This window comes from Pagrus pagrus, assembly GCF_965226575.1.
Source record: "Pagrus pagrus genome assembly, chromosome: 21".
NCBI classification, from domain to species: Eukaryota; Metazoa; Chordata; class Actinopteri; order Spariformes; family Sparidae; genus Pagrus; species Pagrus pagrus.
Window position 1 is genome coordinate 17,436,397 of NC_140208.1, and position 286,912 is coordinate 17,723,308.

Below are 286,912 nucleotides of genomic sequence, written 5' to 3' on the forward strand. Positions count from 1 at the left end.
AATGAATAATGTAGTAATTTGACTTTCTCGCGAGGCCAGAGGAGTGCGAGTTGACAGAGGGACTTGACAGAGAGAGGATGGATGACTTTATTCTAATGTACTCTTGGTTACATTTGGGTTATGCATGCAGATTTATGCAACCCTCCCTTTTTTTTTTTCAGGGCTGCTCGTTACTCAAAGCAACTGGAAAATTCTCATCAGTCCCCAGCACCCCTCCACCCCACCCCCAAATTCTACACTTCACACACAGCTCCACACATTCTAATGTGCATGAGGGAGCGAGATTAGAGGGAAATTGAATCAAATCAAATCCCCTGAAATTGCACGGAGCTCGGCAGAAAAGACCATGGATCCAAAAGGAAAGGTATCTGTTATCTAACGCCAGCATTGCATCTCATCTCCTGATTGCCTGGGGACAATCAGCCACTTGGCGGAGGACTTGAGCTCAGCTCAAACTTTTCCAAACCTCCCGTGGTGGTGGCAGATTTGGTCAGCCTTCACCTCGTCCACATGAAGCTCTTTCTCTCTCTGGGGAGGGGGGGGACGTGAGAAATGAGCGCAGCAGGAGAAGAAGAGGGAAGAAAAGGCTGCGAGCACCGCCATGGTTTTAATTGATATTCCATCCGAGGAGTCGGAAAATTCAAATGTCAGTAAGCTCTGTTATCTCACTTGGGAGTCGGCAGAGATTAGGGGATAGGTGAACGAGGGGCGGTGGGAGGTATCGCACTGCTTAAACTCCGTGTGCAAACACACACACACACACATAAATTTGCACACATGCGCTCATGCATGCTCCATCACAAGAGCACACACACTCCAGGCAGGTAGTCCACTTCACTCTCTCACACACACACTCACTTTGTCACTCACACACTTCATCTCCGTGTTCCCGTTGCATGTTCTCTGCTTGCAGGGAGGTCAGTGAGTGAAGGCTATTAGCTCAGCGGAGCCTCTCCTGCTGTCTGCTCGGGCTCAACTACAAAGACGGATCACTGTTTCAAATCAATATTGCCGTGGCCGGATCCTGGCTGGTACACACACAGAACAGTGTGTATTAACCCTGGGCTGATACCAAATCCTATCAGCTGTTTCCCTTTTCCCTCTCGCGCTCTATCCACTGTCAATCTACAGCATCGCTTTCATACTTGAGTAACTTTGTCATATGACTTATCATTCCCTTAAACTCGAGCATTCTCTTTAATGTTTGTATCTTCCTCTCCTCACTTCTTTTGCCATAGTTACTGGCTCTCATCAACACTCGCTCTCAAACACATACCCACACACACACACACACACACACACAAACACACACACACACAGGTAGAGGCCAATGGAGGCCCACCTTCCTCTGAAGGCTCTGGAGCTGATCCAAAAAGCAACCCAGCTCTATTCATATGGTTTTCCACCGAGACTCACTGGGAAAACAATTACAGCACAAATATCCCAACACACACACACACACACACACATGCATATGCATTCACGCAGGCACACACAAACATATATAAAGGAGACAGTTCAGACCTCCTACTACCAAAGTGCTGCAAGAGTTTATGGTTTATTTTTCTAAGCTGATATTGCTTCCTCTCTTCACACAGCGTGACTACAGGCGAAATCACACTCACACACCACGGATACTGTTTGTATATGTACATAGAGGAGAGACAAGCAAAGTATTTTATGAAGGCATGCAAATTTACATTCTACAAGTAGTTAATAAATTCAGGCCAGGAGCTACGATAGTATGCTGCAATTACATGTATGTGTAGTGGTATCGCTGCCTTCTGCATATTTTAACATGCATAAAACAGGCGCGTTCACCAGCCCCAGGAGACAATCGTACAAACAAAATAAAGTTATGGGGCTCTGTGAGTCATTTGAGCTTTATGGTGTCTAATTTGGTGTCAACCCTAAGATTAATGTTTGAGAAGGAAGTGCAACTGGACACAACACAGGCTCCAAATGTACCTTACATCGTCTAACCCTCTGCTATAGTCTTCCTTTCTGAATCCACCTCTGCCAGTATTCTCAGCCTGGTAATTGTTCACCTTGAATGCTCTTCCATCCGTCTTCAGAAGGAGCGACCTTGACGGAGCTCCACTCCCAGTTCCTCTCCAAAGTCTGGCTTTGTCAAGAAAGCAAACAAATGGAGGTTAAATACACAATGCAGCAGGTCAATATCTTTAATTAATTATAGGGAAATACTTAAAGCATGCAAATTAATTCTTTACAGTTTTTTTTTAATATATATATTACCGCTAATGAAGTTATGCCGTATGAAATTAACCTTTCCCTAATGAGTACCACCATGTGATCCACACTGATTCCACACTGGCTTCCTCCTGATCCTGCCTCAATCTAAGACAAGACAGTGGGTGTAAAAACAGCAGAAGACAGTCCATGTTTGGATCTTGCATAATAAATAATATAAATATAAATAATAAGTAAGAGTCAGAGATACTTTAAGGGTAAGAAGGAACCCCTGCACACGGTGCACAGCAAGTGTCATTGCTAGTTTCAGCCTGGCGCAGTTGTCAACACGTCATGGACATGTTGGTCTTCACACGATGTGACGTCAGGCGCGGTGATGGCGCATCGCTATCTTGAGGCAGCAGAAAGCGACTGCACCATAGACGGCAATCTTTTTCCTGTTATTTAAAAAACACATTATTCAGATAGTAAGCTGCGTCTACACAGGCGGGTTTAAAATGCACGCACACTCTGATTTGAGAGGCTGATTAAAGAGGTCATATTATGCCCAATTTTCAGGTTCATACATTTTCTCATGCATTGCTGCAGCACCCCTTTTCACACAGTCTTGAACACTCTATTTTGGCTACAGAGTGAGACATCTCGCCTTCAATCTTTGGTGAGAGTTGCACATACGCATTACTTAACTGGCAGGATGTAGCTAATCAGAGGCAGAGTAGATTATCTGCTGTTTAACTTCAAAATTGAGTGGACACGCCCTAAACGCACTTTAGACCAAGCCCCAAAGATGGTTTGAATAGGGCCCTGAGATATTTTAATCCATTCCTTCAAAAATAATAAGTTAGGTCTTATATCTGTGTTATCATGGTCATATTACAGTACTTTTAGTTTTGACTTTATTTAACTTCCTGTTTACATGTGGCTGTTGTAGAGCAACCCAAGCCCCAGAATAAATAATGGCAATGTACATTTCTGCACACCACTGCTTCAATTTTCAATTTTATGTTGTGACCATGTTGTGTTGATGGTCTGGTTAGGTTAAGACACAAAATCCACTTGGTTCAGGTTAGGAAAAGATCATGTTTTGGCTTAAAATACCTGTTTTGGTCACCACAAACACAGCTGGAGTCCTCGACATAAATGTACATTTCGCATTAATGCTGAATGGAAGTGTTTACATTTTGATTTGTTTGCTAAAGGATTCTTCTGCTTTGTGAGAAAAGAGACAGATTAAGTAGCCAAGCTGAGTTTTTGGACGGAGTTTATCTGCTTTTGTGATTCAGACGTTGATGTAATGTAATCTGGAGTCAGAGCTTAGAGCACCAAGCTAGACGACAACATTGTTAGTGTGTAAGCAGAGGCCCTCAGTGCCTGTAGCCCCAGCCGAGTATGTAATCGCCAGCTGCAACTGAATGCACCACACAGCTACTGCATGTTTAGGCAATGCTCTGGGTTACAGCTGTAAAAAAGTTTTAAATGGTGCTACTGTGTAAAACAGACGTAGTCAGAGAGCAAATGTGGGCAAATAATTCTGCCATGAACTTCCGTGATGTTAATAGTTAATAATGTTTTGCCCATTGCCCCTTAGAGAGTCTGTGCATGCCTCTGCCCTATGTTTGCAGCCTCTTGATGGTGAATGATGTGCGACCCCTGTGACTGACACAAAAATCGATGCGGCAGATTTTCCAAAATGTGTGCCATTTACTGTTTCTGTTTACTGTTTCTTTTCATAAAAACTGGGCATTCTTCTCTGCAGGACGTCTATAATTTGCTTGAGTATTTCACTCTCTTCTCCATTTCTCTGTTGGTGTCTCGCTGAGAGGGACGAGTCGCAACCGTACAGTTGTCAACACAACGTACAATGTTCTTAAGCTAATGGAAATAATCATAATCATATAAGTTAATAGCCTATAATCATGGCTGTAGGAAGCATTTAAAATGTGGGCGGGACGATTTTCAAAGGAGGTTTGGTGTTTCCCCCCTAGAAAATTTCCATTTCCGTTATTCTAGCACCTTTTAACTGGTGTTTGGTCACTTATCTGGCTATAGTAGGATGACAGAAATTATCGGCAGGCCTACATTTTACTATTTCATCCAGAGGAAGCATTTGGCCCAGATCACATGTTTGAATATATCAAAAAGCTAAACGTATGTAAATTGATTCAATGACTAATTTAGCTTTGTGGCACAGGCTCATGATATACGGTATATAAATACTTTAATAATAAATATACTACTATATAAATACAAAGGCTTTTTGCTAACGTTTCAAATAGAAAATAACCACAAAAGCAACACACAGAACAAATAAATCAAATGAAATATCTAAATTAATGTGACATCAATCACCAACAACGACTTTTTCTTTTTACCTACATACATTCCTTAACCTCACACCATAATAAAGTGACCAGTTATATCATCTAAAGGAATGTTTCCCCTACAGTAGCAGTTAAAAGATTAAAAGATATGAATAAAAAATAAAAGCTTAGGCCACTGCTATAGCTCCTCCCTGCCTGTTAAATTGAGATAAACACAGGAGAATTGTGACTGCATGAGGAGTCTCCTGGTGAAATCAGGAGGGTTTGCGAGCACAGAATGGTTACCGTTAGGACAAGATCAAGGTTTTGGTGAAATGTTTATCTAGTTAACATGTTGTTTCGTCACAACCATCTGCATAAACCTGATAGAAACGGGGAAAAATATGATCATGATTTGGGTGAACTGATACTTTAACTTGAATGTTTTTGTTAGGAAAGCCTGAAAATTTCATTTTTGCAACCAGTGTTCTATGTATGTTAGAAGTCAAATGAAATAGCTGACATTGTTACAATATTTCTTCTTGTAGTTCATTATATTGTACTGTGTTGTTTTTCACCAAGACAGAATGGACATAAGGCTTCACATTCCCAAGGTTAAATCATTCCAGAGAAAATATGGCAACAGTAAATAACCGTGGTCTCTCAGCAACTGTCTTCCAAGTATCTCACCTGATTTCATGGGGATGCAAAATGTCAGCAAAACAAAGCAAGCAAAGGGGGAACAATCAATGGGGAGTTGTGTTTCTTGTTAAAAAGCTGTGAGGACCGAAGCACCCAGGAGTTACCGAGCGGCAGCTCCAAATTACCTCCTGCCACGATTCTCCCACAATCTGAAACAAAAACATGCCAGCGAGATTCCACACCAGGTCTGACAGAGAAATTTCTGGCTTCCTGTTTGCTGTGAGGAAGAATGGGACTCCATTGTTGGCCTGTTTTAATGAGCTTTGCCAGTAGCCCGGGGTAAAAGTGCAGTTGGATCCAGTGATAATGAGAAGCATAATGCTGCTCCCGCTGCCTCCTCATGCCCTCCGTTAAAATAGGACCTGATAGTTAGCTTCACTTGAAATTAGAGTTAAAAGAAAGTCCTGGGCTCGCAACAGTTTGCTGAGGGGCAAGAAATTAAAAATTCTTTGACGAGAGCCAAAACAACAGGGCTGTGCCGCAGCTCATTTTGACAGCTTTGCTTCAAGCATGTCATTCTCACTCACCTTCCTCAGGCAGAGATACCCGACCAAAATCTTCATCCCTGTCATCACTGCCATCATTTGATTCTGTGAACAAAGAATTGGAACTTATATCCTCTTGATCTTAAGTTTGAATGCATCTCTTGTGTCTCTCCTGTTAAGTTATTGCTCATAATGTAGTCACTCAGTTAATCTCTGTCAGCCACTTTTCACATTAATGCAGCTATAACCGACTGATGAATGAGAGTCGTCCCTGTGTCGTGAGTTTTAGTCTCCTCTGATGTATGAGTGTATCTAAGCTACGATGTAGATGTATGGTCTTTCTGTCCCATGCTTTGATTTGCTGTAAGTTTAACTAGATGGTTTATTTAACAGAGGAACATCACATCAGTTCACAGTAACAAAGATGCTACTGTAGGTTAGTTACTGTAATTTAGTTTATGATGATGATGATATCATGATGATATCATGATGTATTTCAATAACAGGATCAGATACATCGATTCAGCAATACTCGACACGAAAACAATCATCTATGTCACCATGTCTGTGTAACTGATGAAGAAAAACTACCCCTACATGGAAATTAAAGGTGCAATATGTAAGAATTTTAGTTCAAAACATTAAAAAAAATAGCTAAAAATAATCAACATAACGTGAAGAAAAAACAGTTTTGACCAAATGTCAAATACATCTATATATTGTCTTGCAGAGATATACAGAAGTTAGCATGCTAACCAGCTAGCCCCTATCCACATTTTTCCAATAGTAAATAAGAAAATCACTCCAACTGTGCTCCAAGCTTCCAGTCTGGGCAGAGTCAGCTAATCAGAGCGCTAGCTTTGCGGCCAATTGAGCTAATTAGCTAACAGCAGCTACAGTTAGCAGCAGTTGGCAGTTACTCCGATGCTGCCCCCTATTTGTTTGGAGTATGAATTATACAGGTGGCCAAGTCTTACAGTACATATTGCACCTTTAACCATAACTCTGTATTTGCCTATACTGGTGCAAAAAAGGTCAACTCACAAATGCTACCTACTGAAGTGTGTTTACAGGTCTTGGAGCTGCAGAGGACACTGCATGTAATCTGATAAATTGCCTCCAGTGATGTCACTGCTAAATTGCATTATGGGTAATGTAGGCGCCCAGTTTTGAAGCTGTATCAGTTTTTGATCATGTGTTTTTCAACCTTTTATAACCTGAGTCAGTTTATCAGATACCATGCAGCTTCCTCTGGAGCCACAAAATATACTGCTTTTTTCACATGTGCAGTAGTACTCCCCTAGACCTGTTAACATACTTGAATGTGGAAAATTGATGAAGCCACCCTTTAATATTTCTAAAACCATTGCATGCATTCTGTTACTTACGTGGGTTAAGCTACACATTTTTCATTTCTTGCAACTTCTCCACCTGAGAGGATAATTACTGTTAACAGCTTTTATCAGTAGGCATATTTTCAAACAACTTTGCGGTGCCAGACCTATCCCACACTTTTAAACTCAACAACAACAAAAAAAAGATTGCTATCAACACTTTTGTTTATGCTCCTTTTTTCAGAAGCAAAAGATTTAAGACTTCTTTTCTGCACACAAACGAATTTGTTTCGCACTTCTCCTTTGTCAAGATGATCCACCTGACAGGTGTGGCATGTCAAGGTACTGATTAAACATCATGATTAGTGCACAGGTGTCCTTTGGACCGGTCACAATAAAGGACCTCTCTAAAATGTGCTGTTTTATCACACAACACAATGACACAGATGTTGCGTGTTTTGAGGGAGCGTGCAGTTGGCATGTGTCTGGCTCTTAAGAGAAGAGTTCTCTTCATGGAAGAATCACAGTTTTCACTGTGCCGGGCAGATGGCAGACGCCGTGTATGGTGCCGTGTGAGCGAATGGAATGGATGAATGAACGGCCCAACACTAAAGAGGCCACAATCAACAACCTGGTCAACTCTATGTGAAGTGGCAAGCAGTGGTCACACTATGGCGCAGGATAAGGATAAAATGTATACTACTGAGAAACCGACAGAGGCTGCACCCTTGCTGAAGCCAGCTGCTGATCTGGCCTACGATAAGCAAGCACTGGTAACTGAGAGGCCAGCGGTGGAAAATGAGGATCCGGCGGTGGGAAATGGGAAGCCATGTGGATTATTAGTGTGTCTAACCTAGCAAGCTTACCTCGACCGTTTAACCAGCACGTCTTGGCTAGCTACATTAGCTACAGATGAATCATTCTTTTTCTTTTGTAATTTATTGGTGGATTGGAGCCAGATGTGGCGCACAACCACCACCAACTGTAGTCAAACAGAAAAACATAGACGTACAAGTTAGCACCTTGGTAGAATGAATAGTCTCGGTTACCAGCACCGGCAAATCTAGTTATACAAAGTCCACAGTTTGGTGCCTGATAAATGTCTCCTTTTTTAAAAGATAAAACTTTCCGAAATTAAATAGAATTCATGGAGAAAAGCCTCCAATTTTTGTCTTTTTTCATTTGCAAGTTTCTTTTTTCCTGATAAGGAAGCACCTATCTGGGGTCATTATTAACTCTAACCCTTCATTATAAAAACAGCTGCAGCTCTAACAGTTCAGTTATACAATGGCTGTGTGTCTATAAATTAGCTCAAAATGGCCTTAACAGAATATGCAGGACAACAGTAGTCTGACTACAATATACTGGGGAACCTCCCGACTATTTAATCAAACTTAATAGCCTATTCACGCTCAAGTCATTTCTCTAAACTTTTCCAACTTCAACAGGAATTGTCTCCGAAATGATCTCACATTCTCTGTTAATACATCACATCCATTGATGTCAACAGTAGCCAAACACTGTGGCTAAATGAATAATTAAAGCTATTGAGGGCTCTACCTACCCATTATAAAAGATGATGGCGGCATGTTGAGAGTATCCTCCTCTGCTGGTCCATTTATACACTCAACAAAAATATCAATGCAACACTCTTTTTTTTTTTTTTTTTTGCTCTAATTTTTTTTACAACTTGAAAGAAATGTTTTAAGACTTTCTTATGCACACAAAATAATTATTTCTCAGATTTTGAGCACACACTGGCTGGCTGATCAGAATAGTGGGTGATCCATTGTTCATATAAAAAAAGACCTGTGCAGCTTTAAAAGGACACAACCTGGTGAAAATTAGACACACCATGAAAAACTGAAAGTAAATTCTCTGGTTTTATTAGTGGAGGAGTTGCTTTTTTTTTTTTTTCTTCTGGATCATTTACGCTCAGACTGACTAAGCGAATCGGGGCATGTAAACAAAAATCACATGGATTAGCAGATAGCATGTCTCCTGGACAGATATTTAATAACTTGACACGCCGCCAAATTAGAGATTTCGAAAACTAAGCATGATTGACTGCGCTGCGATTAATGACTTGAATCCTTAACGAGTGTCTTAACTCTAACAGGTGTCACCGGGCTCATTAGGAATCAGTGGGCCGTTGAAGATGAGCAGTCAGTAGTTGGTCAAAAAGTGAGACTGGAGTCAGCAAAGCAACGGCAGATTGATTTAGGAATAAATAAATAATTGACTAAAACAAATAAATGTTATTAATTAGATGAAAGAGCAGGATGGGATGCTGGAATAGTGGACAGGTAAAGAATAGCGTATTTTCAGCAACGTGATAGTAATGAGTGGCACAAACTAAATACAGGAAATGGATGCATATGAAGGAAAAGAAGATTAAACCGAGACAGGTGACCATGCATGAAGAATGGGAAAAAATCATGCGTTTTGTGTGATTTGTTCCAGTCAGCTGTCCAACTGTGAGGAATCGCTGGCCAGCAAAGGCAACATCTCTCCCCTCATAGCTGTAAACTCGTGCATTTTGCAATTATTTCCTTTCGATTGTTTACGAATACATTCTGAGCTCACAATAAACTGTACAACAGTTTGTATGGACGAGGACACTGGATGCTATACGGCGCCACCTGAGCTCAAAAAAGCAAGTGCTGTAATGTCTGAACATGCCCTCATTAACTCGACTCACTTGCCTGCTTACTAATTTTATGAGGTATTCACCGACTCTCTTCTCAACACACACACACAAACAGGTGCATGCACGCACACACACTCAGGGCCCCTCTCGGCTCGTCCGTCCTGCTCTGGGCAAGGTGCCAGCGCTCGCAGATGGCATTAGTGGAAGATGAAGTGCGCGTCCCTGCAGCCAGTGAAATGTGAATGCCAGTTAGTACCCTAACTGCGATCTGATCAGCCTCGCTGAGCGTCAAAGACTTGTTGACTCAAAGCAAAATGAGCCACAGGTACACTGCGCTGCTTACACCAAACACTGTTTCCTGCCTGTTCTTTTCGCCCAAGTCCCTAAATAATATGCTCATCTCTAAAAATACAGACAACTCGTATTAGCGCAGTCTTGAAATGCTCATTACCAGACAAGCAGTACAAATCACTAAGTTATTTCTTTATGTTTGTAAACATGTCTCATTAGTTTAACAGCAGTGCCCGGGTTAGTATTGAAGCTTAATTGGTAATCACTTCACTGCCACGTAAAGGTGAAGCTACAGAGAGGAAAACGCGTGCATGATGCTTTTCCCCTCCCTGCAAACATTGTGATGCAGAACAGAAATGTTTTATTGATGTGCAATAAAACAAACAATGTCTTTTTTCACATCACACAAAACAGGTGTAATAAATAACATTAATCAAGACTGTATGCCATTGAACCTTTTTCAATTCCAATTCCTTTGCTGTGTATTAATCATTGTGCTCACATGATCTAAAATGCATCTTGCTGAGTGGGTACGGTTTACAGCAGTACAATGCACTTCTTCCTGTTGGCACGATGCACTGCTTCTCCACACAGGCTCAGACCTGGCGGTCATCTACTGCAGGTAACACACTGACTTGGGATAAGTACCTCATACAACCCACATCAAAAGACCCAAACTATCCCTTCAAAGTACACAACTTTTTCACCTTAAAATAACACCTTCAGAATCACGTTGATAGTATAGTGTCTTGCAATAGGTTGAATGGTGTCCCCCTATCACTGTATGCGTTACATACATGTTTACATCAAGATACAAGTTTTCAACTCAAACCATTGTTATGGCGTAATGAGTTTTGTTTGTAGTTGGCACCTACACTACGTCTGACAAACTGTTACAGACCTGGGATTTGTAGTTATGACCTTGGTGTTGCACTTAGACTGTGGGCGGTGCCAAATTGCACAAAATGCCAATTTCTACATAATGTTGCTTTGATTTGCACTTGGGATATTCTGACTGATATCAGCAGCTTAGGTGATTTTTTTTTACTTCAACACAACTGTAAATAACTTCAACTCAAATGTCTCCTCAATTAGCTTTGTCTGACTGGCTGGCGACAGCAGCCATGGAGGGCGGGATGGATGCACATAGCCTTCGGGGAGACGGAGGCAGACCGCCGCTGGTTTGATGACCTTGGAGACTGGACACGGACCCACAAACTGAGGAACCAACCGATTCCTCCCAAAGACGAGAGTCACAGCTTCACATGCAATACTTGTTCGCAATATAGTATAATTACTGACAATAAAACAAAATATCAACAGTCAACTTATCCTATTTTATTTTGAAAGTGCAAAAATAATGTTCTAATGCTCTGATACATGATTCATCACTGATTCATTTGTTTTCATTCTGTGTCCTGGGCGAGTTTTGAGGCCAAAATTAGGAGGATAGTATTTGTCTGATATTTGCACATTTTGCACACTGTTGTGAAAAGTGAGTCAAGCCAATTGGAGATGACTGTGACTGCCAGGCACAATCGCTAGTCAGTGCTAGGCGCTCCTCCTTGCAGATGAGAAGTGGGCTGTTTGTGGCTTCGGAGCTACACGATTGGCTACTTCTCTTTTATTCCCTCCATCTCTGCCTTGTTTATGCCCGATTATGCGTGACTGCGTGGGTGAATTTACAGTTTGCTGTAACCTCATCCAAAACAAAGTTGCTCAGTAGAATACTGAATCAGGACGATGCAGCAGCAGAGATACAGAACGATCCTGTGCTTTTATTTTCTCTGATTCAGCGTATGTTTGCAGGGCGGATGGAAGATTACAGTAGATGTTTATTGATGCGTGTTATTCTGAAGCCGAATTGGTTTATTCTATACAACGTGAGAGACCCTGAGAAAAATTCACTCATGTTTTTTTTTTACATCCGCATGATTGCCAATAACAAAAGCCCGATACATGATGTCAGCGCTTCAAATTACAGCAGCACATGGATCCTTTCCGCTTCTGCCAACATGCATCTGTCGCTGTAGCAACACACACACAGCTCCATCATTTCAGGTGCTTGGTAAAAGCCCCTCAGATCGAAGTGGTTATATGAGTAAGGCAGGTTGCCCACAGAGCCAATCAGAAAGCCAGCACATATACATATGCACCCCAACAGTGTAATTTCTAATTAGATTACTCATTCTTAATCATAGACTATTTTCTAATTCTAACCTCTGAAGAGGAAAAATCTGACATTCACATTGTAGAAAAGGCGCTTAAAGAACGTACAAGCTTCTCTTTCCCTCTCCTGTTTTCCTCCTGTGTTGGAGTTTGCATTGATCCTTCACAGCACTGTTAGGGTTTGGAGGTGATGGGTCACGTAACAGTGGGAGAGATAAGTTGGCTTTTCTTCTTTGGAGGAAATGGAGCTGAAATTACTCTTTTAAACTTTGGTCCGACTGCAGTTCTTCTGCCGCTCGGATCTCCCGCTGGCTCGGCACAGCGCTGATTGAAAACCGAGGTCGTCCAGTCGCCATCAGATCCATCTTTCATTCTGAAAACGGGCTAAAGAAGCTTTTTCCATACCACACTCTATTACTTTTACATGCACTTGAAATGATTTTTAACACTCTCATATTGGGCAGCAGGCTGGTTGAAACTGTTATCCAATTGCTCTTTTGTCTTGCCGTTCTATTCATTTTATTCACACGTCTGAGAATTCATTGAGCAGTCTGGGTGCTATGAAAGCACTTTGTTCGATCAAAGAGAGACGAGAAACACCTACCAATGCTGCTCGATAAGTCTGTTTGTCCGTACACCTTCACCAAAAAACATTTGTCCCCACGCTCACTCCATTGTTTACATGGATCTTAACAGTAATGTTGTGAAATTGCTGTGAAATTGCAGTAATGTTTTCCGCCATTGCAGTTTCGCTCCTTATGCTCCCTTGATGCCTCCCTTGAAGGGGATTTTACACATCTGTTTGCTAGTCATTACCTGCAAAAACAGCACAAGTCTGTGAGAAGGCTGTCTACAGCTCTGGGGGAGCTTTGTTAAGTCTGAGAAAATAACTCAGCGTCTTAAAATGCTCGAAATTCCCCCCCTGCCCCCCAGCGTTGCCCTGTGGCATTATTGTTTGCGCCGCTGTCCTCCTCTGGGGCTCATTAATGTCTGTACAAAATGTTTGGCAAAACATCTATTAGATATTCAGCCAGCTGACCTACCATTACTAGAGCCACACTGCAAGCTTAAGACGCCTTTGAGTTTTATTAAGGGGAGTGAAGCATTCTGTGTTTTTGGAGCTTGGCAGGTAAACAGGATTAAAAATAAGGATGCAACCTGCAAGTCCTTGAACTTTAAAGGAGAAGTTCAGCTGAAAGTGAAAATGTAGTCATTACTTTAGAAAACAAAATGGCTCCATTCAGCTTGGCCAGTGCAATCCCAGGCTTTGGAACCTCCAAGATCCCCGATTGATTTGAAAAGACATTATTGACACCCTTTAATTAGCCGAAATCTTAATGGCTGAGCTAAAAGCATCTGAAGTGGGTGCACAAGCTCAATCGTGCATCGTTTCAAATCAAGTTGGGATCTCAGGACTAGTTAGGACTACGTCAAACTAGCTGTATGGAGCCATTTTTGAAACACTTTACTTTCGATCGGCATGAGGGCGAGTAGACGATGACTGAATTTTCATTTTAGGGTGAACTTATCCTTTAAGGAAGTTCAATTATGGTAAAAGCACAAGTATCTTTAGCTAGAAATGTGTCAAATCAGTCAGAGGTGTTCAGACATAATGTATATTTGTTAATGTATAAACACTTTGTTTTAATCCTCTTACTTAACACATAAAGATCCATTTTAATGACATGACAAGCTTTCTGGAACATTTCCCAGCATGCATTGGAAGGACATGTCACCAGTCTGTCACAAAGCTAAGCTACAGTTAAACCTGCACTTTTACACTTTGAGTACTGGCAGTTTAATGTCAGAAAATCACCTGTGTGTGTGTGTGTGTGTGTGTGTGTGTGTGTGTGTGTGTGTGTGTGTGTGTGTGTGTGAGAGAGAGAGAGAGAGAGAGAGAGAGAGGAGGAGTGTGGGTTGTCTCACATTTACACATTGATTTATACAGGAACATCATAAATGTCCCATAAAGCTTTGGTTCAGACGTTACAGTATAACTGTTTAATATGCACATTATATTCATCATATGCATCTTATTTCCTACATACTGTATTATAGCTGTCTGACAAAGCTGTCTGAGTGCATTTACATCTGCGTCACTCTCCTCATTAGCACAACTCCAAAGAAATCAACATTTAGCACAGGCTATCAACCAAGTCAACTGCGGGAGATTACCATGCATCTTGTCACACTCTCTCAGTCGAACGCCTTAATAAGGACTGGATTTATTCTGAGTAATTAGTGGCAATATTCCAGCAACGCATACATACACACGCGTACTGGCCTAGAAATGGGTGTAAGTCTTCAAAAGCATTACATCTGTTCTACAGTGACAGATTATCTCTCTTTTTTCAGAATACAGATTTATGAATTACGGCCAATAGCGCTTTGATCGGTGAAAAAAAAAAAGAAAAGCACCATTTTTCCAGGCGGTGGAAAACAGCAGCATATGTCAGTGTCATGGTACATTTTGTAATTCCCTGGCTCTGGAAATGGGGAGGAGAAAACATTTGTTTTGTGTTGTCTCGTGAGCCTGGTGAATTACCTGTTGAACGGCAGATTCATAAAACAGAAATGGCAAATGCAGATTGTAGATGTGTGCACAATTTAAGGTACGCACATCAGACTAATGACTATTTGCACGATGTATAGCAGTGCATTGAGTCTTAGTAGACTCTTAAAGGTGCAATATGTAAGAATTTTAGTTTAAAATATGTGATAAGTAACACTGTAAAATCTGACTAGATGATCTTATGTAAAAAAATAATAGTAAACTGATTACCTCAAAATTACCAAGTAAAGTAGACTATTAAATGTACGTTTAATATGCAATTTTTTTTAAGTAAAGCCAATTTTTTACAATTTACAGTGTATCAACAGAACATGAAGCAATAATAGTTTTAATGTAATGTCAGTACAGTAGCCTTTTCATTGTGTTGAAGAGATATCTACTGAAAACTCAGAGCTCACACGTGTCCTTAACGACTCTGTAAGGACACTCCCACACAGAGTTTAAAAGCCTGCAACTCCACTCCAGATAGTTAGAACTGAAGAAGCCTATTGGATGAGAGCTGAAACATCTTCAAGAAACTGAAACAAGTCCAGTCGCCTACAATACAGTACTTAGAATTACCATGACCTGGATGACTGAGAACCTTCACCACTAATCCCACTAATATCTCAGCGCCTCATCCTTACTGTACTTATCATACCACCCCAAGCCCCCATACTTCACCTTGAAAATAAAAATCAATGGAACCGATTACCTCAGAATTAACAACTATAGTCTGATAGTCTACTTCACTTTGTAATTCTGAGGTAATGGATGTCCCGACTTTTTTTAAAGTAAAGGCGACTTTTAAAATGTACAGTGTAGCTGCAAGGCTAACTGAGCTTACTAGCTTATAGCAGCTACAGTTAGCAGTGGTTAGAGGTTATACCGGCAATATGTTGCTCCCTATTTGGGTCAGGGGGGTTTGGACCCCAACTTTCTAGGAAGACGAGAGATTTGTCCCCCTCAATACAGTTTAGCAGTGAAAACACATCATTGGAAAGTATATATGTAATAATATGCAATGAAAACATAATTGTTGCTACCTACTGTACAAGAAAAAAAAAAGTAAATTCCTATGGTCAATCTTAATTAGATAAACTGGTTTAATGAGAGTCTTCTGGGCGTCATTGGATGTTGCATGTTGTAATTATAACTACAAACAAGATGGACAACTGACAAGAGCTACAATTAAACCATTAAATAGATGATTTGAAAGCAACAGCCCTCAGACCAGCTTTGATTAATTAAACAAGAGCGATAGGTTTACAAGCCTTATTACATTTTAAATACTCACAGTCAGTCAAGTTTTCCTTTGCAGGTACAGGTTAATCAGTCAAGAATGTGGTTACTACTAACATGGTACCCCAGCTGTAGCTTATGAAATGAAGGCATGAGCTTGCATCAAAAAGAAAAATCCAAGGCACTCGTCTGGCAAAAAAAGCCTTTATTGAAATGGCTTTTTCAATGCTGAACTCCTTAGAAACATTTTTTTGTAATAACCACCCAAGTAGCAGCACAAAAGACCTTCTTCACCATGTAACCCTGGGCACTGTTTCTCTTCTGTTCTTTTTTTTTAGGGTAGAAGATTAAACATCACTATTGATTGTAGAAAATATGGACAGCGTTTCCAGGTCTGAAAAACAAAGTCAATGCGGGAGTGCCTTAAACATGCGTTCCTTCCAATGGCCTGCAGGGGGCAACTCCACTGGTTTCAAAAAGATGTTGGATTGAATTAAGCGTATGAGAAAATAACCCTAATTCTCACTTGATAAATCACCTCAGTAAACATTTTCCTAATGAGTTAATGTCTCAATTGTTAGTTTCAAGTCTTATTCAATGCAGCATGATGCTCATTTTGTGAATGATGGTCGTGTTTGGAGTAAAATAGACAACAAAGAAGGATATCTTTCTATCCGTCTTGTGATAGCTATCATGGTGTGTCCTCAGGGTCTCAGTCAGATCCAATCAGGATTCAGCTCCCTAGCAACACCGTCTTGGCCAAATGTCACTTCTTGCTCCAAGAAATCAAGATGAAGATGGTCGTAATGCCAAATCCTAAAGTCTTCAAAATAGTTCACAAACAAACTGGTGACATCATGATGGGTTTAGACTTGTGCTACGTTCCAGACTCAACAGACGGACCAGACAGCTTCTTCTTATTCTTCCTCTTCACTTCAGTCTGGATCGAAGTGATGGACTGACTGATATGGTCGTCCCTTGAGCACCTCCCCTAGCAGGGCAAAAAATTGAAAGTACATCGAGGGTGAAATGTTCCCTTTGGGCATTCTCTGGTGGAGCAGAATATTCTATTACAAAAAAAACCTGATAAGACACATTTGTGGCAACCTGTTTACCTGCAAGGTTAGTATATTGGCAATCGCACCAATTCTATTTCCTGTAACTTCGGGAAAATGGTGGACCTGTCTGCACTTTTGCAGTTTATTCATAGAACATATAAAGACATCAGTCCAGACTGTCTCCAATCTCAGCGCAGCTCTCCAAACATACCGAGGGGACATCTGTCTCCTCGGATATTATATACTCACAAAGATTTAGAGTGTGTTAACTTAATTCCCATACACTGAAGCACTGGAAGCACTTCCGTCGTCTCTTCTTCATTTTTGTGGCGCCTTTGTAACTTATTACTTTTAAAACCACTTTTCACGATTGAATACACAGCCGGCCTGCGTGGAGACTGGATGTACTCATATTTACTGCCCGGTCCAGCCTCTTAAAACAGATTATCTAGCTGACAAAAAAAAAAAAAATGAGCTTGTTCGTGCAGCAAAACCTAACACAGATGACCGAAGTTAAAAAGATGCGTGATGAAGGTTAGAAGGTACTCATTGTCACAAACGTCATGCTTGCCCCGACAAGCAGACATCCTTCACTGTCACAGAGTATAAAAAGTGCTCCTGATCAGTAACTCTTTGATACGATGGATGTGACATGGGGAAGTTGGTTTTCATAAGGCAGTGCAGGTCAAACACACGGCTGAATGATGATGAATCACGATGTGATGAGGATGACATGACCGACTTCAAAGGCACCAGTGGAGATCACGTTAACTTTCTGACAGCATTTTATACACCGCTGGGATGTGCCTCGTGCAGGCATGGCTGCACATGAATTAGCGCGCACGCGTTCGGATACACTCCATACACACAGAAAGCAAACAACAGACAAGCAAAGAGACTCACAGGCATACAAACATTCATCAATCTCTTTCCTTTCACAGCTATATTCTCTCTTTCCGTCTTGTCTTTTCTCCCTCTCTCTCTCTCTTGCTTTCACATACAAACACACAGCCACTCAGGTGGGGTAATTGAATGTGACAGCAAATCCTGAGAGGGTTGTTGGCGGGTTATCAGGTTAACCTGTGAAATGGAACCCACCTGACACCAGCAGGTTGGCTCTGACACCTACAGCAGACACGGTTGAATCACTCCAGCTAAGACCGGAGGCTAAATACAGTAGCTTCTTCTTCTTCTTCTTCTTCTTCTTCCTCTTCTTCTTCAGCACAGGCATTTTCACTTTTCTTCAGCAGTGCAAAGTAACAGAGCAAATGTAATCACATTTTTATCAGAGCTGATGTAACATTGGTGATAACTCCAGCTTTGCTGGAAAAATCCACCATCATTTATAGACTCTCTCACATCTAAAAGTGGCATCACTAAAGTCATGGCACTTGGCACTTCCCCTCAGTTTCACAAGTTCACGGCTAGAGACACACTTATAACCACAGGTTATGAAAACTCTGTTGTTTCAATGTATTATGGTTCTTGAAAACAAGCATAAAGAGGAAACAATAGCTACCAGTTTGCTAATGTCTCCGTGGCTAACTTGATAGCCAGCTAATGTTACATTTTTATTTCTGATTTGTGCATGACAGTCCTGCATTTTGACTTACTTCAATGTTGCCGCCCCCCTTTTGATGGCATGTGATGTCCAAAATGAAACTAAAGTCCAGCGGCAAAGTTGCTGCTCTTGGTACCGCTCCTCTGATATCAGTACAGACTGGCAGGACTGTATTCATCAGTTACTTAACACACATATTTATATTTTGGATTTTTGTGTAATCAGCTAGGCCCTGTGCAACTTGAGTACAAAGTGATTTGATGAACAAAACTTTGGTCAAAACATAAGACAACTTTATGTGGTTCATTTGACTCTCAAGAACTTCTTAAGCACTTTGTTTTTGTGTTTTTTGAAGGGGCTGTTTTCAAGGTGTTCCAGTACTTGATTTTTCACCCCCTCAAAACTCTAGCGCCTTGCAGCAGTGATGTGGGGTTAAAAGGAGCAGGTGAAAGAGAAATATTGAATAGACATCAATATTAGGGCATTTGTCTGGACACAAGGCTATGCTCCAAGGCTGGATTTTGGCTTATTTGCATTACAAATGTAAATGGGATTTTGAACAAGGTTTTCTTACTTCAGACCTCCTGAAGGTAACTTCAGCTCTTTTAGCCAAACATCTTTGACAGCCCAACTAGATTCAGTTCGCCCACTCATGCAAATCCACTGATTGTGGCGAGTCCATCAATACGGATTTTGCTGGTAAATTCGGCTGCTTTAAATGCTGGTGTGACTGAACCTTTAGGGTTCCTGAATAATGAACATTTTTATCCAAATACATGGCCTAATAAAAGTGTTTTCTCCTTGAACAGCTACTCCAACTGCTCCCATGCATATGAAATACATTTTATGATGTTCAGTACACTTTAATGGCAAACAGATGCAGAGGGAAGAAGATAAACTTACACACATCATCAGTAGAATGGAAGGAAGATCCTCGGGTTATTAAGTTGCAGCCAATATTGCACAATCTCAGCTGTGTAACACCTTAAAATCCCACTAATATCTCAGTGCATCTCCTCCTTTGTAGTAGATACATGTCCAAAAGGAACAGAGGTTTCCATACCTGGATTATGTTGTCAGAAACAAAGACGTGCTTTGTGAAAGAATATGTGCAGCATATTGCAATTACACTTCTCTCCTCTGGCAGCAAAATAGTGTAAGAGTTAAAATGGGATTGCGGTTGCTGTCAATTAATGGAGTGTGATGAGTATCTCCAGCTCGAGGCGCCCGTTCTGATGCGGAGACGCCCGCCACACTCCATTTATTGACAGCTCCAGAATCAACAATGCACCCATAACCAATCCGTCAGTGATTCCCGTTTCAACTGTTAAAATCTGCAAGTCTACAGCAGTTCAACTGACACCAACAAAGCACATGCATGATGAAATGGAGCGCAATTGCTGTGGCGCCATGTGTTGTTGCTGTCAGCCACTTCTCCCACACAATGAGGGAGTTCGAACTCAGTGAGGGACAGAAACATCAGTCACCGGTCTTCAGTCACTGATGGCAGCTTTGATCAGCAGGATAAAGGTGACTTTGAGGCCTTCTGCATGCGACCATGCGCTTGCAAGCGCGATGATGACATGAAAATGTAACGATGGATACATCAGATACGTAAGATCAGGAAGAGGAAGAGATGGAGGATCAGACGGAGATAACTCTGCTGTTGATAGTAGTGATATTGATGGCGATAATGAGGAGCTAAAGAGGAAGAGAGGAGGGTATATAAGCCTTTGATCATAATCATGATTATAATGATGGTTTCGCTCTGGTACCACCGGAAGGTTGACCTTTTTTTTTTGTTTAGTAAAGTTTCTCAACAACTATTGGATGGATGGCCATGACATTTGACTCAGATATTAATGGTGCCCATGGAATGAATCTTAATAACTGTGGTTATCCTCTGTCTTTTCATCTTGTGCCACCAGCAGGTCAAATTTAAACCGTCAAGTGAAATATTCAGCCCGACCTCAACAGAAAAACGGCCATATGGGTCAGCTGTGAAGGCAGATTATTGCGACCCATATATATGTTTCTTGCAATGTGGCAACCTCTAGTGGCCGTAGTAATTATAACATCAGCAAAGGAGGACGTTAGGGGAAGGTGTGTAAGGAACGACAAAGTCTGCAAAGGGAGGAGGTCGAGTCATAAGTTGCATCACGTACATAATGTAACTGAATTTACATAAGTTACGTACATTTAAATTTCTTCTGAAACCTAACCGGGTAGTTTTTGCTTGCCAACCGTATGACGAAGGTTCAGTTCACCTGTTGCCGGTACGCTGTAACGGTCATGTTGTTTTTGCAATGGTGGTATATGGTGTAATTTTAGGAGTTAGTAGCATTGGACTAAGGTTTATGTATGAGGGTTTGTTGGTAATGCTGTAACATCTGGTGGCTGACTTTCCCTCTAGCGCCACCTTTTGGTTCAGATTTGTAGTTTTGAGTGAAATGTCCTCATAACTATTGGATGGATTGCCATGAAATTTAGTACAGTCTTGTGTCTTCCCCTCAAAAAAAAATCATCATCACCCTGGTGATCACCTACAGCCATGTGCAGGTTGAAATGTTTTACTTGTCCAGTACTTTGTGCAACACAAATGACATCTCCACCTGCCTCAGTTATACTTTATGTTTAGTGCATAGCGTGCCAATGACAAAAATCTAAACTAAGATGGAGAACATGGTGAACGCCAGACCTGAACATTGTCACTGTGAATATCTTAGCATGCTAACATTAGCATTTAACTCAATCCACCACTGTGCCTAAGACTCATAACACACCCACACCACCCACCGTCACATATGAACATGAACACCCCCAAAGGGACATTGTCGCAGGAGGCCTTAACCATAACTGTGACATTTCATTACAATTCCCTCCCTTTTATCCAGTTATCTTCCTTCTCTCTCTACAATTGCCGTTGTATAACTGTGTATCCTCTTGCTCTAGTATGAGTATATAGGTTACAATATAGTATAGAATTGAATAATGACAGTATATAGCTCAGAGAATATTATAGATCCGAGGCAAAACATACGGAAGGTCAGAACTGAGAGAGAAAGGCTCAATAACAGCTGTCTGCTACTTCAGCACCAAGGACAGCGCCAACATATTTCAGAGCCATGGATTGAAACTTGCACAAACTGCAGTCCGCAGCAGAATACACCAACAAATTCAACTGAGAACCCCCTCTTTGCCCCTGCACTCCCTCTGCTTCTAGGGGAGATGGCAGGTAAACAAGGGGGATGCATTTAATGAATCACCTACTGCTGCTCTCATGGCTGTAGAAACTTGTTTTCCCATATTCAGTGCTGCTTTTTTTTTTTTTTTTAATTCTCCTCTGTAGGCTCCAGTTAAACTTATCAAACGCTGGCGTGCCTCAATCTGAAGTCAAACAATTAGCTGTGAAGGAAGTTTAAATCCTGAGGGGAAAAGAACAAATTGTGACTTTCTAATGTTTTTTGGCTAAGTTCAGTTCAATTCTGACTGAGAAATGAGCAGATTGGAGCCCCCAAAATGGAAGCAGAACTTGAGACTTTTTGTCTGATCTGTCTGGGAAGCGAGCACTTTCCCTTGCTAATCGACTTCACGCTGGCTCCTCAAGTGTGCTGTTGTAAATACTTTTCCTCCTGCGGTTGGTATTCTGGCTCCGTAACCTTGGTGAGAAACCCTCGGTAATCGTGTCTTTTTTCTGCATTTCAGATGAATAATGGGCATTTATGACCCCGGCATTATATTCAACAGCTTACCTGGCTTTGATCGCATTGATCACGCTACACTCATTGCCCATAATCCATCTTCACAAATCAATAGGTGCATTGTGACACTGTGAAATCGCTCCTGCAGCCCCTCACACATACGTGATCATCATACTCCTGAGCTGCAAACTTTGTACTCTCCCTTTGAATTTATTTCAAGCTCCCTTTATGTGCATAAAGGAAGTGGGGGGTATTAGAGAGTGGATCACAGGTGTTTGAGAGATAGATATGGCTCTTTAACACATTTATGCACTCCACACACTCGCACATGCACACGCGCATTAATCTGTAGCCGTGGGCAACAGCTGGATCCATTCCCATTCCAGGAGCTAGCGGTAGCTTTGGAGGCTCATGTGGCTTTTGCATATGCATATGTAAACACACACTCGGAGTGCAATGCTGGTAAATTCTATCTGCTATCTCCATCAACAACTGGCTCGGAGCGCTGTGTAAACACGCTCACATCCCCTCCTTTGGATTATTTGAAATTGCAGGTCTATTGTTTGTTTTTGATATTGCAATTTGCCCCAACAATAATGTGTGAACCGTGGGACAGCTATCGGTTATTTTGTTGTCTGTGTGCGCCTGTGTTTGTGTACAGTTGTGCACCCTTTGATGTGCATTTGTAGATATTTGTGCTTTGTGAATATGTTGCTTTGAAGCGCTCGGGCTGTTGGAGTTAAAGGGGCATTATGCAGTTTTAGAGAACTCGGAACCACAAAATATTAATGAGGTAATAATACAAACTCAAACTTTCCATAAGTGAATAAACAAGCTGTTCTCAGAGGAAAATAAGGTAAGCTAGAAAGGTGGCAGGGTCCGCCACATATAAACAAAGTAAAACAGTATGAAATTGTGTTGTCCTTTAAGGTCAGTTTGTTTATTCAGTTTATTCAGTCATGCCTTTAAATGTCAGATTCATCACCTCTCAAAATATGAATTATTTTTTCCACAGGTAAATAATATGTTCGGCTTCTTAACCATTAAAAGAGACATTCATGTTGGTCTGGTGCACTGGAGCCATGTGATCCCGATCAAAGCGTGGCGTGTATCTTGTGGCTTGATCCTCTGGATAAACAAGGAGCACCTCATAATGCAGGATTCCTCTGATTATTGCAGAGTTAGGTTTACGCCCTGCAGGGTGCTCACATGGGAGCATCTGGTTCTACATTACTGTATGTAACAGACACATATAGACAAACACAGCAGCCTGCCTGGGTGCCAATCTCTCTATTATGGCTTTGATGTGCGTGCGAGGCAGCACTCCTGCAGGACACTCTGCCTGCTCCGGTGTGGATTGGCATTACTGGCATTATTACACACAGAATTATTATTAAGATTTCCTTAGAGGCGAAGGGGAAACGCTGGAGGGTGTGTGTGTGTGTGAGTGTGAGTTGGACGGGCTTTGTGATTGTTTGTGCGTGTATGGTTTGTGTGCGCTCGGAGACATATGGAAAGAAACATGTGTTGGAAGTAGAAGCACCAGACTCAGAGGAGATCCTCTGTAGGATATGGCATCACGAGACACGCCCCCGCACACATAATGTAAATGACTGCAAGGAATATGGAGCATCGCTCGGTCCTCTGGGATCGATGCACACACGTAGCTGTGAAAGGCAAACATAAAGACGTATCGCACAGTCCAATATGCTGAGGAAATGATCTGATGCAACATGCGGCAGCAGGAGTGAGATTCAATTCTTCAGAGCCTCGTGAAAGATCACTTGAAGAGCAACACTCAGCGAGTGTGTTCATCAGCTGAGAAATACTTCAGAGAGGTCACGCATTGATCACACAGCGGCTCATCTAGTGGGCTGAAATCAGATGAGTGAGAGTCCTCTCAGTGTGATGTTACGGATGGTGGGTGAGTCTGTGGTCACATACAGTAGAATGTATGTATGTTTGAGAACATACTTGAACATATAACTAACCTTCATATATAATGTATGATAGTAGTTGCATAACAAATGATTCACCATGTTTGTCTTCAGTGTGTGTGAATTTGATCTTCCTTCTCCATGGGAAGTGTTAAATACCCCTTGCAACATCAACATGGTTATTTTATATTTTAAAGTACATTTTTAGTACATTCCTGCAAAGCACGGATATGTTGAAACTTTTTCTTTTTCTTACGCTGCGGCTTTACGTTTCTTTAGGTTCTATTTTCCATTTCTCTCTTGCCACAACGCTGTGTTTATGGTCTGGTTAGGTTTAGGCACAGAAACGCTTGATTCGATTGCCACCCCTGCCCCCCTGAGTTCACCAGTGCCCCGTTTTTCCCGGCTACAGACACAGCAGGATATGGCCTGACCTCCAGTGAAGTTTATCCTGTTTTGGTCGCCACAGACACGGATGGAAATTGTCCCGAGGTTTCCTTAAAACTATCGAGTGTTGTCATGCATATGAATGTTGAAGTAGTTTCACACGTACAGAAGGCAAAACGCAGACTCGAACTGCGGTCGCCCATTTGGCAGCCTGGCCATCTGTGACACCACCAACATCCCCTCCACCTCCCGATGTGAAAGTCAGGTAATGAACATTTAATGTGAAAGTCATATGGCACATTTTATACAAATGTCAATATGGTGCATGACCTATGACACGTGCAAACTTGGATTAATCTGTGGTTTGTAGAATCGTTAACTGCTAACATTATATCCTGGCAACTGGGCTGTTTAAAGTGTTTCTTCCTGTCTTAAGGTCAACGTTATGTCTAAAAGCAGAAAATGGTGGTGTGGTTAAAAGTCTGATGTAATCCATCACCATCACAACCGGACTGCTGTTCTAGCAAGATTAACAGCATTAGCACTGATAGCGATAGCATTGATATCAGCACACATAAAAAAGCATGGATATTACCATGAGAGAGATAGCAGCAGCTTTCTTGGGTGTAGACCCTTTTCCAGCAGACAGTTCGATTGTCAAAGCAGGAACAGCACAGGTGCAATTCCTAACATTAATGATGGCTGCGCTGGTGAGCTAGTTCCAGGGCTCTGGTTTATCCAGAAATAGACCCAAACACAAGACACACACTAAGGCAGGCAGGTAAGGAAGGGAAGAACAGAGGGTTAAATAAATAATGATACACAGGTGTACACAGAAAAAGGGCGGGAAAACAGAAAACAAGAGGAAGTTGAGAGTAAGACATGACACATGGAAATCACAAAACTAAAACCCCAACCATGACACTGGTATTGTACTGTACCTGATCACTCACTGACACATCTTACTGTGACACTTAACAGAACTAAACTAACTAAAACTGTACTAAACTACATGTATAGAAGCGCCAGTCAAATCTAATTGAAAAAAGCCTTAAAGAGATTTTGCCCCCTAAAGGCAACTTATCTGTGTGCCTGTTTGTAATGTAGCTCAAACGTTGAACCCTCACAGTATACAGTAAAGTCTTGGCGAGTGTAAAAGTTCCCATTTCACACACTCATCATTTATCTAGCGTTCATTCCATCTAACAGGATTATAAGGAGGAGTTCCTGGCTAACATCAATCTTCTGAATGTCTCCAGAGACACAGAAAAACATGATTTTTTTTTTTGCAGCGCTTTCGAAGATCGAGCCAAAGTGCGGCAGTTCACACACAACGGCAGGCAGTTATCTGGTTTTGAATGGGGACAGGGCAAGAGCTTTCTTTTGTTTCTACCAGTGATGAGATCTGTCATGATGATGTATTGCTCTATAAAGAGTGAACTAGCGACGCTGGAAGAGCTATGTGTCGCGACGGAGCCGAGGATAAGGTTCTGGTTGGGAACTTCCAGGCTCCTTAATTGATTAAAGCGGACCAAAGGTTTTCTGGAATTACATTTGATGTTCATAAACACCAAATGAGTTATTTGGGGCAGTAAGAATATGATCTTTTCAGCCCGGTTGCCAGAATGGTGGCATTTTTCATTTCAGCAAACCACTGACACATTTAAATCTGTATTAAATCAACATTTCTACAATATGTGTCATATCATGTTAATATCACATGTACATGAGGTGACTTTCCTGTCGGGAGGTGGAGGAGAATGTGGTGTGGGTGGGACAGCTACCAAGCCAGAGACCACTGTTCAAGGATATGTTTTAACATTTGTAAGTGAGCAAGAACTGGATATTTTTGAGGAGACATCGGGACATTTCCCAGCCATGTTTGTGGCAAACAGATACAGGTAAGCCAAACCATGAGCCTTCTCTAACCCTAACCAAGTGGTTATATACAGTTTCAACATTTATTATGACGATTGTGTTGGATGTTATTGCTTTAGAATGAGCTGTATGACTTCTTATGTCTTACAGTAAATCTCTACTTTAGCTTTTTATATTGCACATGAGATTGTAGTTGTCTTGAAAATCTGATCCATTCATCCAAAATCCACAGTCCTGCCGCAACAAACCGTATGCAGGTGATCTGGTCGCTGTGATTGTCTTTTGGGTCCTTATTGATACAAATTCCTTGGATGAGGTTTACCATCTGGTGTCCTGTACATCCGTGCTGCTCTCCTGTGGCACACACAACAACAAAGGATCAATTTAAAAAAGAAAAACTCACAAAATGTCAGAAAGAAGGAACATTTGCAGACTGTTTTTTCTTATTAAACTGAATAATACAACTGTACGCTGTCTGAATTCAAGTTTCTCTCTAACTAGATGAGCTTAATAATTTTCATTAACAAACATTCATGCCAACTTGACAAAAACAAAGTAAAAGTCATCCAAACCTCCTGGTTAGTTTTCCCACAGTTTTGACCATCACCAACTCAATATTTGTATATTACATGCATTTAGCATCTCATTATGCTCCTTTATGTTATGTGTTATGTACAACATGTGTGTCACAGCCTTTTTTTTGCTGGAAATGAATGCCTGCTGTGGCTGGAAACTAGCTTAAGAGAGAGTGTGGAACCAAAACAGAGAAAATGTGGGATGTAAAGGCAAAACTGAAAGAAGCTAAAATTCTCCTTAAAGCTGCTCCACTCCACTCCAGCACACGTCCAGAGACTGCTCCATAACACTTAACATTTACATTAACATCATGTATGCGGAGGTGCACAGAGTTGTTAGGCGGTGGATCAATCCACTGTGAAGTAAATGAAGCGGGGCCCAGTCTTTAAAACTGTTGTCATCATTGTTCACATCTTGGCCAGAGAAGAAGTCAAACTGAAGAGACCGTCTCTGAACAGAGGAGGTGGCCTACGACACTACTTATCACCCACCTACAATGCAGTCCTGCGTTCCCTCCCCAGACAGCTTAACAACCATTAACACCCGGACTCACCTACTGTAGCCCTCGCAACCCACATGAAGGCCGGTTGGGTCAACGACCCACAAGTGGCCCTAACGCCTCTGTAACTTAGAGTTTAGTTGTGACCTTTACAACTCTATAAGGACACTCCCACACAGGGTTTAAAAGCCTGCAACTCCCCTCCAGTTAGTTAGAATTGAAGAAGCCTCTTGGATGAGAAGTGAAACGTCTTCAAGAATCTGAAACAAGTCCAGTTGCCAACGATACAGCACATAGAATTTAAAAAACTTAAGTTACATTGTTAACAATACAGTGATATAGGCTAGTGAGGGGAACATCTCTCTGTTTTTTCTACTAATACTAAGATTAAATGTGACAACATATCTGTGTCTAGTGTCTAATGTATTGTAGCCACAATATACCAAAATTCAATGCAATCAGCAGACACAAAGGGGCTGGACAGGTAACCTTCATGCAAAGATTCTGCGCGTATTGTCTGGGAGGTAATTGAAAGAAATTCTGGGAAATGTAATTAATCACTTCAGTTACCAAAGTATAAAAGTTAAGCAGTCTGAGGCAAAGTGGGTAAAACAAATTAGTTAATCATAACACTTCATCAAACATAACCTTTAAATAAATTGACCATCGCTGATAATAAACAGTGTAGGAGCTGGAGAGTGCATGTTTGCTGTGCATACAGTACAAACATGCAAGGGCATGCATTTTAGAAGCACAGTATCCACTAATTAAATTATCATGGACTGAGGCTCTCAATCCCTAATTAACCCTTGGTTAATTACATATGCAGATATTAAAGGACGGAATAAATTATTTCCATTGGCCTGATAAGCTTATAAACAACAAATGAATCTTCTGGGTGAAATCCAACATAACCCCTTTCTGCTACAGTTGTATTGCAGTTATCTGTGATAGGTATAATGCAGATAGATAGACGTGTTAGTAGAAGGAGTTTGGTTCGAGGGACAGAACGTCTCGTCTCCACTTGACCTCGACTAACTGTACATCTGAACACATTAATACATTTCTTGCTTTTGGCTCACCGAGCAGAGAGACACAGAAAGCTAACATCATGAATGGCATTATGCGTGATTCAATTTGCATTACTGGGAGTTAACATTTTGTGTGTGTCTGTTTGCAAAGATTTTCGTGTGTGCGCCGACTGGATTGAAGCGGAGTGAATTTATTGAAATCCTCTGCGGTCAGTGATTAGGTCTGCACAGACACAAACCTCTAACTAGCTATCATGAGCTCATCTCCACACAAGATATCGACACCCTCTGGATCCAGATTCTCATTCTGCTCGGGTGTTCCCCAGTGCTGTGGTCTGAAAAGGCCAGGAGTTATTTCCATATTTATTGTGCTGCTTCAGTCCCCGATGAATAAATCAAAGGCGTAGCTAATGGCCTTCTACAGATTCCTTAATAAATCTCTGCTTTAATGCGCATCATTAAGTACTCGCTTGTGTGTGAGGTGGCTCGAAATGCCACAAGTACTTTGTTTTCATTTACTAAATAGTCATTTCTAACTCTGTCGCTGTGCTAAGTCGCTCTCTTTCTCCTGACGCCATTGTCTCAGCCTGAGTTCTTGTTGTGTCTGAGCTTTGTGGAGGCAGTCATAGGGTCTTAATCGTGGTACTCTCCCTGATTAAAAACAGTGTACTAAGCCAATTAGGATGCCCACAGGTGGGCAATTAGGGGAGTGAATGTGCAGCACAGAGCTGAAGTGGGTCAGATGAGGCTACAGGTCGGGGACATGTTCTCCTTTGATTGTGAGACACTGTTCGACGTCGGCTCCAACAGTCATTAACAGAACTCCACTGAAATATACTTTGTTTGTTTCTCCTCCCCGGTAATGAACAACAAAATCACAAGCAAGTTTCAATCTTTCTCTCATGCTACCTTCTAGTACAGTGAGAGCCTCTCTTTTGTCATCCACAGTGGTACTCACTTATTTTCTTGACAAAATTCCTCTTTTATCCCATAAAATCTAAAAGGTGTTGCATGCTGTGATGAAAAGCAGGCGGGACAGAGAATACAGTGGGTGGTACTTGTATTATACTGCTATGCAATACCATTAAGAAAGCAAGAATATACACCGAGCAGCCATAACAGTAAAACCATTGACTGGTGAAGTGAACAGTGATCATCTCGTTAAAATCAAATGGTCCTCTGGAGAAACTTTGGGTCCTGGCATTCATGTGGATGCTATCTGACGTCCGAACACCGTTGCAGACCAAGTACCCTCCCTCATGGCACCAATGGTCCCTGCCACATGTTCCCCTGCCCACAGAACGTGACAAAGAGCTTGAGGTGTCGACCTGGCCTCCAAACTCCCCCAGGTCCAAATCTGATCGAGCATTCGTGAGACATCTCTGAACAAGTCCAATCCATTGAAGCCCAATCATGGATCAGACTTGGCTCTGAACCGTCAAGGCATGGACACAGGACCTCTGGGGTCGTCCTGTGGTTTCTGGCACTAGGGAGTTGGTAGCAGATCCTTTGTGTTTCTTTAGTCTTTCACCTCTTTTGACTGAACAGTACCTTATCATTATTATAAAATAAAAACCAACCTGACCTCCCTTCCAAAACATGACATTATACAGTTTATGTAAACATAATGTTTAGGTAGTCGGGTTTTGAGAACCGCATACAACAAACCTTTGATGCAAGTTCCTTTCAAATTTCTGTTTTGCAGCTCAATACTTTTCCTTCAGATTCTTGTTTTCTTGCATGAGGCTGCCAACAGATCTCCGCCAGCTCAGTTCAGAACGCCTGAAACATAATTTTCAATCATCAGTTTCTACTTAAATTCTGGTCTTGCAAGCAGCATGACTGGGGACAGCAACGTCAGTCTGTCAGCCGCTTAACCCAACACATTGGTCCAGATTGAAATATCCAAAAAACCATGGCTCTGAAATTCATCCAGATGATACTGATTCATTGTCACATTTTCGTCACTATTTGACCACATTCATACCTAAAACTGATCATCTACACCAAGAAAAATACAATCTCCAGTTTACCATCAAAGATGATTGCCTTCCATCCTCCTACTTCTTCTATTTTTCATGTGAAATTACTCCCAGAGGGTGCAACGTAAAAGCACTAGGGAGAGACCAACCAGTTTTATGTTTGGTTTCTGCTTTCTAAATGGAAAAGGCCAGGGGAAGGGCTGAATGACTGAGGAAGACAGCACCATTGAAGAGCCTGTGAAATGGGTAGCTGGGCTGTGCATTGTTCACATGGGGGAGAATGTCTCTGTGAATGGTGTTTGAGTTGACAGTCGGAGGTCCAGGACTCACACAGCCATCACTCTTCTCATGCTCTCTCTTCCTCCTTTCCCCCTCTTCCTCGCCTCCTTCTCCTCCCTTTCCTCCCAGAGGCTTTATCATTTTCAAACACACACACACACACACACACACACACACACACACACACACACACACACACACAGACACACACACACACACACACACACCCCCTGTGCCACCATCACCATGCCTGTGTGTGGAAAGCTCATAATGGAACATCTGCATGAATAGGACATTTTCAGTATGAGCAGGGGAGAGGAGAGCAACATAAAAGTGGCTGGGCTAAAAGGGAGCTCGGCTTTGTGAGGCCGAATTAATCATTTTAATATCTGCAACCTTAATTCTAATGCTACTGTAAGCTCATGGGTTCAGATACTCAGCTTGTGGCCTGGCTGAGAGAAAATAACACATAGCAGGCACCCCGAAACAGCCTCTCCCCCTCCTCCTCCTCCTCCTCCTCCACCTCCTCCTCCACCCCAAGCAGCAGCACAGAGAGAAAAAGTTGGAATGCAGAAACAGAGCCTCAACTTCCCTTTTAAATAATTCAAGAACTGGACAAAAAAAAAAGAAAGTTTTTGGAGACAGAAACTTCTGGTAAGAATTTCTCCCTGCAGGGAGCCGCTGTGCAGGCCCAGGTATGAAGCAGGGATGATTCTCTGGAGAGTCTGAGGAGGATTGGTGTTGGGAAAGGGAGGTATTACTACAGCCAGCGAGCCGGTACTCGCTGCTCTGTGATCTATTCAAAGAATCCCCTCTTCAGAGGATATTAATGTAAACTCAAACTCACTTCCATCCAGTTCAGCACATTCGGTTCAGCTCCACTCGCCAGTTTTCTGGCTGCGCGCACCCACTCGGTGCGTCTCAGGAGGATTTCCTCTGAAGCGTTCAACGTGATTTAATTAAACAGAACCCTATTCCCATCAAGCTTAAAATGGATGCTGTTATTTTCTCTGCCAATAAAGTTTATTAGATTCACTGTATGTTTGTTAGAAATTCGACTGGAGTTTGGTGGGCAGCTCACCCTCGAGAAAGTTTATTAGATTTTTTTTTTTTTTTTTTTTTTACAAACTATAGTCATCTCATTAAAAACAATGCATAACGTTCATCCTTCCAGCAGCTTGTCTCTTTGTAACAAGTGTGTGAAATAATTAGAGCCCACACTTGGGGGAGGTGAGGTGAACGTTCGGCAGACTGCAGCAAATCTGTCAAATTAATGGCCATTGTAGAAAAAACAGAATTGGTGTTATCTTTTAGAGTTAGCAGTAGTCGTGTCACTCTGATCAACAAACCCGACAGTGTTCATTTGTCCTTATAAAATCAACAGCGCCATGTTTATATTAAGTCCTCACCCATCAGAGTTCATTTGAACAGCTGCCTCCAAGCCGTATCAGCTCTACGAGTGGACAAACAGCCACTGCAAATAACTGTCACCGGGATCACAGTAGAAAATCGGTAGTGTGTGTGTGTTGTGAAACGGCCTGTCGAGGCTCAGGAGAAAGGTGGACTGGAAAGGTTCGCTACAAGAGGTGACTGACAAAAGCCCTTTGAAGACAATGTAAGCTCTCCCTGGGGCAAAGTGCAAGCTCATTCAAGAGATATCAGCCAGTTCAGTACATTTTTCTGCTCTAGAGGCCCGATTTCGATGCAGCGCTCCGGCCTTGACTTCTCTTCGCCTGTCTGTATTTTAGTCGCAGTCTGGTGGGAGGTTCATTCAAGTGAGGCGAATTCTTGGTGGAAATTGGGTCCAAGAAAGCATTCATCAGTCCTGTTCCTCGGGGCCCCCTGCTCTGCATGTTTTGGATGTTTCCCTGCCCCCAAATCACCCGATTCAAATGATCGGCTCGTCATCAAGTTTTACTGAAGCCCCATAACGACCCAGTGTCATAAAATCAAATCGCACCTACGTGGGCATTTATTGACAAGCTGAAGGACTTGGAACCAGCAAAAACAAGCTCAAGTGCCACATAACCTGACATAGTGTAATGTCACACAGGGTCAGCAGGTCTGTGCGACGAAAACCAGCCCAGTTACCCACCCCAAAACAGTCAAACTGTTCCACTTTGTTGTAGATAGTTGAACCCAAAAGCAGACAATGAGGCAGAGAGTAGTGCAAGGTAATTTATTTGACTTCACAAGGTATCTTGCAGGTGAAGGTGGGGAGAGACTCAGGCTGAGTCTCCAACTGGGTGGTGGAGGGAGGAGGAGAGGTTGCTCATGGTTAGCGTGGCGAGTAGTAGTAGCGAGTACAGTCCTGTAACAGTTACTTCAGCTTGGTCTTAAAATGTTCATGTGTAATCACATACAGTGTGTTATCATAGATAAAATGTAGCTCTGTGACCAACTGACACAGACCAACCTGTTGCTCTGTCTTTAAGCTGCCTCTGTTCCCTCTTCCTCTCTGTTTGGACAACATGAATGTGCTGTTTTTACTTCGTATGCATTCACTGTAATTAACGCAATACCTTATTTCCACTGAAGCACCCTATCATGTGAGATTTTTAATCACATCCTTGCTGTAAATACTTCAGTTAATAGGTTTTGTATTTCCTGTCAGCTTTTTGTTTACCTTATGTGACCAATACACCTTATCCTGTTAATTTACAACCTTTTAATCATATACACAGTATATGTGAAAACAGGCTCTGCATTCACAGAACTGGAATCCTTTCATCTTTAACTTGTATAAGGTTCACAACCTCAGAGGCATTGCTTCTTCCCAGTGTTGCTAGGTAGTTGTTAGCTTGTGTATTTCGCTAACAAGAAGAGTTGGGATTGTGAGGCAGAGAGCATAGGAACGTTGTGTGTGTGTGTGTGTGTCCCATGTCCTTGTGTGTATATATGCTAAACGCATCAGTCAGTCTGGTAAATTTGGGTTTAGATGAATGATTTCAATTAAAATATGGAATTTTGTTTATACATATTATTCATGTAATTTGCATGAAACAATTCTACCCAAGCAGCAACAAAAAGTTAAATACGTGGCAACACTTCAAAAGTAGATTATACAGGATTTCACACAAATAGGTTTATTCATTTTGACACAGCAGATGCTCAGTAACACTTCTCTAGCCTATAGACATTGTTTGCTAAGTGTTTGAACTTATTGTGTCCATCTCAGGTATGTGCAGTAAGGTGGTGCTTGTGGCTGTAGCCAAACTGCTTCCCGCATATGACTTTTGAGAATTCCCCAAAGGCCCTGTCAGATGAGGTTTCATTTCAAAGCCTCTCTCTTATTCCTCTGTGCAAATAAAAAATTGGATCACACAATAATTGTGATGTGCCAGGCAGACAATCCTAAGCACCAGATTTTGCATACAAAACAGGAAACAGGGGAAATCGTCTCGAGCAGTATAACACTTTACTGTGTAAATGTTTAGCTTGTAACGGTTATACAAGACACTGGAACATTTAGAAGTATGAGCAAAGTGCTCATGTGTAAGTATAAGTATGTATAAAATCATGGCAAATACCAGCTTTTGCATGAATAGAAGCACGCCTGAAGGTGAAGACCTTTTTTTACATCCCTCAACCTAGCGCTTGGCTAGCATCTGGTGAGCTTCTAAATCTATAACCACATCACATCATAGTGTGTAGAGCGTCTGAGTTCATTCACAGCAACAGAAACACCCCAGGCTTCATGGTTTTACTTCCCTCGCTTTATCCACGCCTTGTCTTGGCGACTGTCATCCATCGACTCACACTCACAGCAGCCAGGTGCCCACAGTGTTGATTGTGGACATGATGTCAGACACCATGCCACATCATCTCCAAAAATATTTTATACTCAATATTTAAACATAATATACCATCCAACCAAAAGTAAAACAGCAATATTGTTTTCTTTGCCTCTACACTACACACATTTTCTCCCAACATATTTTTAATGTGCTCCTCGGTTGGTGTTTGTTTGCATCAATACCAAAAGTGGTTCATAATGTGTTTGATCCACACTGTGATTGCAGATTGGTCCTTTACGGTGCTGCTCTGATTGCAAGATACACAAGTGTAGAACAGGCACCGTGGATGGGTTGCCATGAAAGGTTCGCAGTCAGGTGTCAACATGTGGAAATCCAATCTTTGTCAAAATCACATCAAATCAGTTTTATTTATATAGATCAACATCACAATCACACTGCCTCAGTGGGCTGTCCTTAGACCCTCGATTTGAGTAAGGAAATACTTCCCATACTGTAAAAAAAGATGGAGGAAACCTCAGGAAGAGCCACAGAGGAGGGAGGCCTCCCTCGGGACGGACAGACATGCAATTGATGACACGCGTACAGAACAGAACAACAAAATTACAGAATATACAAATGTCATTGACAGAATATCCAATACAAGTAAATTATAGTGTGTGTATAGTGTGGATCCAGGAGGACGACGATGAGCAGGCTGCGGCCTCGCCAAGTGGTGCCCTAGCCCAAGACTTCCACCCCACACACAAGATAATAAGCTAAATAATATCAGAAAGTATGAAGATTTCATTTTACAAAAGTTCAGGTATAGAGAGCCGAAGTCCCGCCCCCCAGCCAACAGTTGCGTCAGTGACGTTGTTTCGATGAACGCTCACCAAAACACGTAACTGAAACTTTGTAGTATTATTCTTGAGTATTTGCAGCTCACAAAACTGACGAACTCTCATTTTACATAACTGCAGTTGTCTATATATATTTTCACCTTTGTTAATATTTTTTCCGAGCCGAGTCGGTGTTGGTGACGTGTGTTGAGCGAGACGATGTACAGTAGTTCACTGAGCGGTTTAACACGAAACTGGATGACATTTTACTTTAGGACAAACTGCAACTTCATTGACTTGGAAAAGTATCTTCTAAATTGACAAACATCATATGTGTGACTCATGGCACAATTCAAACGAGATAAAAAAATGTCTGTTAAACTCCAAAGTTTTTGTGAAATAAGGTCCCAGGGGGCAAACTGGAACAGGCGTGACTTCGGCTCTCTATGAGGAGAAACAGAAGAGAGCAAAACAAAACACTCAGACTACATCTAGCCCTGGCTGAGAGTGTTAAATGAGTTTGGATGCGCTGCTTTTTTGCACAGAACAAGACGAGGCTACACTAGTATATTATTAGTGTCTTATTAGTTCCCATCTCTGTCCTTTTGTTCCACTGGTTCAATAAACACATGCTCCATAAAAAAGTAGATTGAATCACCTTTCCCATTTTCATTCATTTAAAGAGGAGTGCAATTTTGCCATATTTGTTCCCTGACAGCAGTACATTTGTAGAATAAGATTTCCAGTGTTGGCTGCAAAGGATTGTTTCCAAATTGTGTCATCCAAACATTTCCAAGAACTCCAGAGCATTGTATAAGGATTAGTTCAAAAAAACAAAAGATTATATTCTGTATCTGCATCAGCATCCTACTGAATCTGATGAATCGCTTTATTCAACGTGAGGATTTGGCTGTAGGATTTTCTGTTACAGGTGATGACGTCGTAAAATATGACAACGGACATTCATACCTTCATTCTCTTCATTCAGGTGTCATCTTCTAGGATCTCCAAAGAGAGAGAGAGAGACATGAGAAATTGCAAACTAGGAAAAGAGGGAGGGAAGGAGCGAGGCTGAATCCCCCTGGGGGACGAAGATCCAGACCAGCGACTGGACGAGACACCGACAGCCAGGAGAAAGAGACAGATCCCAGGGTGGCTGATGGTCCAGCATAGAGAGGAGAAGGGGAAGAGGCTGTGGAGAGAGAGGGTGGTGCAGAAACAGCTTGGCAGTATTACAGTCAAACTACCACCAAGACAAAATCAGAAATCCAAATAATCCGTTTTCCTTACTAAGCAATGCTGTTATCTCTGTGCGAGCATCCGTGACCAGTTCTTTCACAGGAATTGCCCACGTCAACGGCCCTAATGAAGCATTCTCTCTCCATAATGAAGGAATTTCTGTCAGTTTGTATGTTGTAAACTGTCACAATATGCACAATGCCTCTTGATCAGTGCTTATGTATGTACAGTAATGTGCACAGTAGCCTGCAGAATGAAGAGCACACCTGCCAGTGTGTTAAATGTATGCATCATCACAAAATACATACACACACACACACACACACACACATTGAGAATCTATTGTGCCATCTCCTAATGAATACAGAAAAAGACATTGGAATATTACAGTAATTATATTATGTCAATGTAATCAGGCCTCACCGAGGACAACCACAGTTTAAAACATTAGCTCTGTTCCTTTCCCTGAATTGTTCCACTAATTTAATACAGTACATGTACTAAATCTTAAAAAAAGTGGACAGAGCCTCAGTTTCCATTTGCATGGATTTAAAAAAAAGAGTGTGATAATTGCTCCCTGACAGCAGTATATTCATGGCCAGCATGAAGTCTCCACTATGCATGCCAAACCACAATACTACAAGGAGCTTTTAATTGGTTATGAAATAGTATCAATTTAATATCGATGGCTCTATATCACACTGCAGTAAGTCAGTCAGACCATCAGTGAGCAGATTGGCTCTATATAGTTATTATAGTTTTGCTTGATGACTGTCACTGGGTTGGATTCTGACTTTTTCATAGCAGCATGCCGAGGATGAATTAAAGGTCTCACAGGCTGAGGTGAGAAGCTGCTCTGTAGTTGGGCGGTACGGCACTGAAGCAAAGTTTACTTTGCTGCACCATCGTCGTATGATACGTTTGATTTTCCATTCACTCGCTTTCAAAACAAATACATGCACTAGCCAGATCAAGTTCTGGACAAAAGGGACCAACGGTGGTGGCTCTTCTACTGTTTTTGTCCACAGGGGGCGCCACAATCAACACAATGAACGTTCTTCATAGCTGCTTTAATGGCTGTGAACCCAAATGCAGACACACAGAGGCAGGTAGGTTGAAAACAAAAAGTGAGCCTTAACGTCCAAAAAAAAAACAAGCAACTCACAAAAGACAGGCAAAGGAAAGTCCAAGTAGAAAACTAAAGAGAAAAACAAAACTGAGGAAAAACCAGAAAACCAGGAGGAATAAATCAGGAACACAGGGATCTCAGGAGGACTGGGGAACAGGGACAGGAGCACAGGAGATGTGTGGACAAAAACAACAACCAACGAAAGACTGAACTAATGACTGGACTTAAACACAAACTAAACTAATGAGGTGCAGGTGGAGAGAGAAAAACAGGTGAGGTGAATGAATAGAGGGAACAAGATAGCAGGGAAGGAGCTGATAAACTGGGAAAAACACTGGGAACAGGGCAGGGCTAATGAGGCTGACACGAGACAGGTGTGGAGGGAAAAGTCAGGCTGGGGAGGAGCACAAGAACACTGGAGAGAAACAGAACACTGGGAACACAGGGAGCAGGAAAAGGGCAGGAAAACAGACAAAGATAGGAAGTGGACAGTGAAACATGACACATAAAAATGCAAGCCGTTGTTAGAAGAATAGTCTTTATTGTCTACTTTATTGTAATTTGAAGTTGTTATTTTAAATAGTTACATAATGTTGCTTTGAACCCTTTCCAACCGTTAGATGTGTTTAAAGTACTTTCTACTGTATGATAAGTTTCTTCAGTTAACTAAATCCCTGTAGCCATCTGGGGGCAGGTCGTATATGTTGATAAATCTGCAGCAATTTGAGAGGTGCAGCACCAGAATGCAGCGCCATTATGCTCGACTAATAACATTGTTCATCTTTACAAAGAGACCCACAAAAATTTACAAAAATATATTTAAGGTAGGAACTGGCCTTGCAGTTGCTCTGCTGCGTTTTATACCTTAAACACTCAGTTCAGTTTGCTCGTGAGGTACAGAAATCAAGGTTAAAATTCAAAACACAGCGTTGGTTGTTGTTACCATAAACAACCCTCCGTAGTCTGCAGCGAGGGCTGGCTTCTAACTGCCTGGCTCAGTTCTCAACGGCTCTTTTCCAGACAAACATCTCATAGTTAAAACTGGCTTTGGGAGCTATCATCAACCATGTTTTGACATTTATAAGAGGTGACCTGGGAACGGCCATCTGTAGCAGCCCTTAAATGAGATGAGAACATCTTTCATCTAATTAAGAATACCCAGCAGAGGATCTCCTTTCTGTGTCCACTCGGTGTATCACGGCTAATTCGATTCTATCGGTCATCACGCATCACAGGCTCGTACATTTCTGTCTCGTACCACTGCAGGTTGTGCACAGCGAGCGAGAGAAGGATGAAGGAGACCACCTGTTTGACCTCTAACCCTCAGGAGGATGGTTTCATTTATCAGCAACAGTCTCCTCACACAGTGGCATCACTGCTCAACCCCGTCTCCCACAGAATGATAATGTCCCTGCTTCCTGTTGTTCACCAGCATGCACAATGCTCATTAAAGCTGCTTTTTGGTGTAAGGATTATAGCAGCTAGGAGGCTATGAAATGGGTATGGCTAACAAGTTAGCAAACAGTTGCCTAGCTACAAATCCAGCAGACATGAAGTGGCATTAGCATTCATTAGGAGTCAGCCTGACAAAAATAAGTCTGGTATTTCCCTCTTCGCTCAGCTCTAGTTGGATTTCCACCAACTCCTGAGGGAAATATTTGTCTCTCTAACTGCTGAATGGACCATTGTGTTGAGCAACTAGTTACTAACTTTGTCTGTCAGCCATTTCTTGCTGGGCAGGTAGCAGACAGAGGGACTATAAAACTTTTTCTTAGGCTTTAAACAGCTGTCTCCTGCTGGTTTTGGTTACTGTATAAATTATTAAAAAACAGAAATAAATGAACATTTTTTCCAATTCGTTTCACTTGTCTCAAAGTCAATAAGGTTTTCTGAAAGACTTTTTGGTTAAATGCCTTAAATAAAGTCTGAGTTTAACCCAAGCTTGAAAGATTTTCACATTTTGTTCTGCAGCGTAAAATACATCAGTAATACCCCAAATGTTAATTATAAAGTTCTTATATGTATCTTTAAAAAGTCTGATGCTGACAAGTGGCTAAATGAGACTACAGAAGTTGTCAGGGACATTAAACGTTATCACACCGAGCACAGAGACTCATCTGCTCACTAGTCCGTCAGTACAGGGGCAAAATATTCCAACTCTAACTTTACAACATGTAGATTCATCAAGTTATAGTAAAATGTGTATAGAATAGTGTAGTAAGAAGCTCAGTGGTGGTGAAGCTGAAGTCAACCGTGATGTTGCTCTTTTGTAAGGCTAACGTTAGCTCACTAGTTTGCTTCCGGCGATTGCAGTTACACTTCAGAAAAATTTATTAAAGTGACGTTCATTTGTGAAGATTATCTTACTGAATAAAACATGCAAGTATCATACATCCAAATTCAAAATCCCACTGGCTTTTTGTCGAATGAACCAGGACAAAGCTAACTTTCAGTTTAGCCTACAGAAAGACGTCATCCCTGCAGCACTCTATTACAGCCTGGTTAGCAGCTCTGTGAGTTGTAGTTTACTTGCTTTGCTTTGAGCTAAATGCTAAAGTCAACATACTAATGTCCTCAGTGACAATGCTTACATTCTGATGTTTAGCAGATCATGTAATGTTTATTAGTTTAGGGTGTTCTGATTACTTAGCCTTTCCTCTTCTTTCTACTGCATCTTGTTTCTTCTCTGACTGTGTTTACTACCCATTTATCTTATTTCCCTCGCTTTCTTCCACTTGGATCCACTTGTCGTTTTCTCCTCTCCATCATTGCGTCTTGCCTCTTAAATTCTCATCCCTCCTCACCACTTCCCCTGCCACCTCTAATTCCTCCCTCTTCTGTCTTCCGCGCGCCTTATCCCTCTCTTGTTTGCCTCCATCCGTCCCGTAACACCCTCCAATCCCTTCATGCCATCGTCCCCCTTTTTTCTGCTCTGCGTTTTCCCGCACTAGCTGATAGAAGTGGCAGGAGGTCACATCAGCCCTTAGCCAGGCTCAGCAGTTCCAGGCTCTATCATGCCCGGCCAACTGTTCCGCTCTGTTTGGCACACCTGACTGGGCTGGGGTCTTTACAACAACCCTACCTTTAAATACCCGCCGTCCTCGTCCTGTGTCTCCTCCTCCCCTTCAATCCCACAACAATCAAACTCCACGCCAGTCACTGGGCCTGTTCTCAACTGTCATTAGCCTAATTGTCACACTGCCTGGCTCTTTTCTCACTGCCAAGTGTCGGACTCGTCCACCTGAATGCCAAATACTGGACTCATCCAAATGAGCTACACCCTACTGCGCCTGGATAAAGGCTAATGCTGTGCCAAGCAAATGCATCCCAATTATCTTTAACAACCCTGACTCTCCATCAGGGATTCAGTACAAAACAGTCCCACATCTCTTCTTCCATGAACCGATAATTATCAACTTAACTGGACCACACGGGCATCTGTAAATGTACCCGTTAGTCTTACCGGGTTGCTTTATTCACATGCTGACTGTTGTCTACCATCACAGTATGAAATGGGAGTCATGGGAAATTAGACTTGCCCAATCTAGTCAAACAAAAACACCACAAACATGAAAAATCTTTTGAATCTAATGTAAGACAACACATTATCCAAACATGTCATGGTGTGAGCTTGTTTTAGAGTCTTCTTATTGCTCTCTAGTGGTCAGAAATCAGTTGGCAGAGCTTAAAACATGTCTTGTGGTTAAGAAACCATTAAAATAAGAATGATTGTTCTCATTTGACATACAAAAACACAGTGATAAACTCCTGCAATGTGGTTTGTCACACGGGAATGCTATTCCACCATTCATCCGACGTTTCCGTCCCCTTGGACCTTCCCCAAGAGTGTTTTAAACAATGATGCTCGGCCCGTTTGTCGTGCACAGATGTGGCTCAACTATTTGTCCCTCGATGATGAACCCTTTTCATGGCAGACATTTTGACTTGTCAAAGCAGGAAAAACACGGGTGGAATCCAGATGATAAATGACGGATTGCTGCTGGGACACTTATGAGAATGGAGCCATTGTTTGCGTTATTGTTCGCACCTGCTTTTCTTGCTTTGTCCAGTCACAATGCTGTGAGAAGGGTGTGTTGACTGTGTGTCACATCTGTCACATTAATAAACATAAACAAGTGAGTTATCTCAACCCATATTCACGTCTATTTACAAGAATATTTCCAGAAAATACACATCTAATAAATGAAAACATCAGCTATGCAGCTTTTGTAAGTCATTCAAAGTTATTGTATGAACTGGTTCTATCTTGAGTGTACCATGGAGGAGGATATCCTCCAGAGATCCGGAGGATACTCAAGAGGAAGATAAATGTGTTTGTACAATAAAAAAAAATAAAAAAAACTGACATGCCATGGAATCTCATCACTCAATCCTTTGGGGGCTAAAGTTTTGCAAAGTAAATATCCAATAAACTTCTATTCAGAACTTCTTCAGTGTTACCTCCTCCTTCTGGCAAAGTCACTTTTTCATTGCACCGGAACTGAAATGATGCGATGTCATGTATGAAGTCATTAAATGTTATAAACTATTGGGTCATCTCTGTCACGTCTCCTTATGGAGCTCTTGTGTTCACTTGTTCTCTGCTTTAAAAGAGCAATTTATAAGCTTTACAAGCTTGTTTGCCTCGTTAACCCATCGCGAAACATGCTTCATTCGAACTCGACATCGAACTGCGGTGTCTTGTCGTCACCGAAGTCACATTCTTGGTGAGAGCTGCCGTATTACCTCTGTACTGTATCCCCTGTTGCAGTGGCGGACTCTGGATGTTTGAGGGGCAAGGGCGAAAAAAATAAAAAGGACACTGGATGTATGCGATGGGGCACTTTGTAGAGTTTTGTCTTCCATAGGGGCATCCTGGAGGGTACTTTTTCATACCCTCATCCCACTGATCACCTTGATTTGATAAGCAGCCAATCAATTCTTGTTCCAAGTGTCATGACAATCCATCCAATGTTGAGCCATTTTATTCAAAACCACAGATGTCGACCTCCTGTTGGCAGGGGATCATTATCTTAATTGTTATTCAGGATGTAAGTACATTTGTAGATTTTGCATTCTAACTCGTTATTTTAGTTAGATTACATTATTAGTCCATAGCATTATTCTGTCACTGTTAAATATCACCTCATTTATGGCATTATAATAGCTGATATTCACTTATGTGGGTTGTCATTCCATCCATTAACTCATTTGATATTTGTAGTCCATTATGAGACATTTTAATAAGGCTACCGGCACTTATTATTGTATACTACAGCATCTGTCATTGCATTACTATATTTGCATTTTTCTGTATGTGTTTTAATAACTCTGACTTAAGTGTCAGCAACCAAGGGCACCAGGAGAGAGGAGAGGAGGGGGGAGGAGACGGTGGGAGGGCTGGCTTTGACAGGTGGACGGATGAGGACGATAGCTACCTGTATCTGAGAGCTTTTCTGCACTTTGATCCGCAGCAGATGACTGATTGATCAACAGACAGACAGATGTTATCATCAACGCGAGACACAGGTGACAAATGACAGTCTGGGGGACGGGATGAGGGTGGAGGGCGGAGGATGGAGGGTGAAACTGAGGTGATGTTGGAAGGAATTGGGGGGGAGTTGCGAGGAGAGGGAGAGAGAGAGACAGGTGAGCAGACAGGTCGATAAATAGCTGAACGGGGGGGGAGGGGTTGTATGTGCGTGAACGTACACAGACTGATAAAAATAGAGATTTAAGTCGGAGGAGGAATCGCCAGAGAAATAGAAACAGCGAGAGATCCTATGCTCAGTAAACTGTGATAACTGACAGGATGAGAGAGATGTTGTTCTGCCTCCAAATTACTGACTGCAGCGTGTAAACATGATGCTGGGCAGAACGAAGCTGCTGCTGCACTGATCAGTGAGAAACCAAAATAACAATAATAAAGGCGAAGCCAGGAGAAGTACATTTACAGGCCAGGACAGCTGTTTGCAGCACCTACAGGTGTCGTGTTGTGTCTGTACGCGTGAATCAGGTGTTAACGTGTGCAAGCGTGAACATACTTTTCCACACACAATCGGGTGGAAAACAAACAGCGCCGCCGCCGCCGCCGAAAAGCGAACCACAAAACAGCCTCACTGCGTTTCAGACGGCGCCGTTGTCCTCTGAAGCCTGAGGCACAGCTCGGTGCTAGCGAGCATCCCAAAATGCAACAAGTCGAGCTGGACACACACGCAGACATGTACACACACACACCCAACCCTTGTTGCTATGGAAACAGGGCCCTCAAAAAAGGCTCAAAGAGTTTTGAAGGATGCAAAAAAATGTGCTGTGAGAGGTTCTGACTCGCAGGGAAATAGCTGCGCGAGAAAAGAAAAATGTAAGCACTTTTTTTTGGGGTGTGTTTCTCGATGCCATCAACAAGTCATGAATAAGTTTATTTGATTTATCGGTAAGGTAAAGGGTGTTCGCTTTGTACCACCTAACAGCGTGCGTTAGCTGTTTTAGGTTTTTTAGTACACTGAGGAGAGCGCTTGGTATGCAGCGCGGCGGCTTGGCCCACTTTGTTCCTTCGAGCCGCATATAACACATTCGACTCGACAAAAGACATTAAAATAGATGTCTAATCCTTGACTAATTCTAACCAAATCCTTTTGTTCGTGTCCTGCCACATCACAAGCAAGGAGAGGCATGCGCGCACACACACATGCATGCGCGCGCACACAGAGGTATCTTATTCCAGGATTTCAGACGGACCATTGTGATACAGAGAGCTCCCACCACCGGCCGAAGCACCCACCCACACACACCAATCATCCCCCTCCCACGCTGCCGCCTACCGCTCTACCCACACAGACACACACACACACACACACACACACACAAATGTATCCTTCACAGATTTCACTATTGACAGGAAGGGAAAGTCTCCATATCAGCATTTATTCATGAAACTCTTAACTGAAACCCAGACTAATGAAATTCTTGAAATTGATCCACGAAACTATTCAATGATAGGGAAAAATCTCGACACACACACACACACACACACACACACACAGTTAGTACCCACCCTCCATACTGTGCTATTTGACACTTGCCAGGGTTGCCTCTTGGTCTTGTGCCAGCCGGCTCCCCTCTCGCTCCGGCAGGCAAACAAATTAGCGAAGGAGACTTGACCCCTGTTCAAAGAGAGGGCATCGCCGGGAAATTGGAATTCAAGACCCGATTAGAGGCTCCGCGAGCGCCGTCCGTGGATGCGTGCCACCGATACGCCGCTTCGCCCTGCGCTTCGTTAGGGCCTGTAATTAACACACGCCGCTGATGCTCATCGGGTGACAAGCACGGACAAGGGTGCGTAGATTCATTTTAACCACGGGTGCATGAATATACAGTGCGTGCCTGCAAAGGGCTCTTTTGTATTCAAGGCGTTAATTACACGCTCTTTTGGTTTGACAGCTTCCAAAAAGGTGCTGAAATTCAGAGTCCCATTAATGTCTCGGCACAGAAATATTTATAAAGCTCCATTCAGCTGCTTTGGAAAGCCAAAGCAACAAAATCCATTGTTACTGCGCTCACAAAACACGCTCGACACCACCCAAACATTGTTCACAGTCCTAATCTATTTGCTAGAAAGTCGAGCTTCTTTTTAAACTTTGCATAATGGTTTCATCAATACCCTTGTTAACAGCGTCGTCGCGTACGGCCTGTTTACATCAGCCTGTCGCTTTTTGCCCCCCCTTTTTTTTTTTTCAGTCATTATGTCCCATTTGTCAATCTGTTGTCTATTTCATCCACTTTCTCATCTATTTTCTTCCCTCTCTCTCTCTCCGGCTATTTCAGAGTACATAAATGCCAGGCGGCGAGTGAGGGAGCAGGGGTGTTTCCAAACCCAAACAGACAGATAGATTTGGGCTGCTTATTGAATCCATTTGTCTTTGGATTGGCACTAATGAAAGAGCTATTAGGCCTGAGAACACATTAGGCTCTGCATATATATGCGTGTGTGTGTGTGTGTGTGTGTGTGTGTCAGAAAGACAGACAGAGCAAGAGCAATGATGGGTTACCTTTCCATCGGCCACTAAAGGCCAGTAGTCTTTAAAAGAGGATATTAGTCCTTTCTACTGTAGTGCTCTCCTCAGCAGTCCTCCGGGTGCTATTAGTGTAATGTATATGGACTGACTGCATCACTTAAATGCTTCCTTACACACGCGGCATGACTCATCTTCACAGATGGGCAAAGGATGTGAAGAAGGGTCAGGTTTGTTTATGGACCTGCACTAATTACAGTATTTAGATGTTGTAGTATGAGCTGTTTACTCCGGGAAAAAGGAGACAGACGAGCCCAGCTGCTGTCCTGTCAGCTCAGATGAACCACGCTGTGCTGCCGCGTCATTCCCCGTTGACATTTAAGTACAGATGAACCGAGCTCCTCTCTTATAAAAAATAGGCTTCTCTATTACCTCCACCTGACACTGCAAGCCTTCCTCTCTTCATCTCCGCCTGCTCCTCCCACAGCCGAAGCAGCTAATTCAATAAACAAACCGTTTGTTTCTGTTCTAATCAGTGTCTATCTTCCTGATGGAATAGAGTCTGACTCCAGTGGTTGTTTCCTGTTGTTTTTCGGGCTTTCTCTTCCCAAAGTTTAAGCCTGATGATATGCTTGGCAAATGGGGATTTGCATTAGGAATGAAAGAGAACCGGTTCAGGGAAAACCCATCAGTTCTACTGGTTGCAAATAACAGACTATACTTCAATAGCTCCAGTTTAAGAGATTAAGTTTAGGCAACCCAAAACCTTTAGTTAAAGTTTGGGTGAAGTCTCGATACTGGAGAAAAGGTTTAGGATTCTTTCAATTCAGTAGTTTATTTCTGAAGTAGTTCACATTTTGGGTTTGTCACTTATTCTGTTTCCTGTCAAAGTTAGACGAAAAGAGACCAAAAGCTCCCCAATTAAAATGTTATCTTCTTTGTTTAATCAGCACAAAAACCCAGCCTGGCTGATGATGGTTTCCAGACTATAATCTTGTCCAAAAGCAGTATGTGATTTGAGTGTGGACAAGGGGGAACGTCATACCCCTTGTTAGCAAAAATGTAGAGAATGAGAAGAATCGAGAATGCACCCCCCACCCCCCCAAGGTCACCAATAGGTGGACTGCAGTCTGAGTCCGTTTTAAGCGGAGCAGCTTTTCTAGCCTTTTACGGCACAAGCTGCACAGGAAAACTTACAACCAATTACATGTAAATCATCCTTCGTGATGCTACTACAAATCTGTGCATTTTCCCATAAGTCTTGGGAATCAAGGAGACAGATCCACACACAGAAAAGACAGAAAAGAGAGACAGTCAGAGAGAAGACAAACAGAGACAGTGAAAACAGCTTTTAATCAAGAATGGACTCACTGGCAGTTCAAAAAGTCTCATATGAGAGACTGTGGTGATTATTAAATGCCACGATGTGAAGCACTTCTATTAGATAAAGCAAAAAGCATCTTTTGAGCAAACATACCCACTCAGGTTCGTACCGACGCCGCGGATAAAAACAAATTAAATCATGACATCCGAGTCACCTCCTGTCCAACAGCACTGAGAGGTGGCGGGGTGTTACACTGCCATTATTGATCGAGTGAGAGTGATTTTCAATTTGTGGAATAAAAAGTGAAAGAGTGAAACGCTGAGAACTGAAGAAAAACAAAACGCGACAAAGTGCAATGAAAACAGACTTAGCATCTCGACTGGCTCTCTGCAGAGCTGTGCCATTGTCACACTGTGATCGTAAAATACAATCCAAGATTCAGCCTTAATGAGATACTAAAAAGCACACGCACGCACTCAAAAGGTTACGAAACCCTCACAAAACTTTACAACTTGCGTGCCCACGAAACTGCACAGAGGCACCCTCACTCAGAATACATGAGCACGTTTGATTAGCTCTATTGTCAAGGCGCTACACGATTTCGCAGTGTCTCGCACTTCCCTTTTGGCAATCTCTCTTCACCCATCTATTACCGCATGTAACATCATGGAAGAGCTGCTCCCCCCCCCACTCCCTCATTTTTCTGCCTAAAAAATGCCTCATCAAGGTCTGAGTCAATGCGAGCCTGTGAGAAATTAAATTCCCCTAATTAGGCCAGCAGATTTGCCTGCTTTATCCTTCTGCCTCCCAAACCTCCCCTCATCCAGACAAATCTCTAATTAATCGCCGCATGCTGCTGTTGACTATACTTCAGAGGCCGGGCCTCAGTGAATGGTGGAGGGATTCTCATGCTTCTTCACTCTAGAAATGGGATGCTAAAAAAAGGCTATTATAATCAAACCTCTCTGCTCATATATATATATATATATATATGGAGCGTGTGTGTGTGTGTGTGTGTTCTCTCTTATGGGTTATACAGTGCGTACATCAAAGGAGAGCTGCTCCCGGCTGTAATTGAGGATGATATACTGTAGTTCTGTGAATTTAAGGAGGACTAGTGGATGTTATATGAACTCTGCCTTCGCTGTCTGTGCATTGTAACGGCTGTGTGGCACACTTTGGGCGTGTGCGTGTCTAAGAAAAACCAACTTTCTATATGGCCAAGTCGGCATAACGAGAACAAGAGGGCAAAGATGAAGCATTTCTGTAGATTTATTTCGCTAATTAAGGATCAAAGTTGCCTTTACAGACGACTTCAAAAGTTCAGATAGACAACTGCGGCATCAGCGTCTTGGTTATGTACCAAAGTCCACAAAAATATCTGAGCTCACGAGTTAGAGTTTCTGCAATTAATCTCTTTCTAGATACTCCTGGAAAGATACTCAGTGGGCATTTTTAGTACGCTTGGATGCCGTCTGCATTTTGGCCCATTTCAGGTGAACTTTTGTTGAACTCTGAACAATTTGCATTGCATTTTTGGAAAAAGGAACTCACAATCTCTACAAATTACAAGGCAGCAGGTCTTGCTAATAGAGTGTGGCTTTTTTTTTATCAGTGAACAACAGAAAGAAATGGTCTGCAATGTTAATGTGGGAAAACAATTAAGTATGAACGCCTTTTGACAGGACGCGTCATCACTTGTGCAGCCAAGAAGTCACACATTTAGTTAAATGGTTAAATGGGCAGTGGGAAGTGACTGAAAGAATGATATCGGGGATACTGAAATGAGTTTTCTCTGTAGGATGGCGAGGTTCACTCTTAGAAATGGAGGGTGAGGTGGGGCTCAGAGTAGAGCCAATCGTCCTTTGTGACAGTAGAGGTGGTTCATCTGCTCACAACATGTTCACACTCCAAACTTGTAAAATGAGGCAGCTTGGTCAGTGGGCCTACGCTTCAAAGTATTACGGTTTCACATAACAGGACTCCGTGGTCAGGTTAGCAATTATAAATATACACCATCTGACTAGACTTTCAAAATAAAGCTTGCTGACAATCATTTCACAAATTATGATTTAAGTTTTTGGACTGTTATAAATGTTGTGAAACAGTAGGTTTAGGCACAAAAACCACTTGGTTAGGTTTAGGAAAAGATCATTATGGTATGTAGATGTTGAAAAAGTTTGTTTTACCAATAAAAGCAAAATGTGAATGAAAACAGGCTTTATTTGAATTTTCTTTTAGGGATGATGCAGTTTGACATAGTGCCAATACAGAGTGTGAAACTGATGTGCTACACAGAGTTTATAGCTATTGCTAATTTTCGATTTTTGTGCTTAGCTGGGCTTTTACATGTACAGCATATGTAAAATATACAGTTTTCAGTGGTCAGTACTTGGTAAATAAATCATGAAATACATGACTTGACTTTAAAAATTCTGCTCTCATTTCCACCCCCGTTAGCCATGCATGGATGTACATATAGAGACACCCGAGTGTATCGATACTTGTGCCTGCTCCACCACTCATTCCACCTGTCAATGAGGAGAACGACAAAGAAGTAAAAGAGCAATTTGACAGATTGTGTAACATCAGCAAAGTTCTCCAACAGCACCAGAACAGCTGTTACTACATGCAACTGTTACACACAGCTGTGGGTACTTATGTCGCCCGTACCACTACATCATCACATGTACCTATAAACCACCACCATGTGATATCTCAGGTGAAATTTATAATCTACAGAGCTCAAATTTATACAGATGTTACTAAGTGTTTTTACAATACAGGATAAAATTTAATGAAATATACTTAAAAAATAGTAACGATATTTACTCATAATTTAAAATTAAGGTTATAAATTAGGGCTGCACGATATATATATAATGGAAAATGTACTTTATTGGTTATCGGGAGATAATGAAATTATAGCCGATAAATAGAACTGATAATGCAAAGCCAAAATGCTTTAGTTGACTTAACAAGTGCAGCATTTACACACGGTATGTGGCGGAATGCACCTTTAAAGCCAGCCGCCAATAAACACAGAAGTACAACAACAACAATGCTGCTGCACCTGTGTAGAGCCACGCAATGTAGACAAGAGCCACACATGTCGGCGCTGGCGAAGACAACACAATAGTTACTTGTAATACGTGTTCCACAAGTGTTCGGAGAGGAGAGAAGAAGTCTACGAGTTCAACACAATAAATCTTATCAGAGCTGTAAATAATAAATCATCCATCTTTGCCTGCTACATCTTAGCCTTTTTACCCTCAGGGCTGAATAAACTACAGGTTATGAACTTATTTCTAGAATGCAAAAATGTGAAATTATTCATGGTTATTGGTATCGGCCGTGAGAAGCAAATAATTATCGGTTATTGTATCAGCTGAAAAAATAATGCGCCCTTGTATTATATTGCATTCTACAAGTTCAATGGCAAACAATTTTAACACTTAAGTTTTTTTCTGCAAGGTTGTGTTTCTTTATGTCCATCTCATCATCTCAGGTGTAGCTCCCTAGAAAACATTATTCTCACACTGATGCTCCACAGATTCACATATAGACTATATGGAACATGGTTTGATCTATGAGGAAAACAAACCAATTCCTACCCCACAAACTAGCTTTTCTTTGTAGTAATTGTCTACTATTATGTGGCCGTGAGCATATAGTAGGTGTAATGCATATGAATCACACTCTCCCCAGCCAATATCCACACCCCACACACACACACACACACGAACACACAGACAGTCACCTGCTGTTTACCCCAGCGCTGCTACCGTCCCACTAAACCTCAGTTAGAGAGAGCAATAGAGAATCCATCTCAGACTCTCAGCTGGTCTGAAGCAATCAGTGTGATGGGATTCCACTCGCTGCTGGCTTTACATATTCAGCCCGTCTCCATCCTCTTTAGATAAACATAGCTTCACCGAGGTCCCCAGCTGCAGTTGCACTGTGGCTTCAGCGTAATGAGTCGACGATGGCTGACAGAGATGAGGGGAGAGACTCTGTTTCTGGCGCCGTGTGGGCCGAGCACTGCGGAGGCGTGTGTGTACTGTATGGGTGTCTCTGTGTGTACGTGTCTGCGCAAATGAGTGTGTGTGCAGTATGTGAAAGTGTGTCACTGCCTGGACAGTCCCACTCCTGCACATTTATATGGAGCAGATGCATTACTTCTATAATGCACTCACACACACACACACACACACACACACACACACACACACACACACACACACACACACACACACACACCGCCACATCTGTCAGAGGTTAATTCAGTTCCTCTGAGTGTTGGGGGAAGAATGAAACACAACTAACTCTGTTCATTCATGTGTGTGTGTGCGTGTGTGTGCCACACTGGGGCCACGGCAGCAAAGTGAGGCTGGACTCTGTATTCGCTCGCTGTGCAGGCCTCATGGGTTTGAGTGCAATGAGCCAATCAGCTTCCTCCGATGGGGTCAGGACGTCACAAAGCAGAACCGTCAGAACCGCAAACATGACGTTTATTTACGGTGTAACACTGTGCATGACTGTACATTTGGGGTTGTTTGCTTAAATATAGAATCTCTCATTTTGTCTTAATATCTTCAAAGAGAGGCTGAAATTTAATGAACATCAGCGTTTCCATGGTGACGTGCGAAAGGGATGAAAAGGCCGGGTTTGCCATGGGGTTTGAGGCGTATATTGAGTTAAAAGCTCCCTAAATACACTGTCAACACACTCAGCAGTCTCCCGGGACATTACTGGGAGGATCTCTCTCTCGCACACACACAGACACGCACGCACACGCACACACACACACAGGCTGACTGACAGAGACAGGGAGTGAGCACACTTAAAGACAAGGGCACATCAATCATCAGAAAAATCGGATGTAATTATAGATTTCTAAATTTATCAAGAGCTGATGTGCTTAAAAGTCCAGCTTCAGTGTTTTTTCTGTTAAAAGCTGTGTCATGGTGAAAGGCGTCAGGAGAGTAGAGAGTCAGCTTTATGAAAGCAATATGAAACATTTGATAATTTAACTATTATTTACAGACTTAGATTTCTTTATTTGCATAGTTTATTGTTGTGAGAAAATCTTTGAATGGCGTGCATTTTCTTGACTGTGACTCTTCACTTGCTGAATTGAAATCATCTCTTATTCTCAGCAGTCGTTACTTTCCTCAACATCTTACGCTTGTTTGCTGTCTCCCATTCAGGTAGGCTGCTGCAAGTTTGCTCAAGATGTTTCCCCACTGTGGCTTCATGAGCAAACAGCTCACAGTGACTTCCATGGCCTGGTCAATTGTCCTCCCTAAACCTCTTGATTTCAGGCGACCTTTCAAGTGGGTCACAGCTGCTCGCCACTCTGCAGATGCCCCATGCTTACTACTGTCAAAACTTGACAAACAACCAGACTGAGAGTACTACAGCCATGCTGACAGCACAGAGAGGCTGCACTAGATTTGGTGGTGCTTTGACCATCATATCAACCATAATGCTAACCTGCTTATGTTGAGCAGTTATAATGTTTACCATGGTTGTTGTATTAGTTTTGTGTGTTAACATAGCAGGCTTACATCATCAGTGCAGCTGAGGCTGATGGAACGTCAATCATTTGAGCAAATACCTGCAAAACCAAGTAAAATGTCTTTACAATCTGACCTGGTGGCAGCACTGGATGGAGTTAGAGAACATGTCAGTGCCACATCTCATCTGAACAGAAGTGGTGGATGGTGAAAAGTGTTGAACCAAAACAACAAGCAACTGAAAGCTGCAAAAAATCTGCACAGGTGGGTGTTGATTCACAGTGGGATCAGCAGTACTAACAATTCTCTCACTATAAGAGCTGATTACAGCTGATGAGTCTTCACATGACCATGTTAGATGTGTACAGTCTACGCCTAATAGAAATGTACCTGCATCTTTAAAAAAAAAAACACAGACGTGTTCACATCATCACATCATTTCCAGCACAGATCAAAATTTCAACCTGAGCAGACATCTAGTCAGCCAGAATAAGCAGAAACACCAGTGTAGGAGTGCAGGGGCTTTAATGGAGCCTCAAATAACTGACAAGATGGGTCAATCAGTTAAATTAGAGCCAGGTGAGTTGACTTCACTTTTGTCAGCAGATAAATCATAATGGACTGATCTACCACTGACCTTTAATGGAATGGCCACTTCCCAGAATGCTCATTTTCTTCACTCGTTGACACGCCTGTTTTTATTCTTTGCAGTGCATGAAAGTAAAAGCAAATAAAGCCAAAAGAGGGTGAAGCTTTAAATACCAAGGTGATGCAGATTATCTCAGAGGCAACAGTGGTGAATTGTCATCTCCACTGTATATACTGGGTGGAGTAATGACTCATGGGAAGCAGCTGTGCAGCCAGGCCACTGGGTCAGGTAATCACAGTAGCAGGTGACTGAACAGAGGTGACTAGTGGACAGGTGAGGCATGACAGGATCTGTCAGAGTCCCATGTCATCAATTACATTTTCCTGCGACCAGACATTAATGTGGGCCGGCCTTAATTCAAAGATGGATTAGCATGGCTCCCATCCTGGATCCCTCCCCTCTCCTCCCTGGGGCGATCCGGCTGGTCAGGATGGATGGTTGTTACATGCCACCAGGCATACCAAAGTAGAATTCGAACTTGCACTGGCAGATTATTTCTAACTGTGTGAATGTGATGAGGGGTTACTGAAAAAGAGAGGGTTGCTCTCAGTGAAGTCTCCCTTAATAAATAATAATAATAGAAAAGAAAATGAGACAAATTAAAGCAACATTATGTGATGATGATGACTGATTTGGCGCCCCCCACAGTTTCTTAGTGCAACACCACTGTTGCACATACAAATCCCAGGTCTGTAACAACTTGTAGATGCTAAATACAAACAAAACATGTATGTAACGCTCCTTTTAAACCTCCATCGGCCAGGACACATTGGACCATCCCCCCAAGTCCTTGCAGACTTTTTGTTGTTGCACAATTGTATTTATGAGGATTCTCGTTGTCCTCCTACTCTTTTTTATGATTAATACTCTTTAACATTGTTCGTACGCTACTTAACATTCATTTGGCAGACTTGTTGTCCAAAGTGACTTGCTTTGAGGGCATCCTATTCCATTTAATTAAAGGAAAAGTGACTGAGCAAAGTAACACATTTTTTTTTACCTTCATGAGGGTGTATGAGAGCCATTGTGGGTTTTAAAAAAATTGCAGAGCAAGGGATGGGGGCTAATATTAAAGAGAATAACGTTTGAAATTTGGTAGGTAAAATTCATCGACTTACAAGACAAGAAGTCCTTGTTCCTTGACATTCTTGTGTCAAGGCACTACTTTGCTTCAAGGCTTGATCAACCTCGTCGTCGTATAATGCCTGCAGTGAACGACCTAATCAAATCATACTCTGCAGTCAGATTCAGCAGTAAGGGAATACTCGTGATTTCAGCTGAGAATCATCATAATATCATAATCAATAGACTTTGAAGAAATTGCCTCTTAACAAATTATATCCTTGCATCTGATGCACAAAAGCTTTCCCCTTATCCAATCAGTATGTTGTTTTCTTCTGAACAGACTCAATTCTCGGCGACACCCCTTCAAAGTCCGGAAGCTTATGATAATATGGTGAGAGAATTTTAGATTCTTGGGAACTGAGTCAAACAAGACACACTGGACTGTTGCCTTGTTCAGAATGCCAGCCCAAATCCTTTTTTCAGCGTATCCAGATTGATTTTAGGTAGTTAAATGTGATTTTTGCAAATTTGATCCAAGCTGCATTTGGAGGGGGTTTGAAATCCGATTCCAAACAGATTTCTTACGCATGCATCTCAGCCTGACTTTGGCACCACTTGCAACACAACAACATCAAATCCAGAATGATGGAAGTGCATCAGAGAGGCTGAGAAGAGTCCAGAGATGAGTGCAGATATGTTGGTTATGTCTGGAAGGAGGAACAAATCTGATTTGCCTGCAGTCTGAACTAAGCCTTACCGTACGTGAACGTCACGGGACCACTGTCTGACTACTTGGTCCTGGCTGACAAGTCTGCCCAAGGCCCCATTACAACCTTATACTGTATGGACACTTTCGGCCCAGCTGTTCTGTATAATCCCCAGCGCCATGTTGGAGCAGAGACGTCCTGTTCCAGCTGTAGGTGGAGCGGTGGCTGTCTTCCAGATCAGACAAAGAGGAGCCACCTCCTGCCCTGGGCCGCATGTAATAACTCCCACAACAAAAAGCACAAGTGAGCAGAGGAGGAGCGGCTGCCAGGCTCGTTGGAAGAAAAAGGCAAACTCTGCCTCTCTCCTTATCTGTCTCTCTCAGTCTCACTGTCTGTCCCAGGGTTTTGTCTTTTCCCCACACTGTCTATTTCACTTTATCTCCCTTTTTTTCTCCTATGCACACACATAAATAATGAAGCGCAACAACACAAGCTCCCTCAGCTTCACATGAATCAGTTGGTTCGCGAGCGTCTGCGCACACACACATACAAACACAGACACAAACAAGCCGATTCCCACACAACAACAACAACAGCGCCTTCAGGAGTCCCGGAGGTTTTGTGGAGCACTATGGTTCATGGAGACGGTCTTATGTAATGTGAGAGACTGACTACGAGACCCAGCCAGAGCTGAAGCACTTCAGATACAGCAGTGCGTACGCTCACAGTCAGTGTTACAGCTGGAGCTACTGTACTTTCAGAAATATCCCAGACTGGGGGTGTAATAGGGTTGAACGTCGATACAAATGACTCAATAATTGCATCACTAAGTACTGAGATTTTAAAGTTTTTGGTCTATAATCTATTTTTGAAGAAAACTTTTTTGAACAGCTCCCAATCCCCCCCAGCTTTCCATTCGCACTTTTAGCTGCTTAACAAAGGAGGATGAGGAGCTGGTGTTGCAAGAAATGCCAGCATGGGACATAAAGTTCCATTCCGCAAACCAAAAAAAAAATGTGCGATAGAGTCGCAAATAGACGTTTCTTAAAATAAATGAGCGCCCGGGGGCACACGTTGACATGATTTTGATGTATTAAAGGATGCTAGATGTTCTGGCTCCTGTCTGTGTGAAAGAGCCACCTGTTTTGCGAAAACAGAAACATGTTAAAAATGAAACCGACACGCCAATTGTCAGCTGCGATGAGACTGAATCGGAATACTAAAAAAGAAGTGTTCGGATAACCTGTGAAAACGAGGCGATCAGCCCGGCCGACCTGAGATGGTGTGATGTTGCACTTCTCTGAAATAGCAGCAGTCGCCACTGTTGCTGAGAAATCAAGGTAATTAGCACAAGCAACGCGCACACATATTTGTGCACACGAACAAACAAAACTCACCCCGGGACTGACGCACGCACAATTAAATCAAAAACAGCGAGAGAAAAGTGTCTGCAAACACACACAGAGATGCACCTTCTTCAAACAAAGCGCCAACACTTTGCAGCATGTGAGGGAAGCCTCGTGTAGGCGAGGAGGGAGTCTACAGGACTAAGAGTGTGATATTTAACACGTCTTTCACGGCACTAAATCACGAGGATTCCACCTATGACTCAGCAGTCGGGAAACTTCTGCCGTCGATGTTCTTTGCATGGGAAAACCTGCCACTTTCTCGCATTAAAGAAGCTGTTTGCCTGTGTGCTATCTGCATACCTTCAAATACCACACTTAACATTCAGTGATGATTGATGTGACGTTATAAAAAAACAGTGAAACACAGCAGATGCTAGCTGCTGTCAGGGTGCTCTCAACCATGAGTCTTTAAAGTATCAAAATTGATGTTTAAGTGTTTTTATTATATTATATTTGCTCTGTATGTCAACTATACGCCATTATCAGGCCCAGTGATGGCAAAAAAAAAAGTTGTCATGTAGGCATGCTTAATGGTATTTTTGAGTGTGTAACTTCCTGGGAAATGATTTTTAAAAAGTTGTTGATGAGTCACCCTGCACTCGTGGGTGTATACTGATTTTTCATCCAATAAATGCATTCTTAATTTTTGTGATGCTGCCATGGATGTATAAAAAGATGGACCCCACGCTTTATTTACGGATTTGTGTTAAACTGGGTCATATTTTCTGTGTCCTTTGGCTGCTGTGCCGCAGCTATGGACGGATAGCTTCACCTGTTGCTAAAGTAACCGCTAACAACTGCTAACCAGCAACCTCCAAATTAACACCCCCAGATTGAGCCTCCGAGAACAATGAAGGCCTGTTAAAGTACTGAGTTGATTCATGGAGTTTCATGATAGTCAGATCACAGTAGCTCTGATGCTAAAATAAAGGCTTAATGAAGCTGCCACTGGATAGTTAACTCAGTTAGCTGTGGGTTAGCGGTCTTATTTGCTGACTTATCAGGGTGCAGGGAGCCAATCCCACCAAAACCACCTTGGTACTGCATTCCTTTCCATCAGACTGGACTTGGTCTTCTTGGTGGATGTATTGTTGAATCCCGGTCCGGCTGTGTTCACTACTGAGAGCTGCCAGGCTGCAGAGTCTGCAGCGGAACGCTAGCGCTAATGGCCAGGGAGGAGGGTGGAGTGCGGTAGGTGGTGGTAATGCACATTCAGCGATATTGGCTACTGTAAACAGTATATAAATATCCATGACACGTGACTCCCAAGCTTCTTGTTTTACAGGATTTTCCAAAACTCAATTTCTAGCTATTTGTGTATTTGACATATATTGTCAAAGTGGGATGTAGCTTTTGACATTTTTCATTGCAAAGGGTGCACAGGTGTAATTAATAACATTAATGATGCCTACGTTCCACTGACTGTAGGTCTAACGGGAACCATGTTGGTGAGCCAGCATGCACAGGAACCTTCAACTGGCACAACTGAACTGAATGTAGCACACCTACTGTAAGTGACACCAAGTACGCTTTGAAAGAAGAAAGTCTGGTGGTTTTTCTATATTGACTTTTGGCCGGCTGCATACTCTGATCAAAAAAGTGTTCACATCTCTCATTCACAATGAATTCAAACAGAATCAGCCAGAGAGCCTCGGGAGGAACAGAAGCTGTATTCAGGTGTGGAGTTTTGACACCTCAGCTGATAAAATATGATCACGGTGAAACGAAAATCAAGTGACTCTCTTATTATTCATTTCACACATATTTTACAAAGCTTTGCAAACATTTTCGCTCCGCTCCCTTGTCATTTTCCAACCCTGAATACATTTTAAGCCTTGAATTATTCAGACTTCAAAAGTTCTCAGTGTTACTTTGGGCTCCAGACAAGCAAAATTTGCCTTGTTCAGCCTTGAAGAGCGACCCGGGAGAAAGAAGTTGGAAAGGACTTTGCCGGAAGCCATCAAAGCATGTCATTTTTCACCCGTGAAGGCCGTCCTTTTATATTCAGCGCGCGAAACACCATTACACATTCATGAGAAGCACCTGTTTGACAGTCAAATGTATTCCCTTTCTGTCAATTGTGTGTGCGCCTGCCTGTGACAAGAACACGCAAGATGAAATCAACCTTCATGTTTCCCATCGCCGACCGTCTCATCTCTCATCCCCTCTGCGCTGCCCCAATCTCTCTCTTTGGTCACATGAAGGACCTCCTTGTCTCGGCGGAGAAAAAAAAAAATGAGGCTGACCTTCGTTCCACGCACATGAGATGGATCCGCTGTGGCGTGCTCGGCGGCGGCTTTGAATTCTGTCTCCCCTGTACGCTCCATTTCCGTTTCTGAAGAGGAGAGTAGGCGGGAGGCTTCTCTCTGTCCGTTCTCTCCATCTTTTGTCTCAATCTCGTGATCTCAATTTTCTCCCTTCTTTTCCACCCACCCTCCTCCACCTCTCTGCTCATTTGTCATCTCCTCTTTGTCTCAATCGAAATGTAACTTCTTCTCATTTCCCACACCTCCTCCTTACATCTTTTCTTTTCACTTTTCCTCTATCACGTGCTCCACATTCGTCATTTTCTACCCTGTCTGCTCGACTGTCTGCGCCCCACCAACTTCTCTTTGCCCTCCTTTTGCTGCCTGTCTGAGTGCACCGGCAGAACAGAGAGGAGATATAGAGTCTCTGTGGTAATGACAGGGGTTACTGTCCGGGGTCAGCGATTTCTGCCTCTGAGCTAACTACTATAAATGTCATGTTGTAGCCAGAAAATGGGTCCAGGTGAGACACAGAGAGAGGGAGACGAAGAGTAAGAGAGAGGGAGGAGCCGGAGGCACAAAAACTTGGTCATGAAATTCTTTTTTTTAAAAGGTGGCAGTGGCAGTTTTTCAGCTGGTATGGCCAGTCCCGCCACATCAGGGTCATCATGATAGTCTTCTTTCCTCCTCCGCCACTCCACCCATCCCTCGCTTCTATTAAGGGTCATCAGTTCTGGCCGTAAAACACCACTTCCCGTGATTAAGTGTCCAATTACAATCCCATTCTCCTCCCACGCCTGCTCTTACTCATTGCATGAAAGGGGCTTTCGAATCACGCTGTCTGGACGGGTCTCCGTTATTGATAGAGTCCGCCAGGAGGAAAAAGCTGTGCAATTCTTGAAATTAGAGATTGAATTTACCTGAAGGAGCAGTGAGAGGGTTTAGTGGCCTGTCACATGACATTCAGACTCAGGTTTGATTGTGTTACCTTTTTTTTTATGTGCAGGGCTGGATTAACTGCCCCAGGGCCGAAACGTTGTTGAGGAATATGCGCCACTAAACTACCTTTCGGGTGAATCTCTTCCTAATCTTGAAGGCCTTGCATGACTGTGTCAAAACCCAGCCTCTGGGCATCTATTTCAGGCAGCAATCTCCACTATGAGGCGCCTTTTGGGACATTATTCAGAATTCCCTGTCACATATGAAACCAAAGTCATATTGAAAACCACACACACATACAAGTGAAATGCTTTTACATGAACAACTGAAATTGACTGAAATCCTTGAGTTGAGAAAGAGTTTGGTTTCATATGTGTATGTGAGAGGTTATTCTGAATAACGTCCCTAACGGCCCCTCATACATCATATCCCTCCCACTATATGCGTGTTACTTTGTGTTACTGCATTTCCTTTAGGTAGCTAATTCCAGGGCTCTCGTTAACGCTATCGTTAACGTCATTGGTCACACCGGTGCTTGTTCCTGCTTTGACAAGTCAAAAATATCTGCCGTGAAAAGTTCTGTCGGTGCAGCCTGACCTTCCTTCAACGCTGACTCAGTGCTTTGGAGACAGGTTTTTTTATGCAAGACGAGGGAAAAGGGATCACAAACTGTCTTTATCTGTTTGCAAATCAGCAAACACACGCTCCAAAAGGTGTTGGGTTCAAAACGCTTACATAAAATCACATACTAGTGTCTCAAGGGAAGTAAAAGACAGCAACCTTGTTTCTTTTTCAGCACAGTGAGTCAAATCTTAAGTTTAGACATTCAGTCCATGAGTAGCGATGAACAAATCTGAATCTGTTTACTCCTCCAAATTTACATGCACAACACAACTGCTGTAACATTCTTGAGTGACCATTGATATTGGTGTATGAGCTTCAGGTCTCTCCTCTTGAAACTGTGTTGAAAGAATCAGAAATGATGTAAGGGCTAATGCCCCACGAGGTTAATGGACAGGTTAAAGAAAGAAAATTAAGCCCATTAAATATTTTAATGCGTTTTGCGATCAAAAACCCTTTTCACAGGCCATAACTCTGTTTCCCTGGCCAATGTTTGGGGGACACACCAAAGGTGCCGTTAAAAGTACTGTTGCATTAAAAAATGGTGTGATATTACTATTAAACCACACTGGATAATTGAAAAGTAAATAACTAACAGCATGTTGAAAGATGTGGCTGCTAAGTGTCAATATTGGGGGCGCGTTGACTCACAAAATTCAACCGTGAGGTAATGGACTGGACAAAATGCAGTCTGGTTCTAACTGTGAATGTGTTTTGTTCTGTTAAGTGTTAGAAGAAAAATAAAAATGTCAGTTACATCTTGTAAGTTAAGTTTTGCAAAGTAGCTACTTACTAGAGGTCAGCCACCAAGTGTTTTCAATGCATATTGTTATACCATTTAAAATGATATGTTTACATTAATACAGGCTATTGAGGGGGACAACTCTGTTTTTCCCAGGGTGGGGGGTTCCTGACCCCCTTCCTCCCCTGTGATAAAAATAATATAACAATAGTTTTGTTCTTGGGTGGTGAAACTGAGACAGTCGTCAGCACTGAGAGGCGAAAAAGGCACAGAAAGGAATTCAGCTGGACCAAGAAGCCTTCTCTTGTTCCATCTGTCTGGATCTACTGAAGGATTCGGTGACTACTTCCTGTGGACACAGCTACTGCGTTAAGTGTATTAAAGCCCACTGGGATGAAGAGGATGAGAAGAAAATCTACAGCTGCCCTCAGTGTGGGCAGAGCTTCACACCGAGGCCTGTCCTGCTAACATGCAGCATGTTAGCAGTTGTAGTGGAGGAACTGAAGAAGACTGGACTTCAAGCTGCTCCTGCTGATCACTTCTATGCTGGACCTGAAGATGTGGCCTGTGATGTCGGCACTGGGAGAAACCTGAAAGCCCTCAAGTGCTGTCTGCTCTGTTTGGCCCCTTACTGTGAGAAACACCTCAAGCCTCATAATGAAGCAGCTCCTTTGAAGAAACACAAGCTGGTGGAGCCCTCTGAGAAGCTCCAGGAGAACATCTGCTCTCGCCAAAATGAGGTGATGAAGATGCAGCAGAAGGGACTGAGAGGCAGGGAGCTCAGGGGAGTCGACACAACATCCAGCAGACAATCCAGGACAGAGAGAAAGACTTGAAGGTGCTTCAACAGAAGGTGGAGGACAACGAGGAGCTGATCCATCTCATGGAGAGAAGACGCTCTGATGTGAAGCAGCAGTTCTGTCACGACTCAGTGTATCTACAGACTCATCCAGCATCAATATCCGTCCTCTGAGGTACTTTGAGGATGTGTTTTTTTTCAATGTGGTGCTCCATCTTTATCCATGGAGGCCATCATTGCTCCTTTTTATGTCGGTTTGTTGAACTGAAGCCTGAAGTAGCGAGTTCCTAGGTTGGTTCAGTTTTTGCAGCCTGTGTGGTGCACACGCCATCAGCAGTCTCAGAGCATTATTGACAGAGGTGCGTCACATACTTGGAAAAACACTGTGTCATTTTCAAAATCAAATGACCAACCAGGGACCAGATAGTATTCAGTGCACATTGCAAGTATAGTCGGGTTAGAGGTCCCCAAGGGTTAATTTGGGGATTAATCAGGTCATGTCTCCATGATCAGGTGACTTTTATTTAACCATTCCGAGCCTGGTGAATAGTACAGTGCACCAGAGTTTTAAATTTCTCGCCCACATCACACGGATCAGCTGTGTTTCTATCAGCGACAACAAAAAGCTGCATAGAGCTGCCACCGGGGCCATAACCATTGCAACCCACTGTACTTATGACTTGAATTTTAACTCAGTAAGCAGCTTCTGTTGCCACAATTTAAGTAATCTTTCATAACTGACCCGAGGCCACCCACGCCACTTGAGCTTAGCCAGCATTAGTATGGAGGACACAGCAACAAAGTAAAGAAGGCTGTGACTAACAGTTAATAAAATGTGTTCAAACGAAACAAAGAGCGGATGGTGTAGTTAATGATACTCTGTGCACACCCTGCCAAAATGTGTTAACAGTGAGGCTCGTGTCCTTGAACAGGTGTAAGCAGCCTGCTAAGCTATCCATAGCTGCCCTCGAGGTCTGGAGGTGTGAATGTAGCCTGCATGGCCCACAGATATAAATGTGAGTGTGTGCCCGTCCGTGCAGTGAAATCACCACCTGCAGCGTGTTTCGCTGCCCTCCACACAATGGATGCTGGGATTGGCTGCTGCCCCTGTAACCCTGGAAAGGATTAGAGGCAGGTAGAGAAAATCCTGAATGAAGGTTCGGCTCAAATGCTTTAGGATCATCTACATCCAGTATGTCCCTGAGATTTCTGAAAAATCAAAATATCTTCTTTGTCTCTCGGACGCTCTGCCTAAGGGGTCGCCCCGAAGATCATCTGTTTCCGGCCTTGCCCGACCCTGCATGGAAATTGTTTTTTTGATTAGCATATTTGATTTGGCTGTGATAGGGTCAGGTTACTGACTGTTACTGTGTAAAACTGGAAAATGACAATTACATGTCTCCTTTAAGTATTTCAAAAAAGGAGACATTCCTGGCTAATTGTTTTAATATCGCAGTCTATTTAAGCGTAGTCATTTTTAGGTGTCAATTCGAGTTATCAGACGCCGGCAGCTCTGCCGTTACCGCCGCACAGCTGCACCTCACCTCCGCTCATCTTGCACTTCCTCTCCCGCTACGATCGAGCAACGCCCCGAGGTGTTCAGATCAAGCTTCTGGGTTGATCAAAAGAGTGCCGCGGGCTATTGTGTGAGCCTGTGATAGCTCTGAGTGGCAGGCAGCGCACACTTCAGGATCCGATTGCATTGTGGAGGGGAGGCAGCCTGCTGGTAAAGGAAACAAATTCAAAATAAGAGGCCAAAAGGTAAGCAGCGTGAGATATAATACAACGTTGGTTTGGTAAGAACTGAAGCCGGAGCTAAAGAGTCCATCCTACCTGTTTACCTACAACAATTTGAAATTAACACGCTTATTTGCCTCTCGGTTCTTATCTGAGCCCCAACATGGTGAGAATCAGCATATCCGTGATCTAATTAAGTTGATGTTAACAGTGCTATAATACTGAAAAAGTTTCTAAACAGCTTAGGGATAAAGCACATAGTTTATTTCCCATGTTCCCACAACTGATAGCATATTAATTAACATAATCCATTATGGCTTAACTTGGGCTTTCATTCAGATAAGATACAACAGAAATGCACCCTCCTGTTCAGAGCCGCAGGTGATCCATTTTCACGATCCACCCTCCCTGCTCCCTTTAATTACAGGTCATGTGAACGTCACATAACAGGCACGAGTCGTCACTCGGCACGGGATGAATTGAAAAAGATGAAAGGATGAGAAAAAAAAACCCTGAAACAATCAATTTTCCAATGCAACATTTTAAGATTCAGTGACGGACAACGGAGTGAAAATCCTCCCGAGGGCTGGTTCTGCCTGTCTCTCCTGCCTCAGTGCCGAGGAGGTAATAAACAGAGGCAGCCAGTGACGGGCTGAGTAAATACAGTGTGCCAAGCAGGCTGAGTCTCAGGGGGGAACGAGAGATGGAGAGGGAGGGGGAGGGAGGGGGTGAGGGAAGTAGAGGGAAAGAAAGCAGAGAGAGGAGGATAAAGGTGGAGAGATAATTGGGAGATGAAGAGAGGATAGAGGAGATCAGTGTGGGGGGAGGGGGAGGACGGGGGAGAGCGAGATGAAAGGGGTAATCTGTAGAAGAAGACGATGGAGGTGAGGGAAGACGAAAAATGAAGGAAAGGGCAGACAACGGGAAGGGACAAGAAGACGGGAAGAGGTGACAGAGAAGAGGGGAAGATAGAGGAGACATGGGATAGAGAGACAATAGAGGAGAGAGCAGGATGGAGACGGAGAAGGTGTTGTGCCGTGTGTGTCGAAAGTACAGAGGAGGAGCGTCTCACCATCTGCAGGGAATACAGTGAACCTTCAATTCAACTTCTGCCAGCTGGAAAACCTGCGAGTACGACCAGAAAAGTGCTCACACGCTTGTTTTCTGACAAATAATTCAAAACCTGGAAAAAAATTAAGAAAACAAACAGCGGTGCTGAAATACAGGCCGCTGGAAACTCACAGTGGAAAGAAGAAAAAGAGTTCCAAATGTGACGTATTCGAGGAAAATATGCCACTTTCACTGCACGGATACAGGTCAGAACACATATTGTAGTGTTGGCATTATTACAGTGTGTTCGGGTCGCTCTACAAACCTAATAAGGCAAAAGAGTCAGACAATGCCGTGACCTATATATCCCTCCAAACATCTGCTTTCATTACTTCTGAGAGATATTTTTTTCTTAGCGAATTGACATTTTATTGCAAAGGTCACACAGCTTGTGGAAGTAATAACATTTGTATGATTGTGATCGGATGTTACTCGTCAGCTTGTAGCCAGAAAAAATAAAATTCTCCAATTATTCTGTGTCAAGTCATGTTAGGTCGAGTCCTAGTTTAAGGCAAGTCAGGTCCCAAATCAAGTTAAATGGCTAAATACCAGCAAAATAAAAAGGTAAGACCTGCTCCTGACTATGTTGATGAGCCACACTGTTCACCAAGTATTTTCAGACAAATAGCTTAATTTTGTGTTCAAAGTCACTAAATGTACGCTGTTGCTAAGCCAGTAGTGTTTATGTGTGGCCTTGTGGTAGAGGTTATATCGCTACCTGTGGCTTTGGCGTGCGTTTGACATCGCTTGACAGCAGACAGATTTTTAAATACCATTGGTGGAGGAAAAAAATGTGTTTTTAAAATGTGTGTATGTGTGGACGAGGTCTTAGAGTAACTTGCCATTTTCAGCTTCTAGGTTGCTAGCGTAGAGGTTGTGAGCGTGGGCTAAAAGGCACCCAATGGTCAGGCAAAGTATAAAGAGTGAGAACCACACGGGGAGGAGGTTGAGGACGGATGGTTGGAATAAACAAGCACAGGACTTTGATTCAGGAGGCCGCTGCTCGTGTGCAGTGTGAAACCAAACATAAACGTTGAGTTATGGTGCATGGTATTCCTTTTGCTCTTATGCAGCAACAGTCATTTGAGCACGAAAAGGTTTTATGTCCCAACAGATTTTCCTTCTAATACGTTTTTTGCACTCAGAAACACGCATTTGAAATGATTAGTGTTACTACTATGTTATTATATCAAACAATGGAAGCTTTTGCCCTGATGGATATTATTCTTGTTGAAGTGGGTCTCTACAGTGGAGTGAAATATCATTGTAACCAATTGTCATAATGGACAGATAAATAGAAGAATAACACTCATGAATTCGCCTTTTAACCTCTAACTAAAAACTAGCTGAAAGTTCCTGTGCTTGCTAAGCACTCATTGTAGTTTATGCCCTACATACTGCACACCACTCTATATTTTATCAGGGAACTGGGGTAATGAAAAATATCTCCTACAGTATGTATGAGCAAGCAGAATGCCCCAGCAATCAAAAGCAGCGTAGGCTGAAGTTACGGTAATTACTGACACAAGCATTTCATATAGATGCAGCTCAGCAGAGCTGGTGGAAACTCCTCAGTCTCTGAGGAACATCTGCTGTTGCCCTTCTGCTATGCATAAATACGAAGCACATGCTAATTTCTATTACTAATCTATTAGGATGCTACTTCCTGAAGGTCCCGTTGTCTATAGGGTGCCTGAGACGTCAGCGTGTTCCTTATCATCGTAATGAACATGCGTCCCGATGCCAAACCGGCATTGTGTCTTGAAGAGATAGGAGGACTGCTTATACAGTGACCTTGTTTAAACTAGGGTCCCCGTCTCCTTGATGTTCCTCACACAAAGGTAAGAGCTCGGTAATTACATACAGTCCTGTCCTAAAGTGAGCCAAGTAGGACCTTCATATCTTCAAGGAGAGGAAGGAGAAAGGGACAGAGGACAAGTGGACAGGGATGAGGAGGTGAAACACTGCAGATTTATTCAGACTGGTGGACGCTGTGACAAGGACAGTCTTTGTTCAAGTCCGACTCCCTCTAGTGGAGGAGTCCTTCACTGGGAAATAGATAAATCAAAAGAAAAGAAAAGAAAAGAAAATGTGGTGTAACATCCATTCAAATAATCCAATTAAATGTACCCGGCTATAACTACCTCACCGATATTATACCCTGTTGCTTATGTCACTCAAGGTGCTCGCCTCTGCTTCTCCACAGCATTCATCCAAGATCCACTTTTCAGCAACCTCATAAACATCTTGAGATCTCTTCAGTTAAGTCACATTTTCAGTCACAGAAGATAAATAGCTTTCAGTTATGAGTGTGCAAGTAGGAGTAGAGGCCAAGGATTTCTTTTATCCTTTGCTCTAAAGTCAGACATTTCAGCTGCAATGGCTGCTTTTATGTGGAGCAAAAAGACCTATTCACACACATTATATGTCAAGCAGCATGAGGTTATAGACATGATTTGCATAATGTGCATCAGTGAGTGGATATAGTAGGCTGCATAAACATGAAGCATTAGTCAGCAGGAAAGGTGTACCCAAACTGCAACTATGGTATTAACATTCATTTTAACTGTATAATTAGCCTTTATCAGGACAACAGGGTCTCCACCTAATGTGCCTGTTTGTCCACTGTGAGCGCCTTCTCATCTCCTGGCCTGAGAGGAACAGGGGCCTCATTTATAAAACAAACCTACACTTTTGATTGATCATAAGTGTGTTTTCATATTTATAAAACATTGCTCTGAGGTGGAAACGATCTCACCTCTGAGCAAAGTCTAGACTTGACTCAAGTGATTTTGCTGCTGGTGATGTTGTGGAGGTTGGGACGCGTGTGCAACCAAACCTGTGATGAATTATGCATGAGCTTTATGTGCAAAAACCCAAGCGGCGTGTTTGGATTTGTCTGGCTTTAATCTCCTTTACCATTGCCGTTTGATTTTCCCTTTCCAACCATAGCTACTCCGGTCTGCACCCTTGAGGTTGTTATAACATTACGCAGACGATTCCTACCCAGACGGACCTTTCTGTCAAATAATAATGTCTGTTTCCAAGAGAGGTCGCGCTCTGAAATCTCGCGAGATGAGTTGGTAACAGTTGTTGCTGGCAGTTCCTGCAGGTCAACTCAAACCCCTCCCTCAACTCTTTCCATCGTCGTCTTCCTGTAGCAACTCACCTCATGAGATTTCTCCTTGAGCGTGACTTGTTACTGCTCACAAAACGGGTCTCGTTACTTAACAGCATCTCCATAGGAATCGTTCCTGTAATGTTTTCAGACACTTTGAATAAAAACCTCAGCCCTGCAGCGGCAAAAACAAGCTCTTTTCGCAGACGTGACTTTGACTGTTGGCAGTTGCCCCGAAGGATTTCATTGCAGCCATGTTGCGGCTGCCAGCTGAGGCAAAACAACTGAATAAACAATTCACCCTTGAGTTGCTGCTTTCCTGGTGTCTCCCAGCTGTTTCACATTAGCGGCTGATTTGAAGTCAGACTTGTCCCCCCGTGGGTGATCCGCTCCAACCTTCTAATCTCTTCCTACACAGCAAATAACATATTGTAAGACATAAACTGTCTGTAACTTAAACAGTTAAAGACAGGTCGAGCATCATCTCATTGCTTTATAATGATACAATGTTGGTTACACTTCTACAGCTGTGTTCTAAAATGCCACAGCCAAACCAGGCTGCCCTAATCCAGTCTATTAAAACAACGGAAACATTGCCGCAGATGTGTTGTGTCAGCGCTCTGGGTACTTGGCTTGCATGCAGCCAGTTGTGTTAGTGTGTGTGTGTATGCGTAATGTACTACTATTGCCAAAAGCAACCATCCACGTCCTAAATGGGCTTGTAACCAATTTTCTGGTCAATGGACAATGAGCTATTTGAACATCCTCGCCATTCTTCTCTCTGCCGACCTGGTGCTGCATACCCAGAGCGGGTAAAAAAAAAACCTAAAAAAAACGTGGCAGTCTTCCCCAAATTGGCTGGGTGGGTTGAATGAAAGCTCAGAGACTGCTTAGTGGAGCGGTGAAGGTTAAAGAACCATTTGACAAACAGAACAGATGTAGGAGGGCCGCAGATGCTCGGAAAGATGGATTTCACATTATCTATCCATCCATTTATGCACACAGCTCATATGCAGAATATAATGCAGGCGCTGATGTGTTCATCTCTCCATATAAACACGTGCACCTACCTTATGTATTCAAATGAGACTGTACACACCTATTGTATGTTCCTACACACGCATGAATGCATAAACGTACGCTGACATGAATCGACAGCGAAAAGCTTACTGTTGCAGCAGGATTGTGCGACGACCTTTTGCCCTCATCCACAGATACGAACAACAAGGTTAACAATGGCAGCACAGACACAGAGGCGTTGGTATTCTGTACACGCTGTACTTTATTGTTGAGCCCCTCGTTACTGTGATACTGACAGATAAGGCCTGACTGCTGACTAAGGCAAGGACAGAAAAGTATGCAAGAACAGACATTGTATACTGCAAGAGAACACTTTGGCTGCGTCTCAATAAACTAAACCCGCTTCCTTTGCTTATCGTCGCTCTGATTGCAGCCTCAAAGTACAGTGAGATTCAATTCATCCAGCGTATGGTGCTTTCTGAGGGAAGGAGATGAAGCCATTTAAAAGAGCTTGTGATCATAATGTGAAAACCTCTTTACCCCAAGATAGAGCAGTAAACCTGCATGGCCGCCAGGAACTCTCTGCACAGCGCTGGCCTCTTGTTTACTGTTATGCTTGTTTTTATCAGCCGTGTTTCCATCCAAGGAACTTTGTGTCCCAGGAACTACTTTTTCGAATACTAAAAGGTTTGATCGGCGTGTTTTTCTCTGCATTCCCACCACAGAGATTAGGCAAATTGGTCTGCTGAAATATGAAACGGCGACATGGTTTTTACAATGGTCATTTTTGAGCGCGACAAAAAAAACCAACACGATCCGGACTCCATCTGCCGCACACTTTCTTCTGTTACTACAAGTTGATCTGTCAGAGCACAATTAATGGCTGCTGCTGGTTGAAAATGGCTGAAATAAAATTTCTAAAATTTAGACCCTGGTCCCTTGCGGTGGAAAGAGTTTCTCCAAAGGTTCTGAGTCCCTGGGGAAAGTTGCTGTGGTGGAAACACGGCTGCTGGCTTGCACTTGTGTAATCTCAACAGCACCTGAGTGTTATTTTTTAGCATTCAGAGCTTCAAACCATAGAAGAAACCTCATTTTGATTTTAGCGAAACAATCCTGATCAGAAACAGAAAGTTTCAGCTTCTCTGTAAAGTTTTCAGTTCATTTCAATTTCATTGTAACTCACCAAAATAAAAAAAAAGTATTATATGCATTTCCTTCCAAATAAAACATTTGCAAAGCTCATTATTTTCAAGGTGCAATATGTAAGAACGTGGGTTGATTCAAAACTAATCTAAAATATAATTATCAACAGAATGTGAGGGAATAACAGTTTTGATGTGATGACTTCTCTGTATTCTGTTGAAATGCATGTTTAGCATGCTAACCAGCTAGCCCTGGCCCATTCTGGTCCAAAGATCCTTTGCGAGTAAGCAGTTAGTGGCCAAGTTTTACATATTGCACCTTTAATCTTTGAAGGGCATACTATGCGGGATTTGTGGGTTGCTGCTTGTAAACACACCATTCAAAGATGAAAAATAGTTGATGACTCCAATCTTTCTCAAGAATCACACAAAAATGTCCCGAACACAACACAAATACTAATAAAAGTAAAGGCAGGGTCTCTGCAGTTACAAACACCGCCACATACTTCTAGTGATGGTTGCGTAGAATTATATTTGTATGAGCCTTTACAAATCCTGCATACTATACCTTTAAACCCCTTCATTGTCTACATCCATGTTTGCTAGCTAGCAGGCCTCTTCTCCACTCTTTGCACGTTACCTCCACCCAGCAGACCAACATGAAACAAGCAACAAGAGAGTGTAGAATGAGTCCCGTGTGCTCGTGAATCACAGAATCAAAATGGTGACCCACACATACAAACATTGCTCCATGGCGCTACAAGTGGTCAAAAACTCCAATGTGCATAATTACAGTACATTACCAATACACTATGGATAATTGTGCAGGGATGTTAGACCCACCAGTGGTCCCAGAGACACACTGACCCCAAGCTTGGTTGTAAAAGAGACGTCTATGAAAAGGCTGTTGGTTATAATGGAGAGACTACTGTATGTTCTTCAGCGGTACAGGATTCGGTAAGATGCCGTGGGCTGATTAAAATGCATTCAAGGCAGTGCTACACTTAAAATATCCCCAACTCTGCTGTTTTACTGCATCACAGCAGTGGAGTGTGTTATAAAAAGAACAAAAGAAATCCATGTTGATACTATATGGTGTTTCCTTTCCGATTCATTTTTTTAATAGACAGATCACCACGTGTTGACCTCAGACGTATTCTCATTAAAAAAAACCTTTATTTGACAGCATCCCTGTGAGAATCCCCTAACAAGTGTGCGGTGTTCACCAGTAGTCGGATACTTGTGAGGGTCACTTCTGTGTAAGAATAACAACTTAATTAAAAACCACATGCCTTGTTTGTTTGTTCGCCTCCCCTAATAGACGGTGAACAGTGTTTACCGTTCTGCGAGCCGACCCTTTGATTCGTTTTTTCCAAAACCCTTCCGACACAATCGCTCCTCGTTTGAACATAGTCTCTGACTACTCTTGGGTAAACCATACATATGCATGAGCTTCTGTTTTACACACACTTGATGCTCAGCAGCCCTTTCCGTGCACTCTAACAAGCAGCTCTTCTTCAAGTGTTTAGTCGTCGTTAAAACATTCATTTGCAACATAACGCTGCATTAAATCCTGCTAAGACACATTAGTTAAACAATCTTTAAACATTGAGTTTTTCAGTACAGCCAGTCGACCTCTGATGAAGACCCTTGTTCACAGGATATAGTAGAAACACAGCTCACCCATCTATTTGAATGGTTAACTTGTTTGTTTCCTTCTTTCTGCTCAAAGAAACACATCACAGCAGGTATTTGAATCTGACCTAAGACGTGGATATGAGGAATATATTTTTTTTGTGAGGAAACAGCTAAAATGTATGCTTATATATGACCTTTTCAATTAGGGACCGTCCAAAAATTATTAGTGGGGAGGGGAGGTTAAAAAAAAAAAGGGGCAGGGTGATGTATTCTATCTTTTTGCTGAAAGGAGGGTTGACAGAGACTTTATAAAAGACCCTTTTATAAATGGTATTTTATATTTCAGCATTTCCTTGTGAGATAATAAAAAACAAAAAACAAAAAATAAACAACTCGTATAAATGTATTTGTATTGTAAAACAGTGGAGCTTGAAAACTGAAATTTGTTATGTTTGGGGGTTTAAAGTAGACATATCATAATCATTTTCAGGTTCATAATTTTATTTTGGGTTACTGCTAGAATAGGTTTACATGCTCTAATGCTCAAAAGACACATCAGTTTTCTCATACTGTCCAGTCCTGCAGCTCTGTATTCGCCCTCTGTCTGCAATGCTTTGTTTTAGCTCCTGTCTCTTTAAGCCCCCCTGAATACCTGCTCTGATTGGTCAGCTCCCACATGCCTGATCCAGCACCAACAACAACAGAGCAGCTGTGCTAAATTACTTTGTACATGCCAAACTAGCCGATAGGCACTAAATATTCAAATGTGTGACATGGCAACGTAGCATGATGTCACAAAGTCACAGAATTAAAGGGTTAGGGTTAGACTACTGACGAGGCATTTCAGGAGCATTGTTTTCTGTGGGAGAGAGGAGTTTCTGTTGGTGTGGACTTTAAACTTTTAAGATTGTTTACAGTACATGGGTCTCCTTTAAATGTGACTTCAATTCCTCAAACTTTGCCTCTTTTATTTGCTAATGGTGAAAACGAGTCGTACTAACTCAGCACTGTATTTTGAGATATTGGGAAAGGTTTTCTACTACTGTAAGTGAGGAGGATGGATCCAAAGAAAATGTAAATTTTGCTGGGGAGAGTCTTGCCTTTTCAAAAAAGTGAAAAATAAGATTCAACCCTTCTCTCCACCCCAATAATTTTCATACAGTCCCTAAGAGATTTTGGTTTTATCACTGGAGCTTAACCCTAATCCTCTAATATGATCATTATACGGAATTTAAAAAGATATTCTGATAATGATTGCATCCCTGGTGATATTGAGATATGTTACACTTCCTGCAGATAATCTGTAATAATGGTAATAATATAACAGAAGTAGGAAAAAGGAATGCTCGTTGCCTGGTGGTCCACGCCAGAGATTGTCGTCGTCTAAAATGCAATGGCACAATGACGCTGACACATTAGCTGAAAAACATTGTTCATTCCCCATGAGGACACTTTAATCTGCACCCTCTTTACCTCTCTACACACCTGTCCCAGAGCAGGAAAGCAGCTACAAAACACTGTAGGCACTGTGACCATGATACACTGTCACTACAAAACTGAGTAGAGTAAGAAAAAAAAAAAAACACGTGCCCATCATCTCATTGTGTTTGAGAGTAGAGCGGTCCAGGCTAGTTCATGTGCAGTTTACAGAGAGTCTTTTGGTCTCTCGGTGAGGTAAGAGGTGCTGTATGACTGGGTCCATCGATAGGCGGCCTCGGGGGAGTCATTCATCCTTTACTCAATGAACAGAAACATTTACATATCTCCTGGAGAGGCCTACGACGTGAACGCATCCATCTCCCCTCCTCAGCTGAGGCATTGTTTCTGTAAGGCTTTGAAGGTCCATCAGATGCCCTTAATGTCATCACACACTGTGAGCCAGTCTGCCACGTTCCAGTCTAAGTTGTCCTTACAGTTGCCTCTACAGTGAGAAATTAATAGTCCAAAGGCTCTGGGGTTAAAGATCGCCACTCTGGGGTTCAGGTCTGGCCTCCTGGTTGCGGTTGCGGCCCAGTCTGGGGAACCGGGATGAAGTTTTGGACCTGGGGGTCTTGGCTCCTCCATCGTTGGCCTGGGGTGTGTCTCTAGATGAGAGGAGACAGCAGGAAGGAGAAGTCAAGAGACATGGATGTTAAATGAACATCTGGTGAATTTTATTACCAAGTTTATTATTCCAATAAACCACTGATGCTGCATCTGGAGATTTAAATGCATCATTTCCCCTCTGCCAGAGGACTTTTTCCTAGCAAAACCCGACATTAGTCAAAAAAAAGCAAGCAGAGACACTTTCATGAACCAAATAAGCTGAATCTCAATTATTCGACATTAATTGCTGATAGAGAGAAGCAACATGGAAATGCCTCTAACAGACTGTAGCCTCCCTTTTGATTTGCTGCATGTGAAATGGACTTTGGCATTAGAAATAAAGCTATGTTACTAGTTGTTGTTGTTGTTTTACATTCGAAGCTTCTAATGAGGTTTTCAAATGAATCTACGTATGTCTTTCATCATAGTTCATTACATGATCACATTAAATAGAAAGTAACAACCTTCAAACAAAATCTTCATTTGAAATAAAGTGATTCATTGGATTAAATTAGCAATTGAATTAACTTTCTTTAATGAATACAACCAAACTGGTGATTTCTTCTCTATCTATGGTCAATATGCAGTTGCAGAGACATAATGCTTTTTTGTAAAGACTTCATGATTTGCTATATTAGCGTTAGAGCCGAGATACACTTCTTGTTATTGTGCTTATATAAATGGTGCTTTTAGATGCTGCTAGCCCCGCCCCCCTTTAGTACGAGTGTGTGCCTCCCTTTGTGTGCTGCAGGGAGGAGAGCGAACTCTTCTTTTGACTGCAAAGAAAATGCTGTTTTTGAGAGGCTAAACACAAACAGAGATGGATTGAAACAGAATATTTCATCAGATGTTGTGCATTCAGGAATTGATTACATCGTTCTTTTTTTCAATAAATTCTGGCTCTTGGTTTCACAACACTCTGGGGTTATTGGAAATCTTTGGATTTATCTGCAACTGTGCAGAAATACCAGGTTTAAACAGAATGAATTAGCATGTGAAAAGAAATAATAAAACAAATAAACTGGGCAGCATTTAAATGTTGATTTAGAAGTGAATGCCAAAGTTATGAATGAAACTCTGAAGCATCAAACTATTCAGTACAGTCCTAGTGGGTAGTGAGTGAGTTTGCAGGCCAATGTTTGTAGCTTCTGTTGGAGAAGCTACAAACAGATTGTTTCATTCAATTACTGTATATGTATGTGTATATATGTGTATGTGTATATGTGGGTGTATGGATGTATGTGTGTGTATGTATATATATATATATAATTTTTATCTAGACAAAGGGGTGAGAGCTAACAAGCTATACTTCTTCTCACTCCTTTTCGAATATGTCATTTGCTTAGTAGCAATCAGGAAACCTTGTACTATTTGCATATTCGAAATAAAATAATAATAATAAAATAAAATAAAAATAATTCTGTTGCTTTTCTCTTAATTTCTTTTCTTTTAGGTTTTGGAAAGGCTAAAACAAGACACCACTGTCAAACTCTTTAAATGATGAGTATCATGACTGAGTACAGTCCACATCGTGACAGGCATCATTTTCACTTTAATGTAGTCATAAGGGATTAATCTTTCAGTTTAGCTGTTGTTATGTTTTGTTTTTTTCATCATCTAAAAACCTAATCACTTCTGCCCTCGCCACCGGAAGCCATTATTTGTGACAGCAGGAACCAAATTATAGTAATTTCGGATCTTATGATGATGTTAAGGCTCCTTATTACCCGGGAGGAAATAAGCTCGGCCACTTGATGACATCATCGCCTTAGTTACCCTGCCGACCGTCTTCACTACACATGAACCCCTGATCCCTCGTCTTATCTGATAGCGATGAGGATGAATGAGAGGCACTTGTCAAAGGCAGGAAATGAAAAGCAGGGACCGAACGCCTGGAGTTAAATGCTTTCTCGTCGGAGACTTCTGAAGCATTTCATCCCCAAGACAGTGACCTCTCACCTGCTGCCTGTGATGCTCCAGTGATTCTGTAATAGGAGTGGTGAGTTCAAGTGCTTCTTCGACGAAGGGATTTTCAATAAATATTCAAAACAGCAAAAAGGCAGAGGGCATTTCTCTGTTGATGTCCGACTGGCCTCTTTAATTACACACCCCAGCTGCTACAGAGCTGTGATTAAGGTTATCTGGGACATCTGGGTGGTCCTGCGTTAGGAGTTTGATTCCCATTCGGACAACACGTGCTAAAAATAAACGCACTCGTGGTGAGGTGCTGTTGCTGAAATTGTCACTGTGAGCCATATGCTTGTATGTGAGGCAGCAGGGCCTAAAAAAGCAGCACAGTGCCAGGGCTGAGAGGCTCTGTCGTGTTAAAGTAGGCCGAGACACGGAATAGACAGTTGCAGCGTGGCCCTGTAAGCGCAAGTTGAGATTCAAACTTAGGTATGAAAAATGTATGGCTGCTAAGCGTCCCTGTCGTAACCATCAAGATCAAACAGCGCGGAGGGGACGGTGTGACCGGCCAATCTGAGAACAGCCTGAACTTTGTTAATATTTCCAGCGTTATTCCTTTTTCCCTTTGGCACAGAGTGTACATTTAGCGGTGGCTCAAGTACCACTTAGTCCCATATCTCCACAGCACCAGGCAAGCTCAATCAAGTCCAGTCACACAACTTGGAATTTGACCGAGCTTAGCCAAACAGCGATGCGATGGGGAGTAAAATCAGCAAAAATCACACTAAATTGGGAGCAGCATGCAGAGCTGAGACTGCATGCCATCTCATTTATTCATATCAATCTGGCTAAAGTAGCTAAATGTGCTAAATTAATTAGGCTTATAGATTTTTTTTCTCTGACTCTCAGCATGTGCTTGTCCCCCATTTGGACATGATATTGACTTGTGCAGCATAATAACTTTCCCAGGCACTGTTGGAATATTAATAATGTGACTGCAAAGTAGGATAATTAGAGTAAACGGGTACAGAAAAACAAGCACGCATTAAATTGATTGTCTGACAGCAAAATGCCTGGGACAGCGAACAGAACAGTCTGATTATATCTACGCTTCCATTCTCTCTCTCTCACAACCTACCATACACGGACCTCTATACTTATGAGGACCCTCATTGACATAATGCATTCTCGAGCCCCTTACCTTCACCTTACAACACATCTAATCACCTAACCCTATCTTAAACCTATTTCTAGCCTAACTATAAAAAGCAAGACTTATCCTTTTTTGAGGAACAACCAAAATGTCCACACTTTGCAAAAATGTCCTCACTATGTTGGTTAAAAACCAACATGCATGTGTACAGGTAGGCACAAATGAATTGTCCCAGGTCATTCTGACATCATGCGGCCTCAAACTGCTCTCGACAGTGAGACAAAGCAACGCTTTTTTCTGAGGTGACAGGTCAGTAAGGCCATAACCCAGACTGAGCGTGTGTGTACTTTGTGTTCTGTGTAAACCATTCAACTGTTGCAGCCCAGCTGCATACTAAGTGGTGGCAAATCTAGGGAGAGTTTTGACCATGCTCTTTCCCGCTATTCTAGATAAGTGAGGAAAATTGTAGCAAGGTCCAAAGAAGTGAAGAGAGCGTGAAGAGGCACAAAGCGACCTGTACGTATCAGTGTGTTAGCCATCGAGCACTAACATCGTCAAACTAGCTGCTAACCCACAGGTTCGTCTAGTGAATTAGTTATGAGAAAGACGCTTCTCACCTCACTATGGACTCCAAACCCTTGAGCGAATGCATTAAACATTTAAGGTGAAAAGAGACTAGATCTGTGAAGAACTTCTTTTTCAAACTCTCAGATTCAAGTTTGACATCCTAAGTTGACCTCAGCAATTTAAACCAACAGAAAATGATAATAAATGGAAAACAGTGGGGCACCCCTACATCAAGAGACTCCTGGAGACTTACAGGATTTACAGAATCTGCATTATATCTGCCAAATGCATATCAATGAGACAGATGCTGTATTTTCATTTGAATGTTTATATTTAGTATTTGTGAAGGAATAAGAAAATCATCACTACACTGTTGTGTGGGCCCCATGGTGGCTTCAGGGGCCCTACGCAACCGCATAATATGCATATAGCAAATTACAGGCCTGCATGCTGATCTTTAACAGGCATTATATTGACCATGTATAGAGTCTGTATTTAGGCTGACGGTGAGATCATTAGTTTTCACCCAAAAAATTGACAAGGGATCATCAACATAATTCAAATCCATTTTGAAGGGCATATGAAGAGCTGTTGAATTAGAGGTTGAGATATTTTTCTGAACAAGTGAATATTTTGACTTGATGGTGGTGCAGAAAGGCCAGGCAGTCACTAGGGTGACTTCGCATTGGATCTACTGACTGACACAGCCATCGTTACCAGCCATTCTGCTAGCATCGCTGATAACAATTACAAAAAATACTCACAAACCAGTTTTACAAATCAATCCCAACCCTATACCCTACTATACTGAACACTCCTCCATTTCTCCTGGGAGCAGTTACTTGATCCTCTGAAAACACAAGAAGTCATCCACTTTATCTTTGATCTCGTCTGTAAGGGATCAGTGCGATCAAATACCAACGTCTGGTGTCAGCGCCTTTGTCAAACTACTGCACAAGTAAGTCAAAGCAGTGGGAACCCTTTTTTTTTTTGAATGACTCAACTTCAAGCTGACATTTTTCTCTGACTTTGTAACAGGATATTTGTCACTGAAAAGTACATAATAATTCATGACACTGCCAGTTACTACATCCTATTTTCATCAGGCGAATAGGTCAGTGCAGCATCATTAAGGGGTTTTGAGATCCATCTGGTGTTTGAGCACCGAGCGCCCCAGCGGGAGATCTTGAGTGCTGAAACCCAATTTGTCATCCCCCTCTTTCTTTTGTCTCCTCCTCAGACAGGCTTTCTCTCCCTCCATTTTCTGCCGTCTCCTTCACTTCATCTTTCTTAGTAATCTGCTTCCTGTCATTTTCTATCTACGCTGGCCTCGAATTCTCTCAATGCACCAGAACATCTGTCATCTCTTGTTTGAGTCTCACCACCCTCATGAGGGCTTTGCCATTGTGTCACAAATCTGCCAGCAACAAAGTATGGTGACATCATGGAGATCCAGAGGATAATTAGCTAGCAATACTACCTTATCTGTGGGCACAGATTAAATTGGGAATGTTCACGGTAAAAGTGAACATTCTGTGAAAGAACATATGATGTTTAGTCCATTAATGTCCATTTATACGGTGGAAATGAGCTGTGGATATGAACAATATGCTGAATTTACCACGTTAGCCGTTAATTTCTGCGCCCTCAATGTTAAATTTTTTACTAATTGGATCAGTCACGGTTGTTACGTGATCAACTAACGTATGGTTTCCATTTAGGGCCAAACAGTATTCTCGCTTACTTCAGCATCCTCTCCACGTACGTTCCCTCCCCCCTCATCAACTTAATGAGCAGACTAATCAGGCTTTCAACCGAAGATGTTAGACCAGCGCAGGTTTGATCACGCCAACTGAGCAGGCAGTTACGGAATCTGGATTAGACAGTAACATCATGTTAACCCATTAAACATCATGACAACACCGGCTAGAAACTAGAGAGTACTGTATGCCTTAGCACACACATGAGACAGGTTTATTATGGTATGCTGATCGGTGTTGATCCAATGTCGGCTGCAATTCCATCGACTCGTGGTGGTGAGAATTCCAGTGTCAGCACAGATCACAGCAGGCCGAGACAGACCTGCGTATGCAAGTAAAAGTCATTTACTATCAACTCTCTGTCAGCCGTCACCATAAAGTTTCATCAAACTCTGACAGGTTTGCAGGCTCTGTGCAACACGTTATGCTCAAGATGTTGCTGTGCAAACTTGTTAACTTGATGTACGGATCAACTTTCTCCGCAGGTTGCTGTGGTTGTTTCTCTGTTGCATCATCTCCCCTTCAGTGCTAACCTTTTCCTGAGGAGCTCTGGCACATAACATCAGCTTTTGTGAAAGAAAAGAGTTTGGCCAGCATCTCCTTTTGTTTTGCTGTGTACTGACGGTTAACCTGCTGTGTTCCTTGGATAAAACTCAGAAGTAATTGGTACATAAGCAGGATTCAGACTCCCCAAAACACAAAGTAATTGTAACAATATTCAGTGCTGGAGGAACAGAGGAAAGTGATGTCAAGAAGTTTCAAACAGACTTTGCTGCACGGCAATATTTCATGCCATTCAAAGACGTGCAATTGAAATGTTTCTATTTCAGCTCCGAGATATGAGAAAGACAGATAGGATTATTAGGCCTCTCAGAGCAGACTAAATAATGAGCAGTCTGTGGAGGTTTTCATTGGGTCAATGTTGTCTGCTGCCTTCAGAGACTAACCTCTCAATTTTAATTGTTCTATTCTTAAGTACAATATGGAAAATATGTATATACATATATATATATACACTCACACACACACACACACACACACACACACACACACACATATCTATATATATATATATATATATATATAGATATAGATATATAGATATAGATATTTAAATAATTGCAATGATGCTTCCCTGGTTTGGTGCCACTATTTCCTATTCATATTTCAATTCAACCTCAGCAAAGTTCCACCTTCCTTCAACATGAACAATGGTCTAATCAGCCAAAAAACAAAAACACAGTGTGGGTGTGCAGGGTCTTTAAATGCCTCCACGACTGTTGATCTAATCACGGACAACTGGCCACACATTTGTCAATCTGTCAAAAATAGCATTTCTAAAGTTCCCTGATAATCCCAGACTGTCTTTGTATAGAATACATGTCTCTATTCCAGTGATGTTGCAAAAAATCCACTGATCATTGGGAAACCAGAGCCATTATGAAAGGTGATACGTTCCCATCTTAGGTTGCTTTCATGTCTGTAGTTGGTCTGGTCTAAGAAACAGAAAGATACTTTTTTTTGGCATTCAGGTCTGGTTTCATGTTCAAACTGACTTATTACAAAAGAACCAAACGTCATATAGTTGGACAGGCGATTCATTCATTGGACAGTTTTGGTGCTGCCATCCTGCACCATCAGTGCTACATGAACCTGCAGGGAGTTTTAATTCCTGTGTCTGACGGCCAGTGATGGTAAGTACATTTACTCAGAATGAGGGAGTGCACCATTATCTGTATCTGTACTCAGAATGGGCGGGGCTTAAAGCTGAAGTGTGTGGGACTAACAGGAAGTTGTTATTTTAAGCCTGAAATTGATATGGGTTGATCAGAGGTTGCTATATTTTCTGTTCATCAGAAAACTATTTACAGCACAGCCTCCGAATTGATATTCAGATCAATGTTTTTGATCACACAAGTGAGAACTATTTATAGAACAAGTTTTTTATAAACATGAACGAATGGACTTCAGTCAGCTGCCCAATGAGGATTTCCTTTATCACAACACAAGTACAGATACTGACACAATTTACTCCGATGAAACACGCACTTGTAAAAAGTGAATTATCTACATAGGATATTCGTTTTAGCCGAGCACTGCTCTACCTTATCTACTACTGAGATTAAGTACAATTCTGAGGTGCTTGTACTGTACTTCCATTTTATGCTACAAACTCCATTACATTAATATAATACATGTGATTGAGATATAGGTCATTTTGCATGATTAGTACTTTTACTTTTGTTAGTTTGGAGTATATTTTCGGGCTAGTAATCATTTGTTCACTGTGGTATTGCTGTATCTACTTAAGCAGTACTTCTCTCGTCACTGCTGACAGCAGGTCATGCTGCACTTTAAGGCAGCTAATGAGTTAACTGATCTCTCATTAACTCATGAAGGAATTATTGATAACAAGCATAATTAGGTAAGACTGCAACTGGACCTCATATGCCATAATTAATGTAGAGTAGGTAGAAATAGGATATAGCATACGGTATACATGGAGTGGACAGAAGAACAGCACACCTCTGTTTAAATTCTCTGCCTCCTGATGTATCTGGGAAAATCTCTGCAATCCCATGCTGATGTGCAAACATGTTACCATGGTTACGAAATGATCTTGTATAATTATTTAGATCTTGAAGTTTGTCCTGGGAATTCATTATAAAATAACATCACACAGTGCAGTGAAAAATGCTCCGATCACATAAAAAAATCTGCACATGGTGGCTTTAAACGAGACCACAAAGTGAAGGGCCTGTGTTTATGTCATTTAGGTTGTTGTTGTTGTTGCCTTAGCCCGATGACTCAGATGTCTCCAGAGAGGAAATGACATTCCAGTCAGACAGCGCGTCGGGTCACGTTCGCTGATGATCGCAGTAAGTGGAAACTGATGTGAGTATTGACAGGAAATGACTGGAATATCTCATTTTCAGATGTAGCCTGGTTGGTAGGTGGGTAGCTGAGGCATCATGCACTTTCACACTTGCTAGTCTGAGACTGTGTGAATGTGTTTATGTGAGAGAACATATACGCTGTATGTGTGAATATGTGTATAAGTGTAAAACGCAGGGAGACAGTGAAGTTTGTTTACAAGGGATTTGGATTTCCAGTGACATTAATCCTCTCTTTTTGTATCCTGTAACAACCACTAGCACAACAGCCCTGGCAGCTGATACTTTCTGTAAATCTTGTTGATTTAATTAGTATAATACATACAAACTACTGCCAAAAACTGGACAGTTTAGGTGTTATGTGAGCATACAAAGGGATTTCTGCAATGGTAAAACGCAGCTCTACATTTTTTTAAAGAGGTAAATAAAGAGGAGTCCAAATATTTGAGTTGCCGTGGACAAAAAACACAACGAAAAAACGCCATCTGATGCTATCACGAACAATTTCCTGATTTCTCTCCTCATGTTCCCTGACTTTTCCTCTTTGGACTCCTCCACTCAAATCTCATCATTCTTTCACAGACAGGAGTCCTGCACCTGCACACATGTGTTGGCATCTTCTGCCTGAGTCTCTCACACCCACGCACGCATCGACACACAAAGGCTTAAGTGCTGTATCGAACAGGCTTGTATGTGTCATGTGTCCACTTACAGACAGAAAGGCAGCAGAGACAGCAGGGTCTCTTTGGTGGGGCGGGCTGTGAACTCCGGCAGTGTCTGGATCAGTTTGTTCATCACCATGCGAAGGTAGCCCTGCAGCTGCTTCCTCCTCTCCTCCACAAACTTGGCATCCTGCAGACAGAGAGAGGGACAGAGACAAACAGAGCGCGGAAGGAGAGAAGAACAAGTCAGTTCTGGATAAAATGGTGTTTGGAAAAGCTGAGGTTAAAGCTGCAACATGCAACTTTTTATCACACTAAAGTAAATCAATGGGATGTATTAAAGCAGCTACAATCAATATTGATTTTTCAGCAATGGATCGCATGACTTTATGTAATGTGTAATGTGATCGGGTTAGAAAGAACTGGCGCCCAATCTGTAGTTCCCCTCAGCTAGATGGAGCTTTATAGCCTCTTTAAGCAGACTGTTTTAGTTTTCCAGCTAACAACTTTCCAGATTTTCAGATGCAACAGTTAGCTGTTTAGAGGGAAAAAAGCACTAAAAAGCAACCATATGTTACGTTAAGAAACAGTGACAAGCTGGTGAACACAAGGGAGCAACATTTTTCCCTCGGGAGTTGGTGGAGACTGAACAATAAAGACAGCAAATATTGTGAATAAATGCTAAAAGTGTTTGCTGGATTGTTTGTCGAAAAGTTTGCCATATTCACTTCAAAGGTGACAATATGTCAGCGTTGTGTTCACAGCACTGTCCCTAAGTGGCCAAAATTCCGCTATTGTAGTTCTTATAATTCTGATTTATTGCAACCTGTGTCTCACAGATGTAGTTTCAGCCATTGTTTCTATCCGCTGTTCTAACACTGAACTCACAAAAGTCATTGCTGAGACCCAGGGACATAGCGACAGTGCTATAAGAAACACGAGCAATCAAACTGGCTGTAAACCAGCAGTAAAGCCAAATCATATAAACCTGTTTTATGAGGTACAATTGAAAGTGAACAAACCTGAAATGTCAAAAATAATCCCAAACATTGTGTGCACAAACACAAGTGATCAGAGCGGAAGGTCTGCACTATGATGGATGTTTATAACAGGCTGTCTGGGTAGTAGTTTTACAATTCTGTTTTAACTTGGTAAGTACAATTGTTTTTTCAACTAATTACTAAAAACTACGCAAATAGGATAGAACTTGGTGGAAAAAAACACTTGTTCTTTTAATTCTATCTCTTTGCAATGTTCAACAACTCTAATTTTGTTGATATTGATTCTTTTATGGTTGTACAATATTGATTGTGGGCGGGATGAATAAACTGGGTTGCAGACATCTAAGTTAGAACTGTAGCAGTCACATGTAGAACCATTAATGATGGCAGAAAGCATGACATAACTAAAGACCAGCAAAGTAATATACAGTATATCAATTATATTAAGTAGACAGACAATTTCTTCAATGGCCGTATATATGCTGCTTCTGTCAGCCGCAGGCCAAATGATGTTTCAAGTTACTTCATCAAGAAGGACATTTATGAAGGTGTAGGTTGTCCAGCGCAGAGGGAGGATGGTGGGTCTTACAAACACATGCTGCCTCGAGGCAACAAGTTGCAAATTGTGGCTTTAAGACCTGTGAATGGTTATGTCTTGTTACTGTGCTACGATCAAATCCTGCATAGGTGTGCCCTGTGATTTGTCTTCATACGGCATGTTTGCAGTTAAAACCAACACTTGCTGCAAATGACAGGGCCTCCAAATCCTGTGTATCCCATGACGAGCGATGCTCCACACAAAAAACATGCGTTCTCGAGGATTTACACACCTCAATATTTGTGTTTATTTTGTCATTTGGTTGCTGATGTTGGACAAAAAAAAATCATCCATTTGAGCTTTTAGTTTTCCCCCGCTGAGCGACTCTGGAAGCAGAGGCACAAAGCCACATGGCCGGTGTTAGCATGGCTAATCGGTGTCCAGCCAGGCTCAGAACAAAGGCTGGGCAATGTTCCGTTTTACTCTCCGGTGCTTGGGACTGGAACAAACAGCTGCTGTAGGAGGCCAAGGTTTTTCTTTTTTTGCAACTACTGCTTCCTCTTTTCTAAAATCCCAGCCCCCAAGTGGATTTAGTTGATTTTTAAAAAAAAACAAATGTGATTCTTTCGACAAGAATGAACTCTGAATAGGGCTAAATGACTGCAGAACAAGCATCAATTGGAAGAAGACAAATGAAGGGACACAATTTAATATATACTGCATGTAGTAAACATGATGTTAAAACATAAGCCACAATTAAAGCACTGGTAACCCAAGGCTGTTGTTGGTTCAAATTCATTAATCAAGGGTGCAATGAAATTATTGCTAGTTTGTTAATTGCTCATATATGACGCCCAAAGGGATTTCTCACATTTGTTTTCAACAAGCCGCTTACCCAGGGGCAGTGACATTTACACTTGTACTACCAGAAATGCTTTTGAAAAAATGACGAAATTAAAGATTGCTCTACCTCTAATTTGAAAATTGGCTTGCAGTAAGGCAGACAATAATATCCATAACAGATATAAAAGAGATAAAACACAACAACAAGCACTATGAAAAACATTGGTCATTGGTAGGTTGGAATTACAGTGTACAGTGTCTGCAACATTACATTCAGAGCTCATTAGTTTTGCTTTCATTAATAAAAAAAAACAAAACAAAACATACATTTGTCATTATAACTAATAACAACTCAGAGAAAAGTTGCCATGTGTCTGGTGTAGGTGGCTTTACAGACGAGTGCAAAGATTGATTTTTTACTTGCAACAAGGAAACGATCCCTCACTGGCTTCCCATCAGTGAATACAGCCAAAAGCTGCCGACAACTGGGATGAAACCCAGGTTTCTGCAGTAATGGCCAAGAATTCCAGCCCTACCAGGTGATAGGTGTGAGTCAAGAGTTTACTTTCTGAAAAGAAAAATAATCCACAACTCTCCGAATGTTGTAAGCACACTCCTGTGTCACGAAAAGTTTTGTGAGCACTGACACACCTAAACTTTACAAAATGTAAGTTCATCTAACACTATTCATTAAACTTTTACGTGTGTTGTTGTACCCTCATGCTGAATCAGTAACTAGGATGACCCGGTATCCAAATAAAGCTGTGGAAAGGTGGCGAGAAAGAATTTCAATATCTCCAAAAATTCAATTTACAGAGGCATATCAGCCGCCTTTGGCTGCATACTTATGGTACAGTATATTCTCCGAACCTACCAAAAAGTTGGTATAAGATATGCAGGTAGGAGTGGCCAGAGAGAACTTTTAAAACGGGGGGGGGGGGTAGATAAGAGGTTCACTGTCCCCCCTTGTAGTGGATAAGTGTGTAAGTTTAGGGCAGTATGAGTGGATAACTAAACTCTGCTGCGTGCAGGGTAAAATAGACACGGCCGGGCCACGTAAATCTGATGTGTCAGATTAGGCTGTGCATGCCAGCGTGGGTTTCAAGCTATGTCGACACAATAAGGGACACCCCGACTGCTTTCATGGATGTCAGAGCAGTAATAACACTAATGGACATCATGACACATTCATCTTCTCGTGGCGACAGAGAGGAGGGCTGAAGAGGCCAGGTGCTGTCTCTTGTTTGCAGAGAGGAAGGAGAGGGCAGAGCAGAAACTACTGTGGCACACTGATGCAGGTACAAGGCTGATTCTGTCCTCTTACATCTGTCTGCTACATCCAGCTATATCAACACTGCTCTTTCCTAGTTTCCTCCCCCTCCCTGTACCTGCGCATGAGCAAGGCTCTGCAAGATAAGACATTTCTACATGCACGCTTATCTGCAACGTATGTTTGCCTTGCCGTTACGTGCATGAAATGTACCTCTATGGGAAGATAAATGCTCATGCACTGTAATGGAAGAAAGAGAGACTGTATGTACAGTGTGTATACATGCACACCCACACATACATAAATACAGTAAATATGCATGCCACAGCTAAATGTCACTTCCCAGAGAGTACAGATAAGCAGGAGATGGGAGCCGTCAACGGAAGAGAAGCGTAAAGTAGTCATATAAGCATCAGGGTCTCCACAACTGCTCAGTGAATTTGCTGCCAGCTTCACACCATTGAATTCTTGGGGAGAGAAAAAAAAAACACACCAAATAGTACATCTGAAGAACTAAATGTTGCCTGGCAACAAAAAACACTTTCAGAAGTAAAAGTATCTGCACCCCACGGTAGCAACCACTTTCTTTTTTCTTCCAACAGAAAATCAATGCTTTTGACAGAGACTTCGATCCTGCTTGAAATTCTAAAATTAAAGTATGTTTACAGTGATACATATTCCTGTTGTGGGTGTCTGGTTTTATTTCTTTACAGAGAGCGAGAGACAGGAGTGGTTCAGGGATGCCATGTAATGGAAGTCCCGGGCTAAAAAAGCTGGTTGCATAATGAACTGCTGTATTGGCAAGTCAACACTTATAACAAGCAGACTGCAAGCAAACACTGTGTGCATGTATCTCTGGCCCTTGGGTGTTTCAAGGAAAACAAAAGCTTTATTAGCTTCACATATGAAGCAAATATAAAAAAACAGAATCTCCCCAGTCTCCACACTAAACAGGAACATCAACCTGAGCGCTGATTTGATCCTGTGGTACACTTGAATTAAATGAGAGTGGACAGCGTTGGTACACGCTGGCAACTAAACAAGGTCAACGCTTTCCACCAAGTCAGCCCACACTGGACCACAGAGAGGCTGAACGGACTGTTCTCTCAGCGCCGCCTTTAAACAAGGCACCGCAGCGCGGGTCCGGGCCATGCATAAAACATCACAGGCAATTCAGGAATGCTCATACAAGACCTCTGCAACATCTCTTTGTCATAATTAAAAGCGTAAAACATGTATATTGCATAATATGTGAACACAACATACTAAGCCTGGTTAATAATTCACTCTGTAGTTTCTGATTAATTAATCAGGGAAGCCTTGGCGCTCCTCTCTCCCTCTCTCTCTCTCTGTTTGTATGTGCAGATGGGGCGCCTGCCGAGGGCAAATGGTAGTTGTGTAAGTGCCAGTTTTTTCTGCGATCATTACCTTTCAGGACTTTATATAACTATATAATGTAACTAATCACAATCATCAAAGGTGTGAAGTATAACAAACTCAATCAAAACAAATGTCTGGCATTGAGGGAAGCATCAATTAATGATTTTAATCATTGTTTTCATCTTGTCTTAAGTAAATGTCATCCTGTATGTCACCATCCTGTCACCCAGTATGCATTTCTTACTTGTAGGCATTAACATTATTTTAGTCAAGCATACAGTATGATTGGCTGATCAATTGAGCAGTCCGATCCGGGGAGCGAGAGGAATGATCACATATTCCAGTGTCAACTAACATTAACATTGATTTATTGGCTGAGAGCCAATCATTTGTAAAAGAGCAACTTGTTGTTCTTACATTTCTGTAGTTTTTGTATTGATTAAACAAACAGATTAAAGTGTTAATTAGTGCACTTTAAATGTGCTGACAGGTGGATTTTCTTCGCATTGGACAGAGCCAGGCAAGCTGTTTTGCACATTTTCTGGTCTTTGCTCCAAGCTAAGCTAGATGGCTACAAGCTGTTGACTAACAGATAGGAGAGTTAATGATCCTCTCATATAACTCTTTGACAGAAGGTGAATAAGCATATTTCTCTAAATGTGGACCTAAAAAATATCATCTTACAGGCAACACGCTAAATCAGACCCTATGGTCAACAGTGGAAATGTATTGATGATAGTCAGACCGGTGACATAAGTCTATTCGACCAAAGCTTGCTCTCCGGGAAATTCATGGTCTGGTGTTACCAGGTCAACATGTACCGATATCTGATGTGGCCCCTGAAATTATGTGACACCAGCACAGCAACAGCTCTGAAGATGGCCTCAAAAGCCAACAAATAGGTTGCATACAAGTTCAATCACTACTAGGTTGTTGGATGGTACAGTAATATTGTTGCTGGGATGGGGCTCTGTTGGAGCGAGGGGGGGGGGTATGATGCTCATTTGTATTATTTCTATCCACCTATGCTTCTGATTTTGTACACTATCTATAAAACTCAATAAAAAGACTTGGAGCAAAAAAAAAAGCCAACAAATAGATCCTTAAATGGCGGGGCCTTGGGAGAAACACCCTGAAGCTTCCAATAAAATCCAAACAGTATAAGATGAGGCTTGAGCTCAGACACACTTCACCCTTCTGTCCACAACACCAAGGCCCAAGTTCTAGTGCTACTCGTAAGTGGAACACGATGCAGACAGTAGACAAGCCAGTCAACCGGCTGAAACACCAGGAGATTGTTGGATTCCTGCAGCCAGGCAGCGATGGTAAAGATGTGGTCCAAAGCCACAGAAAATGAAACACACAGAGACATTGTGATCTCGGAAGTTGGAAGAGGAAAGCTACAAAATCAGAGCTGTGAGGCAACAGCAACAAGGGAGATGGGCAGCCTGGGAGGCTGTGATGAACAGGACCGTTACATGGGTGGATATGTGGTGGATGCCCAAAGCAGTAGAGACAGGTAAATACAAGTACAGCTACCCTCTAAACCACAGAGACGCAGTATGTAGCTCAACACAGACACACATTTGTCGTGGGTTGCCGTGGTAGCCCTTGCTGCTACCAAGTAGGAACAAAACAATGCAGCTCAGCGGCTTGGTGGGGCTGCATTTGCAGGCAGATAATGTGCAAAAATTATCTGCAGAGTGACTGTGTGGTCACTAAGAAATGAGAAAAATAGCATTCAGACTGAAGATTTCTTTAAGATTTTGTCTTTAAATGTGTGGCTTCTTAGAGAAGAAAACCACCATGTCTCCATTTGCAGCCTTGAAAATAAAAGCGGAGAGACAAAAGCCTCACAAGAAAATGAAGCGATTTTTATCAAAGCCTAAAGCGGGCGAGTGACTTGAAAGAGCAGGATGGGAGACAGTGATACAAGTGGGCAAATGAGAGAAATTGATATTGAGGGAGGCGAACAAAAACGAATCACAAACGCCTTTGGACATAAGCCATAAAATGTGGATGAGGTGCGGCCAGTGAGAAAATCTGACAGTCAGACTCTGGGGTCTGAAAACAACACAGCTTTGATGTAATCATTCTGCCCCCTCTCTGTCTCTGTGTTAGCATCAGGAGGGATTTGACAGGCGCGACTTGGGAACATTTAGCCTGTATGCCTGGCCAGGCCCCTGACAAATCAGCTGGTTAAGAGCTGTCTTGGGGAGTATGTGTGCGACTGTATGTGTGTAAAACATTCATCTGTATTGTTGGGTTACACAGCTGGACAGTCTCGCCTAAAGCACTTGGATACACAGAGAGGGAGAGTCTCATTAGCTCATTAGCAGGACTGAGAGACACAGATGCACAAATGAGTCACAGAGGCACGGTCCTGATGGTGACAGGGACCACAGTTAACACTGTCAGGGGTCAGCTCTGCCACTGGCTGTGGTGACATAAGCCAATTTACTTCTAAACGTAATTAATCCAAATGATGATTCCTTCAACGGTATTTACATGACTGCTACTAATACTAGCTTAAGGTGTTTGGTTTACAAACACCACAGTCAGCGGTGTTAATGAAGGTTTCTGCTACACGATGGACGGCCTTCACTAAAGACACTAAAAGGATGAGTCAGACTCAATTTACATTGCAGCTTTTGATCCGCTGAATCTTTTTAAATGAAATGGTTTGCTCTGATACCATGCGTTAGTTCTAGGGGTGTTGTGATACACTCAGCTCATGAAATGATACACGATATTGGGTTCACGAGGCGAGACAATATCCTAACAAATGATGAAATATGTGACTGGAAAAATAGTCTTTTATTCCATCAAAAGTCACACATTTTTAAACAATGCAGGTCCATTTTGAAATGTTTTAACTTGTGAAATAAAATAAATAACAAAGTTTTTTTTAGTCTGTGGAAGTTGAGATGCAAAGGCATTTGTCAGCGTAGTCTGGCCTTTCAGGGTTTTATTTACAGGCGCGGTTTATATCAGTGTACGGCACTATTTTCTCGTTCGTGTCTTGTCTGTTACTCCGACGCCGTATATTGTTTCCACCGGGTACCCAACATGCTGCCACACAAATGATTTACAAGTGTATAAATTTCGAGTTCAACGTCCGACTCCGTCATGCTGGCTGCTGTTCTGTCTGTTATGTACTGATACTGCAAGACCGCTTTTCACCTCGGCGATAATATTGTCACGTTTTAATATTGCGACAACTTGTGGCAGGAGATCTCGTCACACCAGTTAGTCCTGCATCTATCCTGCAGATAAATCAGTATCATGACTCTCAACTGTTCACTATACAATTCCAGACTGCACTTAACACATATATACACGTATATATTAAAAAATGTTATAATGGAGCTTCTTTTCCCAACTGTAATCACAGTTTTCATATTTTTCACATTCTTTTGCTTTATTGCTCAAGGTGAAGTCGAGGTAACATCAATCAAAGCTGTGTATCACTCAGATCTCATAAAGCAGAAGAACCGTTATGTATCAGTGTTCAGAGATATACACTTAAAATGCTTCAAAGAGACAAAAAGTTCTTTGCTCAAAGAAAAAGAAACATCTTTCAAGTGATTAACTCCTTCTTATGGCTCAATCACTCAAGTGCTCCTGCGATCTATTAAAGAAAAATAGCCGATCAGCAGCTAGGGTGGGAAGGGGTCAGACCAATCCAGTTGCTGATTGGTGTTGCACTCCAAAGCGGCCCGGTCATTACTGTTGGGCCAAATTTCATTGAAAAGTTGATGTTTTGTAGATTATAACCCCTATATCTGTCAGGTTTAGCAAAAACTGACAAAGACACACAAGACACACAGAGGCAGGCTGGTAAATGAACACAAAGCAAGCTTTAATGCTGATAACCAACATCCGAAAAGCAAGCGACAAAAAGGCAACCTCAAGAATCCAACACAACTGAAGAGTTGTACGAAAACTGAGAACAAACAGACGCAGGATGAAAGCGGGATTGATGTGGGGAAACAGACGAACCAACAAAGAGCGAGGGAACAACACAGGCTTAAATACACAGGGAGTGATTAAGTAATGAGACACAGGTGTACACAGAAATATGGTGGGGAAACAGACAAAGAGAGTAAAACATTACACGTGAGGAGAAACTTTGAAGAAAAAACAGAAAATCACAAAACGAAAAACCCAAACCATGACAACATCATAATGGCATCGATGATATCTTCAACAAATGCCTGGTTCTTCTGGATCTCTTCGACAGATTTATTTTTTTTTTGCAGGAGCGCTCAAAATTGAAATCCTTTATATAGATGACAGTGTTAAATGCAGAGGAGGGGTGCCACCGCAGTATGGCACCTTGTGGCACTAAATATGGCAGCTTGTCTGCTTCCACCTACAACCCAAATGTAGGATCCAATTTTATGGAAAAAAAAAAAAAACTCATTTGGCATCTTCTAAAATCTGTCTGACTCCAAACTGGCTAAAATAAGGTGTCAGTGTAAACTCCAACAGTAGCAGGATAAACATGGACAAAGCAACTCCAATTCTCCACTTCAGCGCAAGTCTGGAGAACATTTGTTTTAAATGTCGCTAAGTTTCATGTCAGTACAGCATGACCTGGAAACTGTCGGCGATGGATTCAGGCAACTAAAATACAAAATTCAGTAAAATAAGGCAAATTTTCCTGATAGAACATTGCCATCATTACAAAATAAAAGGCGACAATACAACGGGGGGAAAGTCATGACGTTCACCGAAGGTTCAAAAACGTCCCTGACAGGAAACATGTTGAGCATGTTAGGTAAAATTCATGTCTTGCCTGATGTAACATGTGATTCATGTACAGTGTTCTGGAGCTAAGCGCACATCCGGTTTACAGCTCAGTGATTCACCTGATTCTCCCTTCCTGTGTTGAGTCCTGACGGCAACAAAGGCAGGAGATTGGCTTAACGGTCCAATCACAGGGCACTGGCATGTGTGACGAGTGAGTCAAGTGTTCGCATAGATAATCTCGCAAAAGCGTGTGTGTTTGTGCAGGTTAGCATTAGCATGTGATAGGTGTGTGCACAACGTTTTCCCATAAGATTCCTCATGACTTAAATCCACAGCAGAGCAGATGCTCTTTGATGACTACAGCTGTGTTTCTCTCCGAGTTGTCAATCATGTTGGGAAGTGTGTATGTGTGTGTGTGTATAATGATGAAACTGAGAGAGTCCTTGGCAGGTAATACTGTTAGTAAGGGATGTGTGTGCACACGTTTCCCCTGCTACCTGATCTCTACTGACAGTTTGTGTGTTTCATCCTTACGGCAGAGCAGATATTCACGGTGCTGTTAAAAGGCTTCTGAAGGCCTCCTCCTCTCACATCGCACCAGGTAACCGATTCCCAACGTTAACATTTCTCCATCATTAAGGCCCTGTGTGTGTTTAATGCATGTGTATGTGCGTATCAGAGTCAGCTTTGGATTTGCAAAACTCTGTGTCACTTTGTAATGGATGAAAGTGGGAAAGAGGCAGAAAAACAGATAGTAGTAAGAGACGGGGATGAGAATCTTTACGGAGCGGAAGGCAAAAACAGAAACAGATGGACTGGGAAAGGAGATGAAACACAACAACACCTTTTATCAACACAGGTGTTGTCACAGTCCTCGACTACATTTTTGGAGAAGCTGTCAGCTGAGGCTGGAAGCAAATAAATCCATTACAATCAAACATCATCACTTATTGAGTTCTTTCTGTGCATTTGTAACTTTTGGAGGACACTACAGTGACTGTGCCTTTTAATGTTTGACTGATGCATTACTGTATGCCTGAAGAAATATTTAATAATCATTCAAAACAGAGAACTAATTATGCAGTATTTCCAAAATCACTGCATGAGGAACTTATGAAAACCTCAAACCCTGAGGTCACCTGGTGTAGCTTCTGACCGTGTCAGTCTGGACCTAATCCACTGATCAGGATTCGATGGTTTAACCTGCACAGTAAAGTACGAAAACTTCCACTAAGGCAAGAACAAGATTACTAACAAGCATATGTTAATGTGCCATCATAAAGGAGACCCGTTATGCTGTTTGTTATATAGGTTCTTGTGTTCATGTAAAAGGTCTTGAAAGTATGCCCGAACGGGTGCTCCTTTCTCCCATAGGAAACACAGCTCCTGAAACGCCTCGTCAGTTATTCCATGACTTTGTGACATCACACTAATGCTGTGTTCAGATCCAACCATGAAGAAAATATTCCCGTTGCATTACTTGCTTGAGTTTGATCGCGGGGTAACACATTTTTAACTGCATGTACTCCAATTAAAATAACCATCAGTATGAACCCAAAACGAAAACATTTCTCTGTGGTCTGACTGCACTAAAAGCATCAGAAGGACGCAGAAATAACAACATCATAATGCCATCTTGTAAAAAACCTGAATTCATGCTTCATCAGGTCTGTCGGCCAGACGACAAGCAAACAACCTTCAAAATGCTTGTTCCCTGAATGGAGTTCGGATCAATAAGCGCTATGCTGTGCAGTGCTGAGACGTATTTCAAAAACTTACCAGGTAGCCTGACCTTCTCGTTCATTTTATTATCGTACGAGTGTCCGCAAACGGCCAGGATAAGTGATTATTATCCTCTCCTCCATTGTTGTTTTATTCAGTGTCCTGAAATCAGCGGCGTGAACGACATGAGAGAAACATCATGAATGTCAACGCCGATAGGCTTTTCGACACAGCGTCACACAAACATTTTGCTTGAGTTTAATATTTTCAACCCACTTGATGCGATTTTTCGCATCATCGCTTCAATTTACAGTGCAACAGACTGGAGTAGTTTACTTTGAAGATCCAGAAGACAGTGCTCTTAAAAACTCACTGTCAGCTCGACCTGTTGCATTGCAAACTCATTTTAAATGTGACTTTTTCAAAAAGTGACAGCCCATTAATGAAAATAAGGCAGGTTTCAATATTTTTCTTCTTTCAAATTCTTGAAGAAATCAGCTTTGCCAGCGTTTCAGAAGAAAAAAAGGCATTTTACATTTTTGCTAGGCCTCCGGACACAACATGTTTGTGAATAGTGAATGTCAATATCAACATAACAACTGTTTTTTCTTATACATAATCCCCAAATTTCAGGAAATCACAGCAGGACAGGGATCTTGTTTCGATAGTAAAGGCAACCCAAATGGCCAGAGAGTGGCCAGCTCTTGACTGCTAAAGTTAATCATCTCATCTCAATCTAAATGATTATTTGTTTTAATTGCTGAAGACTGACTGATGGCAAATCACTCCTGTAATAAGCAAAAAAGTGGAGATGGCAGAGGATCACCAGGAAAGATACCAGGTGTCTTAACGAAGTTATCTATTGCATTCTTTAACAGCGGTTATCATAAATACTATAAAACTTTAAAAACATCAGATTAAGCTGTATTCATTGTGTTAGTATCTTTTTAGAACAACAACAGCTCTATTTAGGCCTATTTAAAAATCCCAGCCTTCTACAGCAGCTCTTCTCTCCACTTCACCTGAAGAAGAAGCTCTTGGCTGCTCCAGACTCTCCAAAGTACTCGTAGAGAGTCACAAACAAACACCGACTGGATTGAAATAACAGGGAACTCAGAGCGGCAGGCCTGCTGATTACTGAGAAAACCACACACACTTGAAATACAAAAACACACACACTATGCTGCAGAGACTCAATTATGCAGTATAAAAACATAGTAGTACATGTAGAGACACACAGAGACAGTACAGCACCTCTGGACAAAAGGTTCACACGCAAAGGCAGTGTGTATCTGCTCTTTTATGCTGCTCAGCTTCAGCTTTCACAGAGAAATTCATGTTTTGCATTCACACACACATTGAACATACACACGCATACTTCTCCAATCTGGTACTTATCAAACTATAAGCCATAAAGCCCTCCACCTGCTACCTCATTTTACTTCAGTCTGGCCCCCGAAGGCCTTCATCTCTGGTTTTTGTTGGCAAGTTTCTCCAAAACTTCTTCTACTGGAGTAACTCGTTTCAAATAAGTGAGGAAATTATTACATTTAATTAATTTTACAGCTCGAAGGACTTCCTCATATCCACTAGTTTGTGGTGAATTAAAGATTCTCCTCAGCCCTGTCTATACTTGTGAACAGCTGTAGCATGCATGGCTTAGGTTATATAAATTTTGCGAAAGTTGATCATTAGATTGTTACTACAGCATCACCGTCAAGAGAACTTTCCCTCAAACTGAGTCCAAACTGTAAGTGGGCCAGAGACCTCTCCGCAAAAATGTGTGAATTTTTGTCCAGGCAGTAATAAGAATAAAGCACAAATCAATTAAAAGGTTTGTCTAATCCTGATCATTTCTGGTTTAAAAAGATGGACAGGGACTCATTTAATACACACATACACATACACATACAAGTGCAGATTTTTTTTTTAAATCGGAAAACATACGGATAAGTCTAAACATCACAGTAGGTCTCACACCTATCTGAAAAATGTAAGCAATGATAATTCGTAACTTATTGCTGCCAGCATGTGCAACCTGCTTACAGAATAAGCAGCAAGAAGTAAAGGAGATTTTAGGTTCTGTCGACATAATTTTAGGTTTTAGTATTAAACTAGAAGACAAGTGGATCAACAGGAAAGCTGGATCCTCACAGACCTTCAGCTCCACACCACTGCAGCAAGGGGAAACTTCAACCACTGGATGTGAGAAGAAAAATGTTTTTAAGTTACTCTGATATATTTGTTAGACTTTACAGGAAGTCCAAAGCAAGGGCTCAGTGTGTGTTGGTCTTTCCAGCAGCGTGTGGTTCGCATGCTTCAAAATGCGGTCAGAGTAACAAAGCCACGGCTGCTTTCCCTGGAGTGGTGGCTGACTTCCTGGAGATGGTGAAAACCAATAATTCACACAAACCTGCAGAGTAATGGGCTTTCAGAGAGCTTTCCAGGACACAATGACACAGACTGTCTAGGCCTTTGACAGAAACTTGCACTTCCTCATGATACCATACGGTTATGCGCGCACACACACACACATACACACACAACCTTTACTCTTATTTGCAGCTTCTGCGACTAAACGTTCAAACCGTGAAAGCACAATGTCTTTGAAGGTGGGGAGTCAGACCGAAGCTTTTGGCTGTGGCAGCGCCAAATCCAACCAGCCAGAGAATCGGGGTCAGAACCAAATTAGCTCCAAAAGGTTGGAGGGAGACAGAGAACAGGATAAAAAGGGGGAGCAACAAGGGGTGAGGAGGAGGGGAGAGAGAGAAATGGGACTTCTACGCGTAACTACAAAGGTAAGTGAGTCATGGGGACCTGGAGCAGCAATTGTCCGCCGTAGGTTTGGTGTGTGTGTGTCAGCAAAATAGAAAAAGATGAGGCAGTGGTGTTTAACTCCATCTAATAACCACTGTATTTGCTAATATTTGGACTATTCACTAAAACCCCTGGCTTTTAAATGTGCAATCAGAGCTTAGCATCCATAACTAGGCACAGCAAGTCTGACAAGCTCTGGATTCCTCCACATGTGAGCTGTAAACACTGCACTTAAAGTGTTTGGAGGGTGGTGTTTATTATAAGGGTTTTCTAAAAGAAGCTGCAAATGTTAGCACGTCCGGATAACTATCTTAGTAATGTACCTACACTAGTAAGCTAACCCAGTATTACTTCCAAGGCCAAGAAGCATTTCATTGGCTAACTACTTTATTTTGAGCTGTAACAATTTACATTATAAAAAACCTCCATTCTCAATAGCACATGCACCGTGGTGTAGTCTTTCGTCACTGTGTGGAAGGTACTAAATCAAAATATGAGCACTGTTAGCACTATTATCCTGCTCTGTGTTGGATTTGAATGCAGCGTTAGCTTCAGTATTTTAACACAATATCATGTACGTAGCCATTGTGTGCCTAATTTAGAGCTCTTTGACAAGATTCACATTAAAAACAAGTCAGTTATTAACATTAAAATGTCAGCTGGATGTGCTATAGTATTTTCAACCAACTCATGGAACTAACTTTAGCTTACTTAGCTAGCTACAGCTTATATTTACAACACAACCGTTCTCATTTCAGCTGACAAAATCTTCTGTCGATGGCTAGAAATTACTATTCTGCGTGTGACTGTACATTTTGTAAACTAGAGCCCGAGAGACATTTCCGTTGGCCTATGCTATCAGCAGATATTGGCCTACAAGCGATTATAAGTGTTTGTGATCAACATTTGAGGGATTATTGCAAAAAATGTGTGCATATTGGCCAATATATCAATATAGGAACATTTAACTTCTTAACATTAGTATTTGCATCAGCCCCCCATTTCTTTTGTCCATCATCATCAATAGGAAGTTAACCAGCATTGTTTATGTACAACTACACTTTGACAGAGAGACAGTCACAGAGAAAGACCAACAATCAGTCACACAAACACGTAATTATTACATTTAACTCACCTTGTTCCCTATGGCTTTCTTGGGTGGGAAGTTGAAGGTGTCCACCTGTGGAAACTGGGTTCTCAGGTGGTTGTGGAGCTCCCTGAACTCAGTGTAACGTCTGTATACATTCCACTCGTTGTCCAGGATACGGATGTACACCTGAGGACAAGAAAGGCACATCATCGTCATCATCATCATCATAAGAAGAAGAACAAGCATCAGTGGCATGTCGTGACTTGACCAAATCACTCAGTGCTCAAATCTCTTTTCAAATGCAGCACTGCAGAGACAAACTGAGCGCCTGTACGCTGAGTTATTCCAGTAAACCAGCACCCAGGCTTCGCCTCTCTATGAGAAGCGACTAAACCAGGACTCAGTAATCTCACATTCTAATGGATAAGAAAAAAAACATTTTTCATTAAGCCCTTACAGTGCCTCACAACACAGAATATAAATGAGATGGGTGAAAGAATGACTTCCTCTCATCCTCATAAATGTACATTTTCACTTACATACTGCAACACATAAGAGAGAAAGAGTCTGTCTATAGGCATGACTGTGCTGCCACCATTTCCACGCACCATTAGCTGCTTTATTCAGACTCACGAAAGATAGAGAGAGCTGGGAGAGAGGGAAAGATGAGCCTATTACAAGAAAGAGAGGGAGAAACAGAGCGGGAGATGGGTTCCATTTTCACAGTAAAAAACACAGAGACAAAAGGGAGAGCAGAGCTGCTTTTGAGAATTCAATTTCAAAATGCCCAACCACAAAAAACACAGACTTGATGCAGGTACTGAAAACAGAAATTGATTTAAAAATCGACCAAATGTACCCAGGCACAGCTCCCCCCTGCCAGGCAAATATGAGGTAAATAAAAAGGCAAAAACATCAGAACTGCGGCACAATGTCGAACTGCATGTTCCCTCCTGAGCTTTGTCATTATCAGCAAGAAAGCAAACATGAAAAGTCAAGAAAGTAGAATGGATTGGAGGGACTGAAGTGCGTCAACACCAGAGGCCACAACAACAGCGTGTGAACGAAAGGAGAATCTAGAAGTACCAGGACGTTCCAACAAGAGTATCTTCTTGTCAGCGGTCAAAAATTGAAAATGTTGCATGAGACAATTCAAGATTGATGCCCCTCTCACACAGTGATTGTCCAGATGTAGTGAAGAGAGAACGTGAGCAATGTTTGAAACGTCTCTGCAGCAGCAATACGGCTCGCTCTATCGCTCTGTTGGTCAGTCAACAAACATTTCTTCACCCTTTCACAGCCACCCTAGGAGGCTGAAATTGGGCATGGAGGTCAAGTGTGTTTGTGTGTTTGTGTGTTTGTGTGTGTTTGTGTGTGTGTGTGTGTGTGTGTGTGTGTGTGTGTGTGTGTGTGTGTGTGTGTGCGGGTGCGTTCATGCCGACAGGCTAAAAGGGGGTGATGCAATGGCCAAGTGCGAATCACCAAAATGTGCACAACTTCCAAATGGATTTAGAGACTTGCACAAGATTTTTTGGAAAGGTTGGTCACAAGCCAAAGTACAGCTGATCAACTGTTCATGTCAATTGACCAATTGACAGAAGTGGGTCAATTGGTCAATTGACCCAGGAAATTATAGGAGTGGCCTATAATTTCCTTGGTATTTCCATCTGGTCATTGGTCCAAAAAGCTGCGTCCATATCAATGAGGCTGAAAGTGTGCATAACTTAGTTTTACTGAGCTACTTCTGGTACTTTCCATGTGTAAAGTTGAGCGCAGCACTATAAATAGCCTGTCATTAGTTAGCTCTTGACACACTTCATAAAAGACATTTGATGTCATTCAACGCCCTTTTCAAAAGTGCAGACAACAAACTGTCAGAGCTACAGCACAGGAACTCCACCGCATTTGGGGTTTTGACGGACACAGGGGCTTATGAGCAATGACAGTTTATTTTCGTTTGGAGATGGCTGCTCCTTTACCAAGAGATCTTTTGTCAGCATGTGCAGTCTGGGTTACATGGTAAACATGAAAAAATGTGACATTTTGGACAGCCATTAAGAGGAGACAGGCAGCTGAAGCTTTGTTAGCTGTCCACCATGTTAATACATCAGCATCAGTGACAGACACGTCTAGACATCGTTAATGTTATAAAAAGAGATCAGAAAAAGAAACTTCACAGTATAGGCGAATAAATGATCTAAAAGCATGTACCATCATTGAAATGGACATCTACTGAGTAAGTGGGAGGTGGGAAAGAATACCATGTTTTTTATTCAAATCCTGTGCTTGCTTCTCAATGTCTTTATCCATTACTGTTCTCTTATTTACAGTATCCTCACTGAATAGTAGGAACATATGCTCCAGGGGGATAGGATTTTTATATAGTGGCACACTATAGGCACACTGTAATCATGCTCCAGTTCAGTTAGCTAGATGTGCAAATACATTGCACCTAAGGCAGCTACAGTATGCTGACCTTCTTCATGTTTTACATATTTTAATCTTTTATTAGTCCAGCACCTTAAACAGTCTTTGGATGTGCACAACTACTAACTATGCATTATTTATATAGTGGTACAAACACATATTTTATATACTGAATGAAAACTTCTTTCTGATCTGAAGACAAAGAAATCAAATCAGCTCCTTTAATTTGAAAGAAACACCAAACAGCAGAAGACACAAACATACTGTATGAGGTGAAAACTACAGGTGCACAATGGGAAATCATTGCAGTTTAGCACACTCATTGTACTGAGGCTACGTCTTCGTAGTTACAGCTGTTAAATCCAAACCCGCATACACAGAGATACACAATCCAGAACTTGCCTCAGAATCATGGGGCTCTATCTTACGCTCACTGCAAAGCGGCGCACAGTTCAGGCCAACACAGTTGTAATTTTCAAGGCTAGCACCCACGTTGTGTAAAAAACAAATGTACTTGCGCCCACCTGTGCACCCCTGGGCGTGTTGGTCTTAAAATGAGTTGTGGTCAGGCGCACTGATGGCACATTGTTATCTTGAGGCGGCAGAAAGCGACAGCGCCATAGACCAACAAAAAGCTGGTCTAAAGTAAAAGGCGCAGTCTGTTTCCTGCTATTTAAAGGGTGCATTTTCAGACAGTAAGATGCTCCTACACAGGCGGGTTGCATACGCTCTGATTTTCAGTTTTGAAAGGCTGCTTTCCATTATATTAAACATTTCAGTGCACACAATGTCACCGCAACAAATATCGTGGCACATTTAATCAGCAAAACTAACAGCTGTAGTTATAAACTCTCCAAAGGAAACAGAACTTAACTTTTAGCTTCTGAAATACATATGTTTAGACAGGATCTCAGGATTTATCAGGACAGCTGCTTTACGCCAAACTATTGTACTGTTTAATCTGAACGGCGTGTGTGACGTTTTGATGTGTAGTACAACACAGAACATTAACATGAAATACTAACCGATCCTAAATCTAAACAGAGGCCCATGATGTTTTTAACTTTTCCTCAATATCAAAGTTATTCAGTGATAGTTGTCTGTACATCCACGTTATCACAGCGAACAGGAAGTGCTAGTAGATAATTCGGTATACTTTTTGTGGTGTCAACTCTCTTTTTCGTCTGGGAGGTTGCACAGTGACAGACATCTCACAGTTACTTGTATGAAAAGCAGCTGCTCCAAAGGAAAGATGGGAAATCTAGTAAATGACAGTAGTCGCTGACAGGATTGAAGGAGACAAGGCCGCTAATGGACTGGAGACCTGTCATCTCAGCACTTTGTGTCTGACCTACAGAAGCACATCTAAGTTTTTACCAACTTCTTTTTTTGCAAGTTAAGAGAAGGACTGACTTGGTGTGGTCTGGCTGCGTGTGTGTGTGTGTGCGTGTGTGTGCTATGCTTTCTTCGAGCTTCTTTTATAGCTGACTAAACTGGGCCATCATGCATTATCCAGGACATATCACAGCGTCTTTGGCTTTATTTTGGAATTCTGTGTACACAGATATTTTAAGCACTTGGATAAAGAAGAAATTAAAGTTTTGGTATTTTCAGCTTTTGACAGACGGCCAAAAAAATAAAGCAAAACGGTCAATGTCACCAAGTGAATTTGGCACCTACAGTACAGGTAGATTAATTTTTCACAAATCACCTTGATCAGATTTTCATAACTCACAACTTAAGCTGAGACATGCAGTGTTAATTTTATTCCTCACCTTCACAATCTCAAATGCGCTTTGTACAAACACACAGGGAAGATGAATTTAAAGACATACACATCTGCATGCTTTGCCTCAATCACTTCATCACAAAGCTGATTGATAACTGCAGCATTAAGGTGACACATTTCATTATGTGTTCCACACACCAATAAATATTCCATACGTGTGTGCTGAAATACCCTACTGAACATTAAGCCCTCCAAGCACCAAAAATATCAGTGCATTTTAATCACCTTTAAAGGGGCACTTCATAGTTCAATTCAAACTTAGCAAGTAATAATATTCCATAATGAGGTAATAATACAAACTCAGAAGTATTTATCTTTTCCATAACTGAATAAACAAGCTGTTCTCAGAGGAAAATAAGGTCCCCAGAACACTGTTTGAAGCTAGAAAGGTGGCAGGGTCCGCCAAATATAAACAAAGTAAAACAGTATGAATCGTCCTTTAAGGTCAGTTTGTTTATCAGTTTATTCAGTCATAAAAACAAAGAGAGTTTGCTTATTAAGTTTGTTCAGAAATAAAAAAAAAAACCTTTAACTTCTGACACAATCCACTTCACAGACCTAAAAGTAACATTTGAATTTGAACGAGTGTGTGTGACGTGATATCCTGGACTAAAATGTAGCTCGAGTCAAATTTAGTAATCCTCATCAGAATCATACATAATCCATAATGAATATCCTGCACATCCTGCTTCAAAGACCAGACTGTTCCTACTGTATGAACCAGCCACATGTAGCCTCTCGGGTCTGAATACACATTAGGCGCTGTATTAACAAAGATGTGATGATAGAATGGGCCCCATAGTGTCTGTAATTTCTCAGATGTCGAATGGCTCCACACATATGGCAGTATTAGCACAGCGAGCTTAATCCACTTTACACCGTCTCATTGGCATACTTATTTATGGCAACACATTAGCCTCTGCACACAGCTACCAGCTCTCTCCTCCTGACTAATCACAAATAGTCTTTCATTATCTCCGACAAAAATCTTGGCAACGTCCAAACTGCAGCGTCCCTGAATATTTGAGCACCGGCGCTTTGATATCTCGAATGAAAGCCGTCTTCAAACGGGGGACGGGGGGCTCTAATCATGGTTCAGAGGGACCTCGTGGAAAAGGGTTGATGGGTTTTGGCTGTTGTTGAAAGCTCCACAGTGATGGACACAGTCCTATTGTCAGTATTTAAATGGCTTATGAGAATTTCTGAGAAAGCGTAATAATATGTGTGATGAAGATATAACCTCAATGGTCAACATAAGAAGGAAAATCCACCTTTGGTTACTGAAGTATCAGCAATTTAAGATGCTGAGAAAGGTTTTCTTTCTCAGTGAAGTGCTGTAATACTTCAGTATACTGATTTTTCTCCCCAAAAATTGACTCACTGAGTTCAGGTGCAAACTCATTGCGTTTAGCTTCACGTTCAGCCACCCACACTGTAGCAAAGTGAAGGTCAAGAAAAAGAGAGTGCTGCTCCTTAGTCCTAACACTACAATTTCTTATTGAGTAACAGCATTTTTTATCTATTGAGATTAATGTAGGTGCACAAAGTTGTCCCTGCCTCTTGCACGATGGATTTCTCACTCTATGATACTAAACTGCAGGAAACAAGTGCTCACTATTTTGAGTCTGAGGAGGAATCCACAGGAATACATCAAATGGGTGTAGAGACTGGAACTGTAAGAGTGACCCATTATATGCTTTACATTCACATCAGCAATGGGCACTGGGAGCCCAACACACTGTAGGATTGATTCAAGTATAAAATGTACAACACAAACCAAACAGGCAACTAAAAAAATGGGCCAAAATGTTTCCTGTGTAGACACACTGTAAACCTTTCCATTTTGTAGTTTATATCTTCATGTGTCTTGTTTTACTTACCACTTCTTCTCTTTGTCTGTTTTCCCCGTCTTTTTCTGTGTACACCTGTGTTCCATTAATTAATCATTCCTGTGTTTACCCCTCTCACTCTTTGTTGGTTCGTCTGTGTCTCCTGTGCCTGTTCCCCAGTCGTCATGTGCTCCCTGCATTTATCCACAGTTTTTTTCCTTGGACTTTCCTTTGCCTGCTTTTTGTTGCTTGCTTTTTGGATTTTTGGACATGGGTTTCCAGCATTAAAGCTAACTTTTTTTGTTCTTTTACCTGCCTGCCCCTGAGTGTCTTGCTTTTGGGTCCATCTTTGTGTAAACTGTTTCAGTTCACACAAAAAGCAGGCAAAGGAAAGTCCAAGGAAAAAGCTAAAGCAAAATAGAAAAAGTGAGGACAAACCAGAAAGCCAAAGGGAACAAATCAGGAACACACAAGGAGCAGGAAACAGGAACAGGAGACACAGACGAACACAGGCTTACATAAAGATGAATGATTAATTAATAGAACACAGGTGTACTCAGAAAAAGGGCGGTAAAACAGACAAAGAGAGGAAGTGAAAAGTAAAGACACGAGGATATAAACTACAAAATAAAACAGAGAATGACCAAACCATGACAGTTTGCTCGTCTAAGTGTTCCAAGTCAAATTCACCAGACCAAACTGCACAACCTTGTTGTAAATTGCTCATTTCAATGTGATGAACGCCACCTGTTGAGGAGTAGCTTCCACGTTCATTTGAGATTAAGGATGTGATCAGTGGTTCTGCTCCACTTGTTGGAAAGCGTCACATTCACAAAGGTGTCACCCAAGAGTAAAAAGCGGAAATCACACCGCGGAAATCCTGTTGTCAGAAACCAACAGACGTAAAGAAAATTAATTTAGCAGTGTTAGCAGTCGTGTAGTCTGTGGCCCAGAACAATTCAATAATGTTAACAATGCAACGACAGCTGTACTGTGACAGAAGAATAGTTTGAATTGAAGTTAGATGCTAAAAAACACACCAGTTTCTCATACTGTTCAGTGCTGCAGGACTGTATTCCCCCTCTGCCTGAAAACACTCTGTTTCAGCTCACACAATCTCACATCAATTCTTGTTTGCCAAACTATGCATAAATTACGCAAATATGTGACATGGTGATGTAGCGTGATGTCAAGAAGTCACGGAATTAAAGGCGGGACTACTGACGAGGCGTTTTCATCACTTCAGGAGCAGTGTTTTCTGTGGGAGAGAGGTAGTGTAGGTGTTGACTTTGAGCTTTTTAACTTTCAAGATCCTTCACATACACTAAAACCTAGATCAGAAGTAAAAGCACCGCAGTAAAGGAAAAATACAACAGGTCTCCTTTGAACTTCAAGTTCATTCAAAATAAGGCACTATCATTTTCCAGTCAACACGTGTCTTTGTCCTGTGAAAAAAGGTCAGACAGCTAAAACTGTTTGTAACTCGCAAGACAGGTCTGAACCAGTCAAGAATTTAATCCGCACCAAAGAGAAAAGTCTGAGCACAGGGAAGTCGGCGAATGCAGCAAGTTGTCTTAAATCATTCGTATGTGCCACTTCAGAACAGACGTGTCCATACGAGTGGTTCTTCAACGAGGCCAACTCTTTCAGACCTCAAACAATTCAAACTTTTCAAACAAAAAAAGCACTTTTGAAGTGGACCGTCGTCAAAAAAGATCAGAAATCTTCTTGTTATCTAGAAAATAGAAATTTCATCACAGAAGCTGTAAAAGAAAAGTATTGTCCTTAGGTGTGTCCTGAAATACTGACCCTGTGCTTTTTTTTAGATGCTCACTGAAATGAGTTGGACTATTTCATGTGGATCAGTGGTGACATTTAAGATGAAACCTCACTGAGCGAGAACAAGATTATTACTCTTAGCTGAGGCTCAACATATGCGCACATAGAAATGATAAAGACAGAGGAAATAAAATGGCCAACAGACATCAAATGAACAATTTAAATCAGTTCCTCTGTTTGAGTTTGTGCATATGTGTGTTTTCTTTTGTACTTGACATTCAAGCGATAATTCATTTCAACAATTGATTAGGAGAGATTCTACTCTCAGTTATCAAATCATATTAACTAAGCCTGAACAGTGACACTATAATAAAAGCTGTGCTGTGTTTTCCCAGCCTGCCTAGCTGTTAAAAAGCCTAGCGTGTCCTTTCATTTATTCATTAAGACCCCCATTAGCGGACACCTCAGCGACTGCAAGCTGAGGTCTGCATACACACAATGATACATGATTCAAAGTAACTAATTGCATGTCTGAAATGTGTGAAAATGTTCCAGAAACACACATGAAGCTGAGGAGAATCTTATCCAGGGTGACAGACACAGCGCGGCGTCTTCCTGAGGAAGGCAGCACTTGCATACCGTGAAATAACTTCAGAAAGAAAAGATCTGAACTAGGAAGTCTGTGAACGGATAATTGCAGCTTTTTCTTTGCTTGACATTCAACTCGATCTTTAGCCTGAGGGTATTCCCGACAAGCAGGTGGAACCCGGAGTAGTCGTGAGCCACAACTGAGAATTGCAGAAAGTGCAGATGATAATGATGTCTCTCTCCCTGCTGTATCTCCCTGAGAAGACCCTGGTCTGTTGTTCCTCTATCTGACAGGCAGGCTAACTGTAGGAGTTCCTGCGTGCAAACCCATTTCCAGCACCACAGGAGAGCCACACAGAGAGCCCTCTTGCTCACTTCACAGTTGGAAGGCTATGAAAGGCACAGGAATAAGATGGCTGACGTCTTTTTTGACCAATGAGCAATATTGCCACACTGGTGCTTGGAGCAAGCAAATAAAATCAGTTCAATCCATCTGCTTCTGAGCCGTTATAGCAAGTTCTGGTTGACTTAAAAGAAATGTAACACCGGTTGAAGGTGTTGATCCGACCAGAAGGAAGCAAGAACGACAACAAATTACAGGAAGAAATTAGCGGGTATTCATTGCAACCCATTAAAAAACAATTAGAACAGCGGGAAGAGAATGAAAAAGAAAAGCTTTGGAGCCCAAAAGAGACAAAAGAGGCTGTCTTTAAAAGGTGTGTTGAATGTGTTTTTTAGTAACTGAAGGAAAATGAGTGAGGAAAAGAAGAAAGCGAGCCAAGTCCAACCAACGCAGAGCCAGCAGAGCCTCATGTCATCCTCCTCCCTCTTCACAGATCATTGTAGGCCAACACATTTGCCCAATTAGGCAGAAAATAGAATCCATTTGGAGGTTTGGAGAGGGGACGGTAGCAAAGGACCACAAGAAATGAAGAAATGATTGCATGTGTGCCTGCAACCACCATCGCACGCAAGCATGGTACTTTTTAGCCATACTAGTGGAGAGGGTTGATAATGTTAGTTAGTCGCTCAGTCCTCTACTTTATCCAGACTAAAATATCTCAACAACTACCTGATGGATTGCTGTGAAATCCTGTACTGACATCGACGGCCCATAGAGGATGAACCCTGATGACTTTGGTGATCCCTTGACTTTTCCTCTTGGGCCAACGTGAGGTTGAGGTTTGTGTTGTTGTGTTAAGTCACATTGAGTCACGTCCTGAGAAGATGAATTATAGTAATTTGAGTAATGCGCTGATATCTAGCGCTGTCATCAAGTCAAAATAAAAAAGAATTGCCATTTATAACCAAAAACCTGCTAAACTAAAATTTCCATCAACTTCAGCTGTATTTGAACTTTGTGCTTGCTAGAAAGGTAACCCCACTCTAAACTAAGATGGTGACCGTGGTCAACATTATACCTGCTGAACATCAGCACGTTGACACTTAACACTCATTGTGTTAACATGCTGATGCTGAATTAGCTGTTACTGTAGCTAACTCTGGTTGGACTACTTTGAATTGTGTGCTTTTCCTGTCAAAATAAACAATAAACAAACAAAAAACTGACAAGGGCTGAAGGAGATCTTCTAATTGATATAAAAAGCAATTAACTAAGAGAACTGAGAGTAAGTCTAGAAAGATAGAGGCAATACAAAGAAAAACTGTCTTGGAGAGACAATGCCAAAGACAAAAAGGAGAGAGGGTGATTACTACCTTGACTGCAGTAAGGATGTTTATTTTAGAGCTCTGCCGCTCCTGACATCCTATAGAATTAGACACTGTGAGGAGAAGAGCAAGCGGATGCAGATGAACAAGAGACAAGAAGGAGGAGGAGGGAGGTGGAGGACTGTTGTTGAAGGTATGGAGATGAGGAAGAGGAGGAGGAACTAAAGACATCCAAGACAAGGGGCAACAATAGTTAAACCTGCAAAGAAACAAAAGAAAAAAGGGTGGAAGGGCAAGAAAAGTGAGAGGAACGAGAAGAAAATGGAGGTGCATGGACAGAAAATACGCAGTCCTTTAATGATTATGCTTGCTTCTAAAATATGTCTAACTACACCCATGTGTAACCTCACGTGCTGCGCACAGCCACAGTTACCACCAACACTATGGAGGCAAGCACAACAATTGCTGCTGCTCTCCTGTTTGTCATAAGCTTTGCCAACAGGAACTACACACAAGGCGCAAACAAAAGAATCGCCAAACGCAACATTTGTGGAATAAAGAGGATGCTGGATCGACCACATCAAACTTTATCAGGCACCTGAAAACACACCCGGATAGGTCAGTCACTTGGTCATGTAAAGGTTAACCTCAGCACGACTAGCAAACATGTTAAGCTCAGCATGTTAAGCTCAGCATGTTAAGCTCAGCATGTTAAGCTCAGCATCGGCTATCTAAAGTTACATTAGCATGCTACTTGCTTTGTAGCTGAGGGAGGTTCACTTGATTAGATTGGTGTGTTGTGGATTGGCGGGTTGACTTGGACATCTCTGTTGTCTGTCTGTCTATGTATTGAGTAATAAAGTAATTGATATGAGTCATTAGGTTAATCGACTACTCAAAAAAAAGAATAATTCAATTGATCAGTAAAAAGTCATCGTTAGGTGCAGACCTAGATCATGTCCAGAGAGGCTTAGGGTTGACCGTCTCTGCCGATGTCGCTGGTTATCTCGGACGAGGCATCAGCTAATTCAAGCTTTAATGATAACGTTTTGACAACACCATGCAGAGTCGAGTGTGAAGCAGTTTGGACGGGCGGCTGTTGAGAAAGCTGCAAGCCGATCCGAACAGGCACGTTTTGAACAAACACAGCACTGGTGTATGATTAGAAATGAATGACTGATTGAAGTCCACAAAGAAATCAACAAGCAAAACAACTTCTAGCATCATTGTGGCAGCATGATGAAGCAACGGGTGGCAAAATAATAAGAACGTTGTTCTGTTGCTCAGTGGAAGCCGATGAAAGCCACAGAGCTGTTACACCAAACACCAAAGACTACTGTGTCCTTTTGATTAACTTGATTCATGGATTCTGCGACAATGCAGGAAACATAACAGCCCCTCTCCTTCTTCGCACATCGATATAACTACTCCCCATCTTCAAATAAAAGCCAAGATATTTATTTTGGCAGATAAAATAAAGGTGTTCACCTTTAGTGTGTCCTACATCCTCTGTCTCTGTTTGGGGGAGGTTGCTGAGGTTTATGAGGTAGAGGTGAGCTCTTAAATGCAGAGGCAAAAAAAAAAGGGCTTTCCCTCAAATCTGCCTCACCAATTACCTTAACCTTGACTTGTGTCCTACGGCAAGAAGATTCACCAGGAAGAAGAAACCGATGGTAAATAAGGAGTTAGAAGTCCAAGTCACCCTTGTATGTTGGGAAAATAGTCCTAGAATTGGGAATATGTGGTGCATACACTTTTGTGCTGCTGACATTAGTTTGTGAAATATGAACTAAAGTAGCTTTTCATTAAAATGTAATAACTGAAACTAAAAGAGAGTGACAAGGGAGGGATTTCACAAACTACCCAAGCCTCTCCTGTCTTAAAATCTTCTCTTAGAATGGGAAAGTGAAATATCACTAAAATATTCTGTATTCTTTTTTATTGTTAGAATTGAAGAAATGTCACATCGCTCTGCAAGTCTTGGCAAACAACACCGCACCTGTAACCAATCCCTGAGTGCATACTGGTGTTTTTGAAAGACTTTTTTGAATTTGAGTTTTGTTGAAAAGAACATTGCCGGGCGGAAAACTGCATGTACTTCTGCAGCATAATAACAAGGCAAAAACAGTTGTTGTTTGAAATGCATGTGTTTAAGAAAATAATGCAAAAACCTCATGGAAAAAGATGTCAGCACATAAGCTACTTAACTACAGTTACTAACACTGACCACAAACACACGTCATATTAGACTGAATACATCAATCAAGGCATTTCTTTGCCCTAACAGTACTTAAGCAATTGGCACCTGGACTTGCACCACATTAATTAATCAACTAAACTATAAGGAACTGCAAATCATCTGTACCAAACTTTAAAAAATCATGACAACCACAGATAAACAGTATTGTATTTATAGCTGCAAGAACTGCTATGGCCTCTTGAGGGCAGCAGACAAACTGTCAACACACCGTTTTAATATTATCACCTCTAAAGTTGATAAGGTGAACTGTCCACTATTCACTTTTAGTTCTGTTTTGGTCTCCACCAACAAGGAAAATATCTGGCGTTTTTGTTGCTAAATGCTCCACCATGTTCCCCAATGAGGGGCTAACTTTCTGTCAAGTCATATAGACGTAGAACATTTGATTTTCTAGTGTTATCGTTTCACTCCATTCTGTTTGAACAGCAACTGAAAAGACAGTGGACAGTGACAATTTTGAGGGTCATCATACCAGCTTTCAAGGCAAAACAATATATCTGAAAACCCATTAGCTAGCATTGGCATTCAACCAAGCTTATATATAATATTTTATTATATGTAGTGCATTTCACTGCCAGGCTTATATAAATGTGTCCTAGATGTGCATTGATATTTTGGAATTATTGTACACCTTTCTCATTGCACAGCATAACACTATGAAACAGTAATGTTAGCTAGGAAGTAGTTGGATGCTAATGATAGCTCTTGTCTAAAAAGAAGCTAATGGGTTATCAAATATGTTGTTTAACGGTGAAACGTGCTCAATGATTTTCACTATCTACTGGCTTTTCACTTGCTGATCAATGGAGAAGCGGTGAATTGCTATCAGATTCCCAGTGTTTACTGGACATGCAACCTGGAACATGGTCGTACGACATTTGAGCAGCAGCTTTACAGCAGCTTTAAAATAACATGAGCCAAGAATAAAGAAGCAGGGTCCTCTGTGACCTTTTGAATTTTTTTATAATCATGATAATCACATATTAACTATCTTGTCAAAGACAAAAAGTAATAAAGGAAAAGACATACTGTACTGGACAAATCCAACGGCCCACATGTGAGGCAGTGTTTTCGTGATGAGTAACTGCAAAGTTAATGAAGATTATTCTATCTATTGCCTCAACCAAATAGCAGAAGAGGGATATATAAAGTAAGGTCTGTGAATAAGTCTCAACGCTGGTGGTAAGAACGTATTCAGGACCAATGGGCATGCTGGACAAAGATTGAATCCCACCAATGTAAAATACAGCTTTGAAGGCCCATCTGTAAAAACAGCTTTCTTTTTTTCTTCTCTTCCTCACACACAACAGCCATCAATACCCCAGACACTGTAAGCTTTTTATCACTTGAGGACTCAGCACAAGTTCTTTAAGACCCGCGGGTGGTAACCAGATATGAGCACTCAACGTCTAAGTTGGAGGCTACCTTGGAAAAACTATCCGACGCCGCAGCGGGGGGAAAGGGGGACAAGCAGCAGTTCTTATCTCCGTCTTTCATCGCAATTGCTTCCCTCATTCTGTTCTCTTCATCTCCCACTCCCTTCTCCTGTCAGCTCCCTCCCTCCCATTCCTCCTCCTCCTCCTCGTGTGTCCTCCCTTAAACACTTGACTAAAAACTCAGCCACAGTGGGGGACTCTTCCTCTCTCCCCCTCTTTCATGTGAATGAATGAGTCACTGACAAGTCCTGAAAATTGGCTTTTAGCATAGTAAGGTACACAGTAAAGCCAGCGAGCAAATGATTGAAGGTGAGGGCGGGGAGTGGAGCATGTAGAGCAAAGTAGACCTGAATGAGGCTGCAAGAAAGAGAGGAGGGCAAAGAGGAGTGATGGGGAAAATGAAGCATGAGCGGGAGAGGCAGACAATTAGAGACGCAAACAAAATGGGTAAATATAAATTGGGAGTAACAAGGGAGAGGGAGCAGAGAGAGCAGAGCGGGGAGAGGAGGGGAGGATGACTGACGAATTATGTTCCAACACAAGATCTAATCACATGTCTTGAGGCTAAAGCAGAGATCATCACTCTGCCTTCTGACTCCCTCGAAGGGACAACGCCGTCACCGGCCAAATACTGATTCCGCAACCCTATCCCCGCCGCAGGGTGAGAACAAAGTCCCCACCCCACCCCTCACATCCTATTTCCACCTGTTAACCACTCACCTTTGAAGTTTTTATTGGAGGGCAGTTCACTTGATGAAGTGACACAGCAGGACTTCACATCCGCTCTGGCTGCTGGGCGCCCATCAAGAGACCACATAGCTCAAAGTGTTTCTGTGCTAAGTTAAAAATCCAGATGATGTACACGGTGGACAAAAAGACGCAGCATGATGAAACAAGCTGCAGCTCCTATCAGTAGAGTCACACCCGAACTCAATATACAGGTTTGAGGGAAGGTGCAGAAAAATAAAAAAAACCTCCTGGACACCATTGCTCCAAATGATGGGCTGCTTAGGGATTCAGAGACTTGTAATGCAGGATTTTGTTGTGGCTGTGTTAGGAAGTTGTCGTTATATGGTAATTTTAGAGGTTGTATATGTGGTGCAATGCAGTCCAACACTACAAACTACAGTATGGCAAAATAGGGCTTGGCACAATATGGTAAAAAGACAATGGGAATTTCTAATGATTAGAGAATAATGGGAATGATCATTGTTGCCTAATTTTATGACTAGCATTTCTAATTTAGGTTGAATAAAGTTTAAATTTGTTTTAATTCAACATTATTTGATACAGCTCAATAAGACCTTTGATTTTTTTTTACAGTTCCAACGACATAATTTTCTCATTATAAAGACACACATTTCACAGTTAAAACATATTTTTTCTTATTATAATGACTCACTATGTTTCTCATGCCAAATTCTTTTTTACAAGAAACTTTCTTTGTTATGACAAAATATGAATTTATCTTTGTTAAATCACAGCACACTCTCATTAAAACTAACATATAACATCATCACCTGATAAACTGGTTTATTATTATAACCACAGACTTCCATTTGTTCGAAAAGAAAAACATCCAGTCAATGCCTAAAAAGTGGAGGGCTGGAAACATTTGTAATGACTAATTTATATGGGTCGATTAAGTTTCATTTAATGCTTGAGGTGAGACACAGCCAGAGTATTCATTTATCCATCCATCCATCCCTTAAAATCCTTAAACTACAACCACTGATCATGTACTGGGCTGTGGGAGGCTGAAACCTAGCCTGATGACAGTGTCACCCACTGTGAGCCTTGTTCAGCCTGTAGAGACTGTGTACAGGTCACGAGTCTCACAAGGCTGACAAACATCGTAGACGGACAGTATTCACAGCAAGTGATTCTGCACTAGCAATTTTCATAAGGGTTACTGGTCATCATGAATATATTTTTGTTCACATTACAAGCCATATGTAAAATGAACATAAACATGCAGGTAATAAAACAATGCGTTATTATTAGGGTAACAATCAAATCGGATTCAGACGTATCTCAATCATAAAAGGCTTCTTAATGTTTTGAATTCATGGAAAAGAAGATTATCAGCTGATATGTTATCATTTTTCGCAGAATATTGTGATGTCATAGTGCATTTAAACTCTGACCTTGTGATTATGAGATGTCACAACTTTATCATTTTATCCTATTAGACATTTATTTGACAAACTTTATCCTGATTATGTAATGAATTCTTGAGTAATGTCAAACGTGTGTTTTGTGAGGTCACAGTGACTGTGCCACCAAATTCTTATCAGTCCATCCTCGAGTCATAGTGGACATTTGTACCAAATTGAAGAAATTCCCTCAATGCGTTACTGAGATATCATGTTCACAAGAATGGGACTGATGAAAGGACAAACAAATAGATAGATAGATAGATGGATGGAAACCCGAAAACATTATGCCCATTGCCACGGCTGTTGCTGGAGCCAAGGCATAACAAAAAATCCAGTTTCATTTTGGATTTAGTGAAGAGGTGAAATGAAGGTTTATTGTATTGTGTTGCATTATACTGTACAGGTGTTGCTATTATTGTGTCCTCCCCCTCTAGCCAATGGATCAAAATTTCGAGCCCTGCCACTGCCAACACATGCCCATCAACAGTTGTGCAGCTTGTTAAAGTGCCATTGAACGAGACACCGAACCACAACCTCCCTATTGTGAATCACTCTGAATAAGAGCACTGACTTAAGTGCCTAAAATGGAAATGTAATGTAAATTACGCTGATGCATGAAGTTGATGCGGTGCCCGTGCTGCAGTGTGAAAACAGGAGTAGAAGCGGCCTCTGTGCCTTCCCGAGGGTGTTTAATCTCTGACTGATGGAAGTAAGACCAAAGACAACGATCGTAATTATCATCATCATCATCATTGTAAAACATTCATCATTACCATCATCAACGTAATACTTATCTCCCTCTGTCACCATCCAGCCATTATCATAACCATTATCACTCACGTGCACGTCCGCACACTAACGCAGGACCGCCGGCATTACAAGCATTTAAAAAAGGAACATCTATAAATGCAACACGCACGCACTCAAAAGTTCATATTAATACATATGGATGTATTATCTCATCACCATGCGGTCGGAGCCTCTGGCTAATCAGAGCGACTTGCACCGAGCAGGCCTGGATGTAAAGCTCTCCACCTCAGCGGCCACAAGTCTCTCAAGCTACCTCGGCTTTACGCAATGGCTAATATAGAAATTAAAGGTGCCAATACATTTCCCATATTGCATTTCTCTGGGGGCCTACAGACCATTGCAGGCAGCGGTGCACACTTCTGAAAGAGTGTCAGCGAGGACGTCTCAATTATTCATTGAGTGGCTGATTTATGTGGTTTCATACGGTGCATATTAAAGGCTTTGGGAGGCACGGGGAAGAGGAAGATGGTTTATGTAACTGCTATTAATTGGGGCCCTCTATCACTCTTTCTCCCAGAGTACACACAAACAGCCACCGATAAAGGTATTGTTCTATGCATGAAGACGCGCATATGCAGAAAAGGTAAAACAAAGGCACTTTTGAAAAATGCAGTGGACGCGAGCGCTCTTTACCCACAGTATCTCTTAAACTTGGTGTATAGAAGTAGAACAAAGGTGTGAAGGACAGACAGAGGAAAGGAATGAGAAAGAGAAAAGTGAGAGTTGACATTATCCAGCCTCATTAGCATAATCAAAACAGTGAGAAGTTTGCAGTGAGCCCCCCTGACTTTGTGTGGAAACTATAGGCTCAGCTTTTTGCTGATCAAAGAGAATTGCTCATTTGGAATATATGCACATATATCTATTAAATGTATATGTAAAACAGCCTGTGAGTCGGGGATCAGAAGTTCTCAACATTAGCGTGCAGCTATTTGTATATACTGTAATATACATACTCTTCATTCACACTGCATGCCATTGGTGCTTGGGATTTAGATGCCTGCGTGTGCATGGATGGATGCACAAGTACATGCAGATTTGAACAAAATAGGTTTTTGCGGCGAGCGGTCCCTCATTTTCCCCCCGTGGATAAAATACACACAGGAGAAAAAGACGAAAAAAGAAAAAGTGTTAGTCTTATCGGGGGAAGTGGCGTGAGGATACATTTGTGATTCATTGTTGTTGTCAAACTGCAGTGGAAGGGGGAGCGTCCCACCCATTATTGCCTTGAAACTCATCATGAGGAGCAACCCTCCTGAACCCGTCTATGAATGGAAAGTGATTGGGAGAAGACTGACAAAAGAGTGGGAGAGAGGGCGTACAAGACAGGAAAGACGAGACTGATTAACAAAAAGAAGAACATGAGGCAGATAATAGAGAAAAGTAGAGTAAAGGGGAAGGAAGGGGAGAAAGGCGGAGAGATGGATGATGAGAGGCCGAATCCATGAAAGAGGCAATAAACACGGCGAGCTTATTGGGCTAAAACTCTTAAATAACCTTTAGCGCCATTGCTAGCTGAACATTAAGAAGAAAAAGATGAAGATGACTGATTATGTGTTGGGTGTTAAAGGTTCTGCCCCAACATCACTGGCATGTAAGCAATGTACATGTGTGTCTGGAGGGGATGAGTAGCTACTAATAAGGTCTTTTAAGCTCCTGCTATCCCAGCTTTGCCCTCTTTTGTCGTAAACTGAGGTGTGAAGATGTTTCTCTGTGAACTTTTATTAACTCTGCCCTAATTCAGCAGAGTGAAACTGCATTTACTACATGCGACTTGTGAAATTATCCAGACGCCCAATCAGAGCGTACAACTCCAGATTAGTCAACAAGGAGACACAATTATATTTGTCTCTTCTTTGTCAGCAAACAAAACTTTATCAAAGCTCGGCGGCGTCAGCTGCTATACAAAGAGTATATCCCTCCCGCTGCTGCAGCACTGCAGGTATGACACCCAGTAATCAACGACCTGAAAGCTACCATCAGACGGCAGCACAGCAGTCAGCTTCTCAGCAGGACCACCCCAGAGTGTCTGACAAGAGAAATGTAAAGTACTCTGAGCTAAATGGGTTGATTCAGAGTTAAAGCTTTTATGTTGGATATAAACATGAGGGAACTTTAGCAACAATCCCAGAACTTAAAGGTCTCATACTGTAGAAAGTTAGATTTCTGTCTTTTTTCAGAATAAAGCAAGTCTAGGTACCCAAATAAATACAGTGAAAGTATCAAAACGCTCGCAGCCCATGTGCAGAAACAACCATCAGACGAGCCATCAGGACTTCTGTATGGTTGTGCTGTCACAACTACACAGTCACCGTCCTGGGCAACGGCCCCAGAAAAGCCACATTTCACTTCTCACGTGACAAGGAGAGTGGAATGATGGCAAAGGATTTGTTGTCAAAGCAAACAGCAAAAGCAGCTATTTGGCAATATTTTGGATTCAAACCCAATGCTAATAAGGAATCTGATCACGTCAATGAGAGAGAAGGAGTCAGTTACCTTACTGAGAAGTTGGAGGTGTGCAGCCTGTTGCCTGCAGCTCTTATTTGAAACTGATCTGCTGTCAACAAATGCTAAAAAAGACTGTTGTTCTGCTCTGTAAATGCATTTTTGATGAACGATAGCGTTAAGTGCTAAATTCACTGAACACATCGCAATTCCTGCAACTGCGTCACCCTACTTCATGATAAAAGTCAACTCACATTTCGGCAGTTGAATGCTTTTAATGTGAAGTCTGCATTACTTACTTTACTGCATACAGTAAATCAACACAGTGCTCCACAGGACATCTTTTCTCATAAAAAAACCTGGTTGTTAGTTGGTGGAAAATTTCCTCACTGCTGCAGCCTTAATATGAAGTAAAGAAGAGTTAATTGGATATCTAAACCTTAGAGAAAAGTGCCCATGAAGACAGGTACAGTAAGTCAAGGTTCAGCAGTCTAGATGTGCCAAATAAGCTTTTCATTAAAAACCCAAAAAGTCGATCTCACGGTGGTGCTAAAAGAAAAGGCAAAGGCAAAGAAAACATCATGTGGGAACAACGAATGTCTGTACAAGTGTATTTTGTGCTGATCTTAGCAAGTAGAAGTTGTGCTATTTCACTGGAAAAGTGTAAACAGTGACCTGCTAGCAGCACTAAAAGGTATCAGGAAAGTACTGGACCTATCCTGTAGCTACCAGAACTCTCTGTACAAATTCTCATGACAAACCATTTAACAGTTGCTGAAATATTTCAGTCTGGATCAAAGTGGAGCCAACTGATGTTGCCATCCCTACATCCACATACCTCTCCTGTAGTTCATGGCTCTCGTTCCCAGAGTGACCTTTAGCTGACTGGCTTATTGCACACACAAATCCACACATCTTCAGATCCTGATAACATACAACAAGCCAGCACCTCATTTATTGAGAAATGAAAGAGTTCTTCATCAGCTTCTGACTGATGCTCTTTTCACAGCACAATGCCAGCCTAAAATACACAGGTGATGAAAACACAGACACCGCACACACCAAATGACTCCTCATGTTCGTTGTCGGCGTGAAAACGATTCTTCCTTCCCTCCTCTCATGATAGCCTCTATTGTTGGTATTGTGTGGGAGGGAGACACTGATTTGCTGCGGCCGGTATAATTCTTTCATTATGAGTTCAGAAGGGAAAAAGAGGCACAGCGAGGGATGGAGCAACGGAGGGATGAAGGCCCAGAGGGACGTCGTGCCACAAAGAGCAAAACCTCACTGATAATGGAGCAAATCAATCAGTCTCTTGCTTTCCATCTCTGTCTGTCTCTCGTCATCCATCCACAGGCCTTACTGAGCTTTGGAGCTTGGAGAGAAAAGTAGCTCTGAGCAAATGCAAAGAGAGAAAATGGAGTACAAGCCGTTTAAGCGGCGCCATAATGCCATGCAATCTGGCAGAGGGAGGGCGATGGAAAGGGAGGCTGAAAAAGACGTGCAGAGAGAATGGAGGGATGACACAGTGACACAGGAGGGGAAGAGAAGACAGAAAGAAGCAGGCATTTAGAGACACATTATGAGAGGTGGTGGTTAGATCAGGCCATCTTCCTCTTTGGGTGAGTTAAGCAGCAGTGTAGAGCTGTTAGCGTGCTTATTTTCAACCACAAGGTTGCTGTGACCTAACTTAGGCTCCAGCTTCGAAAAATCCCACTCACTCTCACTCTGCCTCCCAAAACCCTCTCTAGCTTCAGCTATGGCTCATTGCTCTCATCATTGGTTCAATTTTGTAGTCATATGTGTGTGCGTGTGTGTGTGTGTGTGCGTGCCTGCGTGCATGCCTGTGTCAGAATGAGAAAAATACTGAGAAAAAAGTCCATGCACCCGCTTGAGGGTATTTTAAAGAGACCCCTGCCTTCTCCCTCATGATACTCTCCGGTCTTTAAGAGTGTTGGCTCGGTGCTCAATCACCATAACCACCTCACCTTAACAACAATGACTCCAGTCACCTTGGCCATCCATTAGCCTGTCTAAGAACAAAAGCTGTTCCATAGGGAGCCATTAGACGAATATAGCTCTGGGAAGGGAAGTATCCAATACACCAGATGGGCTTCGCTTTATATCCGCTCCAGGGCTGGACAGCAGTCTCACAGAGACCGTTGTCGAGGGGGAGAAATTAGGCTAAATCGGTGCAACACATGGAAAATGTTCAGGTTCGATGCTGGACTCCATCCATGAATGTGGAACTGCAGGTGGACACTGATTATTGCCCAAAGCATGGCAGATATCCACACACTCCACACAATAGTTTGGATCAAACAATTATCATCTTTAATTAATTTGAAACGTGTGGGATTTCCTCAGGTAAACCATTACACTATCCATCCACTCTAAAGAAGATATCGACTTCTTTTATTGTTTGTTGATGGGAAATTTGTACCTTCATGCTCCAGTTTGTGCCTCTCAGATATTACCAATTCTGTACATCTGAGTCACAAAGTTAAAGGGTAACTCCGCTCATTTTACACATTAAAGTGTGTTTACAGGTCTTGAGGAGTACTACTGCATATGTAGAAAAAGTAGCATGGCATGAAGCCAATAGTGGCTCCAGTGGAAGCTGCATGTAATCTGATGAACTGCCTCCTGTGATGTCACTCAGTGGCTAAGTTGTATTGTGGGTAATGTAGGCACCACATTTTTCCACAATACAATATGTCCCTGCTCCTTCTGTAAAACTGAATATTGAAATATTAAGATTATATAACCTTCGTTTTGCATAAAAATGTTTAAAGGTGCAATATGTAAGAGTAACATTATCAACAGACTTTTAAGATAAACAGTTTTGACATAACGTTATGGCACAGATCCCTGCCAGCATTCCCCACTGGGTCCACTCCATCCCGGGCATGAAAACCTACTCCTCCTGACAATCCTAACCCCCTGTGAAATGTACAAAATGTAAAATGCAAGTCTTCAAAAACAATCCAAGCATGCATCTGAAATAGCCAATGCATTACAACCAACAGGTCTTCACCAGGGTCATTGTCAGCAGTAATTTGCAGACTTGTATTGCATTAAACCAATAAGATGTCAATGTGCAAGCATATTGGTCAAAAACGAGGAAGTGATAAATCTTCAATACAAGGTAGAGGGGAGGAGGTGGGAAGAGAACGGATGAGAGAAGATTTTTAATCATTTTTTAATCTTGGTTCACTTTGCAGAAGGTGAGCAGGAACATATATTTGGATAAGGGCAAAGAGGCACAACATGTTAAAGTTATTCATCAAAATGCAGGTGAAATATTTTTGCGTCTTTAGAGAAGTGTGTGGAACTGCCTTCGGGTAAGTATTGTTAAGTGATCAAAGATCAGAGGGTATTATTTACTCAGAACATCAGATGCTTAGCTCAACTCAAGCGTAATGGTACTTCAAGAGAGGCACAAACTAGGGCTGTTCAGCAATATGCAGTGATAGTGCCACATCACTCTGTAATGAATCCTCCAAAACCGTGCTTTTGTGACAGTACCATTACAATCCACTCACCTTTAAGTCCTCCTGCATAAATAAACTCCCAAATTGTAGGTAACAAGTCACTTTCCAAACACTGTGCTGCAATTTCAAAGTAAGCTGCTTCCCACATGAGCATTTTACCGCTGCCAATGCCAGAAAATTCGAAATCATTTTCATCACACATTTTGAGAAACGAACAGATATTTTTATCAAAGCATCTGCTTTTCAATACACTTAACCAAAGTTCCAAGCAGGCGTGTTTAAAGATTTAAGAGACACGAACAAGTGGAATTAAAACAACGCATCTCATTTGCCACTGACAAGCTTCTGCCGTGTCGGGAGGATGTTGATAATATCACACAAAAAGGTGTCAGGGAGCTCACAGCTCGAACCCCGAGTTGTGAATTTACATCTATTATTTATAAGCTGAGCCGGGCTGAGCTCCGTGGTCAGCCAGTCCTGACTATCAGTTAGAGCTGAGGATGTGTCACCTGTCTCTTCCAGTCCCATATGGTTTCCCCTGACTAACGTTACAGCTGTACCTCCGGCTACAGAGCAGATAACAGCACAGTGTTTGTGTGTTTGTGTGTGTGTGTGATATTCTGTCTCACAAGTGGTTCTGTACAGCATGAAGAAGTGTGTCTACTGTACCTGCTCTTGCACATATTTCTGTGTGTGTGTGTGTGTGTGTGTGTGTGTTTGTGTGTATCTGTATGTGCGTATTCCACCCAGTGACCATTATATTTGTGTCTGTACAACTATGGACATGTGTGTTTATTCATGTGTGTTAGTGCGACAGGCTGTCTGCATGTGTGCCACTCTGTCAGTCTCACAAAACTGAACCAGGGGACTCAATGTCTGAGAGTGTGTGTGTGTGTGTGTGTGTGTGTGTGTGTGTGTGTGTGTGTGTGTGTGTGTGTGTGTGTGTGTGCTTGCTTCTGTCTCACAGGGGGGAACCGGTGGACGGCTGCAGCGAGAGAGCTGAGGTGTAACTACTTGTTAATGTGACAGACACAGCAAAACAGTCACAGAGGGAATGAGCCGCCATTGTCTACTTTGCTCGATAACTTGACAGATAGAAGAAAAAGCAGCAGTTCAGTTTATTAAGCCGCTCTTGAGTTCAGTTCCCAACACACCTGACTTAGATAACTGCCTGGCGCAGAGTTCAAGAACCACTATTTTGATTAAGTGCAGCTGTGCCGTAAATGCCAATGATAGAACTTGACTACAAACTTAGAAATGGCTCGGCTTGTAGTGGGAAGTGCCGTCACTATTTTGGGATTGACTTTGGTCTAGAAAGGTTTCGGAGAGATGCCAATCAGTGATAAGGGACACGGCTATGATGGAGGGGTGACAACACAATAAAGACACTGTCACTTTAAACTTCTTTTTCTGTGATAAAGATCAGTGAAAAAGAGGCTTAAACATACTATCTTTCCTTTTGGCTCTTAGAAATGGCTTTATGTTCGAGAAGACAACTCTTTTCTCAGTTGAAAAGTCTTCTTTTTTCACATGATAGGAGGCATACAGTATATTTTAGCCAGTTTTCGGAAAACAAGACATCAGGGCAGTCCACACCAAGAACGATCACTACAGTATAGCAATAGCTATAAAAACAACGATGTGAGCACCCACACTGATGAATGATAACGTTCTGGAAAAAGTGGTGCCGAGCACTCACTGTGTGTTCCAACTGTGTCTGCAGCTTAGGAAAATGGATATTTATGACCCGTCACTGCTGTATGTTGTATAGAGAGACAAAAGAAGAAAACCCCCAGAAGGATATGGTTTATGAAATTCTTCACAGATGTGAATCCAATACTCTGTTAGGATGGTTGTTGTCTTTTGAAGACAATTTTGTATTCATACTTTTGGCTGAGTTAACATCAATTATCCTGCAATCATTTTAAAAGACATCAAAGCAAACTTCAGAGACCCCATCAGCACCAAAGATCGTTTGGCGGTATGTCTCGGGTAAAATGTTTTTTGTGAAATTTGCAGCCTAATATAGGTTATTTATGCATTTACTAAGTTGGATAAATATCCAAGACTGAGCTGTTGGAGTAGACCATCTAAAAAGTGTCTCCTAAATGCCATCAATTAGCTTACACAAAAGAAGTAGGCTACAGTTAGAAATCAATATCATAAGCACTTCTGCAACATCATTCATCAAATCGCCCTGAAAGTGATCCCAACATTATCGTTTCCCGCTGTGGTTGTCGTTATAGTTGTGGTGTGGATACTTAAGGTAGAAAGATTTTTAAAACAATCTCTTTATAATTATTGTTATAGTTAATATTCTTGGTGTGGCCCTTAAGAGTCAAAAGCTATGCTAGCAGCTTGAGCTAAATGCTAGCATTAGCATTGTAACATGAAAAAAAAGTTAAAAATAGTAAAGAGTTAATATTTTACACAAACATAATACCCAACCATGTTCATCATCATACTTTAGTGTGGTAGCATGCTAGCATTTGCTAATAAGCACTAAAAACAGAGTAACGCTGAAGATGATGGAACTGCCATTAACTCTGCAGGTAATTGGTATTGGACGAATTACACATTTGACCTGATGATGGCGCTGAAGGACAGAGGATCACCAAAGTAGTTACATGTGGAACATAGTTGTCTTCACCAAATTTCAATCAATCATTGGCAATCAATACAACATTTTATGAGGCAATTTACTAAAAACCACACGTTAACCTCATTGAGATGTTGGCTAAATCAAGAAAACATGAAAATCATGATGATTTATCACCTGGGGACCACGGATATCTGCACCAAATTTCACTGCAGTTCATCAAATGTTTGTTGAGATATTTCAGTCCGGACAAAAGTGTTGGAGCTGACAGACTAGCAGACCAACACTGGCATCCCTTGAGCTTCCCCGCTAGCTAGGTTAACAATAGCTGATTTAAAAAAAACACTGGCCAGCAAAGAGTTGAGAGGCACAAAAAGCCTGGAGTGCAACAATGCTAATGAACACTGATTATGAGGCATTCATGCAAACTTGGATTAATGCATAATTATTTCAGAGCTGGCTCATTCGTTTCCTCGCTCCGTGCCTTAATTAACTTGTAACACCATCCCTCTGTTGTTTTGTTAAGTCAAGCAAATTGATCACAAAAAACTTCTCCCTTAACGCTTTATTACTCTTCATTTTCATCAGCTTCTTTATCCTCTAGGGAGGCTATCCCACAAATCGCAACAGCATAGATATGGCCATTTGTTTGTGAGCAATGTGTCCCTTTTGATGACTGTACTAGTTTTGCCTGGTAACCAGAGGACACGACTCAGACAGACAGATATAACAGTCGCTGAATGTACCTGATAGACGTGGTAGGCGTTGGCAGCTCTGCCCTGCAGGAACACAGAGGGGATCCACACGTTGATAAGAGCGCGATGAGCCCTGAGTGACACAAACAACATACCGTCCTCACTACCATCGTCATTATCATCATCATTATCATTATCACTGGCAGCAGCAACATCAACAGTTAGTCAGCAGTATGCTTGGACAGCTACGGCAAATTACAGCTCACTCTGGTAAAACACCTCGAAATCTAATTTGGTCACGATCTGGGAGCGGAACGAATGAATGAATGTATGAAATCAAACAGTGTTTGAGCTTTGCTCCAAGGTAAACCTGAGGAAGAATAACACACACAATTATGCTGGAAGAGCAGATATTTTACAAGGGAAACTCAGAAAGTAGGTAGATATCAATATAAAAAGAGGGAAGGTTGGGGAAGGGGTGAGAGAAAGACTGAGTTAGAGAGTTCTAGAGGGAAAATAAAATAAATATTCTTACGTTTCAAAATCTGACAGGCTGGGATCATCTGACGTCTGGCTTAAATCACCTGGAACCTGGAAAAAAGAGAGAGGGGGAGATTAATTATGAGTAAGAGAGAAACAAAAGAAAGACAGTCATTACACATAGACTACAAACTCATGCACAAATATACACACACTGACACACAGTGTCCTAAATGCAAGTGATCCGCAACAATGGGTAATTATGGAGTAGCTCAACTAATTTGAAGAAATGCTTTAAAAACATACATCTAATACATATTTGTTCTAAAGAGAAAGACTAGATGTCCAAATGAGATTACAAGCTGGTGTGATGGGTATCTGAAATGCCTCTTGATGCACATGAGTGTGGTTTGTGTGTGATGCTGTTTTTGATGAGTATCCTCGGTTAGCAGTGGTTATCCTAATCTGACACCCATTATGTAATTTTTATGTGTGTGCGTCCATCTTCCCTCCATCTCTCTCGTCCAGAGCAGGTCTGTCAGCTTTTCAGCTCTCCCGCAGAGACTATCTAAACCTGGGCCAAGACACAAGGAGGCCACAGCCGAGTCACACACAGACACACAAACAAAACACACACACATAATGAAAGAAACGGAGGACTGAGAGGAGGAGAGACTAGAGACAGTGTGGTACAGAGGCAGGGAGATAGTGACCCGGGTTTGGTCAACTGCAGCAACTCTTGGGAGCTGGAAGCATGCAGCAGGACACACACACATACACACACACACACACAGGGGGTGAGTGGTCCAGCAGAGCAGGGCTGAAGCTGGGGGATAAGAGGTCCTATCTTCAGCCTGGGGCTCCCATCATTGCCACTGTGGACAGTGTGTGTGTGTGTGTGTCTAAACTGCTTCCAGCTCTCCTGAGCATGACCAGATGTTGGCATTATGTGTGTGTGTTTGTTGTTATTGTAGAGGACAACTTTGAGAGTGGTGGGGAAAGTAGTTTGTTTGAAAAAATGGACAGATAGCATTAGCAGTGATAGCTGCCGTGGTAGAACGGGCACCACCCACAGAAAATCAAACTTCATCAACAGAAAAGTAGAAAGACGTGAGCACACACTGTTTGACTGACAGATGATCTCTGGGAACTGCAGTGCAGCAGCGTCAAAGAAAACTGAAAACAGGAGTCTCACAGATGACAACTTCAAGCAAAATGCAGTTAACTGTTATTGGCAGCCATTGACCGGATAGAAAAATGAGCAGAGGACAAAACAAACAGGGCAAAGTGGAGATGAAAATCAAACAAAATCACTAGGAGAGTCAGGGAAATGGCAGGGTGACAGAGATGGGAGGCTGCAGGGAAAAAGAGAAAACCTGCAGAGAAATCAGATGAGAGGGGATATCACTGTGTGTGTGTGTGTGTGTGTGTCCAGTCACTCACCGGTCCTCTCAGGTCAATCAGTTCCTGTCTCATCTGGACAATGAGGTGGTCTTTGGCCATGAGGGAACGGTACAGTCGCTCATTAAACTCTATCAGCTCACCATGCATCTCGGCTACCTGCAGCGCGCACAAGCACAGAGGAACAAAACACACAAAAAGGTACTTCAATCAATCATCCTGAACAACATTATCATTTACAAAACAATGTTAAATAATGGACAACAGAATATCACGTGAACACTTTATGTATAGTGTCAGACCATTAAAAAAAAAAACAACAATTCTCAGCTTCCGTTTAACACACAAAAGGCAGAAGCACTCCAGGTGAAACGTAATGCGTGTTGACAGCAAGACAGATTCTGGGAAAAACAGTCAAACCCCTGACAGAGACGGGAGGCATGGAGGGAGAAATGGGAGAGAGACATAGAGAGAAACAGACAGAGGAGGGGAGAGAGAGAAAGAGTGAGGGGGTGAAACCAGTTCATATCCTAAACAGTCAGACTCCTGCCAGCCTGCTAATCAATTGTCATCAGCTCTAACTAACCTTGACGTGGTGTTATTCACATCTGTGTGTGCGCGCGTGCTCATGCAAATACGGCCGCGCTGTTCTGTGTGTGTGTATACGTGTGCGCCTGTCTGCCTAACCATGCCGGACAGTGTGGACAGGTCTCTGTCAGGAGACTGACAGCTGTGACACACACTGTGCTGTATGGAGGACACCTGCTGTCACAGCCACTTCGGCAGAGCGCTGACAGGTGAGCCGAGTCGCTGCGGCGCCGTTGCTCCAACACCGACCCTAAAACATTAACTTATTCACATTCCATTTAAGAGCCCACATACTGCCATAAAGGAGGAGAGGCTTCTTATGTAATAACAACAACAGCGATGATGAGCATAATAAACTTGATTTATCGCAACACTTCAGACACTGAATGCTTCGCAAAATAGTTTTTTGCCGAAGTAGATTTGCTGGTTTAGATCCAAAATTCAAAGCTGTGACAATAAAGCATGAGAGCCTGGACCCGTGCTAACGTTATAGGTGACAGTTAGGATGACACTGCAACAACAATTGTGTAGCACTTCTGATGTTGTTGGGCATCTGTCTTTGGTGTTACAGTTCCATTTCATCTTTATTTAACCAGGTATGTTCCATCGAGGTCGGTAAGCTCTTTCCCATCAGCTACATATTTTTAAAAAAAATCTATCATAACAACCAGCTTGTGGTTTGAAGCAGTTAGTTCCTGAAGTCTCCATTTGTCGGTGGTGACAAGACTTCAGGAAACTGCTCACGCCAAGAAACAGTCATGGAAACAGGAAACATGAGGCCAATAAAAACCAAAGAGCAAATAATTTAATATGTTAATTAGTGAGCTTTAGAGGTGCTGGCAGGTGGATTTCGTTACCTTCTGGCAGAGCCAGTTTTAATGCTAAGCTAAGCTAACTGGTTGGTAGCTGTGGTCTTTTATTTAACAGACATGCATGGAAGTGGCATCAATCTTCTCATTGTTCTCTCACCAAAAGAGTGAATAAGCTCAGATCACAAAATGTTGAATTATTAATTTGAAACAACACTTATCAATAGTAATAATGAAATAACTTGTCACAAGGTAACTGAATTCAGTCTTTAGTAGTGGCATTGAAGTAGATCCAAACCTTCAGCTGTCACGGCAACCCTCTTTGAAAAATAAAGATCCACCTTTGTTTTGTCGATTTCTGTCAGTAATGCACTGGTTACAAAATCAACAAAGATAAAAAGTTTTTTTTCTCAGTTGGCCCATAACCATTATCGAACACAATATGTAACAAACAGACGATTCATACTAACCCAAAGCAAATACAAGTATGATACAGAAAGCAGGTAGAGCCATGTCAGGTGGAATTCAATTACACTGCATATTATTCAAGAGAAAGATCAGTTCAAAATGTCTGTTCGAACGGTATCTTCAAATGTTTGTGAAACCAAAACTGAATTATGTGTTTTGTAAATATAAAATGGTGTAAGTGTGTTTTTCTGGGTGAAATTAGAAATTACCCGTGACAGTGAAATTATTTCCATACGCTATTTTCTTTGAATCAAATATGTGAGGGCGTATGAAGGATTAAATATAATTTAAGACTGTCAATCAGAGAAAGAGTTACAATTATGAAGAATTATTACATGTATTGAGTGCTGAAATCAAGTTTGCTGTGATTTTTTGTGGGATTGTGATTGATTTATTATTTTGTGTTTACTGAAAGGATGACAATGTTGTTTCTCTTCCTCTTCTCTTCTACTTTGATGTTTATTTGTTGAGATGAGATGGTTTGCTCGTTGTGTTTATTCATACGACTGTATGTGGGGTGGAACGAAAGGGGACTAGCCAGTGCTTGGGCTGGTGCTAGTGGGGGATCCTAATAAAAAGAAGAAAAGAAAGAAACATGCCTCCTCGTTTGACCTCCAACATTTTTTATACACAAATAAAAGCTTACAAATGTTAGTGGGCATGATGGGCAAAATCGAACGTGTTGCATAAAGATCAGTTTACGCGTGAATGTTTGAAAAGATTGAATGGAATGAATTTATTCCAGAGGTAAGGTATTCAGTATAACAGGGGCCCTGATGGCAAAAGAGTTGCGGATTTGCAGTATTCACCACCACAGGAGCACAGATTACACTCGTCAGGAGGTCTGCTGTCTGTTTTCCTTAAATTATGACAGCTTTCACACACTATTGCTAACTTGGGTGGGGATGCTAAAATGTTGCTTCTGGTGTCCTACGATAACACCAACTTGTACTTCCATTGTTAATGTCCATATTTAGGGTTAGGGTCGCAGCGCAGAGGTTCTGGACAGGCAAGGGCGATCACTGCATAAGTTCATGTGTTACATTTGTAGCAACAGACACCAAAAAGCCGGACAGGACAGAGAGAGAACATTAAAACTGGATGGAACGCGTAACTACCATTAATTTTGTGTTCAACAGGCAGAATCAGAGTAACATGACTTTAAGATTGTGACGCATAAAAATGACGGTACACAACCACTTTCACTAAACAATACTAATCAAACCACAGGTAATGATAACAACCACCCTTGTCTACATTATAGCGCTAGTAATTGGACTCTCCTGTCAGCAATCAGTCCCTCTCATCAACACAGCAGCTGCTAGAACGACAAAGTTTTGACAGTCCCAGCTTTGATTTGCCAGTATGTCTGCCTTTGTTTCTTGATATTACTGCAGCTCATCATAGCTCAGAAGTTATGAGGTGAATAACAATGTGTGTATCCTCAGGCAGGCTATTAAATCCCTCCACTGTCAAACACAACCTATAGGCAGTAATCCATCCAACGAGGCTGCAGAAAGTCTGGGAGTTGTGGAAGGCCTTCGGTCGCTGGTGGCAGATTTCAGTGGCAATCATTTTAACACAAAAACTGCAAGTACCTCTTTTTACTTAGGGGTGACATATACTGGAGGAATTTCACTTTGAGGACTACGCATCAAAAATCTTGAAACATGGGAATCATATTGCATGAAACCCTGTGGGCTCCGCTGATCCCCTGCCTTGCCACATTTTATTTTAACCGAATAACAGATATATCAATGTGTTCAGTCGATATCTACATGTCTCTAAACGACTGAGGCTTTTGAAATCTCAGCATCAGACAGAGCCGCAAAGCAATAAAATACAGCCGATGGTAATCTCAGAACGTAAAACACAAACGTCTGCGGCTCAAAAGCGAATCCCCAAACCTGACATCTTAATGTGTCTGTTTGTATCCGAGAAGGGGACACAAACACACACTCCTGAGTCACGTTTAAGCCAGGTCCGACAGACACACGTCGCCTCCTGTCATTTTCAAGTCAGGGGAACAACCGTGGTTAGACACTAAAACACTCCTCGGCACAGCAGCCATCCATCACCTCTATTTATTTAACCGCCACAACGCTTAAATGGGACATTATAAAAGAGGGAATTAATTTTAAGCGTGAAGAAACCCAATTAATTCTCAGTGAGAGGGAGCTAATCAGTTTGTCACTCTCCAACCGCGCATGTGTGTGTGTCTGCATTTACAGTATGGTGTGTGTACGTGCATGCACATGCGTGTCAGCTTGCGTGAACGTGTATGTGAGAAACACTGTCGTCTATAATAAGCAGTGGTTACGTGCTAGTGTTTGAACAGGCAAGTTCATCTTCTCCACTGTTACTACGCAAGACGCACAACCGGTTTCAGTGTCCTCACACTCACGCCTGGACCTTACATGCAGGAGACATTAATCAGGTGCATTATTTTAATCTCTGGTCTTGCATCAGGCAGTAAATATCTGCAGGACAAGGGCCAATTTCGTGGCTGCAGAAACCTCCATTCACATGACAAAATATATGAGAAAGGAAAAGAGATCGGTACAGCACAAGGTATTTATGGAGACTTCAAATGCTAAAGGGTGCTGTCAGAATGAGTTAGGTTTGGAGTTGAGGTTGACTGCATGCGTGACAACAAAGACAAGAAATACAAAAAGAAAACATGACAAGCAATGACACAAATTGGATCCAAAGGACACGGCACACAAACAAAACTTAATGAACAAGCTGTGAGTGTGACAGAATACAGCGTGTGTGCCTACTTTCGCTGAGTCTTTTCACCTGACACTCACAACCCGGGCAAAAACTTGTTAGTCTTGAAGGTGACGGACTGGCTTACAATTTCTTTTCGAGCCGAACCAGTTTCAAGTTGAAAAGCTCTGAGTGTGAAACCCTAAAAACATCATAATGAACCTGACAGTTCAACAAGTCAGCAAAGTAGCAGCCTGACAGACTGCTGCTGTCTGCTTTAGGCTGCAGGGCTGATCAGAAGCCTTGAAGCCACGGACGAGCCGGCAAGCAGGAAGCTTCCAAAGACATCATGCTGTCAAAGATCAGGAGCAAAAGTGACCAGCGTTGAAATGCTCTGCCTCGGGAGCTGGGACAGGAAAAACCAGCTTCATGTTTACAGGTCTGTTTTCTTTTTGCAGTCTCATGAGAAGAATGGAAGTGTATTTCTTGACTAAAGGTGCACTATGGTACACTAGAGAATTAGTGGGCAGCATATGACCAGAATAACCACTAACTGCTGCTAAGTGTAGCTGCCATTAGCTAGTTAGCTTAGTTAGCAGTGCAGCTGGCAGCCTGGACTGTGAAGTTAGAGAATGGGAGTAGTGTTGGTGAGCTTTGGACCGGGACAGGCTGGGGCTAGATGAACCTGTAACCCATTAATGAAAGGGAGTAGTACTGTATGTTTGGCAGGTTTAAAGTTACCCTGTCAAAGTCTCAGCACAAGTAATACTATGGAGCAATGTTTTTGACGAGTGGTACCCCACTTTGTCTGAATCTCTGTTTGTAAAGTATGCAGGCACACTAGCAATGTGCTACACATTCCTGCTGCCAGTTTAATGTCATTCCACTGATTGACAGTTGGTGGCAGTAATGTGAAATAGAAGAAGAAGACTGAGCTAGCAAACAGGGAGGTAAACAATGCAGATCTTAATTAAAAAAATAGCTTTCCAAATGTTTTGTGAGTGGTGAAATGTAATCTATATGTTTGTTAGGCATCAAGAACACTGGTGAATTTGTTTTAAAAGCGAGTAAAAGAACATTTTTAAATACAGCTGTTTGCACGATGGCGATTAGGTAGCTTTGCACCGTACCATGAGACCACAGAGCAGCTTCTTTTCTCAGGCAGTGAGAGCCCTCAATTCATCCTCAGCACTCTGCTATAAAAAGTAGTTTTAATAGTCTTCATTTTATGACTTATCCAACCTGGATAAGTCAGAAAGTCTGAACATGACAGCCCTAAATAGATCCATTGACTGTTTGCTCTGTTTAATCCTCCAGAAAATCAAAATGATTAAAAAGTATCTTAAATCATACTGCAGAGGACTTTTAATTAGTTATGAAACAATCTCAGTTCAAAAACTGAGGAGACTGTCAGGACCAAAACAACAAATAAAGTTCATGATCAGTTCAGGTCTTGTTGGCTCAAACTTGAACATAGTGATGATGTAATCTGCCACACATTTATAACGTATGTATGTAATATAGAGTAAGGGTTTTTTTGACCCAATATACTAAAAATGGGGCCGAAGCAGAGCAAATTGTTGTTTGTTATCAAACATTTTTTATGGCCTGCAGGGCTGGTTTAGCATGATGCAACTTGTCAACACTGCTGGAGTCATCACAGTTAAGTGCCACCCAAGTAACGCTGACCTCCCTCCTCTCCCACATAAACACACTCACACCATCACACCATTTCCAAAGCACACATGCAGACACACACACAATCTCCTCCTTCACACAACGCCTTATCCTCCTCCTCTGCGCTCCTCTCCCATCTTTACTGAATCTCTTTGTGCCTCTTCCTCTCCTCTCTCTAGTGTATGATTTGATCGGAGCTGCGCCAAGCTGAGCTGGCCTGAATAAAAAAGGCTAAGAAAGCCTTGGCTGAGTGGAGCCCCCCTGAAAAGAGTCAGAGAAAGAAAAGGAGAGCGAGAGGAGCAGTGATATAGCCGACCCAAAACCTAATAACCTTAATTAGACGGGACTCAAACGATGAATGGGGGTGAACCGAAATGAGGTCAAGAGGATGGAAAAAAATATGAAAACATGTCAGCGTACAGATGGACGGACAAGTGGCAAGAACAGGGCAGAGCGGGACGTGAAGAGAGGACAGGTTACAGTTGATATCAGTGCACAGGGTCACATACAGTAAGGTGGCAGTGTTAACGTGCACGTGAACCCTGGCACTCAAGTAATGGTATACTCATGCCAGTTATGATTTGGATAAAATATTCCAGAAACGTTGGCATCTGTTGCTGCTTCTCATCAAAGCATGCATTTGTGGTTTTGATGAAAAATTGGTTTTGTTGCTATGGTGATAGACCAAGAGACATGCATCAAGGGCCTCTGTCTGGACTCAAACACCTCCGTTCTTTTTATAGCTTTTATTTTAAAGGTATAATATGTAGGCTTTGTGGGTCGCTGTTTGTGAACACATCATTCAGGGGTGGCCCCCCCGCTCCGGCTCAACAGACACAGAGAGAGATCAGTTGTGGCCAAGCAAGCTACAGAGTGAATGAAGAGATGGAGCGAGATCAGTGAGAACAGTCATGAAAATAAAGCTTAATACTTAATTAAAAGAGTGCAGCGAGAGGGCAGGATCTCTGCAGATACAAACACCACCAAACTTCTAGCAGGTCATGAGTGATGATTCACATCCCCGCTCTTTAAGCAAATATTCACCAACATCACCAGAACAAACGGATACAATGCTTTATAAACAAAGAAATCATTTGCCAAATGAACAAGTGGGCCTACATAGTTAAGAATATGTTGTACACAGCATTTCTTTAAGTTTATGCAGTCTCTCCTAAACAACAAGTCTTAAAATTTAGCTTTTTTTAAAAGGAGTCTGGTTGACTTTCTCCATTTTTTTTCTTTCTCTAAAGAAGTAGCCAATATTAGTTACTGTTAACTGGACTTGTAAAATTTCAAATGTTTACCATCAATATCCTGTACTCTTTAATAAAACTTGTAAATGGTGAAATCAGTTGAAAGAGTGTGTTCAAACAGCTGCTGGGAGGTAAGACACACTTCAGGCACGGAAGCAGACAGGCTTTTACAGTGATGCTGCAACAAACTGACAATTCTTACAAGGAAAGAAACATCTTAATGCATTGTATTCAATGCTGAATTTAAAAGAAGGCACCAATGATTTAAAATCTGCCATAGCCGCTTCACAAAGTTTGTTGATTTTCTGCTCATGCCTCTTAAAATCACATGATTTGTAAGGGAGTCTAGGATACTGCCGTTACTAGAGGTATGACAGCGCAGAGAGAGTCATTCAGAAGAGAATATACTCATTACATTGACAAATTCATTACTTATGGTTAAATTTATGGTTGTTGGTAGTGTATTTGTGATCCCCCCAGATGTGTGATTTTACTGGTTTCATGTGAGCTCAGCTCCCATTGGCTCCCACGTAACTAACTGTATGAGTCTATACAATGTTTTTGAGAAAAATCGGCAGAGAATATTTTTATGGGGGATTTCTTTGGGAGTGGGAGCCTGTAAAGTTGAGTTACAGCATGACATGTACGTTTCTTTTTCTATTAAACAAGGTCCAGAGGCAGATACAGCAATGGAAACTAACCTCCTGTTGGAAAAACACAACTTTCTTTCATTGTACATTGTACATGTATTTAATGTACATTTTATATTTTGTGCATTTCATATTAATGCATTGTTTCAGTGTTAACAGTCTGTACTAGAATACATGATATGTTTCAGCACAGTCAGTCAGAGGTCAGATCTATTGCTGCCCTTTTGGCAACATTACAAAAGTTAATAAAACAAAACACAAACACAGTACAACAGAGATCATGAGCCAGGCTGCTACGAATGATACCGTTATACAGTACGCATTTTAGAATACAACTTCATTAATCTTACACACTATGTTTCATTTCATAACATATTCAACTGAATCGTTTCTTAAAAATGATGTTACATAAAACCTAAAGGCTCTTAGTATTCATATTACAACTGGGACCATTTCATAGTGGGCAGGACACCGGGACTTGAAAGGAAAATTCTTTCATGTCTTTTTTATTCATGGCAGAAGGGAGACCCATGCAGTCGCATGGTATCAAAGGTTCATTTAAACATCTTAAACTGGGTGAGACCTCAAAGGGAATATGGCCAATACTGAGTTACTTTGTAAATCTAAATGCAGCTTGTGTCTCTATCTGCGTTCCTGACTCACTTCAGCACAGCTGCTCCTAAACATGAAGAGACGTGGCTGAGAGACGGGAAAAGAGGAAGAAAAAGAGGGTGAGAAAGGACCAATATAGACATCACAAGCTGTGCTGTCCACTCTGAACCGAGGTGGAAAAACGATACAAAGAGAGAGTGAGAGAGACAAGCTAAGAAGTGTGAGCACATGAGAGCGGCAGATGGACCGACAGAAAGGACAGAAAGGAGTTTATAGAAAAGGCTAAATCTGGCCCGTGGTACAGAAGTACCTCTTTGTCACTGCCGCATCATACAGCAAGCTCCGAGAGCGCTTGGATCACATATTTTTTAGTTATGTGGTATTATTACTTTGACAAGCCGCAGTGATGACAATGTTAAAGTACAGTCTGCCAGCTTTAGTTTCGGGGTATTTTCATCACAACCAGATGAACACAGAAAGTACTAAAGCCCTCTCTTAGAGCCGGTTCTCCCAGTCTACGGGTGCCAAAAGTATTTGGACAGATTAAGATTAGGTTTACATTCAAAAAGTAGTCACTTTCACTATCAACAGCCCAAATTTTAATATACACTGACAGGACTTTGCCGTACGAAGACAGCGGATTAAACGGCAGTCAGCCGGTAGGATAACTGCAGAAACATGCTAAAGTAGTTTTCCCTTGTTCACTCGTCACGGATGACTATCAGCGATTTTCCAATCATAGCTTTGCAACCATAACTAGCAGCGACACTTAACATTAAAAGAGTACAGAAGGGTGAGTGTTTTTTTTGTATTTTAGCCTTTCCAAAACCAAATAAACAAGAGCAACTGTTTAAAAAAATGATTAAATGGTGTATTTATATTCTCTAACTGCAGTCATTAACATGTCAGGCTAACCAGCTTTCTATCTACAGTAGTAAAAAATGACTTCAAGGCCATGAGCTTATTATTCCTACATTAGTTTGTGGGGTTGCAGGTAAAACACCTTATTATTAGCTTTAAGGCTTAAAGTGAAAGCTATATTATTGTGCTGTTTGAAAATACCGCATCATCAAATATGGTAACCAAGCAGCCAAATAACAATGTTGGAATTAAATAACAGTCTGGTCTTCTAGTTTTCCTTGTCATATTTATCATTCTAAGACTAAGAAGCTTTATCCTGCAATGCAAGAACAATGCTGTTTATTTATTTAGCATTACATGCCTCAGTCACTGTTTAAGCCTCAATATTTTAGCATGTCATCATGTATATAGCCATCAAGGACATACTATGAGAGACTAACATTTTAAAACAAGTCAGCTTGAAACACTAAAAAGCCGGCTAGGATGCAGCGTTTTCAAACAATTCATGGTGCTAGCATTGGCTTAATTAGCTAGCTAGCAACAGCTGACAAAATGTTCCCGCTCGATTTTTCACTTCTGAAACCAGAAACTGATGGTTGTGGGCTTTTTATCTACCTCTGTCTAAAATTAAGGAGCAATTGTTTAAAAAATGACTTCATGATTTTTGATTTTCATCGTAAACTGTGAATGCGCCGTGCGAGAACTGTAAGTTTAAGACGTGTAGCGACTGAAAGGTTCTTAGCAAACAGAATACAAGGCCGGCAAAAGTCTAATCACATCAAACTTGCTTTAAACAGACTTTCAAACCTCACCATCCTGCTGCAGAGCTTAAGTACCAACGAGCATGACTCCACCAGTCATTTCTGAAATAATACTAGAAGTAGCCAAGATGAACTGCATGACTTTAACATACATGCACATCCTTAAGCTCCATAGCAGGAGCATTAAGTTTTAATAAAGCGCTATAGGTCTTTAATGATTAATCCAAAGAGGAATTAAATGCCTTCAAACTGTAACTGAAAAACTGAAATCATTATTGCATTACGCTTTTGCATCCAAAGGCATTAGTAAAAAGATTTCTACTAATATTTCCTATTCTGAACATGGACATCCTTACATGGAGTCTTACAAAACAAAAAATAATTCCAGCGAAAGCTAATTTAATCAGGCCTAGGAAGGCTCTTGTTCTCTGAGCGTGTGTGAACACTTCAAAGCACATTCACCTGCATTATTCTGAGAAGAATGGCATGCATTATGCAGTATTTTGGCTTTTCAAGAGTCACATTCACTTGCATTACACAGCAAAGACAACAGGCATTATACAGGCGTATCGGTTCATATCCTCCCAGTTATTACTGCCTCTCCTCTCCGAACAGAGGAGATTCTGAGTCGGTGGCTTGTAATTGTTGTTCTTGTTCTTGATGTTGTTTATGGTTAATTAATGAGCTTGTGGATCAAAGGGAGAATCCCTGATCCCACTGGAAGTTTCGACCCATATCTCTTCTCTATCCTCCAAAAGCGCTCTCCCGCTACTTATCAATACAACAGAGCAGATATAAAAATACACCATGGGATAACAAAAACCAAAAAAAGTTCTGCTGTAACTGCAAAGGCGTAGTCACAAGACTGCTAATGTAGATAGAGTCTGTTTGCTTATTGGATGCGAGTCAGACGACTGCTGAACAACAGACGAGTTGGTTTACAACGCGACTGTGTGACGTAATGAGGCTTTAGTTTTAGCTGCTTTCTAATTATTTACATGAGCGGGTATCTTGCGTAAGAATATGTTGTTCTGTAGCAGTGACTGACCATGACTTACTACCTCTGCACAGGTTTATTTGTGTTTTTTATTCACAGCTGCTGAGGTTTCTCATCTTCCAGTCTGTATTATGGTTAACACTTTCAAGTATTGTAACACATTTTTTTCACGAGCCAAATGGACACGTTACAAAGCAGTATTAGTCCACACTGTGATATCATCTCTTCAGGCAATTGTGTTGGACCGCTGCTCTAATAAACTGGCTAACCATTAGTGCCGAGAACGTGCACGTGCTGCAGAAACCTGTTTAATATGATGGTCATCGACAGAGACTGACAAAAGTCATAAAAACTACTTCACGTATCTTCAAAGCCTTCATGAAAATCTCCATGCTTAGACAAGCAAAATCAAAGCAGAAATAAAGTCGTTAGATATAATTCATCTACACTCTGCTGATCTGCTTCATCGGGCCTGTGTGGGTGTGCTTTGATCATGTGTGACGTACGGTAATAAAACGACCTACCAACTGACATCACGTCATGATTCAGATGTTGCCGAATGCTGATTTATGCACGAAAGAACATGACATCACCTTTTCCTAGCTGAGCCCCATCCGCTTTAAAGGAGGCATAATATGCTCATTTTCTAGCATTTGGTCCAGTTCTGCAGCGCTGTATCCCCCCTCTGTCTGACAAGCTCCGTTTTAGTGCCTGTCTCTGTAAGGGCCCCCTCCCAAATACCCAGTCTCCTCTGATTGGTCAGCTCACACGCCTGCAGTACTACTGTTCATACCTCCACTTTTCTTCTACCGTGGTTTAATGGCAAACAACTGGAGAATAAGCTCCACCGACTGCTTATCTTGTTGCTCGAGTACAGAGGTGGATGGAAATATATATTAATTAGCATTTTATTTTGCAAGATTGCGCTACGTTTGGATGGAAACTTGGCAAATGAAAAAAGAGGACCAAACTGATGTCTAAAATTTGGGAGGTTTTCATATACCATTTCATATACCACAATAGTGTCACTATATAATGAAGCCAGAATGTTTTTTTGATTTGAAAATTATTCAAATTGCAGTTTGCAGGCCGAGGTGAGGTGGATTCCCAGATGTCAAACATTGATGTGAAGATGTCGACCATGTTATCAAAAGAGAAAGATGCATTATGTGTTTATGCATATTTGTATATAAATAAATGCACATATGTTCTGTAATCTATGTCGTGGGAAGGAGTTCATGAACTTCCATTTTGTTATGCAACCCTGTGTTGTATAATGGCTATTAAATTACCTTGTACCTTGCATCTGCAACTGCAGACTTAGTTTCTATCAATTGTTTTTCAGCTACAGTATTCAAGGGTGAAAGTTGACTTTGGACCTTGGCAGCAGTACTTAGCCAAAAAAAATGTTAACTCAAAGTCCATTTACAAGCTTTTACTAAAGCTCCTGATTGCATCTCAAATGGAGTTTGCTCAGTTGATATATATATATATATATATATATATATATATATATGGTATATATAGATATATATAGTTAAACATGGCTATATTCGGTAAGACATACAGTCTGTAGTAGATTTTTCTTAGCCTTCACTTTGGTATGTTTTGCATTCAACCCATTCAGCTATTCAGCATTAAAAAGTTCCTTAAAACATATACATTTGGTTTTCTCAAACACAAAGATACCCTGGCTTCACTCGAGAGGCGTCCTTGAACGTATCTTTAGTAATGGCCAGAGTTGCTTAAAACCATTTTTCTCTACTTTACCGCTTCAGAGAAATCTTTCTTTTCTATGTTTCATTATTTTCTGCTTGCTAGCCTGTGGCTGTCTAAATTTGATTTAGTAATGTATTCTGAGCCTATGACAATTGACATTGAGGATAATAATATTGACAACACTCTGGCATAAATCAATAACAAAGGGCAACACATACAACAATAATAACAAAATGCCAAATCAATGGTGTTATCTTTGTAGTTTCACAAGTGATTAAAAATTTAACTAAAATGCAGGTGAGGGTGACTGATTTGCAGGCGCACAGGTTCAGAGAGATGGTTCGGCACCTTCAGCCTGACACCACCAGCTTGTGTGCACTGATAAGAGGATGTGTTACATCACTCCCTGCCCACCTTTTCCTTATCACTCGAGCCTCACAGATCAATGTCATGCAGTTGTGCTGTTTCTCAGAAACCTCCGTGGACATGTTAACTGCATTATGTAATCTGTTTTTATTACTCAGACAATGAAAAGCACCACGCAATAGAGTTGAAAATTAAAATGCTTATGCCTCTATCCCCTGGTGTTGTTGTAGTTTCACTTTCTTCCCTCTTTGTTTTTATCTCGGTCTGTCTTTCACTCATTTTTTTTTTAATCTTTTCATTGACTCTCTGTTCCTTTCATTTCAGGCACCGGTCCATTGGGATATGTTAAAGTGCCCTCCTACTCTGATAGCTTTTTCAAGCCACTTAGATCAGACATCCATGTGGATTCATGTGAGAAACCCCCACTCATCTGGTCAAAAATGTGCACATCTGCTGAATGCACGTGTTCATGAACACACCTCATATCGCTTTCTCACTCGTACGGCTGAGAAGTGAAGAAGCGAGTGAGAGGGCGGCAGCAGAAGAGAAGGTCCTGGAGTCATCAGAGGGTAAAAATAAAAGCTTCCTCCTCAAGTCACTGCAGTATATCAGGCTACGTTGTTAGTGAGCTTAATATGAGTCCAGGATTGAGCAAAACTAGGGGAAGCAATGAAGAAAAAGAAAACAGGATTTATAAGAGAATTCAGGTAGGAAAAACTTCTTCCAAGAGAGGAAAGCAAGAACTCAGGAGAAGTCGGTTTAACACTATTAACACTATGGTCAATTTCTAAGTCGCTTGTCCTACTCTGTGTGTCACAGTTAAACTAGAATGGCACTAAGTAGAGTGTATACTTCCGCCAAGGCTCAACAGTCCGCTTTTATATACACAGATTGATACCAGCCACCTAAATGGCCCGAGTGTTCCCATCAACATCCATGCTTTATTACCTAAGACATTTGTCGAAAAACGCCCTTTCTTGCAATGTTAAAGAAAGTGAGAAAACATTTCTGGATCCATCCCTTTATTTGGACCCGCACCAAAAGTTAATGAGGTCTATTCTGGGCTGAGACCAATCCTCCATCCAAGTTTTGTGGAAATCCGTTCTGTAGCTTTCGTGTAATCCTGCTGACAAACCAACCAACCAACCAACAAAGTAACGGACACGAGTGAAAACTAAACCTCCTTAGCGGTTGCATATCTTACCACTAATCATGTTCTGCATTAATTTGAACATAGAAGAGTGCAAATAAAATGTCATTAAAGCCACACTGATTAATATTTTTATATTAACATTGGATCAAGTGACTATGTGTAATGTTAAATAGTCATAGTAGCAAACCCAAGTCCGATATCACAAAAGTTTACAGTTTGCCTCAGTTGCAGTGTTTTCTCTCTTTGGAGCTCATTGTTTGGGTGGTTCCGGTTTGCAAACTCCATTCTCCTTAATCGTGTTTCCAGCAACAGCTGGCAGCTGTTTTCAGCAAATAAGCTCTAATAAACCAGATGAACTACTCCTACACTACCTGTCCAGCACCAAACAGCTTAGTGGAGCATTTAGCAACTAAAGAGCCAAAGGAGAGTGAATATTGGATGACTTCTGCTGGGTGACAGATAAAGATATGTGTACTGGAAAAAGGGTGATGAAGTTAATATGTTAGCTATTGATGACATGGCCGATGGAGTTTTTCCCCCTAAATTTAAATTTAATTTTTAGTGCCACATTTAATGCCTTAAATGCTGAAATCAGTAATTGGAACTTTCAAAACTTTAATTAAGATCATTTATCTTGAGAGTTATTCTGTTTCATAACAGAAGAGAATGAGGAGGAAAAGAGCAAAGAGTGCCTTGAGATTTGGCTCAAATACAAACAAGTCAAAGTCAATACACAGCATTAGCATTATTAAATTAAAACTGAAGTAGGTCACAAACACGGGCGTGTTTCCCACGTTAACGAAGGCTGAGCCCTGTCCAATATTTATTTGTGTCTGGCAGGCCCGTATGTATCCAACAAGGCTCGATGTGACATTTTCAAAAATCAATAACTCCCTGGGTCAGGTTCTGTTTCAGTTGCTGCTGCGAGACAGCTGAATCAGCAGTGTTGACAGCTGCTCATGTAAATCACACAATTTATGAATCCTCACATCAGGACGGACAGTAGGACTGCTGAGCCTGAATGAATACACGCATACACACACTAACACACTTTAATATCTAAAACTGATTGTGGACAATAAAAAAAAGTCCTGTGATTTAGACACCAGCACTACCCTCATTGCTTCAGCCACTTTCACCTTTTGATATATCTCCACGAGGCAACTAGTTTCGTATCAGGGACAGGAAAACCCTTGCGTTCTGCATGACAGGCGTATTTAAACAGAAAACTGCACAGCCCGGTTGGCCTGGGATCAGAGAAGAGCCTGTGGTGCGATTGTGTCCCACACAGGTCCTCCACACTCGCTGTGAAAACCGGATGGAGAATGACAGCCAAGCAAATGGACAAATAAATAAGTAAACACCATTAAAAATGCACCACACATACATGTGCATAAATAACTGAAAACACAGTTTGGCCAAACACAGGCGGGATTATTTCTTATTAAAGAAATATAAAACCGTGGATTAATTATTCATGTAGCAGCCCCCCCACACCTCACCATCCATTACAATGCACAGATGTTGTCTTTACTGTCCTCTGCCGATGTCACTCTTGCTAGGAGTGTTTCCTCATCGGTCAATCTAACAGGAAAGTGGAGACAACTCCCATCATCTGTCACACAGTTGGTAACATTACGCCCCATGTCCAGTTAGAGATCCTCACCACGCACTGTGATCAATATTTTTGAGGAGAAGCAGCTCAGGGAGTAGCTCTCGGTGCTGTTAAGAGTTTTAAATCAATGCAGCTGCAGAAAGTACAATTTTCTCCTTTATTTAGACAGAGTAGTCGGGCGCTGCACAGCTCTCACAAGCCCTACAAACTTTAAAACATGTTTTATCAGTCTTTGTTTAACTTAGCTTGCTAATGGACCAATTTGGGTGTTTCTCAACGCAAGGCTCCAAAAGCTCAGTGGCATTAATAAATCATTATCACATATAAATTAAATTACTGTAAACAAACAAGATTAGCGGCTGCTACACTACTTTTTGCACTGCGTGGCAGCAGCTGAAGCAACTATATAGTGAACTGTGCTATTCATCCGGAGCAAACTGAGCGAATGCTGTTTGAGGTTCTGCCACTGGCAGATGACACAAAGAGGGACATTGAGATAGAAAAAAATCATGTTTATCCTCTTCAGTACAGCAAACAGGATGACCTTATCATGAAGAAATAACTGGGTTATGTGACCCAATTTTATATAAAGAGACTACAAATAACCATGGTTTCTTGATAAACAGTAATTATATAAATTGTGCTTGACATTTTGTGGAACATTCTGATTTGCCATCTTTCGAGTTAGATGAGTAGATTGATCCACTCTAACGTCAGCACAGTAAAACAAGCCAGAGCTAAAAGACAATTAGTGTATCTTAGAATAAATATGGGAAACAGCCAGCCTGGCTCTGTCTAAAGTAAAAAAATCCCATTATACACATATACACATTATATCTTGTTCATTGAACACAAAAACTAAGATGTATGTCACATTTTTATATGTGAGTTATATGCCAGAGTATATGTTATATTTCTTAGCCAGAGCAGTGTCCACCAGGAGTCTCACTGGGAGGCATTAAAGGTGCAATACATAAGAAACTTAGTTTAAAGCATTCAAAAAGTGACTAAAATTGTCAACAAAATGTGAAGAAATAATAAGTTTGACATTATATCAAAGACATCTATGTACTGAGTTGAAGAGATACCTACTGAAGTTACCATGCTAACCATTTAGCCCTGGCCTGTCCTTTTTCATAATACCAGTCAAAGCTTCAAGTCTGGGCTGCTAGCTACATGGTTAACTGAGCTAACTTGCTAATAGCATCTACAGTCAGCAGCAGTCAGTGGTTATATGGTGATATGCTATTTGTATGAATTTGAAAGCGCCAATTCGTAAAAATATTGCACCTTTAATGTGAGGTGACAATGGTGACATCAGGCTTCACGCCGACAGTATCCCCTGCTTCCAATGTTTACGCTAAGCTAGATATATTTAGCCTTCAGACATGAAAAAGTATTTTCCAAACTGTTGCACTGTTCCTTTAATGAAGTAGATTGTTATGTAAAAATGTGATGCATTCAAAACCCTCCAATTCACAATGATGTGTTCCTCAATGGGAAAAAGGAACATCTGAAACACAGAATTGTGGCACTTCCTTAACAAGTACCATGAGGAACGAGAAGCGACGGCACTCACCTCGATGAGTTTGCGTTCGTAGCTGGCGGCCAGCTCCTCGATGTCGCCCATGAACTTATTCTGTGGGACAGGGGCCTGCTCCTCACTCGACCGCAGCATTGACAGGGCTGCAGCAAAAAGACGGAGACGGGTTAGCCACGTTTACACTTAAAACTTATCAAAAACACAAACTGTGAGGAAAAACTCTTTTTACAACCAATTATAAACAATGGGCTTCTGCCAATTATGCACACTGTGTCGTCCTCTGCAGCGAGCTGTGTGCTTGTTTTAGCAGCGAGAGAAGAATACACAGGGAGCAACAAAACTATCTAATATACACATTACCAGTCAGGGAAAGGCCGTAAATCTTTTTTTAATTTCATTAATGGCACTCTGAAATAGATATGAGTCATTCACATTACAACAAAAACATACAATCATGGAGAGAGAGGCTCACAAACACACCATCAAAAGGACACACAAATCTTAGAAAACCGGCGTGCACAGTTCCTTGTATGTACATTTTTCCTTCTGAGATAACTTCTTACTATTCTGTCAAAATGATAAACTCCCATCCTCTCGCCATCGTCTGTTTTACTCTCACTTCCTGTTCAGACAGAGCTTATTGTTTCTGTGCACGGCTGTAGCTCGCTAACCAGCTAAACTCATCATGACGGAGCCTAGAGCGCTGCTTCTGAGCCCATAAACATCAACTAATCGGGTTCCCTCGGCGATGAATGGCAGAACTTAGAAGAAGTGGTATCTTTTTTGCAGAGGGACGGGTTGGGAGACAGATTGTTTTCTCACCGCGGCAAAAAGCAAATTAGCGCTGTTATTTCACTGCCACCGCACGCTGCCAACACCTAGACAAACACACTGAGGCTAGGAGGAGACAGAGGCAGGGAGAGAGAAGGAGAAGAAAGTACGGAGAGAGAAATTCAGCATGTCCAAAGGCTGCACTGAGCTCAAATAAACTGGTTGCTCTTAAGGGAGGACTTTTAAAGAACATATACAGCTGGACTGTGATTAGAGAAAGAGTGAACCCCCAGCCAAGTGTCTGAATGTCTAGACAGAGCGAGGCAGGTATTGATGAAGGTGGCCGGCTCTTTGTAGTTCCAAATAGATGGGGCCGCAGGGGAAAAAGCTGCTGAGAATCACCTGGGTCTGCACCTGGCAGTGTCGTAGTCAAGACCACCTAAACCGAGACTATCGAGGCTGAGACACGACCAAGACTTTGACGGGTTGAGACCAAGATAAGACCAAGACCAATGTGAGTCCCAAACTCCATGATACACACTAAAATGTGGACTTTGCCATCAGTAGGCAGACATGAATTTAATCTGAATGATCCACATTCACATAAAACACCCACAGATGAAAACAAATAAAATTCCTCTTCATTCACCTCTTTTATTGCCAGATATATTTTCAGTTGGTCGACATTATCAGCAGATACTGGCCTATCACGCATTTATCAGTATCGGTGTATATGATTTCCTTTTTGGTTTTACAGAACAAGATGCAGAAAAAGATGCTTTGGGTGATTTATCATTCTTACATTTCCAGTAAAGTGTATTGTTTCAGTTTGTTACTCACTATTATCGGTATTGGCCACAAAAAATTGTGTATCGGTAGGGTTCTATTATATATATGTGTACATGTATAAGCGGACTTTAAGATATATCTTGATAAAATAATCAAAAATCATAGTTGAGGTAGATTTTAAGTTTGGGAATTTAACTTATACAAACATACAAACCCTCAGCAGCCGAAATTAACTTTTTTATGAACTTTTTTTCATGTTTTACCATCCACCTTACACAACCAGATGTTCTGGGTGACTCTTGTCTTTCTACAGAAGCCATCATTAAGTACAGAATGCATTAAACAAACAATTGTGTCGTCTTGACTGATCTTTAAATAAATTCCAGAGACCGAGATAAGACCGATAAAAAATGATGTTGTTTCTGAGACGAGAACGAGACCTTCAAAAAGTGGTCTTAAGACCAGGACTGATTTCAAGCACTACAACACGAGCACCTGGGTCTCTCATCTTTCCAGGAACATTACAAGGTCTTCATGAAAACAAGCGTCAAGGTGTTCAAAATGTTGATTTTGCCTCAGCAGCACTGAATAAAATACCCAAAAAGATTCTGTTTATAATGGTAAGAAATGAAGAAAAGCTGTATATAAATCCCATATTTTGTATTTTTATTTGATTAATTGCTTAAACTCTCAATACATTTTAATGAGTAATTAGCTCTTAGACCCCTCAATAGCACATAACCACATACTGCATATAGAGTACACGTACAGAGACACAGACGTCAAACCTAAACGACAAAGTTCTGTCACGCTACAACCTACAATTACTGGCACAGCAAGAAAGTTACACACACAAACCAGCCCACACAGATAAAAGGTTGTACGCACACATGAACTCACACTCTCACAAACACACACACACACACACACACACACACACAAGCAGAGGCTGAGAGAAATGCATTATCATGGCGCCTGCAAAGGGCCCGGCAGCACAGCAATCCCCAAGCTTATCTTTGGCCCACCAATAGCACTGTACTGTATACCTCAGTCAGCCCCCTAATAGCCTAGAATGCTATAGCACGCACACACACAAAAACACACACACACACACACACACACACTCATTCCCACACATAAAACGAAAATATATACGAACTGTAAAAAATACTAAAAGATGTGCTTTCACAATGAGAGGGGAATCCAAGAAGGCAGACATAAAATGGGAACAATGGCATAAAGGTGGCAAACAAACCCTTGAATACACACATACTCACATACTCACATACTCACACACACACACACACAGACACACACAAGCACACAGAGGATTGCTGACGATTGCTCTTGCGGTACCAATTTGCCTCAGCTCTGAGGTTTTTTTCCCCCCTGAAGTTGGATTTCTGTTACCTGTCACACTGACAGACTCTTAATAATGAAAAATACACCGATGTGTGGATGAACAAGAGAGAGAGAGAGAGAGAGTGATTGAGTGAGAGAGAGAGAGGTGGGGGTGAGTTAAAGAGAGAGGGGGGGGGACACAGATGTTCCTGACTCTAGGAAATTGGGCAGACAGCTGGTCTGTAATAACAAAACTAACTGAGCAAAACTTCCTAACAGCTGTGTGTGTGTGTGTGTGTGCGCATGTGTGTGTGTCTGTATGTGTGTGTGTGTGTGTGTGTGTGTGTGTGTGTGTGTGTGTGTGTGTGTGTGTGTGCGTGCGTTTGTGTGCGTTTGTGTGTGCGTGTGCGTGGCATGTAGAAAACATCATAAATGTTGTGTTACATATGAGCAATCTTCCGTACTGTAAGTGCAACTGCTGCAGAAAAGAGTATCAGATCATATCATGAAACTGTGTGTGTGTGTGTGTGTGTGTGTGTGTGTGTGTGTGTGTGTGTGTGTGTGTGTTGTGCTACACTGTGCCTTCCCAGAAGAGTGCATCCCCTGGGTTTTCACCTGAGAGAGAGCGTCTCCAGAGACTCCCCTCTAATGATCACAGAGTGTGCGCTAATGAGCCAGTTTAGTGGGGGAGTCCACTGAGAGACGGACACACACAGGCCTGTGGCTGCATCTCCACGCTGAGGAGAAGTTCCCCAAAACTGGGCTGAATGTTCAGCAAAGGTAAAACTTTGCGGAAGCTCATGTAAATAGTTACATGAGGAAAACCGGCGCAGCAAAGCTTTAGCGATGCTTTGGCAATGAATCATCCAAAGACGAAAAACGTTTGGTAAACCCGCTTTCAGATGCACAGCTCGTCCGTGTTTGTTCGGAATAAGCAGTCAGTTGATGGGATCCGGTGAGAAGTGAGAGTACAGGAGTTAACTGGAACACCTTCTACTCTTCACCCCCGTGTCAGGTTCACACAGAGGTTCAGACAAACAGGTTTCACTTGTTATTTCTAATGATTTCTTGTTTCAAGTGAGGCTTGAAACAAAACCATCACACTCTTAAAGCTGCTGTAAGCGCTCCTGTCCATCAAGGCAGCTCTCTTTGCCTCTTTCTTATCTTCAAGCATTTTTCAACTCTTGGCCTGTTTGGTCGTATAAGTTTTCACAGGAAGCGCTGGAATTGGTAGCTTATTCTCAACAGGAGGATCCTGCTCTCCGTGCATGACATTACAATAACACTTGTACACAGTTCGAGAGGCAGAGCCCCATTCATTCCTATGATAGCTGCTCAGTTCAATTACACAGTCTTGCCCTTGGCTGCATTTTATTTGCATCCGAGACACGTGAAACATCAACAAGGGGCTGCTGCCGATACACTACCAATTCCTTCAGGTCACGACTGAATCCCAATGTCCAATCATCCCCTGCCTTTGTGAGACCTTCACCCTTTTGTTTTCTTGGGTTTTGCCTCCCAGGAGCGCAAAGCTCCCAGGCATCATACATAGATAATGGGCTACTGTACACAATGAGCAGATTCCCCTCAGACAACAGAGGGAAACAGAGGGAAAACACACTTAAAATTGACAGAAAAGCAGGTCAATGCTTTTTGAGGAGAGGCTATCTCTGTGAATGTTAAACAAATCTTTACTGAGAGAGGTCAGGTTGTCACTAAGTGTGCAATATCCCACCTGTTTGAATTTGAATTTATTCGTGACTGATAATTGGGATTTCTAAGATGGATATCACAACTTACAGAACAAACTGCTGTCTGAAGCCTGTCTCATTTATCAGGCTTTGGGTGTTGCAGACAAGCAGCTGGAAACTGCCTGCGGGTCAAGAGGTTAAGAGAAAGATTGAGCATAGGTCTGTGATGGCAAAGGGTGAAACGTGGACGAGCTAAGACATTCCCTCTCTGCTGTGATGCCAGCTGGAAGGGCAGGCGGGGCCAGCTTGACCTCAGACGCATTACACATAGCAGCAGGTTCACACATGTACAGCCCGCACTGCGTTTCTTTGCGGCACACTCTTGAACAGAGGAAACGGCAGGAATGGATACATCCCTCCTGTGAAATCAAGAAAAACCTTAAAAAACCTCTTCAAAGTGGACGCTGTGACGGGTGATAACAGCGTCGGTGCCTGTTTTCGGGGAAGCGGGGCAGAGGCTCACACACTTGACTAATGTGGCTCTGTCCATTAGCAGTGAGGAGACGTGGCTCTGCAATCCGCGACCCCGAGCACGCAGCGGGGCTGGAGAACAAACAAACGGTCGTCCGTCCCGCTCCAGCCGAGGCCGCTCGGCGAGCCGGAGCGAGCCTGCTAAATAAAACATGTGCAGGGCTCCCTCAACAATAGCACTAATGTGCAATCAAGTGAAGCGCTCCTTGTAATGCCGTAACAGCACAAACCCGCAGCACTCACACCACTGTGAAATTGGGGCTCTTCTGAATCTCGTCTTCCGTATCTTATCTTCTTATGAGATCGCTCCATCCCTCCCAGCTCCCGCTTCCCATCCTTTGTTCTTTCTGGTTTTCGTGCCCCTAACTTTCTTTCATCTTTATTTCCTTTCAGAAACATGTCCTTGTTTTTCTTCTTCTTTGTGAAGTATTGATTTGGTTTCTTTTTTTGCCCGACTTTCTTCTAAACTCCTTCGCCCTCCATCCTATACTCGCTTATGCAACCTCCATTCATCCTTTTTCTTCATACGTCCTGTTCTTTTGAAATCTTCCTCACTCCTTACCTGTTCATCCTCCTCCTCCTCCTCCTCCTCCTAATTATCTTTCTCTCATCTCTCCTTTAATTCCTCCTCTTATCAATCATGCACTGCCGTTCAGTTTCACCGGGCAGCGTACTGTGCTGTGGCGCTGCAGCAGTCCCATGCCGCTAATCGCTTACGCTGTGAAGGCCGGCCACTTTCCACCATGCATATTAATGAAAACATGCGTACAAATTTTCACACGTGCACACACCTACACACCGAGTGAACACCACACAATCAGACAAACATCAGAGAAAATTGAGGTTCAAGGTTCATCTGTTTTTCATTATAAAACGTGAAGATCAAAAATCAGGAGGAAGAAAAAATGTCTTTGTGCCTCGCTGCACTAACAATAGCAAGCACACACACACACACACACACACAGGCACACACAGAGTTGAGTTAATCACGCAGTCGGGCCATACATTTCTGATGGGCTAGCTAGGGAGCAGGCAGGCAGCTGACTGAGTTAATTAACGAGCACTAATCAAAAGCAATCTTCTTTCATTTTCTAATCGTTCTCAGTTCATTTCTTGCGTCCCCCTCCTTCAGATAGCAGAGGCCTTTGTGTATCAGTCCATGTATGTGTGTTGAGAAAAACAAAGAGAGATCAGGCCAGCTTGCTGCACAGAACAAACACTTCAAGATTTTTCATTCGCTCGTACGTGAAGCAGAAGGTGTGGAAATTCTCTGTTCGCCTCGCTCCGATGCCTCCAATCAGGGAGCTCAAGGGCCTGCTGATCAGGACACCGACATCCTGGTCACACATGTATTTATGAAAACACACTGGGCTAGTCCGCACCTGTCTCGAGCTTTCTTTAGCTCTCTAAGGTGACAGGAAGGATGCTGCTGCTGCAATCATGATGGGAAAAGATGCATCATGGAGAGAACAGGGTTGTTCGGTTTGAGCTTAGATTTCACTACAAAAAATACTGAGCAATGTGAACACAAAATGGTCGGACGCATCCGAATCTCAAAACATCAAATCCTCCTCGAGATCGAACAAATTAAAGTTGTTACTGATTACAACCCTTCCATTTCATTCACGTTACAACACTGCTGTAGTTCGAATCAGCTGACCCCTCAAGTTTCTGCCCTAGCTAATGTTGCTAACACGAGCTAACGTTGTTTAACTTGCTACCACTAGCTTACATTAGCGTTGCTAAGGTTAGCTATCTAACATTGTTAACATACGTTACAGTATGTTGAGTGCAAACTGTAGAACTACGTTTTTTTCCCCACAAGCTACCAAGACTGATGATCGCTGATGAAACATGGATACCACGTGATACCAACAGCATTATACTATTGGCCGACCCACCTTGGTATAAAGCTAGAACCAACCGTCAGAATTCTTACACAGCCATAAATAAAAACAACCATTTTCGACCTGAGGAACATTTTAAAATGATTAATTCACAATCATAATAATGTTTTTAAGGAGAAGAGCTACTTTATTCTGCACCTTTCTACAAGCTCTGTAGATTGTTGTTGTTTTAAATGATTTGTCTATATAAAAATGTTATTGATGTGACTTTTAAATATATAGGATAATATACTGGATGATTAAGTTAATATGACACCCTGTGTGATGTTGATGTTTGCGTTTTGTTTTACACACAGTGAAAAGCTCTTGATGTATAAAAATAAACCTACAACATACACACACTCAAGCCTATCATTTCGAAACCATCTGGCTGTTTGTGTGCATGCTCTACTTTCAGGTCAAGAGTGTTTTTCTTTTTTGTTTTTTTTGCTCTGTTCTTGGAAATCTAGAATAGCCCCAATCAGAGCAAACCACCGCCATCTCCCATCTATCACGACAAAACCACAGCCCTTTTCAGCTCGCTTCCAGCCATGTATCGCACAAAAGGTGAAAAGCGGTCGAAAAAGTACTTTTCTTCCACCCCTGAATATCCCTTTTCACACCACACACCAGGTCAAATTATGTTTCAAGTCTTTGAATGGAAACCTCAAAGCAATTTCGTTCCCGGAAATGGAAAAAGTGCAAAACATCATGATTTCAACTTGATTGTACTTTTTGATCGCACTGTGACCTGCTCCCTTAACACAACGTCTCATTAGTTTCAAAGCATCAACTGAATAACCATGATGTTATACATTAAGTGTAAAATCAGATGGCAGATGGTCAGAAATACTGAGAGACAGACCTTTCCTATTTACCAGCCATTAATTGTAACAGGAAGAGATGTCTCACGCCTGGTGACATAAGAGGATCTAAAGATGGTCATGACTCATGCGGAGCATTTGTCATGGGAGGAAAACATTATCAGTGTGTTGCTGTTTTTTACACCTATGGTCAGATTTTGTAACGATAACATGTTCACAGTCAATAACACATGTTGACAGACTCCCCGCGGCTTGATATTTGAATATTTTACTTATCATAGTTCCACTACCACTTAGCTACACTGCTATTTAAAGCTGCATGTAGATATCAATGTTGTTATATGAATAATGAAAAAAATAGCAGAATATGAAAGAGGTCACTCGTAGTGATGAACCAACAGTGAGTTATCATCCAGTTGTGCTTTTTTCTCAACTCCCTGAAGCATTTTAGCCTTTTTCAGCTCACTGTTTTCATTTTATGGCCCTCAACTTATCTGTTTTGATTCACTCGTCATGATCACCAATATTCCAACACATTTATTTTGTTTAATAACAAACCATAAGGTTTGTATCGTACAGTATTGTAAGTTGAAGTATTTTTGACTGGTTACGCATGTTGTTCTATAGGCTCATTTGCAAATTGACACACACAGCTTTGCTAGCTGGCCGTCTTGGTAAAAAAGAAGTGTGAAACAAAGCTTAGTGTGAGAACATTTCCTCCAGAATGGCAACAGACAAATGCAAATTGTGTGATGCTACTATTCAGTTAGTAGTAGTACTAGTAGTACCACATTAAGAACAAGCAGCTGGCTGCCACAGGCTGCAGCCAAAGTTCAGGTCGCTGCTAGGCAGGGGGAGAGAGTGTGATGAGTGTCGGTTTGAGGCCACCACCCAGTTGGTGTGCTGACTGATTGCGACCGATGTGCTGCCAAGAGCTGGTTTGCCATAACGCCATCGAGAGCTACAGGGACTTAGAGCATTGAAAAAACCTTTGAGGAGAAGAAGAATGAGCTACAAAAAGCTACATTACAACTACCTGCAACTTCTACAGTGCTGACTGGGCCATGCAGTACAGTGTGCTCCTCACTCAGAGCCTTTCCATCCAGCACGTGGTAGACTACCTTGCTGAGGAGCTCATGAAGGTAATGGAGAGCTGGACTGACAGGAAAGCGTCTCTTGGATCTCACATCAATTAAAAATTGACCAGATAATTACTGGATCGTGGGTGTTGGGCTATCGAAAGCAAAATTAAGGGAAACTGACATCCCTACTTCATACTGATCCTATCCCCTTTTTGAAGCATGCTGTGGGTTTACACTGCAAACAAGGCAGCAAAATTATGTGTACTCAAATATGTCAGTGTGCTACATTTTCCACCTGGGTTTTAAGATGATGCTACTGACGCTACTGTCCCACAGAGAGGGAGAAAAGGAAGCAGCTCACAGGTGGCGAACAATGACAACAACATGTAAACAACGCTGAGACTCCAGAAACATCTCAGAAAACATTTCTTCTTTCCTTTTTATTAACTAAGATTAAGTGACAGCACGGCCATGTTAGAACAAGGCTGATAACTGCATGAATTTTGTAAATACTAACTGCAAAAAAACAGTACAGACCACATATTATATAGAAGAGAAAACCATCCCCTCCATGTACCGAAGGTCAACAAAACAACAAATCAAAAAATCACACCTCTAATCGCTCTTACTGTAATGACCCAATTTAGCTGCCTGGATCAATAAAGTTCATCTGATGCTCTTACAAGGACTCGGATGATTAAATCTGATTATGGCGCGCTGCGTTTATGATGAGGGATTCAGCCTGCAATCAAACTGTGCGTCTGCAACAACACTGATCAAATCAGCGAGACGATTGTTTGGACAAGTACGCCTGTCACCGTGACCTGAACAAGCTGCAACCTTAGACGAGATTATTTTATAGCTTTTTCGGCCTCGTTAGACGCAGTTGCACGTACCTAAACAAATCTGTAAATGGTTGGCTTACATCTGAGAACATATGTTTGGAGCATATGTTCCAAGTTCTGTCCAAATGAACATGACGTTTCTAACCTCCTGCTGCCAACAAATATGCCCCATCTCGGCTTCTCCGGTGTTTTAGCCTCCGAACAGTATGTTCTCTGGTTGTAATTACTCGTATTATCTGCAAGTCTCCATTTTCTCTCTTCTCGTCTTCTGTTCTCCACTTCTGCCATGACCCAGTTTCCCCACGGGAATTATTAAAGTTTCATTTTATCATCTGCTCTAATCTGAAGTACTCAGCCTTTGTTTAGCCTTCATACCTCTCAGCGTTACATGAATGCTCGCTGAGGTTACAGAGTACAGCTGCATGCGCGCAGCGTGCAACACGGTGCGGTGATAATGATGAGATGGGGCGTTGTGCATGTAGGGGAGGGGCAGGCGATCAATATTCGCATTATGTCTCGTGGAATGATTTAATTAATATTTATAGGAAATGCTTAGGCATGTAAAGGGGTTAATCATGAATTCTCATAATCTGAGTGTGAACAAAAATTGGATTATGATGTGCATGTGTCACTGTCAGTATCATAAATGCACACACACACAGATGGATATAGAGAAGTCACACAGACTCCAAAACCTCACACTTCACTTCTCCAACTCTGCCGTGCAAAATCTCATTTCAAAAAAATTAAACCTGTGGAAAAACTTTTTTCATTCAGTGCATATTTAGTACCTTGATGGCTTAAGTTTCCGCAGGGGAAACTCAGTTGTGTGGAAACTCTCAACTCAGAAAAATAAGCCATTTTGCTTTGGTGGGCCAAACTTTTTGACATATTTATAACAGAAATGTCTTCCTTCTGCTACGTTGTTGGAGTTAACTCTAGAGCTTCGATGATTAATCGATTAATTGATTTGTTGTCAGCTAATGAATTGATTACCAACTGTTCAGATAATCAATTAATCGGTTTGAGTCATTTTTAAAGAAAAAAAATGTCAAAATTCTCCGATTCCAGCTTTTTAAGTATGAATATGTTCTGGTTTCTTTACTCCTCTATGGAAGTAACCTGGATTTCTTTATGCCACAGACAAAACAAGACGTTTTAGAAGGTCGTCTCGGGCTTTGGTGAAAAATGTAGATCAGTGTTTCCCAATTTCTGACATGTTATAGACCCAACGACTAATCGATTAAAGGAGCCATATGTAAGAATTGGTCGCCTGTGAACAAACAGGGGGCAGCATGTTACCTGCATAACCGCTAATTGCTTCTAACTGTAGCTGCCAATGGCTAGTTAGCTCAGTTAGCTGTGCAGCTAGCAGTGTGGACTGGGAGCTTGGGGACCGGAGGAGTGTTGGTGTTAGACTTCATAAAGTCACAACTGTAATTTCTTCACATTCTGTTAATAATTTTAGTTATTTTTTTATGTTTTCAACTTAATTCATGGAGGACAAAAATGATATAAAATGCTGTTTGTTGTTGTCGGATCATAATTCCATCTTTACAACCTGGAAATCAATCAAAACAAGAATAAACCTGCCAAATTGCCGTGCTTCTGAGAATCCACTTCATCGCACAATATGATTGTACTTCCAAGATAACAAAGACTCCCGAGGAAAGGAACTCTGTGGGGGGTGTCGTAATTGAATTTTGGGTTTTATAAGTCTCCACCTTGAGCACAGCGTGCCCACCTCTGTTCAACAAATAGGTAACAGTTAGTACAGCAGCTTCAAGAGAGTGATTATCGCTTCCTATCCTGGTGTGCTAATGTGAAGTTTCTGTTTGAAATCTTGGCTGCATGCATTAAGAAGATTGAGTCTCTGCTTAATCTTCGACCTGACAGTGCTTCACTTGTTTTGTTGTCTCTTCCGAAACCTTTTGTCGGTGCATTTTAAAAGGTACATCACTGCATACTGAAGGACAGGAGAGAAATGTGTGTGAGCAGGTGCCTGTGTCTGCGAACGTTTGTGTGGGTACGCTGAGCAGTGGAAAGAGGAAAAACCTAATTATTACTGTGATCAAAGCAATTATTAGAAAAAAGAAGACTCTGACCCAAAAATGTCTCAGCTGGAAAGCATCACAACTCAATCTGCTGCAACCTATTAAAAGAGTTATCGAGCATTCGCAGAGCACTCGCACACTCATGCATGACAAAATTTGCACATTTACGGGAACCAAACACGTGCAAAACATGAACCGGGTTGAACAAAACGATGCTCACGTACAACGTGTTCACCCGTTTGCTTACAAAGTGGCTCGCAAACACACAACATGAATCGATTTGCGTGACTAACAAAGGCACTCACATAACGCAGCACATCCGCACATACGTGCACACACATCCATAACCTTTCTTATATCATGTTTTCCTGCTCTTGACAGCTCAGGGACAAACAGCTTGTACCAAATCAAAAGCGCTGCATTATAAGTAAGCTTTAACACCCACAGTAGATCATTTGTTATTCATATATGAAGTACATTACAGTAAGTTCTTACAGTCTTTCCTCCGTGCATATTAAAGTCTGTGATTATCACTGTGTGGTGTTGATTTACACGTTGAAAAATAGCACTGAGAGCTGCAGTATGTGATTACAGGTCTTTAAGTAGTGTTATAGTTGGATTGATAGATCAGCCTGAAATCCTATCGTATCTCAATTTGGTATGACGTTTAGGATTTTTCGTACAGAATCATTGTTTCAAACTGCATTTAGGGAAACAATCCTATTTTATCTTAGACTAAGATTTAGCTATTACAGGACTGTATCAACTGAAGAATTTTTTGAGTTATGATTTAATTAACCCTGTAATTAATTCAAAATAACTGCAGGAAAAAGCACCACTACTGTTTCTATGGGGAACAACATGAACACCAAAATACAAGGATTGCTACTCAAACAGTAACTGTCAATGAAGCTAACATACAGTAGATGTCAGCCTGTTGGAGGAGCTACCATCAATTCTGTAAAACAGCAGTTAAATTCAGGTTTCTTTGCAAATTTTTACTTTGTATCTAAATGTCTCAATAAAGGTCTTCACTCTACCTGCCACTGAACTGGTGAGGAGGGTTGAAAACACCATTTCTTTATTGTATCTTTCAATACAGATGCATTGCCCCATGACGGTCTTAATGTTTTGTCAGTCTCATCTATCCAGCTGACAAGATATTCTGAATATTTTCCAATTTGGCCTTGAAAATGGAAAATACTCAAGATACTGATAATACTGGCACAACAGCTTTTACATGTTGGACTGGCTATTTGGTGCAATGACAGACTCAAGGCTTTGCTGCCCAACCAAACCCCTGAAGAAAGACCCAAACACTTAAACCAAACCAGGTTTTAGTCCTCTTGTAGTTTAACTTTCTTCAAGTTAGGTTGAATTGATATTTTCATTGGCTCAAACAGAAAGAGGACCTGAGTAATACAATTATTACAAGTAATACAAGTAATACAATTTCCTTAAATAACTGAAATGATGTGGCTTCATCACATTAGAGACCAGGAATGTCAGTTTAAAGGGCATGTTTCAATTATTGCCAACATGGGCTACCATGCTTCAATGCTTCAGTGTACGCCATTATCCTGTTTCCCAGCATTCCTGCATGTTCACACCCCAAAACAATGAGAGATTTGATCAAATTCACAGAAAACGGCGCCAGTCCACCTTCAGAACAGATCAGCCTCTCATGTCTGGCCAAGGCCAACCAGCCTATAATCTTGTCTATACCCATGACAACACATGTTTCTTATTTCCTGTCAGCTTCCTTTTAGTAGCAGATTGTGCACTGAGAGGCACCATTACATGTGCAAAAGCATACAATCACACCTGGTTGATTCACTCTGCAGATCAGAGAGTGCTCTCACTTCCTAACAGGATACAACCAAAACATCTCACAGAGTAAATACCTTTCATTTGCATGGAGAGAAGGTGCCTTTTCTTCAGAATTTCCTTTAAAGCTTTACACTTCTCTCTTGAATAACAAACAGACGGGGCCTCACAGACAGAAGTGTTCTTCAGAAAAAGAAAGTTACAAGCTCCGAATCCATAGACTTGATTTGAAACTTCAGAAATTTGGATGAATCTGTGTCCGTCAATCTGGCTCTCTCTTTGTTCTTACAGGAAACTTCAGACGAAGGCAGGTGGCTGCACCACACCGCTTTAAGCAAATGTTTAAACTTTTTTTAAGCCCCAAACAAAGACACTGTGTGAGAACAGACCCGGTGAAGTTTACTTTTAAGATTATAAAAATTTGTAGCATCTTCCAAAAAGTGCTTTGACCAGATTTTTCCTTTGTTCTTCAGGGTACGTTTTAAACAAGTTAACTTTGATATTGCAATGTGTGAGTGGACCGACATGGATTGATGGAAGAAAAAGACATATTTGAATTGATTAAGTCCTTAAATGTGAAAACAGGAGTATCAATGTCAGTAAAACCATACACAACTGCCAGTAGAAGACAGAGAAACTGCATCTTGTTGTATAAAAGCCAGAATTCAACTATCGACCAGCAAGAACAAAGGTCATAATCCAACACACACACACACACACACACACACACACACACACACACACATCCATATACATGTGGATGACTGCATGTACCTTGTTGCAGCTATTGCAAATTTGCGCTTGTCAACAGAAATACGAGTTTCAATCCTTCAGCCTGTTTTTCCAGATTGCTGTTTTCTCCGATTGATGTTAACCTACTGTCAATGAAACTCAGCACTTAATGCAATTTTTCATATTCAAAGCCTATAAACAAAAGGAAGGCTGGACAAGTTCTGAGTTGCATTCAAGGTTTCTTCACACTGATCAGAAAACAATAAGAAACTGAGACAACTGGAAATAATTGGAGAACGAAAACATTAGTTCTGTTAGAGAAAAGAGCAGCAGAGTGTTGAGTAGGACTTGACTCTGCTGCTGTTTTCAAATCAGAAATAAAAGCCTATAAATAAAATAATAAAAGCTCCTATTTGAGATTTAAAAAATGATGATTTAGTCTTAACTGCATCAGATGACGAGCTATAATTTGATGTTTCTGGTGTCAGCTTCTTTGCTGCCTGTCGGCGATCAGCAGCTGCACCGTCCCAGTCCTCTCACATCCTCTGTGTCTCTAAGATTTTCCCTCTCTCACCTCTCCCACCACGCAGCGCAGCAGCTTTGCTAATTGACTGCCATTTTAGAAAGTCAATCTAATTGCTTTTTGGTTATTGTGTTAATAGTCTCTGTGCTCTTAAAGGGCACCTGCGCCGCTAACATCCTATTTAATGACACAGACCATTTGTTTGCAGCCGCCCACTGACCAACAACCACTTATCACTGATGACTAATGAGGAAGGTTAAAGGGGTTAACTTGTTAACAACTACATCAGACATTAGGTAACTTTGCGGTAGCAAAACCTTTTAACCAGAATGACATGGTAGCCTTAAAATTTTGACCAAGGAAAATTGGACAAATGGAAAAACTAGGGTGGTAAATGGTAATGAGAGCCACTCTCACCTCTCAGTAAAATACTCTCAAGGTGCCCTGAGTGTAAGCAAAAGAAAACAACATGCAGAAAAAGACTGGTTTCACTGGGCAAGAATGCTTTAGTGTGTAGCTGATGAAAAACAGAAGTGTGTGTGCTCAGTCAACCTTCCCTGATGAAATGAAGGTTAAAATACTTGTAGCATGAAAAAAGAGCAAAGAGTTCGAATTCTGGTCAGCGCAGTCACTTTGCTCTCAAAACAACAGCGTTTATGATTCTCCTCGCCTCTGCCAAAACACAGCGAACGCAGATATTTTGAAGACAGGATAAAATGGATATAAAACGGATGGTGAAAACAAATGCCGTACATCACAGTGAGAGAAAAAAAACATGTAACTATGCAACCAGAAAACATCTAGCCCTGACATTTACAGGTGTATAGTGGCTGAGTTCCTCGCACGAAAAGGCAACATGAATCCATACTAACAAATGAGCACGTCTAGCCATCCTGTCTGCCATGGATCGCTGCCCAAACGTACATTGAGGCAACAGCATCCACTGTGATTGAACTACCGCCAGTTCTGCAGAAAATACAATGAAAACAACACTTGCGAGAGCAGGAAATGCTGGTGGAAAAAAATGAATAATATAGATGAGACATGACTGGCAGCCTGTGTTGTTCTAAATGAAAACAGTTGTCAGTTGCAGCTTTAATTTTGGTGAAGTGACCCCAACACAAAGATGGGATCTTTAGTGGTTTAGGAGAAACATATCAGAACTAATCTCTCTGTCACTTCTTTCACTATCAGCCATTTTGAGCAACTTTTATTTCCATTTGTACATCACAAATAGTGCATTTTTATTCATGTGTCAAAAAATAATTTCTCTCTGCTCTAATACATTGAAGCCAAGCTCCAACCAAATCAAACCCATCAGCACAAAAAGCAGAATACACTGTAGAGGCCAGAGGAAGCTGCCAATCTTCTCAGTGATTGTCTTGTTATTGTTAGCAGTTATTTTAATGTCTCAAAAATTAATATGTTAATGATCTGTTGATGTGTGCGCGCTGCATGAAGTAATTTTAATGAAGATTTGGCCCAGATGTCTTGGGAGTGTTTATTAAAAAGAGAAGACGACATCATCTTGTAGGTGTTTCAGATGAGAGAGCTATTGAGTGTTTGAGATGGTGCCCTGTGCTCTGGTTTTTGTTCGCCCAGAGGGGGAGACGGGTACCAGCGTGGCAGAATGAGCATTAAGAATTGATGTTCCCATCTGGAGGAGAGGAGAGGAGAGGAGAGGAGAGGAGAGGAGAGGAGGTTTTCCTTTCTTTTTCGAGAGTTGAGAAGAAACATTCTTTCAGTTAGTATCAAATGAAATGTGTCTGTCCCTTACATTAAATTAAAAAAGACGACGACAGAGGGTGAGAGGGAGGGAAACAGTGCTGCTGCAACCTATTAGCAAGTGTAATTTAGACATTTCCTATTTTAGAGCTGAGGGAAAGCCAGAGGGATGGAGACAGAGGGAGGCTACTGAGAATGACAGAGAGACAGACATGAAAGTGACAGAATTAGACCTATAGTGAGAGATAATGAGAAATAGTGGGACAGAAAGTAGGAGAGCGCGAGCAGGAGAGAGGAGAGAGGTTGGCATAAGGATCAGCACAGGGCTTTGATCCTGATGATATCAGTGGGTTATTATGAGTGTAAAGGGGAAAGGCAGTGTCATGAAAGTGTAATACATACACACACATTGATATGAGGAAAAAAATCAGTTAGAAAAAAGAGAGGGCCAGGGAAGCAATCGCTTCAGAAACACAGGCTTGGTAAAGGATGACACACACAAAGACGCACGTGCATACTGTACAGTCCTCAGTCTGTATTTCTTGATGTTATCCACATTGAGGGGTTGCCAGACACCAGAGATACAGTTAAATATACCGGTGTTTTACCTTCTTTTCTTGCATTTTATGTTTGTTTCACCGCATTAAAAATGTAGGCAACATTTACAGTAAATGTCTTTATATAACATTGTCAAAAATAGCAAACCAGGAGAAATAAACTTTGAAACCATTTGTCATATTCGTCAGCAACGACTGGTGACAACAACTTATGGTTGCCAGTTGTCAAAATAACTACAGTGTACAGTAGTAGGAAGTCACAGCCAGCACCAAAGACATGTGTCACTCAGCCCTCAGTTCAGTCTGAGATGACTGTACCTGAGCCGATCAAACGTAGTGAAATCAGACTGTACAGTGAAAGCTACTTGGCTTACAGCTTTTCATGGATAGTGGAAACTACCTGTTCCACACCAAAATGTCTCATCGTCTGCAGGGAAGACATGTCAGAGTGACAGTGGTGCCAGGAGACATTTTGAGACAAAACTGCTCTTTAGATAACCAAAACATGAGACTGGTCTCGCTCAGTTATCTTATACTTCTTAGATTTATACTTGAACTTACAACGTCTTAAGTTAATTTCCGGAAGGTATGCTTGAAATTCATTGCTGAGCATGGTGCTCGGGTAAAAAACAGGACCTTGGGAACCTAAAAATGCAATGGAACAGTCATCCGTGATGATCGTAAATGAGGGTTTACGCCTATCAGCCATAACTTTTAAACCACAGACATGTGAAGTGAGTAGCAGGGATCTTCTTGTTACAATGTACCGTTCTGCTGGAAAACCTTCGGTCCTGGCATTCATGTGGATGCCACTTTGACACGTACCATCCACCCATTCAACACCGTTGCAGACCAAGTGCACCCCCTCATGATAGCGACGCTCCCTGATGGCAACAGCAGGATGATGCATCCTCTCACACTAACGTGAAAACGAGCTCAAGGCATCACCGTGGCCTCCAAGTTCCCCAGATCCCTATCCGATCAAGCATCTGTGGGATGCGGTGGAACAAGTCAGATCCACAGAGGCCGCCTCACAACCCACAGCACTCAAGGCTTCCACTGCTGACGTCCTGGTGCTGGATTCCACAGTACAACCCCACAGGTCCTGTGTCCATGCTGCAACGGGTCAGAGTTGTTTTGGCAGCACGAGGGAGTTCTACACAATATCAATCAGCTGGTTTTAATGTTGTGGAGTTTGTTGCTACTGCACATTGTTTAAAAAAGCTCATACAAAGTTATCCACAGGCTTGGATGCATGTTATCACCCCTGACCAGTGGTACCAAATGACTAAGAAGAGGAAAATATTGCTTATTATTTGTGGTTTGCCACAGTAACCTTTTTTAAAAATACAGTAGTGATGAATTTCATTTTTGTTTGCCCAGGGAAACTATCCACAGCCTGTTTTTTTACACTCTGTCAAGTGCGGGATTAATTTCTTGTGGTTGCAAACTTTCTGAATCAGTTTTTGCTTTTTATTGTTGAAATGTCCTTGTAACTGTTGTTTTCTCTACAACGTGAACATTTTCAGGAGTAGTGAACAGGTTGACCGGGCTGCTTGGTCAGCCATGTGTCCAAAAAAAGTCTTTATTTACCCAATATACACATTTATTTAGTCGTACCCAGAAATTGTCAAGAATCTGAATTCTAACAAAATCTGAATTCTTTGATCTAGGGCAAAGTAAAAGTCCGTCTTTGCGTAACCAGCCTTGGAATGCTTTGAAAGACTAAGAGAAGTAATTGCATTAAACCAATCATGTCTTGTTTCTTTGTCCTTACTTTTGAATATCAACTTAGCTTGATTGAAATTTTAACCTCTGATGCTGATATACATAATAAAAAGGTGTCAAGTTCATCAATATCATCACAATCATCCAGTAACATCCAGTTCTTGCCTATCAAGTCTAGCTGTGCTTCTACAGCACATGAGATGAAGACATCTCTTTATTAAAAACACCCGAAACGCTGCTCTCGCTGCTCTCGCTCCTCTTGGTGCTGATCCATAATGGATGAGGGGGAATGACACAGACCACTGGCTCCGTATGAGCCTCGGGAACAAAAGACAGCCTTAATTGAGGGACCCAAGTAAATGGACAAAAGAGGAGGTGGAGGAGGAAAGAGTTGGCAATTTCACAGCAGAGGAGGTGAGAGCATATGTCGACGGCGCTCGTTATTGTACAACCCTCCACTGTCCAAAGAGCAGAGATAAAAAAGACATACAGGGACTGCTTTCTTTTTTCTATTGTCCTCTCCTCCCACTCCTTCACTAGTATCATTAATCAAAGTCTCTGTCAAATCAATGATCTGGTCTGGTGTTTCTCCGGCTCATAGAGCGAGGTCAGGCCACTGCAGAGCGGCGCGAGATGTCTTTCCAAACTATTTAACAGTGTACATCTCATTTCCCTGCAGGCCATTATGGTAAATCTACATTACGGAGGCCTGTCAGTGGCTTTCTGCCTCTCCCCACACCGTTACAGACCAGCAGAGACAAAGACAACATGCTGGAGACTCATGGACACACTGCCATCTATGGGTAAAAGATATAGACCCTGAGAGAGTGGTGCATCTCCAGTACAAAAGAGATGACCTCGCTGATGGAAAAAGTCACCGTGTCCATTAACAGCCATAACTGAGCTCCTACCTGCACTTTTATTATAATGTGGGTCCCACTAGAATCAAGCATTAATTCAGTGTTTATGCAGAAGTACAGTACAGTAGATATCATTAATACTTAACAGAGAAAAGAGTTTGTTGAAAAGTGTTTCAGCTGCTGTAAGAGAAAAAAACAGTGCCAGTAACATGAAAGTGTGCGAATATCATTATAAACCGAAGACAGTGGATTAGAGAACAGCTAAATCTGCTGCTTCAGCCTGCCAGAAAAGTCAAAAACTCTGGCCAAAATCGCAACTGAAGGAATAATCCGTGTTTAAGATTTAAGAAGCTCCAACAAGTTTTATTTTTGTTGACTCTGGCAGCCTGTGTGGACACCACCGCCTCCTGTGACAAAGATTTGAAACTTCAAACACTGCTGTTTGCAAGACACGCGGCGATGGGGTAGCGATCCATGTGTGTGATGGAAGAATAACAGACATGAGTTGATAATTGTGAAGTAAACTTGACTTTGAGTAAACTTTGTTTTAGCGACGTTAGCGTTCATACACAAGCCAACAGCTGACGGATTCAGTTGCTTGATAAGCAAGGCGATGTCCTCGAAGTTTCATCCTCAGCACTCATTAAAAGTAGTTTTTGGAATCTGACCAAGTTACAGGCATCAAGAACAAGTATATAGAAATGTCTGCTGTATGTAGGTCATACAGAGAAATCTGCATTAAAGTGACCTGTTAAAAGTTCCCTGTAGAAGGTTTAAATGTGCAATATGTAAGAAGGCCACCTGTCAAAAGTCACTCCAAACAGAGACGGGGCCGCATATCAGCAGAGTAACTGCTAACTGCTTCTCACTTTAGTCTTTGGCTGTAGCTACTAGCTGCCATTAGCTAGTTATCTCAGTTAGCCTCACCGCTAGCAAAGATGACGTGAGGTACAAAGTGGTATTACAAGCAAGGACAGGCGGGGGCTAGCTGGTTAGCAGCTAGTTAACCTTAGTGGACATCTCTGCAACATACGTAGACGTCTCTGACATAACGTCAACACTGTTGTTTCTTCACACTCTGTTGATAAAGTTAGTTTGTTTCTTGAATGTTCAAAATGCAGGCCACACTTTGCATCCAGGAATATTGTAGCAATGTACTGTAACATTATCAGACTCATGATGGACAGTTTAACAAAGATCACTGCAGAGGAACCATCCTTTGTCTATCATCATTCATCTTCATTGACAAAACCTGGCACCTACATTTCCCACGATGCAACTCAAGCTGAGAGTTTGGGTGTGTTGTACTAGAAGGGCCCAATGTAGCCTCAAGCAGTAATGGCTATAGAGATCACTTTCAAACTCGATACCAACAGATATACTTTAGTATTTATACTTTATACAGATAAACTATGAGTCTTCAGCCCCAACTGACACTGACTCAAGTGACATCAAATGACTTCATGCAGCTCCCTCTGGAGCTAAAAAAGTATTTTCGAATATGCAGTAGTATTCCTCAAGACCTGTAAACAGACTTCGAAGTGCACCTTCAACAGGTTTTTGTGTTGGTTTCTGTGACTCAAAGAGCAACAGCTTCTTCATAGAGCTGCTATTTTCTTCAACCACTGCAAAAAGAGGCAGAGATACCAGTTTCTCCAGAGACGTTATAAGAGATTAGACAAACCACTTACAGCATTTTGAATTGGAAAGTTTATAAAGCCAGAGATGGCGGTTGTATGACACATATCCCGCCCCTTCTCCCCAAAAGCCAATTGTGTGCTTTATCACAGCCGAGCCTGGAGACATAACTCTGAATCATGTTGTTGCACTGAAGCGAGTGCACACTTGAGATTCACGACAGTTTTAACCAATTTGGTGCAGCTTCAGACAAACTTCTAATAGTCTAAAACATTAAACTCACATTTGTTGAAGATCAATGATTTCAATCGTAACATCCCTGAGTGCAAATCCACTCTTCTCTGAAGGGGAAAGAGTCCTGCTCACATGCTGAAGCACATAAGCAACAGTTAAATGAAAGTTAGGAAATAGGAATGTCTCTAAATAACTACAATAGGAGCTCCTAGGGTGTGTTGAGGATTACAAATTGATCCTATCAAACAGGGTAGACAACATCTTATGAATATGCATCTTTCCTTTTACCATACAGCTGCCATTCACAATGAGCCCCGGCACACGGGAGGACGCCTCAACCACACAAGTTCAAGAACTTCAACTTCCTGAGTTCCTAAACAAACATTACCAACTGCATACGTTATTTAATCAATACGAGAGCCAATTACTCAGGAGATGAGGGAGCTATTACACACCGAAGATCAGACATAGCTAATCACCGAAGGTGACAGCAAGTTTCAATCAGCACCACCTGCTTGTCACGCACTGCTCTTGAAAACAACTGTGCCGTGCTAGATTTTGTTTTTGTAAACTCTTCAACTTCACCTCGTGAGCCTGTCGGGAGCCCGGCTCACTCGTAACCACAAATCGGCTCAGTGCGCTGTGGCTAATAAGTTCTGACACCAAAACTTGTCAAAGTTTATTAGGTGGCCTTTAATCATCCTAACTTATCTGCAGACATCCAAGCTTTCTCTTTGTCGAGCCTTATCAGCAGAGCAGTCCTGCAGAAAACATAAGGGAGAGACAAAGCGTGTGAGCTGTTGAAACAGTGAAGTGACCCCCGCTGCTGTGATGAAACGAGGGATCTGCATTAAGCCGATGATTTCAGCAACACAAAAGCACATCAGATCACCTGTCTTGTCGCCGGCATACGCAAAACACACACACACGTACGATCATTAAGCAGTGAACTTCCAGGAAATAGTCTGCAACTTCTCTGATGTCAACAGCCCCCACCCCCCCCCCAAAAAAAACATCCTGACACTTCTTTCCATATTCATATTTACACAACGAGGAAAAAGACGAAGGAAAGAAACAGAACTTCAGAAGCTTTTCACGGACGCAGAGGATGAAAGAGACGAGGAGTGGAGCACAGACACTCTAAAGTGTGCTTTTGTGTTTCTTCCTTTTCGCCAGCTACCTCCATTATTTCTCTGCGACAACTGCTCAGACACGGCAGCAGCTCCAAACACAGCCTGATATTAGCTGCAATAGCTGCTCCCTATGGGTGGTCAAAGGTGCGGGAGATGATCAAATATACATACAGCCTCTTATTATATCTTCACATCCAGTCAGCATTAGCCTGGATTATTAATGCAACACGATCGGCGGCGAGGAAGAGAATAAACGTGAGAGAGTAAAGATGAGAGATGGAGGGACAGCAAAGGGAAAACAAAATGTAAAGGACAGGAAAAATGTGAAGAGCGAAGACAGAGGCATGAGAGAGAAAGGGATTGCGCGAGGCTCGGTGCCAGTATTAAATATTGCGATCACAGATTGAGCTGCTATGAAAACGCTTTTGATCCAGACTCCAAAGGACTTTTACCAAACAAGCATTTCTTTGAGTTGGCTGCAGCACAGCGGGATCCACCGAGGGAAAACGTCCAGAAAATGCTCTGGAGGGAAAAAAAAAACAAAAAAAACTTTTCTCACTAAGTGGATTCCCTCCAAGTGAGTTATCTTCATTATGTTGCAGAAAGTTATTTTGTCATCTTCAGTAGTTTTGTTCTCATTTGAACATAAAAGATGCCATGGGTTTTGAATGTATATTATGTATTGGGGACATGCTAATTCTGAGGACTCAATTTAATCAGTGCGACAGGGGTTTTACAGTTTAGGAGGAAGTAGCGCAGTAGCAGGGGGCATGCGGAGGATAACACCATAATGAAGGTTTTATCTTTGAATTCAGTCGACACATTAATGAGCCCAACGTGTCAACATCTGATGGGGTATTAAATTGCAAAGGCCTGTAATAATCATACAAAGGGAACTAAAACAAGCTCAAGGAAGGCGGCTAGAGACTTTCCTTCATTATAAAGTAAAACTTTCACAGAGCGAACAATTCAGTTTGTTTCTAGCGAAGACTTCCTGTATGGGGTACATGGAGCCAATACCCAGTAATAAGAGTCGATAACAACTTGTCATTTTCACACTTTGGTTTTTGTATGGATGACACAAACAACATATAACGTGTTAATTAGAAATCTTAAGGGGTGTTGGTAGGCAGATTTCTTTCCTTTGGACGGAGCCAGGTTAGCCGTTTCCCCCTGCCTCCTGTCTTTATGCTATGCTAAGCTAACTGGCTACTGGCCGTAGCTTCATATCTAATGAACACGTGAGAGTGGTATCAATCTAGCAAATTAATTCTTATTCCTTACAACTCCTTATTTATATTTTTTATCATGACAATCTCGCAACCATATCTGTAAAGCAATTAAAAAGCTGAGAAATGGCTGTTTGCGTGTGTATGCATGTAAACATTAAGACAGATGATGTAAGACGAGAGAAAGATGTGGCTGCAAAAACTGTATTCAATTCTGAATACTAGAACCAACGAATATACGGACTTGATTGTCATGCTAAAAACAAACGGCGGATCAAGTTAATCTCAAACCCCAATCTCTAAAGCCGTTGATCTAAACTAATATCATAATCAGACGTGAGCCAGAACAAAAATTATATTTATCTCACCCTAATTCACAGGCCTCGAGTACACTCAACGCAGAATCTATTCAGATCAGCGAACTGATTACAGCGGCTCAGATGAATCATATACAAGTGTTGGCTGTCCAAAACTGAGCCAGCCAGTGTGGCTGTTCACTTAGGAAAGATTTGACTTTGACAGAAAATGTACTGTTTACTTCTTTCTCAGTACGATCATTTACATCAGACATGTCAACTCCGAGGCGCCTTTCACTTTCACTCACTTGTTTTTGAACATTTTTTGATGCAGGCGAGTGTTTAACTCCATCTTCAGCACATCTTGAGTGCATTTACACCTGGATTTCGTTCCTGAGCTCACAAATTAAAATCCGCTCACCCTTGACGCAGGTTAGTGTCAAAGGAGAACATAAATTACTTGTAAATGACTCATCCCCACTGTGTGCTGATGCAAAAATGTGCCGCAGACAAACCATTTCAACTCTTCATCAGTATTCTGGCTCTGATTTGGTACAGCTGGCTGGATAGACAGGTAAAGCCTCATGTCCCGTCCCACAGGAGGAAAAAGAAATGAGATCAAGAAAGGCAAAGGCCTTAAGAGAGCTCTCTTTATCCTCAGCACAGGTGTTTGACCAAAACAAAAGAGCCTTCTGGAGTGAAGATGAAAAAGGTTGTCAGGAGGTGGTTAGAAAAAGAGCCAGCTCAGACCTGGTATTACCATGTTTCCTGGGGGATCTGATCAAGTGGACAGCTCTAGGTTTGTCTCTATAAGCAAATAAACACATAGATCACTGGTACAAACACACACAATGCTTTTAAGATAAGAAACAAAGAATCTAATGTATAGCATTTGCTAAATTAACAAGACGGTCCAAATAATTAAGAATTTTTTTTCTCATGCACATTCAGCAGAGAAGACTGCATTGGTCATATTGCATTTGTAAAATTTGACAGGTTTACCGCCAAAATGTTGTCTTCTTTCATAAATTCAGAGTGAATGATGAAATCGGTTGAAACGGTGTGTTAAAACAGCTGCTAAATGATGTCAGGTAATGATGACAGGCCGGTACAGCAATTCTGTAACACTTTTTACCAGGAAAGAAATGTATTGTGTTTAATGCTGAATTTTCAAGATGGCCCGACTGATTCAGATTTTTGCCGTAGCGAAGCTTCACAAAGGTTTTGAAGTCTCTCGTCACTCAACAACTCTCAAAACTGCAACATTTGTTAATGGAGTCTGGTAATATTGTGGTTAGTAGTTCAATGGTCGGATTGGGATCGATATGGTCAAATGCTGCCCAGACCACCTCTTAATGTGGTCTGAGCTATTGGATCTCAAACGCCTCCTCAATGGGTCTTGGGGGGGCTTTCACACCAGTACTATCACTCAGGATACCAATACCAGCTCTGAACATCATCCCTCATCATATCCTCCTCCACCCTGCGCCCTCCCCTGTCTAGGACTGCCAAGAACTGCGGCATGTCAATAATACTTTGATGCTGTTGCAAAAGATTGAATTCAATATCCACGCACTTCTGATTGTTTTACCAAACCTGTTCTGCAAGCTCCAATTCCATTTCAGAGTCACGCTGGGTAGAAGCTTATGAGCTTAGACGGAGGGAACGGTTTTAAAAAGAGCTACAGCGCTATTGACACTGAATAAGAGCAGGGGATAATTTGAGCAGAGAACACGGCTTGGCAGTTAGCTCGTTAGCCTGGAATGCTAACTCAAGCAATGTCAAAAATTACAATTGTGACTAAAACAACTCAAAATAACACCAAAGACGTCTACATACACATCACATACTGACTCAGAACGACTTGAGAATGTCAAGCAGCTAATGAGGTCAACATGTTTCTACAAGGGCTTCACCGCTCCTTTCATCTACATCTGTGCTCCTTAGCCTCCTCTTACCTGATTACAAACCCACTTCATACCTACTTTTTCTTCTACCTCAGCCTTTCACACACACATATGTATGCACACACACGCACACGCTCACCTTCACCTCTCCTCCGGGGCTTTAGAGGAGCACAGAGCAACATAAGATGCAGAATTAAGTTGTTTATAAAGCAGGGCCGTTATCGCATAGCACATCAACAAGCTAAACACTCAGACATTAGTCGAACACACACACACAAGCACACACAAAATCATGAGGGGGGGGGGGTCTTAGAGGGAGCGGTGATTTGGTGCGAGGGGAGGGGGTGAAATGTGCTCTGAGGCAGCGATAAAGAGATAGAGATTTGCTAGTTCGCTGGTGGCACTTATTCAGGAGAGGGTTGCGGCGGCTTCTCAAAGGCTCCATGGGGTTTGAAATGAAAAGACTCCAAACGAGCGTGGATAGTTATCTGTGTAAGACTCTAAATATTCATATCCAAATCCCAGCAGTGCTCCAAAAAAGAAAAATAAAACTCATAATCAAGCCGAGACATATCACTCAAAACAGATTACTCCCACATGTTTGGAGACTCAATCTGAAACTAGACAAGAAGAATGAGTCCTTTGTGTTGAAAGGCATCCTTGGGTTCCTTCAAAGGCACTCCAAACCAAATTTATTATTATTCCTATTAAAGGAACGCCGGTGAGCAGAATAAATTGGAATGTCTTTTTCTACGTCGCTCTTATTTTCTGCCATTTCCTCGGCGCTCACTCGACTCTTACGGCGCCCTACATGAACCCGCTCTGGTTGCAGTAATTTGTCATGGCGTTGTGGGTTTGACCTTTGCAGTCCTTGTACTGTCTGCTTGTAATCTCACTGATCAAAGAGCACAAGCTCATCAAGTCTGTACTCAATGAAATTCACTCTGGATAAGAGCAGGAGGAGTATTCATGTATTCATTTTCAAGCTTGCATTATTTCCCTTGTTCCTGCCATTATACCAATCAATTCTAATCATGATTTACTAGTCGCTGTACAGTCACCTCCCTTTGAATTGGCAGGGCGCACGGCACCACTACAGGTCTTTTCAATAAAAATTTGAACCAAAGACGTATTTTGATGACGTGAAGTAGTGTGGGATCATAGAAAGTGTTCTCCCCATTGCAGATGAAAAACCAATCTGATGCGACTCATGCAGAAAAGTTCACGGACGAGCTAATGTATGAAGTTTTATTCACCGTTCACCGACCTTCTTCTTCAAGCTCTGGCCTTGTTCAGAACTGGTATTACCATGCGCTCTGAGTGAACAGCTCAACAGTAAGTACAGACGTGAATGCCCCCAAGACACGAGTCCTGGGCCACGCTGAAGGATCGCCAGCTCAACTAACATCATCCACCAAACGACAGGAAGAAGCCACAGCAACAGGCAGAATGGATTACATGCCGTCTGATTTCTGTTTGTTTCACTGTAACGTTAATTACATTCGTAGGCCTTCTTGTCCTGTCAATACAAGCAGCAGACGTTTGTGAACACACTTTGTGTTTCAACTAAGAATTGAACCAGTAACCAAAATATCCTCTGAATCCTTAAAAGGTGCGACATGTATATAGAATTATAAGTTGAAAACATTCACAAATTGACTGAAATTATCAACAGACTGTGAAGAAATAGCTGTTTGATACTATGGCATGTGTGTATTGTGATATTTACTGAGGGCAGCATGCTCACCAGCTAGTCCCAGAGTTCATAATTCTTGCGCTAGTGGTGTAAACACCAACACTTCCCAGGTGCTCCGAGCTCGGTGCGTATGCTTATTAATTTCAGGCGTGAACTGCAGACTTCAGATCAGAAATCAGATCACTCAGGACAGATGGTTATATCAGCTATGAGCATGTTCATACCCAATATTACCATCTGTCCTGAGCGATCTGATTTCTGATGTCTGACGTAACTTGAATAAAATTACGGATCTCCACGGTTTTGAACATTATTCGAAGGTTGAGTCGTTTCTAGACATTTTAATGCAGAAACGTTAGATATAATTTCTTTAAAATATCCAGGTCATAGTTCATTTTTGTCCAACACCTTGGTTTAAAATCAAATACTTGCTAAACTTATGGCATTACCCTCAGGCTCAGCTGTATTTTGTGTTCAGTGCCAGTGCTAACACACTAAACTAAGATGGTGAACATGGTAAACATTACACCTGCCTAACATCAGCATGTTCTACAGAGTGTTAATACACCTTAACATTGATGTCCTATGGTTTCTGCTAATATCAAAGGAAATTATAACAATTTCATGAAACAGAACATTAAGCTTTAGGGAAAAGGGGAAGATCGCCTGCATTAAAACAACAAAAGCTGTATGTTCAATGAGTGAGGCAACTGTTTTGACAGCCATCTGGCAATTAAATTGATCATGAGACGGGATGTGTCACAATCTGTCAAACTGACAGTGAATGATTGATCACATTGTGCATTCATTTTGGTAATTAATCAGAGCAATGTGAGGAAAAAACAGACCTCAGAGGCAAAACGAGTGATGTATTTCAAGATGTTGAGCTTGTTTTGATATTTTCCACCTGGCATCACAAATTGTGGAAATGAAACAGAGACATCTGACATAACAGGGATGTCAGTTGCCTTGAGTGATCAAGATCTAAATTACCTACCACATTCAAACTCATTTATTCACACTCTATTTTTAAATTGGGTAACATCAGCTGCAGCTCATGATGCAATTCCAAATTAAACATATGAACACTTAAATATGCGACAGCAAACCAACAGCACATCACCAGAGTAACCACTGCCTGCTGCTAACTGTAGCTGCTGTTGGCTAGTTAGCTCAGTTAGCATTGCAGATAGCGGTCCGGACTCAGATCCAGGAGACCAGGGTTAGCACTGGAGCTTTGAACCTGGGCGGGACAGAGTTAGCTAGCTAGCATGCTAACTTCAGTAGATATCTCTGCAAAACAATATATAGACTTCATGATGTCAAAACTGTTATTTCTTCCAATTTTTGTTGATAATTTGGGTTAATTTTTTTAACCAAAATTCTTACATATTGCACCTTTAAATCAAAACAACAGCAATTCATTGTGTTGCTTCTTCTCATTCAGGATAAAACAACAAGCAAAATGTGAGCATCGTGTATCACATATCACGAATCAACATATACGCAAACTCTTGAACGAGTGGAGTCAGTTGAGTTACGTTCAGGATCAATCATCCAACCAAAATGTTTTTCTAGCCTGAGGACAACACTAACAGGGGAAAGGACAACAGGGACAGACGCTCCTACAGTTTCATTATCAGCTCTGTGTGTGGGACACCACGTAGGTCGGCTGTCGGAGAGCACAGATCAGCTCTGATTAATATCTCCCTCAGTCTGACCAAAGCCATGACATCATTGCTACTAAAGTATGCTTGTGAGCTTCCACCTCCTACCCAGAGTGCACTGCAACAACTGTGAGAGGAAGTGTAATTGTTGGGAATGCCGCAGGTATCGGGCGTACAGCTGCTGTTGTAATTAAAAACCTCCCCCTTTTAGCAAGTGCACACACACAGTCTCAAACTCTCCCTCTGTTCTTAGTGATGCACACACCCATCTTCGCAGCCCCACCGTGCATCGCCGCAGCAAAACATGTGTCAAAGTAAAACAACAGTCGGTGTAACAAGCGGCCGCCGTGTCGTCCCTCTGTCCACGACATCTGCTTTCTCCGCAACCCGGGCCGTTTAGCCGAAAGTGAGTCTGTGCTGTGTTAACATCGTTGCGGGCAGTCGTGCAGTAAATGAGTGGCTAGCCTGGACTCTGCTAATACAGCACCAGTTCCTACGCTGGCTGGGAGGCAGGCGAGCAGATGTAATCACTCCCAGGATAGAGGTGGGAGGCAGACGGGGAGAAGAGGAGGAGGAGGAGATGTTAAAAAGAGAGATGTTAGTTTAGAAGTGGTGCATTCTCGCAAACCACACCCAGCCTCACACACATGTAAACCTGTGTGGTGAAAAGCAGCTCGCGGAGACCTTGAGCACCAGGTACAGCAGTGGCCTGGAGGCATGCGTGTGTATGTGTGTGCACATTCCAAAACACCCTGAGGCGAGAGTGGAGGTGGATCTCCAGGTTATTCACCTGAGGGTTTTCCACTCCCCCACTCTCCCGTCTCTTCAGTCTCATAGCCGCTCTCTCTTTACCTAATCCAGTCTCAGAGACAGACGCCTCACTCCATTACAAATCTTCAAGAGGATTGAACGAGCACAAATATTAGAACCGTCCTCCTTAAATTGAGTTGCTCTCGAATTTTGCACACAATGCCTCAGTCGCCTGAAAGCTTCTAAATCCCTCTGCACCTCCGTAAGCTCTTCTCTGATCCCTTTTGAAGATGATTTGATAGTTGAAACAAGCGAGAGATCTGAGCTTTCACTTACATTCACCTGTTGGGCTATTAGTTTATATTCAAGGGGGCTTTCAAGACAGCAAATGTATTTATTAAGCAATGTGGACTTCAATACTGAGACAGTGACACTTCCCAGAGGAAGCTCACAGGTTTGCACCCACATTGCGCAGCTATAGCGCAATTGATTTAAAGAATCAGTGTGGAAAATGAGATATTCAATTCAATTGGACAAGAGAAATGTGCATCATTTCAAAACCAATTTTTCTACCAAAGAAAGTCGCAGTTTGTCATAAAAGTAACTAAGTATAAGATTGTGAAAATGTGTAATTAGAAAGACTACACACACAACAGAGGTGTAGGGCAAGTGACGTCTTCACTAAAGCCAATAACAGAAACCCTCGACCTGCATATTAGCTAGCTCGCAGAACTCCTTTTGCATAACTTCCGCTGATAATATGTCCAGACTGGGTTTGATTTTCACCTTTTTCATACTTCTTCTGTGCCGAGGTGACAGCCATGTTGGTTTTGGTGACGTATATTGAGTGAGACAATATAGTTAAGTTAGTTAGAAATTGGCATTTTGTGCGATTTGGCGTCCCCCAGAGTTTCAAATCCCAGGTCTGGGTTCAAAAAGTTATTTATCTCTTGCCATTAACCACTGTATATTTTTTCTGAAACTTCACCTCTCTATACAGAGTTATTGTATTGTAGTCTTAAGTTCCCATGTGTGAAGAGTTTATTATCATGTAATTATCACAATTAATCACAAGAAAATCAATTGGAATATTTTATGTGAGACTGATTTTTAAACATCCCAGCACCACCTGTTGCTGTTTTTGTGACCCCTTCACATTCAGACATATTTCCCAACTTGTAAGAGATCAGCTTTTTTTTTTTTTTTTTGGCGGATGAAGTTAAATTAGATTCCACCTTTTTCTGGCACTGTTAAGCTGTGGTGATCTTCATAAGTTATGCTGTAAAACAAGCTGCTCCAGGCCAACAGTACGTATGCAAAAAATATCAAAATCACCATATTAAAACCTTTAACCTTTAAAATGCAGTTATGCAGCAGACAAGGACATGTAAGTTCACAGCTGCCAGATGTCAGAGTAATGCTCTCTGGCTCCGGTGAACATCAGTGAAAGAAAGACTATCAGAGCAAGTGATGGATAGATTTGTTTATCAAACTCAATCAAATGTTGATTTAACTCGATTTTTACTGTTGTCTGAAAAGCATGTTTATTTCTAGTCTTAATTTGTGACATTTTTTAACAGCAGACAGTGAAGAAAACCAAACATTGCAACATCTGCGATATCAAATTCAAGTGAGTCAAACAAATACAAAGATTCGGTTCCCTGAGAGCCAAAAGAGGCATCAGATGGGAATCTACGGCCCCGCTGGAGTACTTCCCCTGCTCAGCCGCACTTTTCCAGATTTATCTCTGAGAAAGGCGGACGTGATGACACCCAGCAGGCTCTGGCATTCAGCAAGATGATTAAAATGTTCATTAACACCGACTCGTCCAGGTGATGAAATCTGTCACGCACCCCTGCTGCGGCCACATGGAAATGCCTGCGAGATATGACGCCGCGCATAAATCCGCGCAGGCGACAATGGGGAGGTGACCACCTGGCCCCACCTGTGACAAACAATATGCGATATATCACCTCTCTCGTGGCAGGTAAATAAACAGTGTGTGTTGGATTAATTGTCATATATATAAACACACACAAACAGACCGCCCTGTGCTGAATAAATGAAAGTCCCTCACACCTCTGAGCTGGTAAACAGGCCCAATCTGTTGGATTAAGAAATGAGAGGCTAAACAATGTGAGCTGCCGCCCGGCTCCTCTTGTTCTGATCTGAGGGCTGTGGCTAAACGTGTGGGCACAATTAAATTCAATTCACATAGAGAGTGAGTCATCATTTGCTCTTTTACAGTCAGCCTACTGGGATGTAAATAACTTTGCAATATAAACCACTTACACACCAGTTACAACAGTTTCATACCCACCTACAGCCGCTAATGCACAGTTTAATTTAGGCTTCACACACACACATTCATACACACCGTGTCTCACCTACACTCACTTGAAGGGACGTGGGACTCGGCCACAACAAGACAATTAACACTAACACGGTACATGAACACGCATATGCACACTTGCCCTGAAAAAACACATACCTACACACATTTGCTTAATAATGACCCCCTCTCGCCACCGTGACCTGCTTTTCTCACGTTAACCCCCAAACACACCCTGATCATTAGTTTAAAAGTAATGAAAATCCACCTCCATACTAGCAAACACACACACACACACACACACAGACCATGTTGTTGGTTTCATAAAAACAGGTCAGCCACAGAAAACAACATAACTATGCACAGTATTTATTATCAGGCTAACACACTTTATCACCCAAAGTGAGGCTTGTGCACAGAAACAAAACCTCACACACACACACACACACACACACACACACACACACACACACACACACACACACACACACACACACACAGCCGGATGCCTGACCTCCCCGAGGCCTTACAAGGGCAAAGCGGAGCGCGCGGCGGGACAATAAACGCAGATCTATGTGTGTAATGAATAAGTTACACACTCCTATTAGGGCAGGCAGCGGTGACAAATGCTTCTCATTCACTCATTAGGCCAGTGGCTGTCGGAGGAAGCAGGAGAGACCAGGGCGCAGCAAGGGAAGCTTATTGGGTTTTAAACGGCCATGTAATCCATTTCCTTATTGGAGATGAATAAGCTGCTGTCCGCGGCGGGTTTATTTATGGGCGAATTAAACACGTACGCAGCAACAGGCAAAAGGCAGAATGAATCAAAGAGCGGGTCTCGTTGGGAAAGCACAGGTGAGAGGGGAAAGACAGGATGGATTATTTACATAGAAAGTATAAATCGTAAAAACTGGGGGAAAGATTGAAAAACATATCTTCAAAGTCACGTAAAAATAAACAGTGATATCTTAAGGGCACTCTCTCCCACTTATGCTGTTTCTACAAAATAAGAGCATTAATGTAATGGAATAACGGCTCGCAAAGATAAAAAGGAAAGCAAATACAACGATCATAGAGCTCTTGACAAGAAAATGGAAGAGAGGGAATCCCATCTCGCCCGACTCACTGCCCTCTGACCCTTCATCGATCTCCTCGAGTGTCCTCGGTGTGCCCTGCCAGCACTTGACAGGTTAATAACTCCTGATCTCTATCCCGGTCTTTTTTATATACAGCCCAGCAGGCCAATCTCAGCTGACCGTATGCAGTAATCAGCTGTCCCAGGGGGGAGGGGTGAAACCGTTTCCACAGGTTCGGTGACTCTCCCCCTTTGGGAATTAGTCCACGGGGTAAAGCAGTCAGTCAAACAGCAGCCAGTCAACCAGCCAGCCATTATACCGCCTCCTGGGAGAATGAAACTTCTTGAAACATAATCTCCTGAGAGACAGCGAGCTTCCACTGAGGACAGGCGCAGGTTTTCTGAGAGAGTGAATGTTTTTTTATGCAGTCGTCGCCCTTGTGTCCAATCCTGACCCTCCATCATTGACTTCAGATGCAATTCACCTCAAGTCACACTGTCCTCTCGCACACTCCCGTTGTAGGTCACAGTCTCTGTTTAGCATCGCTGTACATTTAAAAAGTAGAAAAGCGTCAAGCTCCTGCTCCTCAAGAAATGGAAGACGCAACAGCAGCCAAAAGATTACGCCTAGATGCATCGAAAGACACGTCACCAGCAAAATCATTGTTTTCCTATGGTATGATGTGTCTAGCGTGCGCTTCTCTCTCTGTCGCATTTTTCTAGCAGGTTTTGGACGTGCACAGAAGCTAAAATATTCTCAACTTTTCATCTTTGAGTTGCACCTCTTGTCAATGTCATACTGTTAAAGTTCATCAACAACGGACCCAAACACATGACACTCAAGGTAGGCAGGTAAAAGAACAAAAGGAATGAAAAAATAGCATAAGCTCAATGTTTTTAATGTTGGGGTCGGTTTTCTGCAGGTCCATCGGGCACCCAAACGCGGAAAGATGCTGAGAGTCGGGGCAGAATGATGAAACTTGGTGCAAACACACAGAATTTGGTTGAAAGAACGCAATTTGGGGTGTTGTCACGTGACACAAAGTTAAAATGAGCTACTATTTTATATACTTACACTAACATCATAGTAAATTTTTCTTTCGAATCCCCTGATTAAAGTCCCAAACACTGGTACAAGCTTATTACATCCATGCAAACTTTCCAGGAGCTTCGAGAGCCAGGGGAACTGTGTAAAACTGGGTTACTGTGTGCATGTGTCCCTGGAGATTTCTCTTCATCTAACTCTGCCTTACAGTAAACATGACTGTCACTGTGACGCTACAAGTCCTCTGGGGTTCGGTTAATGGCTTCTCTTAATGACTTATGCACATGCCAATGCACAGGGAAACTCAGGCACCTATCCAGAGCAGTTAAATGTTCAACTCACTTTCACACAAATTGGATCTAACATCAAATGTAAAGTATACGCACGTCCTGTCATCTACTATGGCGACATAAGCAGATTTTCAAATTGGATTCATGCGACACACATTCGTAACACAGTAAAACAATCATACTATTCTCTCATATGCAAGTAAAGAGGGGAAACCCCCGAAACAAACGCAGATAGGCGGCATCGCGCAGGAAAGAATAATTATCGCTGCTTTGAACAGTAGAAAGGAGAACCGTTGTTTGTGGGATGTCAGCGGGGCTGACAGCGCCTGAGGAGCGTTCGAGAGATCACGTCTGAAACGTAATCATTAGACAGAAGGGGTTTCAAAAAGGCAGCGCACGGATCACGGGGAAGCCGGCTGACAGCACATGAAGAAGGGGCGCTTGTGCAACGATTCATCTTCGTTTTTTTTACCCCTCGATTTTTGCTCCCCATAAACTGCTCAAACATCTTCCTCTACACCGCCAACACACACACACACACACACACACACACACATATACCAGCAGACTGTGGTAGTCAACATCAAAGTATTATGGAACGAGGCACATCATTAGCAGGAGAAGACAGAGGCGAGGGAGGATGAAATCATTTAGACGCCGCTGTGGAGAGGGAATTACTACGCCTGTCGGGATGAGGGGAGCAGGGATGGAAGAAGAGGGGAAGACAAGAGGGATGAAGGAGGGGTGAAGAAGAAAAGGGTAAGGGTTTCGAATGAAGGGGGGATGAAGAGTCAACACGAACGAGAGAGACCATGAGTGGCAGTAAAACAGGAGGTGCAAAAGCTAAACAAGAGGAGAGCCAGTAACTCAGGACGAGAGACGAGAATCGAGGCTTGATGACACACCGGATGCAGTTGAGCTGGGTGATGGCTATTTCCTGAGAATATAAGTGCCTCTTTATGAGTGAGGGATTCACCGCTCCTCCCTCCAATCATCTCCCATCATCTGCGTTCCTTCATAGTGTGCTCTCTGGTGTCAGCGGGCCGAGAAGCCCTGCTTGACAGGCTGAACACGGTAATTGCCAGGAAGCGGAGGGATGAAATGTGAAACCGTTGTGATGTTTTAAACATGACGCTGCTGTAGGCCAAAGCTGCACAGGTCTGTGCATGGTTAACAAGTAAGAGTTATTAGTGCACCTGACATTATTTGACTGCTTGAACTTGAAAATACAGACTAATTTCATCTTTTTTCCAGAGAAGATATCAGCAAGTCCTATTTCGCACAACTTGGATCTTGTTTTCATGGTTTGGCAATCATTCCTTTTATTAAGAATAACACTGTATTCACTGATTTAATTGCAGGAACAAAGCAAAAAACACAAGCAGTAAGAAGTTAGTTTTAAACAAAACTAAGTTAGCCGAATTGATTCGGAAGAGGAACAAAGGCGAATGGTAAAATTATTACTTTAACTCTATTATCGCAATGAGGTTGGTTGATGGAATCAAATTTAAATACCACTTATTTCATTATAACCACCATCCCAGCAATGCCTGTTATTCGCTCATTACGTCATGGGTTGGCATGTTTGCATTTTAGCTGAAGATTGACGGAGGGTTGATATCAGATCAGGTTGAAGTTGTAGGGAAACCTCAAGCAAAGCTGCTTATCCAGCTTGGATCTAAGGCTGCTCCTGGCTAATGTCAGGTCGCAGGGAAATCAAATAGACAAATGGGACTCAGCTGGCCAAATAACGGGAAAGCAAAGACTGTTGTGCCTGCATCTTCACAGGGACCTGCCTCCACCACAACAACCTGGATCAAGCCGTTGTACTCACCAGGTGGGCCATGTTTTGAGCCGACGGAGCGCAGGACGAGAAGAGCTGGACTCTGTGTTTTATATCATTGATGCTTGCTTGGTGCTTACACAGAGTCGAAGTTGATGGTCACAGTGTTTACCTCAATGATGAACTTTTAATGTGAAGCTGCTAACCAAATGCAACTTTAAAAATGCACTGCATAATTATATCCGGGGTGTGTACCTAATCATGTATTTATGTTAATAGATAACTGTATATATGTTCTATGTTTGTGCAGCATGACAGATTTACAAGCTTTCATTTCGTCATGCATCCCTGTGGTGTATTACGACAAATACATAATCTTTAACCTTGAATATCAATTATTAAAACAGACAGACTTTTCTCACCAAACAATCATTCACTCTCATGGCCACTTGAAAAGTAAATGAAACATCATTAACTTTATATTAAAAAGTTGTACGTATCTTTTACCTCTCCGTCTTATAAAAAACATACAAAAAAAAAACTCGCCAACACATAAACCCTTTGGGGCATCACAGATAACCACTCTCCCTTCTACCCCCAAATGCAATTAGCTATTATGTGGACCTCAGTAATCTGCCATGTTCATTTTATTTGCCTTTGATAGAGCAGGGGCTTATCTCGCCGGTCTTTACACAGAGCACTGCCTACATCCCCCGGCATCGTGGAAACAAAGTCAAAGTGATCAAATCTACCCAAAAATAAAAATAAAAGGATAAGTCAGAGTCAGAGAGACGGAGGAGCGAGAGGCTCGCTCGCCATTTGACAGGGCTTCACACCGTAAAAAGGGAGTATAGTCATCTGAACCCCTGAGAAATGCATCAGAACTGATCTGGGATGTGAAGGAAACTGATGACCTTATTTTTTCTGTGTGTTCATCTGTGAGCGTTTCTGTTTGAGAGCAAAATAGATGGACTGGGACACAGATATGAAATCTAATTTCAGGTTGATGCAGTGTGTGTGTGTGTGTGTGTGTGTGTGTGTGTATGTGTGTTGTTTACCGTCATTGCCCTGGCTCCCCTCTCTCTTCAGCATCTGTACCGCCCCCACATACTTCTTCAACTGGACCTTCAGGACCTCATTTTCCCTGAACAAACAGACACACATGCACAGCTTATAACCACAGAGCACTGCAAGTATGGAGGCTGTAAGGACAATACATTGCATTCAGGCATTTCAGGCTCTTTAATGTCAAACATCTTTGCTGTAATTTCCAACAGACTAGATAACCTTATGCATTTAGACAACATTATCATCTGCTGGCAGTGGTCGTCACAGTCAAGATGCTGCCGCGCACAAAGTGACAAAGGGTACATTTTCTGTCCAACGACTCTGGGAGCTGCACCACGGCAGTAACAGGAAGTTGTTTATTCTTTTTTTATGACAGCGTGCTGTAGAGGGAGACGGTGTGAAACTTGTTGTGACATCTTGTCACCTGAGGAAGGATGAAAATAAAAACATTTGAAATCTAATCCAGGTGGTCAGACTGAGATATATTTACGCTGAGTTGACTCACATTTCAACCCTCTCACAGCACAGCCGCAGTCAGGTTACTAACAGGTGGCTCAGAGGCCATCTTTACACCTGATATTGGCATGAATATTTGATGCTTCGACTGTAATCAAATTTTCCGTGCAAAAGGCAGAAGCTCCAGCCAGAAACGCACTGAAGATGTGTTGAGGATCAGTTCATTAAAACCAGTTGTGTAGGTGGAGTGAGACGTATGTGGACTTTCAAAATATATATGTAGGAGCTGCAAAAACAGATAATAAACTTTTGCATGTGAATACAAACAGAAAGCAAACAGATGGCACTCAGCTTGTGTAGTAACATATTAAAACCACGAGAAAGTATTATGGGTGAATCAAGATGACAGGGATCTGCAGAGATGCCAACACACACATCTTTTTTGGACCTGGTTGATTTGTTGATTCACCTCCTGTCCAGAGGCAGGTTCAAAACACAGACCAAAACAAAAGTTAAGGTCTCACAGTAAAGTTGTACAAATATAAAAGAAACAGATGGGCAGACGTCTCCCCATGCATGTTCGTCTATGTGCAGCCTGGAGAGACAATTCCAGTTTCAGTCCAAATTTGTCAACACACTGATGGTTGGGGAGCAAGCAAGGCAAGATGTTAATTGTGACAATTAAACACATATTATGTAATGTCTACCGCTAGAGGTCTCTATCAAAACAAGACAAAAGACGTCTGTGTTGGGTGAGGGGGAAGAGCCACTGCTTAGGTGATTAGATCCAGCCCGCTGTGGAGGAGAGAGTCTGACCCGAGTCACATTGGATTCTGCTCTGATCCAGAGCCATTTACTGATGCAAGGGGAGCTCAGAGATTGCTTTTTAACTTTTGGGATTAAAAAGTGGATTTATCTTCACTCCCATACATCAACCTGACTGCAGTAGTGATCCACGGAGGTGATCAACGAAACATTCCAGAGAGGAGAGGAGAGAACCGGAGTCTCTGGTCCTCGCGGGTAACGTGAATAAGCACCAACAATCCTGCGGTTTACCTAGGTTTGTGGTGGTGAACACCATTAAACAACCACCATCGCTGGTGAGAATTTATCTGGCATGACTCAGGCACAAATATCCATGGACAACATAATGTTAAAGTTTTATTCGAGTTACGTTTAGTCGCATTCCCGGACTTCATTACTCACTCTCCTGGAAGCTACAGCAAAATCAAATGCACCGTTGCCTTGAGTAAACTTTGTTGCATTGATGTTGGAAATATTTGCGAAAACGTAAGTACACAACAAAAGTCTTTTTTTAGACATTTTAATGCAGAATTCTTACATATATCTTTTAAGACTTAGATCTGATGCCAGTCAAAGATATGGCGGACGCGACTGTCCACATTCTCTTGGGTTGTAGCTGTTCTTCCTTGTTTGAGCTAGAGCCCTTAGTCCCTATTTAGAGAAATCTTAGTGTCACAACATACGATCATATTTTAGACAATAGCGTGTAAGCAACTTTGTGGCAACAGTTGGAGGGTTCCTGTTCGACAGTGCTGAAGCCCTCGTCAACGAAGCAAGTTCCATGCAGAAATGTTTTCTGTGGCATCCTGTTGGCTGAGTGGTTAAGATCTATACTGTACAAAGCATCCCTGGTTTGATTTCCCCTGAGAACCCCTTCCCATATAGCTAGCTGTTAGTCAGGTTTTATAGGCCAACATCGTCCTCAGTGGTCTAATGGGAGCACATTCCTAATTATTGTGGAAATCCATCCCAGAGGACAGGAAACTGTTATAGCTACAGATGAATGCCCACAGTTATGGAATGAGATTTTTAGCAACTGCATATATATTTTTTGTCCTATTATATTCTAAATGTGTCCTTTATATGTTCGGTGTGTAGCATGAAGAGAACTGTAACTTTCATTTCATTGTGCAACCCTGTGTTGCCAAGTGACAAATTAATTTTAAACCTTGATATATTGTAGTTGTAATGTTTAGGGGATATCTGTCACTAGTGTTTTATCAGGGCAAATATTGACAAAAGGGAATGAGATCATAAATCTGCTTTGTCTTTCATATATCAAGTTAATTACAGTTGTTACATATCACAGAAACTTAGGACGAAACAACAATATAAATTCCTAGCAGGAGGAATAAAAAGGAAGGAAACATTGCACAAACATCTGTTCAGTAAAAAAGGTCAGTAAAGCCAACCCTCGAAACACATAAATAAACTTTACCGACTGCAAAATTATCATATCAAAATCTGCAAAGATGAAATCCTCTTCTATATTAAAAGAGGAAGCAGTGCGTGTTCTGACCTGCTTTTAGCAAGCGAGAGCAAAACTGAATTTAAGTGTTCAGTATCTCAGAGATGTATTTTAAAAGCTCTTGTAAATGTGAACCGGCCACATCAGATTAAGACTCGGTCTGGGTAGAAGACGCAGTTTAATGACCGGTGTAAATGGGATAAGAGTTGTGGCCCAGTTAGGCTACAGTCCTACATAAGTACTGCTCAGAGGAGTGTTGGTTTGTGTATGTTTGTGCTTGACTGCAGATGAGGTCGCAGACACAAAGATACAGTGATAAAGAAGTGAGAGACAGAAGCAGTCTCCTTACAAGCCGTGACTGGTTGAACATCATCGACTTTGGGGAGGAAATCAATCAGAGCTGGAGTGTGGCTTTATGCCCTTGGCGCTTAAATTTAACAGCCTTTGTCTTGCTCCGCCGCCGTCCCCCCGCCCCTCATTCTCCACGAGTGATTTTTGGTGCCCTGCTTATCAGCCCTCATTCCCCATCAACAAAAGAGGCGCCTGCCAGGAGACCTCCTGAATCCACATGACGAGCTCTCCGTGGAGCCGTCCACATCGTTATCAGAACCACCCGCAGCCCAGACGCTGTTCCAGACTGATTAAATTATAGCTGATACACGCCGCTTGCGCTAAGTGTGTGTTTGTGTATGGGCACTGGGAGATACGAAGACATTCAGACGCATCTCATTTTACTGAGAATGAGTCTTTTGTCTGTTGTTATACTAGCAGGCAGATTACAGTGTTTGACAAAATGTGAGTGAACTGACAGTGATACTTGACAGTCAGGTAAAAAATTTACTTTCAGCAAATCTAGAGCTTAACAACTCGATTAACTCAGCTTTTTTGTCTTGTGTGTTCCTTTCAGTCTCACGCAGAGACGATGAAACCGTTTCATCTTTACAAAGGTGAAATAGTTCACACAACTACAGGTGTCCACTTTGTACTTACACTTCAGATGTTTGTTGTCCTTTCAAAGACATTGTTAAAGCTGCAATGATCAATATTTTCATACTTTTTATATATTTACACATAGATCTAATGACTATGTGTAACCTGAAAGATGTGTAACGTCAGCTCTTGTAGAGTGCTATCACCTGTTACTAGAGGTGTCACGATTTTCGTTTCTAAAATCGGTTGAAGTTAGCCACCATAAAACATTTCTACCCACCAAATCAAATACAAAGTAGTCAAATTGGGTGGAAAGCCGTCCAATCAACATTACCATCGCAAAACAGTGACAGATAAAGTTAGCATGAAGCTGGTGAACATGGAGCATTTAACAGCAAAAGAGCTGGAAATTTCCACTAGGATTGGTGGAGACCAAAAGTAGAGCAAAAAGAAGACAAAATATCGCACTCATATTCACCAGGCATCCAGAAACACAACCCCGACTGGATGCAAAAGGTGCTCTACATTTGCTGGAAGTGAAAAAAGGGAATTTTTTGCCAAATAGCTGTATCAGCTTGTAAGGAGTTATTCCAGTGTGTTGACAGCCACCAAAGAGGAAGTTGTTTTGTTTTGTTGTTGTTTTTTACATTATAGTGTTGTGTCAGTTTGGTTTTTTGGGGTTTCTGGAGACTTAGATTATGCCAAGCTGTATGGAGCCTTACTATTTTATTAATGTTTTTGTTTTTACGTTTTTAAAACAAGTCCACATTAGCTTTGTTGGGGAGAATGCTGCAACGCTGTTTTGCTGTGAAGCTCCAGAAATGTTTTATGGATTACAAAACTTCACACGATTTTCCATCAGCATACGGGTGAGAAGATAATGACTGAATTTTCATTTTTGGGTGAACTGTTCCACCTTAACCTGGAGGTCACTGTTTCATTTCACCTCCAGTGTGCTAGCATTCAACGGGTGCCGAGAATTGAGTAAAAACTCTGCCATCGGCGCCGAAATCTGAAATCTACTGTCCTTTCAAACCTGCTCCATCAGTCTGGGTTTTTTAAACACCTGCATCCATTCATTTTAACACTCCTAATGGCACACCACAATTTAAGAGGCTGTCAATAGAAAATAATTTCCAAAAAGCTCTTTCAGTTATTCAAGAACATCACTGTTTGTTCAGTCTTCTTTGTGCAGAGAATCATGTATTCACAGCAGATTGTCACTGCTGTGAATAAATGATTCTCCAAACAAAGTTGCGCCTGTGCATGAAATGGAATTTCTTTTCAGGTTACAATAGGCTGATAGTGAACACATCTTGTTGAATTATTGATCACTCTCTCATACAATTGAAGTGTTTTCTGCTGATGTAATGTGCTTGCTTTTTGCATCATTCAAGACAGAAAACACTGCTCGATACGAAAAAGCAAAATCAATGTTTAAACAGGAAAAATGTTGCCTTGTAAAATATGTATAAAATCAACTTCAGCCTTGTTAGCCAATAAAAGACTAATCAGTAATCAAGCATATCGGCCGAGCTGGTTCTTAAAAGGTCAATCTATTCTAATCTAAGATGTATTCAAATGTTCATAATTCGACCTTTGGTCTTCAGATACCTTTTCACCTGGACTTTCTATCAATAAAATACATAACTTACACTGGAGTAGCCAAAGGTTGAATCAGATATATGGCTCCCTGCGTGGAGACATATCCATGTACCAGCGTGCCACTTCGGGTATGTAGAGATGTACCGATACAATAACCAGAAGGAAAAATGATCTACATAACGAACTTGGATGATGGAGTCAAACGCTCTTGTACAAAACAAACTCCTGACGCAGGTGTAGATCATCACATATGTTACGACCTGCATCTACAATTCAAGCAGTCTTGAGGGAAATTGGTAGGGAAATATGAGGGAACATCAGCTTCACCTGCACATTACATTTTCAAATCCAATTTCAGAGCAGACTGATAAAACACGACCTGGAGGTGTAAAATACACCCTCTGTGTCCTGTGTGTATTATAGCTGCTTCCCTCAGGTCGTACAGCAGTTCAGGCCGCAACATGCTAAATCAAATGCAGAATGTCTTGTTTTTCCCCATATGCAATGAACCTTCTCATTACTGACAGAAAATTCACTTCTTAACATCACAATGTGAACTGGGGAGACCTTATAATGGCTCTAGAGGAGAAGTCAGGGGATCACAAAGTCATTAAAATACATCGGGGACATGAATGTCTGTTCCATTAACAAGATGTTGAGATATTTCCCAGTTGACAGTGAAAAACTTTGACTTGCTAGTGTTGCTACATCAAAAGTCAGCGGTTCTCCAAAGTCATGGGGAATCATACTCTGGCCACTATTAATAACTGTACCAAATGACACTGCAATCCATCCGTTTCCTGGCTGTCCGCACTGTTATTTGCAAGTGATCAGATCGGATTTTCGTGCCTAGACATCACCAACCTATCTGGCTTGGTTGCTGTAACAATGTAGGCGTCAGTCACTTCATGCGCTGGTGATGTGGCTTTCCAACAGGGAAGCATGAGAAAATGAGATCCAGCATCTCACTCTCAAAACAATCTGTAAAGTCACTGAGAGACAATAATATTTCAGCGTGACGGTCCACAGTCTGTTGTTCTCAGTGTCGTCTTCCATACTGCTCTGCTAGTAGCAGCATGGTTTCTGCTCAGCCGCTCTAATGAACTTCCATCACTCTGGATCTGAGTATGGTGTAGACCTACTCAAATTGGAAAGTGTCATGAGATGACTTTTGTTGTGAAGTGGTGTTTTACGAATAAATATTGATTGTGTGATTGACTGATTTGGCGCACTCAATGTGTTTTGTGTTTAAGGTGACACAAAAGCTAGTGCTGCTTCGTAGTTCAGCCTGCGAACCCTCTAAGATCCGGTTTGCTTTTCCACTGGCATGAGAGCAACTGTAGAGTCACATAATTACGCCCCTGTAAATGCTGAAGATTTCCCAGCAACGCTATGGTGGGCTACGCCGGCTCTGGCATAAGCCATGAGCAACACTTGTTGCTCCTGACTTTGCATGTCTCCAGGAGCATCCAAACGTGTCTGGTCCTCTGACCACTGTTGCTTCAACTTGGCATCTATAGCAAAACTCTTTTGTTAACTCTCCCGTGGATAAGTAAGAACACATGCTACACTAACTCCCTGCCCCCAGCCCCTGATGTTAGCAGTTCATTGTTCTAGACCAGCGAAGAGTTGGTGCCACCAGTTTTCCTGGACAAGAGCCAGTTCTTTAGCTGTCGAAACCCAAAGAACTGTTTAGAGAATAGGCACCGACTCTGAACCAGCGCTCAAAACGCCTTGGTTGAAAATGGATTGAAATCCGGTAGGCGGCTAGAGCATCGAGACTGAGATGCATCTTTAGAAACCTGATTTGAATCGCTTTTTAAACCAACGTCTGACTTGCAAATATCCCTTTCAAAGTGTTTTTTTGCTGTCACGACCGCCCATAATCAATCTGGATACAATTTGTATATGCTGAAAAACAGATTTGGGCTGGCAGTCTAAATATAGCCCAACAGACTCGGTGCAAGCATTGCTAAAACGGAATTGTGTGGAGATAAAACGTTTTTCATTTTCTTTTCTCTTTTATTAATCATCTTGTGGCCACATCTCATCTTTATGTGCACAATGCAAGCGGCTGATTTAAAGACTCAGCAGCGGCACAGAAACACATTACTAATAATATTCCCTGCCATGTGCCCTGATAAATTCAGCTCTATATTTCTGAGCCAGTTAGCAAACTACCTTGCAAACACAGTACTGAATCATTGTATGCTATTAAATACCCACTTGGGCTGCAATCCTAGATTTCTGTGCTGCCTTCACCTCCTAAACACCTCTGGCAAGTCCATCACTACAAACTCAGTTTAGTAGACAACCATTATTGAGACCCACAGGACAGAATTTGAATGACGGATACCAAACAAAACTAAACCAAAAAGCCCTCTGGGATGGACAACGATGTCAAATTTCCTCAACCCCAAAACTGTAGCACGAAACCCCAGCTTTGGCTCTCCCCGTTGATGCTCTCAAATTGAGTGCGATCCATTAAGTTGTTTGATGTTCTGCTTGGAGTGAACGTTAGGTCGCTGGAAATGCGGCGAGAGAAACTCATCTGAAACTCTAAGTGTCTTCTCTGCCTTCAGGGGCAGCAAAGTTTTAAATGAGTGTGTCGAAAGTGAAGTCCTTGCTCGGCATCTCTGTTGCGAAAAAACTGCATCCTTTGTCCGGCTGATATGGGGCCAGCCGCAAGCCGATTTCTCATTAAGGGCAATAGTCTGACCCAGAAATGCTGTTAGTGTGAATGTCTGCTCAGAGGATAAGCATAGTAAGTACGCTGGTTAAAAAAAAATGTAGAAGTCATCTCATGTTCTTTCACATGAGAGACAAGCGTGAAAGACGAACAGTGTTCGTGCGCAAGAAGAGTTTGTGATTGTTTTAGTGTGCAAAATAAAGATAGTGTTACAAAAATAACTGTACTCTGTGCAAATAAAGTGTGCCTCTGAAAGATAAAGAAGCTGTAAATATTCTGTGAGAAAGAGTGACAACTATAAAGTTTGTGTGTCACAAATAAAGCAAATACTATAAGAAACTATTAGAAAGAGAGGAAGCACGCAGGTTCTTATCTTCTCTTGAAGAACGGGCGAAAAAGTATCTCAAGAGGGAGGCTTAAACTTAAACTGTACGCAGTAATTACTTAACTCGAGTCGCAGCCCTGGGGTTATTTCTCTCTCTTTCATATAATCCCCCCTCCCCTTCCTTTATTATCCCGGTGCTCAGTAGTCATCTTAATGTGCAATAAACAGCTAAATTGGCTGTTCTTCAGGTACGATCTGGTTTTGTTTGGAAGTAGTAAATGAGAGGTACAGAGACGCCTTCAGAGACAGACAGCTCAGTCGCTGGGTAATGCTCCTGAGTGCAATTTACTGCTCAGCCTCTAAAAAAAAAAAAAAGAAAAACTTCAAGCATACACACTTGTGTCACACTTCCAAAGGCTCAAAGCCCAGAGCTGTATAAACACACACACACACATATATCCACACTCAGGCACAACAAGGCTACGGGGTGCAGGGCTGGGTTGTTAAAACTTCGGCGTTGAAGGAAAAAGCCCCCCCTGGGTAGAGTGACATAATTGACTTCCCAAAGAAAGAAGAGAGCGAGCCTAAACACTCCCAACAAGTAAACTAGGCAAACTTCACAGCCGCTCTCTCTGCCACCGCTCAGATCAGCCGTACCAGACAGCCTGGAGAAAAGACGGCAGCTCTGCCAGCTAAGAAAAAGGCATCTGCTCCCATTTATTTTGTGTGTGCGTGTACGTATGTGTGTGCGTATGTGTCCGCCTGTCCAACCGCCCCCTCTCCCAGTGACGAGGTACCACTTCCTGGCCTGAACCCACTCAGCTGGCCGCCTTCCCATCTTTCTGCTGTGAGCGGCCTGCTTACTGCTCTGCCAACTGACGTCTAAAAAGGGGGACAAGAAATAGTTGTGGGGAAAGAGAGTTTGTGTCTGCATGTATATGTGTGTGTGTGCGTGTGTGTGTGTGTGTGTGTGTGTGTGTACGTTATATCCTTGAGGGAACAAGTTTGAGGGTTAGACATTCAGAGCAAGACCGTTTGGGTTTTGGTCATCTATTTTTAATGCAACAGTTTTTTAATGACTCCATGTCTGTTATCATTAACAGGGACAGCAACTAAATTACAGGCACGGTGAAAATATTGAGATGTGAAGGCAGATATATTGGAGTTTGGTTATCATAAAATAAAATACTTTTTTAACCTAAAGTTAGGCTAAACGACTTAAGTGATATAGTTGAGATATTTCAGACTAGACTAGACTTTTTAATATTTTAAATCCTGCATTGTTAACACCCATGTTTGCTAGCTAATCTTACCTTTACTGGCGTGTTATTGACACAAACTGTGAGCAACATCTGAATGAGCAAAACTCACTCTTAAATAAATTGCTCATTAGTGCTACTAGTGGACAAAAATTCCAAAGGGTGCCTTTAAATTGTTATCTAGCGTCATAAATTAAAATTCTTTTGGTGGTCTAGATAAATATCAAACAAGATAGTTTGTGCAAAGCATTATCACAAACTTATTTCAACAAAAGAAATCTGTTTAACTATGCCATCACTTGTTATTGAGGTCCTCACAGGGTTCAATTGTAAGATTATAGATGCATAAGTGATACAATTTTTCTAAACAGATGAAATATATTCAATAATGACATTCATTAACTAGATAATGAATTTCCTGTAGAAATATTTTGAATTTTAAACAAACAAAAGCAGAGGATGATCAGTGGGTGTTTAAACTCAGAGAAGGATTGATTTTAACAGTCTAATTGCTGTAGGTCATCTACTCGGCAACCATCTAGCTAATAATGTGCTAACTGCTTGTCTGAAAATGATGTAGAGGAAGACTCAGCACTATTGGCTATTTTGAACTTCATTCAGTCAAAAAAATATAGATTTTTTTAATACTTGAAGCAGCAATTCAAACCTACTTTTCAGCACTATCTATACACAGGTACCGGTCGCTCTCACTCTCTTCTCTGCAACAACCAGTTCACACATACACACCAGGGTTTCTGCGAGTGTATCGCAAAACCAGTGGAATGCCGTGCCAAAGCATCGTGGCATTTTTAAATGTATTTTTACGAGGTTTTTTCAACTAAAATGTGTTATACAAGTAGCAAACTCCTTTGAGGACTAACTCAGTGCAGAGGTTGTGCGTTTAATGTTAGTGAGTGAGCGGTCGAGAGAGAGGGAAAGAAGAAGACAGTGGGTGTACGCTGAGTATGAGCTTTACGGTAGTGTTATATCTATGAATGTAGCAGTGCAGTGTGTGTACAGTTCAGGCTGTTTGTCGGTGAATAAATACAGTTTTCTTTCCTGATCTCAGTGTTGCAGCAGCAGAGTAAATGACCACCAAATGTGTGTTCTCTCTTATTATTATAGTCATGCTACCAATGATTAGTTTGTGATCTTTGGATTTGTCACCAAGTGGCGGTTCAGTAACAAGTGGCGGTTCAGTAACAGGAAATCAATTAAACGGTTTACTCAGTGAAGTTCCTCTGCAGACCATTTAAGGCAGCGTGTGCATGCAAACATGCATGACGATTGTTACATGTGTGCTCCCATCTCTACAGTCTGGGAGAGTGAGGATGTGGGTTGCTACGTGTCAATGTGTGGGTAAGGGTCTTACATTCTCGTGTTATTTTTGGCTGGGGATTGTGAGTACGGGTCCTGGCTGTGTATGTGAGTTTTATCTGTGAGTAACTCAGCAAGTGAGCAGCGGCTCGTTTTAGCCCACTCCCCTCTGCCGGAGTCTACGTCAGCTGAAATCTATCTATGGCGGCTCGCTCATCCTCTGCCACCCCCATACAAACCTGGGCTTGAGACAAAAAACACACACACGCACACACACATACATACACTTCCTTGGGGTGGGTGTTGCTCTACTATAAAAGTACAAAAACTACGGAAGACACTAAAATAAGCAAATGACTGGCAGCGTCTTCCTCAAACAGCAGGACCATCTGGTTTTGAAAATAAACAATAAACCTGAACATTTCTGGTCTCAGTGAAGTGATTCCTATCAAAGTTAGTCGAGATTAAACAATCTGTCTCAAATAAGGTTTCAATTAACTCAACAGCAGTTGAGCCCTCCAGCTTGTTGCCGGTCAACGAGCAAGCCAACTGCCCCTCTCAAGATGTTACTGTTCGGTGTCAGATTTTATGTAAGGCTTACTGACTCCCAATTCACCCTGAGTGCGAATGAATTCCAAAGAATTGTGGGATACATAGCAACCGTTGCCAGTAGCCTCTTTCACTGAATGATGCTGACAGCTTCCAGCCCTCATTCATTGGCTAGCTGCTCCTTCAGTGGTATTTATAGCCGCTATTGATCGAGACAGATTTGGCCGAGAAGGAAAAGCAGCACTTGAGATTTAGCGGCGGACTATAGAATAGGCTTTGTGTGTCTGAGTGTGTGTGCGCTTTTGGTCGTGTGGGAAAGCACACTGTAGATCACAGTCACCTGCAGGGAGAGTGAGGCGTTATGAGGCCATTACTTGTTTCTTGTACAGTATGTCTCTATACCTCTCTTGCCATTTGAAGTCCATTAAATTGTTCCATGTGAACATGAAAATCATCACATATTAAAAAGTCCCGGCAGCCACTACACTGTCCTCGCAACAGTCCCCACACACTTAACTTGAGTCACTCAATCAATCCTAGCTGGTGGCTTGACTTGCTGTAGGAGGCTACGATGTGAACACAGACTTGCTGGGGTTTTCTGTTTAGACTGCTGAAGGATGACTAATCCTCTATTTAAAGGGCTCAGGGCTCGACTAAAGACTGCTGGCATATGGGCAATCAATTGTAGATGTGGAAGTGAGGCAATTCATTTCAAGAAAACAGTAGGTGGTCACTTACTGGGATTAAAGTGCGTGTTTGTGTGACGCGAAGAGTGTGAAAGGGGAAAAGTTCTGTTGTTCTGACATTTTTGGAACTGAATACTTTTAATCATGAGCAAACTGAACTGGATGTGGAGACTGAAAAGTAGATGCGGACCCTAATATTCCACAAATAATGAGAATAATAGCCCAATTAAAATAAAAATGCCTCATGTAAGCAGCTCAATCAGAAGAGACTGATCTGATCTGGCCCGATCTGAAGGAATTTTCAATCAGATGACACAACGTGGGTCATCTTGACAATTGTATTAACAAGCAGACAAATTAATGAATTAATTGAATTTTCTCACTAAAATTAAATAAAATGTGTCTTCTTCTTCTTCTTCTGTTATATTTCCTGCACATTAGACACCTCACAGAGGGCAGACCCACCTTGTGCATGTCAATAAAGTTATATTCTAATTAAAAGCCTTGGGGCATGTAAACGCTCATCTTACCATATAACTTTATTTAGCTTCCATGTAAACAGTTAAGCTGGAGTCTGAAGAAATATGGTCCATGTAACCACAGCTGGTGATAGCTGCATAAATGTAACTCCCCTTCCCGTCTGGGGAAGAGGTTTGGGGCATGAGGCACAGCCCGGCACAGACCATAGCAACAAAGCAACTTTGATCCTGGACATGAACGTCCTCAGGGAAAACTTTTTGGTTTGAATTTGGAGCTACAAACGACAAATAGACAGAGAGAAGTCAGAAGTTCACAAACTTGCTCATCATCTTTGATGATACTGACATTCTGATGTCAAACACAGGTGCAGCTAATAACCTTAATAACGCCTGTGTTCAACCGAGCCGTCGTTAATGTTATCAATCAGACCTGTGTATTTCCTGCCATCGCGAGCCAAAAGGCCTTATCTGAGACAGGTCTATTCAAATGGCTTGGATGGCCAAGCAATTAAATCCACATTATGTAAAAAATGTTCTGCCCAAAAGCTCCAAACAGCCATCATAAAATCTGCAGGGGGTTGATAGGTTAATGGTCAGTAACAATGACACAATCATTACAATGTCAAATGATTCAAATTCTGGCCTTTTCTAAAACATTCTTCAGCAAAATTTCTCCCACCAGCCATGAAAAGAAGAGCTGAACAGAAGAAGAAAGCTGTGTTACCGGACACAAGATACACTAACTCTCCACTAGATGCTTCTGCTGGTTTTTTGCCCTCAAAGCAGACACTTCTCCCATAATGACATTTAAAATGACTCAAGTTGCTTGAGAGCAAAACGGAAAACGTGTGTTACACAACTTTTAATATTGTAATTTCTTTGCTGCAGAGACACAGTGTACAGTACAGAACTACATTTGAAAATGTCACACTTTAGCTTCTACAGGTGGAAATAGAAAAGTTTGTTTGGAGTTTCAAGGACAGAGGAGATACCATATTCACTCATCACAAGTGGATCCATTACTTTGTGCAGGACTTGTGAGATGTGGAAGCTTTGTTTGTCTTTGTTTTGTTATTTCAAGGGCGGTACATCCGTAAATTTTTAATTTAATGTTTTTTTCATTATCGATTGATCTTGCAGATGATCTTCTTAAAAAAAAATAAAATCAATTAACCGCTTGGTTTATAAAATATCAACAACAAAATAAAAATGTGATAACTGCCTGTTGTAATTTCCAAGAGCCCAAGGTGAAATTGTCAAATCATTTATAAAAAAAATGTAAAAAAAACAGTCAAAAACAAATTGTTACTTATTATAAATGGGGAACAAAGAAAATCAGAAAATCCTGACAATTGGGATGTTGGAAACAGAACAGTTTGAGGATTTTTCCTTGATAACGTTTTAAAAGATGACCGAAATAATTTCCAATTATTTTTCTATTAATTAACCAATTGATTAATTGACTAGACGATTCAGCTCTAGTTACCAACAGGTAAATCTATAATGTCTAAGTCTGGGTTGATGGAAATCTCTGCTTTGTTACAACTCTTGCCTGTGTTAACAGCCTTTAGGATGGGTTAGTTTTTCCTTTAAAGGGTAACTCCACCAATATTACACAATGAAGTGTGTTTAAAGGTCTTACAGTAGTATGAAGCTACTTGTAATTTGATAAATTGCCTCCCGTGATGTCACTCAGTGGCTGAGGTGCATTGTGGGTTATGTAGCCGCCAGGTTTTGAAAAGGAAGAAGAAAGTGTGGAATAAAAAAGGTGATACCTCTGGTTCTTCTCTATCGACTCTATCTGACATCATACATGCAGCTTCCACTGGAGCCACAAAAGGCTTATACTACTTATGCATTACATATGCAGTAGTGCGCCCCAATACCTGTAAACACACTTCGTTGTATACAATTGGTGGAGTTACCCTTTAAGAACTAGCTTGGCAAGGGCAGCTTAATCTTCCATATTGCAAGCAGAAATGACAGTGTAAATGTTTGACACCCCAGCTGTGTCTCACCTGGCCAGTGCCTGGACCTTGGCTGTGTGTCTCTCCTCCAGCTCTGCCAGCTTCCTCTTCAGCAGATCAGTTTCCTGCCTCAGGCCTGCTGAGTGCTCCATCTCCCCATCCAGCAGGCTGCGAAGAGACCTGTCCAACAAGTCAAGTAGATCACGTGTTTGTATACAAAATACTCCCTAATCCTCTACTCTTAGTATAATGTAATTCTCATAAACAGCAGATTTGATAAACATTAGTAAGTTTCCTTAATTGCAGTAATAACCATCTGCCTGAATCACATTAATCTCCAAAATAAAACACTTAATCAACACACATCTGTGATTTCATCTCTATTATTTCAATGCCCAGAGTGCACATCATAGTTTGTAGTAAAATATTTCTGATTCATCACAAAGGTGTGCAAACATTATACTCTGTTTTTTGGTCATTACAAGAGAATTGTATTGTACTATGATCCACGATCCTTTTATGCAGCTGTTAAATGAGTGTAAATCACAGTCTCGGGTGGCTTATTGCTAAAAACAAAACACAACAAAACAGTTTCCTGCCCCCAAGTCAGCACAAAAACACATCTCATCCCAGGATAAAAAGAAAACAAGCTGACACAATTTATACAGAAAGGTCATTCAATATCTTCTTCCAGTGTGAGTGTGTGTATGTGTGCGTATTTGCGGGTTTGCGAGCAGCAGATAAGGAGAGTATCTCCCACACGTACGTGTTTTGTTCTTCCAGCTCGTCCTTCCTGTTCATCATGGCTACGATAGCCTGACGTAGCTCCACTGCAGAGGAGAGAGACCAAAGTGAGATTTCTGCACTGAAACTACTTCAAACGGATGAAATACACACAGACACTACACACAGCAATATACATAAACTAATAACCGACAGTTTTCAAATGTAGAAATAACAGAATCCCACTTTCACGCCACACTTGCAGGATTAATGCTGCACTTTTGTTCCATCCTTAAGATGAACTGCTTTGATTAAATCAGGTTTTTACTTTTTTTTCTGCTGACAGAAGTTATACAGAATGATATCTATCTGACTCACAGAGAGCAGTTCTATTGCTAGAGTAAAACATACTTTTGTGGAAGCTACTATAAACCTTTGGAGAAAGAAACTAATCCAAGATTAATGCAGGGGAGGGAAACAATGGCTACCTCATGCATTAAACTATTTATCAAGAAAATATGAGACCAAACTCTGCCTCTCAGTAATGTATTATCATGTAAGACAGCCAAATACACACCTACTGAATGTGAACAACAACAAAATTACTCATGAAAATAAAGGTGCCATTTGCAGAAGGTCTTTGGATCAAAAAACATCACAACAACTGTAAGCAAGGCAAGAAAACCATCATCTTTACTGGTGGTTTTGGCTAATACATCTCAACACAAAAAGCAGCCATTTTTTATTGTGTTACCACTCAGAGCCAAACTAGCCGAAGCCCTCCTTTAAATTCACTGCTATATTCAGCTGATGTTTGCGTCCTTAATAAAATATTCTGGGCTGTCACCGTCACCCACCTCCGATATAATGGAGGTTCCTCCCTAACGACGGCAAAATAAAATATTAAACAATATCTCAAAATTGTTAATGCTACAAAGCTGTCACCTAACAACAGTTTCCAGAGTAATGGTTCTGGATATTTCTCCAGCGCTGTTATAGTTACAGAGCTCTGATTATAGAGGTCAGCTGATTTGAAAATGGTGGTATGTCCACAAAAAATAAATCAAAGCTGAGTCTCCAAGGATGACTTGTACAGTCATCTAGCTATTTAATGATATTTTTTGATGGAGAGTTTCTGTATGGAGAGTTTTTGCTTTGTATGATCAATTTTATGATGTTTTCCTCACTGAGAAGAATGAAATTATCGCTTTGTTCTCAAGGTGTGTTAATACAATATATCCTGAGGGGGGCATGAGTGTGGCAATCCAACTCATAGTTGTTTAGACATTTCACTAAATGACCTAATGGTGGAATCAAGCGGTCAAGTCAAGGGATCACCAAGACCAAATTTGCTATTATACATTTTACTGGGTAAGTGACCTGCAAGATGGAAATCCTGTGGATCATCATATTAATTAGGATTCATCGTCTGAATTATGATCGTGAACGTCTGCATCAAATTTCCTGGCAATCCATCTAACAGTTACAGTAATATATCAGTTTGAGCCATACAACTATGGCTAAAAAGAGGCCAAGCCAAAGAACTGACACTTCCAGGATCAGGGCTACAGACCCTGGTTCACCTAACTTATTTATTTAGGTGCACCCAATAACACATTTTAATTTAATTTCTTAAATAATGATTTATTAACAGGGATAAAGGTGCAGAAAAAAGATAACAACAACATTTTTATACTTTTTTTTCAGACCTGCTGAATATTAGGCGCCCCAGTGCAATCAAAAAGTTGGTTCTGCGCTGAAAACAAAAAATTGTAGGTTTTCCTTGAATTGAAGTTCAAAGCAGGTGTGTTATATCCTACAAGTCATTTTTGCAATGCCCTCTGTTGATGGTTCTGCTGCTGGAAATGTGGGCTGGTTCGCTAGATAGAACCAAGGTTCCACAAATCTTAAAGGGAAACGCTTTCAAGAATTTGATGGATAAGGGCCCTGAGTGGGAAATAACATGTAATTAATAGTGTTAAATAAAATTCTGCTTCAAGTGAGTTAGACTCAGGTGTTATCTATTGGGGGCTATTTGAGCTCATCTGATAGTCATGTCCAGGAAAATGGGAAAAGGAGTCAGACAAAACAAGTTATTTGTATATTTCCGTTTGCATTAGAGGAAATTGTAAAAAACAATTTCTGACTCATTTCAGACAGCAGCAACTTCATACTAAAATCCTCAGTATCCTTTCCACCCTTTAAGCACTTCAACTGTATCAGCTACAGCCAAAGTCTGCCAGCAGTCAGCTGCCGGCTGATGTTAATCTCCGTCCTGATGCGAAGATTTGGCAGATTTGGGCCGGGCTGTGAGGTGGTACAGTGACTCATCTCCATAGTTACGCTTGGAGGTGCACATGAAGGTTTCAAAGCCCCTAACTAGGCTGTTACCAGGATTTCCAAAAATAACAACCATGAGGAGTTAATCTACCCTGCACTTTGCATTCCACCATTAACACACACACACATACAAACACATGCAGAGACCACAACTCTATTCTCATAACTAATGTAGGGTGTCGATGTAGCCCCAGACACAAGTAGGTCTCCTCCAGCCCCGAGCTAAGAGCCAGTTTGGGGGAGGAGAAAGAGGAGGAAGAGGTGAGGTGTGATGATGATGATGAGCACAACAGAGAGCCGAGGAGAAAAGAGGAAGTCTATTATCGCCATGGCTCCATTCTCCACATCAGCAGGCCAGGAATAAATATGACCTTTAGTCCGACCACGCGTTCACAGCGGGTGCCACAGACGAGCCATTAGGGACTTCAGTAGAGCCAGACGGCCTTCTGTCCTCACAGGAGGACATGGACAAATTACAGCACGAGTGTGTGTGTATATATGTGTGGAAATACATATGTGCGCAACATCACATGTGCAAGAGCGAACCTTTGCCGGGAAAAAAGTGTGCGTCTGTGAGTGTGTGCGTGTGTGCCTCCACCGGAACCTACACGCTCTTGCTCAATTGTTCCAATAATAGATGCATTAGCAGAGAGCTAGGCCATGTAATCGAGGTGCCTTGTGAATTATAGACTCCATACTCTCCAATCAATGGACTGCTTGGCCTCGCACGCTGTCAGACCTGAATGGAAATCACTGAGGGATCTCTCTCTGACACCATTTTTCTCTCTCAGTTCCTCCTGCGCATCTTAAAAACCCAGCAGGTTTTGTATTCTGTGTGTGTTTTTGTGTGCGCTTCACAAAGCCTTAATCACAAAAAGGGCAAACACTGTCATTAAATGTTTTGCTACTCTTTAGCACTAAACATACAGACACTGTAATGATATATTACAAATTTTCCTATTCATAGAACATCTTATTACTCTCTTATTATGTATTATTTGCATATGAGCCAATCATCAGGCTTAATCATCATGCTGAAGCACTTAAGTATTGTGCTTGGAGAAATTTGAGGAACTCACAAAAGACAGATTTTTTAGAAAGAATGGTAAAATCAAACCAGCAAAGCCCTAGATATCCTCATTTTAGTTGCCATTGTGGCTCCTAACAATCCCCATAATGCATCTTGACTGCATCTTTCAGTAAACCCCCAGTCCCTTCTAAACATCCACTTAACCCTCCACCTTCAGTTTTCACTTAAATTGAGTCTCAAGCTTAAACAGATAACGATAACCTTGTTGGCCTCACTATTACCCCTTTTCCACTGGTCAATAATCCCAGTTAAACCCGCTAAAATCGGGCTTTTGTGTGCAATGGGAATGTGTAAACTCTACATTTACACCCGGGTCAATTGACTCTGCAGTAGACGTGTGAAGTAATGACGCATTATCAACATCCAAAAAACCTCAACTTCCCGACTATGCAAATACTTGGATTAGCTTTAGAAAAGCTACATCAAAAAACATGTTTTCACTGACATAGTACTACTCTTCCTGACAAGTTCACTGAACTTGATATAAAAAAAAGTGTCACTTTAAATCAACATTATGTAGAAATTGGTATTTTGTGTGATTAGGCGCCCCCCATAGTTTCTGAGTGTAACAGCTCTGATGTAAATACAAATCCCAGGACTGTAACAACTTGTCAGACATAATATAGGTGCTGTCTACAAACAAAAGTCATTACATCATACCAATGTTATGTGTTGAAAACGTAGTTTGAAGTAAACACGTATGTAACGCAGTGATCCTACCCTCTCGCTGAAGTTACATAGTGCAGAACTAAGTGATATGGGCTGAGACAGAGACACCATTCACCCTATTACAAGGCACTGGACGATCAAAATGATTTTAAGGTAAAAAAAAAGTTACTTTAACTTTGCCTTTATGAAAATTTAAGTGTTGAAGAATAGTTAGAGATAAGTTCAGTTGCAGATACGGCCAGTGAAAATTGCTTCAAGGCAAAATCTACAATGAGATATTGTAATCAAATCAGTGTATCATCACTGTGTGATGTGAGGTTTTCAAGAATTTCTCTTTGAGTTGCTTTCCCTCACCCCGACTTTTATTCTTCCTCAGTGGTTTTTCTACGTTTCCCAGTAACAACTTTGCACAACCTTCTAGAAAGCGCGTCTGTACATGTTGATTTGGGTTACGTGAGTGGGCGGGTGGAGCAAAAGCAGCAGTCAGCGAGTGATAGCGAGAGCAAGAGAGAGCGCGATTTCTCCAGTCGAGAAAAAAGTCACGGTCTTTCACTCGAAATTTGTTTTGGCTGCGTTGCATTCTGGTCTATTGAGCCGAGTCGACAGTAGGCGTAGAATTTGGTATCTCTGCCTCCTTTACAATGGATTTCTCCCTATGAGACTGTTGAGCGTCTGGAGAGAGGAGCTCTTTGCTCTTTGATTCTGAGGGACTGGTGCCAAAAAACCTGATGTTACAGTGATGTTACAGTGTTCAGGGTGGATTTGACTTTTTACTAAAACCTTCTTCTTGACTCAGGATCTGCTGCTTTACATCTTTCTAAGGAGCCCTCTCCCTTGAAGACTATTTTCTCTGCCTCCACATCAGCGACTTGTAGATCCCCAGCTCTCCTTGTGACCCCGTGGCCTCCTTTTACTGACGGCTAATAGATTGGACGACGGTTCAGTCCCTGCACTTACAGGCAGCTCCACTCACCTTTCCTCCCCTGGCTTTCTATCTCTTTCTCTCTTTCCCTCACACACACACACACACACACACACACACACACACACACACACACACACATATACACAAATATAAACTCCAAGGAATCAAACAGCACCAGTGTGAGCAGTCTGATTAGCTCCATGGCACCGAGCAGAACACCAACCTGTGAGTGGGTCGCACACACGCGCTAAAGTGCTCATCAAGTGCTTTTGGAATCAGAATTTTTTTATCCACATCCGAAGTCACACAGCTGATGTAGATAGCAGGCATTCACACAACCTGACTTTGTGTCACACGCACTTTTTCCCCACAAGTAGAATCCTTTGAGGGGAGCAGACGGGTGTGTGTGTACATACAGTAAGGTTTGCATACACTGGACCAACAGTGCCACCTGGTGGAAAGAACCGAACAATCTCTTGGCACAGGACGTCACTCATTGCAATTAGATCACTTTAACTGCAGAGAAAAACAACAAGGTTTGAAAATACAAATGAGCCAGTTTGATTTAATTTGCTTCAGACGACAGCTGTGGTGAAACTTACCCAGGCTGAGACACGTCAGGACATCCAAAGGATTCATTACCATCACAAACTTGTCGTCAGTATTCTCCGAGATTGAGATTGTCTTCTGACAAAAACTAAAGAGGGACTGGTGATGCAACAACTGGGATTTTTGATGTCATGTTGAATGTAAATCAACTTAATGTTTGATTCATTTATCCTCATTACTACAAAGAAATTAAGAGATTTCACCTACTGCAACTTGTGCTCTATTAGACGCTACATGTTTATTATAAAGTTTCTGTGCACTCATGTGACTGGCTATTGAGCAGAGCACTGCAGTCCATAATAGACTAATCTAGTTTTCTAAGGCTAAAGGTGCAATATGTAAGAATTTTAGTTGAAAACAATCAAAAATTCACTAGAATTATAAACAGTTATGACGTTATGCACCTACTGTTTGTATTGTGTTGCAAAAGTATATACTGAAGTTAGCATGCTAACCAGCTAGCCATGACCCGTCCCGGTCTAAAGCTCCTTGTTAGTGGTGTAGATACTAACACTTTCCTGGTTCTCTGAACTCCCAGTCCAGACTGTTAGCTGCACGGCTAACTGAGCTAACCAGATAACAACAGCTACAGTTACAGTAGCAGCAGTTAGCCGTTACTCCAGGATATGCTGGCCTCTATTTGTTTTGAATTCGACAGGTGGTTAATTCTTACATATTGCACCTTTATCTTGAATTCCTGACAAATCTATACATATACGATGCTAAAAAGGCTTATATCCAACTCTTTTTTACTTGTTTTGCTGAGATTTTGAATTTGCAGTGGCTAGATTTCACTTAAAGGTTCTATATGTGAGATATTGAACATTAATATAGCAGCAAACAAGTATTTGCTAGATAAAAATATGTGGAGTAATGCTATCCTGACCACAGAATAAAGTCTCACTTCCTATATGTGTGTTGTGATCCAGGCATCTCTGTTTTGGCGGCCAGGCTGCCCATGTGTGCATTTTAATGCACATGAGATATGTGCTACAAGCTGCTTAAGGGCTCCAATGTGACTTCGAGCTGATTTTTCTTCTCCTCAGAGTGGAGTAGAGTCAGCATGATCGTTAATTAGCTTTTGATAATATGACTATGAACGTTGCAAACACCAGATGACGCTGAATGTCATTTATAGCACTTTCAAAACTGACCAATTTTACTAATTGTGTTGTTTCTAGGAGGTAGTTTTTCAGTGCATGACTCTGCTGACTCTCCAGTTCCTCTTGAGGATTCATGAGAAGCTTGGCTCCAATATCAGACTGTTTTTCAAAGAAGTAAGGGATGGTACTGAATCCTTTTTATTGTAACAGCACAATTCCAGGCATGTCTTTCTTTGGAATTCAAATCGTCCATGAGAATTGAGATCCACCTTGTTGGTTAGCATGTTCAAACCTTGATTTATGCAGTTAAAGTCATAATTACTCTGGGTCAGGCCAGTTTCTGTGCAAAGACACTGTTCAGCTGCTTTTATGGTGATTATGACGTGGCATAATCCACAAAACCGGTTTGAGCACAATGAGAAAGAAAGACAGAAACAGTGAGAGGCAATCAGGTGGAAGAAGGTGAGACACTCACCCACTGTCATGGACTCTGGCAGACCAGATGTTGGCAGCACACTGGAGAGTGGAGCGGACTGTGTTGGTGGACTGGACTCCATACTGAAGCACATGGAGAGAGGAATCAGGTATTCAATTCATTTTTGTAAAGAAACCTGAGGCTGCAGCACAAAAGCACACTGACTAGACTTGCCTTCTTAGTTCTCTGACCAAAACCTGCATATTTTGCCCTAAATTGCAAATCATTCACACAACACATCATTCCCGCATCAAAGGATAGCTTACTTGAATGTGAGCAGCGATGTGCTGCTCTCACAGTTTCCCAGCGGGCCTGTTGACTCACACTGAGCAGGAAATGCAGCCGAGTCCTCCACAGAGCTCACTGAGGCAAAATGGAAGTGAAAGTGAAGGTGCAGACCAACAGAGAAAGTACCGAGATTTCATCTAATAGACAACTGATCCCTGCACTGAAGCCAACGGCAGCTGTTGTCAGCAGTAAAACCAGTCAAGCAAACATAACAGACTCACAACAGGGAAAGAAAACGTAATGTTAGAGCAGTGAACTAAGTAGGAAATAAGTAAGCTGGAATCAGTGTAAGCTAGAGGCAATCAAGAAATAGTATACTGGTACCAGGAGGTGTTTTTAATATGCTTCTATCTTCCTTGTAGGTGCAGGGTTCTGGATAAAGTCCAATGTTTGGTGTTTTTAGGACTACAGTACCTGGCTGAGGGTCCGTAGGGTTCAAAGGAATGAGGATGTCTGAGCTGCTGTGGTCAGTCATCACCTGTAGAGGGCTCCACGTGGACACACTGGACAGGCTGCCTACCACCACCCTAAAACAAGACAATTTTAACCTCAGAGTGTTTCAGTCCCCGTCTGCCCCACAAGGCAGTTGACACTGGTGACTGGTTTTGCATGGCCAGACCTCTGTCAACAGCGCTGTGTCTGCACTGTAGAAAGATCTGGAGGCAACCAGGGGGAAAAAAACACTCTGGCCCATACCAAAGCAAGACAACTGCTACTCCCATAATGCTTTGGGGGATATAAACAGGAAGTATAATGTAACCATGGATTCAGAGAGCTATGCTATGGGCTACAACAAGTCTGCACTTGTTTACATTTTGGCAAATCGGCACCATTAAAGCATGCTGAATTAGCTATTAGCCATTCCTTTTTGCATCGTACCCGAGGATGCAAAGACGACTATCCCTAAATTACTTTGGCATGACACATTTTCAACTAATTCAACTAATTTTCAACTAATTATCTGCAGCAGGCTTTAATTCTCAATAACAAAACAGAGTGAAACAAAAATATGAGCGCGTTTTAATTAAAACTGTAATGTTTTATGTACCAAGTGAACCACCTCCAAAGGTACTGGGCCCCAAGCTGACATTCATTTCAGTCTGAATAATTAAAAACGTGAAATATTTCTTTAAGTTTGTTTTATAACCGGACATTCAACTGAAGTGATCTGACTCACTGATCGGAGCTGATCCTCTCCTCCTCCTGGGTTTGTGCTTTGGGTTTGTACATCTCCTCCTCTTCCTCCTCCTCTTCATTGTCTATACTCTTACTGTCAGGCAGAGGAGGTGTAGCAAGGGGTGGAGTGCGAGAGGGATGGGGGGACCCCACCCAGCTGACTATGCCTGGCTCATCCAGGCCATTCTGGGTCAGAGACTCAGAGAAGACTGGCTCCAAAGGATCTATTCCCTCCTCCACACTGTTCTGAGCGGGAGCAGTGTGGCTCTTCCTCATCGCGCCCATCTTCTGGGAGTCATCCTCTCCCTCCTCCTCATCCTCCGCCCCTCCATCCAGATCGTCGTCAAAGGAAATGATGTTGGTGACTTTCTTTTTCCTCCGGCGCTCTTTTCTCAGCCCTGAGTCTGGGTGGGATAAGATGTAAAAGAAGTGAACAAAACCTCAATCTCAACCTTGAATAAAGTTAAACTTCAATGAATTCAGCACTTTTCACCTGTCTAGACTTACTACCTCCATTTATTCATACAGCAAAGTTTAGTCCTGGTGACATCAGCATCTTAAGTTCAGTTCAATCAGGCCTTTTAAAGTGCATTTCTAATACAGTGCGGTTCAACTCTCTCTTCCTCTTCAGAGCCTGGCTGTGCATCAGCGAGTTTTATACCAGTGAATAACGTGAATCGGCCGTCCACCTCGCGGAGCTGGCACACCAGTTTAGAATTTCATTTACATTCATTCCAGTGAGAAGTTTTAACACCACACGGTTCAAATTTAAAAGCTTGTTCATCCCTCTGAGCGGAACATATGGGAGGAAACGGTGTGAGTTGTCCCCGATGGGATGGACCGGGCCAGACGGCTTAAATTAGGTCAAACAAGGAGGCCGACATTCTGGAAGTTTATTCGTGTCATGGGGGATTTCATCGCCGCGGAGGCACTCTGCTGCAGATGTCTCGCGTTGCGTTCACTAGATTTGTTCTACCAGTGCATTCATTATGCATGCTCAAAGTGAACTACATGTCGTCCTGGACCATGATGTGTTACTGCGTTCATGGGGTGGACAAAATAACAGCAACACCTTAAAATATAGTTAAAAAAATCCCGATTATAATTTTATTTTCATATCAAATATTGCTTTTTCCTACCAGCAGAGGTGCTGCGTGGCACGACAGGTAGCGGGTCTGAGGCTCCGTCCGTTCTGGGGGTGAAGCCGGGCACCACAGCCGTGGCGGTGCTGATCTCCCGCAGCAGGCTGCTGACTCCCTGAGTCGACTCTTTCCACAGGCTCCCGATGCCCTGCGTCGACTCCTTGAGGAGGTTGGACACTGAGGGGCCTCCTCCTCGAGTCACCCCGCCGTTCAGGTCACTGTTGTCGATGTTGATGGCAAACAGGATGGAGTTCAGACCTGAAAAGAGAGGCGAGATGAAATTTATTACACAACGGTCTAGTTAAATCATATGAAGCTTTTGAACTTGTAAAGTGCTTTGTAAGCTGTTCTGAGCACACACAGCAAAAGTGGGCAGCCTCAGATGAACTCGGACTCTCTGCCTGTGTATGAAAAGAGAGGGGAAGCTCTGGCATAAGATCAGTGGTGTGTATTCTTAATATTTTAGAGTTTGTGCTCATCTGAGTTGCACTCATCAATAGTTCAACAGCAGGAGCGCAGCCATTAAGACCAATTCCAACCAAGCAAGTGCAAAGTCAGTTAAATAACTGCTTATAAAGCAGCCTCGATTGTGTGAAGAATTTTTAAATTTAAAGTTTGAAAAAGATGCTATTGATGAATTGATTATGCTCATTACACAACAAAAGATACCTAGGATGAAAACTTTGCTGTCCTTAGATTTTTTAACACTACCTGGGCAAAAAATATAGTCTTGTCTGACGGTGGCAACAGAAGAAAGACCCTAAATCAGAAGGATATTCCCCACGACATGTTCACAATATTACATTATATGCATCAGTAGTATACATGCTGCCGGCTGTCAGTAAATTAGCTGTGTCATGTTAGTAGGCTACTTTAACATACAGTAACATGCTAAATTAACATGTCAACAAGAGTACACTTAGCTTTGAGTGGCATTTCAAACCAAAACAATCTGCCGTTAGCATGGCTGAAATCTCGCCACCACACTAGCATGGCTAAACATTTGGCAAATCACGTTCCCACTACATTTTGACTTGTCAAAGCAGGAGAGCACAGGTGGAATCAAAAACATTAATGATGGCTGCATTCCATTTAGATGAGTGCTCTGGTATTGTGCATGCTCGCTCAATGGCATGGCTTAACGAGACACTTAATAGAATGGAGCCATCGTTAACATTATTGGTCCCACCTGTGCTTTTCCTGTTTTGACAAGTCAAAATATCTGCTGTGAAAAGGCTCCATTACCGACCTGCAGCCATGGTGGGGAGCATACTTGCTCTCTCTTCATCGAGAACAAAAGCCCAGTCTTCGTAATAAGTTCTAGAAAACAGAGAGGAGGAGAACAATCACGTCGATGCAGGCGATGGAGAAGTTAAAGTCCTTCCTTCCTGAGGTCATATTAACTGTACAGTTGAATAGATTCTGGAGTGTCAGTATAAATTATAAAGAGAACATGGAAGACAGCGCTGCTATGCAAAAATGTAAAAACATAGTTCACTGAACTTTAGTGAAAGTGGTACATTAACTGCACACACACACACACACACACACACACACACACACACATCCTGTACTAACCCCAGGCGTGGGTGGTCAGCCAGCAGTGTGTGCAGGTAGCGCTCCAGCGAGTGCTCATTGAGGGCGCAGCGCAGCCAGGCGCGACCCCGGCCGAGCTCTGAGGAGATCTGACGTAGGGAGTAGAAGCGCTGGAGCTCGTGGCGGTTCAGATGCTCCTTCACGTAGAACCAGAAAGTCAACTCTGGTAGAGGGGATAAATAGAAAGAAGGAGGAGGAAGAGAGGCGAGGGAGTAAAAGGTGCCAAGATGAAGGAGAGGAAGAGGAGGGAAGGCAGTGAGTCGATGGTTGATAGGTTGGAGGGAAGGAGTGTGACAAGGCATGGGAAGCAAGGGGTGTGCAAGATGAAAGGTGAGAAAAAAGAGGCAGGAGACACAAGGAAGGTGCGTGGAGCAATAAAAGAGAGGTATGGAGGGAGGTGGAGGAAAAGAGAGAATCTTATTAGTGAAAAACAACAACTTGAGTTACACAACAGGTACGAAAGGTCAGTGAAGCAGCAGCAAAAACCCTTCTGGAGTCCTGAGAGTCAGCACATCTTCAGTCTCTCATTAACAAACATCCACACCTCCATTTACACAGCTCCATCTGGACCTCCTACCTGTCACCTCTACATATTTTGCACTCACTTCTGAACTCCCAGAATTTTATTATTTTCAACAACACAGGGGAAAAAGATCAACAAAAAAAACCCTTATGTAACTCAGTTTCAATGTTAAGCTTTCTGAGGTTTGGTAATTAATAGGAATGTGTGTTATGCTAGTCTTTTTTCGCATTTGATTAGCATATAACCTCAGAACAATGCGTTAAAAATTAGGACTGCTATTTCTGGCTTTGTCAGAGGGCTTGGCTTCATTAGGGAGCTCCAAATCCATGAGTTCAGCCACAATCCCTTCTTCTAATTGACTGTGAAATGCAGGAAAACGTCAGATATGCTAATGGTTATGATGTGGTAGCCATTACAGAAGTCATGCATTTCTCCTCCGTCTGGAATTAATAGCCACAAGGTTCTTAAATATGACACAGTGGAAACAATTTAGTCTAATGGGAAACTAATGTCTCTCAACCAGCAGAATGGTCTTCCTAAGCTCTGATGGCTGCAAATAACACTGAATCTTGAAGCTTTTCATACTTTTCATTGTCTCATGAGATACCAGAGATAGAGCAGTGGTTCCCCATCAGGGGTACTTGTAAATCACAGGGTAACACTGCAGTTACCAGTGGGTACAATTCCACTATTTAAAAAATATGTCCACATATTTAGTCACTTATATCCCCCTGAACGACACGAGTTGCAACTGAGACTGTGTGGAAAAATAGTAAGAAAGCAAGCAGAAAAGCAAAGACAAACAGATAAAAGATTTTTTTAAATTGCTTAACATAACATATAAGCAAAATAGTTGCTTATAAGTAAAGAATTACCAGTTAAGACATTGTTAAATAAAGGTAATGTATAGGTTTAACAGTTGAAATACTTACCTGTAATATTAGCCAATGGAAAAATTAATGAAAAAGCTAATACTAATGCTAACAGTTGAAATAGTTAGCTGTAAGTAATGGATAAAAATCATGAGCTAAACGTAATTGTAAAATATTGTTAGCTAAAGGTAGTGGATGAATGGTTGAAATAGTTAGCTAACACTAAAAGAGAACAATTAAATGGTTGTAGTAATTAGGCTGTCCAAAAAATATTTAGCTAAAGGTAGTAGATTAATGGTTGTAGTAGTTAGCTGGATCTGATGGAACAGTTAAATGGTTGTAACAGCAATAGTTAGCTAAGCTAAAAAAATGTTAGCTAAAGGTGCTGGATGCAAATGTACCTGCTAAATGGTTGAAGGTGCCAGCTAAAAGTAATGGACAATGGTTACATTAGTTAGCAAAAAAATTGTTAGCTGAAGTAGTGGATAAATGGTTAAATAGTTAGCTAAAATGAATCAACAGTTAAAAGTTAGCTAAAAGTAAGGGATGTGGTTGATACGTTCAGCTTGGTGGTAGAACAAATGCAAAGCGTACTAAACACTGACTGATGAAAAAATATTTTATTATTCACAGTACCAACTTTTATATCATTAGCAACTAAATAATATCTAGTTTATAATCAATTCAAACTCATATATTTGTCGATGATGGGGTGACGTTACTGGAGCTCACCTGTACAATTAAAACAGTGGAAGCTCCTTTAATTTAAAATAAACTTCTGTGGGTTTGAACCATGTCTGAGCACACAACTTGCATTTGTAATGACAGCACATCTCAGCAGCACTTTCGAGGAGTGTAAAGCCACAGCAGGTGTGCTGCCCACCACAGACTGAGACAGAGACGCAGAGCTTTGGAGACAGACAGGTGAGCGCAGCAGAGAGAGTGAAACAGGGAAGCAGAGACCTTCCTGTGCATGCCATGTTGAACTGTCTGTAGTCTAACCATCTGGTGTCACAGCAAAGTGTGTGTGTGTGTGTGTGTGTGTGTGTGTGGTTGCCCTGCAGATCCCAGCTTCCCAACTAACATACTCGCGTCCTCCAACCCTCCATGACTTCCAAGATAACAAGCCGAGCCACAGGGTAGCAAGGTTAGCATTCTCAGGTCTCCTGAATTTCAGTTGCTAAGTATCGTACCTGCTTCGGTCCTGCTGCTGAACCCTGCAGCCTGCTTGAGAGCGGCGGCGGTGAGGGCCAGGCCTCGACTCTTCCTCAGGCCGTGCTGCAGCACCGCTTCAAACTGGGCGCACAGACAGATCACCCTGCAGAGGCAAAGAAAAGTTACCCCGAGGCGAGAAAGGGGGTCGATGTGAGCAGTACATGTACAGTGCTTTGAGGGAGTATGCCCTTGAAACTATGGGTGCACTTTAAACTCAGCTAGAGGAACCCCGATGTACATTCCCAGACAAAATAAGGCAGTTATCATTAATGTTCAGAAACTGTAGCTACACCCTCAAAATGAGATCTGAGCAGCACAGGACATGAAATTTCCTGATGAAACATATTTTTTCATTCATTCCCCAGATTTACTGTTCTGAAGGTCATCAACATCATCAAACAACACTTTCTTATGACTAAGATATGATGGAAAACATTTAAAAACACGTTATTTAATTCATTTCTAAAACATTTTTTGTAGAAAAGAAATCGACCCCCAAGCTGGGCACGTTGCCAGATCGCTGCACAGAAGAGGCTGAAGGTAACACAGGAGCCTAAAGCAGCGCAGCCTCAAGTGACCTGGAGCTGCACATGCAAACCAAACAGCTCCTCAGGTGCTAAGTAAACACAGATACTGCCTGAAGAATGTCTCAGAAAAAGGCTGCTTCTCTTACCTGCTGTCTGAGTCTGTGGCAATCTCCTTTCTTCCTCCAAAGCGGATTTGGCACTGGGAAGATATGAAGGGAATGATAATAGCTGCCTGTGAAATGCTTCAAAACTTACTCCAGCGCACAAAGAGCACATTTCTGAAGATTTTAAGGGCTTGAATCGCTCAAGTAGCCACAGAGTAGACTGTGTTTTTCTGATGAACGGTGCCGATAGTGAACTATACAGGCCTTTTTAATTATACCAGACACCCAACGGCCCACTGTTTGGCCAGTAGCTGAAAAGTTTAATGTTTTATGACCAGATAAAATGAACTGGGGATAATGGACTTAAGACTGGGGCTGGGTCATTGATGTCACTGACAGAAGGGCAGTAAATCTGCTTAGATTCTCACCTGAATAATACCCCATAATGGCTCCAAATCATGAGGAACTTCTATAAAGGAAACTCTGTTCCTTGAAACCAGAAACCTGATACTGTACACGCAGTTCCCACTTTTCTTTTTCCCTCTTTGTACGGGAAAGGGCATAACATCAACACCCCATCTGCAAATGTTGTGTTTCCAAAAAATCTCACGCAATATGACTCTTAAATACCACTCACATTTCACTCTTTAGTTTGCCGCCCAATATATCTGCCTTTGAAATTGAAGATCAAATAATAAAGTTGTGAATAGTGCTCAGTTTTACTTCCTCCAGTGAGTTTTGGTACACAGTGAATAAAGGAACTAAAGGGTATTCAGAAACCACATGGTCCGACGTTAAATAGATTTCTTGTTCTAGTGAAATGTGTCTTTCTTTTGTAAACAGTGACAAGCATTCACAGATACAGATTATAAAAGAAAATGAATACATATTTCTTTATATTGAGGCCAATCTGACTTTGAGATTTAGCAAATATCCAGGTGTAATTTTATGGCCTTCTACTGCGATGCTGCTAAAATTTGAAAAGCGAATAAAAGTCCACGAACATAACAGGTCACTCACCTGTTTGACAGCATCCAGCAGCCTCTCCAGGAGGTGCTGTCTCTTGGTATCACTCTGCTGAGTGCCTGAAGAGATGAACACAGACAAACAAAGGGAAAATGACTCAGATTCAGTTTGGGCGATGGATTAAGAAAATGAGCCTGTAATACAGACTCATTTTCCAAATCATTGCTTGCTCATGTATTAATTATGCATGTCCAAGAGGCGAGGACGGAAATTAAGCGCAGAAGAAAGCCATTACAGTCAGCATGCAAACAGCTGCAGTTTGTTAATGCATTTTTTTTCGATTACTACAGTATGAAACCAACCTCACCTGTATTATTTAAACCCTAGCAAATAAACAAACAAGCTGAATAAGATAAATGAAGCTCTTTATACGAGAACTTTCAGCGTGTCTGCGACATTAAACAGCAGGTTTATCATGAGAAAACTACACTTTTTGCCACATTATGTTTCTTATATTGTCCATTGCTGCAGCACCTCTATTCACCCTCTGTCTAAACGCTTTGTTTTAGTGCCTGTCTCTTTAAGGCCCCTTTCCCCGAAAGGCCCGGTGTAGCGATTGGTCGGCTCTTACAGGCCTGAGAAGGCACCGGGATCCTCTAATATTCATTTGTTGTTATTGCTCTGCATGCTTTTAAACTATTTTAGTAACTGTTTTGAATTAATCTTATTCTTTTTAGGATGACAATGTAACATATGTACAGTGACAACAGATAGAAGAAGAGCTTCTTAGATAATACATGTACATTTATAGTACAATATAATAATAATACAATACAATATTTTAATACTCTTATTCTTAGTTCATTTTGCATTTAGTGACAATATTTGTATGATATTTGTTACACATTTAGTAGTAGAGCTGAAACAATTAGTAGAGTAATGGAAAGACAATTAAAGGGGCATTTTGTAGTTTTAGAGAAGAAATTCAAACTTGTAATTTAAATATTTACGATATTGATGAGGTGATAATACAAACCAAGAAATATTTATCTTTTCCCTAACTGAATAAACAAGTTGTTCTCCAGAACACTGTTTGAAACTAGAACGGTAAGTAAAAGTAAAACAGTATGAAATTGTGTTGTCCTTTAAGGTCAGTTTGTTTATTCAGTCATGAAAATGAATAAAGATTGTTTATTTAGTTTGTTTGTTAGGGATTTAAAAAATAATCAGTCAATAAAGATCTTTCTCCTCTGATTAAAACTGATTTCTCAAAACTACACAGTGCTGCTTTAACCTGCAACCATTTGTACATATTTAAAGCAAAATCTGCTGCTTTTATGACATGTTTAAATTGCACATCTTAGGAATTTGGACCATGGGTCAGACAAAACAGGACATCTGATAGCATCTCTTTAGGCTCTGAGGAATCAGTGGAGGACTTCTGTTTACTATCTTATCACATTTTATAGACTATTGACTTTATTAACGAATGATTGATACATCCAAAAATGTACTCTGCAGGTGAAAGTATAAGCAATCGCAGTTACGCAATCTCAGGTTTTATAATATAGTAGAATATTAACCATAACCGAATTCTACCACAGTCTTCTCCAGGCTGCTAACCTAGTGGAGCAGCTCTGGCTCAAATGCTTTGCTGAAGGACAACAGGAGCTGGAGCAGTCACTCTCCTCCAGCCACATGTTTACGTAGGATCCAAGGATGCAACTTGTCAAAAACCACACTGCTACAACCCACAAGGCTCCTTAACTTGTTAGCTTCAAAACAGAAACTACCAGGGGTTTTCCAGGTCACAGTCACAGTCTGGACAGACTGACATAGAGTGCTCATACATGGTTAGAGCCCACAAAAAATGCCTTTGATTAGTCTTGAATTGCTTTTATTTTCCTTGAGGTAAAAGCTGAACATGTGTGTATTGATTCAACAAGGTTTGAAAGAGCAGAGAGGCCATTAGCTGGATGTTGACAGTGGGGAAGTAGCTGCAGACAGTGCAGTTAACATGTCAGCAGAAATCCCTCACTGCCACTCTGAGCACACAGGTTATTAACAAGTGACTGAATCCCCTCTCTCATGCATGAGTTGACATTTGCTGCTTTAACAGGTGAGTGACAGACAAAAAGCACGAAACAAACAACTCACCGTTCATTCTGACAGCCAAACCCCGTTAGCAGTGACATCCAAGCTGAACAGTTCACCAGCGATGTGATTCATCCCTTTTCTGTGGCTTTCAGGAGCAGAGGCTAGCTGTGCAGCGGGGCCATGCTGCCTCTGTGGCCGAGCTGGACCCACCCAACCGCGGCGTGAGGACTGATGCTCACACGGTAAACAGAGAGGCCTGCCGGGGAGCCGCTGGGGCTGTGAGTCTACCAGCCTGACATGTAAGTCTTGTACGAGGCCAAATGAGCAGATAAAGTGTGAGAAACACCAGCCGGAGTGTGTTTTCAGAGCTGTGTGGTCAGCCGGCTGAGGTGTAATGAGGTCTTTTAGCAGAGAAATGAAGTGTTTTCAGTTTTGAGCCTGTGGCTCTGCCAGACAGGGAAACCGACTGAGCAGTGTCAAGGTCACATGACCAAACACACCGCTGTCATATGACCGGAAAGGCACAGTGGGAGTTGTAGTCTTTGTTAAAAGAGCCGCGAAACTACAAAAGCATACTTTTCATGTAGACAGGCAGTTGAGATAAAAGCCTTTTAACCCTTACTGCTAATTAGCAAATGTTAGCATGCTAAGATGCTGAACTAAACTAGCATAGATATAATGCGTATGATGGCATTCATTCTGATCCATTTGGCACACTTGAGACTAACATTTCACTTGTCTTTAATTTGCTTAACACAACCAAGCGTTTGTCAATTCCCAATTGTATGTATGAGATAAATGACGACATATTATTATATTTAGATTATTTATAAAAGCTTTGGATTTGTTAACTCCAAACTGCAATCTGGTAAGTCTCCATATTTCCATGTTGGTGCCATGCCTGCTGTTGGCCAGAGGAGGGTGCAGACCACCACATTTGAGACCTGACATCACATTAAAGATAGATTTTGTGGAGATCTAACAATACTTTGGATACACTGACTGCATGCAGAGTTGTGAGACATGATTCAGACCCAAGTCATGAATTGGATTCTTTTATTGTACACAAATACATATTCTAGTTTATTATGCAATTTTAAATATATATTCAAAACCATGATTCTAATAAAAAATATAAATATACATAATATGCACTTTCTTTATACTTTTATTTTCTTCAAATATATTGTATAAAGTTTGGTTACTGCTGCTTAGAAATCCCTGTATATATATATATATATATAATATATAATATACAGGTGAAATAATAAAACATTTACTTATATTGACCAACTTAGAATGGAAAATGTAATGAAATAACTTTAAATTAGAATTTTAATTTGGCTTTAAATAATTTATTTCTGCACTCAAAGTGCGTTTGATAAAACTGCAGTGTTTTTATGAACATTTAGCAGCTGAAACATTATGAATGCAAACAATCAACTTTTACAGCGCTAATAATAATAACAACTATACTTTAATATGAAAGGGCAAATTTTCACTGTTTAATCGTTTTTGATTAGTCAATTATTGTAAAAGCAAAATAAAATCAATGACTGTTTGAAATAATGATCAATTGATTAAAAATAACCTTCAATAATTAATAATGGTCAAGGTGCTGACGTAATGAGCTGCCCCTATGACATTGACATTTTAACATTTGAATTACTCTGATCATATCATGACTAACGTCACTAATGTTTCCTTTGTTTCTCTCCTTTTGTTGAGCTGCCGAGGTCAGGACCTGTTATTCAAGTGATTCTCACAAACTTGAGGAACCGTCCTCTGACCGCTCAAAACCTGAAATCCACGAGTCAGTTGATCCTCAGCCTGTACCACAGCCTGGTCACAGGTTCGAAGGACTTCCCTCAGATTGAGTTTAAAGGATCGTTCCACTCAATTCTGATAGACTCACCTTTCGGCCATCTCATGCAGAAGTGGCCGTCTCCTCTTATGGACGCACCAGCAGATTTGATCGTGCCTGCTTCTGGCTCCAGCTGTCCTCCTCCAAATATTTCACTGTCGCAGTAGCAATTCACATAAAATCATAGTACTCACAATAATACACAATATAAAAACAGACACCTGAATGGTAAAAATAGCACAATATACCATACCATACTGCATACCATACTGCAAGATTAAAAAGAGGACATAGAATAAAATTTGAATATTAATCTAAAATGTGCAAAATAAGAGCATTCACATGGGTCACACTTTATAATAACCATCAGTAATAAATGGTATATTTATAGTTCAGTGTTTTTACTGTGAAGAGACAATAACATGGTTCATAAAACGTTCATTAAGTAATTGTAAAGGTTAAAAGCATCAGTTGCAACTCATCCAAATAATGTTTATAAATGAACCACACAGTTTTTATTATTACGAACATCAACTGCAACTTTCCAATAAATAATTGCTAATAAGTCGTTTATGAAGCATTTCATTGCTTGTTAACAGTAAAATAAAACTGATAGTTAAATTAACTATGAATTTGATGTTTTTAATTATATATAATTGTTTATTATAATGATATGATAGATATTATAAGGTCTTACCAAATATATATATATATATGTATTAAGATATCGAAGATGGAGAAGAAAATACCGAGGACATGGCCTCAGTGGCCTCAGTGGTAGCTACGGTCCTTAAATTAAATTTGAAGCAGCACCTGACAAATGTTCATGAGGTAATTTTAGGTTTAGTAACAGATGAATGGTTTCAACCACAACAGAAAGCAGCTAGATGGAAATTCAGGGGTGACACAGTGAAAATATCTAGTCAGGTGACAGTTCGCTGTAGCCCTTTATATACAGTATTAGTCATATTTCAGATAAGTGTGAGCTGGATCTTATGACTCAATATTAACAAATTGATTAAAATTAATATAGCTAGAAGTATTGGATGAAGGTTACACATCACAGGTCATCACAGTCTGCTGAAATCTGCACTCTGATCAGTCTGGTCATATCTAATCTAAGGTTTTAGTGTCTGTGTAAATTCATACAGCATATATGTATGCGTTGCAGTTTTATTGGCGGGTTAGCAACAGAAGATATTGCCCGCCCACAGATGGAAAAAGAGATTGTGTGTGATTCAGATAACTCTGTTTTACTTGTATGCTACAGTTTGGACGCCTGAGCTGAAAAGAGCTTATTTTGAACAATGATTGGGCACTTAAGTCTGTAAACTCATAGCTTGTTCTCCTTTGCTTTTATACAGCTAGTTCTGTCTTGTTCATGTCAAAAAATCTATACATTTAAAGGTCATGCTGTAAATGTTATCTGCTGCTATTGTGGGCCTTTGATGCCAGTTGAAACAGTGAGAGTTCAGCTATACAAATACACTGCTCGTGATGTTAAAGCATGGGCAATTTACGTATCACACTGCTATGAGTGCTCTTTTCCTATAAAAACATTTTAGCAATGAAACATGAGTGAAGACGAAGACACTTTTTAGAGTGTTCAGTACATTTATTACATGAATGGATTTGGTATTATGGGTATGAAACAGCCTTTAAAGCAGCATATAGGTGAATGCAGTTTCAGGAAACATATTTGAACAGTTAAATGACTTCATAAAAGATTGGAAAACTTCAATAATCAGAACTTTTTAAAACTTTTTTTAGGGGCTAGGCAAATATTTCCTGGAGAGGTGGTGATGCGGCACCGAACATGAACATCTCCTGTGTAATTTTTTATTTTTTTAACCACACAGAAGAATAGCAGCCTTATTTAACAATAATAAAACTGTAGGAGTGTTTTCATCCAACACTTAAAGGCGACCTCACTAAAAGTGTGTTTCTCATGTGCACAGATTGTAACAAAAGGGCCGTTCACATATGCAGAAGGAGGAAGATTCGTCTGTTTTTCTCTGACGTGCATCTTCAAGCACAATTAGCGACTTCACAAATATTATGAAAGCCATGGTCCAATATTCAAATACATAGTACAAATACAGAAGTTGTACACAGATGGCGTCAGGTGGCTGAATTCTTGAAACAGATGGAAATGAAAAGCTTGGAGATTTGTTATGTTTACAAAACCACCACATGCTGGCTTTATGTGAATCAGGAGGGAGTGCAATTTGAGATTTCTAAATCAATTAACAGACACTTTATATGTGAGACAGATAATACAAATTACACTATAAAGTTAGAATCTACCTTTATATGTAAAATAAATAAGTAAAAACTGTGCAACTTATCCTTTCTGGCTGCATTTGGGATATTTCTACTGTGTCCTTTTATAAAAGGCAGCTATAAATGTTCTGCTTGCACACCATCCAAATAAGATTTCACCTCCCTTATGACAAGACTCTCATTATCACATTATAACATCCTTAGTCTGCTAAATCTGTGAATCAAGCAAACATGACTGATAGCAAAGTAGTGATGGGAATGATCTAAATCAGAGTCATGCGCAACACTGTTATGGTGAGCAAAGTTTACTTCTTATCAGCTGGATAAGAGAGCATGTGGATCTTATCTAGATTTCAATATTGTGTAATCATTACCAGTGCATGTTAGAAGAGCAAACACAAAATTCCTTCAGACAGAATAAACTGATGAGCCAAAGAAAACAAATATTAAGATCCAAGTTCAGAGTCTCTTGGTGTCGTTTACAGTCTGTGATGGGTTGGTTCATATTGACAGTGTCTCTCTCATTATTTCTTTAGATGAGGATTGGATGGTGGTGTCATAGATAGTGGAGAGTGCCATCTCTGTACCACCATTTACAGGGTTGTTGTTCCGGCCACTCCTTCTCAAAGAGTCCCTGATCCTGCTGGAGAGGCGGTCGGACATACGCCTCACCACCCGGCTCAGTCTGCGGTTCTTCAGCTTCATCATGCCCACGTCGTCCTCCAGCTCCTCGGGCGGCACGTCGATGTTCCCGGAGTACCAGAACACCCACCAGATCAGGCTGAGGAAGATGATGATGGCCCCCGCGTAGATGAACAAGTCGTGGATGATCAGCCCTCCAAACACCCCCACCATCATGATGAGGACGCCGAGTATGTCGTGGGCCACTGCGAACCAGAAGGAGCACTTGCAGCGGCCCACTCCTCCGTAACTGATCTCCATGACTGGCTCCACCTGGACAGATGTTGACATGGTGGCAGTGGCGATAATCCAATTCAGAAATGTACGTCTTTTCCCAGAGTTAATCCAGATGTGGAAAAAGCAGCAGGTGCTGGCAGCTGCAGGACAGTGAAGTGTGATCCTCTGACAGAAACACACGAAAGAACCTGCAGTGACATTGGTCAAAGTACACAAGTTGTTATCAGCTACAGTCACACCAGCTTTGTGACTGTATTGGATGTTTCATAGGAAGCAGTTGCATTATCACTGACAAAAAGTAGTTTCAAAGTTCACAAGTCATCTCCATCCTTTCCTCAAGCCCCCTGGCTGTACCGTTTCCTCCTCTGCTTCTCTTTCAGTATGGGGATCCACACCAGCCCCATTACGACAAACAGCAGCCCTATGGACAGGCAGGCTGAGGCCACAGAGCGAGATGCCTCAGTCACCTCCAGTGACTGGAGCAGGAAGAGGAGTCCGCCTGCGGCACACATCAGAGATCCCATCACCATCACGATGATGGGTTTGTGGAGGTAGGCCCAGCCTGGGGCCACTGCAGCGCGGGCGTCAGAGTCCGGACACAAGCTTTGACTCCCAGAGTCATCTGGAAATGAAGTTTCTCCAACTGTCTCCATGGTTGCTATCCCTCTGAACCTTTAACACATAAATAATGAAACAAAACCCACTGAACATCCACAGCTCCCCAAGTTTCCTCTTTTTCTGTCCTGAGTCGTCCTGTTTGCTCAGCCAGTCCCCGCTGAAGTCAATGCAGCCATCTCCCAACAGTCATAAGAAGCAGTTATATCATCTGTATGATCAATATGAGAGTGTCTGTGTGATGCATCTCTCGTCCTCCTGGCCAGAAAACCGCGATCACACTGTAATTCCAGATGGCCCACCACACCCACACAGCAGAGGAAGGGCTTGGATGAATAGACAGACCCTGCCCACCTGTTGACAACAATATCATCACCACTGATTGGCTGGATCATCTTGCTCTTCCAAAACAAATATACTGTTTTTAGAAATTTAATATCTCAGTCTCGCAGACAAGCTTCTGTGTACAATGCATGTCTGACATCTTCATTACTGCGGACATGTAAGAGTTGTGAGGAACTCATAAAGGATGTATTTGTGCCCATGCAGCATTATCGCTTGTGAGCAGCAGCTGTACAAGCCAGAGTATAGTCTCAGTGACAATAGGCATGTCATCTGATACAGCTGGCAGGTATACATGCACAGCTCTGATGGCTAAACTCAACACAAGATTGTGAAGGTGAGAGCACTTCAGATGTTAAAGCACACAAAAGCTGTCTGAAAACATACAGTACTCTGTTTTAGCCTGATGATGTTAAAATGATGCACGGCTAACTTCAACCACGTTTAGCAGATGTAAAACTGTTTTAAAAAAAATAGGGGGTGTAAACCAAATCCTAAGTCACAAACGCTAAAGATGTCATGATTGTCTATTTATGTTCAGTGAGTCATACTGCTAAGTCATACTGATACTTTAAAGGGGCACTGTGTAGTTTTGGAGAAGAAATCCAAACTCAGAATTTTAATTTTCATGATATCAGTGAGGTAATAATACAAACTCAGGATCCATAACTGAATAAACAAGCTGTTCTCATGGGAGAATAAGGTCTCCAGAACACTGTTTAAAGCTAGAAAGGTGGCAGGGTCTGCCACATATAAACAAAGTAAAACAGTATGAAACTGTGTTGTCCTTTAAGGTCAGTTTGTTTAATCAGACATGAAAACGAAGACAGTTTGTTTAGACATATATCAGTCAATGAAGATTTTGCTCTGATTAAATTGTCTTCCCCGAAACTACTTATTGCTCCTTTAACTTCGCTTGACTCAATGTTTAAATGCATACGCATGACATCAATTATCCATTCTGACAAAAATGGGATTTCCTGAGGAATGTCTGACTAGTAGAACTACCATTAAACAGTGGTGAAATGTAACCCAGTACATTTACTCAAGTGCTATACAAGAATACAAATTTGAGGTACTTTAGTATCTCCATGTGCTGCTGCTTCATATTTATAGTCCACCACATTTCAGAGGGAAATATAATGCTTTTTACTTCACTACATTTATTTGATAATTCACGAGGTGCAATATGAAAGAACTGGCCACATGTTGAATTCATATTCCAAACAAATAGGAGGCAGTGTATCAGCACAGTAGGTGAGTAGAGGTACAAAGTGTTTAGAGGCTATCTGGTTAGCATGCTAAATTCAACAGATATCTTTGACATGTGGTCAAAACTGTTTCTATCTAGTAATTTTAGTTCATTTTTAAATGTTTTAAACTAAAATTCTTACATATTGCACATTTTTAAATTACTGTGCAGATTCAGATTATCAATGCAAAATATAAACCAACAATAAATGTTGGATTATTCCAGATTAAACTACAGAGAAGTGTATACGACCAGCTGCAACATCAAAGTGATGGACACATTTATGCATCAATAATTATAATCAATAATATATTAGCAGCACATTATACTAAAAGTATAGTAACACTTATACTTCATTAAAAGGTTTGAATACTTTTTCCACTACTGCAAATAATACCTAAATTCCTTGCTGAATTGTCGTTGCCCATTCAGAAAAAGGTAACCAAAACCACTTTTTACTATATATGAATAGTACCTGTAAAGTCATCACAAACATTTTATAAGTCTTTTTCTCACAGGCATGATGTCTCACCGACACCTGTGCTTTTTAATGCTGATAGAAATACCTGCTCTGAAAAAGGCCTATTGTTACAAAGCCTTTAGGGAACAAAGACAAAGACAGATATTGTTTCAAATAACAAAGTTTATAATCTGTTATATTCAAGCAAAAAAAAGACAAAACAGACTGAATATATTGACGACCATCCTGCGAACAATCTGCTCCTGTGTAAAATGTCCATGTTGAGGGGGGTAATGTGCAAAGACGCTCTGCTGAGAATCATTTCACTTTAGGCACTTTTCTTTTTACTTTGGAGTCAGTCTTCTTGGTCTTCTTGGTCTTCTTGTTCAGTTTGCTTGGTGATTTCTTCTTCTTCGCTGCAGCGGGTTTGGGTGCTTTCTCAAGTTGCTTCTTTTTGGATGGCTTCTACAGGAAAGAAAGACAATAAAGGTCCATGGTTCATTTAAGACACAGCACTACTTGATTCCCTCAAATATTTTAATATTTTAATTAATTGTTTAATTATAATTGTTTAATTAAAGTGTTTAAATCTAGAGTAGTGAGTAGTACTGACCTCCAGTTTAGGCTTTTTGCTTGGTGTTGTTATAGGAACAAGCTGTGGGATTTTGTCATCCTCTCCCTCAGCAGTCTTCTTCTTCTTTGCCTTTCCCTGAAAACACAAGCGCTGGTTATTTTACACATAAAACTGACTCAGACACAATAGAGACATTGGAGTACAAACTTGTTCTCACCTCTTTCTTGGGAGTCTGAGGACTTTTCTCTGCTGACCCCTGCACATCGAGGTGGCTCAGGTCTGAGCTGTAGATGGGCAGAGCCACTGACGTTTGACTCTTTATGTGGATGATCTTCATCACTGGTCCCTTCTGTAAACATTAATACACAATTGTGAAAAGGTCAAATTATTATGTGCTGGTTCCAGCTTCTTAAATGCAACGACTTCCTGCTTTTTTTTTTGTCCTTTAAAGACACAAGATAACTCTCTGAGCAGCAACACTCACCATACGTAGTTTGGCCACCACTGTCTGGACTGCAGCCTCGATGTTTTCTGTCACCTCATCTGCAGACATGCCGGAGTGGGCAACACGTACCATGCTACAGTAATAATGTGAGATAAAGGCAACACTGTAAATAGCATCCATACGAGTAAAATAAATGCAGGTAGTTTTGTTTTTCAAGCGAGCGTGACAGTAGACACTGTGTATCAAAGTTGTAGAGACAGACTCCACAGGAAGAGGAGGTCCATCTGGATTTACATTGAATCTTTATAGCACCGCTACTGCCCGTATCAAACACTTAACAGAATCGATAGGGTTGCTGAGAGGTGCTAACCGTTTTAGCACAAGACCTGAAAACATTCTGTTGAGGCAATATTAAGGACAGAATGTTTTCCTGAAGCGCAAAAGGGTTAGTCTCACACAACGCCGAGGTGTAAAGCAGATTTTATCAGGAGCACAAAGAGCAGTCGTGTGAATCTCACCAGCAGCAGCCTTTGTTGTTAACCTTCAAGCTGGTGCCCTGGATGACTCTCTCGATGTCTCGGGCCAGATGTTTGCTCTGCAGGTTCACAGACAGCGGCTCCCTGTGAAGTCAGAAATTGGGTAAGAATGCATCTAATGCAGCTAAACAACCAACCAACCAACCAACAGGAAGAAACACAAAACAAACCCAAGTTAAATACATAAATATGCAGATTTGTAGAAAAAAATTCAGATATTGGTAACAAATGTGTTAAAGTAGCAGTAATTAACATTATAAAAAGGGGATTTTTTAAGCTCCATGTTATTATATAGGGGCAATGTTTTTAATTTCATATCAGCCATCAAGCACTGTAACTCTTTAAGTACAACATTTTGTTTGTTGTCACACAGTAAGCACTACAACAGTTGTTGTTTCAAAGACTGAAGAGGAGAGCAGTCCCAATGTGACATGAATAAGACATGTCGTGTCATAGAAATATGATGACTGGTTAATCTGCAGCATTACTGCCCTTTCCCCCCTCATTAAAGCCCTAGCTTTTGACAATGCTTGCTGTTTTGTCGTGTTAACATTCAAATGTTTAGCAGTGTCATAATAACAGTCCACTTCAGCTGATTGACAGGAAGCAAAACATAAATCTACACACAGATCAACACCCAACAGACACCAAAACACCTGTTTGTTGGGGTATCGTACTGAAGATAATAAAAAAAGTCTTACTTTTTCCTCTCGTAGAAATGTTTTCCAAGGTGGGAGGGCAGCAGGCGGCGGACGCGGTCATCAGACAGGAACATGTCAAAGTTTCCCAGCAGACGGCGCTTGGCTTCGTATGGTTTGTACTCCGTCTTCAGGACCTTGTATGGGATGATCTGCTCCGGACACAGGAACACATCATGACTATGGCTACCATTAATAGGAGGCTGGTAAATCACTAGTGGCTTGTAACATTTCAGACTTAAAGGGCACTATGGCTAGTTAACCAACTTTTTTGCTGTCATGAATGTATATAATGTTTATTATAATCCACTGTACATTTATCCATGCTGAGCAAAGTGTTTGTTGTCAGGACTCTGACTGGTAAATACCTCACTGATGTTTTTGACTCCCCTCTCCTCCAGCAGCTTCTTGTAAAACCTCTGGGTCTGCTCTGCGGTCATTTTGGGCTCATCTCTGGTGAACAGGCAAACCTCGTCTGTGTCAGACCGCTGGCCATGGGGCAAGGGACTGAGGACGGAATCAACATCATTAAAAGTGTGTTCAGGTGAGAGATGACAACTGCTACTGAAGAACTACACGTCAAGCATTAAAGCAGCTTTGTGGAGGGCTCACATGCGGATGGACTGTGCCACTTTGGGGATCTTCCAGAGGGTGAAGAGCAGGCTGATCTGCTGAGTGTCGTCCAGGAACAGAGAGTCACTTGTCGACTTGGTTTTCAGGAAAGCTTGCAAGGCTTGGACGGCCTTTTTCACCTGGCAGACATGAACTCAAAAGTTATAAAAGACGATACAAACCGCCGACAAACTCCAGTTTTCTAACACTTGTTGTGGGGATTAAGAATTGTTACAGTGCCACTGTGAATTAGCTCCGTTGCTAAACAAGCTAGCTAATGTTAACTATATTACACTTGCTGACGGTTCAAAACAACATAATCTGTGACAGTCAACTTCAACTTTAAGTCCCCGAAATGCTGTTTATAAAGACTTTGGATTTATGACAGTGAAATGTAGTTTTTACCTGTGCCCGGTCTAACGCGACTCCTTTTTTCTCAGCCATGCTGTCTGCTTCACGTGTGACTCTTAGCTACGCATGCGCAGATGGTACACTCAACGTCACATCAAACCAAAAAAACTTTATTTGTACGACTTGGCTGAACACTCACAGGAGAAAGGTTGCCTCCTGACCATCAACCTGACAGATACAGATATATGAGTTTTAATATGAAAGTATCGGCGTTGTAAATTAAAACTTTCTAATATTATGAAGTAAATCACACATGTAGGGTATCCCAAAAGGGTAAAAATACTTAAGTAAAATATGTCATGTTAAAATATTACTCCTAAAAGTATCTGATATCAAATTTACTGAAGTATCAAAAGTAATTTCCTGGAAATGACTGTACTTAAGTATCCAAGGTATGAGTAAAAGAAAATTATACATATATCTACATGTATGTATGTAAATATTTTATACTATGGGTTGGCTGATTATCGATCTGGATGATTATTCAGCATTTTTCTGATTAGCAGTCAGTGTTTATAATAAATTAAATAATCAAAAAATCTGCTACTTTGGCTCTGAAGCAGCAAACTAAACTTACCAAATAAATGTAGTGGAGTAAAAAGTACAGTCATTTATATATAATTTATTAACAAGCAATATATATATATATATTTGAGTGGAGTGGGATTATGAGTAGAAAATTCAAAATACTCAAGTGAAGTCCAAATACCTAAAATTATACTTAAGGACAATGCTTGAGTAGATGTACTTGTCCCTGTCAAATGGGAATACTCCATAAAAGAAAAACAAACACGACTTTCTGTTGCAGCTTGATCATTTATTTTCAGTTTAGATTATGTAACAGCTGTTTGTGTGTCTGTCTGTGAGTGTGTTTATCCATGGTTCATCAGAGTAGTATGTGAGCTCTATCCAATTAAACCATCTCATGTGGAGAGAGACCAAACTAAAAATTTTGGTACAGCAATCCTTAAAACCAAATAAAATGTCCGTCGGATTCTTAATCCCACTCTTTAAAAGGGAGATGTACTTTGCAGATTATAATTACAGCCTAACTCCGGCCTTTTACAGGATATGAAATCTTTCCATGGTTTTAGTTTCTCTTCCCCAATCTCAGTAACACTGCATCCATCTCCATTCTAAAAACAAATGGTGTGGCCAGCCGGCGGCTTGGTTATCCAGGGGAGTACAGAAGGGGCACATGTAGCTACATTAGTGGCATAGCTGAGCTCTCAATATGAGAAAGCTGACACACTGGACTTGGTCTCTCATTTCGTATTGTTCATCATTAAAACTGATTCAGTCTTGTTTTCTTCATTTGATGCATTTCATTTTATTCTCTTTCTTCGCTCCTTGTTGTCGTTGTTCTCCTCTTCAGCATAGTTGTGTTTAAAGAGAGAGCAGCTGTTGGGGTCGGCTCTAGCAGCATTTCTCCTCTGGTAACAAGTGGAAGAACTCCATGCATGCTGCCACTGTTGCATTTAGTCCTTTTCTGGCACCAGCTTCAGCACTTTGCCGATGGCAATAGTTTTGCCTGGTAGAGGAGTGTACAAAGTCAAAAAAAGACAAGAAAATAAACCAGGCATTCATTAAAGCAAATACAATCCCAATATACCATCTCTGCTGTCATCTGTGTACAAACCTATTAGCTAAACATACTCAAACTCTCTTCCGAATACAGTGTCCTTACCTTCGTCTCTCAGTGTGAATCGTCCCATCTGAGGGAAGTCTTTGAAGGTCTCTAAGCAGATGACTCCGGCTGCCCGAAGCCTGGCGATACACACCTGGTCCTGCTTCACAAAGCGTGGTCGGGTTTTGCTCTTCTCCCCCGTCTTCTTATCCACCAGACAGATTAAGGCCTAAAGTCAGGACGTAAAGAGTTGAACAACTGAGCCCAGGTGGAAACTCAAAAACTGATCCTGGCTGCTTGGAAAGCAGAGCAGCAACTTACTGTGATTTGCACCTCTTCAATGCAGGTGTGGATGTGAAGGACTGCATTGTAACCAGGACAAATGATTGATTTGTGCTCAATGATGACGATCTGAAATATAAGAAGAGAGAGATTTTTTTAGGAGGATTTAGAATATTTATAATACATATTTTATTGAAACAGAGCAGGATATAAGAATTCAGATATTAGTTCACTGATTATTCTGTAGATTGAATACAGGAGGGTGTGGCGTCACATGTAATAAATGAGAGCTGATCAAGCCTGTAGCAGCTGAACCTGACTTGATTTAAATTCGTACCAGAATTATTGACTCCTAAATAACGATTATTCTTATTGTCATTTACTCTGCTGATAATTTTTCTCTATTAATCGACAAGTTGCTTTGTCTAGAATGTCAGAAAAAGGTTAAATCTGTTGTTAATGATTCCCGAAGCCCAGGATGACGTCCTCAAGCGTCTTGTTTTGTCCACAACCTACAGATATTCAGTTTACAGTAAAGAAACCAGAAAATATTAAACTTTGAGAAGCTGGAATCCGAGAATTTTGACAATTTATTTTCTTAAAAATTAATTCATTCAACAGTTAACAACTAGTCAACCACTCCACTGATCACTGTAGCGCTAGAGAACACCAATACTTGCAGGCAGTGACTTCGTATCTTATCTAACCTGTGCGTCAAAGGTGCGTCCGGAGTGGCAGAGATTGTCAGGGCTACAGAGGATAAAACCAGGGAGGATTTCTTCCTCCTCGATACCCTTCAGCCTCAGCTTCAGATTCTCCCCGGGGCTTGCATCATCTGTCTCCACATCGTCGCTCAGCAGGCTCAATACCTCCACTGTGTGCTGCAACACACACCAATTCGTTCATACCTTAATTAAATGCTTTAAATAAAGACATTATTGCTGTACTGAAACAGTACATGGCAGGTGTCAGAACTGAAATTAAGTCATTTTGGTTACGGGATCTTCGTTCCATCTAGGCTGCAGTACATTAGTACAGGAATGAGGCCTTGAAGTTATTTCAAGGAGAAGGTTTATTGGTCCCTTGAGAGAAGGAGCAAAGTCACACAGAGGAGATCTCACCCTGTTTGGCATCATGACCAGCTGCTGGGCTTTGCTGATGCATCCAGACTCCAGCTTTCCGAGGATTACTGTGCCCATATCCTGCGAGCACACACACAAACAGACACACACACATCAAAAGGTTCAGCATTTTAGTATTCGCAGTAAACCTTTTATGCATTATTAGCCATTACTTTTATAGAGTAAATGGTTAATTGGCTAATAAAAAAAAACAATCACAAAGTTACGACAGCTGAAACGAGGACAAGAATCTTTGAATTCAAATGTTTTGTGACTCGAGTCACAAAACAGGGTGAAGAAGGAATAGGCATCCTGTTTTATGAGTGTGGAATATGATAACACATATAACATCACACAAAACTGCATAACAAATCACTTCTGGTGAAGCTGAAAACTGCTCATGAAAAGTTGCAATTTTCATAATGCTAATGATATACCAACGGCCTACAGCTCTATAACAACTACTGCCTAATGTAAACTACTTGTGTCCTCTAAACTCATCTGTGCTCCATTTAACTGCCTTACATGTACAAGCTTTTCCTTGCACACTTTAGTGGACTAGTCCATCATTCTATTCGCTTCCTTGACAAGACTTGGATGAGAAGATTTATGCCACTCTCAAGCTTTATTCGCACAGGACTGGTATTACCAGGGGACCTCGTGGGTTTTAGATATTACCCTTCTAAATCAAAGTGTCGTGAGGCGTATCCACATGGGATCAATGAAGTCTGTATTTTACGAGAATTTGCTGACATTATTCCCTGGATATGATGTCAAGGCTTTGCATAACATCAACTTTCAGAAGCGGAGCATCTGTTCTTAAATAGCCACATTTTTAAATATAGCGTAGAGCTGTTTTGCTCACTTTTTGCATTTGTTACAGAATAAATACATAGTAGCAGCTCATTTAGATCAAGTAACAGATGTTTTGTGGCTGTACTTGAATATGACAGCCTTTCATTGTTCCTAACCTTTCCTGTCACTCATTTTAAACGTCGATATAGTCACAGCTGTTGCCTGCTGTTCTACGTGATATGAGCCACTATCAAATTTCATTCTTGTTCAGTTCTCTGACAGCAATACAAGTCAAAAATCATAGAGATGCCGATTCTCACGGGACTAATATTATCACCTGACCTCTGTGTTTGGTGAAATATGGTCTGTAATTTGTGGTGGAATTTTTACTTTACAAATTGGCAGATTAAGATCACAGACGTCCTCTGCCAAATAACTATCGGTCGCAAGGTTATACTAGTCCTGTGCGAATAGGGCTTCAGTGCGAATGGTAAATATGAGGCTACCATCAGCAGTAAGAAAGCTGAGCATAAAGACTAGAACAGGGGAAACAGCTAACCTCTGTTTCCAGTCTTTTTACAGTCTGAGCTAAGCTAACAAGCTGCTGGACGTAGCCTCATATAGTGATACACACTTTATGTGAAGGTTATAAATCTTCATGTGTAACTCTCATCAAAGGAAGTGAAAAAGTGTTAATAACCAAAATATATAATCAAAACAAAATAATAATTGTTTAATCTACAGATGTTTGTCTCTGCAGCGGTCCTGCTGTATGGAAGTCTCGCCTGGGCCATTGGTATGCAGCACCCCGTTGACTGAACCATAATCCCCTTACATCAGGAGAGGACCAGTTGGGACTACTTAATCATATAACCACTACATAAGGCTCTTATGCAATCACAGCCAGAGAGGAGTATTTTAACAACTTAAAGACAAGAGGATAAAGAGCAATGATGACAAGTGAAGAAAGAGAAGAGCCAGTGATTAATGTAGAGACAACAGAGAGAGCTCCAAAATAACTCCATTCCACCAACACTTATGTGTTGAACTGCCTCCAACACCTAAACTGAGGCCAGTGCCAAGAAGCTGAATTATCCTAAGGAGGAATGCCTATTGAGATGCTGTGGTGTGTGTGTCAGCACGCTGCTGTGCTCTTGGAAAATCACATGAGAGGAAGGAGAATGACAAACTGGAGAAGGAGTAAAAAAAACAAAAAATGGCAACGTGAATAAAAAACAAAAAAAAATTCTGACGCCCACTCATCCACTGAGGATAGTGCAGTGAAGAAGACGAGCTGCCGTAGATTTCAGTTTTTCTCTTTGGAAAGAGAATTAATGGCTTCCAGCTGCTCACCTTGTACTTGTCGACGATCGGTAGTCTGACTGGTCCATCGCTGGATCTGGTGAAGTTTGGCAAACTGTCCAGGTGGGCAATAAATGGCAAACCCCTGGTAGAGAACAAAAAGGAAAACTGTCCATCACCATAGTTATAAAAATTCCACCTGCCTGCCATGGATGAGACAGCCTTTGACTCTTACTTCTAGTGAAGTCTGCCTGATTTTTTTGAACATCTGATCAAACTAAAACTGAAAATCCAGACTCAAAACAAACTAATAAATCAATCAAAACAAAACCTTGCAAAATAAAGCATAGAAGACAGAGTGAACAAATCCGCTCTATCCTTTTCTGTAACACTTCTGAGCTGTGCTCACCAGAGAAGTATTTAGAGTCTACAAAAAAAGGACAATCTTATTTATGAACCCAAGTTTCTAGTTTTCTAACAGAATGTCCTAACTGGCTGCGAGCACAGCAGACTGTTTTGACCTGAATTTTTGGATTACTGGATGGCTGCTTAGATGGCCTTTTGCTATTCATTCCTGTTGCACGTGTTGAGAGCGCTGTGTGGACAAGGACGGGTCGACGCATGAAGTTGAAATGAAGAGTTATCTATACAATAATGTCTCATTCTACAACAAAAACTTAAAGGGAGGTTGACAAGAGAGCTGGTAGTTTACTGTTTAAAAAGTACAAACGTAGGGAGATGAGCTTTTACTAGAGTGGTTACGTTTCTAGTCTGATCTCCAGCACACAGCTGATAGGTAAGTGGTTTGTTTACATGGCCTAACAGAATTGCATATCTAACAGATTCAGTGTGGACAGCGAGTGTCCAATGCAATGTGATAGATGCTCGCTTGCTTGCTGTTAGGACACGTGCATGAATTTGTCATTAATGAATGTCGCCAAGCCTTACCTCCCACTCCTTGGTCACTAAAAGGTCTTTCATGAATATTTAGATTTAAAATGTGCTGGTCTTTCTATACTCAAGGCAAGGTCAGACCTGAAGGCCTGCGTCAGATGGGGATGGAGAAATAAGGCATGTGGTATTTTTGAGTGGACTTATTTGACACAAAGAATAAGCACTTCTTTCTATAGTATAAAGCTGCAACCTTTCAGGAAAAACAAAACATTCCATTATGAAAAGGTAGAAGCCAAGAGGGTCACTACTGTCAAATTACATTGTGTTCAGTGTCACTAATGGGCACAAAAAGGCACAGCTGAGCCCTCCCATCAAGTCTGGGATATATTAGTAAACCTGTGCCATTAAACCTTGTGTGAATTAACTAGTGGACAGCAAAGCAATGCAGTTGTTTTACCGTCGTTGTCGTTGTTGGCAATGCCAAGCCGACTCAATGCCTAAAGCCGTCTCATGTCGTCGATATCATGTGTTTATAGCAAGACGAAACTTAAGAAAAAGATTAAATTAATAAGGACTAAAGATAGCCACTACAATAACAGTGATACTGATAATTACTCTCTTTTTGACATTGCACTTAGCTTAATTTTAATTTTATCAATTTTATTCATACATAAACTAATAATACAATTAATGTTCAATAATAAAGGAGCGGAAACCAAATATCCTGAATGTACTGAAAAATCGATTCATACAGGAACATGAGAATTTTCTATGACCACTTCAGTTAAGTTGTGTGTGTAGCTGTGCTTAACCAGTGGTGAATAAAGGCTGAAGAGGATGACTGCACATCCAGTTACAGCATCTAAAATTCGTCCTGTGGACAGCCTGTCAATACTTCCTACCAGACGACCATAGACACCCATTCATAGCGTCCACTTACGTGTACCAGGGGCACTCAGTTAAGGGGTCCTTGAGGTTGGCACCTGTGAGTCCAGAGCAAGGCATAAAGTGGATGTCCTTCTTGGGGTTGAAGCCCACCTTCTTTAGAAAGGGCACCAGCTTCTCCTTACACTCTTCATATCTGCAGGAGAGTGATGAAAACATCATGGACTGTCACATGTGTTGTGAACATCTGAAGGCCAACAACAGTGATATAGTCACTGATAGACAATGTTTGGCACCAATCTGCCACATCTTCCTTAATGACAATTTAACACAAGTAAAAAGTAAAGAAATATTGATGACACAGCATTAAAGCCAACATAAACACGTCATCTCCCTGCTCACCTCTCGAGGCTCCAGTTGACAGTGGGGTCATCCATCTTGTTGACCAGGACGATGAGATGTTTGACTCCTGCTGTTTTAGCCAGCATGGCGTGCTCCCGAGTCTGTCCGCCCTTCTCAAAGCCGGTCTCAAACTCCCCCTTCCTCGCTGAAATAACCTGATACAAACCAATAAAGTGAGGCGGAAATAATTACGCCAGTTAGTGACGAATACTTTTAATAAATTCTTTTAACTTATTTATAAGAAATATACAGGATTTAATCTCTGTGTGTCTATCTCACCAGGACTGCAAGGTCGGCTTGTGACGCTCCACCAATCATGTTGGGGACGAAGCTCTTGTGTCCGGGCGCATCCAGGATGGTGAAATGTTTTTTCTCAGTCTCAAAGTAAGCTCTCCCGACCTCCACTGTCTTCCCCTTGTCCCTCTCCTCCTGGTTTGTGTCCAGAGCCCACGACAAGTACCTGCAAAATGCATGTTTATCTATGAATTTAGCCTTCACACAACTGTGTTGTGAGCACTTAAAATGACTGCACATGTGTGGCAAACGAGTCTCTTGTAATCAAAAGCTTTGTAATATTTGATTCGGTGATTAGCTGCTAACATGCAAATTATAGGCATGCTATTTTTAGACACAAGAAAATAAAGGGGGAAAAAAAGATAAGCTAGGAGGAGGCACTGGAGAACAAACAAAAAAAAAATCTTAGGTACAACACAAACATTCTCACCATGTCTCCCTGTTCTTTTCCTTCGCTTCTCTTTCATATTTCTCCAGGGTTCGCTTTTCCACCATTCCAGTTAAGTACCTAGCAGGGAGAACACAAAGAAAAGGCAACTTGACAAGACTAATGGAAATGCAAAAATGTCAGACTTATTTAGTAAAGTGAAACTGAAGCTCAAACTGAAAACTAACCTTTGTGGGAACAGTGCATGTACATGTGTTTCTGCCAGCTATACACACTGATTTTTTTGTATTTCATTTTCTGGGACTGAACACAGAGGTGGGGCCAAAAAAAAAAACTATTCTTAGATGCAATGTGATTCTCTCTTGAAAGATTATGTCTTGATGCGAATAAGTGCGGAAATTTGAAACAAAATCAAATCAAAATTTCTCAACATTATGATCGCCTGCAACAGTTTTGTAAGAGCTGGCTGTACGTATTGGTGAAGATGGCCGAGCACGGCCAAAGATAATAGCAGTAAATTCAAATGTTTATTTTATTCAGGAATCATAACTAATATGCTTTTCTAATGGAGCAAGTTGTCACGTGGTGAGAAATTATAAATCATGTATAGAAATTAAAAATTCTGACTCACCACGATGCACTCAGGTGAACAGATGATCATTTATGAAGAGCATTGTAGCCATCTGAATCAGAATCTAATGTATTGTAAGGTGCCTAGAGATTCTAATCCTAATTGAACACAGTATACGATCAATTAAAGAGGCACAATACTATGTTCAAGAGAAATGTAAGTACTTCATATTTCACTTCTTTTGTCTATTGTGCAGCCCTGCAGCATAGTGATCAGCCAACGCAGGATATGAAAAATGAATTACTCACATGATCTGTCCTCCAATAGTTGATTTACCAGCATCTGACAGACACAGCAGGCAAAAACATTATGAGTAAAACTTCCTTTAAACTGAGATAAAATAACAAACACACGTATAAAAATGAGACGCACCCACGTGACCGATGAAGACCACATTCACGTGCTCTTTCTTGGGCGCATCAGGCAGTGCCGGAGCCACTTTGGGCATGGGCATCTCCTCCTCTTCCTCCTCCATCATCTCCTCATCCTCTTTCCTCGCAGCGCCCTCCTCACCGACTTCTCCTGAACCCATGTCCTCCTGTCCTCCGCCTCCTCCGCCTCCCCCCGGCTCCTCCTTCTGCTCCCACGTCTCCTCCTCTGTGGTCATGTCTGCCTCTGTGCTTCCATTCTCCACTGGAGCTGGAACCAAAGACTCCACCTGTTATTTCTCTGTAATGTCTGGATGCTACAGACACAGTTTTGGAGGGAGGAGGATCTATTTAATGATACGACAGGCTGTTTGACTTGGATGAAAACCTGAGGACTGACCATGAGTGGATCCTGATTGATTCTGTGGCTGGACTGAATTCAAGCTGCTACATTTCTGCCAGTTTTAGTCCAAACTTAAATCATTTTACCACATTTGCACAAACATTTGCACAGAGATCTCCTCTTACCCAAACAATTCAAACTTCACAGATATAACTGCACTGAATGAAGTCCTCTCATTCATTTGGATCTCCTACACCATTATCATCCATGTGCTCTATTATAGACATGTTTTTTTGTGTGTTATTATCGCTAATTATTGTGTATTATACAGAAGTAGTTATGTCATTAGACTCTATTGTAATATAGTCTTGATTCTAGGGAACTCGCTGTAAAACCAACCGTAACTTCAACATCCAATCTGTCAGAGTGAAATAAACACTTTGGCTGTCACAATAGCTGCCCTTTAGTTTCCAACCTTATGGTCAATTTCTGATTGTTTTCTAGAATTTCTAGTACAGAGATAAAAATATAAAATGCTGCAGATGACAGTTGTATTTAATTTCCAGGTGACACAACTACTACTGGAGCTGTGTCTTTATGTAATATGTGTTATATATAGCATGGACACTGGAAGTCGGTGTAAACAAGGCAAACAAGGCACAAAAAACGTCAATTGATGGAGAAAAAAAACTGCGATGTGTGATTGGATCTCACTCCCACGCTCTATATGCAAACAAACACGTCCATTTTTACACAAAAAAAGAAATACATTAATATATAACATATGCTAAATTTACAAGAAGACCCAAATAATTAAGAAACTCCTACCCTATTTCAATAACGTTTAAAAGTGAGCAGTTTTAAATGGGAGTCTGGGGAATTTGCCTGCCTCTTCATCCCCTTGCTGTCGTTTACTGTAGTTGCTGTGGCTGCTCTGACCTCTGGCATGCTGGTGTTCAAGTTAGCCATCTGCTGTAGTGCAAAACTTCTCAAAATGTTGTAAATTGTTAACAACTATGTGCTTTAAATCATCCTGGCCATTCAAATGAATACAAAAAACATTAACGACGTGCACTATTTACTATGACATCATTATGACTGACTTCTGAGCATCCCTGTCGTATAAAGCCCTTGAGGATAGCACATGCTCATAAAACTCATTTGCCTTCACAGATCACCTAAAAAGTGTTGCGAGGCCTCACTGTGGGTGGTCTGCGGTTCAATGTTCATTAGTCCAGTTCACTTGTTAGTAATGTGATGCTCTGCCAAGCAAACAAATGCAAGTCAACACAAAAAAAACTGACCGAACATAAGCGTACTATGAAATCTGCCAAGCCCTGCAGAAGAGGCATCTTCCCATGGCAACACACAAAAAAGCCCTCCCATTTCAGTAACTATGAAATTATGCAGCCGAGTAGTCATGTACAATGCCTATTTTCCTCTCAACCCCGGTCGTGTATAAGCAGCCTGTGAGATATTGCTGCTTGCGAGAGCCATTTGTGCCTTGACTTTGTCAACAGTCTCATTATGTGGCATTTATAATTTGTCTTTCAGTAATCTTCAGAGCTATTTGAAGAGCCAAGTTGAGTATATAGTCCGTAGTTTTGCTTTCCTTTGTCACTCTCCCGCCTACAGCTGCAGCGCTCAGCCACTCCATTAAAAACAAAACCACCAACAGCTCTCTGTAATTTGAGGAGAGGCATGCAGCATCCAGGTTCAAGCCCAAAAATGTGAATGAACCTGACTCCGACTAGTCAGCACAGAGTGACTGCATTTTTCTGGAGTAATCAGATACATTCAAATTGCTCTGACACACAGCAGACCGAGGCCTTGGACATCCATCCATCCCCTGACACATATCACAGCCGTCTATTTCAGGCATGGACAAGTGAGGTTGCATCATATTATACGTAGGCCCATGCACAAGGGTTAACCGATGCCAGCAATCCAAATATGGCTCAGTAAGTGAACCTCCGAGCAGAAACCCAGCAGTGAACATCCACGCTTTGGTAGCCTGGATGAGGTCTGGCCTGAGATATTGAATCTGGCTGCGGGGGAAATGTGCACACCTGAGCCTGTAACCACACCTGTTATGTGGTAACAACCTGCCTGACAGCCAGATTAGTAATCTAATAACCTGAACATGTAGTGCCTGCAGTGCTCTGTGGGTGCATACCGACTGTTTCTGTCACCTCCATGGTGGCCACTGGATCAGGGGCACCTTAGAGGAGAGAAAACACAGCATGTCAAACTTTCATACATATTTATTAGACAGGGGTCGTCACGTTTTACGTCTTGTTGCGGTTGTTACCGCGTTATAAATACACTACGACACTATTACAACACATGACTAACACTCGGGCCGACTTGTTGATTAGTTAGTGGAAATGCGATAACTGTGGCGCTGGCTGGGCTGAGCGCAGCGAGTTGCAGTCAGGAAGGCTAACTTAGCTGGGTTAGCAAGCAAGCTAGCAAGTTAAGCTAACTTCCAGCCCAGCTGTCTGGTTTCACCTACCGTCTGAAGCTGGTATTTCCACGGCGCTGGCTTGAAGGAAGCTCGGTACAAACACCGGAGCGTTAACGTTGGGGACAAACGGCTTGGCGTTGACGTTTAGGGCTGCGAAGGCGGTCGGGAGCCCCGCCGCGGCAGCCGGGGCCTCGGCATCCTCCTCCAGCTCCCACGAATCCGGGGCTGTGTCTCTCGGGTCCATCGCTCCTTTCACCAGAGTTGACAAGCTTACCACTCCCGGGGAAGGTGGATGATCTTTATGGTTCTGTTAAAACGCGTTTAGTTGCTGGTGTGTTTTAGACTCTTAGCAGCACGTTTGTTGAAGTTGCCATTGCTTTGTTGAGCCTTGCTTTTGAGCATATGGATCCCGTATCCGACGAGAAGTGGTGTAACAGCCGCTACACGTCCCCCACACACCGCCAGAGGGCAGCACCGGGCCTCTGCCTCCTGTGCCATGTTACCTAAAACTTCACACCTCTGCAGGTAGCCTGAGCAACCTCAGCTCACCAGGGTCAGTTATTAAAAGTACATAGCTGTTGTCTTTTTTGTTGTTGTTTAGTTTAACATCTCTGAAACACAGGAACAATACAAAAAAGTCTATAAATATCAAGAATAAATACATCTAAAGTACCACAGTTAAAGGTTGTGCTGTAACTTCAAGAAATGAGGCATAAAGTCAGTCAATAAATACAATTATTAAATAATAAATTAAAGGTGCAATATGTAAGAGAGGCTGTCTGTTGAGGGTCATTCCAAACAAAAAGGGTAAAACCGCTAACCCAGATTAAACCCCTAACCGCTGCTCACTTCACTCTTTGGCTGTACTGGCTGCCATTAGCTGATTATCTCAGTTAGCAGTGCAGCTAGTGAGTCAAAGATGACACAGTGGTATAACAGGATGGGACATGCCGGGGCTAGCAACTAGTTAACTTCAGTGGACATCTCTGCAACACAGTACACAGACATCTTTGACATAACGTCAACACTGTTGTTTCTTCACACTCTGTTAATAATGTTAGTATGTTTTTTGAAAGTTGAAACTTAAAATTTGGGTCATATTCAGTGTCTGTACCTAAATTCTTATCATAACTGAACATGATGGCAAGTTATTTACATTTTCTAAAGCCATGCTGGATTTTCTATTCATGTAAGTCCACTTTCGGTTGGCTAAGATTAATTTAAATGCTTAACTAGTCACCTCTTCATCCTGAAAACCTGTATAATCTTCAACAACCTGATCCTGTGCACCTTTTATTTTCAATGTATAATGGGTTAAAGGTCCAGTGTGTAGGATTTAAGGGGGCTGTATTGGCACAAGTGCAATATAATATTCATAATTGTGTTTTAATTAGTGTATAATCATCTGTAACCAAGAATGGTTGTGTTTGTTTGTTTGTTGTTTGACCTTAGAATGAGCCCCTTGTATCTACGAAGGGAGCAGGCCCTTTTTAATGTTCAGTAATGCTTATTAGTTTCTGCTCTGAACCAAAGGGTAAATGTTCCCATTGCACACCTCAGGACCAGGAGGTGTTGTTAACGTGTCACAGCAGAAACACACAGGTGTAAGTGATAATGTTAATTAGAACTGCATTACATTTAGGTGCTTCAGTCCCAGCTCTCTGGTAGTCTTTAATGTTATTAGTTGCAGTGATAAAAACAATTTTACACTCATTTTAATATCACAATATCATTAATAATCCTTTTTTGATCTATTCGGTTTGATAGCAAAGTCAGTTTTAGTCATATAGCCCAAAAGTACAAATCACAATGCCTTAGGAGGCTTTAAAATCAGTACAGTCTATGACACCCTCTGTCCTTAGACCCTCAGTTTGATTAAGGGAGCCTCCCCAGGACGGACAGACATGCAATAGATGTCCAGTGTGCAGAACAGACCAACAAAGTCACAGAATATACAGACTACATTGATGGCATTTCTGATATATTTAGATTATAAAATATATGTGACGAAATGTGTATTCAGGAGGACAAATGCACAACTGTACAAACACTGTTGTAATGTGCAGGATGTGGCATTGCACTGTCTTGCAGTGACATCTCTGAAAAAGACGTTGGATGGGAGCATATGTTGTTCTAAAACCTGTATGTACCTGTCAGTATTGAAGGTGCCCTCACAGAAGACACACATGTCATGGACACTGACACACCCCCTTATCATCACAGATACTGGCTTTTGAACTTTGAGCTGATGGTTGGTCCTGTTCCTCTGCACACTGATGCAAAGTGGAAAACACTGTGTTTACAGACAATGACTTTCCAAAGTGTTCCTGAGCCCATGTCATAATATCCCTAACATAAACATGTTGGTGTTTAATGCAGTACCGCCTAAGGGATCAAAGGTCACGGGCAGTCAGTGTTGGTTTTCAGCCTTGGCCCTTACATGTGGAGATTTCTCCAGATTCTTTGAATCTTTTGATATTGTGGATTGTAGATGGTGAAATCCCTTAATTCCTTGCAATTGTGCATTGAGAAACATTGTTCTTAAACTGTTGCACTATTTGCTCGCGCAGTTTTTCACTCAGTGGTGATCCAAGCCCATCCTTAATTGTGAACGACTGAGCATGTCCAGGATGCTCCTCCTGCTCCTCCTTCCATAAATTAGAAAATTGATGAATGTCTCTATATAAGAATAGTCAAGTTAATGTTTTGCCCTGAGTTGTTACTGTGTTATAAATTATTACTATCAGTATAATTAGTTAGTGGAAACGTTTTAACTGTGGCACTGGCTGGACTGCAGACCTACCAGAGACTTCATGAGTCCTTGTGGTGTAAACCTCTGAAAACTTAATGTATACAGATTGAGTTTAAACAGGTTTTAGTGAAGCATAGTTGTATCCTTTCTTTAAACATTTTAACTACAGAACGTTTTGCTTTCTGGCAGTTTGGCCTTTGCCAGTAGATAACTATTTTACGTTGGAATTATGTCACGTGTGGACATGGATAAGTTGACCTCAGTGTGTGTTGAAGAGGCTCAAAGCTCTGTACTTTTTTGTACATTGTGTCATTTCACTTGTCAAATTCTGTGAAACAGTCCGCACAATGCAGTGATTAAAAACAAAAGTCCTGCTATTTGCCAATTTAGGAGCATTTCAAAACTTAATTGTCTTGCATTGTATCAAGTATCACAGAATCGTTGTATTGTGATAGTATCTTAAGTTAGTTGGAACAGCAAGTAAGACAGCAGGATAAGCTAACTTACAGCCATCTGTCTGGTTTCACCTACTGAAGCTGTCATTTCCACTGGCCTGAAGGAAGCTTGGTACAAACACAGAGGTGTTAACGTTGGGAACAAACGGCTTGGCGTTGATGTTGTTGAGGGTTGAGGAACCGGTCAGGAGGCAGGGCGCAGCTACCCGGGTCTCAGCATCTTCCTCCAGCTTGCAGGAATCTGGGGCTGTCCCTCTGGGGTCCATCGCTCATTTTTACATAGTTGACAAGCTTACCAATACCAGGGAAACTTTCTGTTAAACATGTTTAGTTGCTGGTGTGTTTCAGCAGGTTGTAAAAGTTCTCATCGTATATGTACCCTGTATCCCAAGAGAAGTGGTGTTCAGCTGCTGCATGTCCTGCAAACACCGCTGGAGGGCAGCACCGGGCTTCTGCTGTACGACTGTACTGTCCACCATCACTTCTTCTTCTGCTGTGTGATCATTGCTCGAATGTTATATATAAATTCTTGGCAAACCAGATTCAAAGGTGCATATCGCCGCCTACTGTCACTATCATGGAACTACAAAAAGATAACAAACTTATCTTTGTTGTAGTTGTTTATTTTAATATCTCTGAACACAAGAAAAATACCACAACGCTTATAAATAGAATAAATACATCAACAGCCACAGCACAAGATGGCCAGTGTGACATTTAGAAGTCATATGAAGTTAAAACTCAATAAATAAATTCATTAAAAACACCTTAAATAACATGAACAGGATCAGGGGACTGTACTAACATGCGTCTCTTCCTTTTATCTTTCACTCCTTGGCATCAGTAACTCCCCCAGCAGAGATCGCAAAAGTGGCCTCATTCTCAGGCATATCAGGACTAGAAGAAGAGATAAAAGAGAGTAAATTATGAGTCATAAGTGTTCAAATTAAAGTCCAAATTGTCATTGAGGTGTTTCATGCGATACTGAGTCCTTCACGATCAAGTTTAAGCAAGCCACTTTTTGTTCTACTCATACACCGAACATCGTTTTCAGTTAATATGCTTACACAGCTTCTCGCTAGTTTATTCAAAATCCACATACAATATCATAACAATATTGTGTCTAGTTTATGCTGTAGTATATAGTTTGTAATCCATCATTGTTTTGCTTTATTTTAAAAAGTATAAATTTTAGTAGTCAAAATAGAAGTTTAGTTTTACTTTACTCCAATTTATTGACTGTAAAAGTTATTTTGAATATGTTGATTGCACAATTTAGATTGTGTGTTTTTATCTTTTATATATGTATTATTTTCATCACAAGATCTATTCCAGTATGGAAAACCCCTCGTCAGTTTTTTTTGCTGATGTTTATCTGATCTGATAGTAACAGGAAGTAAAACTTGAATCGCCATGACAAACATTTTCAAGAGTTTTGCGCCATTATTTTACACAATAAATTGTGCGTTATGACTCACTGAATCATAAAATGTTGCATCATGACTATTATACACAAAAATTCCCAACTACCTGTCAAATATTTTGGCAATCCTCATCTCTCCACGCCCCTTCCTCAAGCTGATCCGTGTGGTGGAGGCATGAGCCAGGATATGCCCACCAATTGGTTTCTTGGGATCAGCTTGAAACCTAAAACAGGGAGAGAGGAAAAAAAGATAAAGAAAAACAACCTATCAGAGCTTCAAACAATGTTGCACCCAATGTGTCAACAACAAAACAGAATTTCAATTAGAAATGTATTCAGAAGGAGATTAAATTTGCATCTCTTACGTCATTCCTGCACCGGGATCAGCTGTCATTTGGTTGGTGACGAACACGGCTACATTGTACTCTAAGAAAAACAGAAATGAAAGCTAATAAGATACATGAGCACATTCCTAAAATATTTGTCTTTAATCTTTTATACTTTGAGACCACCATGTTTATAAGCCAGATAAGATATATGACTGATCGTTTGTGGTTTTCACATAAATGCACATAAGTACTCTCATTGTTCGGACCTTCAGAGATCTTCTGCAGCCTGGAGAGCATCTGGGCCAGTTTCTGCTGCCGCTCAGCCAGCTCACCCCGACCAGAGAAATCTACTCTGAACAGAGCCATGATGGAGTCGATGATCTGAAAAGGACAGACAAGAGTGAGACCGAAAAGGCTGAGAAATTCAAGAAAGACTCCCTTTTTTTTTAAATTGTATGTCTGTTCTACAACTTACATTCCCTTGATAAAAAACAACAAAGTGTCAATTGTCGCTCTCTTATAGCTTCACACAGTAAATGACTTAAATGGAGGGGAAGTACCAGCAATACTAAAGAAATTATGAATATGTGAAAACGTGGTTTCAGAATCCATTCTTTTACTCACCAACAGTTTGAACACTCCTCCTTCCTCGTGGAATTTGGCTGCTACGAAGTCCAACAGCTCCATCTGATGTTCACCTGAAAGGCGAGCAACACAAAAGTTAAACGCATCAGGAGACAGTGTTTCATTGCGAACTGCTCTGCCTTTGCACACCACAGATGTCTCAATGTTTACTGGTCTCAATGAATTGTATGTTCATACTGGTATAGGCCCTGGCGTAAAGCACGTTGTCCAGCACAGCATCATGGTCCACATTAAACCTGTCAGCTATGTCTCTCAGTCTGTCTGGACGACTGGATCCGGACAGGTACAAGTTAAGGATAATGTGAAACAGAAAAACTAGAAGAAAGCCTTTGAATAAATTATCTGGTTGTGAGGATACAAGGTGTTCTCTGTGTCAATGAAGATGATTTTCCCGCCTGAGTAGCCATCCTCGCCTGGCAGCTGAGCAGCGACTTGACGAAAATAACACAGAATCTGTTTCATTCAATCTATTTGACTTGTACAATGTTGTTTCTTCAATCCACTTTGAAGCAGCCATTTTCCAAACTCTCCCTACTCACCACAGAGTGTGTGAGACAGCTGGGTTTTCCCTGTGCGGAACTCTGCGGGTGGAAAAAATGTTGGGAGTTTTTCAGTCAGCGGTGCAAATTATTACAATTGTCCAATCATATGCGGTATACTGAAGACATCTCCTCACCTCCAAAGGCCTCCGTGATAGCCATGCTCTCTATACCTCCACCCAAAAGTTTACTGCAGAGATAAGAGATATACTGTATGTTGTAACATCTTTGCTGTGAGAATTTTATTTTCATATACCTTGCCACAGTATCTGCTGGTTACTCTGAGTCACATCAGCATTTCACCAGCCAAATACCACACAACATTTTTAAGTGTCAGTGCATCTGGTAACGTTCCTACAGTCCTACAGTCTACATGATATCAACATGGGGCGTAAATCTTAACTCAAACTCCTGACTCCCAGTTGTGATGTGGAACACCTGCTTCCTCTTCGCACTGTACTCAAAGGCGGTCTGGAAACCAACATTCTATAATGTAAAGAAAATCATCTCATACATAAAATGCTCTCTAAATTATATTGTTAACCTTATTTCTCAAGTAATTCACTCTTAAGGCAGGGTTAGGTAACAGAAAATCCCATTTTACCAGCATCTTCCCAGCGGCCTCCTTGATTTTTTCCACCTTTGCCTCTGACAGGCCCTTGACGTTGCACAAAGCCTTACGAGTCGTCATCTGGATCCCCTTCACAGTGCAGATACCCACTGACTTCAACTTTTTGATGTCTGCCATGTTCTGTGGTCACATGTTGGGAAGGACAGAGGGATGCTCACACAGACAACTGACTTTTGATCTGACTGGACACAGTGACTTTGCCATTTAAATGTAAAACAATTCACACATCAAATGCTGTATGAATGATTACATCAATTTGAGGGTACAAGGTGTTCTCTGTGTCAACAAACAGTATGTTTCAGCTGGATACTCACAATCCCATGTTTCTGTAGGAGGTCAATGTCTTGGAAGAAGGACTCCTGTTAGGATCAGAGGAAAAGAAAATCTATATGATAGTTGCTGAGTTGAAGAGAAGAATACAGCTTTTACCTTGAAAACAACGTAGCATAATTTACCAAGCAATTATTACAAAAGTTTATGCTGTCACACTACTTTTTAAACAGTGTGGGTTTGTACCTTAATTCTTATTTTGAGTAACAACATCTTATATTAACTTATATAACTATAAATTGGTTAATTTCACCTGTTCTTAGACAGGCTCTTGTCAATCTCGTTTGTTTAACATTAGATTTGTATTCATAGCTGATAAATGAAAGGCCACTGCAAATTAGCAGAAAGTTAGCAAAAATTAAGTAAAATACTTAACAGCTATAGCATCTTACCTCATCATCCTGGAAACCAGTGACATCCTCAACAACCTGATCCTCTGCAGCTTTCATTTTAGACATAGTTTTGGTTAAACTTTGAAAATGAATGTATTTCGCTGGTTCAGTTAGCTTCCTCCTGTCAATCAGCAAAGCTCTTTAGCCGAGGTCAGCTAAGTTAGCTAACTTTCTAAATATGCTAACGCTAGATAGCTAACTTAGCTAGCTATACTCTGGTCTTTCAACTGCACACGTATAGAAAAGAAAGCAAAGTCAGTCAAACTATCATATCTAAAACTCGACTTGTTTAACTACCTAATCTAGAAAACGAATTAATCTCGAGATAATGACTGAACAAACAAACAGTTACACTATTACATTAGACGTAAAATGCTCCTTTGTGCACTTGCGCGAGGCAACTGGCGGGAATCGTGATTTTGTCCCATTCAAGTGCAGTCGGAAATCATAATTTCATCAGTTGGGTGAACATAACCCATGAATGTATCATGACATAACCATGAATGAACCGATACTTGCAAATACCGACAGTTATGACGCACTTTAAGACCTTCAGGAACATGAACAACTCCTGAAAGTCTTTTATCGCAGATTTGAAACTTCTAAAATGCTCACGAGTCACTACTCTAGGCCTTTGAGCTGAAAAGAGCTGTGAATGCACCATTAGACACTGGCATTGAAAGAGTGTGCATAGACATTTTTCTTTTCTGGACTCTTTGTATAGTTTGATAATGTGTGTGTTGCATTCTGGATATGGTTTATAGTAATTTGTGATGTCTTGTAAACCCAAAGGGGCTGGACATAGTTGTATACATGATAGAATAATAAAAACTTCATCTTCATCACCTTTTTCACTGCAGACACGTGTTTATGACATGTCACAGCAGGAAAAGCACAGGTCTAAATGTTAATCTTGATATAACTGCACTACATTTCGGTGCTCCAGGTCCCTTATTATAGTTTAATCATTTAATCTGGTCTTTAATTCATCGCTCCTTAAAGCTTTATTGGCAGTTTTATAACAGCGCATTCGTGCAAATGCACAACACACAAGCTAAAAATAAACACTTGACTTTCTATTTGATTTGGTGTTTTTAATTACTGCAGTCATGTTGAACACAAAACAGACATGGGTTTGCTTACTGAAGAGAGGCAAGAGATTGTAAATTGTCCCATGGATGACAACAGAGAAATGAACATTATCTTAAGACAGGACGTGTAACTGTAATATTGAGACATTTAGCATCAAAACTTCATGCATGACACGTTTCCTGTCCTGAAAAAATTATGTTGTATTACACTTATTTTCACTGGAAAGGACACAGTAATGACTGGGCAGCATTGAATCTAGTGTTGCTGTATATAAACAACAGTTGTTTAAAACTACAGAAATATAATAAAACAATTACTGTGGCCAGTTTGATGTGAGAGGCATTGTACTATGACATTCTCTACATCTGTAGTACACCAGTGAACTGAGTCTACAGACGCCATTCTGTAGACCACATTCTTATCAGTTATTTTTGTCTACAGTATGTTCCACAATGCATCAGACCGGTTTGTCAGATAATTTATTAACAAAATTCTCCACATCGAAGTGGCACCAGCGAGCACATGATGATGGACAAAACTGCCAACATATCGCAAGCGTCACAACATTCTTCAGACTGCATACACCAAGACATACAATTGATAACCTCCAATTTTTTTTCTTTCACTTTTTCCATCTGTACCTGCTATCCCCTAGAGAACACATTATTCATGTTTATATAAGTATTTATTTTTTAAAAAAGAGAACAAAATGGAAGCAGTGCTCCTGGAAATAAGTCTCTGCATGATGTTGGAGTAAGGAGAGACAGTGAGAAAGAAGTGTTAGAAACGCATCACATTCTCCTCCTCCTCCAATCCCACTGGACAATCCAATATGTTGGAGTGATCCTAATGTTGCGCCTCTGACACAGCTTTGCTTCTTTTTATTTTAACTGCAGCCCTCCTCCTTGGTCTTGCTGTCTCTCCTTGCAACCGGCCGCGCTACACTGGCAGCAGCCGCTCTCAGGTTCACGTTGGCCCTTCGTTTCTCTCAAATCTTGCCAGGTGCAGGAGGCATCATGCCCGGCATCCCGCCAGACATTCCAGTGTTGGGCCCCAACAGGATCTAGAAGGGAAAGAGTCAATCATTTAGATTGTTCATCCATGTACTTGTCATGTGCAGCATGAGTCTCTGCTCTCTCAGCTGTTGTTTAACACACCCACCTGTCTCTGCTGTTGTAGCTGCTGCTGCTCCAGCTGTAGTCTTTCTGTCTCAAACACAACAGGCAGCACCAGGATCATGAAGGAGGTAGTACCCACCCAGAGTGCAGAGCGGGAAAAACTGAAAGAAGTTAACAGCTTGATTAGTTTCTGTTCAATGTGTAACCATTTGGAAGATGTGAGTCTTGCTCAAGAAAAGACAGAACCAATGGCTGCTGCTGGGATCAATCCTACGAATTAGCAGTTAATCTCTTTATCTACTGGGCTACGAATGTATACATTCGTGCAGGGATAAGGTGAGAGAAGACCACCATGAAGAAATACCTGTAAAACTTCTTGGCCAGTGAGACGGAGCACTGTGCAGACACCTCAGCAGCGCTGCGAACTGTGTCAGGAAACATCTCTGTCAGGCCCCACAACCTCTCCATCAATGTCTCATCCAGCTTAAGGAGGGAGCACAAATCAAACATACATGTCAGACAAATAAAATTATGATTAAGTATGCAATCAAGCAGCACGTCTCATGAATAAAAACACACAGACAAAACAGATCCACATACATGTATAAATTGGTCCATACTGAAGTCTGGTGTTACACAGTGAGAGACTCTCCTGCTACTGTCATGACATGCAAAATAATAACATGATAATGAAATGGACTGCTAATTAGACTTGATACTACTTTTGACATTTCTGTACGCTTGCGACAGACCACAGAGTCAGACACAGTTTGTCAAACCAGGGACCTTAGGTAAGAAGCTAGTCTGTTAGCATTGGTACAGCCATTTTAGCTTGCCATGTATAGCAAAGAAAAGGACAAGCTGGAATTAAACCACTGTTAGTCTATGTTAATTTTCTATTCTCATTCGCATTTCCGAAGTACCCCACTATGACTACCCACTTACATCTTCATCTTCATCGTCGTCAATCTCGTCCTCGGGGGGCCGAGTGGACACCGGGCCCGCAGAGGGGGAAAGCTCCTCGATTCCGGCCATGTCTCCTACTAGCCCGCTAGTCTCTGCCGGCTTGTTAAAGCTATGTGTACTGCGAGCAAGTCGCTAGAAAACAGACTAAAACCGACAGACAGTTTATTTGTGGTTAGCTCCCTCCAGCTTTCATTAAAGCTAAGGCTACGAGGCGTGCATCGGTTAACGACAGTCTGAGGTCACAGCGAGAAAACGTGAGGATCGTCAGGGACGGATGACGGGAGCAGGGCAGGGGTCAGTTTGTACGTCACCAAAAAGTAAACAGCGCCCCCTGTCGCTGCGGCTGTCTCACAGCACGTGGTGTAAAAAAGAAAAAAAAAAATGAGGAATGTGATTAACTGGCTAAAAATACTGACATTACGTACGTGCGTTTTTTATTAAATCCAGAAGCTACAAAGTCGTCATTGGAAGATAGATTTAAAAAAAAATCATTTTCTAACCTAGGTTTTGATTCTGAATATTTAAATAGCAGATAAAACTGCTTTCTTTTACAATTGTGACTTGAAAAGTGCACTAATGAATCACAACAGCGTAGTGTATCATTTATATCACTAATTAAACACAGGTAAAACACCCGTATAATGCTATAATAGTACATTAACACTGTAAGAGCGCTTATACATAGTTATAACACTTTTGAAAGATTGGTCGAACACCTATCCAATAAACCACTGAAACACTAGTATATAGTTTTAACATTAATGTTAAAACTATATATATATATATATATATATATATATATATATATATATATATATATATATATATATATAAGTGCAACATAACAACCCTTTTAGCTATGCTGTTATATGCTCCATTTTGTGCTTGACATGCCAAAATTTGCCTCTCTTTTGCAACTCAAGGGAGCTGGATTACAGCCAGGAAATATAATACCACAAATATTCCCATATGGGGTAATGTGGAGTCAGTTCAAAGGCAGGCTACCAGCAGCAGAACATAACAGTCCAACCAAACTGGGAGAAGTTAAAACAAGAAGGAAATAAATAAATAAATATGTACAATATAGTTCAAATGTTGCTCCTAATGTAAATTTGAAACTGTGGATAAATGGAAATTGGCCATTTGTAGATCTATTGAGCATATTCAGAAGTAGACTATTTGTGATGTAGGCTTTTCTCCTGCTTCTTCTATGGATTTTCATTTATCTTTTTTTTTATTATTGGCAGCTACACACGGTTCCAGTGAACTTAAATATCCTAATAGTCACTGAGTGGAAAACTTTTACATAGATGTCTAATTTCTATCAGTGAAATAGACTCTGCCATAAACAAACTCATTCAGCATAATGTAGCACTTATTTTGGAAACTATGAGTGTTTGTTAATGTGTCTGGGTTTTAGCTCCAGTATATGTAATTTATTGTTGGATTCTGTTGAATTTCTAACTTTACAATCATGTGGCTGCTAATTGAAAACAATCTCAGTAAAGTGTGGCTGTCTTGGGGTTTTTAAATCTCCTTCCAGAGAACTTGTTGTTGCTGGGAATAGCAGAGGGGGGCTGGTCATGGAAAAGTTCTGGGATGCAGGGATTCCTTGTTTACATCCTCCCGGAGTACGCCGCGGGGGCGGGGTTAGCTCCGCCCTCATTCTTTAGACCTGACGTCATTGTCGCTTGTGTTTTTTATGAATGAAGGAATCCAACCTCAGAGAGCAGCGGAGTAATTCCGGGAAAAGGCGGACTGACATTTTGTCGCCAGAGTCGCTTCGACCCAGCAGGTAAATGATCTTTTTTTACATTTTATTAAACGATTAAATATATATCTTGAATTTGTTGGTAGCAGCCGAACACTAAAGGGTTTGTATCCGCCGGGGCTCGCCAACCAACCAAGGACAAGGCAGCTGTTTGCGTTAATCTCCTTTAGCTCGTCAGACACCGTTGATGCTAGCTGCTAACGGTTAACATTACTAGCATGTTTAAGATGATGCGGATAATTTGGCCATTCTTCTCACATTTGTGCCTTTATACTCGCAAAACATGGCAGCCAGAGACGCTTCTCACTTCCTTGTGTAAAAGTATGGTTTGAAATATTTTGAATAGATTATTTAAAGCCCTGCTAAAATGGATGTCGAGGGCACTCGTGATGGCTGTTTACTATAGCAGCAGCGCCTTTACCCCTAGCTGACCAGCTCCTCTCCCTATAAGGATTCTGGATGGAGCTAGATGGGTAAATACCGTTTCCATTAGTGGCCTGTCTTGGCTGTGTATTATTTAGTCGTTTAAAACCACAAAAACTAGATAGTAGTGCGTATATATAAACCCGTTTCGTTAGTTGTAGCTTGCGTTTGGCAGTGCTGCGTTCACTTGTTGCGTTTCACCGTGGTAGCGTTATTCAAGAAGTACCATGTCCTCTAAAGTGATATTTATAGTTAAGTACAAACGTCGATACCCTGTGCTGTTTGGACCAGTACATAAAGACGTGGTCGCAGCTGTTTTCCCTGGGTTTGGACGGTCTGGCAGTCTTAGCAGAGCTGAGCAGAGGTTTATTGCTGAATCACCCTGACTTTACGAAACGGCGGCGGTCTCATGGTTTACAGCCGGAGTCCACCGGCTGGTTGGACAGCCACTGTTGCTGCAACCTCCACTTCCCACGCATTTCGGGAAATGCAGTTTATGTCAGCAAACTACAGACCATTTTACCATGTGCTTTATTTAGCTGATGTGGAGCAACATCCCCTGTACACGAGTTGTAGGCCTACATGTGACGTTTAAGCCTATTCTACTGTTATGAAGGAATGTTTCCTAGAACATTTTCTTTCTTTAGCTTGAACTCAAGAGGCCCTTGGCTCGTATGTTCCCTCTTCCTACCCGGCTGCATGGTTAGCCTGTTTGTTTTCTGAAATGTTGCTGAAGAGAGCACAAATCAAGTCTTCTGTTTACATCCGGGAAGCTACTCCTGTCGACACAAATGTCTGCTCTTTTTTGGATTTGACAGTTTTGAGTCCTGGAAGAAAAGGCCATCAAAGAAAGCTTTAGTTGTTTTTCATTTAGCAAGCAAATTGAGGACAAACAAGGTAACAAAATGATAGTAAAACTGAAATATAAACACCTCATGTATAGAAGTGTAATACCGCTTTATAACTACACCCTCACTGTAACGAAAACCAGTAGATCAATAGAAAAGCAAGCAGAAAAGCAACTTAAAGTAACTTGAAATTATATTAAATGATTCACATTATGTCAGTTCAACTTTAAGATTTCTTAAAATTCAAGAAATCTTACAACAGCCGACTCTCCCAAAGGCTCTGCCACATACTGCTGTTAGAGAGCATGCTCTCTTAATAATTTGTTATTGATAGATTAACAAGAGGAAAGAGTTGGAAAAAATCAGCTACAGCCTGATCTCTTCTACGTCAGTCTGACTCTGAAAGAAAAATGAAAGTGCAAGGAGTTTAGCTCATCAGTGAATCAGCTTAAAGGTCAACAGCAGCCTCTGGATTGTATTTTGTCGGCATGCAACTTTGCGTCAGTTCACCCCTCATCAAAACCACATATTTTTCCTCTTAGTTGTAGCACTGTTTCTCCATCTACATTGTTTTGGTGTTAGTTTTGGAGATAATAGCCCTAGAGATGTCTGCCTTCTCTTGAATATAATGGAACCAGATGACAGTTGTGACGCTCAAGGCGCCAAAAAAATACATGTTAAAAACTCAACAGCAAAGTTGTTTTTTTCCCCAGAGATCATGACCCGGTTACTCAAGATAATCCAGACCTTGTTGTGAGCAGTTTCATGTTGGATCTGTTTTCTTTCTACCAAACCGCACCTGCCAACCATGTCACACATGGAAGGAAATGTGCATCAAATCATAGAGGCGAGGCTAGCTAACATAACAGCCCAGCCAAGGAGGGTGGTATTAATGTTTACATCAGGCGCTGTCACAAGTATGAACCTCATGTCCATGAGTAGATGCACGCTTCCTTATGTAGTTCGGTAGAAAGAAAATAGTTCCGACATCAAACTGCTCAAAACAAGGTCTGTGGATTACATGGTCAGGATTTTTGGGAAGAGACATTGCTGTTGAGCTTTTAAAAAAACTAATTTTTGGAGCTTTGAACACCACAAGCCTCGTGCCATCTAGTTCCATTATATTAGAAAGAGGCAGGCGTCTCTATGGCTGATATCTCCAGAACACGGCAACTCACACCAAAACAATCTAAATGCCTAAATAGCACTACAGGTAAGAGGGCAAATATGTATTTTTGATTTTTGGTTGAACTGTCCCTTTAACATTTTTTTCATGTTCTTCTTTAATAGAAAGAATACAAGTGAAAGCGCATTGTTCTGAAAGAAAATTCCAATGTTACAATAAATATGAAAGTGAGAACATTCACTCTATAAAAGCTGCGTGGGGAAAACACCCGGTGGTTTGATGATGTCAAGGTAGAACTTGCCAGTCTCAAGTAAACGTTAATGTCAAGAGGTATTTTTTGCTGTACAGTCAGCACAGTGTGGCTCCTCATCATCAGCGTGCTGCGCGGTGGTTTCTCTCCTGACTGCTCTGGTCAGGATGGAGGTGAAATGTAATACTGCTAAAATGACCTCAAGTTTAAATGCAGAGTTGTTTCATCAGCACGATCGGCCTTATCAACCAAGAAGTGACGAAGCAAAAATCAAGTTGGCCCACTAAGATGTTGGACTTTAATCCCACAGAATGACATTAGTGAGCTGACCTTAAGAGGAGTGTAGGAAGTCCCCACGCAGTCTGTGAAGTGCTCAGCAAGAAGAATGGGAGAATTTCCTAATACAGTAGTGTGAAGGCAGCCCAGACTTAAACAAACACTCCTGCCGCTGTTATTACCGCTTGTTACTGGAAGCAGCAATTTAAGGGTGTTTTTAAACTGAGCCAGTGTTTTAGTCTGCTATTTTTGATTTAATGTCAGAAATGAGCAATTGAGGAAAAATGAGTTTTATTGTAGGTTTCATGTTAAAATAATAACTGTTTTATTGTGGAGGTTATTGTGTCTCTTTCACTGAAATATCACGCCATAAAAATAGTTTTCTCTTCTTTAGACTTTTTCACAATGAGGGTTTTGAGCCGTTGGTGTGGTGTTGACAAGAGGAAGTGTTGAGGGAATTGGTTAGGACACCTGCTTTGAGCAACCAAAGGGCAGACACATGATAACTTCCTCCTCACCATTCCTGCTAACAGAGAAAGGCACGTTGCTTTCAAAACCTCCTCTTCCTTTCATATCGAACCACAGAATTTAATGAGAGAGCGCGTTTGGAGAAGCATGAAAAATCTGTGGGTTCTCCTTTTCTGTATCGCGCATGACTGGCTGTCTTGTGAGCGGATGGTAAATGTCAAGCCAGACGCCGACCAAAACAGCATGATAGCCTGAGTCACATGTGATAACATTACCTTTTTTTGTTTGTGTCCTGTTTCTGTTCTTGCAGTGTGTTGTATCTGTGTTGACTGGTGTTTGGGAGGGGGAAAAACAACGAAGACAGTCGGATCATGACGACAGAGAGAAGCAGCAAAGCCCTGAAGGTAAACACAGCCACAAAGGAAACTCAGTTTTCACAGGAGGGAAAACGTCAGTGTTGAAAATCAGGACGGCAACTAACAATAACTTCCATTGTCAATTAATTTGCCAATTATTTTCACGATTAATGTCACATTCCTTCTTTTGTTCAACCAACAGTCCAAAAAGACTTCATTTACCATACACATATTTGACATATTAGCTTGAAAAATGACTGAAACTGTTGTCAAAATAGTTATCAGTTAATTTTTTAATCGACTAATCAATTAATTGACTGATCGTTGTAGCTCTAGGTGAAAAGAAGTTTTACTTTCCTCCCTATCGATCCATTTTTTAATGCCTTTTTTCTTCTCTTCCTTCCTCTTCAGGTCAAACAGGAGTGCGGCGAGAACGTGCCCATCCTGTCAGACAGCGAGCTCATGTCCCTCTCAGTACGAGAGCTGAACCTCCACCTGCGCGGCCTGTCCCGTGAGGAGATCCAGAAGCTGAAGCAGCGCCGCCGCACCCTGAAGAACCGGGGCTACGCCGCTAGCTGCCGGGTCAAACGGGTTTCCCAGCGCGAAGCGCTAGAGCAGCAGAAGACGGAGCTCCAGAGGGAGGTGGAGAGGCTCGGGGCTGAGAACGCTGGCATGAGGAAAGAGCTGGAGGGGCTCGGTGCCCGTCTGGCTGCTCTCCAGAGGTTCGCCAGGGGCCTGGAGGCCGGAGGGGGCCACCTACTGGCTACGGCCCCGCGCCTCAACACCGCCTCAGTTATCACCATCGTGAAGAGTCCGCCACAGCCTCAGCAACAGAGAGAACACGAGCCGTCCTAGAAGGAGCTCCTGGAACCAGACTGGGGGGGGGGGCGCAAAACCTGCAATGCAAACACACCCACACACACACACACACAGACACACACACACACACATGCTCACATGCATACATTGACTATACACAAATGTTGAGAACAGGAAAACAATAATAGTAGGAAAATACTAAACACTTGTTTGAGTTACACCTCGTTCGCATTTCCAAATTCTGCTGGATTCTATGTGCAGGAGTCAGTCACTCCTGTGTGACACAGTGTTGACCGAGTGGTGTGTAACATCACTGAACACACAACCGCTACGCTTAGTTTTCCAAAGCAATGGCTCGGAACAGTTTAAAAACGGTATAGGACGGGTGGAGGTGTCCTCCACTTAATGCTCTTTTATGACACTGCAGTTTATTTGACTGAAATTTAGCAAAATAAGTTTGTTTAGAAGCCGTCAGATGCAGCAGGTTTAATGTGAACAGCGTGTCAGAGCACTGATGCGCTTAGTCGTCTCTCACACACACACACACACACACACACACACACACACACACACACACACACACACACACACAAACACAAACACACAAATACAATGCACAAAATCCCTCACACACGTAGACATTGACTACCTGGACTCTGACTGAAGCAAGACCAACCGAGAGTTACTGTACACCCTCACTCCTCTGTGCTCCAGAAAGGCTTCTCTCTGCTTCAGTGTATGGCACCTGACCAACAGGGTGGAGCAAACGTGTGCGTAGCTTCTTCCAGCTCTACAGTGTCCGCAGTTTTTAGCTGTTTTTTATACCAACCCTGGCACATGTGTCTCTGCTACTGTGCAGGAAGGTGTCCCAAAGTATGAGTCACTTCTGTTAGTCATTAATGAAGTTTCTCAACCTCGGCGTCACTTGATATGCAGGGCGCAGTCATGGGAGAAGCTAATACAGTCACATTTTTTGCAGGTTTTAATAGTTTTCAAAAAGGATAATTTCAATAAGATCCGTCTGGATCGCTCACATTCACTTAACAGCTTTGCTTGGGTCGTGACGATTTTGGGAGCAAAAAAGGTCACACAGTCCAGAAAAAGGTTGCTGCATTCAAGCTCACCACTCAGCGAAATGTCTTTGATTCACCACTCCCTCCCTGCCTATTCCACCCCTCCACATGAGGCGAAAAGTAGTTTTGTACTGCTTTGTGTACACATTTTTCACATCAATGCAGTGCCTTCAGTGTATGTTGGAGTTACAAGAACACAAACCTAAGAGGGAAAAAGCTTCAAAACAGACTGTAATCGCTCCGTCTCGACTGCTCACGACAGCACATTTCTTTGTTTAGGTTTCTCCTATTCTCTGAGCTATAATCCCTCATCACTCATTTCACAATCCCTACCGCGCAGTGACTTTGCTACAGTCTGCTGTGGCTTCGTTTTTTCATATCTTGGTAGACTCCCAGCAGCAGATGTTGGTCGTTTTGCTGAAAAAACGTGTAAAAGCGCAGTGGCATCTGGTAGGAATTACGTTCAAGTCGATGCAAATCCTCCTGCATACATTCCCGTTCTGTGTTTCTTATTTGTATTGTTTGTACGTGCCGTTGAGAGACGAAAATGTTGAGTGACATTTATCAGAGATATATTCTATATTTTATTTGTATTTAAAGGTAGATATTATGAAAAGACAAGCTAACGAGTGCTGTGATGTTCTATATGTTTTCAGAAGTACTTACTTATGACTAGTCCGGGGATATTCTCACGTCTAATTATTGTGTTGTGTGGCAACGATGATTACTTTACAAAATGTTAATTATTAGCTATGTAGAAATATGCTCAAAGCCAATGGCCATATTGCTGTATGATGATTTTTTTTTGTGTGTGTGTGTTTTTGCAATGTTTGTACTGGCTTGTCATAGTGGATTCTTGGAGGGATATTATTTTTCTATGCTGATTTGTATGTTATTTGTGTGAAAAATTGAGGTCACTTCTGAATTGGTGGGTTGGGCAGATCCATGGGATGTTAAAAGACAAGTGAGGAGATCAAGGAAAAGAAAGATGGAGATGAGGAGGAGATAAGAAGGTTGAGGTGTTGTCAGAGGATGGAGAAAGAAAGTAAGGCAAGGCGGACGGGGAAAGAAGATGGAAAGGGGTGGTGCTTTGATTCACTTGAAAACCTCCATCAGTCACAGGCCTGTTTCAGTCCAGACGTGCTCAGACAGGCTTGGACTTCATGGAGTCGAGGCCACTGAATAGTGCTAGCAATATCATTTATAAGCAGGCATTGTAACGCATTAGACTGTGTTGACAAATAACTCCTTAAAGATATGAGGCATATATATTTAGCTATATGAATATCTGTGGCAAAAAGCATTTATTCTCAATATTTTAACGTGTCACATCTGTCAAACTGTGCTGGATGTTTTGTAATACCTGCAAAACAAAAATGGTTTTTGTATTTATTACTTGTATTTTTTCTATTGTGAAAATTTAAGTACATTGTCTATTTTATATATTAATTATAATAAATGTTGTACATATTGTACATAAAACGGTGTGTTTGTGGTCGACGCACACAGAAAGGAAGTGGATCTACAGGATGTGTTGCACAAGCTTATCTCTGCAGATCAGATAAGATGAAGTCAAGTTTAAATATAAACCAAGGATGACATGAAGTGAGACCATGAGTCACTTTACTGTGCACTATTTCTCTTAATATTGTGACATATTCTAGACAAACAATTTCTAAGTCATGTTAAGATACACATTTCATACAATGATAAAGATGCTGACTCATACACCAGCACACTGACGATGTTTACCTCAGCGGAGCTAAATCCGCCTGGGCCATTTTAGCTGTGGTCAGTGTTTATTGGACAGTACATGGATGACCTACATGTGTTAAGATAATATGTTTAATGCAACGCTACGTTTTGTAACATTTATTTTGACAGCAGTAGAGGATCAGCATATTTGGGATTAATGGTCGTACAGGTTTGTAATGAATGACGTAACTGGATTTCTCAATGAGGGAGAAGAAGACGCAATTTTAAGAATTTTTAACCAGTTAATAGAACTTTCTTACAAAGGTACACATTGTTATTGAACATAGTGTTTGCATATGTCTTGAAGCATATCTCAAGGTAATAATTCAAACTTTTACATACTGTGGCTTTACCAAAACAAAGCAGTCAACTCAAATATCAGACTAAATATCTTTTATTTCTTCAGATTCATTTGACATGAAATAGTAGCATCATGAGCAGCTTTATAATATACAAAGAATTGAAAACAAAAACATCACTGAAATTTAAAAAAAAGACAGTCATGAATTAAAAAATAGAAAACTAGGCCTTTTTTTCTCCTGTGCTCCTCCTTTACAGCATTTATGACTATTTCAACATACATGGCTACAGCTCCTCCTGTGGACTTTAATCACAACATGAGTCTACGGCATTTCCTCTCAGCTATATTCATTTATATCTCACAAAAACCTGTTTCACACGTCACCAAATAACAAAGAGAAAGAGGATGATAGTGTCTTCAGTTGGACAATGAATTATGGCATTCAAAGTGTGGTACGACTGACACACCATCTTTTAAATTGTAAATTATAAAATGATAAAAAAAATTCAGATCTTTTTTTTCAGTATTGGTGTGTTTATTCACGGTTCAACGTTGAAAACATCTACACTGTGTGCACATACAGTGTACTGTAAATGTAACACAATGAACTGGCCAGTGCCTTTATAAAGGAGTACATGGTTCAATTTGAAGCTGGACGAAGCTCAGTCATGGTCAAAATAATCCAGTTTAGATCCACTGAAAAAGTAGCAAAGCAATAAGCCAGACAACTCTCAGTAAGGCCCAAAAATAAACCACTGCTCCTGTGGACAGACGAGGCTTCTCTACTATGAACCACGCCGTGACCACTGTCTGAGGCTGGGGCTTGCATCCATTTTCCAAAGAAACAACACAGACGCACACAGAGACTGGTGCTCAGACAAAGCCTTTTTTCTGTTACAAGTGTACCAAGCTATAAGTGTGTGATAACTGCCTGTCTGTGTGTAGATAAGACTGAATGTGTCCTCTCCACACAGCCCCCTGGTGTTTGTACAGAGCTACAGCAGAGCAGTGAAAGTAGTTACAGTAAACACATCGGCAGACTCAGCATGACTCATTGGGGGTGACTCAAGAACTTCAATTATGTGGACAAAATAACCCTCGGCCAGAAAAAGACTGCCTGGAAGAACAGAAGAGTAGTTAAGTCAAAGAAATGCAACCATGACAAGTTTACGCAGCATGATATTTTTAACTGAGAGAATATTGAGTGTCTAACATATTGTAAATGCATAAAATGAATATGTTTTCCCATGTCACTGTGCTAATATTCAGTTTGTAGTGTTTTTTTTAGCTTTCAAATACACCATATCTCAGGATAATAACCGTTTAACATGTAGTTAAGCTTCAGTCCATACAAGCAAAAAAAATGACAATAGCCTTCTGAAACCTGACAAAGAAGTCATAACAGTGGGTGTGTCAGGGATAATGCAAAAAACTCACTTGGTTTGGACGGATATTAGTTATTCTTAAGTTGGAGCCTATCAGGAACATCAGGGTGTGAAGATGGGTGGAAAAACTCAACTCAAAACAGGTCGAACTGAAATTAAACTCCAGAGACATCAGTAGATCTATATATCTTCAACTCTTTTCCTAACATGTGCACTTGTTTGCCCAAAACTTGTTACCAAAAAGAAAAGTTTCATTAATTGATCTATTAATAACTGATGTTATGTGTGTGTGATAGAGTTGGAATAAAAACTTAAGTCTCTCAGATGTCAGTTGCCTGTTGCCAAGGGAAACGCCCACCCAAAAGGAAGCCAAAATGGCAGTTTCCACAAATACGCCTTAAAATGTGTTTATTCTCTTCAGTAAAACAGAAAATTCTGCACAATAGCTCAATTGTTTTCTTGCACAAACAGTGACCGGATTTAAATTTCAGTTTGACTTTAACTCTCTGGCTTTAACTGCAGAAAGGTTTAATTCCTATGATAGAGCTCCCCTACTGAGAACAGGCATCTAAAGTTAGCTTTAACCTATATTCCTCTTCTGCTTTTCCCTCAATCCAGTTAACCTACATTGTGGTCTGCAGAGGTCTACCAGCTCGAGCTTTAATCCCATCCTTTCAAATAACGCCCAAATTACACCAGTGTAATCCTGGGCAGCTCCGCTACCCGTCACTCCTGGAGCAGACGTCCTGTGTAATGTATAATCTGCTCTGCCACGCTCTCATCTGTAATATCAATAACAACATTGATCCATATGACTGACTTGAACTCATGTTTTTGGTTTGGCTTCCCTTTAAATCTGACACCCACACTGCAATGAGGGATCTCCCTTAAAATCCCACAACACACCAGGGTCCCCCCCGAGTTCACTTACAGTTGATCTGCACATATATTTTCCATAACTCTGTAACACATTTTATTACTGCGGCGATACTGAAAACAGCTTCCGTTTGAAGCAGATAAATGTACTCGCAAATTCAATTCCAAGCTCTAAATATTAGTTTCAAGTTTACAAATGAAAAGTTCAGAACTTTTAAAGGATATTAAAATTTCCAGTCATGAAAAATAAAGATTAAAATTCAACTTAAGGGTTTTTATGACTGGGGAAATCTTGATAAACACAGCCAACGACGTTCTGAAAACAACAAGACATTCAAAATGCAAACCAATCCAGAACCAGAACAAAGTAACAACATCCATTAGAACAGGTTCACTGACAAACACACTGGAGCCAAGGAAACATGACTGAGCTGAAATGAGAAATGAAGCTTTTCACCAAGTTGGAAAACTTGTGTTCCAAAAGTCAAGTATGACTCAGTTTGAACAAATGTGACTCACAGACTTTCCAAAAACAGACACAACCCTTTTCATTTTGTGGTTTTAACACCAAAAAGGCTTAAATAAGACGCCTGGGAAATGTTTCCTCTTATTGAACATCAGTCTCAAAAACAGGAGGAAGAATCCTCCATTAAAACAGTCTGAATCAGATTCAGCTGGAAGCGCTTCCTGCTCTAGAACTCGTCGTCGGAGCTGAGCAGGAGGGTCTTCTCTGTGTCGCCGCGGCCACTGATGGTGCTGTGGGTGCGGCAGACGGGCGGAGGCGCCCCCTGCTCCAGCGTAGACTGCTGGGTGTATTGCTGGTAGGCCGGGGAGAAGTTGTGGATGGCATCCTGGACCATGTCGCCTGGGTTCATGGTCTCCTTCAGGCTGCTGGAGATGCTTTTCATGGGGGCACAGCGGCCTGCGGGAGGTGGACGAGATGAGAGAGTTATAGACGTCCGGACGGAAGGTCAAAGAGAAAGAGTTAAAGGAGGAGGAAAAGGATAGAAAAGGGCAGTGGGGAGGGGGAATGATGGGTGATTTAGAGGAGAGAAAGTAAGGAGAGGAAGGAAAAGGGTGAAAGAAAAAATAAAACATTAAGGGAGGACTTATGATGATTTAGGCAGGGATGTGGGAGCGAATCACATGAAGAGGAAAGGAGGAGGAGAAAAAGGGGAAGGTAGGGGGAAGGATGAGACAACAGGAGTGGGAAAGGAGTGATTTAGTGGAAGGAGACGAAAGGAAGGGGCTAAAATGGGGAGAAGACAAGAATTGGGGGGGCTGTGATTTAAGCAGCGAGACAAAAGGAGGGAATGGCTGAAAGAGAAATCAGAGACCATGGATGTGATTTAAAGAGAGGGAATGGAAAGGGATTTAGAGGGAAGCAAGACAGGAAGGAACAGTAAAAGAGGATGAGAATGATTCAGGAGCAGAAAAAAAAGGGTGACACATAAACAGAACCAATCACATTCAAACAAAAACAGAACAGAAACTAACTTAATACATCTTGGAAGGACATGACTAGCTAAACAGTGGCAGCATGAGAGGAAAAGGAGGGATTAGGGAGTAAACGTCAACAGTGGTTAACCTACCAAACTCTCCATATGTAGGAACAGGTCCTTTATGACGCAGCAGAGAGGAAAAGATACAAATAAAGATGGGTGTGCAGAAACAGGAAGGGAGAAAATGACCCAAAAAAAACATGAGTGATGGAAGAAGAGTGTTAAAAGTAAAAGATTAAAGGAGGAGGAACAGATGTAAAGAGATTTTAGAGGATTTTTCCTTTTATACTGCGTTAGTAAAAATGCAGTTAACTCGTCATCATACTCGTCATTCCAAACATCTACTGTAAACATCCTTCTTTTTTTCCCCGTTCTCACCATGCGAGTCCAGACTCTTGTCCATGTAGACTCTGTATGTGAAAGCGTGACGCAGAGCCAGCGCCGCGAAAAACATCTCGATGCAAATGATGAAGTTCTGGTACCCAGCGGCAACCGTCCCCTCGCCAACGGACACCTCCACCGAGTTAATCTGGGGGATGGCGCCGCACTTCTCCAGGATGGCGAGCAACATGCCTGACCACAGGTGATAAGATGTTACTTGATGAAGATAAAACAAATTTTACGTACACTTTTAATAAAAAGGATGTTGTGCATGTGTGGTCCCTACCCTGCCAGAAGGAGAGGAAGATGACCGACTTGACCATCAGGAACTTGAGCATGGGGCTGTATGGGCTGAGCAGCTCCCTGGTGGAGAAGTAGAAGAGGAAGAGGGCGTACAGAGACAAGCTGACTGAGATGTTGTAGATGATGGTCACGTAGAGGTAACCGCCAGCAACACTGTGGAGAGAGAAGTCAGAGACAACGATGTTAGAGGTGTTGATTTATGGGTCGCTGTTCTGATTTTTATTGTTGACGGTCATGCTAAAAGCCTTAATCTCCCATTAGGGATAAATGAAACGATTACAGGAGGAGGTGATGGTGAGGTGAAGTCTGGAACACTCAATTAATCTAAAAATTAAAAGAGTAATCCACTGGTTTTTTTTTCTAAATTTGGTAGCATCTTCATAAACTGTTTTGAATGGCTGTTTCTCTGTACTGAATCTGATGTGCTTGCAAGCTGCTGTTTAGGTAACTACTTCTGTGTTCTCATTACTAGCTCAGTCAATAAGAATACAGTGCCTTCAAAAAAGTACACCCCCTTAATTGTTTTCCCCTTTTATTGATTTTATAGATGGCATCATGGTGAATATACTTTGGCTTTTATGACAAAAAAAAATACATCAAAAACTCTAAGTGAAAACAGATTTCTACAAAGTAATGTCAATTAATTAAAAATATGTAATGTAAAATTAGCAATGCAATCACAGCACTGAGTCTGTTTGGACAGGTCTCAATCAGGCTTCAACATCTGCAAACTGCAGTTTGCCACAAATTCTCTATTGGATTGAGGTCTGGGCTTTAACTCTTGGAAAATAAATCTTCTCCCAAGTCGTAGTTCTCTTGCAGACCGAATCAGGTTGTCCTCCAGGATTTCCCTACATTTTGCTCCATTGATTTTACCCTCTACCTTTACAAGCCTTCCAGGGCCTGCTGCTGAGAAGCATCCTCACAGCATGACGCTGCCACCACCACGCTTCACGGTGGGGACGGTGTGTCTGTGGTCATGTGCAGTGTTTGGTGTCTGACAAACATAGCGTCTAGTCTCATGGCCAAAAAGCTCAATTTTGGTCTCATCAGACCAAAGAACCTTCTTCCAGTTGACCTTGGAGTCTCCCACATGCCTTTGCATGAACTCTAGTGGAGATTTAATGAGCTTTCTTCGACAGTGGCTTTCTCTTTGCCACACTCCCATAAAGCTTTGACTGGTGAAGAACCCTAGCAACAGTTGTTGTATGCAGAGCCTCATCCATCTCAGCTGCTGAAGCTTTTAACTCCTTTGGAGTAGTCATAGGTGTCCTGGCGGCCTACCTAACTAGTCTCCTTCTTGCACAGTCACTCAGTTTGTGAGGAGGGCCTGCTCTAGACAGATTTGTGTGCCATATTCCTTCTATTACTTAATGGCGGATTTAACTGTACTCCAGGGGATGTTCAGTGACTTGGAAATGTTTTTGTATCCGTATGGACCTTCAGACACAGGTGTCTTTATACAACAATCACTTGAGACAGATTCACTGCACTCAGGTAATCTCCATTTCACTAATTGTGAGACTACTAGCACCAATTGGCTGGACCTCTGTTGAATTAGGTCAGTCACTTTAAAAGGGGTGATTATTTATGCAATTACTTATTTTACATTATATATTTTTAATTAATTGACATTACTTTGTAAAAATCTGTTTTCACTTTAACATTGACATTTCTTTTTGGTCTAAAAAGCCAATTTATATTGACCATGATTCCATTTATAAAAGCAATAAAAGGGGAAAACAATTAAGGGGGTGAATACTTTTTACAGGCACTGTATTGACCCATTGGTTTATTGAACCATTTACTTGAACCATTAAATGTTTGGCATTTTTGCTTAAAAAAAAACAACAACTTTTGATTACTTAGTAAAATAGGTGCTCATTAATTTTCTGTTCATCGCCTAATTGATTAATTGACTAATCTTTTGTCATGTTTTGTCTGCACAAACATTCATTTGAAAAAAAAACTAAAGCTGTCAAATAAGTGTAGTGTAAAAAGTCAAATATTTCCCTCTGAAATGTAGCAGAGTACAAGTATAGAGCAGCATAAAACAAAAAGATTCAAGACTCTGCAGCACTTACTTAAAGTCTCCATCCTTGTATTTGCCGTAGGCCTGCAGGATGACTGTGATGATGGCCATGAGCGGTTTGACCACGCAGAACTGAAGAGTGGCTTGCTTACAGAACCGCAGGAAGCCGATGGAGTAGGCCTTCCCCCTCAGACAGCAGGTACCGTACATACAGCTAGATCTGATGGGACAACACACCAAAGTTTTACGTTATGGTCAGTTCTGACATCAGGGGTGAATTAAGTGTATTAGCAGCAAAACTTGCAGGATAATAAGCACATTAATTGCTTTGAATCTGCTTGTTTCATGCTAGTTTGGAAACAAATATTGTTTAAATCTCCTTCATTAACTTACTCGATGGGTTTCCCTCTGATCTCAGCCATGATGGCGCTCTCTCCTCCCAGGTATTCATAGCACAGACTGAGGAAGTTGTAAATGACGAACGCTGGAGAGAAACAAGGAGACAGAGGGTCGGTTGTTATTATCGCTGCACTGACATTATTTACTCATTGTAGTAATCATGGTAGCTCTGCACAGGCCATAAAAGATGTTTGAGACGGTTCTATTTGGCTAGACCTTGGAATTATGTAGTCACTTCATATTAAAAATGAAGTATGCATGAGGAAATATTATTTTCAAAGAACTTTTATTTGTTTTTATTTGTTGTTTTGTTTTCTATTTATTGTTCTCTCTTTAACTAATAACATTGACCATGACTGCTTTATTCAGGCCATGACAGCATGCCATTGAGACAGCATGCACAACACCAGGACAATGAAACTGAGGATGCTAAATGGAGTTCAGTCATTGTTAACTTCATTATTCACACCTGTGCTTTTCCTGCTGAAACAAACAAACTAACACTTTAAGTAGCCATGTGAACACCGATTAAACAGAATGCATTATACTTGAAATATTCAAGCACAGTTTGAAACTTTGCACAACAGCAGCTACAAATGACAACTAGAAAAACTAAACAACTAAAAAACATGTGGGCAAACTTCTTCAACTGTAATACCAAACACTAAAATGAACAGAGCCCACAGACCCCCAAGCTGTCAACACATCACTTCCTGTCACACTTGTTTTGGAAGTTCCAGAAACTGTACTGAGGTATGACCTCAAAGTCACACACACACACACACACACACACACACAGACACACAGACACACACACACACACACACACACACACACCCCTCTCTGTGAAACTGATGTTCACCTAACTCGCTCTTGTGACCAGTGGATTATCTCTCCTCTGTGCAGCTTCAGTGAGAGGGGCGATGACGACCAAGAAGCTCATAAAAAACACAGCCAGGCTAATCCTGTTAACACACACACTCTCTCGGGGGGGGATGTGGTTGTGTGACTGTGCATGTGAGGTAAAAAAAAGGTGAGCGTCATGGGTGTATATCAGTTAGCCGTGAAAGTGTGAAAATGTGTCAAATCCTGGGTGTGTGCCATGGTGTGTGTGTGTGTGTGTGTGTGTGTGTGTGTGTGTGTGTGTGTGTGTGTGTGTGTGTGTGTGTGTGTGCGTGTTGCAGTGTTGTGTCACAACACTGATCTCAAAGCAGCTGCACTGCTGGCAGTGATTCTTGTTACATCAGCTGAGTTAATACATTTCCATTTCTCACTCTGAGTTCACCTCTACTCCACCCCACCCACCCACACTAGAAATTCGTCACTGCCTTCTGTCTGATGTCAGACAAAATTTGGTAATAAGATGCCGTACATGCCAGTTCACTGTCTGACGTAAGCACAAACGCTAGTGTACAGAGCTGAGTGATGAGAGCTGGTTTATCTGCTCCAAGTAGCTCTGTCGGTGTCTCAGCTGTTTACCATTAGGCTCTTTCACTTCTCTCCAAGGACCACCGTCAGCAGAGCTAGTTGCCACGGTGATACAGTAGGCCTACATGCAATGAGAATGGGAACTTTGCAGCGAGTTTGGTTGAGAGAAACTCATTATCTGACGCAGCCATCCTGACTGATGAGGAAGATTTGTGAGCGCAGTTGCCATGCAACAGGTCGGTCCATCCTCGCAGAGGAGAAGATCTGGGCAGGGCTCAGCAGCATTGTGGGAAGGCAAACAGAAGGAAGAGAGCAAGGGGAAGAGAAGGAGTACGCAATCATAAGAGGAGGAGAAGGAAATGTACTGGAAAAGATCTGAGAGTGATGTAGAAGTCTGGAAGTCATGTCAAGAGAAGAGGAGAAGAAATAGAAGGAGGAGGAAAGATGTCTGTCTAAGGGAGAGATATGATGAACACAGTACTGACGGCACTTCCTGCCAAAAGCAGACATAGAGTTCCCCGATCTACAAGTGAGATCATCAGTTTGCTAACACCGGAAGTGACGTCCGATTAAGTGTCACAGCAAGTGGACTATTTCTATCCTGATCGTCACTGCTGACTCTGGAGAAAGAGGAGCGGAGGCAGTCAGCCGCCTTTCAACACTTTCTGCCAATTTAAGAATTTATCAATAGTCAGAGATACAAAGCATCAGGCCGCATTAGTTTTGTGTGCGTCATCCATCCGCTCAGCAAAGCAGCAGCAATTTGGCAATGAAAAGTAGCTCCTGTCCAAATACATATGGACACTTCTGAATCATTGTACGTATTAAAAAAAAATCTGAACAAGCAGGATAAGATCTGGCACAGCGGTAGTGGTGAAAACGTTACAGTAAGATGTAACAAATAAGATTTACAGAATTACAAAACAGACAATCACATTTAAAAATGTAATTAAAAACTAAAAGTCCCAACAGTCCCATCAATCGCCAACATCCTCCAAAGTTACATAAGGGTTCATTTCAAGCCTCTCAGTCCAAAACAAGAGAGTTAATAAAAGAAGACAATTAATAATCTGGTAAACAGTTAAACACAGGTTCAGTATACAATGGAAAAGGCAGGAATCTAATAAGGGTGAGAGGGCACTTTGCAAAATAAACACTGAGTGTGTGGGTGGAATAATCTGTTATGGATAGAAAAAACAGACTGTTCCAACCTGATTTGATCACAATGTGTTTCAACAACTCAACTGGAAAACTTGCCCACAGTGAGGTGGAAAGGATTATAATCAGTAACTTCTATCCATCAGCAGTATCACAACAAGTGCCATTTAATGGGTCTTTACGGGCAATATGTCATTATATCATTATCAAAAAACTATAAAATATAGCAGAAGTGCTTTCCTTTCCTGTTTTAAAGGCTGCATTCAGTGAAGTGATGTCATTTCCTGAATTTACCAGACTATTCCACTTGCTTTAATACTTACACAGTCTGAATATTTATTTTTGAGAAACTTTCCAAATATTAGGGTATATATTGTGATATCATTTCAAGGCCATATCGCCTAGCTGTACCTAGACTGACAATGGGTGGGTATAAAAATTACTAAACATGTCAACTGACAGTGACCATTGTGTGAACATAATGATTTTAGCTTGAGGCAACAGTTGTTCTTGCACTGTACTGTCAAAAGAGTTGATTGATTTTTTTGCCCCCACCCTCGTTGTCTGCCGATTCTTGTCATTAATGAAACTGCATCATCACGGCACATCGCAGACTTAACTCCACGGAAAGACAAATGTATGTCCTTACCCTCATAACAGTCCCTGATGGTGTCGAAGTACACGTAGTACTGGTCATTGGTGAAAAAGAGGAGGCTGAGCCAAGAGTCGAAGGCGTAGATGGGAACAATGAAGAGGATCCGTACGATATGGCGCTGCTCCCTAGGTGAGCTATAGAAACGTAGGTGCATGTAGATCTGGGACAAACAGAAGAAAAAGACACTTATATACACCACTTAGAATTCTGTAACAGACTTTTTTAAGTTACAACATCAGCACGATGCCAGCATAAAATAAAGCGAATGGTGCACGCTGGGGTAAAAGCAGCATGTTCCACAGCTTTGGGGCATGAGTAAAAAAGCTGCTTCTGTGTTCTTTCTCTGTTATCAACTATAGGCCTGCATCAAAGGGCTTAAACTCCTGTGTAGAAAGATAAGCCTGTGTATCATTAATGTCTCTGGGTCTGTCAATGTCACTGACCTTAACGATCAATACATTACCTGACATCATCTCACAGGGATGTGTGAAAGAGAAAAAGTCTGACTGCATTCAGCTTTTTGTTTTTCAGACAGATTTCATACAGCCTTTTCATTCACCTGGATAAAGTTTCACCTTTGTGTGTATGTGTATGTGTGTGTGTTTGTGCGTAGTCATGCTCTGTATCACAAACACCTGCTGAGGGATGTTGCCAAGCAACCTCTGCCCTTCTCTGGGCCTGAGCAGATGTGTGTGTTTGCAGGATTACGTCACCTATGCATTAAACAGCACACCAGATACACACACCTGCCTGCCGAATCCAGTTTTTAAATCTTTGTGACCACTTTGCTGAGTCAAATCTCAACATCTATATCTCTAGCATGGTTAATTAAAACTGAACTAAAAACCTAGGAGTGGAATTTTAGTGAACTGTAATGAAAATAAAAACTGGCCTTTAGAAACTGAAATATCATGTACTTACAAATCTACATACAATAAAATAAAGATATACAGGAAATGTCTTTAGTTTTAGTCTGTATCAACACAGGAAGCACGAGGTAACATTAGTGCATATTTTTATCCAGACTGTGATGTTTACATGACTGTCTCAATTGCCTTCACAAACTGTTCTGTTTGTATTGTAATACCTACTCTGAACTTCTCAAATCTTGCCCCTGACAAATACCCCCATATCATAACAAAACAACTTGTAAAAACTTTACTCTGATCTCCTGCTAAGTAAATTAGTATTATTAAAGACCAGATGATTTAACCCCCCCACTTTGTGCTGTATGGAATCAGTTACCTGGTGGCAGGTGAGGATGAGTGCTGTCCAGACGAAGAAGCCAGACACAGCCTGCGCTGCGGGAGTCATGAGGAAGATAGGCTGGTCTTGGCTCAGCAGTGGGGCTTCAGGGAGCCATGAAATGTTGGGGCCAGTCGGGGCCGCTGTTGGTGGGGGGCCAGGTGCTGCGGCCAGAGGAGAGTCCTCCCCCAGCCTCTCTGAGAGCGGCACGTCTCGCCTCCACAGTCTCAACATCTGGAGATGACACGACACAATAGGGGACATATCAGTTATAGTCCGTGTGTCTGTACATATTGAACCCACTGAAACTCAAACAGTACCATGTGCGACACAATTCATAAAGTATGAACATCCATTTCCACCTGGAATATAGATCACACACTCTATGTCATCAGAGTCATGTGTAATCTGAGATAGGAAAGCAGATAGAGGATAAACACAGATACACTGCAGGTCGACATGTCGTGACTCATGCGAGTGAAGGATGTGTGTGAGCGTGCCATTTGTAAAATGGATTCTCTATTGCCTTAAGGAAAGACAATTGATTTTGTTAGTTCCTACATGTCCCGGAATGCCATTTGTCTGCTGCCAGATAATTTGCCTGAACATCTACAAATCATCTGCGGTTTTAGGTGGAGCGTGTGAGCTTGATGGCATACTGTGTTTTTTTTTAAGTTTACAGAAGGCAACGTGTCATTTGGCTGCAGGGCATTCTGGTATTTTAACGCTTCATTGATTCCTCCTAGTATGATGACTGAAAGGTCGGACAAAATGGCAAGATCTATAAGAAAGTGCTCTTTGATTTGATTTAAAACAAATTTTTTTCACAGCTAACCTTGGAAATAACATGTTTTTCCCACGTCCGATATTCACATGTCCTTCCATGTCTGACTAGTGAGTCAAACAAGAATCAACAGCCTGTAGCCTGACAAAATTAGATGGCGATGAACAAAAGACATACATACGCTGCCAAATCCACTTCCATCTCCTAAAGATGACTGGACTTGAAGTGGCCAGAGGACACGTTACATAAGCAGGAGCTTGTCACTGTCTCCAAGGTGGCACAGACATGTTCTCAGGGTGTTTGTTCGTTCTTGTGCAGTGACAAGACAGTTGTCATGTTAGACTGAGCTTGGGGGAGACAGAGACCTTCATGATATGGAGGTGTAGTGGGGGCTGACGCAAATTCACCCACAGGTAATTTCAGAAACAAATAGAGAAAATGAAAAATGAAAAGAGTGGGCAAAAGCGTTAAAATGGCCACTGAATAAGAGAGAGACGGTGAGAGGGGGTGTCTTTCATTCTGACCTATCATGTCTCATCTGCCAAAGTAGCATGGCAACCAAAAGTCACATAGGACATTGAACAAACAGCACCGACAATGACACACACACACACACACACCACCATTTAGTTACTTTACGACACTAATCACATTAAACTCAAGTGATTGGATTTGGTGGTTCGATAAAATGAATTAGGCCGCTTTCACGCTTTTATATGCGAGCCTGAGAGGAGTTATGGTTTTGTTGTTTGTGTGCATGTGTAACCTGTGTGTGTGTGCGCGCGTGTGTACGTCTCTGTGTGTGTGTGTGTGTGTGTATGTGTGTGTGTATGTGTGTGAGAGAGAGAGACACAGCAGGTCATTTGTATTGGTTTGCCAGGGATCAGCAGATCCACATGTCGACAAGGAGAAGTGAAGGCATCAGCAGCCACACACACTCTCTCTCTCACACACACACACAATACCAGTGACAGTGAAATGCTGTGCTGGAGCAAAGGGACATCTGTGTGTTTCATTTGAAAGGCAAAAAAGGTCAGTCCACACACACACACACACACACACACACACACACACACAACACACACACACACACACAACACATACACACACACTCGGGGGGGTCTGTAATAAAGCAACAGATGGAAAGGGGGTGATGGGGGAGCAGACAGGGTGTGTTTATAATTCATAGCAAGTAATGATATGGGTGACAGCCAGACTGGATTATCATACTTGCTGAAGCAACAACAACAACACCGGGATTTACCCAGCAGAAAGCCACTCAAACATTTTGGCACGTCTGTCTTAGCATTATTTCCATAACAGTGGTTTTATTGTACTGCTGCGAGTAAATAACTCTGATTTAACAAGTTGAAATAATACGGAAATGACGCTAAACTCCAAACAAAAGAACCACAAGTAGCAAAGCGTTGACTTACCTTAGCAAATAGCTTCAACAATTCACGGATTCACTTGAATATAAAGCCTGTAATTGAGAAAGGGACACTTTATTAGTCGGGTACAGACGCGTTATGGAAAGACAAAGTATTTCTAACCTGTTATGAAGGCTTGGCTCACCTGGTTGATAGGCTGCTGCTTTAAAAATCCCCCTAAACACCGTCTCACGACCAGAAATAACGTTAAACCAGAAACGGCCTTAATTCCTCCTCAGAGCCGCACCGTTGCTCCCCGGACATCCATGTTGAGCCCTCGGCGGACTGCCCCGTCAACCTCTGCGTCTCCCCCCAAAAACTCACCTCTAAAGTTTGTCGCTCATGTAAAAACACGTCTCTGTAATCCTTTTAGTGACTCCGTCCGCGCAATAACTTCGTCTAAAGTCGGTGTTTTCGGAGTTAAACCAGTGAACTTCGTCATTCCTCACCGCTCATCTTTCTCCACTCCGCTTGACTTCAAAACCAATCCCTGTCGGATTAACTACAGATCGCAAGCGCCCCGCCCACTCCGCGAGGATGAGCCCGTTCGGCCAATCACACGCAGAATACCATTAATAATCCGGAAGAGGGCGGAGTTTCTTTATCCAACACTGAGCATGCGCGGATCTATTCTCGGTTCAGCAGCAGTGGGACTGCGTGTTGTGGAGGACACGGTGAACACTGCTCCTACACACTTAATGACGACTTATTTGTTTTCCTGTCCTAACTGTATAGTCGTCAGTGTGTGTGGGCACCACATACTCCACAGTGGGTGCTGGTATTGGTTGTTGATGGTACTTTTGTGACGTTACATCAATTTTGAGTTCTTCAATTTAAAAACCCTTTATGGACTTTGTTTTACTTTTCCTCACAAGGACACTCAAATTTATATTTGAGTGAAAAGATCAACTTTTCTTACAAATAGCACCTTTAAGAGAAATCTATATTTTACAATTACACACATATGTCATAGTTTTAAAGGCTGACTTATGACTTTTTAAAAATTTTCTTTTTTACTAAATATCTAATATATTTTATACTAAATATGTTTGGGGTTTTTTGTCTTTTTTTAGGCATAACATTTAGTATTCCATCAGAATGACATATTGTACTGGTCATAACAAAGGGAAATAATTAGTGAGGAACTTATAATCGCTAGTTAAATGAATGAACCAAGCATAAAATATTGTGATTTTTCTTTAGATAGTAAGACAATCTCACAGGCATTTGTTGGTTTGTTGTTTGATCAGAGATTTCTTTGTTGGGTGGGGTTTCCGTTCTAAAATCCTGCCTATCGACTCTCATGTGGTCTCAAACAGGTCTGCTTACTGTCCCCAGAGTCAAAACAAAACACAAATGAGCTATGAACCTTGCAGATGATTGTGTACTTCATTTGACTCTTTTAAAACCTTTCTAAATGTCCTAAATTTCTTTTTTTCATAGTGTTTTTGTTATACTTCTTCTCTCAGTGCCTTTCTCTTATGTAAAGCATGTTGAACAGTCTTGTCATTGTAAGGGGCTATAAAAATACACATTGCCTGTGGCCCTTTTTTAATTGGAGACATTGTGACTTGTTATTGCAGGAAAAGCACATGTGTAGCTTATAACATTAAATAATGACAGCTAGATCCAATACCACAGTGAGTTATGCCAGTCAGCTAAAAAGGACAATATCACGGCCTTGGAACCATTAAATAAAATACAGCAAGTATTTGTTATTGTTATTGATATCAATCACTGCACACCTGCAGTTTCCTTTCTATGACATGTCAATTATGGCCCTAAGCATGTTGGCACATGCTTAAGGGCCTCCTTACCTCCAGGGGACCCAGTCAGAGTGTAAAAAAAAACATCAACTGCCTACATTAAATAATGTTTAACATTTATTTAAAAAATAAATGAAATTAAAAAATATCTGAACAAACCTTAATTTCAGTGCTTATAGATGCATTTATTAATTATGTTTTCTTTAAAAATAAGCATTAGATTCAATGTGTGGGGAAAAGTGTTTTATTTGTTTCACCTCCCTTAAAGACAGGAGAAAGCATCTTTAAATGTAAGTTTTCCATTTTAATATCTAAACCTGGATAAGACACATTAAAATTAAATGTTAAATGCATATAAATTATATGTATAATGAAGGGCTGTACTTTTCTATATACTATATACTTATATACCCAGTTACATTACTGAAGATAATAATAATAATCATCTGGCAGTTATCTTGTTTGTTTAGCAAATGTCAAAATGTATGTGAAGTGTTGGGCCTCAAAAAAATGTCTGGTGTGTGATCTATTCATTTATGCATTAGTTCAATTGATCTGTTATGAATACAGCATTTAATTGGTGTTTCAATTGAAGCTGCAGGTGCAGTGACTCCTTTAGAAAGAAAAGTAAACAACAACAGAACAGCATAAAGTAACATTAGTTGAGTTGTGGTGAACTTGACACAGCATTAAACAGATAAATAACCAAACAAAAAAAAATCAAGTAGGGCATCCATGTGCCCAGTGGTCTAAGATGCATACAGTACCATGTCATCATTATATCTTAAAATGCCCAAAATATATCCTTAAAAAAAAAAAGAGAGACAGAGAAAATCAATATAATAGATATTTAAGGGCTCGTGCCATTCTAAAATTTAAAAGAGGTGGAAATATATATTTAGCATCAAATAATAAATATGACTAGTCAATATTTTGCAATCAAATGAAACACACTATCAGAAGTCTGTGTAAGCTGTGTATATTTTTATTGATTCAGAAAATATACACAAATATCATAGTAATAAAGTTGAAGCATGGTAAAGAAATGTACAGGACATCAGACAGCTCACTCCCCTCAGTGACACCAGTCCATCCTGACAGGCCCGGGTCAAAACCCTCCTGAAAATATTAACAATAACCTTTTTGTCATTGCCCACCACAGTGGAGACCAAAACACACACTTCAGGCGGACTCTAAAGGTAAAAATCTCTGCTTCACTTTTCCCCCAGAGCTGTCAGGAAGTAAACAGCACTCTTCTCTCCAAGCTCCATCTTTAAACAATCTGTGACATTCTGGCGTAACTTATCTACACATTTTTACATGTATCATAAAACAAAACGAACAAAAATACAAACACCAGACTTGTTCACCACCAAGATCTTACAACTTTCTCAAGTCTTTTTCATACCTGGAGTTACAAGCTGGACTAAGGCTTTTTCATATCATACAATCCTCATGGCTCTCCTTTCTATTCTGTCCTCAGCTAAAAGTAGTCTTCCTCCCACATTCAATGAAGTTTTAGGTGGGGACCAGTCTTCTGTTAGAATTCATGGGTAATACATCACTTCTTCCTCCTTTATACCTCCTTCGTCAGACTTTCTGAAGCAAAGCTAAAGGCTAAACAAACATTGAAGACAATAACACACAGACGGACACTGACATTTATTGACGGAAAGCAGCCTCGCTTCCATTCACAAACTCACTGCAGACTCTCTCACATTCATTCCCGCCTCTGATATCCTCCTTAGTCCATTTTCAAGCATTCTCCTGTCTCGTTATATATTCAGGCTTATATATACTATAGGCCTGAATACACTTCTTTTGTGTTCGTCTCCATAGTTGTTTACATATTTATTTATTATCAAGAACACCATAAGCAGCGGATGTAGCTCTCAAACGTTAGCAGGTTGATAGTTGTTTTTTTTTTTAACCACATGTGTAAAACACAGAATAATTGAATTTTAGTCCATTTTTGTGCACTTTGATGGGTTTTTTTTTTTTTTTTTTTTTTGCAAATCGAGCCTCTGAGTCGATGGACAGGTGAATATGAGTAAGAAGGGTTGGGACCTGTGTGTTGTTTCACCCCCTTCCCCCTCCGGCCGCTCCCCGACAAGCAGTACCAACCAGTTCCAGCCAAGAGTCAGTTTGTCCCACTGGTTTTTTCCTTGGGCTCTTCCTGGTCACCAGTGTTCACACAGCATACTGACAGACACACGGATGGCCTCGATCCCCCTTCTTAGGGCCTGCAACGCCTCATCCGCCTCCTCTTGTCTTCCTACACTCACTCATGTTTCCATTCATCCATTTGAAAAGAAAGGGGTATTTGATACCCTGCAGCTGCTGAACCACAAGAAACGAGGAAAGAAAGAGAAATGTCACTTTAGGGATTAATATTTTTTGTCAAGTCAATCTAAAAAGTAACCGTTGTTTATGGCTTATCTTGTGTATGTGCAACTCTCAACAGAGATGAGACGGGTGCATGATGTCTCACTCCTTAGCAACTTCTGTGATCAGCTCCGGTAAAACATGGTGTGTCCGCTTCCGAAATTATTATTGATATTATTGATCTTATGCCTGGTTTTCTGGCACATTCGTGATGAGGAACATGATAGAGAGGGCGGGGGGAACTGAAAGGGAAACTGGCAGTGTGAAAAAGTGTAACGCCTATTTTTGGAATCTTTACCCACGTTTAAAAAACCCACTTATACACACAAATTTTGGTGTAAATGTGGCATAAATCTGTCTCTAATTTTGTCCTGTCTCTGGCCCAAAGCCCATTGGTGCCAACTGAAGACATTAATCTTTAAAAGCAGTCACAAATACACACTTTCATTTTAAAAAAAGGCTAAAACAGCTGGTAGTAAAACAATAAGGAATATATAGAATATCTCCAGACCTATCCATTAAATAAAGGCTGTGACGAAAAGTTTTGTTTTTACTGCCATGTTGTTGCATCCACTCCAAAATACATCTGTAATGTAACTGTGACACTGAAGTTCAGGTGATTTATTCAATGATGTTTAGGGTATTTAAGTTTTTTGTTTTTGCAAGTGTTTTTTTGAGCATATCATTGCATATCACTGAGTATCATCAATTTATTTCTCTACCTGGCTATGTTAGGTTAGAGCTGTCAGAGGACAAAGGACGCAGATAGCTGTTCAAGCATGCTGTGTGTGTTTGTGTGTGACATGTCCGTACCTGCCACTGACCTGCAGGTCAGCCAGGAGGAGCTCACTTTGCCAGATGTTCAAACGGCACACTGACCTGAGAGTGGAGGGAAAGATGAGAAGCTTGAAGCGGATCAAAGGGAGAAGACAGAAACCTGAAGAGAATACGCTTTAATTTTAAATCCAAGCTCCTCCAAGCCAGTACTCTGTCCTAGTTCTTTATCTCCTGAGTTTGGTTCTTTGGGCTATTTGGTCAGAAAATGCTTATTTGTGATCTGTTGGCAGTTCACAAAAACGTTGCTGAAACTGGCTCAATCATTGGCTACTAAATAGAACTGTCAAGATCATAAGAGGATAATATGCAAATATCCTTAATTTGTGTAAGACTGTGTGTATTCAAATAACGAACATCTGCTTCATCACATTATTTTAGTGTGTGTAAGATTCTTCGAATAGTGATGTAAAGATACAGCACAATCAGTCTGGATATTTAGGATGGCTGCTGCCGTTGCTACAGACCACAGACATGATCCCTAATAAATGAAGAAGCACTAGAGGGAGTCCAATTAAAAATTATAAAGAGGGTATGGGACACAAGGAGCCGGCCTCGGCGGATTAGTCTATTCTGTGTCTATATCATGTCAGACTTAAACAAAAACTCTGCACATCAATATGCTGGTGGTGGTTATTATGAGTAGATTATGTTTGAATATTTTCCCAGCTCCAATATTTCCAAGTCGGAATGATAAATTATGAATCTGTATCAACATGAGTGGCAAACACAACAGAAAATAGAGCAATGTCAGCAGTCCAAGGTAATGAGAATCCTTCTGAGGCACAAAAAAAGCAGTTCATGCTACGTAGAAAATGGGAGTAATATCAGCTGCAGTTAATTTATGGTTGATATGTAATTATGGTCTAAAATAAGACTCAGGAGACATTCTAGTGGCACTGCAATGCTAAAGTGGTGTACCAACCGACCAACTAGCATGGGTAATAGCATGAAAAACACAAAAACTTGCAACAATAAGATGTCACCAGCCTCTATAAATATTTGGTGCATGCAGCATTAAATCTAAAGCATGTAATCTGCACTTGTTAGCACTGTGTTAGCACCTTAATCTGAAGGCATGCTCTTATGAATAAGACAAGAACACTCGGCTAAAGCAACGGATGCGCATAAAACATGCAGCGACTCCCCTCACAACGAAACCTCACTGAAATGTAAATCCACTATCTCCCTACCTGTGATGCAGTGATGCGTGATTGGTCGAGTCGTGCAGTGAGGTCAGAGGAGGAGACGTTGGCGGGGGCCCCGCGATGAAGCCTCATGGCCACCTTCCTCTCTCGCTCGGCTCGCTCTGCTCTCCCCGCCTGAGGAGAGCGGTTACCTGCGCACAAACAAAGATACACGTTTGGATTTAAGACCCTTCATTCTGTTACAGCTGTAGGCCACAGTTCCTTCCAAACATCAGCCTCCTCACCTGACTGCTGGACCCCACGTGTGGCCGGGTTGGACGGCGCAGCATCTGCCTCGTTCCTCACTCTGTTGGCTGCTGATGGGTTCGGACCAGGCGGCAAAGCTCGGCCTCCGGCTCCTCTTTGGCCTCCTCCTGCCCGCTCCTCCCCTTCTTTTCCCTCCCTTCTCTCCCTGTCTCCATCCTCTGCGGTCCTGCCCGCCCCCTGAAACACAGAGGAACAGTACAGACGTGAACCTGTGCTGTGGAGGAGAGAAGGAACAGAAAAGTAATGGAAAAGCAGGGGACAGTTACTCACAAACTTCAGCATGTTCCAGTCAAAAACGTAGTCGTAGGAGAAGCCCTGTCTGTGGAAAAGGTTCCTAAAAAGCTGCCTCAGATATGAGTAGTCCGGTTTGTCATCGAACCGCAGCGAACGACACAGATTCAGGTAAGTGGAGAACTCAGCTGGGAAACACAAGAAAAAAGGTGGATTTTAAACAAAGACAGGTCAACTGTATAGGTTTTTTAGAAAGAAATGTGACTTCTTTAAATTGGTCTTTCTGCTTTTAAACTCTCTGTTTCTGTATACTCACAGGGGTATCCCTTGCAGAGCACCTCGATGGGGGTGGACATTTTCTTCTCACTGATGCGTTCATACTTCTGCCTCTTGGTGGCAGCCTTGAGCCCCTGCCAGGGCAGAGAGCCCAGGTTGAAGTACATGAGAACGTAGCCCAGAGACTCCAAGTCATCTCGCCTCGACTGCTCTGTGGAGGCAAACGTGGAACGGATAGAGTCAAGGGAGATGAGTGTGAAATGGCGAAAAGGTTTGAGACAAGAGAAGAAGAAAAGGGAGAGGAGGAAAGGAAGAAAGATGAAGGAAAGGAAATGAAAGGAGGCTGTGGCTCTGAGAACTGAGAATCTAGTCCTGATCAATAAACATGCATATTGCAGCATCTCTGCTGACATTTTACTGTGAACACACACACAAACCACAGCGGGGTTAGCAGAACACACACATTCACACAGATATCTAGGCCAGCCTCAGTGTGTATGCTGTCTCACCGATGCCCAGATGGGTGTTGATGGAGGCGTAGCGGGCGGTGCCGGTGAGGTTCTTATTCTCACGGTAGGGGATGTGCTGGTGCGTCCGGGCGTCACGGTATTTCTTAGCCAAGCCAAAGTCGATGATGTAGACCAGGTTGCCTTTCTTGCCGAGCCCCATAAGGAAGTTGTCGGGCTTCACGTCTCTGTGGATGAAGTTCTTGGAGTGGATGTATTCAATCCTGCTGATCTGAAGTACAGAGATGACAGCAGGATTTAATAGAGATTAACACTATCCCATTACCCAAAAAAAAAATGCAATTCATAAGAAGATGCTATGAGTTTTTGGGTTTAGACTTTCAAAGAGTCCCCCGGGTTGTCTCATGTCAGTATGCTATGACAGTCAACTTACAGAGACATGAAATAAGTCTAGATGAACATTTTGGCTCAAAGTGATACTACTGCAATTTAGAACTGCACCCACATAAAGTTGGAGGAGTCACAAAAGACAGATTTTTAAAAAGTAAGGTTCAAAAACAAAGCAGCAGCGAGCAAAATGTACTGACTTTAAGTCCTGAGTATGGGTTGAACTTTGGATCAAACAATTCCGATAATGCAACTCAGTAGGGTCCACTTTAAATCAGATGACATCATCAGGGTTATTTTCTCAAATGACTGACTGTATAGAAAGGGGTCAAACAAAGAAAACCACAAGGTACACACAAATAAATTCTTCCAGAAAGATGTTTCTGTCATTCTATGTTGTTGTTAATGTGCTAATGTATGTTCAAGTGTTTTTTTTGTTCAGTTATCACTTAGTTATTTGATGTTATAAAAAGGGGGGAGATGTCTTATTTTACACTGAGCCCTGCTCAAGATTGAGCTGGGCATGTGTAAAAGCAGAAACCTGACACCACGGCTCCACTGCACCATTCGGTACTCGTGTTGTCAAAAGTATCTAAATATCAAAACATTTTGATACTGAATATTTGGAATGGTCTCAATACTCATTTTTCACATTGTACTCCAGTACAAGTTGCATGTTTTTGCTCTCCTCTCCGACAGCAAGTGGTGCCCACATAGTCCCACCTGCACCAGGGGTAAACTAACTTAGATGCTGTTTTGCTTAACACACAGTACACAAGCCTTGTTATATTTATCTTTTCATAAAAATCTGAAATTTTAATCCAATGTTATGTCAATGTTTCCCTGCACTATCAAATATTGATATTTTTTAAGGTATTGTATTGAAGTTAAAAATTCCAGTATCATGACAACACCATTTAGTATCGCAGAGACACTGGCTCATGACATCACCAGGTATTTTGGCTTCTTTTCTGCACAGTATGATGAAATGGAGATACGTCAGTATGTCAATGTTGCAAACCTTAGAAGTGCCACAGGATGCTACTATGTGTGTTTGGGTGCTTCTTGCATTTAAAGGATTTTTTTTTTCTTTTTTGAGTTCATCATTAATTTCTTTTAGGTTACTACAACAATAGGTTTACTTGCTGAAATGCTGAAAAAAAACTAATCAGTTTTCTCATACTGTCAAATGCAGCAGCACTGTATTACCTCTCTGTCTAAAACGCTCTGTTTTAGCTCCTGTCTCTTTAAAGTCCCCCCTCCCAAATCCCAACTCTGCTCTGATTGGTCAGCTTACACGCGCCTGAGCCTGGACTGCAACAACAACAACAACAGAGCAGCTGTGCCAAATTAATTCTCACGTACCAAACTAGCCACTCTGCAAAAAAGTATGCAAATGTGTGACATGGCGACATAGGGTGGTGTCAGCGAGTCACGTTGCCAGAGCAGTGTTTTCTGTGGGAGAGAGGAGCGTCTGTAGGTGCAGACTTGACCTTTTTAACTTTCAAGCTCTTTTATATGCACAAGAACATATACAACACACCAAAAGAAAGAACAAAAACGAAAAGCATAACAGGTCTCCTTTAAGCATGCAACTATAATATGTCAATGCCATAGTGTCCTTGAATGCACCAACGAGGAGGGGTTTTTAACAGTCCATGATTACAACTCCATAGCCATATAACAGTTATTACAATTTTTGAAAAAACAAAGGAAAGCAATAAAATCTTTAGAGATAGAATACCTTTTCTCGCACATCTCTGCAAGCTGATTTTCACAGCGTATTAAATAGAATTGCACAATACAAAGTAGAAATTGATAATTTCTGCATTGCTCCAAAACATACAAGTACTGGCCAAACCCCCAAATCTGACTGATCTGATGTTTTGTTGTTGGACAATATAAATAAATTGATTTTTTAAGGAATCAAGTTTTCCTCAGGTTTCCAGAATAGTGATTATTTACTCTGACCATCTGGCCAAGAGTTGTTCCTTTTCACATAAGAATGTGTGAAGGATTTTTGGTAGAGTTGTGATACTTGGAGTCTTTATATTCCAGCAGTTATAGAGTGCTTGGTCTAAAACTGAGAGTGAGTTTTAAAGTCTCATTGCCTGGTAAAATAATAGTTGAGTCACTGGTATTGATCAATAATTCTGTTCGCTTGTCTGCAGATATATTGAGGTCATTTCATGTTATGGGACAGTTAAAATCTTCGTTATTGCCCTTTTAGAAGAGAGGAGAGGAGAAGAGAGGAGAGGAGAGATGTTACAATGACAGAGCGATTAGGAAAAGAGGTCAAAGTTGCCAAGAGAAAATAGGACGAAAAGAACAAATGTGCCAGTTGTAGACTAAAGTATGACATATGAGGGATTAAGGAGGCTCATAAAAGACACCGCAGGCTGACCCCTGCGACAAGGATTAGGCCGACTTGCGGAGCTTCCACGTCCTAGATTTGAAATGACTTTTATGGAGGAGCTGAATGGTGGAAGATAGTGAGGGGATAAGCTTTGTCTCGAGCCAGGAAACAAGCTTCAGAGGTTTAGATGAGAATTATTCTCCGATTTCAAATGATCCACTTAGTTCCAGTCCAAAAATAGCCACATCCATTTATTGAAATCTGTGTAACTCCCCAGCCTGAGGTCGACTTCAGTGCATCATACGTGAGCAAAGGTGTGACTTTAGACTACTGTTATCTTTTTTAATTTGTCTGTAATTGCATAATTTCAAGTGCACCTTTCCATCGTCTATAACTTTAACTGTGTATCCATATTTTCTCATCTTTGGGTGCCTTTAAAAAAAACCCAGACGCCATCAGGAAACATAACACTGTTCTGCAGCAAGCTTGGAAGGAAATGAATTACTACTAACGGACTGTCTGACAATTATTGGCTCTGGATCCCAGAAAAAACCCAGATGAACTGTATGTGGGGATGGGAGGATTTAAGTTGCAGAAGAATTCTAAGTGCTATATCGTAGGAAACTGGACAGATTCTTGAAGACGTTTCACTTCTCATCCAAGAGGCTTCTTCAGTTCTAACTAACTGGAGGGGAGTTGCAGTCTTTTAAACCCTGTGTGGGAGTGTCCTTACAAAGTCGCTAAGGACACGTTCACGTATGAACTCTGAGTTTCAGAGTCGCAACCAACATGAAGGCCGATTGAGCCAACGACCCACATTTGGCCCCAACGACTCTGAAACTCAGAGCTCACACTCACACACAGGGTTTAAAAGCCTGCAACTCCCCTCCAGATAGCTAGAACTGAAGATGCTTCTTGGATGGGAGGTGAAACATCTTCAAGAAACTGACATAAGTCCAGTTGCCTACAATACAGCACTTACAAGTACCATGACCTGGACGAGTGAGAACCTTCATCAACATTATGCAGAAGAATGTTTGTCTCTCAAGAAAATGTAAGGTTGTGTGATTCCACTATGTTTAGTGCCATTTTAAGAGGTTTAACCATATTTTGATGATAATTAATAATATCATGACTCACGATTATTTTGGTGAAGATAATCGTGACATTACATTTTCATATCACCCCATGTTAACTGTTATGTTTTACAATGTTGACTACAATCAGTCAGTCTGTCTCACCATCTGGTCGGCCAGCAGCAGGACTGTTTTCAGACTGAACTTGCGGGAGCAGAAGTTGAACAGGTCCTCCAGACTGGGTCCCAGCAGCTCCATCACCATAACGTTGTAGTCGCCTTCTGCTCCACACCACTTAATAGATGGGATTCCTACTGTTGAGAAGGGAGGAGGGGGAATCAGAAGGTTAGGAAACTACCAATTTTCACTTTATTTGGTTTTAAATCTATAGTCCTACCACTTCTATAGCAGAAGATGAATGTTAACATTATTTTTAGGTTATTCACAAATCAATACTTCAAACTTTTTCAAACTTTCTCCAACTGCAGAAGTTCCCCCTGGGGTATAAATACCCCTGGTTGGGAACCATCGCTCTACTTCCCAGTATTTGACTTTCATTTTGCACATAATAACAATTCATCTGCACCTTGTCCTCAGTTATACAGTATATTACTATTTTTATTATTACTGTGGAAGTAGTATTATGAGTAGTAGTACTGTAGCTAACACCATAGCTAACATTGCTTTATATTACTTATATCACTATATAAAAATGCAATATCACTACATTTTCATATATATTTCATGGTGGAGAATTATTACTGTCTAGGCTGTATGTTACATAGACTGCACATACTGTATATTACATATAATACTATATACTTAAATTTGTAATTATGTATATTGTATTTGAATACTTTAATCTATACAGTAAACCCGTTGGGGGAAAGCAACTTTGTGACTTGACGTCAATTAAAGTTTTACTTTTATTTCAATACAAACATCTGGGGGGCTAATTCAAACCTATAGCTGATGCAGTATGAAGGTTTTCTGTTTCCCTAACCATCCGTAATGCTATAGTTATATATATTTTTTAGTTATTTCATTCAAATAGCTCTTTTTGGTTTTCTAACCTTAGCCTGCTTTGGAATGTGAAAGCTTTGGAAGGATCAATTAAGTCCTATCTTAAATTATGCATTAACATGCAAGGCTTCAACAGAGATCAACAGCACTCAGCAGCCATGACTTCACCTCAGTGAGACTGAATGACCTTTAATATCTTTCAACAACCCTGAAATGACCTAAATGCTCCTTCACTCCAGTCAAATATGCCTTCCGTGTGTCCCTGAATGACCCTGAATGCACGCAAATGCCCTTAAATGTCCTGAAATGTCTCTAAACGCCTCCTCGGCAACAGTATTCATTGTTAAAACCCCTCAGCAGCCTTCACTACCCCTCAGTGCCCCTTAAACTATTCACTGCCTCTCAGTGCCCCCTAGTAAAGCTTTCAGAAACCTGGAAAACCTTTCCCGGTGTGTCTTACCTCCCCCCTGCATCATCTTGTAAAATTTGCTCTCAATGTGGAGCTGTGGGTGTTTGGTCTTCACACATTCCAGTTTGATGGCTACTTCCTCTCCTGTAGCGATGTTAGAACCTGAAATACCGGAGAAGTAGTTACAAAGCATTAGTCATTTCCAACGCATAAAGGGACCTGAGAAATTTAAGAGTGAGGTCTATTTTAAACAGTGCACAAAAACTGGAATATGTGTATTATATGCTTCTTGCTATTTAAAGATAAAAAATAAGGAACAGTGTCAGCTTAGCACAGTTCAAATTCTCACCAAGGTAAATATCTCCAAAGGATCCGCTCCCTATCTTCCTCCCGAGGCGGTACTTGTTCCCCACCCTCAGCTCCATGGCTCCTGAGCTTTTCAACTCACTGAGGGGGTAAACACACGCAGATACAAGCACACACAGAGCTTCAGTCATCAGTCACCGTTGATCAATAGAGTTAAAGGACAGTGGTGCCAAGCTGCAGACTTTGAACTTAAAGCTATGAGCCCTGGGGCTGCCGTATCATGAGAGAAAATAAAAGTGGAGGCATGGGGAAAAAAACGACGGGAAAGATGAGAAAGAATGAAAAGCGCAAATAACTGATCCACAGCAGTGACGTAGTCCAGCCTGAGTTGAACCCACTGGAACCAGGAAGGAAAATGTTGCTCACTTCCACTTCTAACGCCACTTCATGTGACTAACCCCACTATGGAGGCCAAACATTTTTCAGTGTAACCACCCTGCTCGTAACGGCCATGTTTGGTTGAGTTGGAGCTCTGACGCCTCCAGAGGACCTGATAATACATTCTGGTATCTCAGAGGACAACAATTACAGTGTTTATAAAGTGCACGGGGAAAAGGTGAGAGCAAAGAGGAGCAGAGCGTGGAGTTGTATAACATGATTTATTCAGGGCTGCAGGAGGTGGGGGCTGGATCAGCATCTCACACTCTTCCCACAGCACTTCAAGGGAGTCTGGTCCTGTGTACAAGTGATTTGCATAAACTCCCAATTTCTGGACTGGAGTCCCCTGACGAAATCTGAATGAGTCATGTTTTCCTCACCCAAGCCCTGTATCTGTCTGAACAGCCATGAAATACGGACTCAGAGTGGGAAATGACTGAGGGCTCTTACCGACAGAGGTTAGGCTTCACAAGCCGGTTTGACATTGCACTAAACGCTGACTAAGTTCATTTTTCTAGTCTTGGCTGCGTTGTGGACCTACATACACCCCATCCACATATGCTGTGTGTGGGGGGGGGGGGGGAACAAGGCACTGCTGCACAGTACCAAAGCCTTTACCTCAGGTCTCTCCAGCTCATCTCCTCTCACAGCCTCCTAAGAGCTGCTGTGTTACAAAACTGAGAGCCACTGGTGCTGCAAAGGACTGCAAAAACAGGCAAGACGTTATATTTTCGGAGAGATTACTTCATGCAGTTGCCCCAGATAGCAACAGCGAGGCGAAAAGGGAAGGTGCTGAATGCAGAAAACACACCGCTCATCCCTCACTGGCCATCAAATGTGCTGATAATCCCCATAACCGCACCCTCTACATACAGGTAGGACCTCTGAACAAGCGCACCCCCCACACCCGCCCCAGCACGACTGTATTTGGGCTCGATTAATCTAACCCAAAACCACCTCACACACACCATCACACACACACACACATACAAGCCTCCAGACACCTTGACTAGCCAACATACACCCCCCCACATCTCCTCCTCCTCCTCCTCCTCTTCCTCCTCCTCACCGGGTTATGTCAGGCTCCGTGGTCGCCCGCTGGCTCTGTCTCACTCAGGACCCTGGACAGCGACGCACCGACGCGGCTTCGGACGGCTCATAACCTCGGAGATCTGTGACCCGAACCCCTCCACAAAGACCCACCCAAAAAATACAGCTGATCCGAGTCGAGCCGAGCCGTGCTGCTCCGGAAGATCCTCACTGTCACGATTTCCTTATAGGTGGATAAACGCCGAAACCAGACACTGAGGTCCTTCTCTCCCTCTCTCTCCCTCTCTCTCTCTTGTGTGGCTGCGCCTCTCTCTCCCCCCTCACACACCCCCACCCAGCCCTCTCTCAGTTTACACCATTGACAATATCGATGATGTCATCCACAGACTGGAGGAGATGCCCGGATTGTCTTAAAGCCGCCGCGCTGCTGCTGCTGCTGCCGCTGCTGTGTGCAGGCATGAATGAAGCAGCACTCACACACCTCACTTAAAGCTGCAACATGCATCTACACCAACACATCTTTTAATTCTTTAATTATAATGTAATAATGCCCAGTGTGTTACACTAAGTCAGGCGGGATTGCTAAATGAGCATTGATTTATGTGTGTGTGCAAATGTGTCAACCCCCTCTAGTGGTCATTCCAACAGAAACAAAAAAAAAGTATTTTTTTGCCTGATATATATTATTTTATTCTTCACAGCAAAGCGGCGTAGCAGCATTCTCCTAAACAACTGAAGTAGATGATGAAAAATAACTAATTTACACCCTTTATTAGCTGAAATCTTCACCGAAGCTGCTACGCTAGAAGCCTTAGCGCACACCCCGTCTGAAGTTGGTGCAGGAGCTGCTCAACCCACAGGTCAAGGTTGTAAATAACGTCTTTTCAAATCAATTTGGCTCGTCAGGGCTTCCGGAAACTTGGATTACCGCAGACAAGCTGCATGAAGCCATTTTATGTGGGGTTTTTTACGTTTTAAAACAAGTCCCCACCTACTTATTTTTTAAAGAGAGCGCTGCAACGCTTGTTTTGCTCTCAGCCCCAGAAATGTTTTGTGGAAAACAAAACTTCAACCAAGTTTCTATCGGCATGAGTACCTAACGACTGAATTTTCCTTTTTGGGTGAACTTTTCCTTTAACATTTTATCAAAGGCCTGTCTGAAGTGGAGTTGCAGACTTTTTGTATAATTCAGAATACATCAGTGGCAAAGAAACTGTAACCTCAAAACAAAAAATATTTATAAATATTTTGTTGCTTGAGGCTGGAAGACTGAACATGAATGGTGTAATATATAATTTAAACCTCATCGGTGTCACAGCCAGGAATAAATCAGAACGGTAGGTGAACAATGTGTGGAAGCTTCTGACTTTATCAAAGTCTCCTGTGGCAACAATGG

At 41.6% G+C, this 286,912-nt stretch overlaps 9 protein-coding genes across 16 annotated transcripts; 1 reads left to right on the forward strand and 8 right to left on the reverse strand.

The window, feature by feature from the left end:
• Positions 1 to 69,041: 69,041 nt before the first annotated feature.
• On the reverse strand, positions 69,042 to 215,000 carry snx29 (sorting nexin 29). The gene is made up of 21 exons (XM_084342164.1): positions 214,594 to 215,000; positions 212,491 to 212,555; positions 211,513 to 211,565; positions 210,818 to 210,942; positions 208,212 to 208,392; positions 207,883 to 207,953; positions 206,631 to 206,891; positions 205,493 to 205,895; positions 204,730 to 204,842; positions 204,294 to 204,390; positions 204,028 to 204,110; positions 196,860 to 196,923; positions 196,145 to 196,273; positions 181,550 to 181,635; positions 143,687 to 143,793; positions 125,912 to 126,028; positions 124,524 to 124,579; positions 124,040 to 124,121; positions 98,056 to 98,196; positions 82,645 to 82,784; positions 69,042 to 73,649 (listed from the first exon to the last, which is right to left on the reverse strand). The coding sequence occupies exons 1-21, from the start codon at positions 214,598 to 214,600 to the stop codon at positions 73,523 to 73,525; spliced, it is 2,508 nt and encodes an 835-aa protein (XP_084198290.1). The 5' UTR covers positions 214,601 to 215,000; the 3' UTR covers positions 69,042 to 73,522.
• Positions 215,001 to 217,998: 2,998 nt separating this feature from the next.
• Positions 217,999 to 219,910, reverse strand: LOC311250003 (transmembrane protein 238-like). Its single transcript, XM_084341492.1, has one exon. It carries the CDS (start codon positions 219,650 to 219,652, stop codon positions 219,182 to 219,184), a length of 471 nt encoding a protein of 156 aa, XP_084197618.1. The 5' UTR covers positions 219,653 to 219,910; the 3' UTR covers positions 217,999 to 219,181.
• A 2,520-nt stretch (positions 219,911 to 222,430) lies between these two features.
• Positions 222,431 to 225,645, reverse strand: rsl1d1 (ribosomal L1 domain containing 1). Its single transcript, XM_084341413.1, has 9 exons — positions 225,538 to 225,645; positions 225,133 to 225,272; positions 224,889 to 225,027; positions 224,524 to 224,672; positions 223,805 to 223,906; positions 223,326 to 223,419; positions 223,059 to 223,190; positions 222,881 to 222,976; positions 222,431 to 222,732 (listed from the first exon to the last, which is right to left on the reverse strand). The coding sequence occupies exons 1-9, from the start codon at positions 225,574 to 225,576 to the stop codon at positions 222,586 to 222,588; spliced, it is 1,038 nt and encodes a 345-aa protein (XP_084197539.1). The 5' UTR covers positions 225,577 to 225,645; the 3' UTR covers positions 222,431 to 222,585.
• Positions 225,646 to 226,343: 698 nt separating this feature from the next.
• Positions 226,344 to 237,847, reverse strand: gspt1 (G1 to S phase transition 1). Of its 2 annotated transcripts, none has more exons than XM_084342326.1 (14): positions 237,391 to 237,847; positions 237,013 to 237,096; positions 234,537 to 234,803; positions 234,413 to 234,446; positions 233,576 to 233,653; positions 233,131 to 233,311; positions 232,852 to 233,006; positions 232,505 to 232,645; positions 230,722 to 230,815; positions 228,574 to 228,654; positions 228,160 to 228,333; positions 227,492 to 227,581; positions 227,231 to 227,399; positions 226,344 to 227,074 (listed from the first exon to the last, which is right to left on the reverse strand). In XM_084342326.1, exons 1-14 carry the CDS (start codon positions 237,584 to 237,586, stop codon positions 227,022 to 227,024), a joined length of 1,797 nt encoding a protein of 598 aa, XP_084198452.1. In that variant the 5' UTR covers positions 237,587 to 237,847; the 3' UTR covers positions 226,344 to 227,021. The 2 variants fall into 2 exon arrangements, with proteins under 2 accessions (XP_084198452.1, XP_084198453.1); XM_084342327.1 differs by having other exon boundaries at positions 237,052 to 237,096; positions 237,391 to 237,844.
• A 3,304-nt stretch (positions 237,848 to 241,151) lies between these two features.
• Positions 241,152 to 245,251, reverse strand: dmc1 (DNA meiotic recombinase 1). Of its 2 annotated transcripts, none has more exons than XM_084343109.1 (13): positions 244,839 to 245,251; positions 244,431 to 244,475; positions 244,090 to 244,236; positions 243,889 to 243,956; positions 243,623 to 243,675; positions 243,486 to 243,527; positions 243,305 to 243,377; positions 243,124 to 243,215; positions 242,926 to 242,999; positions 242,568 to 242,682; positions 242,338 to 242,398; positions 242,080 to 242,196; positions 241,152 to 241,446 (listed from the first exon to the last, which is right to left on the reverse strand). In XM_084343109.1, the coding sequence occupies exons 1-13, from the start codon at positions 244,902 to 244,904 to the stop codon at positions 241,377 to 241,379; spliced, it is 1,023 nt and encodes a 340-aa protein (XP_084199235.1). In that variant the 5' UTR covers positions 244,905 to 245,251; the 3' UTR covers positions 241,152 to 241,376. The 2 variants fall into 2 exon arrangements, with proteins under 2 accessions (XP_084199235.1, XP_084199234.1); XM_084343108.1 differs by having other exon boundaries at positions 243,889 to 243,971.
• Positions 245,252 to 246,012: 761 nt separating this feature from the next.
• tomm22 (translocase of outer mitochondrial membrane 22 homolog (yeast)) lies at positions 246,013 to 248,303 on the reverse strand. The gene is made up of 4 exons (XM_084342670.1): positions 247,994 to 248,303; positions 247,413 to 247,531; positions 247,092 to 247,209; positions 246,013 to 246,993 (listed from the first exon to the last, which is right to left on the reverse strand). Exons 1-4 carry the CDS (start codon positions 248,081 to 248,083, stop codon positions 246,919 to 246,921), a joined length of 402 nt encoding a protein of 133 aa, XP_084198796.1. The 5' UTR covers positions 248,084 to 248,303; the 3' UTR covers positions 246,013 to 246,918.
• A 1,355-nt stretch (positions 248,304 to 249,658) lies between these two features.
• Positions 249,659 to 256,906, forward strand: maff (v-maf avian musculoaponeurotic fibrosarcoma oncogene homolog F). Its single transcript, XM_084342669.1, is given in 5 exon segments — positions 249,659 to 249,809; positions 253,487 to 253,488; positions 253,491 to 253,531; positions 253,533 to 253,580; positions 253,944 to 256,906. Coding segments are annotated over 5 exon segments (624 nt in total). The 5' UTR covers positions 249,659 to 249,720; the 3' UTR covers positions 254,388 to 256,906.
• Positions 256,907 to 257,557: 651 nt separating this feature from the next.
• tmem184ba (transmembrane protein 184ba) lies at positions 257,558 to 271,536 on the reverse strand. Of its 2 annotated transcripts, XM_084341379.1 has the most exons (10): positions 271,204 to 271,536; positions 271,065 to 271,111; positions 268,845 to 269,078; positions 267,594 to 267,759; positions 264,353 to 264,443; positions 264,012 to 264,179; positions 261,911 to 262,080; positions 261,622 to 261,816; positions 261,334 to 261,360; positions 257,558 to 260,663 (listed from the first exon to the last, which is right to left on the reverse strand). In XM_084341379.1, exons 3-10 carry the CDS (start codon positions 269,076 to 269,078, stop codon positions 260,434 to 260,436), a joined length of 1,281 nt encoding a protein of 426 aa, XP_084197505.1. In that variant the 5' UTR covers positions 271,065 to 271,111; positions 271,204 to 271,536; the 3' UTR covers positions 257,558 to 260,433. The 2 variants fall into 2 exon arrangements, with proteins under 2 accessions (XP_084197505.1, XP_084197506.1); XM_084341380.1 differs by lacking the exon at positions 261,334 to 261,360.
• Positions 271,537 to 273,787: 2,251 nt separating this feature from the next.
• csnk1e (casein kinase 1, epsilon) lies at positions 273,788 to 285,841 on the reverse strand. 5 transcript variants are annotated; one of them, XM_084342236.1, is made up of 11 exons: positions 285,536 to 285,841; positions 284,072 to 284,169; positions 283,774 to 283,884; positions 282,456 to 282,601; positions 278,514 to 278,742; positions 278,045 to 278,215; positions 277,768 to 277,916; positions 277,476 to 277,674; positions 277,237 to 277,382; positions 276,023 to 276,088; positions 273,788 to 275,164 (listed from the first exon to the last, which is right to left on the reverse strand). In XM_084342236.1, the coding sequence occupies exons 2-10, from the start codon at positions 284,145 to 284,147 to the stop codon at positions 276,056 to 276,058; spliced, it is 1,260 nt and encodes a 419-aa protein (XP_084198362.1). In that variant the 5' UTR covers positions 284,148 to 284,169; positions 285,536 to 285,841; the 3' UTR covers positions 273,788 to 275,164; positions 276,023 to 276,055. The 5 variants fall into 5 exon arrangements, with proteins under 5 accessions (XP_084198362.1, XP_084198361.1, XP_084198360.1 ...); XM_084342235.1 differs by having other exon boundaries at positions 273,788 to 275,161; positions 276,034 to 276,088; positions 282,456 to 282,604; positions 285,536 to 285,840; XM_084342234.1 differs by having other exon boundaries at positions 276,034 to 276,088; positions 282,456 to 282,604; positions 285,536 to 285,840.
• Positions 285,842 to 286,912: the final 1,071 nt, after the last annotated feature.

Excerpts from the sequence above, each read along its gene's own strand:
- gspt1 (XM_084342326.1), bottom strand. The coding sequence starts at position 237,586 with ATGGACCCGAGAGACACAGCCCCGGATTCGTGGGAGCTGGAGGAGGAT. Across the intron at positions 237,097-237,390 it reads GGAAATACCAGCTTCAGACG|GTGCCCCTGATCCAGTGGCC; the intron begins GTAGGTGAAACC and ends CTCTCCTCTAAG. Across the intron at positions 228,334-228,573 it reads TGGTCATGATGCCAAACAGG|CACACAGTGGAGGTATTGAG; the intron begins GTGAGATCTCCT and ends TGTGTGTTGCAG.
- csnk1e (XM_084342235.1), bottom strand. The coding sequence starts at position 284,147 with ATGGAGCTGAGGGTGGGGAACAAGTACCGCCTCGGGAGGAAGATAGGG. Across the intron at positions 278,216-278,513 it reads CAACACCCATCTGGGCATCG|AGCAGTCGAGGCGAGATGAC; the intron begins GTGAGACAGCAT and ends TTGCCTCCACAG. Across the intron at positions 277,675-277,767 it reads ACTGGAACATGCTGAAGTTT|GGGGCGGGCAGGACCGCAGA; the intron begins GTGAGTAACTGT and ends TCTGTGTTTCAG.
- rsl1d1 (XM_084341413.1), bottom strand. The coding sequence starts at position 225,576 with ATGGCTGAGAAAAAAGGAGTCGCGTTAGACCGGGCACAG. Across the intron at positions 225,028-225,132 it reads GTGGCACAGTCCATCCGCAT|TCCCTTGCCCCATGGCCAGC; the intron begins GTGAGCCCTCCA and ends TTCCGTCCTCAG. Across the intron at positions 223,191-223,325 it reads TGGTGGCCAAACTACGTATG|AAGGGACCAGTGATGAAGAT; the intron begins GTGAGTGTTGCT and ends TAATGTTTACAG.
- LOC311250003 (XM_084341492.1), bottom strand. The coding sequence starts at position 219,652 with ATGTCAACATCTGTCCAGGTGGAGCCAGTCATGGAGATCAGTTACGGA.
- tomm22 (XM_084342670.1), bottom strand. The coding sequence starts at position 248,083 with ATGGCCGGAATCGAGGAGCTTTCCCCCTCTGCGGGCCCGGTGTCCACT. Across the intron at positions 247,532-247,993 it reads ACGACGATGAAGATGAAGAT|CTGGATGAGACATTGATGGA; the intron begins GTAAGTGGGTAG and ends TCCCTCCTTAAG. Across the intron at positions 246,994-247,091 it reads AGCTACAACAGCAGAGACAG|ATCCTGTTGGGGCCCAACAC; the intron begins GTGGGTGTGTTA and ends TTTCCCTTCTAG.
- dmc1 (XM_084343108.1), bottom strand. The coding sequence starts at position 244,904 with ATGTCTAAAATGAAAGCTGCAGAGGATCAGGTTGTTGAGGATGTCACT. Across the intron at positions 242,399-242,567 it reads GCTGCAGAAGATCTCTGAAG|AGTACAATGTAGCCGTGTTC; the intron begins GTCCGAACAATG and ends TGTTTTTCTTAG. Across the intron at positions 241,447-242,079 it reads ATTGCCAAAATATTTGACAG|TCCTGATATGCCTGAGAATG; the intron begins GTAGTTGGGAAT and ends CTCTTCTTCTAG.
- snx29 (XM_084342164.1), bottom strand. Across the intron at positions 181,636-196,144 it reads AAGGTCCAGGCACTGGCCAG|GGAAAATGAGGTCCTGAAGG; the intron begins GTGAGACACAGC and ends CTGTTTGTTCAG. Across the intron at positions 143,794-181,549 it reads GGGGAGCCAGGGCAATGACG|CCCTGTCAATGCTGCGGTCG; the intron begins GTAAACAACACA and ends TTTTTGCTGCAG.
- tmem184ba (XM_084341379.1), bottom strand. The coding sequence starts at position 269,078 with ATGTTGAGACTGTGGAGGCGAGACGTGCCGCTCTCAGAGAGGCTGGGG. Across the intron at positions 264,180-264,352 it reads ATCAGAGGGAAACCCATCGA|ATCTAGCTGTATGTACGGTA; the intron begins GTAAGTTAATGA and ends TTGTCCCATCAG. Across the intron at positions 261,817-261,910 it reads CTTCCTCTCCTTCTGGCAGG|GCATGTTGCTCGCCATCCTG; the intron begins GTAGGGACCACA and ends ACCTGTGGTCAG.